General features: G+C 37.2%; 4 protein-coding genes, 1 long non-coding RNA gene and 1 pseudogene across 9 annotated transcripts; 2 read left to right on the top strand and 4 right to left on the bottom strand.

Annotated features, from left to right (window-relative positions):
• The first annotated feature begins 62661 nt into the window (after positions 1–62661).
• fgf16 (fibroblast growth factor 16) lies at positions 62662–71331 on the top strand. The gene is made up of 3 exons (XM_056472219.1): positions 62662–63294; positions 65709–65812; positions 69766–71331. The coding sequence occupies exons 1-3, from the start codon at positions 63033–63035 to the stop codon at positions 70009–70011; spliced, it is 612 nt and encodes a 203-aa protein (XP_056328194.1). The 5' UTR covers positions 62662–63032; the 3' UTR covers positions 70012–71331.
• Positions 71332–81119: 9788 nt separating this feature from the next.
• On the bottom strand, positions 81120–149307 carry atrx (ATRX chromatin remodeler). 2 transcript variants are annotated; one of them, XM_056472964.1, is made up of 35 exons: positions 149273–149307; positions 147336–147430; positions 143013–143062; positions 137517–137566; positions 136334–136458; positions 136137–136253; positions 134033–134142; positions 133883–133950; positions 130799–132711; positions 127590–127656; positions 125300–125445; positions 125055–125222; positions 122819–122945; positions 121275–121374; positions 120995–121180; positions 119796–119937; positions 119563–119672; positions 119325–119471; positions 117528–117705; positions 117245–117382; positions 115471–115646; positions 114239–114356; positions 109329–109459; positions 108393–108487; positions 108165–108304; positions 105507–105657; positions 105302–105402; positions 103103–103211; positions 102840–103017; positions 102325–102516; positions 86962–87111; positions 85008–85124; positions 84689–84784; positions 83388–83516; positions 81120–82461 (listed from the first exon to the last, which is right to left on the bottom strand). In XM_056472964.1, exons 1-35 carry the CDS (start codon positions 149290–149292, stop codon positions 82237–82239), a joined length of 6165 nt encoding a protein of 2054 aa, XP_056328939.1. In that variant the 5' UTR covers positions 149293–149307; the 3' UTR covers positions 81120–82236. The 2 variants fall into 2 exon arrangements, with proteins under 2 accessions (XP_056328939.1, XP_056328940.1); XM_056472965.1 differs by lacking the exon at positions 149273–149307 and adding an exon at positions 148583–148755.
• Positions 149308–149568: 261 nt separating this feature from the next.
• On the bottom strand, positions 149569–184211 carry nup62l (nucleoporin 62 like). Of its 4 annotated transcripts, none has more exons than XM_056472688.1 (14): positions 184107–184181; positions 182754–182849; positions 179948–180244; positions 178689–178924; positions 174921–174995; positions 174718–174825; positions 164642–164746; positions 159803–159911; positions 159569–159713; positions 155045–155094; positions 153277–153411; positions 150539–150650; positions 149846–149912; positions 149569–149749 (listed from the first exon to the last, which is right to left on the bottom strand). In XM_056472688.1, the coding sequence occupies exons 3-14, from the start codon at positions 180238–180240 to the stop codon at positions 149658–149660; spliced, it is 1527 nt and encodes a 508-aa protein (XP_056328663.1). In that variant the 5' UTR covers positions 180241–180244; positions 182754–182849; positions 184107–184181; the 3' UTR covers positions 149569–149657. The 4 variants fall into 4 exon arrangements, with proteins under 4 accessions (XP_056328663.1, XP_056328662.1, XP_056328661.1 ...); XM_056472687.1 differs by having other exon boundaries at positions 182760–182849; XM_056472686.1 differs by lacking the exon at positions 182754–182849 and having other exon boundaries at positions 184107–184211.
• Positions 184212–192131: 7920 nt separating this feature from the next.
• gpr174 (G protein-coupled receptor 174) lies at positions 192132–237262 on the bottom strand. Its single transcript, XM_056472867.1, has 2 exons — positions 237065–237262; positions 192132–196213 (listed from the first exon to the last, which is right to left on the bottom strand). Exon 2 carries the CDS (start codon positions 196053–196055, stop codon positions 195039–195041), a length of 1017 nt encoding a protein of 338 aa, XP_056328842.1. The 5' UTR covers positions 196056–196213; positions 237065–237262; the 3' UTR covers positions 192132–195038.
• Positions 211549–214151, top strand: LOC130241131 (uncharacterized). The gene is made up of 8 exons (XR_008838834.1): positions 211549–211590; positions 212280–212558; positions 212645–212817; positions 213059–213159; positions 213266–213421; positions 213575–213696; positions 213861–213988; positions 214080–214151. It is a non-coding gene; the product is annotated as an uncharacterized LOC130241131 (long non-coding RNA).
• A 38109-nt stretch (positions 237263–275371) lies between the features above and the next one.
• LOC130241223 (serine/threonine-protein kinase pim-1-like) lies at positions 275372–283495 on the bottom strand (annotated as a pseudogene).
• Positions 283496–288358: the final 4863 nt, after the last annotated feature.

Genomic DNA, 288358 nt, shown 5'->3' with positions numbered 1-288358 from the left:
TTTCTGGTTCTGGAGGGTGCAAATATGGACATCATTCTAGGGCGCCCGTGGCTGGTGAAGCACGATCCCATCATCTCTTGGGGCACAGGAGAGATAAAGAAATGGGGATCTGGATGTACACCTACCTGTTTTCCAAATCTCCCTCTTCAAGGTCGGAACCCCATTTCTTTGTTTACAACATCGGTCGAGAGTCCTCCTGAGAAGCAGTCTATCCACATTCCTAAGGAGTACAGCTCCTTTCATGATGTCTTCTGCCCCAAGAGAGCTTCCCAGCTACCGCCGCATCGGCCATGGGACTGCGCGATCGACCTAGTTCCAGATGCCCAGTTGCCAAGAGGTAGGATCTACCCGCTCTCGCTTCCAGAGAATCAGGCAATGGAAGATTACATAAGGGAGGCTCTGAGTCAGGGGTACATACGTCACTCAAAATCACCAGCCGCCTCAAGCTTCTTCTTTGTGGCCAAGAAGGACGGAGGGCTGCGTCCATGCATCGACTACAGGGTCCTAAATAACGGTACAGTAAAATACCGATATCCCCTTCCTCTGGTACCAGCCGCTTTGGAACAGCTCCGAGAAGCTAAAGTCTTCACTAAATTGGACCTCCGCAGCGCGTATAATCTGATAAGAATACGTGAGGGGGACCAATGGAAGACAGCATTCGTGACCCCTACTGGCCACTATGAATATGAGGTCATGCCTTACGGTCTGGTCAACGCCCCCTCCGTATTCCAAAACTTCATTCATGAAGTCCTCCGGGAGTTTCTTCACCACTTTGTAATAGTGTACATAGATGACATCCTCATTTACTCCCGGAGGTGAGGCCGAACATCGCCAACACGTTGCGGAGGTCCTACACACATTGAGAGAACATCACCTCTACCTCAAAGCGGAGAAATGCTCATTCCACCAGAAGTCGATTCATTTCTTGGGATACATCATTGACCAAACCGGTATACGTATGGATGGGAAGAAAATTGAGGCTGTTCTATCCTGGTCAGAACCCACTTCCATTAAGGAGCTCCAGAGGTTTCTTGGGTTTGCTAACTTTTATAGACGGTTTATCAAGGACTACAGCAGGATTACATCACCTCTCACTAATCTCCTCAAGGGTAAACCCAAAGGACTGGAGTGGACCAAAGAAGCAGCCGCAGCCTTCCGCCTTCTTAAGAAGGAGTTCACAAGGGCCCCACTCCTGACTCATCCTGACCCAAATCTTCCTTTCGTGGTGGAAGTGGACGCATCCACCACCGGCGTCGGGGCAGTATTATCCCAACATCATGATACACCGCCCCGACTGCATCCCTGTGCCTATTTCTCTCGGAAGTTGAGCCCGGCGGAGCAGAATTACAGCATAGGAGACAGGGAGCTTCTAGCAATCAAGCTAGCCTTGGAGGAGTGGCGTCACTGGTTGGAGGGAGCCAAACATCCGTTCCAGGTGATCACAGATCACAAAAACCTCCAATATATCAAAGAGGCCAAGAGACTATGTCCACGTCAAGCCAGATGGTCACTTTTCTTCTCACGTTTTGATTTCTCCATTTCCTATCGTCCAGGACCCAAGAATCTAAGAGCAGACGCTCTCTCTCGTTTACACGAGCATCACGATCATGAAGAACTCCCAACGAAGATTCTTCCCGAACACATCTCCATTTGTCCGATCACCTGGAACGCTCCTCCAGTCGTTGCCACTCCGGAAGCCCCTGCTCCGCCGGGATGCCCTCCTCATCGGCAGTTCATACCACCTGAACACCGGGTAGATCTGATCCACTCCTTACATACCTCGCTAGGCACTGGACATCCAGGGATCAACAATACTCTCTCGCTAGTATCCCAACGATTCTGGTGGCCAAACATGGCAAGGGATGTGAGGCAATATGTTCAGGGCTGTAAGGACTGTGCCCAATCCAAGAGCCCACGTCATCTACCCGCTGGAAAGCTCCATCCCTTGCCGATTCCGAACCGTCCCTGGTCACACCTAGGAGTGGACTTTATCACTGACCTCCCCTCGTCAGAAGGTAATACCTGTATTCTAGTCATCGTAGATAGATTCTCAAAGTTTGTCAAACTAATCCCTCTGAAAGGTCTTCCCACAGCCTTTGAAACAGCCGACAATATCTTTAATCAAGTCTTCAGGTCATTTGGTATTCCAGAAGATATTGTGTCGGACAGAGGTCCACAGTTCATCTCACGTCTATGGAAAGCCTTCTTCAAGCTCCTAGGTGTGGCCGTCAGCCTCTCTTCTGGATATCATCCCCAAACCAACGGGCAGACAGAGAGGAAGATTCAGGAGGTGGGACGGTTCCTGAGGACCTTCTGCAGTGGTCACCAGAGCTCCTGGAGCCAGTATTTGGGCTGGGCAGAATATGCCCAAAATTCACTGCGGCAACCCTCCACCGGACTCACGCCATTCCAGTGCGTCCTGGGCTTCCAACCACCGCTCTTTCCCTGGGATGGCGAACCATCTGATGTCCCCGCAGTGGATCACTGGTTCCGGGAGAGCGAGAGAGTCTGGGACGAGGCTCATCAACATCTGCAGAGGGCAGTCCGTCGAAGCAAGGTAACCGCCGATAGAAGAAGGTCTGAAGAACCCAGATACACACCCGGACAAAAGGTGTGGCTATCCACCCGGGACATACGCATGCGACTGCCCTCTCGCAAGTTAAGTCCCCGATTTGTTGGTCCCTTCACCATCGTGGAACAGGTTAACCCCGTCACCTACAAACTACAATTACCCTCTCACTACCGTATTCACCCTACATTCCACGTATCACTCCTGAAACCCTATCACGATCCTGTTCTTCCCTCCACAGAGCCTGACCACGAGGAGGAACCCCCTCCTCCACTGCTCCTAGAAGAAGGAGCCGTCTACGCAGTGAAGGAGATCTTGCGTTCCCGACGTCGTGGTGGCCAGTTGGAGTACCTGGTGGACTGGGAAGGGTACGGCCCCGAAGAAAGGACATGGGTTCCCAGAGCTGATATTCTCGATCCTAGTCTCATGGTGGAGTTTCATGAGAGCCACCCTGAGTTCCCAGCGCCTAGAGGCAGAGGGAGACCACCACGGCGTCGGAGGTGTCGGCCCTCAGGAGCGGGCCCTGGGGAGGGGGGTACTGTCACGGATTGGTCAGGCTCTCACGATCCCCACTCACGAAGATCACCATCACCTGACTTCTAATGAGCACACAGCTGCATCACATTCACGAGCACCAGATAAAAGCACAGCACTCCAGTCGCTCATTGTCCGGGCTCGTCTCGACGAAAGCGGACAACTGAGCGACCACTCAGCGTAGTCATCCTCAGCTAAACAAACGCTTTACTTACCTGTTCTCTTTGTATTCCTCCTAGTCTTCCTGGTCCACCCGAATCGTCCTGTCTTCCAGTCCTTCCAAGTCTGTGTCATCCTCTGTCAGCTGTATCTGGTGTGTGCTGTCCATCCTCGTGTATTCCTGTTACCCAGCCACGGAGGAAAAGACCCCAACATCATTCCTGATCCTCCTGGCTATCCTTCATGTGCTCCTTGTTGTCATTTAATAAACACCCTAACGTTTCCTTACCTCTGTCTCCTGTCCGCTTCATAACAAACATCATTCGGGAAATATTTAAAAAAGAAAAAAAAAACTTCAAAGGAGGGCTAATAATTCTGGCTTCAACAGTATATAGCGACTTGGGATCCTTTGATTGGAGGATCCTGATTAAATAATGTGGGCCAGCTGGGTCATGTGCACGTGCTCCTCTCAAAATTAGTTTAATACTAAACTTCACTTCTATGGATTTGAAAATTTTTATGGAGTATTTGGGTTAATGTAAGTACACAAGTCAGCGAAATACATTTGAAGACAAAATTTTTAGCCCTCCTGTCAAATTTCTATTCTTTTTAAAATAAGTGCTGTTTAATGGCCCGTTTCCACTGAGTGGTACGGTATGGTATGGTTTGGTATGCTTTTATGGTCTTTTCCACTGTCGAAAGGCATACCGAACCGAACCGTAGCACTTTTTTGGCACCCTTTTGAAGGGGTACCAAAACACGAGAAAGGGTCCCAAAAGGTGGACCTAGACACGCAGCTGAACGCTATTGGTTTACAGAGATACGTCATTCGCTTACGCAACAAGCCAGAATGAAAACAAAAACCCTCCATGTTTAAAATACACAGCCGAGACATTACAGCAGAATTACATATACATATAATAAAGAGCCATGGTCGACCCAGGCTCAAACAAACCTTGTAGTTGTCTTGAGGAACAGCCACAAAGCCGAAAAGAGGAGCAGATTTACCCTGTGCCCCTTAGTTTTTTACGAGCCAGTCTGAAGTGCGAGCGGTTTTGCTTTCTTGCTTGCGCTTGCCGCGCATCTATATCTGAAATAACAAACTTCTTGAGCTGATGATAATAACGTGCACTTCATTATTGACATACTTTTGAAACCTGATCCTGTCAGAAGGTGACAAACGCGAGAGTGACCATTGAAAAAACAAAGGAGAAGCCAGAAAATAGGAGCACATTATTTTTTCGGCAAACATGAACAAATTGCCATGTTTAACTATTATTATTATCACCTTTTGCACTATTATGAACTCAGGATGATGGAATTACTGTCTAACAGAGGCTACATGTGCTGCTGAAGATTACAGACACAGATAAGAGGTTTACACTGACTGTGGGCTATATTTTGTGTTGTTTTTAAACCTAAATAAAGACTAAATGTCTGTTGTGTGTAGTTCTTCTGTAGTTGGTAATATATCATAGACTGTAAGGGTCTGTATGTGTTCATATATGTTGCATTTATTAATGTATTATAATTACAGACGTTACAGTAGGCTGTTTCGCATTGTCATTGATCTGCAAGTATTGATCTGCAAGTATTTATGTGTATAAAGCACCTGTTTTGAAGAGCTTCTCATATGATATGTAAGCGACCAGTACAGCTTTACTGTAGACATTTTCTCGAGTGAAAATGACGTTGACTGAAACCTTTGTTGTCATACAACGCGCCCACCAAAAGGGTACCCTTGGTAGTGGAAACGCAAGTCTAATAAAGGTGACCCGTACCTACCCGAACCGTACCGCACTGTACCAGTCAGTGAAAACTAGCCATTACAGAGACTTTTTTTTTAACATAAAAGTTTTAATGTCCTGTTTCTAATGGCTAAATTCTTTTGGCTTTATGATGACAGTACATAAAAGTTTACTAGTTATTTTGCAAGATAGTAATATTCGGTAACATTTTCTTTTGATGGTTCATTTGAGTATTAGCAGACTGTCTGCTTAATATCTGCTGATACTGCTCCTTTAACAGACATTTAACTGACTATAATAAACTTTACAAGTACATGTCAACTTACACTATCACTAACAGTCTACTAATAATCTAATGAGAATTAGTTGGCATGTAGATGCAATGTAACTTAAATTCAACAAACGGACCATCAAGACGAAGTGTGACCTAATATTAATCTGCATTTTAAAGAGGCTTAATAGGGTTATTTAGGGTTAATTATATTAACTAGTCAAGTTAGTTTAATTAGGACATCCATTGAACAACATAGTTCTGTAGTCAGTTGAAAAATATATAAGGGGCTGATAATATTGACCTTAAAATTTGTATTAATTCACGAGTTCACACTTGCAACAGTTTCAGAATAAAGCGTATTTGGCGTGCTGTCCGGGGAGAGGGCTCTGAGCTCGGGGAAGACACCTAAACTCGAGTCATTCCTCTTATCAGGAAACAAAGAGGAATAGGGATTCGAGCGAAGTATCTAGCCCGGCCCCAGAACGCTCCCCCCGGGATAGTAATGCTTAAGAGGTGAGGTGACGGGGTGGTGGAGGGATGCTAAAGTCGTAAGATGCTGCAGGTAAGACAGCTTTGGTATATATAGGGGTTTGGTCAAGAACTGATTGGATAATAGAATAATTGTCAATGACGTATTTGATACTGAAACTTCTGCGCGTGCTCCTCCCGAAATTTGTTTATCAAACATCACTTCACGAGTTCACACTTGCAACAGTTTCAGAATAAAGCGTATTTGGCGTGCTGTCCGGGGAGAGGGCTCTGAGCTCGGGGAAGACACCTAAACTCGAGTCATTCCTCTTATCAGGAAACAAAGAGGAATAGGGATTCGAGCGAAGTATCTAGCCCGGCCCCAGAACGCTCCCCAAAAATTGCTTATTTTGTTACAGGACAGCAGCCAGACAAGTGGGTGAGCCCCCCAAAATTTGCTGATCTTTAAAATTTGGAGGGGTGCTGTTAAGCTGATGGTTGTGCTTTGCAAGGTGTGTGTCTCGGGAGGAGGCAGTAACTGTATTGATGGTGATTCGTTAAGTGTCTCCAGCAGGAGTCGTCGCTCCCACGGGAGACGGGCGTCTCCCATAGGAGCGGTCACTGCGCTGGCAGTGGTGGTAAGGTGTACTTCTCCCATGGGAGCTGTCACTGCACTTGCAGTGGTGCATAATTAAGCTGTACGTCTCCCGAGGGAGCTGTCACTGCGCTTGCAGTGGTGCATGATAAGGTGTACGTCTCCCATGGGAGCTGTCACTGCGCTTGCAGTGGTGCATAATTATGAGGTGTACGTCTCCCGTAGGAGCGGTCACTGCGCTTGCAGTGGTGCATAATGAGGTGTACGTCTCCCATGGGAGCTGTCACTGCGCTTGCAGTGGTGCATAATTATGAGGTGTACGTCTCCCATGGGAGCGGTCACTGCACATACAGTGGTGCATAATATATAAAGGTGTACGTCTCCCGTAGGAGCGGTCACTGTACTAGCAGTGGTGCATAATAATGAGGTGTGTGTCTCCCGAGGGAGCGGTCACTGCACTTGCAGTGGTGCATAAGATGTACGTCTCCCGTGGGAGCTGTCACCGCACTTGCGGTGGTGCATAATTATAAAGGTGTACGTCTCCCGTAGGAGCGGTCACCGCGCTAGCGGTGGTGCATAAAAAGGTGTACGTCTCCCGTGGGAGCAGTCTCTGCGCTTGCAGTGGTGCATAATAATGAGGTGTGCATCTCCTGTTGGAACGGTTATGCAGATGCTGTATTAGCGTTATTAAAATATATGATGCAAAGTGTATTTCGAAGGAAGTGTCGTGTCAATGAAGGAATGTGTTTTGAATAAGGGTTTGATGGGCTTTTCTAATGTGAGAGCGGTCGGCTCGAATGTAGCACTTAAAGGCCTGCGAGGACCAGCGTCCGAGTGTTTGGATCTGCTGCTCTGATAGACCATTTTGTGCTGCAGTGGTGGCTGCGCCTATTCTGAAGGAATGGCTGGAGAAATTGTCAGCTGGAAAGCCCGACTTAATTAGGACGCATTTGAGATGCTTCTGGAACCAGAAACGAGTGACTGGGCGATTGCTATCGTCTGTAAAAAGGGGGTCTGAAAGGGAAGTGGCTTGTGATCTCCTGATATGTGAAAATGCTAGCAGTGTTTGGTATGGATGGATAGGTGATTGAAGGTTGAAAATGTAAATGTAATGGCCTCTTTTTGCTTGATCAGTTTTGCTTTGTTTAATGAGGAAAGAAATGGTTTCGTTATTCAGCGTTACTAGATCGGATATGGTGGGATGAATGTTTGGGTTGAACCCTGATGTAATGGTGAGTTCTGAACACCTTAAAAATCCGAAGAAGGCTAAAATAAACATGGCGTCGAGAGTACGTGCTGTGTGGATTGATTCGTATCCTTTGCGAAGAGTGGATATGCATTTAGTGAGTGTTTTCAGTGTTATGGGTTGTCGGGTGTCATGACGTGTGGGGTGGGTTCTCTGTATGCCTTTCAAGAGAAGAGTTGTTTGCGAATTAGCTATGTGAGGTGCAGGGGAGCCGTAAATTAGTTTGTGGAAAAATTGAATTCCACTCAAATAGCCTTTAATGGAATTGATCTGGAGTTTTTGATAATTGTGAGGTAGGATATGTAAGATGAAATGGAAAGTAGAGAAAAATCAGGAAACAGTATGTTATAACATGCATGGAATGTTTTAAAGCTTTTCCATGCTGTTAAATATGACTGCAGGGTTCTAGGAGCCACTGCCTGAAGGATAAAGTCGAGAGAGGCTCCAAGCAGGTTTTTTAAAGGATGATCTATGGGAATATCAGCTCTGAATAAGGAGGGACTTGGATTGGAAACTGATCCGCCTCTGGTGCCAAATGTCTGAATTTCTGGAAGGCAAAACGAGAGAGAGAGTCAGCAATTTGATTTTTGGACCCAGAAATGTGATTTGCAGTTAAAATAAACTGGTCACATGCTGAGATCCAAGTTAGGCGTCTTAGTAGGGGAATTAGTGCTAGCGAATTTGAACGGCCTTTATTTATACAGTGAACGGTTGCTTCATTGTCACAGTGAATTATGATGCGGGAAGAGGACCATTCTTTACCCCATAGGGATGCAGCGACGACTAGTGGGTAGAGCTCGAATAGCGCCGATGATTTTAGTGGTTGCGGCAGGTCTAATAGCTGGGGCGGCCAAGTGGACGCGAACCAGCGTCCTTGATAGTAGCCTCCGAATCCGATTGACGGGGCGGCGTCGGTGAATAAATTAATGTCTGCTGGGGAGGATATTAGGTCGCTGTAAAAGAAGGAGAGACCGTTCCATTGTTTGAGGAATAATATCCATAAACGGAGTTCGTTTAGGCTATTGTCATCGATGGATATAATATCCTCTAGACCGTGAGCTGAGGACGCGAGAAATAAGAGATGAGAAATAAACGAGCGGCCTTGGGGAATTATGCGCATTGCGAAATTCAAATGGCCGAGAATTAATAATAGCTCACGCTTAGAACAGAGGGGACTGTCTAATAGGGAGGAAGCTACCAGGATCGTTCGATCAATTTTTTCCTTTGGTAGGGACGCTTGGAATTTATTGGAGTCTAATTTGATGCCCAAGAATTCGATTGAAGTGCTTGGACCGGCGGTTTTTTCCTCGGCGAGGGGAATCCCGAGTTCAGCGAAAACCTTCTGAACTGTCAAAAGGTGCGCGGCTGGTATAGCGTCTGGTGGTGAGATGATTAGGAAATCATCTAGTAGATGTATTAGATGCGGGATTTCGTAGTTATTGGAAAGGATCCAGCAGATTGCTTCCGACAGCGTATCGAAAATCTTTGGACTACTTCTGCAACCAAAGGTTAGGCGGACGGAAAAATAATAATTTTTTCGCCAAAGAATGCCGAAAAGGTGCCAAAAGTCAGGGTGGATGGGCATGACTTTAAAGGCGGACGTTATGTCGACTTTAGCCATCCATGCGCCGCGGCCCGCGATTTTAATTAATGAAATAGCTTGGTCGATGTCATGATAAATCATTGAGTACTCTTCCAGAGGGATGAGACTGTTGATACTAGGAAACGGAGAGTTATGCGGGGAGGAGAGGTCGATTATTAAGCGTTTTTTATCAGAGAATTTCCTAGTGGCGATGCCAATAGGACTGACGCGATAAACTCTGAAAGGAGGTGCGGAGAAAGGACCCATCATGAAATTTTCGTCTACTTCTTTTTTGATTAGACGGTCGACGACGTCGGGTTCGGCGAAAGCGGACTGAAGATTTGGACAAATAAAACTACAGGTGGGTAGGCTAATGACACCTGGATGAAAACCTGAAGACAGACCCGTTAATAGAAATTCGGTGAATTTGGGATCGGGATGTTTGAGCAGTTCCGATTTTAGGCGAGAAACATTCACAGGAGTCGATAGGTACTTTCTGGTATTTTTATTTACAGATTTTCTCACTGGACATACTGTGCGGGCGTGAGCGCCGCCGCAGAAATTGCAAACATGCAAAAAATGACATTTCTGTCTCCAGCACCTGCCGCTATTGAAGCCGGTGCACGGGCTGGCGGAGGCTGGGACAGAAGAGCTGTGATCAGAAAAAAGGGGCGGAATATTTGGGTTTGAAGGGACGTAACTGGTAGATCTGGGCTGGGCTGGGTCGGGGAGGGGAAGAGGGATGGGATTTATGAATGGGCATGATTCTGTGTGGTGGGTGGTGGATCGACAGACCGCGCAAGATATACTGCGGCAACCGAGAAAGACTTTATTATGGAGATCTGTGTCTATGGCTCCCCAGAATGGGGTCTGGTTCCATTGTGAAATGCGAATGGCGCATTTAGCGGAGAAAAGGCGGTGGTATGTATAGAAATGAGAGCCTCCGTATGAGAGCGCGAGCTCAGCGACTATCGCGAGATAATCATTGAGCTCACGCCTCCTGTGGGGATAGACAGAACAAATGACGTCTGTATATCTTGAAAATGCTATTGTCAATTCTGCGAATGATAAGATGCGTGACTGAATGTTAGCTGTGTTTTTTAAGGTTACTGAAAATTGGCCGCAATCTATCTGGCGGTCTGCCGATGTGGGTGAAATGGGTGAGAGGAGAGAAAAAAGATCAACATCCGAACCTGACAGGATTTGGCTCCTGATGGTGTTGGAGACGGGTGGAGGATCCAGGGCGAGGGCGTTGGGTGGAACAGGTAGAGGCGTGGCTGTGGACAGAGAAAAAGACTTAGTGTGAAGAAGTGGCTGTGGGATGTTGGAGGCTAGAGCCGCTTGCGGAGGCATGCTCGCGCTACTGCTGGCCCTAGGATCACCGGTGGGAGGGAAAGAGAAAAGGGGAGGGGCTTCCGACGTTAGTGACGTCAGCGGAGGCGGCCTCATGCTGGAACTTGCGTCGGGGCCTGGAGGAAAGTTGTAAGCTAGGGCCGCTTGCAGAGGCATGCTCGCGCTGCTGACCCTAGGATCACCGGTGGGAGGAAAAGAGAAGAGAGGAGGGGCTGCCGACGTTAGTGACATCAGCGGAGGCGGCCTCACGCTGGAACTTGCGTCGGGGCCTGAAGGAAAGTTGTAAGCTAGGGCCGCTTGCGGAGGCATGCTCGCGCTGCTGCTGGCCCTAGGATCACCGGTGGGAGGAAAAGAGAAGAGAGGAGGGGCTGCCGACGTTAGTGACATCAGCGGAGGTGGCCTCGCGCTGGAACTTGCGTCGGGGCCTGAGAAAACCTGGGGAAGAAGAGGAGGAATTAGAGGAGCTGGGTTTTGAGCTGGGAGCTGAGGCGGCCTCGCGCTCGCACTGCTCGCGGGAGCTTGGGAGGAATGGGGAGGCAGGATGTGAATTTGGGCCTGTGCTTTCTGTAGCGACCCTGCGCTTGAGTTTGAAGGGGGGGCTGCGGGCCAAGGATATATTTGAGGATGAGCTTCTGGTGCCGCTAGCGGAGGCAAGCTCACGCTATACTGGCGGCTCGAAGGAACGAGTCCAGAGCCGGCGTGGAGTCCCACTTCCGGGGATTGAGATCCTACGTCCTCTGGACCTTGGGCTCTCCCCAGACTCGCTGACGGCCTGCTGCTGCGTCCGGGTCTGGAAGACTGGTTTCGATCCGGACGCTGGTATGGAGACTTTTGGACCTGGCCGGATTTTTTCGTGGCTTTGGAAGGTGGAGTGATGGAAGGAAGTGGTGCTCCGGATTGCAAGGCGTTATACATAGCCAGGAGGTCCGCCTTGGTGGTTCGGCGCGGAACGGTGACGCCTGCGCTGGCCAATGCTTGGCGGAGGTCGGAGACGGTGTTTATCCCTGTGGCTGGGACGGAGGACATGGCTGAGGCAAATGATGAGGCTGGAGAGGATTGCCTTCTGGGAGATGGAGATGGTGAGCCCCGTCTTGATCGGACAGCCGTGATTCTGGCTGAACGGCGGCCTCGAGGTGGAGCCGCGGGCTGAGCTGATGCGCTCTGCGGGGCTACGGAGCTTTGGGTACCGGCGGGAGATCTCAGAGGAGCCTCGGCAAGGAAGGCGTCGTCCTCTGCGAAGAGATTAATCTCAGACATTCTGCGTCGAAGTTTGGATGCTAAAGTCGTAAGATGCTGCAGGTAAGACAGCTTTGGTATATATAGGGGTTTGGTCAAGAACTGATTGGATAATAGAATAATTGTCAATGACGTATTTGATACTGAAACTTCTGCGCGTGCTCCTCCCGAAATTTGTTTATCAAACATCACAAGATGTAATAAAAAAACTGCTTTTATTTCAGCCAAACTAAATAAAATACGACTTTCTCCGGAAGAAAAAAAATATTATAGGAAATACTGTGGAAATGTCTTTGCTCTGTTAAACAACACTTGGGAAATAAATTGAATAAAAAAATTACAGAGAATGGCTAATAATTTTACCTTCAACTATATGTAACACTGTTCTAATTGTTTTTTGATATTTAAAATCTTCATGCAAAATTTGACATATTGTCTCTTTAAAGCTACTATTAAAATTATTTAAGGTGCTAGTTGTTGTTAGCCCAGTGTAAAAATTATTTTATCATTGTTAAATTTGCCATAGAGTACAAATTTCACAATATACATGTTTTTACACTCACATGATTTACATGAGAAGACCTATCTGACCTATCTGACCTATCTGTTCAGTAAAGCATACACTTAGTGCACCACTTAGGGGGCTTCCACACAGGTTATGCATCTTGCTGATATACACTGTGAACATCAGCTACGCTAATTATTTTCTTTATAATCCATTTCCACCGGGGGATACTTTTCCCGAGGCCCTCAGACTATGCAGAGTCACTGATTCGATCCAAGACCAACGACGAGATGATCCCAAGGTTTCCATATCCTGGACCTGGCCGAATCCTGAACAACTACTGCGATGGTCATGGAAGAGTGGAGAACATGAGACTGTTTCCTGTGACGCTCCAGAGACAGACGAGTCTTCGCTGAGACCAGCTTCCAGCCTCCGCCACTGAGACTGCAGCTCTGCACAAGACGTTTGGCCAGCGGAGAAATTAAAATGGTCATGCCCAACTGAGCCTGGTTTCTCTCAAGGTTTTTTTTCTTCACTTCCGCCTTTAGTGAAGTTTTTTTCCCTCTCCGCTGTCGCCACTGGCTTGCATGGTTCAGGATCTGTAGAGCTGTGCATCGTTGGATTTGCTCTTCAGTATTTGGACTCTCAGTAGTGATTATTAAACCACACTGAACTGAGCTCAACTGAACTGAACTTAAACACTACAAACTGAACTACACTGTTCCTATTTACTGTGACCTTTTATGTGAAGCTGCTTTGACACAATCTACATTGTATAAGCGCTATACAAATAAAGGTGAATTGAATTGAATTGAATGAGACCTAGGAAACATTCGTGTTTGAGGCTCACAGTACTGAACTATTATTTTCCAGCCATGCCTAGATATATCCAGATTTTCATCCTATATGGCACCTTTAAGGGGTTTCACATAGGGGTAAAGTTTATAAGAGCAAATTTGTGCTGCAATAAATGCTTGTCTGTGCAGAAATTATAGTCAATTTTATAGTGTATATACTGTGGATTTGTACGTACTGTACAGTAAATAATGGAACAATAAGGAATTTGCCTAAACTTAATGACATAAGATTAATCTGGAACATGCTGTAAAGTCCTCAGTAATTATAACAATGTCTCAATGAGCCACCCAATCAGAGCTAATGCTCCTTTTACATGAACAACATTTGTTTTGTTTTGTTTTTATTTGAGATGAGCACTAATATAGCACAATGCATAATGCTTAAAATTTGCAGCATCATACAGATTGCAGTCATTTGTTGTCTAATGTTGGACAGCTGAGCCCTAATTAAACCCCGAGGTCTGAGAAGTGAGGAAGTAAATTAATAACTAAACCTGGGAATGAAAACAAAGCTGTCTGAGCGATTCTGAGCAGAACAGGGAGAGAGAGAGCAGACATGAGCTTAAGGCATGGAAAGGTTACAGATGATGGCTATTAAGCTCACATGCCTGCTTTTTCTGTTCAGACTGTTTCAATAAAAGTGACATCAGGCCACTACAGAATTACAATGAAGGACTTAAAAAAATTACACGAGAAGTTCATTTGTCCTGCAATGAAGGGGATTATTTCAATAGAGTTACTATTGTGCGAACACACAATTTTATAAATATACTGTATGTAAAATAACACAAACAAACTAACGTTTCCAGTAACACTTTAAAATAATGGTCCATTGGTTAATGTATTTACCTACATGAACAAACAATTAGTATTTATTACACTATAAATTAATCTTTGTTAACGTTACTTAATGTTAATTAAGTTAAATAACGTTAGTTTTTTAACTCACGACGTATTAACAAGTGCAACTTTGGATTTTAATAATGCAGTAGTTAATGTTGATGATTAATAAATACTTTACAAGTGTAACTGAACGATTCTTAAACATACGAGCGAATCCAAATGCAGATTTATTCAAGAGAATGGTCAGGCAGGCAACGGTCAACACAGGAGCAATAGGTTTCGTACAAATGATCCAGAAGTCGTCGTCGATGAACATGGCAAATGGTCAAAACCGGAGAAAGGTAAGATAAACAAGGAACAAGGCTAGGAATAGATTACATGAACCCCGACAAGGATCAAAGAACACGGCTAGACATAGAAATGAAACACATTGGTTACAGATTCGTTTGACTATCAAAACAAACTAATAACACTCAGCAATGTGTGTGAGCAAATGTGGTTTATAAATGGTCTGTGTGATGAGTCCTTGAGCAGCTTCAGCTGTGAGTGTTTGCAATCAAACGAGATTAGGAACTGGTGTGTGCGCGGTGCATACTGCGATTTGTAGTCCATTTGGTGGCAGAGTTCTCAAGTGATCCACAGTAGCTAGATCGCTGGTGACTGTAACAACAAGATTGTTTATACTAGTTAATGTTAGTAAATGCATTAACTACCATTATTCTGAAGTGTTACCATTTTCCTAGTAAATATATTTCTAAAGGCAACCCAGGCTGAAAACGTACTTTTATATAAATTTCTGGAGAGTGCCAAATACTTCTCAGGGTGCCATTTGCACATGTGGTTCCCACGAAAAGCCACCAGAGACCACTGTCGGCTGGCTGACTGACTGACTGAATGACCGATCGACTGACCCACCCTCCTTTTTCCCTAAACCCAACCAATAGTGTTTTCAAAAGCACCCTTCTTCGTCGAACTCAAACTCCAATGTCGTGTTCAACTCCTTTCTGCGTCTCAAGTCTGCCGACATACATGGCGAGCTACTGAACAAACTGGTATCAGCGGGAAAGCCGTCCATTCAGAAGTAAGTTGTCAGCTGGTGAGCACAAAAATGAACAGCATTATACTGCCCGTAGGATTCATTTTAAAGATGAAATGCAGCCATATGTACTTCTGGCTACATTATTTGCGATCTCCAGAAATGTATATAGGGTTATGTTTTCAGAATGAGCCTATGTTGTCTAAATGTGCTGCTGACATGAAATTGTACAAGATTTTAGTAAAAATCTAAACATACAAATAAAATAATACACTTTTCTTTAATCAAAAATGACTTTCAGGCATGGCCACATCAGTGCAATGAACCACCAATGAGTGTGAATGAAAGTGTATGGATGTTTCCCAGTGATAGGTTGCAGCTGGAAGGGCATCCGCTGCATAAAACATATGCTGGATAAGTTGGCGGTTCATTCTTCTGTGGCGACCTCAGATTAATAAAGGGACTAAGCCGAAAAGAAAATGAATGAATGAATGAAGCTCAAATAATAATCCCTGATTGTGATCTGATGTGGATTACCGCTTGAGACAGAAATAATGAACCACAATAGAAAGTGGTCTTTATTGACAGCAACCACCATAATTAATACACATTTTACTTGTGAAATAAATGTTTTACTTATTAACAGTTTACTCATTAAATAGATATTACTTTTGTTTTTTGTCCATGAGGTCCTTCTGTTGGTTTGACTGAAAGGATAATAATATATGATAACACTATAGTACGATTGGTTAAAGACATCAGATCACATAACTTTATAACCAAATTACCAATATTTTTCTGAATGTGAAGAGTTAATTTAAAAGTTAAATACAACATCAGTACCATGTAGCAACAGGGTAAATTTTATGTTATAAATCATCAAACACCATTCAGCTAAAAATTATCATTAGTGTTGTGCTGATGAAAAGAAATCACCTACACTTTGGATGGCATATGGCTGAATAAAACAGCACATTTTAAAGGGATAGCTCACCCCAAATTAAAAATTTACTCACTATTAACTGAGCCGATTCAAATGTTATCACTCAACTGAATGGACATTATCGGTGGTTATCAGCTCATAGATATGGGCCAGTAGCGGCCTTCTGTGCCTACTGGTAGGCTCAGAAGGTTGTTATTATCCATCCACATGGGTAATCAGCTATAGATCAGATATGACTGCGTCCGGAAGTTAAAGAGAATTATTACATAATTTATTAAATTTCCCATTAATTGCATTTTATTAACGCCTACCACTACTCCAACCTTAATTCCAACCATCACAGTAATGTAAAAACAGATCTGGATTTGGAGGCTTCTCTATTAGTATAGCTGATTAACCACAAGAATTATTTATATTATTTATAAAATTTCCCATTAATTGTATTTTTTTTGATGTGTACCCCTACCCCAACCCTAAACCTAATCGTTACAGTAATGTAAAAACAGATATGGATCTGAAGTCTTCTCAATTAGTCTTCTCAATTAGTTTAGCTGATTAACCATGTAAATGGATGATATCAGCTTTTTGAGCCAACCAGTAGGTGCAGAAGGCCCCTACTGACCCATATCTATCAGCTGATAACCACTAATAATGCTGATTCAATTGAGTGATAACATACGAATCAGGTGATTAACTCACCCACAAATGGTTCCAAACCTTAATGAGTTTTCCTCTGTTGAACACTAAAGAAGATATTTTGAAGACAGCTGAAAAACCATAACCATTGACTTTCATACTAAAAACACATACTATGTGCGATGTCAATGGGTAAAGGTTTCCAGCTTTCTTTAAAATATTTTTTTTGTGTGTTCAACAGACAAAAAAGTAAGTCCAACAGGTTTGGAACAAGTGAAGGGTAAGTGAGGACAGAATTAAAATTATTGGATGAATTATCCCTTTAACTGGCCGTATTTTATTCAAGATGCCTTATGAAGCTTTAGACCTTTTCCTTTCCCATTTGCTTATATCAGTTTGTGCACGTAGATCTGCAAGAAGCTGATTTGTTATTTGTTAATACATTTCAAGAAACACATCTGATACGTTTATATATAAATGTCAGTGCATTAACCTCTAAACCTCCATTGAAAAGTCAGTCTCTCATCACTACTAAGAACCGTTCGCCCACCACAGTTGATGCGAGCAGTAACGGTAGAGGACAGCCGACCATTTCACACTACTCCAGACTACTGACAGATGTGTAGACAAGGTATGCAAAAATACAACATAGAGTGTCTTGCACATGTGTGGGCCCAGGAACATTTCAAGAAATATTTTGGCTTTAGTCTTCTGACAGACCACAAACTCCTGGTGTCACTCATCCATGGACAAGACCTGGAAAGTCCTCATATCAGATGTGAGACACTGTTGATTAGGTGATGTGATTTTGTGGAATGAAACAGAAAAGTGTTTCCCAAACATATTCCTTGAATTCATTAATGATCTGGATGCAAATTCAAAGAAAAACTCTACAGTGAAAGAGTCTACAACTGTAGTAACATAAAGAGAGGAGCATAGTCAAACTGAGTGATGTTAGCTCAAGGTGAACAGTTCAGATGGACACCTGCTATGGGCACTCAAGGAGATTTTCCCCTGCAAAGCTGCACCAGACCATTCACAGATGATACAGCTGGGAAGAGTGAGCTCATTCGTAGGTCTGCAGAACCACGGTTATTTTCCCAGAGCAGTGAAGACAGTCCAACTCACTCAGTCGGTCTCAGTAAAAGTAAGTCATTAATCTTGTAGTCATTGTTTTACAATACACTTAAAGAAAGAAGAAAATGATGAAAATAATTATTAAAAAGGAGAAATGTTATTGGTTGTGGTGTGGTTGTCTCGAAGGATTTCTTTTAGATGGCATCTTTCAAAGGTGTCGACCTTAGTTGAGATTGGAAAGTTCCAAACCAGGCTCATTATTGATATGTACCCCTGTATCCATTTGGGGTGATCGTAAAATATGTCCAAGAAAGGTATGTTTTTTGCAGTTTTTCTTATCACAAATCCCCCGAGGCCGCTGTGTATGCTTTTTCAGAACTCAAATTTCTCTCATGAGTGCCATTCGCACCTGCTGTTCTCATGTAAATCCACCAGAGGCCGCTGTCAACTGACTGACTGACTGACCGATCGACTGACAAACCCTCCACCTTTCCTAAACCCAACCGATAGTGTTTTCAAAAGCACTGATTGACCTGATCAGTCCCTTCCCTAAACCAAATTGACAATCATTTCAAAAGTAGTCCAGAAAAGAAAAGGCCCCCAATTTTTACCATGTTTTACTACATTCTAACAATGTTATTTACTTGTTTATTTTACTTTTGCCTTTTGTTTTACCTTCTTTCTGGAACTGTTTTTTGCCAGACTCGAACCCTGTCGTTACAGTCAACTCTTCTCTGCATCTTAAGTATGCTGACATGCATGGCACGCTGCTGAGCAAACTTGTAACTGTGGTAAAGCCAAAAGTTCTGTTCATCTTTGTTTCTATAGTGCTTTTAAAACTTATATTGTGTCAAAGCAGCTTAACATATAGCTAAAAACAGAGAATAAAATGCCATAATAATATTTCAAAATTTGGAACATTCCTGCAGGTCAGGCAGGGAGAAATAGTGGTAAAATGCAGGTGTAGATGTATAAATGTCAGTGTTGAATTTAAGTTCAGTTTATTCAGATTAGTGTAGGGCTGTTATGCTTTTAGATTTTTAACACCACAATTATCAACCCAGGCTCATTCTTTTACGTACCCCTATATACACTTCTGGAGAGCGCCAATTACATTCCAGGAGGTACATTTTTTTTAAAGTTTTTGTTTTCACAAATCCACCATAGGCTGCTGTGTAAACTTTTTGAGATCTCAAATTTCTCTCACGCAGTGTCATTCACACCTGCTCTTCTCTTGTAATCTGCTGTCGACTGACAGACTGACTGACCGATCATCTGACCCCCCGTCCTCCTTCCCTAAACCCAACCAACAGTGTTTTCAAAAGGAATCCAGAAAAAGAAAAGGCCTCCATTTTCTTCATGTCTTCATTTTACCCTATTCACACAGACACACAGAAGCCTTTTCAGCTTGTTCAAAATGCTTAATTTTCAGGGCTCGGAAACTCCAGGGTAGTGTGGACAAAAGGCATGAATGTATTACTTTGATATTATGAATATAACAAGCATAAATAATTAAAAATAATATTGCAATAAACGAATATACAGTATATTATACTTAAAAAAAATATTACCTTAGCCTGTGCTAAACTATTTGATGATGTACTGTATTTTTTAAAATATAATTTACTTCATTCAATAGTTTTTTTTTTTATCAGTGTTTGCAGGAGCCAACCCAAACCATGGGGCACAGATGTGTGACTCCCATCCCTTAAGAAAAGAGCTAGTCAGAAGTGGAACATCCTCATTATGAATCCCTTACAGTGAGGTCTGGATAGGCTGCCTGCTCAAGGGCTAACCCAATGTGCTTTGCTCCCATACACAAAAATACAAACACACGTGTGGCTTTCTGAAGACAAAGAAACCGATGATATTTGATGCAGGTGCTGTTTTATGGTCTTGACATTCTACTCTTTGTCACCTAACCAAAAAAAAAAAAAAAAAAACTGACATGATTTTACATATGCTTCAGACACTACCAATTGGAAAAACTACCACAGTGTTAACTTCATGATGCAGTGTTTAGTTCCTTTCAAAAGGCAACATTTTTAGAAGACCTTTAGAACTTAGTGATAATGATGCATTTAATTTTCTTTCCGCCAGCATATTTCTGCAAAATAAAATGATTTAGTTTATATAATTGTTTAAAATCTTTAGAATATTTTAATAAAATTGCTAGAAGTGTCTTGTTCCTAAATATACAGTAAAATTAAATAAAAATTTAAGCAATAATTCAAATATATGTCTAAATGACTGTTATCAGCACAGTTTTGGAACCACTGGATTCATATTCAAATCAACAATAATAAAAAAGAAAGCTTGATGACACCATAAAAGAACATGGAATCATGGGATCACCTCCACAGCTGATAGAAATAAATCCAGCAGAAATCATTTCAAGGATGCAGTGATGAATTAAAGCTTGGTAACACTTTATTTTTGATGGTCCATTTGAGTATTAGTAGACTGTCTGCTTAATATCTGCTGATACTGCTTCTTCAACAGACATTTAACTGACTATAGGAAACTTTGCAAGTAAATGTCAACTTACACTAACCCTAACTCCAACCTAACAATCTACTAATTATCTATTGAGAATTAGTTGGCATGTAGATGCAACGTAACCTAAATTCAACAAACAGACCATCAAAATAAAATGTGACCTAAAGTTTTATAAATCTAACAATGTTGTCAGTTGTTGCTGGTGGTAAGTTGATTGTGTGTAAGCATATACAGTACATTCACCCAAACAGTTGCTCATCTGTCTAATAAAACACATGCAGGTTAGATTACCTTCCTTCTCAAATCCAGGTTTAAATCCAAAATTTTCCATTTTGTTTAAGTTATTCTTGGTGACAAAATGCCACATAAATTCCAAACTTAAAAATACAACAGAATAAAGAAATGCAAGTCATGAGTCTAAAGTGGCATTTATTCCCAGTCTACATGCCCTATAAGGAAAGGAAGCAATGGGCAGCCATTGCTGCGGCACACAGGGAGCAGTTTGGGGTTTGATGCATTGCTCAAGGGACTCAACTCTGCCATGGTATTGAGAGTGGTAAGAGCACTGGCTATTCGCTATCAACCCCCAGCAAACAATTTTGTGTTTAATAGCCGTCTAATAGACATCTAAACGTAGACAGCTTGGCTAAAACAAGGCTAAACTTGGGATGTCAGTAAAAATCTAATACACGTCTAAAAATAGCCCAAAAATAGACTAGTCATCAAATAGACAGATTAGACAGACTTTATATGTGTAGTCATTCATTTCTGTTTATTTGACGACTAGTCTAGTTTTGGCCTATTCTTAGACGTCTATTAGATTTTCACTGACAGCTCAAGTTTAGCCTTGTTTTAGCCAAGATGACTATGTTTAGACGTCTATTAGACATCTTTTAAAAAACAAAAATGCTTGCTGGGTATCTACCAACCACCTACTATCAACCTTTGAATCAGAAGTCCAACTCTCTATTACCATTAACCATGACAGAGAGTAGTCAATGTTTATGTGTTGACATCTGGAAGATGTATTAATTAATGTTTGCTCATCTGCAAAACATCTAAAATTTTGAATGTTCATTCAGTAGGCCTTTAAAAGATGTTTATCAGACGTTTGAGCGTAGCAGATGTTTTTCAGACTAAACGAACTTTAAAATACATCTTGTAGATGTACGTCTGCTATCTGGGTGGCCATTCTCTACATGGTGTGGCCATTTGTACACATACAACATGCAGTATTAGGTCACTGAAACTAAAACTTCTGAAAAACCTTTGCCAGGGTAAATGTTTTAAGATACTTTACAGTGTTGTGGACTGGCTTGTGGAACTAGAGTTTTCAGTTCATTGACAAAGTGTGCACTGTCTTCTGCTTAATTTGATGTCAAACCTACATCTATAGATTTGATTGGTTATATCAAACATCTAGACATACAAGTGCTGTTAGATGCTGCTCTGAGCCCGAGCATGATAGGTTAATTGTCCTTTGTGTTGAAATTTTGCATAAATGTCACAAACATAAATGTTTGGATTGTATTTGGTAATAGAAGCAGTCTGGCCCATTTTGCCAAGTGGCCCACATGGAAAACTCCTGGTGAGCCAGATGACCAGTGCACCCTACACACATATCAACAAAATACATAACATTGCTCTAAAGGTTTATGAATATTTAAATGCAAAGATCATGAATATTGTGCCTTTAAAAGCAGTGCTTTGAGCCACTGCCATTCTTGGCAAATGTTTTGGGGTGACTGTCTGCAGTGCAATAAATCTACTTCTTCTTTCAGTGGAGACAAGGACATCATTAATAACTTTAGCATGAAAATCGTGAGCTGACAAAAGTGAACTCCTACTAAAAATACATGTGTGGCCATGATAAACATTCCTCTTTTTCATCCATCAGGTCAGCGAGCTTTGACAAGCGAGAGTTAGAGCTTATGTGGACATTCCCGCAGGGGTGGCTGGCAGCTCCCATTGTGTACTTTGTAACGCAGGCCTATAAATTTATTGCACCTTTCTGAAACAGCTGTGAAGCCACAGCTATGAGCAACAGGAGTGGATGATTTTGAGCAGATCTTGACTGATCTGGTGAACTTAGATTGGACTTGAGAATGTGTTTTCATATTAGCGTTGCACTTGCCTGTGGCATCACAGATCGTTGGACAAATCAACAGTTGATGCTCACCAAATGTGACAGCAAAAATTGATGGTTTCTTACCTCTAATAAAAAAGTTAAAATTCTTAGTTCCATATTCTAATGTGTCAAAAACAGGGTAAGGATTCTTAGAAATAAATGAAATGGCATGAACAGATGAATAAAAAAATGAGGAAAAATGACAACAGTTCCTCAAAAATTGGGGAAGGGGTAAGTCACAACTAAACGTGATTCATTTTAAAGATGGCAGCATTGAAAAATAAAGCCAGATAAAGGGTTGCTGTCGGCATATAAACACTGAAGTGTGCTTCTTACGCATATGGAAAGTGATATTAATAACACCAGACTGGAATATTCATGAATTAATATACCAGACAAAAAGCAAATAAAATATTAATTATGGAACACATCATTACTTGGCAAGGTCTGGAAAATTAACCTTTTGCCATAGCTGATTAATTACTGAATCTTATTTGCTTTAAAGAAAGGCTAACATCAGGCATCATTTGTTGTTTCTACAATTATGACAGAAAAAGAGCACATTTTTAAGGTGATGTTCATTTTGGGTTTAATCAGATATGAAAAAATATTTATAACACTGACGCAAGTTTGAACGTTATTGAGTAATATTATTCCATTGGTTATTATCAAGCGGCAACATCCCGCTCTCCCTTGTGAAGCCAATACGAAACCGCAGGTGTTCACTGACTGTAATGCTAAATTGGCCAATTTTACAGCTGATATAAACATCTTTACAGCCTGGTACAAAAGATGGTTTTAGTACATATAGCTAGTATTGCCCTTCATGACAACTGTGAGGGGGTGAATTTTTTTTATAACTCATTCATTTCGTTTATATTAAGTCTGCATATTTAAGCGCGTGGCCACTTGAGTGACAGAGAGGTCTCGCTGGTCGCTGTCTCTTCACCTCAGGTGATTCCAGCTGATTAGCCGCTGAACTCGGCATATCCCTGCTGAAAAATCCAGCTTAAACCAGCCTAGGCTGGTTGACTGGTTTTAGCTGGTTGACCAGCCTGGTTTTAGAGGGGTTTTGGCCATTTCCAGGCTGGTTTCCAGACATTTCCAGCCTGGTCTTAGCTGGTCAAGCTGAAAAATGACCAGCTAAAACCAGCCAACCAGCCTAGGTTGGTTTAAGCTGTTTTTTTCAGTAGGGATATATTGTATTTTTGTTGTTTTATGTGGCTTTACACAGTCAATTGCCTCTTGCGATTATTTGCTACAATTATCAGATAATATGGCATACTGTGTGCACTAAATTGTGCTCACAAACCATTCAATTTGCCTCCATTTCTCAGTTGAGTGAAATTCTTATATACTTATCATATTTATAAATGTATTTGTTTTACTTAAGATAATTTAGCATTTATAATTATCTTTAGAACTGTAATGCATTCCAGAATCTGACAGATTGATTAGCTGTAGGCTATAAAACAGTCATCTGAAACATCATGCAGTGTTATGCCTGGATTTCATAAATAGCCTTGCATTTACTAACACAGACTATATTTGAAGTATTTGGAAGTAATTCGCGTTTTCCTCCTGTAGAAAATGTCATAAGAACAATGCTTCACGAGTTCACACTTGCAACAGTTTCAGAATAAAGCGTATTTGGCGTGCTGTCCAGGGAGAGGGCTCTGAGCTCGGGGAAGACACCTAAACTCGAGTCATTCCTCTTATCAGGAAACAAAGAGGAATAGGGATTCGAGCGAAGTATCTAGCCCGGCCCCAGAACGCTCCCCCCGGGATAGTAATGCTTAAGAGGTGAGGTGACGGGGTGGTGGAGGGATGCTAAAGTCGTAAGATGCTGCAGGTAAGACAGCTTTGGTATATATAGGGGTTTGGTCAAGAACTGATTGGATAATAGAATAATTGTCAATGACGTATTTGATACTGAAACTTCTGCGCGTGCTCCTCCCGAAATTTGTTTATCAAACATCACTTAATGGCTCAATGTATTACTAAAGTGTTTTTAAAGGACTAAATACTTGATACTTGATATAGTGTACAATCAAGCACATGTGGTCAGAACACAAAGGAGTCGCAGGTAAATAAGTATTTTAATGAAGCGTTTCTATCAAAGAGAGCCATGCCAAGAGCCATGCCAAGAGAGCCATGCTGTCTTCAGTTGTTTTATCTTTTTGCAGCAAATAGAGCTGCTCTATCCTCAACTTTCCTAGTCACATCCAGGAGGGCCATTCTGTCCACAGTAAGAGTAAGTTCCTACTCATGGTCAGACATTCTGACCCCTTTGTGGACTATTTCACTTACTTTATAGTGGCCCAAGACTTCTCATATCAGCTCTGGAAGTCATCTGATCTGCCCCGATTTCTGTTTCTGCCATGGATGCTCCCTCTATCTGCTCCGCCCTGTCTTCCCCATCTCTGCCAATGTCCCTCTACAAAGTGAATTAACAAAATCAATAAACTGAAAAACAGCATAAATTCTGTAATAGGAAATATGAACTTATCAGGAATAAAGGAAATAAATCGCAATGCATGAAGTTTTTATAAAGTATTTGATTGTTTTAGTACTAAATGTACAAATCTTCACAAAAAGCACTATTTTTCACGGTTTTAGATTGAAAGACCAGAAAAGCCTGTGCAGTATGATCAGAAGGGGACAAAAGACTTAAGCATTTAAAAGGCATGTTTTTGAACTGGAATGTGTCTCATTTACCTGTAATCCAAACGAGCAAAAGGTGTCTTATTACCATGTAAACAGGGCAGCATAAGTCATTTTCTATTCGCCGACTCCCTCTGTCACATCTGCGTAGTCACAAATTACTGATACCAGAAAAATCTACTTAAGTACAGTAATGAAGTATTTGTACTTCGTTACTTCCCATCTCTGCAGTCCAATCACCAACTCAGTGAACTGAATTACAAATTCAAATTCTACTTGTCATTAAACTATTTAAATTACATTAAAGTTAGCATGAAACAGATGTTAAGATTGTAATTTGTAGGGTGGTGTATGATTTAGTCCTTTAGGAACTGATTGCATTGCTAAAAGATGGATGTTGCTAACAAAATTGAGGAAGACTGATGAATAAATGCAACCAAGGCTGAAATAGGGCACACCCTGATTGCCCCTCCCTAAAATGATTCCATGTGACCATAAGTAAAGAAAAGTAATTTCAAGCGGGAGGGAAGGTTATGGTATTTAATTGAAGATTATAAAGCAAATTAATTTAAATAATACAAAGTAATAAAGTGCACAGATACATCAATTCTAATAAGCACAAATACATATGTACATAAAAAATTAGTAAACTTGCTTTCATGCTAACTTGATTTCATGATAACACATAACAGAGCACTTTCTCGGATCCACACCTGCACCCTTTTCCATCCTGTGAACATCTCATTTCCCTTATGATATAAACAAACACTGGTTACAGCATCATGGTCTGGACTTCAGTATACCCACACTGATCTGAATACTCACCTGCTTCACTTACCCAGGATCGTCTGGTTCCTGTGCTCACAAAGTTCAAAGGAAAAAGAGACTTGTTAGTATCAAAGTTACACTGAATATTTTGGTGTATGGGGGCTTCCCAATACTGGGTTCCAGCTGAAAGGGCATCCTCTGCATAAAACTAATACTAGAATACATGGCAGTTCATTCCACTGTGGTGACCTATGAAATAGAGACTTAGAAGAAGGGAAATCTTACCTGTACCTAAATCATGATATGAATTTTATAAACAGCACCTCAAACATGCGAATCAATTTCTCCAGGATTCTATAAATCACTTTGGCAGGTAAACACAGGGCAATCTCTGTTATTTCCAAATCATCCGTAGGCTGTGGCTGATCATGTTACTCACAGTTACTGAACAGGCAGAGCCAAAAGAGAATCCTGTCTATCCTCAACTGGGATAGTCACTCTTAATTGTGCAGTGCTTTACAGCAAGAGTTTGATGCGGGATTATTACATAAGACAATGCCCTTGATGCCAGATGACTCCAACAAGAATTTATGGATGATCAATGCAGGTGTTTACTGTCCTTTATGTTTATGTGAGCAAACTTTATTGTTAGATTGAATTATCACTTGAGATACAGTCTAGTAGTCCAGTTAGTGTTGGATGCAGTATGAATCTAGTGATCTCTAGGCTTTATTCTTTACATTAGGAAGGTAACTCTTGACATCAATAATATAATTATAATTTTCTATTTATAGATCTATTTTTGTCCTGACAACTTTAAAGGGCCCATAGTTTATCTCTTTTTTATGATTTAATATTAATATTATAGTTATTCTAAGTGTGCCAGTTTAGGTTCAGTTTAAAACACAATTCAGATTTTTTTATTATAATGTGTTAAAAAGTGTCATATTGGGGGCGTGTCCACAGTTCGCTGATTTATGGTTGCTTCACATGTAAATTAGTTTCGGCTTCCCGCCAACGTAACAAGGGGGCGGGGCCATGAGCTCACCCGCTCTGCGTTTGCAACAGAGTCTGACAGGCAGACTGCGAGAACGAGCTAGAGTGAGAGGTACAGCATTCAGTCGTACATGTACGACTCGGACACAGACCAAGCAGAGGGTACAAAATCATTTGTGTCTTTGTACAGTTTTACAGCCAACTGTGTGCTAGTTTCAAGTGCCGAGCTTGTACACAGAAACTAATAATTTTTTAACTTTGACTTTGACTGAGGCACCGGATGCACCGCTCGAAGCCGCGACACGGCACACCAGACACTCTCTGTAGTGCGGCAAAAACATGTGTCCCGAATCGGCGCGACACGCATTTTTGAATTCTAAACATAGGTTTCTGCAGCGGTCCGCGGCGCCCAGCCGTCGACTTGAGTGTACCCTGATAGAAACCTATGTTTAGAATTCTAAAACGCATGCTAGTTAAGATCACAGGGAGCTTCTGGGATCGCAAGAAATGCAAACGGCTGAAGTATAAGGTAGACTCGATGAGAAGTACACATGTTTGCAAACCTACCTAAAGATACAACCAATAATTCTGATTAGAGCGAAAATGTGGAGAATATTGCTCTTGTGTTGAGCCCAATGAGCCTTGCATCTAAAAATAGAGCTAGGGTGTTCCTTTAGTGATATCGCTTCGACTCACGATGAAAATGGCGGACGTGAATCAACAAACTGAGGATATGATGACGCGCCTGTCAATCAATATTGGTCGGCGGGGGGACCGCTGTCCTACGTAAAGTTGCGGTCGGTTTGAAAACCGCTCTAATTGGTCCACTGTTTTTATGTTGTTAAATTGAAAAAAAAGCACTGGGTGTGTTTATATCACCCAAATATGACAGTCTATACACCATACATGCACATATGGCTGTCCAAACAGCTTGAAAAGTAGATTTTTTACCATAGGTGCCCTTTAAGTTGGCTAGTCTTAGTTAAAGAGCAACAAATAGTAACTTGACTTCCAGTTCATCATGTGTAAAAGTGTTAGAAGGTAGATTTTTCTGATGAATCATCTGTTGAACTGCATCCCAATCATTTCAAATACTGCAGAAGACCTATTGGAACCCACATGGACCCAAGATTCTTATAGAAATCAGTTTGGTGAAGAAAAAAATCATGGTTTGGGGTTACATTCGGTATGAGGTGTGTGAGAGATCTGCAGAGTGGATGGCAACATCAACAGCCTGAGGTATCAAGACATTTGTGCTGCCCAGTAATGGGCAGTATTTATGATACATGTATTTCAAATACAAATTTCAAATACAAAATAGTATTTTGTAATTTGTATTTCATTTTTTTAAATACTGTAAAATACTTTGTATGAAGTCTACATGATGACATCTTAAAAATGGGGGCTCACACTGATTCTTTCTCAAACTTTGTTTTCACAAATAATAGTAGTTTTAGATAGATTGCTGATGTAGATGCTAAGAAAATAAGACAAACAACATACAAACAAGTCAGACAGTGGCGATTCCTTCAATACTTCATTGGCTGTTTCAGATGCCAGTAGCTGATCTGCAGTTGCTCTTTATAGTTAATGAAGAGGAAAGGTGTTAAAGAGGCACAATGCAGTATATGAGACACAAATATTTAATAATACTCAGTCTATACAGTCTGGTCAAAAACTCCAGACTCCTGTTAAACAGCAGCAGGATGTATATGAAGAGTTTATTTGCAAAAACAGATAGCTCCTTTTTTTTAGAGATATCATTACTAAAACTGGAGATTAGTAGTTTTCAGAAATCATGTTTTTACATTAAGTAAGAAAGTAAAGTACTGATACCAGAAAAATCTACTTAAGTACAGTAATGAAGTAATTGTACTTCGTTACTTCCCATCTCTGCAGTTCAATCACCAACTAAGTGAACGGAATTACAAATTCAAATTTTACTTGTCATTAAACTGTTTAAATAACATTAAAGTTGGCATGAAACAGATGTTAAGATTGTAATTTTTTCTTATATCATGATGTACATCCAAACGAAATGGTCCTGAAATAAGAAAAACTGTAGGGTGGTGTATGATTTAGTCCTTTGGGAACTGATTGGATTGCTAAAAGATGGATGTTGCTAACAAAATTGAGGAAGACTGATGAATAAATGTAACTAAGGCTAAAATAAGGCATATATATACTGAAATTAAAGATTTCAATTGCAAAAAAAAAAGATTTATTTTTTAAAAATTATGTGAACAAAAAAATTAATTGAGGGTGGTATGGTGGCTCAGTGGTTAGCACGGTCATCTCACAGCAAGATGGTCACTGGTTCAAGTCCCGGCTGGGTCAGTTGGCATTTCTGTGTGAAGTTGCATGTTTTCCCCGTGTTGGCGTGGGTTTCCTCCGGGTGCTCTGGTTTCCCCCACAATCCAAAGACATGCGCTATAGGTGAATTGATTAAACTAAATCGGCCATAGTGTATGAGTGTGTGTGTGTGTGTGTGTGTGTGTGTGTGTGTGTGTGTGTGTGTGTGTGTGTGAATGAGTGTGTATGGGTGTTTCCCAGTACTGGGTTGTGGATGAAAGGGCATAAGCTGTGTAAGAACATATGCTGGAATAGTTCATTCTGCTGTGGCGACCCCTCATAAATAAGGGACTAAGCCAAATAAAAAAAGAATGAACATTAAAATAACATATTCATATATCACCTTTTTAAAATATAAGAGAGTTAAGAGATGGTGTCAATTTTACTGGCTACGCAATGGATGAAAACACAGTGAAGACCTACTATGTTCCACCTCATTATCTGCATTAGATGGTTTTTACAGTGATTTTTTTTTTACAGTTCATACAGAGTTCATCTTCGAGACCGGACTTTATGTATGAAATTTGAACAAAATTTCTACTAAAGTCAAAGAAAAACAAAGGTTTATGAACACCTATTCATGTACAGTAGAGGTGAATGAGGTGGTGGAGAAGCTGACTTAAACTTGCTCAAAGAAACGCTGTTGCTGTCAGTCATTGTTTACATCATTAAGTCAGTTTGATGGTACTGTAAGAGAATTGATCTAATAGGCCTGTTGATAGAAGGTTTGGGAAGAAAGAAAGAAGAAATTTCATGCTCCCAAATATTTTGTAGTATTTTCAAAATACAAAATACAATATTTTATTTTGATACATTTGTGGCTGCTGTATTTTTTATTTGTTTTTTTTTTTTTGATACACATAAAATTGATGTATCTTTCAATATATTTTTGCCCATCCCTGGTGCTGCCCATTACATTACAAACCACAGTAGAGGGCAGATTCTTCAGCAGGATAGCGCCCCTTCTCATACTTCAGCCTCCACATCAAAGTTCCTGAAAGCAAAGAAGGTCAAGGTGCTCCAGGATTGGCCAGCCCAGCTAACAGATATCAACATTATTGAGTATGTCTTGGGTAAGATGGAGGAGGCATTGAAGATGAATCAAAAGAATCTTGATAAACTTGGAGTCCTGCAAAAACGCTTTCTTAGATATTTTTTTTCCATTCAAGACTTTATTATTAAGTGTTTTGAGTCATTTCAGAGATGTATGGATGCAGTCGTCCAAGCTTATGGGAGTCATACACAATATTAATTCTTTTTCCACTGCACCATGACTTTATATTCTATACTGTACATTAATTCTGTTAAGTGACAAGACTTTTGTCAAAGTCAGACCTTACTGTCCTAATTAAATAATTAAAATCAAGGCATGACAATATTTTATTTTGGCAAAATAAGCGTAATCTAGAGGCCTTTGCCTTTCATATAAGCCACTTCTGATACCAATTGATCAACTAGAGTCAAGTTAATATTTGCTTTTCCTAAAACTTGGATAGGCAACAAGACTTTTCTCAGATAGACGTTTGTCATATTTTTTTGTCATGTTACAGATGTGAGATTGACCCTATTTGTCTGTCATTATCTTCAGTAGTAAAATGCAGCGTTTCAGTTATGAGTTAAAGTTAAAACCTTTACGATTTCTCAAAACACCACTCTGCTGTATTTATCTCTACTTTGCTATAGTTTCCTGAGGTAAAACATTAGCATAAACACAGCCTATCTGGTTTGCTTCAGAATAGCTTCTTTTTGTGATGTACAGTTAATCGATTGATTAATGTTAAGAAATGGCTTTAAGTTTAAGTCTTGTAAATATGAAACTTATAAAGACATTATTGAAAAAGCATGCACCACCGTCCTTGTTATCACACACATTTATGGAAAAATATCCTAATCTTTTTGTTAGGGTCTTGAAACAGGCCAGTCAGTCCATGAGAGTCAAACAACAGGTGCCTTTGTCAAAATTTAAGGGCTAGAAAGAGGCAGCAAGGCTTAGAGTTTCACTCTTTGAAAGTGATACGCGCCGTACGTCTCCCCCTCTGAATGTAGTGCTGAAGGACAGACCACCCAACTCTCAGCACTTAAAGCGGGAGTAGACAAGCTTTCACAATACTTACTCCCTCACATCATGACCCCACTCCGAGGAAGTCATTCATTTGCGCATGACATACTCCTCTCTTGAGCTAGAGAAATAAAAATACACACATCCAACACAGAACAAATCATTATAAGCGCATGTATCAACCTGGGCATTTTAAATCATAATTGAAATCAATTTCAATCTGACCAATGGCTCAGACTCCATTGGCATAAATGATGTTTTCAGTGAATATATTTTCTGGGTTTCGTCTGAGATGTGCGCCAGAGGGACTATGGCGAACTGAAGGGTGGGAGTCTATTGTCCCAGCCTGATTTTGCAGTCGGCCAAGATGCTCTCATTCCACTGGCTTGTAAAGTGAACTTCCATTGGTGACGAATGACTGTGGCATTTTCAACTCTGGCCCTAGAGGCTCCTAGGGGAACCTTTACATCATTTACAGTGAACCGTGCACAGGGCAGAAACCCATTATGTAGCTCCACCAAAAACACTGCATGTTAGAAAGCTCCCATTTATGTCTGTTATTTTCCATACGTAATCAAGTCACTATGTGGCAACCAGACATATATGTTTGGTTTGTTTCAACAAAATGGTGCTAATAAAATAAAATAAAATAAAATAAGGGTGCTCAAAAAATGGATTCACTTGAGCTGAATAAGAACACTCATGCCTTTATTGTATAGTTTGTTTTAAATCCCCCTTGTATTTTAAGTTAAATTTACTGATAAATTTATCATTTTGTTTTACACTGTGAAGCTGTTCTAAAATGTTTTTATTAAATTGGTAATAAATTGTGACAAACTATATAAATAGAGACAACCTGATTAGTCTAGAAGCAAAATATAGGGGGCCATAATTTATAAATCATCAGAATTAAATTAGTTTATTTTTTTTACAACAAAGATATGAATTCTGACAAGAAAGATGTTCTGGGTTTCTTAATGACGACGGAGAGGACCTTGGTTTAATGTCTCATCCAAAGAACGATGCTCACTGATTCGAATGTTATCACTCAGTTGAATGGACGTTATCAGTGGTTATCAGCTGATAGATATGGGCCAGTAGGGGCTATCATCCATCCACATGTTTAATCAGCTATAGCTCACATACGACTGTGGCCTGAAGTTAACGAGAATTATTTATGTTATAAATATTAAATTTCCCATTAATTGTATTTTATTAACATTTACCCTTACCCCAACCCTAAACCCAACCATTACAGTAATGTAAAAATAGATCTGGAGTCTTTTCTATTAGTATAGATGATTAACCATGTGGCTGGATAATAACAGCCTTCTGAGCCATCAGTAGGCGCAGAAATTCGAATGAATGAATGATAACTGAATTGAATGATAACATTCGAAGGAGGTGGACAGTATAATGTCCCTGTCTATATTCTGGGGCATTAGGACCTGCTGGTCGCACTAGCACATCTTCCAACAGCATCATAGTTTTCCGATTCAGGTACTAAGAAGGCACAACGCTGCTTAGGTTCAGTGGGCGACCATGTGAGAGCTTCAGAGAGCTAGGTGCTAAGAGTTCTATTTTGTCATGAGTAAGAAGCCATAACCTGCTCCACCATGGTTTTAAGTTCCACTGGGATCGTTCTGTTGACTTTTCTATACCTGCTTATTACACTTTATTGTCCCAGGTGGGGAAATTCATCTTGGACCATTGGCACACATTTGCAAACACTGGTCAAATCAAACATAACACAAATCAGCACACACATTCAAAATGAAAAATTATTTATATAAAAGTCTAATTGATGTTGGTAAAAAAAAAAAAAAAGATTTCCTAAAAGGACACAGGCAGTCTGTATTGTATTCCAGAATAACTGGTACTCACAAAATAAACTATGCGAGGGGTCAGATATTATTTTAATAACTTCATGAAAAACTGATTGCTAATAAAAAGATTCTAATGATTGATATTCCATTTTCTCTATGATTCACAAGTTTTTCTTCAGTTCCGTTTTTAGCAGTCTTCATGTTTACAATTGTGCTCCCTTCGCAGTGCACTTTAAAAACATTGATGTCATTTTGAACACAGCCTCATGACGAAAGCTATATGTGACCTATTATTTAAAAGCGGAATTTATGTTACATCTCCAAAGCTTGTGAAAACTAAAAACATAGCATACGTTAATGCTTTTAATTTATAGTAAGTTATTTATTAAGTATCTGTACTGTATATGACATGGTCCTGCTGGTTTGAACATTTCTGCAGTTGTTTGCAAATTATAAATTATAAAAGTAGACCTTTAAAAAAAATGTAATTTAAAAATTTAAATTAAAAATAAATGAACAATATCCTACTTAATAATAATAATAATAATAATAATAATAATAATAAGCATCATCATCATTAATATTATTTTAAAAAATTATAGTAAATATTTATATTAAAATTATTATTAAAGTTTTTTTCATTTCCTAATAAATAATAAATATAAAATGTAATTTCTTAATAAATAGCCTCATTATTTATTTATTTATATGATTAATATAGGAGATTAGAATATGTGTTAGCTTTTGTAAGTGATTTTATGTTTTAGAATAGAATATGGAATATTCTAAATAATATTTGTAAACGAAACACAGGCCATATATGTTCCATTTATATATATTTCAATTAATATGGAAAACAAGTGCATGTTTTTACCTAAATTAATATTGGATTTTATAAATGCATGTTTGTGTAAAACAATATCATTTGCACAAATAAATGATGGGGTTTTTCTCTAAAGAAGTTGTAACTCCACCCTGTTTAGAGCATCATTATGGGCGCTTTACGATATAACTAATGTGGTTCAAGCGATGGATCTGCGACAGAGAAACTACAGGTTTTGGGAATTACTCGTCACTACATCGTTCTTTTCCCAAACAATACATCGTACTATGATAGTTCTGCCACGAGTTATGCCGTTGATTTGGAAACGCACCCCTGGCTGTGACATCTATGAGGTTACTGGAATTATGACTTACACCAGGGGTGTCCAAACTCTGTCCTGGAGGACCGGTGTATTGCAAAGTTTAGTTCCAACCCCAATCAGACACAACTGGGCTAGCTAATCAAGCTCTTACTAGGCTTTCTAAAAACATCCTTGCAGGTGTGTTGAGGCAATTTGAAGCTAAAATCTGCAGGACACCGTCCCTCCAGGACTGAGTTTGGACACGCCTGACTTTCACTGTCATTTGTAAACAGCGTAAACAAAATTGGGTAGCTAGCACAGCCTTGGGGAACACCTGTGCTTCTTCTAATCTCTGATAAGCTGTTATTAACCTTAACATGCTGCCTTTGATTGGTTAGAAATGAATGGTACTATTTCAAGTGCCCGTTCTGCCTTGAAATGGTAGTACAACTACTCAACTGCTTCAACTACTCTGCCTTGGTGCTTCCGTGATTCACCAGCTCCACTATTGTTCATTTGAATCCTTCAAGGTCTCCAACTCTATCAATCCAGCCAATTCTTCTGATGCCCCTGCATCTACCTTAGTCTTTATCCCACTGGAACTGTAATCTGCTTTGAATCTGTTTATTTACGATGTGATCAGGAGCCAAATTTGTAATAGTGTCATAGCTCCAGCATATCTAACTTACCAGTCCGCAGCTTTCTAGTAACTCTAAAGACCTATACTAGCTTGTTCAAGTGGATTTGATTAGGGTATGATCTCCATCAAGTCACTTTTATTTCTATAGTGCTTTATACAAAACAGATGGTACCGAAGTAGCTTTATAAAGATCAACGATAAAACTGCAATGTCTAATATGGAAACTCAACTATTGAGCCCATTCAAATTCTGCTGTAAACAGCTCTGAAAGACAACTAGTGTCATCTGGTAGGTCAAGGCTGTGTCAGTTTAGCTCTGACCAATAAGTTCATACATTTTCAACATGTTCAGGTGGCACAGTACAGTAATTGAGCTTGAGTCAGGTCAATGTTTATTCAGATCAGTTCAGCACTAGTGTTGAAGGATGTAAAGCAGATATTTAAAACCATTATTTATTGTTTCTATTGTACTTTTGGTATTTTGCAAAGCATTTTAAAATGTTGCAGTGATGTGTATTTAATGCGAGGGGTAAGGGGACACTCTTCCAGTCACAACCCAGTACTGGGAAACATCCATACACTCTCACATTCACACACACTCATACATTACAGCCAATTTTGTTTACCCAATTCACCTATAGCGCATGTCTTTGGACTGTGGGGGAAACCGGAGCATTTAACGTTATCCAAATTAAGTACTGAGAAAAACATATTACTAATCAAAAACTATGTCTTGATATATTTACAGTATGAAATTTTTCTCTATTGGTTTGGCTCATTTCTTGAAACAGGAATTACATTCTATTCTATTCTATTTTTTCTATTTTTTTTTCTATTTTTTTTAAATATATTTATTATCTGTTTTTTGTCCTGTCTCTGTTATCCTGTTGCACTGTAGAAGCTCTGTCACGAAAACAAATTCCTCGTATGTGTGAACATACCTGGCAATAAATCTCTTTCTGATTCTGATTCTGATACATTCGCAAAACAGCATTGACAAACCTCCAAACTACTTGGCAATTGTTCACAACAGACTTGATTTTCTCATTCATTTCATCAAATTGAAAATGTCTAAGTACATCTTTGCAAATGATTAAGTGCATGTAGCCGACATTTAGCACAATTTCCAAGTGAATAGATCTAGTTGATCTTAACTGATTGTTGATTCTCAGTTCAATTGTTGTTCGCTCCAAAATGTGTCAGCATCATTTCATTGTATAAGTCATCACATGAACAATAATCTGTTCAATTGTCAAAATTAGTCAAGAACATAATACCATGAATACCATATATGAATTCGTGGAACATTTGATACCTTTATTACAGCAATTGACAATCAGGTGAAACTAGAACTTGACTAACAAAGGAGGAATTTCGCACATCTCAGATGGCCAATCAAGCACTGTAGGCTGCATATAATTTTCATTGATTTTTGTTTGTGTGTTTATATCACAGTATATTTTGTTTTATTCTGATGTATGGAAATTATGTGTGTGATTGACAATGGTTAGAATTTTCTTGGCAGTTTGAGAGCAATGTGTGATGTCAAACCTTGGAGGCTACTCTTAAACTAAAATCCTTTTTATAAATTTTATAAATCTTAAAAATGTATTTTATTTAGTTTTATACACAATTGCATTCTGTCAAAAGACAAAAAGCAGTAGAGTAACCATTTTCAATAACTGGGCTAAGACTTAAAGGTGGACGTGAGGGATATTTCAATGGTCCTCTGCGATAGTGACAGAACAACTAAACATTTTGACTTGCAGTGCTTACGCAATGCCAAAGGGATAAATGATTTTGGGGGCATTGACTGTTTAAATGAGAAAGAAATTTAGTTTTGACACACGAGAGAACAGTTTTGGGAAATATATGAGCTTTTGCAAGTGAGCTATAGTGTTGTGCTGAACTGTAAGACTGTTTTACAAAACAACATTATAGTGTTGAGAATGTAATTCCTGTTTCAAGAAATGAGCCAAACCAAATGAGAAAAACTGTAATATCCTAATGATTTTTTGACATGAAATGTTTGACCCATACACTGTATTTTGGCATTTTTCTGTATTTTCACATTTAACTGGACAACATTTCTGCATCGTCATGGTTTTATCATATTTATTGAATGCAGGCAGTCAATTGTACAGATTTCTTTTTTTTTGCAAAACAGTAGCTTTACTGTGACACACACACAAAATGTAACAGTCTGATGTGCAGTACAACATTGTTGTCTTTATGTTAAACTACTAGTCTTTTGTGTCTCCAGAATGTGTCTGTAAAGTTTCAACTCAAAACACCCATCAGATTATTTATTATACCTTTCAGAATATTAGATTTTCTGCTCTGAACACAATGTAGCTGTTTTTGTTGCCTGTGCCTTTAATGCTGGTTCTCTCCGCTGACCGTTCCCACCTGCCTGTCAGAGTGTGCCTCAGTCTCCGCCTCAGCTGCGTTAAATAAACAGCACAGTGACAGACATGAAGGAAGCAGATCTCACATAACGCTTGTGAGAAATACTACAGTATGAACTTTCCCAATGATTATTATATAATATATTTGTTGTGAAGTTAATTCAAGCCTTTCGATGAGTCAAACACAGTGTTGTTACAGAGACACACACAGTGCTTTTAACTTTGCACTGTTTTTGCGCGGCAAAAGTGACAGGATCCACTGCTGTATGGATAAAATAAACCTGATTTAACATCCAAAAACTGGGATTGAATCATCTTTTTTTATAATTGTACTATAATTGTATTTAAAATTTGCTGTGGTGATAGAGTAAAGATGGTAAAATCGCTGTAATTCATTACAAACATGCACTGTTTTAACAGTTTAAACTTGTAAAACTCATCCTTGATCACATTTGATGATGATTGATGATCACAGAGAGCTGAACAGATCTTTTAATCCCAGTTGCTTTACGCACGTCCTGTCTTGTTGATATATTTATACGGTTTACTACGGAGACATGTTAATACACTACTGTCAATCAACACGGTGGGTGAGGAAACCACACTCCTATGTCACCTCAAAATGGGAGGCATTTAGAAAGGTCCCCCGAAAACCATGAAACTTTTTATACTCAAAGCAACAACATTGTATGATCATGAAAATGTTTTGGAGGATGAAATAGTCTGTGACATGATCCGTTACATGTCATTTAAAGTTAAAAGCTTTCTGTTTGTAATACGTAGCTGCTACTATATTGTGCATTTTAAAATTAATGGAACTTCATGACTTCATTTTTTGTGAAATTGCTTGCATCACTATATACTCTACTTGGTTTCTTAAAGCAAAATGTCTGACATCAGAGTTCTCTAGATTATTTTTTTTTCTTACAGACTCCTTTAATTCCAATCAACAAGAAGGACAAGTCAGAAATGATTAGAGTCCATGACCACCTAGCAGCTTTAACCCCTTATTAGACGTTAAGTCTGAAAAACAACAATCCATGACCATTTTTATTCATTGAGTCCTCTTAAATTTGGCTTTCATCATTATCCTTTATTTTTCATTTTTTCTATTAACCTAATACGTGCAACTTTTACATATTGAATCCATCATATCAATGCCAGCTGTGACTGACCTTATATAAGATTTATATGAAATAATCTTTACAGGCTGAACTATGTTGTGTAACATCAGATAGTATAAAATATCTTTAAACTAATAGAGTGTTCTAAGTGTGTCAGCACAATCTTCAAGCAAAGATCCTCAAACCTCAAAGACCTAGAGCTGAAAATGAAGATGAAATGTGTATGACATTCTGTGATTTTGAAGCATCAGTTCACATGTGAGTGAGATGGTGTACACCTGTGGTTAGCATCTGTCATTCGCAATTTTTTTAAGGACTTTTACAAACAGCATAGACATTTTTAATTAAAACAATTATTTTATATTTTATTGTTTATTTATTACAAATGCCTCACTAATTCACTGCCTCACTAATTCACTGCCTCATAAATTTATTTAATTGTAGTTACAAAATTATTTTCTCCTTGCCTAACACAATCGGACATAAGTTTCAGGTTTCTCTGGCATCTGTTAATGAGAACTACCAGAACACACAGAACAACTTTAAAAACCTCCTCCTCTCTGCTTACCATCTGACATCCCAGCACCTGCAATGATAGGTCATCTATTACATAAGGAGTGACCTTTAATATTCACCACCTGCCTTTAAAAGCTTTAAACCTTTTCATCTGCATAGTGATGTATTAACACTGTTAATATCTTTCAATTAGCAAAGGTTCAAAATATGGAAATGTTTAGACTTGCATAAGAGCCACACTTGTAAAATCTCTTTACAAGGAGAAACATGGTATGCCACGACAAACTAAAATCTGTTTTTGATGCTGCGTTATCTTACTGCACTGGTACAAAGATACAATTAGGAAATATTACCACAATCTGAAAATATACAATCTCTCCATGAGTTTGTATTTAAAGATTAGAATAGTACAATAACTGACAAAATCTTGTTGGTTATCCAAGTTTTAGGAACAGCAAATAATAACTTGACTTCTAGTTGATCATTTGGTATCAGAAGTGGCTTAAATGAAAGGCAAAGACCTCTAGATTACGCTTATTTTGCCAAAATAAAATACGATCTTGCCTTGATTTATAATTATTTAATTAGGACAGTAAGATCTTGTCAGTAAGACAGTAAGTCTTGTCACTTAACAGAAATAATGTACAGTACAGAATATAAAGTCATGGTGCAGTGAAAAAAGAATTAACATTGTGTATGGCTCCCATAAAGCTTTTACGACTGCATCCATACATCTTTGCAATGACTCAAATAACTTATTAATAAAGTCACCTGGAATGGCAAAGAAAGCGTTTTTGCAGAACTCCATCAAGTTCATCAAAATTCTTTGGATTCATCTTCAATGCCTCCTCCAACTCACCCTAGACATGCTCAATAATGTTCATGCCTGGTGACTGGGCAGGCCAATCCTGGAGCACCTTGATCATCTTTGCTTTCGTTAAGTTTGATGTGGAGGCTGAAGTATGAGAAGGAGTGCTATCCTGCTGAAGAATTTTCCCTCTCCCGTGGTTTGTAATGTAATGGGCAGCACAAATGTCTTGATATCTCAGGCTGTTGATGTTGCCATCCACTCTGCAGATCTCTCCCACGCCCCTATATTGAATGTAACCCCGAACCATGATTTTTCCTTCACCAAACTTGACTGATTTCTATGAGAACCTTGGGTCCATGCTGGTTCCAACAGGTCTTCTGCAGTATTTGTGATGATTGGGATGCAGTTCAACAGATGATTTATCGGAAAAATCTACCTTCTGCCACTTTTCCAAATGATCAACTAGAAGTCAAGTTATTCCAACTATATTCCACCATTGTTCTCTTACTGGTTCTCTGATAGGTTTTTAACATGTTAATATGCAGTAAGGTTGTTATAAGGATTTGTCAGTGCAGATTTTACATCTGACTGCTTAGAAAAGTCCAGCCAGCTTTAAGGATTTTAACTTCTATTTTTCTAACATTAAAGGAGTTAGTTCACCCCAAAAATGAAAATTATTTCATTAATTAACCCTCATGTTGTTCCAATCCTCTGAGACCTTCATCTTCGCAATACAATTTAGAGAAAATAGACTGCAATTCTAAGACATTCTAACTATAGAAATTGAGCCAAAACATTCCCTGTGACTTTAGTGTAACAAAATCTAGACTTTAGTGTACAAATGTAATTTCAATTTTATCTTTATTTCTACAGCACATTTTACAATGTATATTCTGTCAGTAAAGTTTAACGTGGATGACAATTCTAGTAAATTAAAACAGCTTCAACTCAGTTGTCACAGTTGAAGTTCACTTTAGTTCAGTTCAGTGTAATGTAAATGTGACTGCTGAAAACCAGAACACTGAAGAGCAACTCCATCGTTTTGCAGCTCCACTAGTCCTCCACTAGGGAATGTAACTGATTTGCTGATATGCTGCAATGGCCCTTTAAATGCGAGATCTATGTAGCCAAGTGAAGCTGGCGAAGCTGTGAAGGTAGACAGAGTTTTCGCCTAGGTAACTATAGCAAACTTTGACACTCTTGCCGCCTTCGGTGTGAACGCAGTTATTGTGTCCTTTTCTTGACTTTGAACATCTCTGGACCATTGCTGTCTATGGAGAATAATGCCCAATCCCAATTCTATTTTTGTACCCTTACCCCTTTCCCCTTGGTCCTTGAAACAGAGTGTGAAAGGGAAGGACTTTAAAATGTACCCCTAAGAAATGGGACAGCACTACAACACCTGCACACGTCATCATATGTCATTGCAAACTCTTGCTTCATATGAGATCACACGATGACGACTGCTGTAGCTGTTATTCCAGTTGTTTTATTTTTTGGTATTTATCTTCAGGAAATCACTGAAGGCATATATTATGTTATCATTACAGTCTAGTGTGGCAATAGGATCGTAACTGTACTGCGCATTTACACCGTGGCCATATTCATCAACATTAATGAACAACATTAACATTATAGCAGACACTGTAAAGAGGTCATTCCCAGCCACTAGACTTTTCTGACAGGGTATTACAGTGTCATTGAGTGACAGAATGTTGTGGGACTACTATACAGGAGTTATTATCATGGATTATAGATAGCAAAATTAAGCGTTTTTTAATTTAGCTTTTTTTAAACATGAACGCCGTTACGAATGTATTAAAACCATGCTTGTTTGTTGTAAAAAATTTATAATAATGACAAAAACTGCTAATTTGTGGATCTCCTTTCAGGTGCAGCTATACTGCTGCTGTAAATACTGTATTCTGGGAAATTTTCTTACCCCTTTGTTTCGAGCGTGGTCCTAAAAAATCTCTGTTTAAAGGGGTATCTAGCCCTTCCTCTTAGCCCTACACCTTCAAGCTAAAGAGAATTAGGACACCCCTCCCCCTCGTTTTGCACATTCACTTGAAGGGGAAGGACTAAGGGGCAATATTGGGATTGGGCCTAAGAGAGCTGTCAGATTTCATCTAAAATATCTTAAATCGTGTTCTGGAGATGAACAAAGGTTTCAGGAACTTGGAACGGCATGAGGGTGAGTAATTAAAAACAGAATTTCGATGTCTGGGTGACCAAATGCTTTAAGAGTTGTATAATTTGGCAAACATTATAGGAATGCTATTTTTAAATGTTCTCTGAACTTGAAAAAAGTACTAGCGCATTTTTTTAAATGTTTGATGACTAAAAAGCTTGACTGACTTTAATTGGATTACTCTGAACCAAAACTCTGTTAACATTACTGGAAGAACATTTGTTCAGATTTCTTTTTTATTAAATTTAACACAGTGCTAGCCAAATTTCTGTAGTATGTTCCCTGTCAACTAGGAGCAGACTATACAATGATTTGCAGAATTACTCTTTATTTTCTAAATATGTATTGATAAAAATCATTATTTTTGCATTGTTTGTACTCAGAAAACACAAAAGCACAAAAATTGGGTAAGTTTTTTTGTCCTCTGAGTTTACCTCTAGAGTGATTAAATGTGAAAGAGATGGAATTGTAAGCAAATTAGCATTATCATGAAAGAAAGAAATTGATTTTACAACCCAAGCCTCTGTCATTGATACCAAGTGATTTATTCCTTTTTTTCCATTACTTTGCCACTACTGAGTTTGTGTTCAGAACATGTGTTTGGAAATTCAAAACTATTGCTCTGAAAAATCTGGATCAAATAGCAAAAACAGTTTGTTGTTCATGTGCAGGGTGTATTGTTTATTGCTGATCTCATGGTTTGCCTGGTACCATAAATGTTCTGCCGGTTTCCTGTCCAATGTTTGAACTATAATGATTAACACCGTAAAGATACGGCACACGGCACTGACCATTTAGGCAGAAAGTGAAGTCAGTTATTTTCTAAAAATAAAAGCAACATGAAAAAAAATCACACTTAACCATATAATGTGTCTCTATTTGTCAAACACAGGCAGTTCAGGTTTTTTTGGCCTGCTTGAAAAATTGATTTATATGTCCTGAGATAATTTGCACCCTCTAGTGTTTGAGAGTTAAATATAAGGCTGTCTGAGCCCATGTAATGAAGAGTGAGTGCTCAGAACAGATGTGTTTACCTTTACAAACAAACAAACAAGCAAACAAATACATGAATAAATAACGATAATGTATCACTATCTCTCGCTCTCCCTCTCTTTTATTTTTGTTCTACACACATCAAGTTATTCTGATTATCATTCAAATTCTGTTTCATGTGAAAACAAAAATGTTTACAGGTTTAATGTAAATTGAATATAGATGGATATAAAGCTAAATGTCAATTCTGATAAATTGTGATTGATATCTATCTGGTCACTAAAGGCAACATTAGCAGTCTATTATAGCAGTCGCTCAATTGTTGGATGTCAAAGCAGTTCTTGCAATATAATTTTGGTTTTATAGATAACTGAACAACAGCCAGACTTCCTACATATTGATCATGCATAAGCCTACACAAATGTGTGTGCCTGACATCAATCAGTGTCACTGTTTACAGAGCAGTAAATACAATCAGAATTATTAGCCCTCCTGTGAATTTTATTTAATATTTTTTAAGTGCTGTTTGAGACATTTTTACAGTATTTCCTATTTTATTTGTTTTCTTCTCAAGAGTGTTTTTTTCACAATTCAGTTTTTATATTCATTCATTCTTTTTCCTTCGGCTTAGTCTCTTATTTATCAAGGGTCGCTACAGCTGAATGAACCAGCAAATGTTAGCATACAGTGCATCCGGAAAGTATTCATAGTGCTTCACTTTTTCCACATTTTTTTATGTTACAGCCTTATTCCAAAATGGAATAAATTCATTTATTTCTGCACACAATACCCCATAATGACAATGTGAGAAAAGATTGTTTTGAAATTGTTGCAAAATTATTAAAAATAAAAATAAAAAATCACATGTACATAAGTATTCACAGCCTTTGCCGTGAAGCTCTAAATTGAGCTCAGGTAAAAAAAAAATTCCCACTGATCATTCTTGAGATGTTTCAGAAGCTTAATTGGAGTTCACCTGTGGTAAATTCTGTTGATTGGACATTATTTTTAAAAGGCATACACCTGTCTATATAAGGTCCCAGACCTGGCAGTGCACGTCAAAGCAAAAACCAAGCATGAAGACAAAGGAATTGTCTCTAGACCTCCGAAACAGGATAGTCTCGAGGCACAAGGCTGGGAAAGGTTACAGAAAAAAGTTATTAGTAATTAGTTATTAAAACTAGTATGCTTAAAATGTGTAAAAAAAAAAAAATAAAAAAAAACCTTCTCTATGTTAAATAGTTCTTACATTTTAAATATATATATAATTATTCTCCCTTCCACTGTATATACCATCAAAAATCTGAATTTCAGTCAGTACAGTGTTTGGTGTGTTCGAATGGAAAAGTTAGTGATTTATTGGAGTTTGATAAAAGGTAATAAACTGTATTAGCACAGCACTTGGGAACTTCAATCTTAACCTGGACAAGACAGTTGGCTGTTGGGCTTTGTTGGTCTGTCAATCAGCATTGGTCTAGATAGTTGGTTCGATGTGTTTCACACATTGCCTCTTGTTGGGTTAACATCAGATCATATTGGCCTGATTCAGCATGTAGAATCAGCATTGGCCGTCAGCTCATGAGAGCACTCTCATTGATTATTCAGCAACGAATCAGAGTGAAGTGAAAAAATGGAAAAACAAGTCCTCTTGCGTAGGTGTAGATTGCGTGCTTTTCAATTCGATTCAAGTTTAATTTGTATATCACTTTTCCCAATAATTATAAGTTCAAAGCGGCTTTACAAAAGGTGCACATTGTTGCATTACAATGAATATCAAAATCAGAAGTTAAGTTAATTAGTAACCATAACTTTATTAGTTACTAATGACTTTAACTAATTCACTAATAACTAATAACCTTTTCAGTTAAAGTTAATATATATAAATATAGTTAAGTTGCTGTTATATAGTAGATAGGTGATGTCTATGTGAACATGTTCAATGAAGTGTATTTGTGTATTAAGTTTATGTGTTGTCCTCGAAATCCTCAGTTGGTTGGCATCATCTCTTCACAGGTCTTGGATCTCAAGTGCCACTGAACAATCTCTAGAAGTCTCGGGATGAGCATCCTTAGGTGGAAATAGAGAGCAAAGAAAATAATTAGTGTAGCTGTGGTTGATAATGTGTTTGAACAAGATATTAATGTCAATGTGAAAATTAAGTGCTATAAAAAATAGAGGTGCTATATAGACAAACAAAAAACATAGATGTATTTCTTACAAAGTGCCTGGTGTATTAGGACTGGAAAAGTGTGCAACAGGTGGTTTGTCAAGCCCACTCATGTGTATAGAGCACACTTACGCATCCTACAGATAGGTGATGCATTGTGTATATGTTTTACTAAAAAGATAAGTCTTTAATCTAGTTTTGAGCTGAGAGAGTGTGTTTGAGCCTTGGACATTAAGGCCCAATCCCAATTCTACCCCTTACCCCTACCCCTCGCTTTGCGTGCTCCTGCCAAGGGGTAGGGATGTCCCAATTCTCTTTAGCTTGAAGGCGTAGGGCTAAGGGCAAGGGGTAGATACCCCTTCGAATGAAGATTTTTCAGGACCACACTCGAAACCAAGGGGTAAGAAAATTTCCCAGAATACACCAGCCACAGCTGCACCCGGAAGTAAGGAGATCCGCAAATTAGTAATTTTTTTGTCATTATTACGAATTTTTACAACAAACAAGCATATGTTTTAATATATTCATTCATAACCATAATAAATTCATGTTTTACCACCATGCTTTAAAAAAAAAAAACGCTAAAATAAAAACCGCTAAATTTCACAATCCATAATCCCTAATAATAACTCCTGTACAGCAGTTCCACAACATTCTGACACTGGAATACCCTGTCAGAGAAGTCTTGTGGCTGGGAATGACCTTTTTACAGTGTCTGCTATAATGTTAGTGTTGTTTTTGTGTGTTTACATAGATTAATATGGCCACTGTGTAAATGCGCAGTATAGTTACAATCTTAATTCCACATTAGATTGTTATGATAATGTGATTTATGCCTTCAGTGATTTCCTGAAGATAAATATCAAGAAAGAACACAACTGGAATAACTACAGCAGTCGCGATCGTGTGATCTCATATGAAGCAAGAGTTCGCGATGACATATGATGACGTGTGCAGGTGCTGTAGTGGTGTCCCAATTCTTAGGGCTAAATTTTGAAACCCTTCCCCTTCACACTCATTTTTAAGAGGAAGAGGAAGGGGAACAAAAACAGAATTGGGATTGGGCCTAACAAGGCTATTCCAGAGTTTAGGAGCCATATATGAAAATGCTCTCATTCCTTTAGTGGACTTTGCTATTCTGGGTACAACCAGGAGCCATGAGTTTTGAGTGGGTTGGATTGTAGCAAGGCAGAGGGTTGGTTAGATTAACAGGAGCTAAACTTTTTAATGCCTTATGGGTAAGGAGCTATTAAATCAGTTGGCTGCCGTTTGTTTGTTGTTGTTTTTAACATGCAGCTTTTTGGACCAAGAAGTGATTTTTACAGTACTTTCAAAATTGTATGGTTAATATTATTAGCATCTTTAAGTTTTTTTTTTCAATTGGCAACAGAACACAATACTGTTCATGGTCACCTATGGTCAATTACAGTAATATCTTAATGATATGAGCCCTCAGGACAGATTCTCAGCAAAGACCTTGGTGATGTACAAGCTTTTGCATTACCTTAAGGCCTCCATTAAGCCTGTCACCTATACCATTGGGGTCGCTTAACCTTCAAAAATTGTTTGTCATGTCCTTACTGAAACCATCAGATGTGAACATTTAAGAACTAAACTGAAATAAATTTCGCTAAACAGCTGCTTTTTATTCTGTAAGTCTTAATACCAGTGTCAATACAAGACTATAAAACTAATTTGTTAAACAAATGTTGATTTTTTTACAGAATTCCCTGCCCAATGAGGGCATATTTGATTGATGCATCTCGTATTGATGATTTAAATTTTACTTATGTTCTCACATACCATTTTATTAGGTACACCTTATTAGTACCAGGTTGGACCCCCTTTTGCCTTCAGAACTGCCTTAATCCTTCGTGGCATGGATTCAACAAGGTACTGGGAATATTCCTCAGAGATTTTGGTCCATATTGACATGATAGCATCACACAGTTGCTGAAGATTTTTCAGCTGCACATCCATGATGTGAATCTCCCGTTCCACCACATCCTAAAGGTGCTCTATTGGATTGGGATCTGGTGACTGTGGAGGCCATTTGAGTACATTGAACTCATTGTCTTGTTCAAGAAACCAGTCTGAGATGATTTGAGCTTTATTACATGGTACATTATCCTGCTGGAAGTAGCCATCAAAAGATGGATACACTGTGCTCATAAAGAGATGGACATGGTCAGCAACAATACTCAGGTAGGCTGTGGCGTTGATGCGATGCTTAATTTGTACTAATGGGCCCAAAGTGTGCCAAGAATGTATCCCCCACACCATTACACCACCACTACCAGCCTGAATCATTAATACAATGCGGGATGGATCCATGTTTTTATGTTGTTGATGCCAAATTTGACCCGACCATCTAAATGTCGCAGCAGAAATCAAGACTCATTAGACCAGGCAATGTTTTTCCAATCTTCTATTGTCTATCATCTGCTGCTGTAGCCCATCCGCCTTAAGGTTGGACGTGTTGTGTGTTCAGAGATGCTCTTCTGCATACTTTAGTTGTAAAGAGTGGTTATTTGAGTTACTGTTGCCTTTCTATCAGCTCGAACTAGTCTGGCCATTCTCCTGCGACCTCTGGCATCAACAAGGCATTTAGGCCCACAGAACTACCACTCACTGAATTATTTTTCTTTTTCTGACCTTTCTCTGTAAACCCTAGAGATGGTTGTGCGTGAAAATCCCAGTAGATCAGCAGTTTCTGAAATACTCAGACCAGCCCGTCTGGCACCCACAACCATACCACGTTCAAAGTCACTTAAATCACCTTTCTTCCTCATTCTGATGCTCAGTTTTAACTGCAGCAGATTGTCTTGACCATTTCTAAATGCCTAAATGGAATGAGTTGCTACGATTTAGTTGGCTGAATAGAAATTTGTGTTAACAAGCAGTTGGATGGGTGTACCTAATAAAGTGGCCGGTGAGTGTAAATAACTGACTAAAGTAAATGAATAGAGCACATCAAAACATGCCAGTTATATTTATTTTCAGATGTCAAACATGTTTTTGTTAAATTGCATAAATTGTATTATCAGTCATACAGCCAATGTGTATCTACAGAAGACTTTTACTCTTTTTCTACATGCATTACTCCACAGTCTTTTTACAAACTGCTTAAAATGTCATCAAATATTTGGTGGAATAACAGAAAGTTGTATTCATTTGTGTTTCAAGGATGAATGATTAATTTGGAATGACACTCCATTAAATAGTTAAGTTTCATTTTGATCGCTGATAAAGCAGTGAATATGTTGAAGGAAAGTGAATGAGAACGTGAGTGAGAGTTTCCTTTTGTCATGATGCAGAAATATATTTCTTTAAATCAAATCTACATATTCTGTCTGGCCCAGTATTGTACCTTTTAAAACAAGCCTGAATAAAACATCCAGGGGGAGAGAGAGAAAGAGAGAGCAAGAAAGAAAGCAAGAGAGGGAGTGACCAGCTGGATTACCATGTAAATAGTTGTGAAGATAGGTAGAGTCTGGAAGTGTGCCAGGACTCTACAAAGGGCTCCTAACATCTGTTTGACGGCACATTTCTGCTCTGTGTTTGAGCAAGAAAAACACTCTTGCTTGGAATGAGCCGCTTGCACATGATCATGCATAGAGACGTTTGCATCAAAAATAAGCAGCTCTGGAGTAACACAGTCACACGCAGGCCAGATTATTTTAAAGGACACTTTCGGCGTTTCCAGGAAAAACTTTGAAGACGATCCAGTCGATTGTTTTTCACGACTGTGAATTTATCTGTTTTACCAGCCATTCCGCGAATATCGAACATTCCATGGGGTGAGGTGTTCGTACGCCATGGAAAATGCAGACCTCACAGTTTATCAAGCTGATTGATATACAGTTTGTTTTTGCATTAATCCGAGACTCTGAAGATCATTTATTATCTGCCAATCAATAAATGCAGAAGAAAAAATCTACATGAAACGCCTGGTTCAGCAAAAGTTTATTCACTTCAATTTGACTTGACATTAGAGGAAATGGGGCAAACCGCAAGTTAGGGCCAGAAAAAATTACGTACAAACCTGTCAAGCGGTCATGTCCATAACGTATAAAAGAGGATAAAGAAGCATGAGCGTAAACGGTTGAGGAACAAAAATATGCGGGTAGTAAAGTCCCCCCCCCTGAGCCCTGTACCTGGAGCATATGAAACTAATTTGTATAACAAATGTTGGTTTTAGACGGCATTCCTCACCCACTGATGGCTCCTCAAGGCCTGGTGAGCCCTATTCGTTAAAGCTTAAGGCAAAGCAAACAAATTAATTAACACTATCTTTACTAGGGATGGCCAACCCAAGCAAAGGCTGAAACACAACACCATTACCTAAATTCGAATGCATCTGTTCATGCCTTCCCTCAGCTCTGGCTCTACGTGCCTCTCGCCCTTGACTGAAGTTTGAAGACCACCTGCATGAAAGAAGAGACCCAGCCTGTTATGTCTCAGTGATGGAAAAAAATAACACTGAATCCAGCTCTGCAAACAGCTCGCTGCACGGATCATTTTTCTGCGCCGCGCTGGACACGAGAGTAAAATAAGAACAGATGATATCACATGCGGGAACAGAGGTGCTTTCGCTTTGTCGGATTTAAATGTTATATGAAGAGTCCAATATGGCGTCACCACTTTAAATTTATTTATTTAACAGGGACAATGCTCATTAATCATAAAACTGTAAATAAGCCAGAGTTAGCCACAGGGCTAATTTTCATCTGTTTTTGTATTATATTACAATGATGATAGCTAATAGACTTCTGATCAAATACTTTAAGTGGCAGTTTATAAAGTGATTCAACTGATTTTATTTCCTTATTTTTGTTTTATTGGTGTGTGACCAACTAGTAAGACAATTTGTAATACGAGAAAAAACCATAAAGTGCATAAAAAGTTTTGCTGCTTTATTAGTTAAGTAAGGTTGTATATGCCTGAAGTTGGCCGGATTAAATGTAACAATTTTAGCGACCTTCTTGGCATGCTTTTGGAATGTCAATTGTGAATCTAAAATTAGACCTAAATATTTAAAATCAGAGACTACCCTGAGCTTTTATCCTTTAATAAATACATCTGGGTGATGGGTAACTGTCAATGATTGTGAGAAAAACATACAAACTGTTTTACTTATACTCAAATTAAGATATAGTCACACAACCAATCAGAGACATGAACTAATGCCTCTGTTAAATAATTTGCAGTCAGTTGTTTGTTTTTCGCGTGTACATATAGAACTGTGTCATTAGCATACATCTGAATATCAATAGTAGGACAGACTTGCGGGAGATCATTTATAGTTTCAAATGATTTTGACATTTTTTGTCATTTTCTTGGAGCGAACCCTCCAAAAAAGCAGAACCAATCATTTGAGTCCCCAAGAGCCAATACCAACTCTGACAAAATCATTTGAAACTCGAACCAATACCCTGACCATTACTGGACCTTGTAAAATCCCAGAGTAGATTTCTTGAAGGTGTCAAAGAATAAAATCCTGAATTATAAGACATCATACATGTAAATGACATATCGTGAGCTACAAACACTGTTGTTTCTTTGCTCTTATTTAAATCCTGTCAGTGAAAAAATTTATATGCATGGCCCAGACAGCATTTGATTGGCCACAACTTTTCCTAGTAAAATAACAATGATATTTTCCCCTTATTTTTAGCTTGCATCAAACATATATGAGACTCATTCATTAATTTTCCTTCGGCTTAGTCCCTTGTTTATCAAGGGTCGCCACAGGGGAATGAACCACTAACTGTTCTGGCATATGTTTTACGCCGCAGATGCCCTTCCAGCAGAAACCCAGTACTGGGAAACACCCATACACTCTCATTTACACACATACACTACGGTCAATTTAGTTCATCCAACTCACCGATAGCACATGTCTTTGTACTGTGAGGGAACCTGAAGTGTGGAGCGACCTGAAGGGGTGCCTGATCAGGTGACAGCCGCTGCCATTGGAATAGTTGGCGATCCAGTGGATGTTAAAGGTTGTACCAAAAAGCTGAGGACCAGGGGAAGGGGGAGAAATGACAAAACGGGAGATGGGTGTGAAATATGGGAGACTCCCGGGAAAAAAGGAGTGTTGGCATGTATAGGAACACCTGGAGTGCAAACATGAGGTAAACTCAGCACAGAAATGCCAGCTGGCCCAGCCTGGACTCAAACCAGCAACCTTCTTGCTGTGAGGCGACAATGATAACCACTGAGCCACAGTCCTGTCCATATGTGAGACTTATATTGAAAACGAAAGTGGCAAGAACTAATCAGAAAACAATTGTTTAGATTTGCAATATTTATATTACTTGCTAAATAATAACCACTTCTTGTGGAACTCTGAATCTGTCTCTCATTTCGGAGTCTGTTACTGTCCACTGGAGGTTGCATTTCAATCACAGATGCACACTTTGAGAGCCTTTCTGACTGAATGAATGAAATAGAATTGGATAAACTGGTATTGGGCGGGTTAAAGGGACCAAAACAAAGACAGACATTCTGGCACGTAACGCACATATTCAAAGCAGAATATATGACTTTAGCATTGTTTTCTAGATAAACAAGAATGTTCACTTAGCATGTTTCTTAAATATCTGCAAGCATATTTAGGTATTTTTATGCTTTAAAAGAGTCAAAAACTTATACAGCACCTTTAAATGACAAATATAAACAAGTGTGATACTGATACTAATGTATGACTTAAATTTGATTAACTTGCAAGGTTGTTTTCTCAGTGGAGAACAGGAGAGGCACTGGAGCATGAGCCATGATCTTGAGGTCATTATCTTCACTGTATGTCCCCGCAGCATATGGGAACATTTTCTACTCTTACTTATAAATCAACCATGTCTACTATAAAATATATTTGACCAGCAACAGATGTTGTTATATGTTTTGGGCTTTATAAAATAAACAAAATTTCACTTGTTTTAAATTTGAAAAGATTGGAACGCTCTAGCAAAAACGTGCAGTGCACAACAGCGACTTTGGATAAGGATTGAATAATCAAAGCACCGCATTCACTCCCCAGACAACCTCAAGTTATCACTCCCTCTGGACTGAAGATCAACTTGGGGGTTCTCACACATTTATTCACAGTATATTCACTACAGTTTTATTCAACCCAGGCTCATTCTGAAGTTGTACCTCTATATACATTTCTGGAGAGCACCAAATGTGTGCCAGAGGGTATGCTTTTTCCACCAGAATCCACCAGAGGCCGCTGTCGACTGACAGACTAAATGACTGATCGACTGATCCTAAACTTTCTCCTTTTCTCTCTCCTTCTTCCCTAAACCAAACTGATAGTGTTTTCAAAAGCCTTGATCCCCTGCCCACCTACTTCCCTAAACCCAACCGACAGTGTTTTAAAAAGAAATCCAGAAAAAGAAAAGCCTTTGTCTGATTTTTACCATGTTTCCAGATTTTACCACATTCTCACCCTGTTATTTACTTATTTATTTTATATTTTGGCTTCTGTTTTTGTCTTACCCGCTTTCTGGAGCTGTTATTTGCAGGACTCGAACCCCGTCATCATGGTCAACACCTCTCTGTGTCTAAAGTCTGCCAGACTGGCTCCAGGTGGTAATGATACTACACTGTTAAAAATGCTGGGTTCAGCACAATTCCTTCATGTTGTCCCAACACAAATCGATTAAGTTAACTTCTTTGTTTTTACAAATTAACGTAAATTAACCATAAAACTATAAAGTTGTCCCAAAAAACACAATTGTGTTGATTCAGCTAATTTGAAATAAGTAGTTTGAACAAGCAGTGTATAATCCATTCTCAATTACACACTTTTGGCTACCCAAGAAGACTATGGGTTTTCCAAAGGAGGTTTTGATTCAGAAAACAAGAGTGATCTGTAAAAAATGGTGGGTTTTACACAATCTATTTGTGTTGGGACTACATGTGTAACCACAAGGGAGTCAGGTGACAATCCAATGTGCAGTTTTATTTGGAATAGTAACACTTTTTGGTTTTGGTCAAATAATGACCAAAGTAATGGAGTTAGACAAACCATTTTGTTTTACCAACAACACACTAGCAATGAGTACAAAATGAGTACTGGAATTATGATCACCGGACCTATGGTTTCTGTGCAGTATTGCGGAAAGTGCCAAGAGTAAAAAGGTTACTATTTACCCCACCTGCTGGGCAAGTTGTAACAGACAGAGGGTTAGTTGTAACACATGCTTACAAAGGCAGATTTCACACAGTTAATTTAATTTCTGTTTACTTTATTAAGTAGCCATATTTCCTCAGTAGTTGGCATTTCTCAGCATTCACTCAGCATTTCTTTTTTATTCTACATAGCACAGTATGTCTATGTATTTATTTGTTTATTGGATTAACACATTTGAATCTATTTGCATTATTATCCATTTATTCATTATTATACAATGCATTTATTTGCGTTATTAGCAATAAAAAAATTCTATTAAAACAATATTTACTATTAAAAAAACATTTTGATTTAAAAAGTCCTCAACATTACACTCAAAATTCAAAAAATTGTTTTGTTTGTTTAATTGGTGTCCAACAGTGTGTGGCTTAATTGTAACACCCTGTTACAACTAACCCCGCTGTGTCATGTTTTCCTCAAAACTGGCTAGCAGTCACTGTGTGTTTCCAACATCTTTCAAAATGATTTCATCTTTTAGCTAGAAAAGGGTAATCACAACAATATAAGATTTTACATTCATACTTTCACAGATTTTTTTAAAATAAAAAATATAGAGTATAATAAAAAATAATTTTCAATAATTTGCAGGAAGACATCTGCTGACACTGTGGTGAAAACCTCGGAAGCATGCCATAGTTAACCCTGAGCAAACACGTTAAACTCTGTAACATTTATCCGTTAACAGTTACTTTGTGCCCCGCGCTCCCCTAGTCAGGTAGGCAATGGTCACAATCAGGAGCATACAGTAACAAACAGTGAAATCCAGAAGCATAGTCAGATAGCAGGCAAATGGTAGATATGAGCGGCAGACAACGTAAACAAAAGAACAAGGCAAGGGTCAAAACACGGAGAGACAAAACCAGGAAATGCTTCATAATGTTACAGGGTAGTACCAACAAGACTATAAGTCTAAAATGTCTATAAGTGTGTGTGTAGTTGGTCAATGTAATGAGTTTTGAGTAGCTCCCAGCTGTGTGTGTGTGTGTGTGTAATTAGTGTAGAACCGGAACAGGTGTGCGTGTGTGTGTGTGTGTGGTGCCTGAAGTAAGTTGTAGTTCATATGGTGGCAAAATTGTAGTCCGAGTGAAAGTGAATGTTCTCCAGCAATCTATGAGGGTTAGAACGCTGGAGATCGTGACAACATGAAGGATTTAAGTTATTAGTTTTTACAAATTTAAGTGGACTGAACATAAAACAGTTTAGTTGTCCCAAAATAAAACTCAATAATTGTGTTGTCTCAGCTCATTTTAAATAAGTAGTTTGAACAAACAGCAAAAAATCACGTTTTGAGTGTATAACTCATTCTCAGTAACACACTTTTGGCTACCCAAGAAGATAATGGGTTAAAGGAAGTTTTAATTCGGACAGCAAGAGTTCACTAGAACTCCACCAAAAAAATGCTTCCAAAGTTCCAAACAATCCATTTGTATAGGGACTACATGTGTAACCACAAACGAGTTGGGTGACAACGGAGGGAGGATCCAATGTGCAGTTTTATTTAGACTCGTAGTCAGGCAGGCAATGATCACAATCAGGAGCAAACGGTAAAATCCAGAAGCGTCGTCAATACAGGTGGCAGACAACGTAAACAACAGAACAAGGCAAAGGTCAAAACACGGAGAGACAATACAAGGAAACGCTTCATAATGTTACAGGGTAGTACCAACAAGACTCAGCAATGTCTGTGAATGTGTGTGCTGTTTATATGGTCCATGTAATCAGTCTTGAGTAGCTCCCAGCTGTGTGTGTAATCAACGGAGAACCGGAACAGGTGTCTGTGTGTGTGTGTTCGTGTGTGTGTGTGTGTGTGTGTGTGTGTGTGTGTGTGTGTGTGTGTGTGTGTGTGTGTGTGCGTGTGTGGTGCCTGAAGGGAGCTGTAGTTCATATGGTGGCAGAATTGTATAGTCCAAGTAAAAGTGAATGTTCTCCAGCAATCTTTGAGGGTTAGATCGCTGGTGATCATGACAACATGAAGGAATTAAGCTAATAGTTTTTACAAATTGAAGTGGAATAAACAGAAAAAGTTTTCACAAAATAAAACTCAATAATTGTGTTGTTTCAGCTCATTTTAAATAGGTAGTGCGTAAATTAGTGAGAAATGTATAAGGAATATGTTCTATTCATTCATTTTCTTTTCGGCTTAGTCCCTTTGTCAGACCCCCTAGTTTTTCGCAATTTCGCGATCGCTGAATCCAACGCAAAATCAACAAAAAGTTGAACATTTTTGCGATCCTCCAAAATTCTTAATTAAACGCAAAATAGTCGCAAAAATTGTAAATAACCTCATAAAACATCCAATTCCAAACCATTCATTCATTTTCAGCTTAGTCCCTTTATTAATCTGGGGTCACCACAGGGGAATGAACCACCCTGATTCCAAACCATCTAATCAAAATATATTTATTTCAGTTAATTGTTTTACATGACTTATAGATGCTGCATATGTAGTGCACATGATGTATTTTTGTAGATGTAGATATACAGCCTTCCTTTGGCTTAATCCTTACCGTTTTAGATCTGTTTTAGATCTTGTCTTGACAAGAGACCAAAAAAAATAAGCTTTATTTTTATGATTTGTATTATTGTCATTGTGCACATCTAACATAGTAGGCTACCTAATAAGGCAAAAAAAGGATACCATATTCACGTGCGTAGTGAGGTTGCAAAAAAAAAACTGGGAGCGCTAGCATTTACAGTGAGGGAATGACATCCGATGCGGTACAGTTTGTTGTTGTCTTGGAAATAAGTTATATTGATCACATATTATACATATTATTTACATAATGCTTTCAGCGTATTATAACAGCTTATCACTCTGTGATAAGCACAGTTATTCAGCAAAATGAACGTTAAAGTGAGCGGCGTTCATCTGACAGGTCCATTTGCGATAGTACCCTCCCAATGGATATTACATAAGATGAAATGGCCAAGCCTCCAGCCCAAAATATACAACTATCTTATTGAAACTCTAAGTGAAAAGAGAGAAATTAAAGGCCTATAAGTCTTTGGATGCCAACATTGGCAAGATGGAACTATACAAGGCCTGGGTAATCATCAAAATCTGTATGGCAGGGTATGTGAACTTACATTTTTACATTTCATTCTAAGCATTCAGCGTCTGCAGTTTAATTAACCATATTTAACTGTTTGTGCTGAAATCATTGCTGCAACCAAAAACGAGTAATGTGTATGATTAAGCATAGTGTAAACTTACCTGATATAAAATGAGAACTGCAGAGTCGAACATTTTTAATCAGGTCCTCACTCCAATCAGCTCTTCTAATGGCTGTTAGCCAAAGGCGTCTGCGGTTGGCATTAAAAGCAGTATGGTGTATGGTAACATTTTTCTATTTTTGGACTTTCGATTTTGGCATCCTATCGCACAACACGACATGTTTGCTATTGCAACCGTCTTTTTTTACAACCAGTATGCACGGTTGAACCCATGTGATGTCATGTGTGACGTAGATTGGTAATTCCCCTATAGCGCATGTCTTTGGACTGTGGGGGAAACCGGAGCACAAAGAGTAAACCCACACGAACATAGAGAAGAATATGCTCTGTAAGTGAATATAAGTTGCTTTATAAGTTGCTCTATAAGCAGTTTTTACAAATTTAAGAAGAATGAATGTAAAACAATTAAGTTGTCCCAAACAAATAAAAAATTGTGTTGTTTCAACTCTTTTTAAATACGTAGTTCGAACAAGCAGCAAGTTATTTTTGAGTGTATAAGTGATGTAGAAAGCTAACTACAGAAAATATACATAATTCAAGAAAACAAATATTAGCAAACTTGTGCAACTAATGTGTTTAAATATTTGTATGTTTTGTGTATGTTACACCACAAAATGCATTTTCCTGTTTCATTTGAATATTTTTTTTATTTCATTACATTAATTCCATTTTCTTTATTAAATTCAATCTAATTAAGAGAAAGTCTTTTGTCGCAAGATGACACAAAGCTAGTTTGACAACCAAGGACATATAAAAATATACAGTATATGTATTGTAAATCAAGGTTCATTGATTCATTCCGTTTCCTTGGCTATTTCAGAGGTCGTCACAGCAGAATGAAGCGCCAACTATTCTGGCCTATGTTTTACACAATGGATTTTCTTCCAGCTGCAACCCAGTACTGGGAAACACAACCCCCCCCCCCCAACACACACACACACACACACATACACACACACACACACTTATACACTATGGCCAATTTAGTTCATCCAATTCACCTATATTGCATGTTTTTGGATTGTGGGGGAAACGGAGCACCTGGAGGAAACCCACACCAACACGAGGAGAACATGCAAAATCCACACAGATATGCCAACTGGCTCAGCCAGGACCCAAATCAGTGACCTTCTTGCTGTGAGGTGACAGTGCTAACCACTGACCCAAGGTTATTTTAGTAAATGAAAACACATCAAAAACATTTTCGTTAACTGAAAAACTAAAAATTCTAAATTAAAAACGTATTCTGTTCCTTTAAGTCTGATCTGCGGCTGTTTATATTAGTCTCATCAATCAATTTCATGATTATGTACAAAAATACATTTTCTATAAACAAAATGTGTTTCATCTGTTTTTATTTTCATAACACAATATGAAATTGTCTTTCTCCTTCATCATTTTTACTTTTATTCATTTATTGTAAGTTGCATAGTGTGGTTTGTCTCTTCAAATTATTATTTTATTTTTATTACTAAGAGGTTTGCGCAAGAGTTGCTCTGGTCAACACATGGTCTGTTAATTTATTCATTCATTCATTCATTTTCCTTCGACTTAGTCCCTTTACTCATCAGAGGTTGCCACATCGGAATGAACCACCAACTTATCCAGCATATGTTTTACGCAGCTAATGCCCTTCCACCCACAACCCCGTACTGGAAAACACCCATACACACTCATTCACACAAATAAACTACCACCAATTTAGTTGATTAAATTCACCTATAGCGCATGTCTTTGGACTGTGGGGGAAACCGGAGCACCTGGAGGAAACCCACGCGAACACGGGGAGAAAATGCAAACTCCACACAGAAATGCCAACTGACCCAGCCAAGACTTGAACCAATGACCTTCTTGCTGTGAGGTGACAATGCTAGCCACTGTGTCGCTCCTGTTAATTCTGTTGAAGCGGAATTTCTAAAACTAAAAACTAAATGTGTGAAAAGATTTTGTGTTCACAAAATAATAACTAAACTAAAACTAGCAAAACCTAAACAAGCTAAAACTAAAAAAAAATTACAGCTAATTTAAAAATAGCATTAAAAAAAAACTATTTAAAATGGCAAAACTAGGACTGGGCTGATAAACGATATTATATATCGAATACCGATAAAATTTATATCAATAACAAAGATAAGCTCTGGACTTTTTTTTTTCTCTATATTAATCTAAGAGCCAATCACACAGCAGAAATGTGCAACAATGCATCACTAAAAGTCTGTTGATATTAGAAAATATATCGAAAATATATCGTCCGAAAATGTTATGCCATTTAATAAACCCTCTAATTTTTGTAGCTTCAGTCATTGTTGGGGTACTCTTTTAAATCTGGAAGCATTAACAACTTATATCGAAATATATATCGTTATCGTTCAATATGGAAAATAATTATCGAGATCACATTTTTGACATATCAGCCGGCCTTAGGCAAAACTATAATAACCTTGTGGTACAAGATGGGTCTAGAATTATAGTTGATATAATTAATAATAAAAGACATAACCCATATCCCTCAATAGACCTTATTTTATTACCTTGTGTCAAACAAATACACTTTATCATAGTGTACCTATTTTTAACAACACAAAGGTACACACAGAAACAACACTTTAACGTTAACAGTTCAGAAATAAAACACAGCGCACATATCTGACAAGCCGTATCGTTACGAGTATGTCAGACACTTCAGAGATATGTTTTATTGATGCAACCCTGACCTTGATTTGTGAGGTGCACATGGCTTTTTGCTCGCCTCTGGCATCGCTCAGCGTGCATCATTTCCTACAGAAGAACGCATATGAAGTTTGTGGTCATCTGGTGTATTTCTCATTCCTATTTCATGTGACGCGTACATTTCACAGTTTATGAAATTCCGTCTGCTATGCATTCCCGCTCAGCTTTAATAAAATACGTCACCAACATTTTGTGTTTCTTTGCTCTTTTACTTTGTGCAGTACCTGTAGATAACCAACAGCTGGTCTGGAGAGGAGGAGGAAACACCTGCTTACACAGGGGAGGTGGAGAAAAAAAAACCCTCAGACTGAGGCTGTGCGTCAATACCTACAGAGGTGCCTACCAAGACAGCATTTTTGGGCATTGCATGCATGCAGTGATTTCAAAATCTTGTTAATTTTAAATATATCACAGACATGTGCAGTAATAAGTAGCTCTCTTTGTTGATGCAGCTTTCACATGTAGCAAAACAGCCTTTTGTTGCCATGAATAATTACAATGCTCAGCATATGTAAGTTCACAAATCTATCTTTTAAATTCATATTTTTAATAGGAAGCTATACAATATTATATTTGTGCATGTACAGTTGAAGTCAGAATTATTAGCCCCCTTTCAATTTTTTTTCTTTTTTAAAAAAATTTCCCTAATAATGTTTAACAGGGCAAGGAAATTTCCACAGTATGTCTGATAATACTTTTTCTTCTGGAGAAAGTCTTATTTGTTTTATTTCGGCTAGAATAAAAGCAGTTTTTATTTTGTTTAAAACATTTTAAGGTCAAAATCATTAGCCCCTTTAAGTTATTTGTTTTATAGTCTACAGAACAAACCATCATTATACAATAACTTGCCTAATTACCCTAACCTGCCTAGTTAACCTAATTAACCTAGTTAAGCCTTTTAGTGTCACTTTAAGCTGTATAGAAGTGTCTTGAAAAATATCAAGTCAAATATTATACTGTCATCGTTGCAAATGAGTTATTAAAACTATTATGTTTAGAAATTCTTCTCTCCGTTAAACAAAAATTGGGGGGGGGGGGGGGGGGGGGGGGAATCAACAGGGGGGCTAATAATTCTGACTTCAACTGTACAATAAATTAGTCAGTACTGAAGCCAAATCTGGAGCTTATCTAACAAAATAACTTACAATAATGGTCCAAAAACTACAGCCAAATATATATGTTATAGAAAAATATTACAATAATTAAAATCAAGGGAAGCAAAAAAGGAAGAACTTTTTGCAATATTTTGCTTGAATTTAATTGCATTATCATTGAATTTCAAAATTTGTTTGGTGACTAAAATATTATTTTAATAAATATGTTTAATAAATCTGTTTTGTTTAAATGCACCAAAATACATTGCCTATATTCACTGATAAATGTATAAAAATATTCATTTTCAAAATGGGGTGTACTCAGTTATGCTGAGCACTGTATATACACAAACTTATGATAACCTAAAAAGGTTGAAATGCAAGTGATGCCTGAAAAGTTCCATCTAGGTAAGCAAATTACCCTGTAAAAAGTCATTAATTGACTTTACTTAAAAAAAAAAAAAAGTGGTTCAACCTGTTGCCTTAAAATTATTAAGTAAAAGAACTGTGGGTTACAATGGGTTTACTTACTTTTTAAGTCAACTTGTCACTTTTAAGGCAACATTTTACTCACATTTTAATGTAAAGTAACTGATAACTTTTTACAGAGTATCAACATAATAAAATAAATATGATAAAAAAATATTTGTTGTGGTTGATGTTGTCTGACTAATTTATATGGTTATCTTCTAAATTATATACACTCAAAATCAATTTATGCTGCTTGTTCAAACGATATATTTAAAAATAAGCTGAAACAACACAATTCTTGTGATTTTAATGGGACAACTTATTTGTTTCATGTTCAATCCACCTAAGAGTTCAGAGTTCAGATGCAAAAACCTTTTAGGGCCATCTGAAGTTTTCATATAAAATAAGCGTTTTTTGTTTTTTATGTTAAGTTATTTCACTTTAAATGACATGAAAATAATTTATTCATCGCCTTAAAGATTAACTTACTGAGCTTACACAGAGGAGCCTGAGACAAATATTAATTTTACAAGAAAATTTCAGATGGCACTTAGAGGTTTTGTATCTGAACTATTCATATATATATATATATTCATATATATATGATTTTTTTCCCTAAAGATTTTTTTCAACACATTTCTGAACATATTTTTAATAACTCATTTCTAATAACTGGTCTATTTTATATTTGCCATGATGACAGTAAATAATATTTTACTAGATATTTTTCAACACACTTCTATACATCTTAAAGTGACATTTAAAGGCCTAACTAGGTTAATTAGGTTAACTAGGCAGGTTAGGGTAACTAGGCAAGTTATTATATAACGGTGGTTTGTTCTGTAGACTATCAAAAATATATAGCTTAAAGGGGCTAATAATTTTGACCTTAAAATGGTTTTTAATAAATTTAAAACTGTTTTTATTCTAGCCAAGATAAAACAAATAAGACTTTCTCCAGAAGAAAAAATATTATCAAACATTCTGTAAAAAAAATGTCCTTGCTCTGTTAAACATCATTTGGGAAACATTTATATATATATATATATATATATATATATATATATATATATATATATATATATATATATATATATATATATATATATATATATATATATATATATATATATATATATAGCGTTTATAGTTCATCTTTCAAAGTTTTGCTGTGCAAGATGATTTGGATGCATTAATTATATCAATGGTATATTGTTATGAAAGTGTCATTGATTTATATTACTGTTTTTTTCACATTACACTCTTTTTTGCAGCTTGTTCAAACTACTTATTTAAAATTAGCTGAATCAACACAATTCTTGAATTTTTGGGGGCACAACTTAATTTTTTTATGTTCAAGCTATAATCAATTTGTGCTGGGACAACATGAAGCAATTGTGTGGAACCCAGCATTTTTAACAGTGTATCACAATCACAAGTTTTTCATCTTATTATTATTATGCAATATAATTGTCAGCAACTGCATTAAATGTCTTATTAGGCCAGCTTTAGCCATTCGATAAATCAGAGCAGATTTCCCTCCAGCATAAGCAGCACAATCTCACAGTATGTGCCTTATCAAAAAGTGATGTTTAGTAATAAAAATACAGGAGAAACCCTTAAAAAAGGTTTCTGCAAGCAATTACATTTTATTGACTTACATTTCATATCAGGCTTAACAAGGTTAATGTTGTATAAAAGGAAGAAAGAACCGTTTGCTTGGTTTCAAATGCTATGATGCACCAAACTTATAAAACCTTCTTACATGTCCAAAAATGTTGCGAGCACCAACTGCAACTGCAACGCACCTGCGATACCCAAATGATGTCTAACATAAGTTCACATTGTTACAAGTTGCTGCAAGTGGCTACGGATTGCGAAATACCTAAAAATGCAGCCTAGGGAGGCAGTTCATTAGAATTTGAGACGCAGCCTGAAACTGCTCTGACTCGTATAACGCAAGTGTGCCGTGAGAGAGAGACTATAATCCTCTATCAGTCTCAAGTCAAGCAGATCGAGCTCCGACTGGAGACTTAAAGCACAGACGCAAACTCGGGAGAACTTCACACTCTCTGTGGGTTTGATACTTTCTCATTGATCGTGGGCTGAGAGTTCATAATCTCCCAGTCTTCAACTAATTTGTGCTCCGAGTCCGACAGACAGCTTCGACACATCGGGCAGCAGCATCAGTTGTGAAAGTTGAAGCAGAGGCTCTCGGTTGACATGCTGAAGGTGAAGCAGCAGGGATGTCATCCAGGCGTGGCTCAGGGAGGATAAGGATGTCTATATAAATGAGTCGTTCGGTCTGATCAGATGAAAAGAGCGTCTCCTCTCTCCTCTCCGCTCTCTGAACACCCAAAGTTTCCTAGTCATCATGGCAGAGGTGGCAGGATTTCTCGGGAGCATCGATCTGGATTTGCAGGCTTTTCCAGCATTGGGGAACGTGCCTCTGTCAGATGGTTTGAATGAAAGATTAGGTCTGATTGAGGGCAGACTGCAGCGCGGATCGCTCACGGATTTTGGCCACCTGAAGGGCATCCTGCGCAGGAGACAGCTCTACTGCCGCACCGGCTTCCAGCTGGAGATATTTCCCAACGGGACGGTGCACGGGACTAGACAGGACCACAGCAGATTCGGTGAGAGCTCTATTCAAGCGTTCCTTCATCCATCAATACAGACACGCACTGACAAATCACCACGCGTTAACGCACCTGGGTCATGCTGCCTTTCCATTTCGAATAAGATTTTAACTGGAGAGTCCTGCAGAATTATATTCTGCCAGACACATGGGCTATTCTTCTGTAAGTGTTTCCATAAATTAGCATAAATGGTGTCAAAGTAAATGAACAAATATTAGAACTTACCTTAACCTAACAGAAAAAAAACGACAATTTAGCCGTGTTTGTTTGTTTATTTACAATGAAGTTGCGCTAATTCATATATACCAACACAAAACTTCGGAGATTCGCCTTGGCATTAGTTAAAGTTAAAACGTGTTGCTGCTGATTCAACGAGTGCACCATCAGTCAATTAGGAATCTGCCGACACATTTGAGAATGTTACATTTGGCACGCACAACAAATAACCTGTACGAATTTACTCATTAGGTGTAGATGTGAACTTGGACTTCAGTCGAAGCTCTGAAAGTGAGGGTGCGTTTCCCAATGTGTCTCCATGTCCCAAATCTACAACAACCCATATAAGAAGTATCTTAAAAGTTAAAGTACACTTGGTATATACAGTGCTCAGCATAATTGGGTACAACCCATTTTGAAAATGATTATTTTCTGTATTAATTTATATCAATTAATATAGGCAATGTATTTTGGTTAAACAAAACAGATTTATTAAACAGATATATTTATTAAAATAATATTTTGGTCAAAATATTGGAAAAAAATTACAACTTAAAAAATTTAAACAAAATGTTCTTCTCTTGAATTTTTCACTTTTTAAAATTTGTATTTAATCTTTTTCTATAACATATAAATTTGGGTGTATTAGTTTTTGAACCGTTATCGTAAGTTATTTTCTTAGATAAGCTCTAGATTTGGCTTCAGTACTGACTAATCTAATGTATATGCACAAATATAATATTGTATAGCTTCCTATTAAAAATGTGAATTTAAAAGAGAGATTTGTGAGGGGTGTACTTATATATGTTGAGCACTGTAAATGTCAATAGGGTTAATATAATGTATAAGTAAATAGCCTAGTACATGCACAAACTCTTAAACAGCTATAAAATGAAAAAATGTTAGACATTTAAAATGATAGAAATGTCTAAAAATTTAATAAATAAAAAGAAAGAAAAATATAGACAATCAAAATATATTATCAAAGGGCATTTGAGCGCAGACATTTTGATATTTTATTTAATGCAATGAAATTCTAATATTTCCGGCGATTTAGGTGTCTAAATCTTAGTGGGACCACAGTATATCAGTCCACCCATCAGGCAAGAGCAGCAGATCTCTCCTACTTACACTAGAATTGCCCTTGGCGAACTCCAGAGCAGGGTCAAGGGATGCAGGTGCTTCTCCGCAGAGGAAAACAAGCTCACAGCGTGAGGCTGTTATTTCTCTGAAAATGTGTTCAAAGGACTCCGGCCGACGCAGGCACAGACACTACTAATTACAGCACTAATAAATCAGTCAAGAAGTGCTTGGTATTACAATGATAAACAAATGATAGCAGAGTCTAGGCATGAGAATTTTCGACATTGCTCTGATCAGTAATCATTGTGCAGGTGCAGCCCTCGCTCAGAAAACAGGAATAGCTCTAAATTAAAGCATGACCACTGTGGAATCCAGTTGTAATGCTTGTTTTTAGGCTGAGACAATCTGCCTTTACTGGATTGGGTGGTCTGCAGTCATGTTTCTGGCATCCTTCTGGCAATTGCTAGCCGTTTGTCGGTAATGTTGCAAGCTGGCAATGTCTTTGATTAAATGCATATGAAATGTGCTTCTGCTTAACCCAGCTTCAGAAAGTTTTCTGTGTCGTCATTTGGCATCCAGATCACAACATACTCAGTCCAGGTGGTGTTAAAAGGCCACAAAGGTGTAGTTTTTGCTTTAGTCTTTAATCAAAAGCGTGTGAACAGCTGGTTTTGGCCAAGATTGAGCTTGTATCCTGAAAATGGACACAAATGCATGGCTATGGGGAGACCTTAAAACAATATTGGTTTGTATATAAAAATAAATCAGTTAATTAGATAAGAGATGCTGCGAAAGTAGCAAAAAGAGGCTTAACCCTATGCAGGTTTATACAGCGAAGACAACAGAATACACTGAACACAGCTAATGCTAGTTGGTTGACATGCTTTGATGGTTAAAGTAGGGTTTCATCCATTTGTCAGCTCGTCACCCTCTAACCACTAGCTTCGTCAGACTGGAGTAACAGCCACCTTAGGATGGTTTAGCTTGTTTCTTGCTGCTAGGAAAATGGGGGTGAGACAGAACATCTTACTTTAAAATATTTTCTATGCTGACGTACAGCTGCAGTAGTAAAAGTGTCTGGTCATTGTCTGACAAGTTATGTTGTGTGACAGGTATTCTGGAGTTTATCAGTCTGGCCGTCGGGTTGGTGAGCATACGAGGTGTGGATGCTGGTCTCTATCTGGGGATGAATGAAAAAGGTGAACTCTATGGGTCGGTAAGTCAAACTCCTGCAGTGCTCACACTCACACTAAACAATATCCACTAACAGAAGGTTCTGCTCTATCAAGTCTTCCAATAGGAATGCAGTCAGAGCTGGAATGAGAGGCAAACGACAACCCACCCACCAGCTCATAGTCTGTTCCCCATATGATGTAGATGTACAACCTAACCAGACAAAACAAGCAGTGTTTCCACTGCTGCAAGCCCTGACCTCTGATCAGAGTGGGTCTGTGTGTGGCTCACCTTGTTTTTGTCTTTGTAACTTTCCACTAAAAAAAAACAACCTTTCAGACAGCACATTTAATCTCAAAAAAAAAAAAAACCTGCCTCTTCATTTCACTCCATACTTAAAATATTTACATATTTCCCTGAGACACATGAAGCATGTAACGTATACACACCCACATATCGTAGATATACGAGCTGAGAGCTCTTGGTCTCTTGCATGAGGACCACGTTGTATTCTGCTGAAGTACTAATTGTAACGGAGACCAGAAGATAAAAGCTTGTAGCTGGTTTTGACTGACTTTTCGTATACTAGCATAGAGAACCATATATAGGAAAATGCGCCTGGCCTCCCCCTCTGCAGACTTTGCCATGCTTGCGAGAGAAACAAGCTATCAGATTTCCAGAGACAATAAGCAGGGGCCCCAGTACGTTTCTGTGGACCCTGAATTAAAACAAACCTATTTAAAGCAAGAAGAGATGACTTCACGTGTAATGCGATAACGTCCCATTAAATCAGATTGTAAATGCAAGTCAGCGTGCAATCGCACAGCAAATCACCTGAAGACTCTTGAACAGATTTAAATGGAGGGTGTTTCAGTTGCATAAAGATCAAGGAAACGTCTTCACTCTTGTGTAAATCACAGAGCAGTATCTACAGGATTTGTATTTACAGCTTACTGACAGGGCACAGAATCTCTCAATAATCCCCAAAAAGTTCCAATAATTAGTATTTGATATAATTAAGCAGTACTATATTACTTATTTGCATCTTTAACATTCTATTTATGCATTATAAACGATTTAACAGAAGTTTTTAAATTGGCTTGATCCTAAACGCTAATTTTAAATGTATCATTTTGACACCAAGACTCAAACCTGGCCCATTGCATGACTGTTCCTTGGCAGGAAACATGATGTAGCCCCAGCGTCCTCTATTGTTCTCATCAGTGTAGTCAGCCAGTGAATGTTCACCTGCTTAACCCAAAGTCATTGCTCATGGAGTTCTGTCAGTGGTGTAGTAGTAGCAGCCCACACAGACTCTCTCAAGCTGCCGTGTTTGTGCGAGAGAGCTTGTTGCATCATAGGGGAAGCAGACAAAAAGGTTAACAGTTTTGAAGAATGATTTTGGGTGTAAACTGCAAAGCTTGCCCGTAATGACTTTCCCTTCTCTGGTGCAGCGAGCACCTGCTGTCTGGCCTCAAGATATTTTCCGCTCCACACATTGTGCGATGTGACAAGGGTAAACTGTGCGCTGTGAGAAAGGAACAGTACCACGTCTTCACACCCTCATGCTTTCCAGAGCATCTGGAGGTCTGGAAATGGGAGGGGCATGTCAGTGCTTAAACATGTGGTCAAATACACTTATCCAGCTCTCTTGATGGACAGATCATAGATTACTATTTAGATATTATGACCAATAGTTTCCCACGTCGATTCAGATATTTAAACATAGCCTTTAACGGTTTATGCAGATTGGAGCGTCAAGTTTTTGTTCACATATCATGTGAGAAGCACTTCTTACAAAACAGATGCTTTATACACGTAAATACTTGTGTATAAATGTTCATTACTAACCTTTCTAAGTAATTCTATCATTCTGAGTTCATAATAGTCCAAAAGGTGATGAAAATAGTTAAACATGGCAGTTTGTTCATGTTTTAGGTTGCTGAAAGAATCATTTGCTGCTTTTTTTGTTTATTTTTTATGGGCGGGGGGGTGGTTGGGGGCTTCTCCTTTGCATTTTCGCTCTTCACTCTCGCTTTTGTCCATTTCTAAAGGAATGAGTGTCAGAAGCCCTTTAATAATCACACGCACGTTATTATCATGAGGGCATGAAGTTTGTTATTGTAGACGCGGTGTGAGCGCACGTAAAAAAAAAAAGAAACAGCTCGTGCTTTAGACAGCATTGTAAACAACTACTGTGCACAGGGTAGATTCTGCTCTTCTTCTTGGCTTTGTGGCTGTTATTATTATGTACTTATTATATGTATATATTATTACAGTGTAATTAGTGACGTAGCTCTGTAAACCAATAGCGCTCAGCTGAACGTTTTGCTTCGCATTTTGGTACCCTTTTGTTGTGCTAGGTATAGACATGGGTGGTATGATAACCTTGGATAAAAATGATCACGGTTTCATGGTTTTGTGATTACTGTTCTAAAATATATTCTTTTTAAATGTCTCTTTACAGTTATAAATGTTTCGTTATAATTTAAAATGGCATTTTTACAATTTAAAATGGCATCTTTACAATTTAAAATGCCATTTTTACAATTAAAAACAGCATCTTTACCATTTAAAACAGAATCTTTACCATTTAAAACAGAATCTTTACAATTTAAAACAGCATCTTTACAATTTAAAATGGCATTTTTACAAATTAGAACGGCATCTTTACAACAAAACAGAATCTTTACAATTTAAAACAGCATCTTTACAATTAAAACGGCATTTTTACAATATAAAACGGCATCTTTACCATTTAAAATGGCATCTTTACAATTTAAAATGCTGTTTTTACAATTAAAAACAGAATCTTTACAATTTAAAACGGCATTTTTACAATTTAAAATGGCATTTTTACAATTAAAAACAGCATCTTTACAATTTAAAAAGGCATTTTGACAAATTAGAATGGCATCTTTACAATAAAAATGGCATTTTTACAATATAAAATGGCATCTTTACCATTTAAAATGGCATTTTCACAATTAAAAACAGAATCTTTACAATTTAAAATGACATTTTTGGATAGCTTTTCTGCTGGATATACTGTTGTCCTAATAAACTAAAAAAAGAAAAAATAATGTTAATAAAAAAATCTCACACATACCTTAGGAACGGCATAGCAGTTTGGCGGTTTTAAAACCTTGACTTTTCCGAACCGCAGTATACCTTGAAAACGGTTATCATCCCATGCCTAGCTAGGTACCCTTCCAAAAAGGTACCCAAAAAGTGGTATGGTACACCCTTTTAGGTACCTTTTGACAGTGGAAGCTATAAACGTGTACCAAACTGAACCATACCGAACAATCAGTGGATAAGGGCCATTAGCTGATCTCTGGGAGCACATTTAGCTTAGCATAGCATAAATGATATGTAGTGATGTTACCTATTTACCTAGCTGGGTACTATTGTCAAGCGCTACATAATATCATTGTGCCTACTGCAGCGATGGTACGGCAGCAAAGTTCCTATCATAACGCCACAATGAAAGAATAGTTCCTAGCCATATCGACTAATAATAACTGTTCCTAGTACACAATGCCTTACTACACTACAAATGAGTCAAGCTTGAATAAAAAAAAATATCAAAACATATATATTTTTTTATTTTTATTTTTGAACAAGATGCTGATCTAATCTGATTCAATGATTTATGCTAAGCTAAGATAAGCTAAAAGTGCTCCTGCCAGACCCAGAGACCGTCTGAATGGATTCAAAAATGCTAAAACTAAACTTTTTAGCCCTTGGTGACTTGTAAAATGAGCCAAATTAAAATTCATTTAATCTTGCTCCCACACACCTGCCGGGAATTCTGAAGCTAAACTTGGATAAGCAGGTGGGCCTCCAAGAGCAGGACTGGACACCCCTGGTGTGGGTGAAGCTTTTTCATAACTGTAGGAAACAAGATCTTTCCACTAATACTACAAGTGCTGTGTATATCAAGTGTTCCTATAATCTAAGCTATGTTTTTTGTGTGTCTTATTCTGGTTGCAGAAGAAGCTGACGGCTGAGTGTGTCTTCCGTGAGCAGTTCGAAGAAAACTGGTACAACACGTATGCGTCGACACTCTTCAAGCACGTAGACACTGGGAGGTACTATTACGTGGCTCTGAACAAGGATGGCTCGCCTCGAGAAGGCAGCAGGACTAAAAAGCATCAGAAGTTGACTCACTTCCTGCCCAGACCTGTCGAAATAGAAAAAATACCCCAAGCTTACAGAGACTTGTTCCAGCATAGGTGACCAGAGCATCCAACGGAGTCACTGGGTTGGAGAGTTACAGTAGGAGTGCGGGATGGGAAAGACGAAGAACATAAAGAAATACAAGACCCTACTTCTCTCGTCTCACAGCTGTTTATATTTGGGTTCTGGTCCAAAATGAGGAGGCCCTCTCCAATGGTGATTGAGATAAACAGTACGTGTGTGTCCTGGATGGCTCCGTTTCCTCTACTTAATGGGTTTTAAACTACAGAGAAGAGGGAACATTCCTGCATCCAAAGCTGGTGCCAAAAGATGTCTTGTGGAAGAGGTGTTGACTTCAGGGCGTAATGACATGTGTCATGCAATCGCCCTTTCTTTAGACAGTCATTGTGTGAGCCACTCTTTTGTAAAGTGGACCACATTTTGGGCATGTTGTCACTGGAAAACAAAGCTTGGGTTTAAACCTTTATTTGTTGAGCAAATTGTCACCAGTAGCTAGGAAGTAAAACTGTTTTTGGCCGTAACGATAAAAGTCCAGTCTGGTGACCCTGGGGTTGGACTTATGTTGAAAGGTCATGAGGCAACACTTACCAAGAAGATGGACATGGGGAGTATAACTCAGACCTTCCTGTAGGACAAATGCAAAGAAGAGCTTTCAAATGAAATATATCTTTAAGGGCACTTAAAAGGAGAAAAATGTTTGAAGAACAATGACCCGTTTCTACTGAAACTATCAAATTAGCAATTGTGAGATGGTAAAAAAGTGATATTAATAGACACACTCATTTTGTCTTGGTGAAAGATCTGAGAGGCATACAGATCATATTTTAAAGGAAAGGTCAAAACATACATATTTGTTTGAAACAAGTAACCACTTTCAAAGAAAGCAGGGAAATGTATGGTGTTTGCTGAAGTGTGCGATAGAGACTATTGGTCATCTGATAAAGAGTGACTTATAATGTTCAGGTTGTCAGGAACATTATTAAAATGTAAGTGAAAGACGTGTAAATATGGACAAACCTATTTATAAGATGTACAATATATTTATTTTCTACATATAATGTATAATTATAAATCTATATATAAATATATTTATTTATTTCAAATGCTTTATTTTGTAATGAACTTGAAGTTATTGGAATGGTAGATTCTACTGAAACTATACAGAAGGGCTAGACCATATGACCTGAATGACTGACAATAAAATTGTCCTGCTATTGTTTATTGTCAGCGACCATATTTGCAAGGATTTTCTGTACTAATTAAATTCTGAGAAACACTGAGCTGGCTGAGTTTGACTGCATACAAAATCGTTGCAACATAGTAGACCATTACTGGTTAAATGGTCATCTTTGCTACCGAACACTATTTTCCTCCCGTTATAATGAGCACAAAATGATGAAGGCTGGAAGAGTGGATGCAGACCTGGTGCAGATGCAATCTGAGCTGCATGCAATGCTTTTTAATGCCCACACCTTAAACCACCCCTAACCCTACCCCTCACAGTGACGTCCATTGACTGCACTGTGATAGGGTTGGGCGACGTCGACCAATTTGGCATCGTACGATGTTTAATGTGTTTAATGTGAACATCACAATGGACAATGGCATCGTTGTCGTAGGCGGCAGTAAATTAATTATTTATGAATAAATAATGAATTCATAACAAATGAATTATTTGTAGCCTACCGTTTCAACTACCTGACCTGCATGGTCTTTGTTTCACCCATATCCAAATCATAAGAATAAAGATAAAGAAGTTACACACAAATTACCACCTGTCAATCACTTTTTCCACAGGACTCTGGCATGAATAGACAAAATGATCTGTGTCATTATAATGGCGTCAGCAAACTTGTTTGGTAGAAAAGGTGCACAACCAGCAGGAACCAACAAACAGTATCTCAAGTTTTTGCATTAATTAATTAAAATTTACAAGCGTGAAAGCGAAATACTGAAGCAGTGTACTTGCCACTGAGAGGTACGGGTCGGGACAGGTCACCTTTATCAAGCTTGCATTTCCACTACCAAAAGGGTACCCTTTTAGTGGTAGTGGTGTATGACAGAAAGTTTCAGACGACGTCATTTTTACTCAAGGAAATGTCACAGTAACGCTGTACGGTTCATACACATATCATATGAGAAGCACTTCTCACAAAACAGATGCTTTATACACATAAATACTTGTGCATAAATGTTCATTACTAACCTTTCTATGAACATTATTTGATCATTACTGCAGATCAATGAGTGTGAAATAGCCTACTGTAATGTCTAAAATTATACATTTAGTCCATATTTGGGTTCAAGAACAACATGAAATATAGCCCAAAGTCAGTGCAAACCTCTCACAGGTGTCTTTAATTTCAGCAGCACATGTAGCCATTTTTGAAAGTAATTCCGTCATTCCGAGTTCCTAATAGTCCAAAAGGTGATGATTTTTTTTCCTGCTTCACTCTCGCGTTTGTCCGCTTCTGAAAGGATTGGATATCAGACCGTTTCAATGATCACGTGCATGAGCACAAAAAGTTTGTTATTTTAAATATAGACACAAGATGAGCTCTCTTGAGAAAGTGAATCCACTTTTAGACGGGCTCGTAAAACAACAGGATACAGCAGACTTTGTTCTTGGCTTTGTGGCTGTTCATCAAGATGACGACAAGGTTTGTTTGAGCTCGGGTCGACCATGGCTTGTTACTATATGTCTATATTATTATGGTGTAATGTCTTGGCTGTGTTTTTAAAAAATGGCACTTCCTTTGTTTTCATTCTTCTGTTTCTGCGAGTGATGTATCTCTGTAAACCAATAGCATTCAGCTGCATGTTTAGCTCCGCCTTTTGGTACCCTTTTTTTCATGCTAGGTACCCTTTGCAAAGGATGACCAAAAGTGGTAAAGTACGGTTCGCTTTTACGTACCCTTTGACAGTGGAAACGGCCATAAAAGAGTACCAAACTGAACCGTACCGTACCACTCAGTGGACATGGGCAAATAGACTCAAAAGACCAAAGAGTCATTAGATAGAGACAAGATTAATTAAATAACACGTTTAACAACTATAGTGAGATGCAATCTTTTTGACAGGGTTTTGTGCTCAAACCACCCGCTGACTGCTGGAGCTCAGACGCGGTCATACCCTGCAGCGCATGAGTGTGTGTGTGGTCACGTGATGTGCGTTTTCAGCGGTATAGTGTAGAAGGAGGGCTTTTCAGAAATGCTAGATGAAATGCCACGTGTGGACGTGGATCATTTTCATTCTAAAATGCCATTTTAAAACAGACGTATTAGTGTAAACGGGGACTAAGTGTGCAGTTTTTGCAAACGGGTTGCTGCTGAGATGGGGGCGGGGCAAGGCGGAGGATCGCGATGCCGGCTCAACAACGTGATGTCTATCGGCCATTGGCTGTCTATCGCCCAACTCTACGCTGTGTCTGACATTGCATTAAAGAGATATGCAATCTCAGTTTGCATCATCAAGGTTGCATCCAGATACTGATGGGCTGGAAAAGCACTAATTATTTAAGTCTGCATTATTCTTTTATCTAAAATGTCAAATATTTATGAGCCAACCAGGGTATTCAGTGAAAACATTGCATGGCGCTTGATCAGAGGCAGAGCAAGTTATGTTCTGATGAAACATTATGAAATCCTGTTTTCCATTGGGGTTTTATTTTGTTTTCAAAGTAGCCCAAATCCTCTTTCAGAAAATCTTTGTGTAATGGGTGGGCAGGCATTCGGTGAAATATTGTTTATCAAGTACAGTAAAAATTCCAGAACATCACAGCAGCATTCACAGAATAATGCAGCTCTCCAGAGATGTGGATGTTAGCTGATGATGTAAAAAGACAGCTCTTGGCTCGTGGAACCTGTGGGAAAATTCTCCCTAAGCAGTCTTTAGAGGCATAAATCAACACCGTAGAGCAAGTGAAACAATACGAGAGAAAGCGTCAAACTGGTTGAAAAGTCTACACCACCAAAATTCATTCTCTATATTATAGTGATAACATATGTAGAGCTGTTATTGAGGTTTTTTATAAATCCAATGCATTGTAAATCACAGCAACAAAACTCCCATGATGACTGAAGGTTTGGACCAGCGCTGATGTTGCCTTAAATGGACTCTATAGGGTTTCGGTTAACTTACATCATCAGATACGAACAATGTAGACAGGAGAAAATTTAGATTAGGAAAACTTCACTACCCCACCCACCATTGCTTGACAACATCCTTGGCTTGGCTGAGCTCAGATGATCAATTGTTAGTCCTGCAGCCAACATGCTTTAAGATATGAAGTGCATGCTGCGTATTCATGTGAACGGAAGCAGGTTTTAACATTCGGGGATAGATGGGGGAACAGCTGCCCTGTGCTGCGAAGTTAGTTGAGCGGTAATCTGGGCATACCAAGGATGGGATCAACATTTCAACATCTGCAATAGTTGTAATGTTTCTTTTTTGGCAGCTTTCTGCAAGCTGTGAATGCAAGCTCCCCTCGGGAGGGAGACGTGGGCTTGATGGGGCGAATGGAAAAGAGGGGGAGAAAAACCCTGGCAGCTAAAGAAATGAAAATAATAGCGAGCAGCAGAAAAGACACAGCAGATGAAAGACTGAAGAGGTAGAATAGGGGTGTACAGGAAGAGACTAAGGGCTGTACCTAAAAGTGTTAGTTCATCCCAAAATTTGAATTGTGTTTTTAATTACTCACCCCATGTTGTTTCAAACCCCTTCATTCTCAGAACACAAATTAAGATATTGTAGGTAAAATATGAGAGCTCCTTCATCCTCCTTAAGGTGGATGTATACTTCTGCGTCAAGCGCATGCTCCGGCGCAGCCTTTGTGTAGTCGCATAGCCCTCGTCGTGGCCATTGCCGATGCGCACCTCGCAAAAAATATAACTACATGTTGCAACGACGCATAGTGCAAGCTCAATGATTGGTTGGTTTGGTAGCGATGACAAGTGTGGACGGGACTGGCCCGCACGAACCCGTTGGAGTGAATATTTACAAGTGTCGAGTCCTGTGAAGAAGCTCCAGATGGAATGTTTTGTTTAGTGTTTGCCTTATGATTAAAGTTGTTGCACGTCCGCCGGTTCCCACCTCAAAATGAGTGAGTTTGAGCCACTTTTACGTTAAGGTAGCGTTCAGAAAAAAACAATACCAGTGAAGAAACTCGACACAAAGCAACATAAAAACCTCACTGCCAGCTAGCATTTCAGAAGTGTTATTGCAGAGCAACACAAACAGCACACAGAAGTGTAAATACATGGCAGTGCATGCTGATCACTTGATGCAGAAGTATAAACCAGGCTTTTGACAGCTAGTTTCCCAACTTGTCCAAAAGACAGTCTACCAAAAAAAATAAAATCCTCCAAAAAGTCAATTTTTAAACTACCAGAAGACTTTATAACATTCACATATACATTCACGCAGTTTTAATGTATTACCTTCGGGCGGAATACGTCAACGCACAGCGCGTCAATGAACGTGCACAATATATTAACATGGAAAAGAAACTGTTGAATAAAGTCTTAATTTTATGTGAACACCAATGCTTGATATTATTACTTTACACAGTGATCCCAGTTAATATCCGGATAATTTCCAGAACGACTTTACCGGTGCATTCAAATATGTACTGGAATTTGATGAGGGAGAAGAGGGAGCTCTTCACTTAAATTATCTTAAATTGTGTTTCAAAGACAAATGAAGGTCTTAGAATGGAAGGACGTGTATTTTTCTTGTAACAATAAGTGATTCTTTGATTACTCTCTTAAACTCGGAAACTAAAGGAGTAGTTAGAACTAACTAGGATCATCCTAAACAGTGTATATACAGGAATCAGAGAGTGAATTTTAATACTTTTCAAGACAAAGACTCTTTCCATAAATTAAGACCTCGCCGCCATTTTAGGTTTCAACCAGTACCTTTGCCGTTTTTTTAACTTGCTGTATATTAACCAAATACTGATTGTAAGATACTAATCCTAAACTAAAACGTTATTTGTATACTAAATAAAAATGATTATCCAGCAGGTAGCAGGAATCATGGTGTTTCTGCAGTAAACTGAAGCAACATGGTGTCAAATCTAGCAGGATTTTCTAAACTACACAGCATCCCAATATTCACATATTTAATTCAGGAAAACTTTGGCATACTGATACAAAATTTAAATACCTAGCATTTAAGAGTTTTTAAGGACCTTAAATTTCTCTCAATTTCCAGACCCCTGCAGACACCATGTAAAAGAGTAGCACAAGTTTTTGCAGTATTTGACCACTTCTGACTGTCAACAAAACTGCAGCATCACGGGAAAGGTCTGGTACACTTAAAAATACCTAAAATCACTTAACACATGGAATTCCAAGTTCAGTTTGCTCCAACTCCGTATATCATCATCTCACCTGTCTTTAACTTTCTTAAAAACTATACGGTGAGTTCCACTAGCAGTGCTGCACAGACGTATTGATGACAATAGACATTCACACTCATTGGATTTCTTGCAGTACTTGAACTGATCTGTCTGAGTCCAGACTAGCCAATTTACACTCACTTGCCTCTGCACCTTGCTTGTACTGGGTTGTACCCACTTTCACCTTCAGGACAGCAGTAATTCTTCAGTGTAGATCCAACAAAGTGCTTGTAAACATTCATGACACGATTGATCCATATTGATGTAATATCATTATGCTGTTGCTGCTGTTTTGCCAGCTGATCATTCATGATAAAAGTCTTGGATTTGGACTATGGAGGCCATTTGAGTATAGTGAACAAATTTTTTTATATACGCAGTATAAACACACACACACACACACACATATATATATATATATATATATATATATATATATATATATATATATATATATATATATATATATATATATATATATACTGTATATATATATATATATATATATATATATATATATATATATATATAGTGTATATAGTCTTGTCGCCTATCCAAGTTTTAGGAGAAGCGAATAAATAACTTAGTGAAGTAGTTGATCATTTGGTATCAGAAATGGCTTATATGAAAGGCAAAGACCTCTAGATTATGCTAATTTTACCAAAATATAACATGATCATGCTTTGATTTTTAATCAGATAATTAGGACAGTAAGGTCTGACTTTGCTTAGACAAAAGTCTTGTCACTTAACAGAAAGAATGTACAGTATAGAATATAAAGTCATGATGAGTTTAGTTTAGGTGAGTTCATCAAGAATCTTTGGATTCATATTCAATGCCTCCTCCATCTTACCACAGACATGCTCAATAATGTTCATTTCTGGTGACTGGGATGGCCAATCCTGGAGCACCTTGACTATCTTTGCTTGAAAAGTATGTTGAAGTATGAAAATGAGCACTATCCCGCTGAAAAAAAATGCCCTCCTGTGGTTTGTAATGTAATGGGCAGCACAAATGTCTTAATACCTCAGGCTGTGGATGTTACCATCCACTCTGCAGATCTCTCGCACACCCCCATACTGAATGTAACCCCAAACCATGATTTTTCATAGTTCCAATAGGTCTTCTGCAGTATTTGTGTTGATTGGGATGCAGCTGATTCAGATGCAGTTGAACAAATGATTCATTAGAAAAATCCACATTCTGCCACTTCTCCAAATGATCCACTACAAGTCAAAGACACAAATTAAGATATTTTTGCTAGAATCCGAGAGCTCCTTTATCCTCCATGAACAGCAACAGTCCTTAGATGTTCAAAGTCCAGAAAAGGAACCAAAACACTTCAGTGGTTCAACTGAAATCATACAAAACTCAAAGAACATTCTTGTGGAGCAAAATAAAACAAGACAATTGTAAAAAATAATAACAATAATGTAAACACGGTTTTGATTGCTAATGTCTTCTCTTCCTCATTCAAGTCGTCAGGGTGCGTGTTTACTACAGTATTTGCTAATAGACTCAGCAGTGCAACATGCAATCATCATAGTGCCCATAGTAAATGTGCGCCCTGATCTGATGTGCAAGTCAAACTGTAGTAAAACAAGTTAAGCCGCTGAAGACACACGGAGACACATGTTGTTGACACATGAAGATAGATGTTGGTTCCTTTTCAGGACTTTGAATGTCTTTGAATGCTGTCAATGGAGGGTCAGAGATCTCTCGAATTCAATCTAAAATATCTTAATTTGTCTTTAGAAAAGGAACAAAGGTCTAAGGGGATTGTATGTGGCAGAGAGAGCTTATCGCACTGCAATTTAAGAAAACACAACACCAGGAAATTAAGAAAAGATCTTCATCCGTTTGACAACAAACTTTTTCTCACAACGGAAACAAATTATGAAAACACCTGCATTTTCTCACAACACTTGCAAATACAACAGAACACAACAGAACTGTTTCAAGGGGACACTAAAACGTGACGGACACTGCTGCTAAATGTTTATTGTGAGTTATGTTTTTTTACTTTCTTTTTCCCTTGTCTTTTGTATTTTATTAGCCTAATTAACTATGACTGCGTTCGAAATCGCATACATCCATTCTATATAGTATGCTAAAAACAGCGTGCAAGCCGAGTAATATGTCTGAATTCACAGAATTCGAAAAACCGTATGCAAGAAGTTCCCAGATGGTCTACTACTTCGGTGAGATTCTGAAGTGTGCATTCGATGCACGCTACGTTATTCCATGATTCCCTTCGAGAGAATTCATGAATGGGAGTGAAGCAACGCAACTGATGTGGGTAGGTCACGTGATAAATCAGCATACTATCATCTCAAAAACATTACTAGAATTAGATGCTTTGTTTCCAGTGAAGACTTAGAGAAACTTGTTCATGCTTTTATCAGCAGCAGGGTGGATTACTGTCTTCACTGGCTTTCCCAAAAAGACAGTCAGGCAGTTGCACCTCATCCAGAACACTGCTGCCAGGATTTTGACCAGAACCAGAACATCTGAGCACATCACACCTGTTCTCAGGTCTTTACACTGGCTCCCAGGTACATTCAGAATAGATTTTAAAGTATCATTACTTGTGTAAAAATCACTAAATGGCCTAGGACCTCAATACATTATAGATATGCTGACTCATAGGACTATATGACTCTAGGATCATATAAACAAAAAATTCCAAGAGGTCAGTCAAAGCAGGGTGAATCAGGGTTTACAGCTACTACACTCCTCGCTGCTGGAATGAGCTTCCAGAAACGATCAGATGTGCTCCAACATTAGGTACATTCAAATCAAGACTGAAAACACATCTGTTTAGCTGTGCCGACAGATCGCACAAGTATGTCTTTCTTTTCTTTTTCATTCTTTTATAACCTGTTTTTAACACATTTTAAATGTTTTTATTTTCTTATACTTGTCTCTTTTATTCTTGTTTATGTAAAACACTATGAATTGCCACTGTGTATGAAATGTGCTATATAAATAAGCTTGCCTTGCCTTGATGAAAATAGCGGGTGTAGTACATCCGAGTTCCATTCATACGGCTCAGATTCATACTGTATAAAATGTACTTTTCCTAATGATCCAATAGTAAATTCAAATTCAAATGCAGTACTGAGTAGTAGGCGATTTCGAACACAGCTCATAACTTAAGTAGCTGAGTCCATCACATTTTAGGGTCCCCTTGAAACATTTCCATTGTGTTCCATGCTATTTGCAAGTGTTGTGAGAAAATGCAGGGTGTTTTCTTAATTTGTTTGCGTTGTGAGGATTTGCAACACGTGTGCTATCAAACCAATGAAGATCGGTTTTTAATTTGCTAGTGTGTTTAATTGCATTTGTTTGCTTAAATTGTACCATGTTAAGTTTTTATTTGTCTGTGGACTAATGCTTTAAGTCAGGAGTGGCACATGGGGTGCTCTTTTGCTGTTGTAGCCCATCTGTGTAAAGGTCATGTATTCAGAGATGAGCTTCGGCATACTGCATTTAGGTTGTAATGAGTGTTTATGTTGAATTGAGTTGAATCAAGCATGTAGACCATTTCAATGTGGCAATGTCATTGGCCCATGACATTTCCTGCTTGTTGTCAAACTACTTCATAACTGTAACAAGAGGCATTTTAAATCACACTTTTACTGTTAAAACAGCTTTCCTAACATTATCCATCAATATGTGGACCTTTTTGGATTCTCGGAAGCTAGAGAAATTAAAAATGTAAAACAGGAAATATAAAGAGGATCATTGTTATTATTTACATCCCTCAAAATGGTCTATAAGCTTGAAATATTCTAGCTAGTCTTCTCTGGCCACTAGCATCAAAGCTTTTTGCTACTCCGGGGATATTTTCTCTTTCTCACACCACTCTCTGTAAACCCCTAGAGATGATTGTGAATGAATATCTTAGCTGATCAGCGGTTTCCTAAACACTCAGACCAGTCCATCTAGAACCAACAAGCAACAACCATACCACATTAAGTGTGACTTGAGTGTGAATATCATCAGGCTGAAATGTACATGATTCCATTGTTGTGTTTATACTGCAAGATGGATCGGCAACAGGGGGTTTTATGGATCGGCAACATTTTATTGTTAAGATAGTGAAACAGCATAGCCAGGGTGATGTGAATGAGGTTATAAAGTACACTGCTCCCTTTGAAGATTTACCCGATGTGTCAGGAGTTTGTTTTCCATATCAAACTTGCAAACTTACAAGGAGAAGATGCAGGACTGAACTGTGTGTAGGCTACTTAATATTGAGAAAAAGCCCCAATCAGATACGCGAATGTCAGCAGCCATGCCTCCATTTTAAGATGTCTGCGTTTTCCCGCATCCAAACTGACACGAGCAGCAGCGTTTTAGAATGAAAACAGCCTCTTCAGCATTTTCAAAACGCTCCGTTTTCAGGGCTCAAAAACTCTGGCGTAGTGTGGATGGCGTAACCATAGCAAAACATATGCATTTTAAAACTAAAATGTAGTAGTGTAAACGGAGCCTAATACTTGAAATTTAAAAACTGCAGCAATTAATATGTACTATAAATGTGAACATAACAAATGTTTTTATAAAATTTTTTTTAAAAATTATATTGTCAGTATAATGGATTTTCCCCAACAAAATCTGTTCAAAACTAAGCATGAAAGGTTTCAAAAGGTTGAGCAAGAAAAAGTTTTTACACATAAAATTTGCAATTGATCACATTGTTCCAGTGCAACAACAATAAAGGCCAACAAGCAAGACCTGCAAGTAATTCATCCTTTTGGTCACTTTATTTAAATGTGATATTAAATACTAATAAGCAGATCATATTAATGGCAGAAATTGTTGGTGTGTATGCTATCAGTAGAACATTTTCAAGAGGGGGAAAAGTTCCTCTACATTTATGAATGACACCCTGTGGATATCAAAGGGCTTACAGTCGCCAATGAAATAAAAAACAAACATCTAGTTTAGCATCAAAAGTGGAGATGTGCCCAAGAAAAGAACAATACAGCCGAAGCACTATCCTGATAAGGAAAGTGTTCGCATTTTTAGATCATCAGAACAGGTTGAACTTCAGTTAAACTGCACAAACATGTATCTAACTCCTGCCAGGCGGCAACACAGGCGCCAACCCAACACAAGTGGGGGAAAAGAAACGAGAAAAGCAAAAAATAATAATAAACGCAACCGAAAGAGAAATTATAAACAGTACTCACAACAATATGCTAGGCAACACTACAACGAGAAGTCTGATGTTACAAAAGTCCAGAGGATTTCAGCAAGCAGTTTTAACAACACGGACATTCCATAGCATGATTAGCAACAACAAGTTTAAATACCTAAAAGCAGATTAGAAAAAGGGGTTTTTAAAACATTTGAAGAGATCTAGCTGCGTAATATAAGGCCATTTGACTTGACGTTACATTTAAGGTGTCTGCTGCAGTGTCTCTGGAGCACTGGCGATCACGGTACCATTAACAATCCACTACTAGGAAGATATGAGCGCAGATATTACGTAGTTACTGGGCGAAATCCTCTCTATGGTTACAGAACAGAAACACTATGGTCCCTCCTCAATCGCGCTGTTTTCCTTGCAATATTATTTATATATGCACAGCCCTTATTTCAAGGGGAAAGAAACCTGCAATGCCTAAAAGCATTTGGGGAGAATATCTTCTTTCATTTTAAATAGGTGTAAGAGAAAAAGAAAAAACAAAGTTCTTGAATAACATTAAGGCTATATACACAAATTGACTGCACTGCCAAAAAACAATGTCCCAGGATCTCCTCTTACTACCGAGGAGCTTTAGAAGGTGTCCTGGCTGTATCAGTCCAGCTGTGTTGTACACCGAGAGTGGTAGGATGGGTGCGAACGTCTACAGACCCTTAGACGGGCCTGGGTTCTTGCCCAGCTGTGGGGTGGGAAGGCCCTGGAGAGCCCCGAGCTGCTGGTACAACCCCAGCAGATCCATCTGATTCATGGGGCCTGTAAGACCATTCTGCATGGCTAGCTGGTTGAGCAGCATCCCTTGTCTTGCCATGGCCAACTGCTGCTCCTGGACCTTCCGGTTGGCGAGTACCTTCTGCACATACATCATTAGCTGAAGAACAGACAGAGACTGCATGTTAGTTTGATATGTCACTTTTTGGAAAGTCTTGTTATATGAGGTACTCATTTTCCAACAAAACTGATGGTTGTCTTCTGAAATGATGTTTTATTATTCACAAACAATGTGCAGAGAAATGACATTTAATTACAGTTCAAGTCAGAATTATTAGACCCCCTGTTTGTTTTTCCCCCAATTTCTGAAGGGCGGAGGGTTGCTGAAGAACACAGATTTCAGCTGCTGTCTGGGCTTACACTGCCTTTCTACAGCTCCCTTTCTTCATGTGTTCAAAACTTGTATCCTGTGTCATTGCATTTTTTTACACGTAACTTCATTTGTAACCTAATTAGTATTGTTTTCTTTGCATATATGGATTTCTTTGGTTGTTACCAACATCTGGTGAAAGTTTCAAGTCAACAGCAGCTTTAAAAATATGTTTTCTGAGAAAAATTGTGGCGTGTTGAATATTTATTTCCCCCATTGTACATGTTTAGCTGTTTTGAACTTTGACTTGATGCATTTCGTTGCCTTGTACTTGTACATGTGTAATGACAATAAATTGAATCTAATCTAATCTAAATGCAGCTACAAACTGGCCCTTGAAGAGCACATTGAAATGAATGGGTTTCATAGCATAGCACAGTGTTTACAGCTGGACCTGGACCAAAAATGCCATTTTCGACCGATAATTTTCCAAGGCCAAAAATTCAATAAATGGCCAACTAAAATTGCTTTATTTTATTTTTTAATGGCCTTATATTTGATGAAGGTAAATATAGGACATTACGTTTTTTTAATAACCTATGGGAAGCTTGAAAATTTAGTTTTGGCATTTCCTTGTTAAGTTTAAAACGTTTATCACTTAAGCACCAGTAGAAACACAAAAAGTCATAAAAACAGCAAGGATATGGGAGACTTACAGTTTGTTGCTTGCTGAGGACATCACGATAAACGGCCTCCCTGTGTTGGACTTCCAGCTCGAACCCAGCCTGCCTCCCAAGAGCCATGGAGTGAACCTGGGCCTCTGGTAAACTCGGATTCTCCTTCCACTGCCAAAAACACCACACCTGTTACATTCTGCAGACCTCAACAAACACTTGCATGCTCATCAGACACACAAACACATTTAGCAGTTGTTCAGAACTCAGCCCAACACAAACTTCATACTGATGACAAAGCAAAGCATACAGTCAAAAAGCACAGCCTCAAAGCCCAAAGTATACTTTGGCCATGCACATTACATTTGTCCATGTTGTGACACAATTTTCATCATCAGGAATGACCATGACTATTGTTAAGCAATGGTTCTTGGTGGTTGCTATGGTGTTCCAAGTGGCCATTAGCTTGAGAATAATCCTCCCAGAATTGGTCAAATCTCTATAAACCTCTGGTTTAGTGTAAGTCAATGCAATTTTGGCTTGTTTTATCACACATAAATAGTTATTTTATTGACATTTTGTTCTTTTTAAGATTTCATTCTTGTCTGCAGTAAAAAAAAAAGTTACATTTGGAGCAGTATGACAAAACAAGGATCAACAATAATTACTTTTTTCCCCAAGACATCGTAAGTCACAGGCTGTAATGTGCTAATTGATGCAATAAGGAACCTGCAACATTAAGTTTCCAATATAGAAGTGAATCAAGGAATAAAACTGGTATGTTGTTAAGTCAAACAAATCAGATAAAGCCAGAAGTTTGGGTTAGGAGTTCAAGATAAATAAACTTAATCTGGAAAAGATGGCTTGGGGTGGAAAACACGACTATTGGTTTGTGCAATTATGTAATCTATAGGTGTAGCGTGAGATTCTGCCTTCTTTGACATGAAAATCCAGTCTTTTGAGGTCAGACTTGAGTAAAAACAAGCACAGTTACTGAACTTGTAACTTTAAATGAAAATGACATTGCTGATGTGTTTTCATGTTTAATACTGTATAAGTGACTCGCTTCAAAAAACTGTATTGCTATGTAAGCGCAATGTGCCTGGAGTGATGATTTATAGAACTTGTAGAGCATGCATATGCAGGTAGCTATGATCAGATGCTATTTATGCTGTTCTCTCACTATTGTCATTATTGCCACACATTCACAGGAAAGCATGCAGCTCATAACCATCTGAACACAGAGGCATTCGGATGTCCACTAACAGCAAAGAACCGGAAAACATTTCGTTCTAGGCGTTTACGATAAACTGTGTTGGTGTAGGGAATTGCTGTTCACTTACCACTTGAGCAACAATGTCCTCCAGTGCTTCCCTAGGCACTGTCTTCAGAGCACTAGATGCTTCCAACACTTTCTGTCGACCTTGGTTAATCAAATCCTTACACATAAAGGAAAATAAAGTGTGAGAAGAAAACACCAGACGAGATGAAACAAGCCCAGGATGAAAACAACTCTGAATTTGATATTTTCATTGAGATACATAGCACATGTAAATAGCAGCTGGCAGAACACAACGGCAAATGTTAGTTCCTGAGGATGAATGCCACAATTAGCTGCCGGCTGAAGGAATGTAAAAAGTGCATGTGGAGCTCATTACTTACCTCCAACTGTTGGTTGCTCATTGAAGCCAAGGCGGCCACGTTGAAGGGGAAGTAGGAGTTTGGTGCTCCCATACCCATTTGAGAATAAGACGGCTGGTTGAAACGCATGGACAGACCCTAAAACAACAGCAGAGCTTGTCTGTCAGTCATACAGAACCAGATAAACTTCATTTACTGAAATGAGGTCACACAGAAAGATCCCAATTATGAATAATCTTCAAATCAGGTCTGGGCTGACAGATGAGTCAATCTTCCATCACATTAGAGTAATCAAAGCAACTTTTTTTTGCACTCGACTCGCAACTTTGGCATGAGTTGTCTACGATCTGGCAAAGATGCATGGCGAAAAATAATTTTCAGCCAACAGATCACTGGAGGATCCAAAAAATCCTGATGTGCACCCATGTGAACCTCTGTTAGGGTCCTGCCCAAGCTGTGTTTGTCTTATAGCTCTAAACAGAACGTTCCCTTCACGAAGGTCAGCAGGATGGCTGTGTTTGTGTGTAAATGAGCTACCGAGGCAGATGCAGCAAAACCCGCCCTCTAATTGGGTCTTCGGTGCTCGGAGCTCGTAAACACACTCCACAGCTGAGTGTCCAGTGTTCCGACCTGGCATGAGCAGGTGTGCGGCAGAAGTGGCGGCGTGGATCACAGCTGCACTGCAGCCGTAGAACAATCTAAAAGGACACACTTCTAATATATTTTTCAAAATCTGATGGCCTTGTAAAAAAAACTCCAATTACTATAAGTGACTGTATAACATCCACTTTGATAGGATTGCTAACAATTTAAAGAAAAAAAAAAAAAAAAACTAAAATAAAATAATAATAATAATAAATAATAATAACTGTAGCAAGTTTTATAATAATTCAATAACCACATTTCATTAGTAGTTGAATCAGAATTTTTGAAGAATCACTTGAATTATTCAGTGACATGTTTGATGACTGCTTGTTGCCACCTACTGGTGAAAATGTAATTGCTACAACATTTATTTGAAGCGTCAAGCTTCTGTCATATTTTGATTGCAGACATCTTATCAATGTTAATATTTATAACCAGCACTGAATGTCTAAGAATGAAACCATGCTAGCTGCAAAGGACCAAAAACTGATGGGATTCAACCATACAAAATGACCTTTCTCTCTAGGTCAAACTCAGATTTGAGTGTACAGCTTTTTCAATGTATTAAAAAAGAAATACAAATTGTGATCATTTAAAATTAAGATCACAAGGATATTTTTCAAACTGGAGAGAGGAAAGACTCAAAATATAATGGCAACGAGTCTCCCCCCCCCAAAAAATGGGGCTAATTGACTGCTGACTAATGTTAAAGAGTCTAATCTGAAGACAATGCCTAGGATTGTTTCAGGATTCAAAGACACAGGCTCTTATTGGGGCCATCATCTGCACCCACAACATGGTTCACTGGAATGGGAGGAACTGACCCTTTCAAATAAACAAAAAGGTGCACTTTAATAGTTCTTGGTAGAAACAATATCAACTATAGTACTTTCTTGCAGGCAATACTACTTTTGATAGATCACAATGGTGTAATGCAGCTCTAAATAATGGTTTATTGATTTATATTAATAGAGAGCTATACTTTGAAGCTTGTGAAATTTTATACAAGCACATATGCATGTAGTTAGACCCCTCTAATGGTCATGTGTCCATTTTAATATGAAGACCAGTTTATTAAAGACAGGGTTTTAATAAATATTTAATTACTTCCAGTTCACTTCGTATGATGATATCACTGTGCGATATTATTCGAGAGGTGTGGTCCATTACACAACAAAATACTTCAATATCACTTGATAGTTTGCAGGGCTATCAGCATAGGCAGATCCAAACATTTTTTTTTTTTAACAGAAAAACTAAAAATGTATAAAGTTTGCAGACAAAACACACACATAATAAGAAACCTTAACATTCTATTGATAACACAAACCTTCTTCTCTGCTTCATATTCAGCCCAGGCTGCCTTCCGATCTTCTTCACTCAGTGCTTCTTCCTCTTTGTGGTCAAGCAAAGAGTCATGCTCGTGGTAACCAACAATATGATCTTTGTAGCTGTGAAGCAATTCTGCCAAGACAGGATCCTAAATAGAAAAAAAACATCAGTCAACATCATATATCAATGCACACATACACTGATAAGTGACTCTATTAAGGGTAAGGTAATTTTTTCTGAGATAACAGATTTGTGTGCCTGTTCACATCAACTGAGACAACATTAGCATCTGTTAGTGTTAGTTGTAGTGAATAACTGGCTAATTTTGAGCTTTTCCATATGGAGGCGGCATCACTTTTGGTGATTTTGTATTCGTAAGACTGAGTTTTCTTATCCTGTGAAACTGTGAGGCTGGGCAGTAATTGGTCAGTAGGAATAGTGTTGGTAGTGTTGCCAAAAGTACCAAGCTCTACAAGTCTACTGAAATTTATAAAAATGTGACAATAGCAGAAATTCCCTCTGCATTTAGAGAGCTTCTGAGTGGTTATTAAAATCCGCTGATTGGTCATTGTGTTTACGTTGTCAATAGATATGACTGGGATTGGCTCTCATGATCACCAGATTACAACAGCACTCAGGCAAACACTAGAGCACAGTGTCAAAACCCGTTCCTGGAGGGCCACAGCTCTGCACAGTTTAGTTCCAACCCTGCTTCAAAACACTTTCCTGTAGGTTTCAAACAAGACCGATGGACTCAATTACTGTGTTTAATTAGGGTTAAAGCTAAACTGTGCAGAGCTGTGGCCTTCCAGGAATCAAATTTGACACCTGTGCACATACGAAAGCCACGTCTATATATAGCTTTACATCAGTGCACGGTGCCCATGAACATGTATCTTATACTGACACTGATGAGAAGAATCAGTTAAATGTAGTCATTATTATTGTTGTTTTATGTGCGCACAAAGTATTTTTGAAGCTTCATAATATTCCATTTGATGACGTTTTTTTGATTCCTTTTTGGACTTTGAACGAGTCGGCACCATTGCTGTCTATGTGAAATGAGGGAGCTCTCAGATTTTACCTCAAACATCTTAATGTGTTCAAAATATGAAGAAATGTCTCAGGGTGTTGAAACACTGACATTAGGGTGGGTAATTAACAACAGAATTTTCATTTTTGGGGGACCTATGCCTTTAAATATTCACAAATATAGATAAGCCTAAAATATATATTAAATGACAATATTTTTAATAATAATAATAATATATTATTACATTTTTTTTCAAATAATAATTTCAAAATATAACACAATAATTGGATCTTCAAATAAAAAAAAATACCCTTATAAGTAAAGTTTATTCAGCAGACTACCAAATAAACTGAATAAGCTCACATTTGTGCCTTTGGTTAAGTGTTACATCCATATTTCAACATCAGGTCCTTCAACAACATCAGGCCAGTTTCTGTACTTCAGTTATAAACTGGTGTTCTCTCACTGCGTCTGCATGGCTTAGATACTCGATAGGCATTAATGATTAGTACAGGTAAAAAGTGTCTACATGTCAAAAAAAAAAAATAGTCAATCTAAAATAAATAAGTGAATAAATAACATAAATAAACAGCCTCTTATAAAGACAACACAACTCCAGAAACAAAACTTTACAACTCCAGAGGCAAGGTGCAACTTGGAACTATGGCTACATTGTTCTTGAAAACAATACCTGAGTGGCGCACAAGTCATATCCAGAGCTCAAACAAACATGGTTTAAAATTACTCTACAGCTATTGTTTGCATATCTTGCCTGCACTTTACATTGAAAAGGTCCTCAAACCCTTAAAAAATATTGAATGTACTTCTGTATTTCAAAACTATGAACATAAACATATGACAGACACATCATTTCCTGATTGAACAGAGACAACAAACTAAAAACAACCACCAAATTAATCATAATAGTCACCGACATTCACAGAGAAAAGCCTCATGTTTCCAAATTTAGCACTGATTGCTAAATTGCTACAGAGGCGAGGTTTTGAGTAAGGGATGACGTGAGCAAAACTCAAATGTCCAAAAGTGTGTTTTATAAAAAGAAATAACAGATTTTTATTCTCAAGTCATATAGCAGGTAGACAGATAGACGGGTACTACCAATAAAACAGGCATGCCTTTCGCATAAAAGAAGAGTGTAATGGAGAGTGGAGCAACAGACTCATGTACATCAAGGCTTTTCAGTAAATAGATTCGATAGATGGAAAATAAAAACATGTGGCAAAAGCAAGCACAATCACGTCAGGCCTATACCCTCCATAAGCCCAACTGGATGAGTGACGGTAATTTTTAGCTAAGTGGCTAAATTAACATATGGCTGGATGCTGTCATGTGAGCAACCCTTTTTACATCACAATCAAGAAACAGATAAAAGTGCATGAAAGTTTGCATTTTTTCATAATGGATTCATTAATACGCATCGGGCTCAGTGTGCAAGGTTTGTGTACGTAACAAATTTTCCACATACGAATACGTCGAAAACGCATACAAAAATTTCAGACTTCAGTTTGCAAAGACCTTTAGTGTTCGCAAAATGCGTTTAGAGCAAAATACATTACGAGGACGAAGCTGTTGTTTGAGCACAATCCAAACACTTGTCGTTAGGAAAGTACTGTGCTTATCTGATTATTGTCCAATTTTGATCAGAATAAATGGGTCACAGAGGTGCTGGTTCAAATGACAGTCAAGCCGTTGAGGGGAGCAGAGAATGCTGGGATTCCTGATTAGTCTCCACGCTGGAGCGTCGCGGGTGGTCTCGTCCGTCTCCATAACCTGCCCTACATGTGCATCTCGACCAAAGGCACTAATGATGGTAACAAGAACTCTTGCATTGTCATACTGTGAGCTAACCCCTTTGCATAATGACGGCTTAGGAAAAGGATATCATTTTACTCCATGCATGGATGTGAAATTGGTTGGGTGGGGGAAATGGGGGAATCAGCAGACTGCTGATTTTTTTCTTCTTTGCAGAAACGGGGAGTAAAAATCCCACCGGGAGTCCAATGGGGGAGGAAGCATTTTGCTTTTGATCAAAGCATGGTGGTGCTTGAGCCAGACTGCCGCAAGGTTAAATACAGCCCCAGGTGAAGACCAGTCTATCTGCCCATGTCTGAACACTGTACTCACTTCACTTAAACTTCACAACCACAGATTCCATTTCATTCTTTCAGTATTTTTTTTTGCTGCTGCCCATTTATGCTCATGAAAAAAATCAATTGTGAACCCCCCAAATATTTTTTTTCCAACATCATTATTTTCTCAAAATGATAAAAGTTTATATAAAGCAGGGATTGCCAAACTTTTCAGCTCACGCGACCCCCAAAATTACCATTCCAGTGACTAGCGACCCCCAGTATCCTCGAACGTGGTTATAAACATACAAACATTGCACACGTCGATGCACACATAACAATAGGAATTATATAAACAAGCTTATTGACAACACAAAAAAGTGCAACAGTTTTTAATAGTCATTATTCATTTGGTTATTTTAATATTAACCTCATTTAATGACAACGGTGGGCACAATGTTTACAGCACAAGACTATTCTTAGTTTAATTTTGGATACAGCCACTTGGAGATCATCGATGTTCAGTCATGGCCTTTATTTTTAATGTACGTGAGTGTCAAAGTTTAACATTGTGCCGTGAAATCAATCTGCCGCAACTAACATTATTGCCATGTCATTAATCTAGCGTAATAACACCAGGGGTCGCAATCCAATGGAAAAAAGAATTAAAAGGTTGATGGCTTTTTATTTGCATGTTGTTTTTTATGCAACTTTTAAATACAATTTTCTTCTGTAGGTTATAGATTAAATATAGTAATTCTGATAGTTTAATAACATGTGATATTTTTGGAAATTACCAAGCGACCCGCCCTCATTGTCTTGCAATGGGAACCACTTTGGGAATGACTTATACAGAGTACAATGAAAGATACATCATTCATAGACATTTCTAGCAACATTACCTAAGAAGTGAGTATCCTTATTACTGTCACAGAATTAATAATTAATTAGGTTTTATAGTTATAGTAAACTAACTTCGAAAAATCAGAAGTAGAGCTTGCTAATATGCTTAATTATTCCCCATATTAACGGTGCATATCCTTAGCATTGTGCAAGTAGCACCACAAAAGGTCTTTTCACAGTTATTTTGTATTAAATTGTTAATATATAATTAATAAGGTAACAAGTAATGTAATCTTCATTTTATTAAAGTCCACTTCTCTTTATTTAAACCCTGTCTTCTAAAGAGCAAACAGCAGAAGTTTATAGTGGTGGTAATATAGTGAAATTATTGGAGTTTGTAAATATGGATTACATTTAATATAATGCTGTGCGCTCTTTAGAAGACAGATAACTACTTTTTACTTAAAATTACTATATATTAACCGTTTACTACAAAACAAAATATTTTCGGTCACACTTAATTTTGATGGTCGAATTTAAGTTACATTGCATCTACATGGCAATTAATTCTCATTGGATTGTAAATACACATTTAGGTTGGTGTTAAGCTGGATTTATACTTTCGCCTGGCACTGCATCGCGCACCTCCACTTACTGCGCGCACACCTCGCAAAACGGACAAGGCTTTTATACTTGCCGCGTTCGCCATTGTGATATTCTTTATAGCAACAGGGGGCAGTCAAAAGAAACTGACCGTAAAGTCAGACAGATAAACAGAGAAGTAGAAAGTTTCCGGAACTACGTCATATCATTAATGTCATTCAATATTTTTAAACTAATTATTTTTATTATTTTTATGAATTATTTTAATGATTATAAGGATTTTATATGCATTCAAAATTGTTTTAATCAAACTTTGATGCATCATTTGCTTTTGTTCATATCTCGGACAAAGATAGTTTGACCTTTTTAAAGTTTATAAAAATGTTAATGACAACAGAACATGGGTTGCTCTACAACTATATGTTTTATTTATGGCAAGACTAAAAGCAAAAAAAAAAAGTACACTTACTAAAAAATACAGATGTTTTTTAGATTTAGCCCGCTCCACAATTCACACATTACTGTTTGGCTAGTTTCTGTCCTATACTTATGCTAAAAAGACAATAATGGTCCAACGTTCCTGACCCTTAGCACCAAAAAAGCCCAGAAAAACAGGACATCAGTATACTGTAAACCGGTAGGTTTACAAATATTCCTTTCCAGTTATCAAAGAAATAATTTGTTCCTTATTTATAGTTTTTCTATTATTGATTTGTTTTAAATTCAAAATTGTAACCTATACATCAATGTAAAACATTTATGTAATTGTGTACCTGGGTCTCCACTTTTGCCATGTTTTTTTGCCAAGTTTGGCTTTACCAAACATATCCATCAGGTTTTTCCAAACTTTTTAGCCAAGAATTATTGATCATCTGGTTATCTCTATGATCACAGATCATAAACATGTCTCTACAGTCGTACCTGTTTCAGACAAAATTTCTTTAAAGTGATTCATATTCAACTCAAATCAAACACAGCGCTACGCAAACAGTTCACTCGAGTCTCAAAAAAAACATGTGCTCCGTCAGCCAAAATCATGTGGTGCGCACCCAAATCCAACCGCTGCAAACGCCGCGATGACGTCACATTCGCCGCAAGTATTCAAGTGAACTAGCGGACACGTCGAGTATAAACCAGGCTTTAGGGTTAGGGTTAGTTGACATGTACTTGCAAGGTTTCTTATAGTCAGTTAAATGTCTGTTGAATGTCTGTATCAACAGAAATTAAGCAGACAGTCTACTAATACTCAAATGGATCATCAAAATAAAGTGTTACCATATTTTCTTTTGCCTTTAACAGAAGTCAGTCAGTCAAACAGGTTTGAAACAAGTGAAAATTGAATAAACGATGACAGAAATTTCAGTTTTATTTTAATTGCCTGGAAAAGCTATTAATTAAGGGTTGACAGCAACAAAAATTCCTCTTGCAACTTTTCCTAAAATAAAAACTGAGAAAGCTTCCACATCATTGCTGAAAAAAGGACATTCATATAAACTATAGAGAGCTGTTCAACTACATATATTTATGACTTGGCAAACAAAGCCAGTTTACTTCAGACACAGTCCCAAATAAACCCGGATGGTGTGAAAAATCCAATCAGGTTTAAAGTTACAAGAATGCTTTTTTAGTATTATTTGGCCTTCCTACTGAATCATTTTCAGCACATCTACAGCTATTTCAGCCCAAACTGCCTCTTAAGGTTTTTGAGCATGTCACATTACATTAAATGTAATCCACATTCACAAACTCCATTTTATTTTACTCATTACCACAGCTATAAACTTCTGCTGTGCACTCTGTAGAAGACAGTTTGTGAAGAATGAGAAATGGACGCGTGACAAGCTGCAGTCATAAAATGAAGCTAAGAAACAGGTGCTTTTAAATAATGTGGAAGAATTTTCTCTTTTCGTTTAAAATGCAACGTGACATATTGAAACACACACTGACCTTTGTGACCTGAAAAGGGGGCATCTTTTGTTAGCAAATATCTTATCTACCGCTTTTAAAATGAAAAGCCTAATGCTTGCTCCAGATTTCACAAGCAACTGCGTTTTACATGCAGGTGCACAAAGCAAAGAAACCAAGGGGTCCGGAGCAAGAGACTGAAGGAATGTGAAGGATTGAGATATTTGTAATACCTAACCTTAGCCAGGCAAAACGTACTCTACAGCTGCACGCAAATTATACACATAACCTCAGTGCCCTGGTATAAACAGTCTGTGTCTGCAGAGCTCTTGATGTTTGGCACATGGCCGGACGTCAGGTGTCCATGAAGCCTGTTTCAACTATCATTCAACCTTTTGTTTTTTTTTGTTTTGTTTTTTTAATCGAAGGTGACAATTTCTACAGTGCACCACAGTTCACACCTTCAGTTCTTTCATCTGAGCTGGTCTAAAATGCAAAAATGTAGGGTTGAAGGCAGGTACTCATTTAAGGAACATCTGGGGGACTTATTAAGAACAGTTCCTGCACCTAATTACCCAAACTAAAGTCTGTTCCTTTGCTCAATGAGAGCCGGTCGGCAGGGGAGTCTGAGCGAAAGCAAATTACCACTTTCCCACCGATGAACCACTGTCAGGAAGTGTACGCACCGAACCAACCATGTCACTCCCGTCTGCCCACCGGACTTCTATGTTATGGGCCTCCTAAGAGCCCGGGGGGCAAGGCCAGACCCCAAGCTGGGTGGCTCTCGTGTCTGGGCCATACCACTCTTCTTTGTCATTAGAGTGGAAGTCCGCTGGCTTCCTTTGTCTCCAATTAGTTTCTCTGAGAAGCCAAAGAACATCCTAAAAGGGCTCTGGAATAATGACTGTTCATCAGGTCGGGGGAGGTTTACAGCGTTCCTTTGAAAACTTCAGAGACGAAGTAGTGAATCAGTGCAACAGATGGCCTTGATGTTTGGCTGAGCTGCAACAGCACACAGGTTCAGAAGCAGGATGTGTGCTTTAGACATAGAGGGGGTGGGGGAATCTTACCAGAAACTCTAGGGAAAGTAACAGGGCAGTAAGGCGGGACTGGTGGGAATAGTTGCTATCGCAAGATCACAGCAAGTTTATGGTGTTCTATTACAGGGGGAAGTCGCTGATACCCTATATATTCTAGGGTTAATGCAAGCTAACAGGTTTTATTTGAAATGTAATATATAATACAAACAAACTGTATTTGCAGTGGGAACTCTGCACAAACAGGGCCCAGTAATAGTTGCATAGCCTCCAGTGAACCTTGTCTACCTCAGATAAATTGAACATTATATTTGGTGTTTTGAGGTACACTTATAAAGTTGAAGTCTAATCCTGTTTACCAACAGTTACGTTGTGCCTAGGGATGGTCTCGTTAAGGTTTTAACGGTATTACTACTTTTATTAATACCCCTTATCAGTTCAGTATTTTAACGGTTCTCTTATCTGTACTTTTTAATTAAAAACACTTTATTTTATTATTTCGTTTTTATGTAAAATAAACCAAAAATTGTAAAACAAATTAATATTTTTTATTCCCTGTAAAAGAATGTACAATAGTTTGAAGCAAAAAGACCATAGTTTGAAGGAAAACCATTCGTCAGGAGGCAAATCAACATGTCTGCCTTTTCTGGTAGAAGTCGGGATATTTCTTGGTTTATTGTGCTCCCTGCAGTTGAAAATACCCTCTGAGTTGCAAAATGTAGTTAAATGAGATAATGTTTATGATTTTACATTAACACATTCACATAAATGATAACAGTGTTTTGGGAGTTAATGTAAAAATAAGCATTTTGTAAAAAATAATTTCTTAATAAGCATAGTGTATTACAACAACATTGTCGCTGTCCAATCGGGAAATACAACCACTTGCATTTGGTTCACTCCGCAAGCTTAGCTGCGTGTACACAAGTCTGTGTTGCGAGGTATGTGTGTGCGTTTAGCGCGAGCATCCGCTGAGTGCACACACACAGCCGAGAGCTGTGACGGCTTTTATACTTGACGCGCTCACCAGAAACACAAGCATTTCTTATGTGAGATTGCCAAGTGAGCAGACGAATATTAAATATCGCAAATTAGAAAAGGTTGGTCAGTTAAATTATGCTACTGGAAGTAATGTTTATTCAGCAATAATTCTGCAGTACCGATAGCAGAACTGTTAATGTCAGAGCTTATCAATACTTCGGGCTTTTATAATGTAGCACAGATACCGATAAAGTAAAGAGTTTTGGTACCCATCCCTAGTTGTGCCTGTAGTAAATAGATTACATGCAAAAAAGGAATGAAAAGTTTTGTAGGCTAATTATGCAAGCTAAATGAGTTCAACATGTCCACGTTCTCTACCCCAAAACTGAGGTTTGTGATTACAAAAAGAGTCAGCATTATATTCAGATTTCGGTTTTTATACATAGCACAAGGTAACAAAATCAATGGTAGACAGAGGTTGTGCAGATTTAGAAATGTTTCCTGTGTTCTAGGGCTGTTCGATTAATCTAAAAAAGATCAAGATCTCGATTCGACCCCCAACACGATCTTAATCAAGCATCTCTACGATTCAGCCAATTATATTATATAAGTTCTGGAGAAGCATAAATGAGGTCGCACAAGTCTTTACATTGTTTTACATACATTGCTCAGCGAAGTGAACACCTCCAAATGATAATAATTCACCCAAAAATGTGTTTTCAGTCTTAATGTAATGAAGTATTCACACAAAAGGAAATTACACAAGTTTGTTTCACTACTGAGAGGAGACATGCGTGTTCACGAATTATCTCTACTTTAGTGAACAGAACCTGCATAGGCTGTGAATAGCAGGTAATAAAGTTGTAAATAACGTTCAGTTTGTTGCACAGAGCGATCGATTGGGAGCCGAGCTGTCAGTATAACCACTCTAGTAGATATAATTATCTCTAATAATGTTGAATGTTGATAATGACAAATGTCTCATTTTATCAGTGAAAAAATGGTCTAATAATGTTGTCAATGACAGTTAGAAAGCACATGGCTCAAATATAATAATTCAACTTAAGAATTATGAACAGTTGTATTCTGAGTCATCACTTTACTCTGAATGGAACAGACTTTAAATTTGTCCTGGTTGTTAATTCAAAGTCAATACAATATTTAGCATTTTACCTAACTGTAGATCTACACATAGGCCTAATATCATTATTGTGGTTTTACTATTTTTTAGAATTAACAATAGAAATCGCCTACTCATATTAACCTTTATTTGACATCTACAGAATCATGAAAAAAAATCCTCATCTTGATTTTAAGCAAAAAATAAAAAAAAATTGTGTTTCTCATTTTTGCCAAAAGCCTTATTTTGTTCTCTATACTTTGAGGAATGACCGAGTCATCTTCATATGTTTACAAGCAGCAGATTTCATTATAGGTGACTTGCTACATTTGGGTACACACTTTGCCAAATGTGGTCATCTGCTGCATGCAAAGGTAGCTGTTCATTTCCGATTAAAACCTGATAATGAACAACATACTTCTCAATCATCAAACTCCAAAAACTCTGATAAAACATTTTAGGCTTAAAAAAACGAAGGGGCCATGCCATTCCCAATACAAACTTTTTGTAGTGAATAAAAACAAGTGTGCGTCCGTGTGTTTTTGTTTGCATGTCTGGTTTTGTCTTCAATTAAAGGATCCTGGAATCACAGATTCAGCAATATAATGCTCTTCAGTAAACAAGAGCTACAGAGGTAGCTGTGTGCAGCTGGATGCTGTTGTGAATAATTAGATGCACAATCAAAGGCCAAGTTGGTCCTTCAGGCATGTGATCAGCCCCCCCAAAAAACAGAAGAGTCACAGAAGAATATTGTGGATTCAGAAGAGCTCCACACACAGTAGTTAGATGGCACCACTTCATGCATTAAAATGCATTTATTTAGTAGACCTATCCAATTTGACTTATGAGTAGAAAGTCAACATTGAGTGTTACTCTGTATTTGCCAGTACTTTTAATATATTAGGGTGCACTCATACTATGCTATGCGAACTGTGCCCGGGTGCGTTTCCCGATTCGTTTGACAAGTGTGAGTGCTCCAAATCGTGGCTCAGTCGTGGTTCAGTTGGCTGGCCCTGGCCTGGTTGGAAGAGGTGTGCCAAAATGTGGTTTGGTTGGGCTTTGATGAGGTACACTTGTAGTGTCTTTTGGGCATGCCTGAGCCCAAAACTGAAGATGCAATGTCACTTTTAAGGGACTATTTCAGATAAATTTCATAATCATTCTTACTTTTCAATAAACGCAAACTGTCATAATTTACCTAAAGATCAAAACTGCCACCTTCAGCAAACCTCCTAATATGTGCAGCATGATGACTTTTATGATAAAAGTCGCATCATATCTAAAAAAAATTTATTTAAATTTCTTAGCAGTGGACAATTAGGATAATGATCATGTTGCCTTAATTCATTTTATCCCCTAGCTCAGAGGTCCTCAACCACCAGTCCGTGAATCAATTGGTACCAGGTCGCACAAGAAATCATTAATTATTTCTGTTTTATTTATTATTTGAGTCAGAACGATCTTTTATTTTGAAAAATTACTATTCTCTCACATCTCTGTCAATTGAGCGCCCAATTTGAACTCACAATCTAGCAAAATGAATAAGAAACAGACGTCTTTGGAAAGTTTCTTTCCTATAGGGGGAAAGGCCCAGTGAACGACCCACGAACTGCCAAGGTATGGATTCGCAACCCATTTGTCAACATATCAGGTGAATCCACCATGGCTCTGCAAGAAGATCAACTGATGGAGATCGCAAACGATGGTGGCCTTTTATGGTCTGTTTGCATATCGCATATTTCTAGAGTTTGCACAAGTTTGTTGTTTCCAGTGGAGGTGTGCGGCTTGGAATATTCACATTTGGGCATAGCTAATTTTCTCAGACAAACACAGAACACCCAAACACTGCAGTGCTTTGTAATTTTCTCCACAAATAAAAATTGTATCAGAGTGACATCAATATTTTGTCAGCTTGTCATCCTCTGAGAAAACGATTGATGGTCGGCTAGCAACCTACGAAACACCCCAGCCCCCACCCCTAAATCTAATTTGTTATTGAATTTAAAATAGGGCCAATTTAAAGACCAAAGGCTTACGTTTTTCAGTTACAAATGTTTTATATTTGTTTTATATTTTCCATTAGGCTATTATTTGTGCATTAATATATCTAGATATAGTGATAAACATACCGATTGTTTGAAAACAGCATTTTTGTCAACCTTACTGCAAATTTATTTGAGCGATAATATCATTAAATGTGGAGGAGAGCCTTTTTCCAGGGGAAAAGGGGGTCTCGGGCAAAAAAAAGGTTGGGAACCACTGCTCTAAGAGACACTGAACGGTTTGGAAACTAGGCAAGTAAATAATATCTTAGTCATCAAAAGGTAACGCGCACAGAAAACTGGCCTGAGGCGTTCAATTTCAGCACACATGATGCTGCAGTCTGAGGTAGATTTTGGTAATCGTAGAAAGATGTCTTTCGTCATGGGGCAATCTTGGATACCTCAGTGCCTCAAGCTCACAACAGCCGATCAATCAGCATTGCAATTAAATTTTATGTTGCAGTACTGCAGTTCGACTGTTCTAACAACAGACTAATAAAGCCCAATAGCAGTGAGAGAAATTGAAGCTTAAAGGTGTGTGTGAGAAAGATGTTCAGATACAAATATGACATTCCTCAGAATAAGATCTACAATGCCGCTGTTGTCAGGCCTCAACACACTCTAAGGGGCTATTTACACAAAGTTATCAGCTAAAATGGGGAACATTTATGCATTTCACCTGTTTGTTTTCACAATAACAGCTTTCTTTGAGAACAGGCTACAAAGTGGACTTTTTAAAAAAGTTTTTTTTCACGTAAATGCAAAACGTTTTTTTAAACATGTAAACAGCCTAACTTACTATTAATATCCAATCTAAGTGGCAATGACTCAAAATAGATATACACAATAACAATTTAATACAGCTCATTGATATTGTGAAATGAGATTTAAGATGTGTATTGCACATGCTGACATGAAAAAAATATTACTTGTCTTTATCCAAAATCTCAGTGAGGTAACAAATAACTACTAGTCCTGGATTAAACCGTGGAATGTCATGGTTGAGTAAGTGATGACAATTTTTCTTTTAGGGTGAACTAGCCATTAAACACATACCCCTTTTCCACTAGCAGGAACTAGGAGGTGTCCAGAGCGATGGCCCCTTTTCACAAGACTATTATGACACGTTTAACGGTCATCATAATCTTTAATCCTTGAAAGTTTTTAATATTTTGATTAAAAAAAAAACGTAAGAACATTTATATGTATTTATGAATGTATTATATCATCTTTGTGTCAAAAAACGCTTAAACAAGGTGTTTCTAATGCAGCATCTATGGGGCTGAGAGAAAATTTGACGTTATTCTCTGCTGTGGACACCATCATCAGTCTTACACAATTTTTTTCCTACTTCTGAAAATTTTGATAACACCACTGTGGCATTTTCATTTTATTATTTTAGCAAATAGGATTGCAAAAATATATATATATTATTTGTACTCTCCCATTCATTGCGCTGGTGTGAAGCTGGTTTATCTAGCAAGCCTTCTAAGAAGTGCTTTCCATTGGCTAGAGAGCCACCTTAGATCCAGGTTGGACATAACTGTATGCGTATCATCTTTCCCAGCAATGCAAATGTAGAAACACTCATTGTTGAATTGCTATTAATGTTGGTAACTTTGTAAACCTACAACAAAAACGAAAACTACGAGTATTTAAAAAAACTAGAACAAACTTAAACTGTATTGTGTACATACAAAACTAACTGAAACTAACTTAAATCATAGCAAAAACATTGTTCGTTTTCGTCTTTGTAAATGTATTTAATAGTAAGCCTTTAAGAAGTAAATCTATTTGCTTTGCACTGCCAGGTGTTTGACCCATACAGCACAGCAGAGCCTATAATCCTGATGCCATAGACTGATTTCACGCGGCCGCCATTTGTAAAAGCGAAATCAAGGCTGCAGTGGGAAGAAACCCGGAAGTATCGTTGGGAGTTACATTGGAACGTTGTGTACTTGGCTGTATACCTTATCAGCGAAGAGAAAGTGACATAATTTTACCATTTTACCGCCTTCCGAGTGATACTAATAATATAGACCAGTGGAAAATGGTGGTTCTAGGATTTCCTTAGGGGAACATTATTACAAGAAATATCTTATTATTGAAAGCAAGTCGTACTGAGAAAGTCTATTAGTTTCACATTGTGACATTATGATAAGAAAAATCTCATTTATATTTTTATTTAATGGGGACACTAGCTTTCCACACCATACAAATCAACTGTGAATCATCATAACCTGCGTCCAATCCCAGCAAACTTCCGGAAAGGGAGCGTAACCAATAGCGTTAGAGATAACAAGTAAACCATGTCCCGCCCCAGGACAGACAAAATCCAAAAAGTTTCGCACGAGCAGAGAGAAGAACCAGCGAACAAGCAGAGAGAACTGATCGCACACGTGCGCTGTAGGCATGACCTCGCTCACGAGAGCGTACATCGTGTGCACAGATGATGATGTGTGGGAAGATCCCCTGTAGTTTCCTCGCACATAAGCCTGTAATCTGCTCATGGTTCACTTCTCCTTGCTCGTAAACATCACCGATGCGCTCGATTAATATTGCCATTGATTTGCCGCCATAATTCAGTTATTAGAACAGTAGGCTACACAGAGATTAGATTTGAGAACTGGTGAACTGATAATACTGCGTATGCGTGATTCAGTGAATTGAACACAAAAGGTGCATGACAGCCTGCTGTGACTGAACTAAATTTGAACAACTGCAGCGCAGGTAAACCAAGAGCTTAAATGAGTATCTGGCGAAACGTAAGTTTATTTCATTACAGAAATTCCTAATGGAATTTACACGAGTGAATCATGCTTCAGTTGGGTTGCAAAACTAAATTGTAAGAAACTTTTCAGATCATGGTGATGTTTTAACCGATTGACATTATGATTGCTGACTACATATTTTTGGTATGTTGAGTTGAAACATGGGAAGATCCAAGAAGTCACAAAAGATCCGGTTCGCATCAAAGATCCAAACTTCCCATCATTACTGTGTTTCTAGCATTAGGAGCAGCCTTGCACACATATTGTACTTAGGCCTGCTATCATGTGGGCTGTTGTTTTTCAATTTGAGGATGGGTAGATTGTAGTGGTCATGCATCCTCTAAATACATCTTTCAAAAAATGTATCTTTGGTTGAGTTTTATTATATAATATTTATTCTGATGACTTTGAATCTTGCACCTAACAAATATCATTATTTACAAAATAAACATGTATTTACTAAAACTAATACTGAAACTAATAAAAACTAAACTAAAACTAAGCAATTTTAAAATAGAGACTAATAAAAACTAGTAAATCTACCTAAAAAAAAAACGAATTAAAACTAACTGAATTTAAAAACAAAAAGACAGAACGAAATATAAATCTAAAACCATTATAATCTTGCTTCAGCTACTATTTTAAAAAAATGTCACAGAACAGTTTCTGTTATGCTTGTTGGTCAGCAGCCTGGCAATTTTTTGGTGCTACTCAAGAACCCCTTTTCCCTGTTTAGATCAAGTGGTTTGGGTGCGAAAAGAAAACAAAAACTAATTTGGAACTAGGCCCTGGCTCTGAACCAGTATTTCAACTACCTTGGTGGAGGGCATGGCAATGCACAATGCAGGACAGTGGTCCTCTTGGTTTCAGACCACATTAACATCATGACTTTTTGCTAAACTGCTTTTAAACTACATTTTAACAAGTGTTTCTTACCTTGGGCAGCATAGGTGTGGCTCGCTTGCTCTTCTTCTCAGAGGGATCATCCAGCTGGTCGGGTTCAAATGTGTAGAGCTCCGTCAGCTCATTCATTGTAAAGTGCCGTTCAATCTGCTGTTGGTCTACCACTCTGAAAGACAGTGACTGTTTGGCGACCTGCCGGTCATAGATCTTCTCCTCCATGGTTCCCTACGGAAAACCAAATATGTCAGACTCATAACCTAGTAATTGACCCAATAAAAGCAAAATTTAAGCCATTATAGGTGTAGCCTTGAAACATATGGCTTGCAGATAAAACAATGCCAAAATTCTGTAAGTCCTTTTAGATTAAAATATTTACTTAATGTACCATATTACCATAATATTAGCTTTTTTGTTTTTTCTCATTAAACATAAGACTATACTAGTATCAAATGACTCTCATATGTGTCATAAAAGTAGCGTTAATTACATACTCTGTGAAATATTAAACTATAGTGATGAACGCATCTATCCAATCATCAAATTCTCACCTGAGCCAAAAACCTGTAGACATATACAGTCTTCACTTGACCAAAGCGGTAGACTCTGAAAATACTCTGGATATCATAGGATGGGTTCCATGAGGCATCAAAAATTATGACCCTGTTTGCAGCTACCAAGTTTATTCCAAGGGAACCAGCTCTGGTTGAGATGAGGAACAATCGTCCCCTATAGAGAACAAATGCAGCTGTCACTGATGAACAAGTGAGAAATCTGTCCAATGTTTGCTTTTTCCATATGAAAATGACCTTACCGAACATTACTGATGTCATTGAAATCCTCAGCCCATTTCTTCCTGGTCAAGGCATTCGTGGAACCATCCAAACGGTAGTAGTCAAGGTTTCTAAACCACTTGCCCTCCCCTTGAGGAAAAGAACACGAGCACAGCCAATCAACAAGCTGTTTGCAGGAAAAGTTTTATGCAGCTGTTATGCAGAGCTTGTTGCATATGAAGAGCTCAAGAGAAAGTATGTACCATACATAGGTGGCAAAGCTCAGAGACCTGTTCAGCATTTAATATTGTAGCCTCCCACACTTGTTCATAACTAGCATTTCAACATGCTTCCAATTATTCCTCTGTGATCTTTTCATTACAAATTGCAAAGCCTTAAGCAAACATTTTTTTGCAAAATAAAAGAGGCCTAATCATTTTCATAATGAAAGTGAAAACATCTGCAAGGGTTTAATTAGGACCATGACCTTATTTCAGAGACTTGATGTTTACATGGGCATATTTGAGCATTTCTGCGGGCACTTAAAGCCAGATTTATGTCAGATGGGTGCGCAAATACAAATAAGTTAATATATCCAAAGTCTGCACTGATCAGTGAGCACTTTTTACTTTATTTGCAAAAATAAAAGCAAAATTTGCAATAAATATAATTTAAATACAACATGCAATATTGGGCATAAACATACAGTACATGGTTTTTACGGTGGCCCATGTTGTTTGTTATGACATTATTTCTTCTGGGGTCAAACAGAAAGAGCAATATTTTACTTAGGGCTGGGCAATATTGAAAAAAATATGTGACGATATCATGTTTCATATCATTCGGTATAGATAATATTTTTAAATATTTTTTAACAATCCATTGGATTTTTTAACCACTTTATTTTAAATTTACCAACATTACTGAGCCACATAGTTTTAATAGTCAAAAACAAAATTATTTAAACAAAATATCTGATCTCTTTATAATAAAATAAACATAAGTGTAAAAGAGACTTTTAAACTTGATAAATCAAATGTTACAAAGTGTGAGTAATGGTAAAGCATAAATACCAAACTACCAAAACAAACTTTAAGGTGTGAATAGTAATGATACAGTAAACCTCAAACTCTGTAAACAAAACAAATTATGATAATCAAATCTGAGCTTTCAAGTAAAGGAACCAACCATCATTATTCAAATACATACTGTAACATTACAAATTGTGAAGTTGAATGACTACATAACCCACTGTTAAAAACTCTTTCAGATAGGGTGCCAGTAGCCGGGATGCACAAGAAAAGAAACCAAAAACCACTCTGGCGACATCCTTACATCCTTTTTTATTTACAATCTCTTCACTGCTGCTAGCTATCGCACTCATTTTCGCGTATGTTGTTATTCTTACTTGAAGTGACAAGCGCGAGTGAGTGGTTTCCTTCACCATTTTCAATACGCTTTTGTGCTCGTGCTCCCCTGCCGTCTTTCTGTAACTAGGCAACCGTCAACCGTTTTCTCAGAGGATGAAAAACATACAAATCATTGCTGCAGCTCCGATGCAAGTTTATGGAGAAAAGTAAAAAGCAATGTAGTGTTTGGGTGCAGGTAATTCGTCTGAGGTAATTAGTCTACCATTATTACTGAAATGTGTTTTCCAAACAAAGCGTAAAGCAGATTGGTTAGTTCTACTTGCATGAATCGCGGTGCGCTTGCTGCATTCTGGAAATGTTCAGATGTTTTCCAACTAGGTGTACTGGGAAAATTCATACGCGTCATGTGTACACCTCTATTGGAAATGACAAACTTACACGCTAAGCTTATTGGCATTGCTTCCAAGGTGCGCGCTCAGTAGCCACATTTTATTAAAATTATAGCCTTCATACCAAACTTTTTTTATCGTCATTGACAATGGTGTACGGTCAATAAATACCAATACCGATTTTATCACCCAGCCTTTTTAAAATTTTTAAAAATAATAAACAGAACAAAAAATATATTTGACATATGGTTAAAAAACTCTATGCCATCTAGGCAAATACATATTCAAAATAATAATTATAAATAATAAATAAATAAATAAAAGTAGCATGAGTTTTGATGTCATATTGATGAAAGAAGAATTTCTAATGACACTGCACAAAACAACTAATACAACAGCTCTTGTTCTGCAAGAGAACAACATACATAGAACAAAACGTTTCTAAATTCTATACTAATTTAAATACAATAGCATGCCTTACCTTTGTATGGTGATTCTTTCCCCTCCTCTTTGGCCCTGCCTGCTAACTCCAGAAAGTCCTCAATGAGGTCAAGAGAAATGAGAGACTGGCTGAACACCAACCTAAGCACATAAGACACAACAAACATGATCAAGTTGACACATATACAATCAATGAATTATGAGCCGATAAATAACTACTACTACTATGACTAAATTTAACTCACACTTTATCGTCCACTTCTTCAGCCAAGCGGAGGATCTCAAAAAGAAGCACTATTTTCCCAGAGTGAGTCAGCACCTCAGCATCTTCCTCAGACACAAACTCTTTGTACCATTCTGGCGATGGACTGCCAGGACCTGAGTTTGAATGACGAACTATAAAAAAAAAGGAAAAAAAAAAAAAAAAAAAAAAAAAGAGATAATGAGATAAACTTCTTAAAAAAACAGATTCAGAGCAGTACTAATTAAGTTGCTAATCGACACTACATATTTAAGTACAATTGTTTGCATATTAATACAATAATTGAGTTTAATCTCATCAGTCTAAGAATTGTGTTTGAATGAGGTAAAGTTTGATTGTCTTATCTTAAATCACATTTATACTAAAAAAAACAGGCCTCCACAGAGTCCAGACCTAAATATTATTGAGGCTCTAGGGGATTTTCTGGAAATTAAACTATGCCAAAATCAAAAGAAGATATAGTATAAATTCTAAAGGAAGCCTGGTAGGTCATACTAAATACTGACTTTTGCCAAAAGAAGCCAATTTGTTCTTTAAATGGTTTTAAACTTCTGCATGTGCATATTTCCCATACGTTCTGCTTTTATGCTAATAAAGAGTTCAAAACGTAAATAGATAAGGGTCATTAAAACAACAGAGCTGGTAGTGGCCTAATACTTTTGCACTGTACTGTATTTGTTTCTGTAATTTCAGTCATCAGAATTGAAGTCTTGTAATAAAAGTACTTATAACAGGGTTCATACAGTCACAGCCTAATGAAAATCAAGAATTTAAGCACTTTTTCCAGCACCGATTTTTATTTTCAAGACTGACACGCCTATTGAACACATGAAATGTATTCTCAGCAACCCATAAAAACATCTATTAATTTATACAAAAAACGTTAATAAAATATAATAATTAATTAATAGTATATTAATAATTAATAATATAATAAACCAAGACTGACATGCAATGTATTAAACACCTGAAATGTCTTCTCAGCAATTTATAAAAATACTGCATAGGAACTATCTATCGATTTATACAAATAAAAACCATTAATATTAATAATTCATTCATTCATTTTCTTTTCAGCTTAGTCCCTTTATTAATCTGGGGTCGCCACAGCGGAATGAACCGCCGACTTTTCCAGCACCCTTCCAGCCGCAACCCATCTCCGCGAAACATCCACACACACACTCATCCACTACGGACAATTTAGCCTACCCAATTCACCTGTACCACATATCTTTGGACTGTGGGGGAAACCGGAGCACCCGGAAGAAACCCACGCGAACGCAGGGAGAACATGCAAACTCTCGAGGCTCGAACCAGCGACCTTGTTGCTGTGAGGCGACAGCACTACCTACTGCCCCACTGCGTCGACCTAATATTAATAATATTATATTTAATTAATCAATCATATAATCAACCTGCACTAAATGTGCTCGTGAATTTTAATATTGTATTTGTTGATGTTATCTCACAGATGGAAAAAGAACAGAATATTTGTACTAAAGTAAAAATACAATTACACTGCTAAAATAATAAAATTTTTTTGTAAATGATACTAATATTAGGTAAAAGTACAAATTACTCTTTAAAAAAAAATACTCCGGAGTACTAGTTAGATATTTTTGAGAAAAACAAACAGATTTTCATTATGGCCCTTTTTTAAGTATAAACTGATTTGAAGTTCTGGTAGGCTTAATTAAATTTTTAAGTAAAGTAAATTTTCACTTCACGATACAGCCAAATAAGAAGTCCGTTGGCACTGTCATCGGTCATGCATCAATCTTATTCTAAATACTTGATCGTTTTTGACTAAATTTAGTAAAGGAGCAAAGATAAATAATATCTACTTTAATGGCGAAGAGGTCGCGATTGTATACAATCTGAGCACACATCCACGATGATGAGAGGACTTGCAGTTCATTTGAAAAAACCTTTTTAAGGGCTTGTATATCCAGTTTTTGCGATTAACATACATGACTGTGCTCTCATGTTAAAATCAAGCAGCATTGCAACATTTGCAGAAATTAATAATTGCGCAATACCTGCATTCCCGCGCCGACATTCATACTGTATTAAACCAGGCTTCAGAAGAGTGACAGATCAGAGGCGAGTAAACTCGCCATTGGAGAGAAGAGAGCGAAACGTGCATGTACATTAGATCGTCGAAATGGTAGGATGTCCGTGGTTTAATTACTCTAGCTAATAACATAGAAATCTCTAAAGTAAAAACATCCGAAAAGCATTATTCCAATAAAATATTTGTTTTTTAAGTTGTTATTTTCTGCCACTGCAACACAGAAAGGCCTTTGTCCTGCCCTTACATTTCATGCAAAACTAGACAAGGTTGACTGTGATTGGCCACTTTTCATGTCAGTCAAATCACCGCTTCATAATCCCAGTAGTTTGTGCGGGTATTATTGCATTAAATTGTCACAAAAGTTCACAAACATTTTAATTTTTTCCGGCGTGAAAATTGTACACAAATTCTTTCAAGCACTTTTCCACAAAACAAGCCAATTTTCCAGGTATCCCACGACTTGAATTTCTTAAAGCCAAATTCAAACACTTTAAGCACCTTGTGCGAACGCTGTTTTAATGCTAAAACACTACTGCCAAACTGTTATCACAGTAAGCTCAATCATACCCTCCTCCACAGGCTCTGCTCTGTTCCGCCCCTCAGGGTTTCCTCCACGAGAGCTGGTGTTCCACTCCTTAATCACTTCCAGGTCATCGCTGTCAGACTTGTCAGAGCTCTGACCTTTTCCTCTGCCTCGTTTCTTCTTCCTGTACGGAGATTTAAGGAAACAGATCTGTCATCATCTAGGTAGCAAACAGGACATTTGCCAGGAAAGAGAAAGGACTCATTTCAAACCTTTTGGGCTTCTCATCTTCAGAAGTCAAACTCATGGATGACTCCTCTGTTTCTGAGGCTATAAACTCATCCATACTGTCCTCATCGAAGTATCCCTGTTAGTTCGTAGAAGGAAAAAAAAAACAGTGAAGATGTTGTAATAGTGCAGTCCAAAATTAAAAATCAGCCATCAGTTACTTTCCCTCAAGCCTTTTACACCTTTAGGAATAAGGCTACATCCGAAATCGCTACTTCCATACTACACAGTACGATAAAAACAGTACGTGAGCAGAGTAGTGTGTATTTGAAAAACAGTACGCAAATCTTTTTCTCTCTGCTGTTTTCATTTCATTATAGTTTATCCGACAGACAGACACTATGGCTGATGTATTCGCATCCCATGTCTACTGCAGACCAGTTAGTTTTTAAATGTGTGTGTGTGTGTGTGTGTGTGCCTCATGAATCCCACATTAAGATTAGCTCTGATTGCATATTTTCCAAAAAAGCGTGCCTCAATCATATTCTTGTCTCGTCTTTGTTAGTCAATTAAATGTCAGTATATTTTTATTATAGTTGTCGTCATCATCACTTAATTTTTATTTAGTTTTCGCATCGTTTTCATCAGTAGATACTTGTTCGTCAAAAAAATTATGACAAAAAGTGTCAACGAAATTAACACTGATTAGCATCGCATCAAGTTTTATGATATTTTCCTATAATGTTTTAAATCTTATAGATAACCAGTTTTCTAGTGTTTAACATAATAAACCCACGATAGGTAATGTAAAACTGTCCTGAACACACACAAAAGTGTTTCTTTGGCAAACTAAAGAACACCATTTGGTCCCTAAATCTATTTTTTTTGGGGGGTGGGATAAAGGGAAAGTTCCCCTTTAAGTAAATTCCTGCAGGGTTGTGTTTTCAGAAGTCTGCAGTCCTCTGTCTTTATTCCCTCACCTTGTTTTCTTTACTGATATAATCCAGCTGGAGACACCATGGATGGGTCCAGATTCTGCTGAGCATCTGGAAATCCTGGAAGAGTTTGGTCCCTGCACGGCCTTTTCCACTCTCCAAGGCAGAACCGACACCTGTTCAGAGGGAGACATTTAGTGCCCGCTGCTGGCACGGTCTCTAGCCCAGCATGCCAGAGCATGGTACACCACAGTTCTCTAAATCATGAATTCAGATTAGCTGAGAGGATTAACTGTGAAGGTAAACAAGCTCTTAAGACTGTGAGAGGCTCACGCTGCCTGTTTTCACACTGATACTTAGAAAAGCAATGTAACAAAATCCTCCATGCAAAAACCACAAGTAAAACATGACTCTGCAAGAGAGGCTTCGCTACAAACTTTCAGAAACTGCTGTATGTCATTTCTTCAATTAGTCATGCGGATTTGCCAAGCGAATGACTGGCTATTTAAAAAATAATAATAAAATAACAACAACCAAGCTGTATATTGGATAGAAACTGAACCCTGACTACAAAAGATAGGCAAGTAAGAATTTGCAAATCCTTTGCACATTAGTTTGTCATGTTTTAACATATCCGGAACAGGAATTACACATTATGATGAGTAAATGAGGAGTTTAAAAACTTTTAAAGCTCAATATGTGGTTTTGAAAGGAAGGCCAGTCATGTGTATGACCTAGTTGTACTCTATTACCATGGTTTATGAGGACATGCCTGATGTCCTTGTAACTAAAAATGTTTAAAAATCATACTAAATGGAGTCTTTTAACATTAAAAATCTGCCACGTTTCTTGTGAGGTTGGGTATAGGGGTAGGGGTGGAATTGGGTCATATACCAAGTGTGTTTTATTGTATAAAGAAAAGATCTCGGTCCACACTACACCATTGAAAATGCACAAAGCAGATACGGATATCTAAGCTCCAGGCAGTCAGCGGGTACTTTGAGCACACCTCTTCAGATGAGCGCAGCGTACATCAGACAGTTCATCAAGGATCTTCTGCTGGATTTCATCTCACTATAGTTGTTAAACGTGATATTTTATTTATCAAGTCTCTATCCAACAACTCTTTGGTCTTTGGCATCCATCACTTGTTCTCAGGTAACATGTCTATGCGCAAAGATCCGTTAATATATTAATTTATGTAACCATGTACACTGGTTCGGCACATTTAACTGATTGCTTGCCTTTATTTTCTATACTGTATAAACTTACAGTACGTTATACTTTTATAATGGCCATTATTGACTATTAAAACTGATATTCAGCAAAAGAGAGGGTGTGTTTAGTATTTTTCACTAAAAATTAAAAGGAGGCAGTTTTTTGTTATAAATATGCATTCAGTGAAGATGGCGGTCATATAAATATGCAGCTACGCGACCCCCTTAACTTTTTGTTGTCTGTTAAGTTAATATCAAAATGAAAATAGGCAGTTCCTTATATCATGTTTTCATTTTATTGTTAAGATAGCGACGTAGTCAGGGTGATGCGAATAACGCTGTAAAGTAGCCTACACTGTTCTCTTTGAAGATTTACCCAACGTGTTCTTGGGAGTTTGTTTTCCATATCAAACCTGCGAAGTCTGAACTTTGTGCACTTAATAGAGGAAAAAGCCCCAATCAGGGAGCGCAAATGTTTGCAGCCACGCCTCCGTTTTCAGATGTCTGTTTTCCCCCATCCACAGACACAGACACAGAGCATAAGTGGTTTAAACCGAAAGTGGCCTCTTCACCATTTTCAAAACGCTCAGTTTTAGGGGCTCGAGAACTCCAGGGTAGTGTGGACGGAAGGCGTAACCGTAGCAAAATGCCTTTTAAAACTAAAATGTATTAGAGTAAACGGGGCATTAATGATAAAAAACTATGGAAAAAAATATTTATAAATCCAATATTTTTGTAAAATTAGATAAACGTAGTAACTAGAAGTGTCCACTATGTACACTCCTGGACTGGATTATTAATTTGTTTGAGCCAATTAACTAAAATCATTTTAAAATAGTCTTCAATTAGTGTTACTGTTAGTCTGATACTTCAAGCTATTTTTAGCTCTTCATTCTTCCTCAGTTAATAAGCTAGTGCTTAGCCCATTAATTGCTGCTCACAGCTATAAAGTAAGAGTGATACATGTAATGAGAAGGCAAAGCGGGAAGCAGCCTTCATGGGTACGTTTCTTTGTTTGAGAGCGTATCAACTGTATATGTGCATGTTTGTATAAAATAAAAAGATAGGGTTGTGTGATAAACAGAAATACTTTGCAATTTATTTAATTAAAAAAATTATGTGCTTGGTTAATGTCTTTAGAGCATTTGGTTCTTTTACTCTTGTATGCGAGATCAACAACCAATCAGAAACAAGCATTACTCTACTATAAGCCATCATAACATAAGACCATGGAAAGTAGAACCCATGGCATGACCTCATATTGATTTTAATAAGATTATAGCACTGTAGTAAAGTGGAGTATAGGCATGGGACGATGACCGTTTTTAAGGTAAACAGCGGTTTAGAAAAGTCAAGGTTTTAAAACCGCCAAAATTCTGTAATACCGTTCCTAAGGTATGTGTAAGATTTTTTTATTTACTTTTTTAGGACAACAGTATCTCCAGCAGAAAAGACATCCAAAGATGCCGTTTTAAATTGCAAAGAAATCTGTGTTTTTGAAACAAATGAAAACAGCAGAAATCGATTATTCATTTTCATTGTTTACTGCTCCAAAATATTTTAAATCTTTTAAAAAAATGTGTTGTTTTTACCCAGACATTCAAAAAGAATATATTTTAGAGCAGAATTCACAATACCGTGATACCATGATATTTTTGTCCAAGGTTGTCATACCGTCAGAATCTTATACCGGCCCATGCCTAGTGGAGTATTTTATTTATTTATTTTTTTACATTTTGGATGGATTATATGTTTAAAAAATACAGTGTCCATAGATACGCGTGTTAGGGTTTGTGTGTTTAAGCCTAGTCTGTTATTGGCCAATTCAAATCAACCAATTCATAGCATTCCTGACATACTGCACAATTTGAAATGGTCATACTCAAACCAGTCCTCTCACATCCTAATGTCAGCCAGAAACAGGCTAGGCTATAATCGTTGCTGTATGCATTGTTAAAGAGCTTACAAAAATACAACACACAGCAGCTTTTACACTGTAGCTTGTGCAAAACACTGAATGTGAGCTCACCTAAATGCAGCATGAAATTGGATCAGGGTTTGGGCAAGCAGACCACCAGGACAAAAGCACAGTCATTAAGGGAAAGACAGTGTCTGGTTGGTGGTCTCTGGGGGTCTGCACCCTCAGTCACAACAGTAGTGCAGTAGCATAGCTGCGGCTCAAAAAAAAGCTGGTCTAATGAGCCTCTGGCTGGAAAATTCTGCCAAAGCTCTTCATTAGATAAGGACGTGGGAATTTGTTCAGATAGCCTTGCGGCCTGGTGCCAGCTGCTGTTCTTCTTCTCCCAGCTGCAAAACTCCTTCAGAACAATCGCTATCTGAGCTATAACACCACTAAACCACTTAATTGAAAAAGGGGCTGGAGAAAAGCTGTTTTCACCTCGCATTTAAGACTAGGGATGCACAGAAATGATAAATCTGGGTCAATACCGAAAAATTTTGGACGTTCCTGGCCAATAGACAAAGCCGAAACCATGAAATTAAAAATGCTTTTTAATATTATATTTATTTTTTTATTTAAATAATTTTGTAAGAGTTATTAAATTTAGCTAAATAACTTGTATTGTACTAATATAAAAAACACACAAGCCAATAAAATTATGCTACAAAGAAATGACCTATAAGTGGTTATTTGACCAGACTTTGTTCTTCTGGCGAGTATGTTCGGTTCATGCAGAGACACAGTTGAAGTCAAAATGATTAGCCCTCCTGTGAAATCGTAATTATTAAAATAAATATTTCTCACCTGTTGTTTAAAGGTGAGAAGTTTTTTTTACAATTTGAATAACTAATTTCTAATAACTACTGTCTTTTTGTTTTTGCCATGGTGACAGTGCATAATATTTTCTATTATTTTGCAAGCAACTAATATTCAGCTTAAAGTTCAATTTAAAGACTTAACTAGGTAATGTTAACCAGACAAATTGGGGTAATTAGGCAAGTTATTGGATAACAGTGGTTTGACCTATATACAATGAAATATATATATATATATATATATATATATATATATATATATATATATATATATATATATATATATATGGTCTGTTAAACATCACTAAGGAATTATTTGAAAAAGAATCAAAATTTCATAGAAAGTCTAATAATTTGGACTTCCTCTGGAAGTATTATGGGTTAATGAATGGAATATGGATTGAGTGAAGGTTTTTTTTCTTTTTGACCCTGGTGTGTGCAGACAGCTGCTCTTGTGCTTTGGTCAATTCAGCAACAAACTGGCCTTTGCTTGGTGCAATGAAATGAATGAGTTAATAGTGCAGTGTTTTCCATGTCCTGTATTAAAGCAGCTTCACTCTGTGCAGTGGCTTCAGCTGGAGGGAAAGTGAAACTTGTGCACTGCACAGCAGAGCACATCATTTTTTTTTCAGCTCACAATTTTGGCTGTTTTTCTGTTTTGCCCAAAAAACTAAATTGCTATAACTAATATTCCTGATAAATTCCTGATCATTTTCAGCAGTCGGAAACTCATTGAATAATATACATTTCGCAATTATATTTATGATAGCAATTATATGTTTCCCATACATATTTTATTGCCTAAACTCTGACAACAACATTAATAATAATAATAATAATAATATTTCATGATGGAGAACAATTTTTTTTTCGATAAATCCAAAGTATTGTAATCAAAATGGCGGAAACGATTTTTTTTTTTACAACAAAGATGTGGACTAAACAGAATGAATAAATTCTTACCTGTGAAGTGGTCCAGATAGTATCGATAAAGCTTGCACTGGATGGGCGATAACCGCACCGCTAACACATACTCATGTTTCGGTGGCAGGAATTTTGTTAGAGCGGTGTAATCTCTTCTCTGTGGATAACAAAAAGATTATTTTCTTCTGCTGATATTTCATTTAGAATTTAAATTCAGTTATGAAGGTTATTAGTAGGGCTGGGAGGGTTCACAAAATCTTCAGTTTGGTTTCTATTACAGTTCAGTGGTCACAGTTTTTGGATTGATTTGGTATAACTACATTTTAAAAAAATGAATTCCCCTATTGCAACACCAAATACATAATTTACTATTTACAGCATTTAAAAAAAAGTTATTCTTAAGGCAATGTAATTAAACTTAATTAACTGAAATAATTAGACAGTTTGATCTTACACATTATGATAAATTAAATTAGCGAGATTTTGATACAGCAAGAAGGGAAATGGTAATTTGAACTTGCTTTTCAGTTATTGGTAAAATGTTTAAAACAGTTAAAGAAATTGAGAAAAAAAAATTGACAACAAAAGTATTTACTGTCAAATATAAAAGAATAAGCATAATAAGCTGCCAATCGTTTGCTACAGAAAGAGACAGCGCTCTTGTTAAAGCTTTAGCCCAGAGCTCCAGTCTCATTCTTGAGTGTACTCACAGTAGGCTATCCGAACAGTGTTCAGGCGCGTTTGATCCCCTTACCCAGTTCGTTTGACAAATGTGAGTGCTCTGTGCCAGTTGGCCGGCTCTGGCCTAGTGTGCCAGAGCATGGTTCGGTTGGGCTTGGGCAAGGTACGCTTGTAATGTGAGTGCAAATCGTGCCTGAGCGCAAAACTGGTTCAAGGCAACTGTGCCTCATCCGAGTACACCCTTATATGACTACACTGGTGCCACTAACTTTTTCAGTTGGTTGTGGAAAATAAGCAACTAGTTAATATTGAGAATTGAGCCTTAAAGTGTTCAACTAATTTACAATAATTCAAATTTCTCATTTAATTGATCAAAAAATCAATTCATCAAAAATAAAAAAATAAAAACAAAAACAAGACTCCAGTTAAAATTAAAATGGAAAGTAAACAAACACAAATAAAAAAGCTGATTCAAATATTTCTAAAAGTGCAATAGCATCTTAATGATAAAAAATTAGGACAATAAATGTAAAATAATATGATCTGACAAATAATTTCATCGTTTTAATGACTGTAGTCATTTGGCTTACTTGGACACATCCTGCAAGCATCTCATAGAGAATGTGCGCACGTTTCTTCATGACACGGACATCAACGAGTGTGGAGTCAGCACACTGGCCATTCTGGATGGGGTTGATGAAGCGGTTTCTGAACTCTTTCACTGATCCCAGCAAGTTCTCCTTGATGAAGTTCACCATACAGTGATCTGTGGGCAGTAAATGATGTTTACACTTTGTATAAAGGCTAGCAAGAAAAAAAAAAAAAAAAAAAAAAAAAAAAAAAAAAAAAATATATATATATATATATATATATATATATATATATATATATATATATATATATATATATATATATATATATATATATATATATATATAACTATATATATATATATATATATATATATAACTATATATATATATATATATAACTATATATATATATATATATATATATATATATATATATATATATATCTATATATATATATATCTATATATATATCTATATATATATATATATATATATATCTATATATATATATATCTATATATATATATATATATCTATATATATATATATATATCTATATATATATATATATATATATATATATATATATATATATATATATATATATATATATATATATATATATATATATATATATATATATATATATATATATATATATATATATATATATATATATATATATATATATATATATATAGTTGTTTTAGCCATGTGACTAGTCACTTTTCCATAAACTAAAGTTAAGCAGGCTGGTCTGGTCAAATAACAGAAAAGATTAGATCATCAGTCTTAATTGCTAGTGTTTTGAGTTATCTGTCAGCAATGGTAAAACCACAAGCATCAAGCCTACGGCTCCTGCCTTTTCAATGAGCATTAGGCGGGATACGAGATCAGATACTTCTCGAGAGCTTCCCAAGAATAGACTGCCAACCCCGCCAGTGTGTACGTTTTAGGTGCTTGTGCCTTTAATTTGTGTTACATGTCTTTAGACTGTGTGAGGAAACCGGGAGACACAGGGAGAACATGTAAACAGAAAGTGCTGACTGGATCAGCTAGTATAAGTTTAGGCTGGATATTTATGTTCAATTTGAAATAATCCAATTGGCTAACTAATGATTAGCGATTGGGACCAGCTACAGTCAATCCTATAATGTGCTCCTTTCAAAATTAGTTTGTGAAACTTCACTTCTCTTCGAGAAAGTGAAATTGCATATGAAGAGTTCGGATGCAAAACCCTCTAAATCCATCAGACCTCTTATTTTGTAAATGATTTTCTATCAGGCTCCTCTAATTAGGTTCAGAAGTTTAATTTTATAGGTAATGCTAAGGTTATTAGCTAGTAAATAAAATACCTTTTTTTCAAAAATGTCACTTGAGACATTTCTTTGGTTTTTAGCAAGGTAAATTTTCTTTTCTTCTCAAAACCAGCTAAATTCACCAATGCTTTTTATGCAAAAACCTCTAATTTCACCTATTGAGGCAAGACAGTGTAACTAGTTGAAAATCACTAAAGATGCAATTATAAATTATTTTACCAAACATTAAACACCTAAAATTAAAAATCAATCATCAATTTTTTTGAAGTTAATCACCAATGCTACTCTATTACGACGTCTGTCAGACAAAATGACAAAAAGTTACAGGGGCACAGAATATCTTTGTTATGATTGGCCTGTCGGTGAAGGGTCAATTGTGTGTTAAAATTTACAGACGTCACTGAACTATAATGTTTTTGTTCTGTCACGCACTAGCAATAATATCACTCACACTCGATCAGGTTGTTCTGCAGTGGAGTTCCTGTTAGCACCACTCGTCGACGAGTCTTGATAGAGTTCATGGCTTTGGAGACAGCAGATGCTTCATTCTTTAACACGTGACCCTCATCACAGATGACAAAATCTGGACCTGTGCAAAAAGAAAAAAATATTATTTATTTCCAACATCTGTGTGGTGCTGAATGATGAACAGTTAAGGATTTTGAAAGGGGCAAACCCAATGTAAGCATTTTTAGCAGCTGATAGTGGAAACTATGCTAATGCAGTAGCTTCACCTGGATCAACAAGAGTTTTCTGAAAGGTCTCTTTCAGCTTCTTGCTCTTGATGTTTCGTCCTTGCGTCAGGTTGCGGTACATCTCGTAGCCCATGATCATGACACCACCATCTTCCTGCCAGCGCTGTAAAGCATACGCTCTCTCTTGAGGTCTCTTCACTGTGGCCAGCTCTGTCACCTGAAACCAAATACACCATCAGAATAAATGGCAACATTAAAATAAAAACAAGTTACTGTCACTGACTTTTGAAACAACGGGATTCACATTGTTTTCTTTGTCCACACTAATACATTTGTTTAAAAATGCATATTTTTCTGTTTTATATTTTTAGTTTCGGCCTGCCTTCTACACTGAGACAACGTTTTAGATGTATCTTTCTGAAAGTGCGGTCCAATGTGGATCAACTTGAAAACATTGCAGTATAGACTGTGAAAACCATGACATATTTTAGTCATGCAATGCAGTCATGTGACTAGTTCATGGTGGATGACATTGTAAAGCAGATGTTTTGGACTCTGTCCATTTTGACAGCTTTATTACAGATTAATGTCAGTTTGTACGTGCTCTTCAAAGGACACAGAATGTTTACTGGGAGCTATTGTTCAGGGGCAGAATATATTTATATATATATATATATATATATATATATATATACACATACACATATATATATATATATATATATATATATATATACACACACACACACACACACACACACACACACACACACACACACACACACACACACACATACATACATACATACATATATATATATATATATATATATATAAACACACACACACATATATATACACACACACACACATACATATATATATACATATATATATATATATAAATATATAAATATATATATATATATATATATATATATATATATATATATATATATATATATATATATACATACATACATACATACATACATATATATATATATATATAAGTATACACATACACACACACACATATATACACACACATACACACACATATATATATATATAGAACGCTCTCTCTGCGCTTAAGTTTCATTCACTACGATAAATGAATCATAATAAAATCATAAATAAAAATCTGCTGTTGCCTTGGTAATGCAAGCATAATGTAAACAGAAGTAATCAATACTTTAAAAGTGCTCAATTATTAAGATGTGTTGACATAATTATTATCTGCATAATTGGTTGAGACTGTTGAGCTGAGATGTATAATAGAAAAAGGGGAAATTTAAGCTTATTTTTTTAAATTTATTTGAACATACAATTTTCAAAATGCCCTACTTTTACTCAATTAATGCGAGAACATGCAAATCTACAGTCATATGTGTGAAGCTGTTGTGTTGTCAGAAAATATTATAATAAATACTATTATAAAATATTATAAAATTATTATAGGTAACATTATAGAAAATACTGTGATCCTTGCAAAATCTGGGAAATATTAAAAAAAAAAAAAAATCTAGATAATAATACTAATAAAAAAATATACATAACAAAAAACAAAAAAAAAACACAAGAGGGCGCATAATCTTGACTTAAAAATTACCATAATGCAGCAGCAAAACATCTTAGCATATTAAAAATTTATTTTTAACCATTCTCCCATTTTACTTCCACTTACTCAAGACCACTTATAGCTGATCATAATAATAGTAGAAAAATTACATTAAACAACATTATTTATGTGGAGCTTCAAAAGAAACATTATGATTATTAAAATTATGATAATGAGGATGAAAAAATTAACAAGATTCAATAAGAAACCTCTACCTCTAAACTCTCCTCATCCTTAAGGCCTTCTTGCCATTTCTCAAATTCATTAAGCCAGTTGAGCACAGTGTTGAGTGGACACACCACCAGAGCTGTGGAGAAGTTCAGCTTCTCGCACAGCAGCACAGTGTGGAGAAGCGTCACCACCTGCAGGAGACCAAAAGAACAACATTCAAACAGAACAATGGCAGTGAATTTACCTACTCGAAAATCATACTATAACAAAAATTCTAATTACCTGAAGAGTTTTTCCCAGACCCATGCAGTGGGCGAGAATACAGCCAGACCCTGATGACTTCTCTACCTTCCTCACTGACTCACAGCAACAGTCCCAAATGAATTGTACACCTACAAATACAATAAAAACACAAATCTATCAATTGGCTTCTGAGTTGTTCATGTGTCCTCCATTTAGAAATGAACAGCTGTGAGAAGCACAAAAAAACAGAAGTGTGTCAAATGCCGACTAACCATCCACCTGATGTGGTTTGAGTTTGGTCACCATGTTTCTATGAACCTGCACTAGTGGTTCCTTGGTCTCCTCGTCCTCGTCAAGCACCAGCTTGGTAGTGATGGGACACGTGACCTGTGATGATTCCTTTATTTCAATAGTCTGAATCCAAAAAAAAGAAAATTTGTGTTTTTAGTACAAGATAAAAATGATGAAACTGCAGAACAGATTCACACCACTGAACTAGGGCTGGGCATTATGAGAAACATCTAGTATTACAATACAAGTCACCTCATATCCTGATAACTGTGTCTATGCATCCGGAAAGTATTCATAATGCTTCACTTTTTCCACATTTGTTTTGTTACAGCCTTATTCCAAAATGGATTAAATTCATTAATTTCCTCAAAATTCTACACACAATGCCCCATAATTACAATGTGAAAAAAGATTTTTTGTACATAAATATTCACAGCCTTTGCTCAATACTTTGTTGATGCACCTTTGGCAGCAATTACAACCTCAAGTGTTTTTGAATATGGTGCCACAAGCTTGGCACACCTGTCTTTGGGAATTTTTGCCCATTCCTTATTGCAGTACCTCTCAAGTTCTATCAGGTTGAATGAGATGCGATGGTGTACAACCATTTTCAGATCTCTCCAGAGATGTTCAATAGGATTTAGGTCTGGGCTCTGGCTGGGCCACTCAAGGGCCAAGGACATTCACTGAATTGTTGGGAAGCCACTCCATTGATATTTTAGCGGTATGCTTCGGGTCATTGTCCTACTGGAAGATGAACTGTTCGCCCCAGTCTGAGGTCAAGAGCACTCTGAAGCAGGTTTTCTGACTAAGGCCCTTCTCCCCTGATAACGCAGCTTAGAGGGCCGGCCAGCTCTAGGAAGAGTCTTAGTGGGTCCAAACATCTTCCGCTTACAGGTAATGGAGGCCACACTGTGCTCATTGGAACATTCAGAGCAGCAAACATTTTTCTGTAACCTTCCCCAGCCTTGTGCCTCGAGACAATCCTGTCTCGGAGGTCTACAGACAATTGCTTTGTCTTCATGCTTGGTTTGTGCTTTGACCCAATAAGACCCAGTGTATTTTAACACACCACAAAATTAACAATATAGCATAACATGAAATGATAGACTTTTAGTTTGTCAATGCAAAATATATCCTCACATTCAACAAAGCACTAAATATTTTAGCATCTTTCTACCTCTCGCAGTTTTTCCCTCAAGCGCTCCCTTTCAGCAATGCGTTTCCTCCTATCCTCTTCCTCCTTCAGGGCATCGCGTGTCTCTGTCCGCAGTTTGTCATCTTTAATGATCTTGCGAATCTTCTTGCGACCTTTGGGAGTTCCTTTATCGTCCTCGTCACCTTCTTCACCCTCTTCCTCTCCACTCTGTAGAACAGAAAAGCTAGATATGATTCACCTAAACACATTAACAATTTCTTTACTCTTCTTCAAGTTGATTTAGATCTCTGTAATACAGCACCTTGCCACTGGATGAGGAGTCTTGAACCTTAATGCGGCGGCGTTTTTTCTTCTCTTTCTTGTAACTTCTTTCTTTGTCCTTTGCAGCTTTTTTGGATGACCTACAATTATTAAAATAGTGATAAATTGTGTTTCCTCGCTTGGCAAGTAATATATTTGTTCATGGTAAAAGATGAATGAACCTTGATCATAAATAATTTATAATTTATATATAAAAAAAAAAGCAGATGAGGTAGTATGAGGCAGAAGACAAGTTTTGATAGATCTTGAATAAATAAATATGCAAATATGACTTAAAATCACTTCAAACATGCATTATCATGTAATTCCTGCAATCCATTCAATTATTCAAACCAAGTTTTTGAAAAAGTATACTGCTCAAAAAAATTAAAATAAAGGGAACACTTCACTTGGAGTTACATTGTGTTAAGTATTGCCTTTATTTTTTGAGCAGTATATATTATAGTCACAAAGGAAGTTTCGTCACACACTAAGAAATATTTTTACAATTAAAAAAAATAATAATAATAATAAAATAAAAAATCAATAATTAAAAAAAAATCTAATCAAAATTCGAAATTATATTTAAAATAAAAATAAATAAATAAAATGCTTTTTCCTAAGTGATGGCAGAGCAGAATTTTCAACAGCCATTACTTTGTGCTGATCAAGTATTTAAGAAACATTTATTATTGTAAATGTTGAATGTGGATTTTTTTTCTGGAAACTGTGATACCACACACAAACAAGGTTCACAAATCTCACGGTTCGGATCACACCGCGAGTCACGAATTGGACCATTTTTCCGATCAGCAAAAAAGAGAGGAGAGTGTTATTAGCTTTCCATTTATACAAAAATATTTGTGTATAGTCTGGATTCATTGGAATAAATAGAATTTTTCTTATTTATGAGAGAAAACTGTTGTATTTTTATCTCCTGACTACTGTCTGTGTGTAGAAACTGTGAATTGTGGCAAGTAAACTATTTAAAACTTAAAAAATACATAGGCATGACAAACATATTGGAGCCTGTTTAGCAGGTAGAAATACAGGACAGCTATTGATCAACCATTAGGAATTGATGCTGTGCATGGTAAAAAAAAAATGCTCAGCATTCGGGATTTACTTCTGCAAACATCACTTGACTTTGTTGCATTTACAATAAAGTCACACAGGTTTTGAAAAATCCTGAGAAATTTATTCTGACCAGAAAATTCCACAACACTAGCAGCGCATGCAAAAAATGTACTCAAAGATCAGATGATTATTGTAGTATAGGATTAAGCAAAAACAATAGGAATGACTCTAGGCTAAAAGTCTCAACATTAACTGACTGATTGTAACAGATATGGGACGCATTCCTTCGTGATGCACTGGCAGGCCTGCACTGCAAAAATACTGAGTTCGTCTTTGTCTAAACTGAATTTGGGTCAGGTGACTGAGTGTAACATTCCAGTGTGTGCTACCCTGCTGCCATGTAAAAGTGCTCTCTAGAATCTTACCAGAGAGGTGAAAACCCAGTTAAAGAACAACAGAAATCCTCACCGTGTTTTGCGTTTAGTGCTCTTTTCGTCATCTTCATCTTCGCTCACAGCCTCACTGAGCGCTGAAGCATCACTGGAGTCTGAGCGCGAATGCTTAAAGTCGGAGTCTGCTGAATCGTCGCTGTCCACTACACAAATATACAACAATAAAACCATCAAGGCACAGTACAGGTACATTTGCTAGGATTTGTTCAGACTCACACAGGTGAGTGGGCTTGACAAACCCCCCATAGAAACACACTTTCATCTATCAAACACTTTTTCTGACAGACACAGTTTGACACCTTACAATCACTCCATTTCTCTATAAAAACATTGTGCGTTTCTGAAGTGTGCCTCACATAGGTGAGTGGGCTTGACAAACCACCTATAGAAACTCTTTTTCTATAGGTTGTTTTAACATGACATCATTCTTCATGACATGACATGATTCTTCTACGTAGAAAACATTAAATGTTTCTGTTTTATGTTGTTTATAATTGTTCAGATTAGCCCAAATAAGAAATGCCGAACAGCTTTTACAGATTTCTATAGACTCCAAAAGTTTTTGCTCATTAAGAGAAAGTTCAAGAAACTGACTGAAAAACGGAAGAAATGTGGCATGTTATAAACATTTTTCAATAAATCCATGCGTACAAGCTGTTTTCAAACGCGATAATTCGTTTGACAGCACCAATAAAAATTTTATACAAGCCTAACTATGTGTATTATATGGTAATGTGTTATACAAAAATCAGATACAAACACCACCACACTTATACAAAATCCAGGAGAATATAGATAATGTAACCTGCCATGTAATCACTGCAATAAAATCTTATTCTTGTTTTGCAATAATCTAAGTCTTTACTGGCGTTTCGTCAGAATAAACAACCGTAACGTGAACATCGAGATGCACAGCAATTTGTTAATGGCAAGTCCATCAACTGAGCAAAAAAGAAATGCAACAAAACTAGACAGTTATTATTGTGGAGCACTTCTTTTCCCCTTACAAATATATATTATTAATTATGTAGACCACGCGTCTATGCTTTTGCATGATATTATCATTTTAGATGTCTGGAAGATATCTGCATGAGGGAAAAACTACAGTAATTTATAACAAACATGTTTTTAAACCACATAGTAAAGTGTATAATGTTACAAAATACTGTAGCATAGTAAACTCATAAACTGTAATAAATACTGTAACGTTAGTGAAAATTGAAGCTTATTGAATAATTTGTTGTACCACAGAGACAATATAATTACTACAACAGTTTAATTCAAGTAATTATCTATAGTTTGCTTCCAAACACAATAGTATTTACTATAGTATTTTTTCATTTAACATAATAGCTTATACAGTATCTACCGCCTCGATGAAAGGCATATTTATTTTAGTTCAGTAGAAACCTTGTCCCTCTTCATGATATTAGAATCATGCATAAAATATATGGTTATTTTCTATTTATATCTCCTTTGAAAAATGGTACAAGACACAAAAATACAGACTTTCCTCTATGTCTCCCATTCAGTTTCTTACTTCCTGCCCTCCATCTGAATTTCAAAAGTCACCAGAGCTGCGTGATTAAAAAACTACATATATGCACCGGACAATTTAAACTCCATCTTAGGACTCAATAAGAAAAAAGTTAAGATAACTCAAACCATTTAAGGAAAACTGATTGCAACAAACCATTTAAGTTTAAAAACTAATCCTAATGAGTACTGTGAACTTAATCCATTTGAGTAAACGTGGCAATTTAAGCACAGTAAAACCCTGAGAGAACTAAAACCAATTGAGGACTTTAAAACCCAATAAGTTAAGGTAACTCAAACCGTTTGAGGAAACCAATTGCTACAATCCATTTGAGTTAAACTAAACTATACGAGTACTGTGAACTTACTCCATTTAAGTTGAAGTAATGAGGTATTTAATTAACTCATCACCTTCAACACTGAGTTCAAAATTCTTTTCATATGAGTAGAATTAACTTTCAGTAAATTTTGACTTAAACTACACTCATTTCATTTGATAAAGTTGACTGTTGGGTTTTACAGTTTAGGTTATCTGTATAGTTAAGTATGTTTAGTATATGGTATAGTATATATAATTAGATTATCAATCTGGTATGCAAGTTATGTATAGGTATAAAATAGATTCTGTTTATTTATATAGCATCGTGGTCCTGTAAGATCATTCCACTGTACGTCCACACATGCAGCGGAACAATAAATCTCAACTTGACACTGACCTTTCCGTCTGCCTCTCTTTTTGGTTTCTTTCTTGTTTTTGACAGCGTTCTCATCATCAGAGTCGCCCTCGCTTAGAGTCAACTTTTTGCGTAGCAAACGGTGTCTGCGTCCACCTTTCTTCAAGTCCACATCTGAGCCAGAGTCTGAAGTCGTCTCCTCATCAGTGTCTACAGAAAACGTCAATTTAATAATACAGGACATGAATACATTGGTGTTGAAATCTAAATAATCTTAACTAACTCACCACTTCCATCTTCCTTCTTAGCACCATCTTTTTCTTTTTTTGTCGAATCGCCGTCCTCTTTGTCTGCATTTTCGTCATCTGATGAACTGTCAGCTCCAGAGGAATAGTTGGCCTTGATCTGTGCCAGAAGCATCCTTTTGGCAATTCTATTAGATGAAATAGAAAAACACAATTATACGTAGAACAATTTAACTTGTTGGCTGTTACAATGCAGACACACAAGTCAAAAGTTTGGAAACAGTAAGATTAGATGATGTTTTAAAAGAAGCCAATTCAGCTTGACAAGGCTCCATTTATCGATGAAAAATACAGTAAAAGCTAGTGGTGTAACGGATCACAAATCTCATGGTTCGGATCACATTATGGTTTTTTAGTCACGGATCGGACCACTTTTCTGATCAGCCAAAAAACGGGAGGAGACAAACGTAATTGCTTGTTATTTTTACTGCAAGAAACTTTTGGTTTTAACAAACAGACCTTAGAAGCTGTCATTTTATTAAAAACTAAATCAAGAAGTAATCCGCTGAATAAAAATAAATTATAAAATATTCAGTACTGTGAAAAATTACTACTACAGTTGCTGATAACACTAAATGTAGTAATCTAACATTATATTTGTACAACGCATATACATTTTTAGTCTCATTTTCAATAAATAATTCAGTTATTCACTCATAAAACTTCATATTTCATTGCTAGATGGATCATTTTTGAAGAATTATTAAGTGGCATTTTATGATGGCTGGTTGTCGCCACCTATTGGTTAATGTAATTGCTGCCTACAACTTTTATTTTTGAGCTTCAAGTTAAATGCATATGACTGTGATTTTGGTTTATGGTTTTATCTAAACCATAAACTGTTATCCCAGTACTTCTGTGGTTTTAACTGTTTGTAACTGCATAACTAACTCAAAAGACTACATTCTATAGGATTAATAAACATATGAAAATCACCATCATTTAGTGGTGTCAAAATTAATTGTTTCTTAGGTACACTGCGATGCAGACGCGGGCAATTTGGTATCGGTTCAGTAATAATCAAAACTGGTTAGTATGTACTGACGTCATTTACCTCATATATTCGCTATGTCGCCGTAGCTTACTATGGCGAGGGAGGCGAGTGCGAGTGTTTACAAAGCTCCAACTACTTAAAAACACAGAAACTCTGCATAATTTCACTGCTGCGAGTCTATAGCGGAGTGTATTGTGGGTCGTGTAGTTCGACACGCATGCTGGATGATGTGTGCTCGCTGTGTGCTGTGCAGCTGAAGCAGAGGAAGAAAGCTTTATTCGGCTTTGTTTTATGGTCACTCGAGTTATTCCGCCCAGGAGCTGTTTGCACTGTGAACCTGACAACACGGTTAATTTAAAAAGAAGGGCATGCATTGATTACTTTTGTCCGTCTCATTCTTTGCTCGAGCTGTTAGAGGAGAAAGTAACACTGGTTTGATCATGTATAAATATCATTATAACTATGTTGTATAAATATTATTATAACTAGGCCTACAACAACCTGACAATCAAAAACCAAATGACGTTATGTCACAGGCGATTGTCGTCTGAGTGCACCAAACATAAATGACACTCCTCTTAGAGCGTGAGAAGCATACAGTACTGTATGATCTATTCTATATAATTTGTAAAATGAAGACTTGCAGGCTAAAGAAACAACATAGGAGGTTGCCACGAGCCTTGGTGCAGATGAAAAGTTTTTTAAAAAGTGTATTTGTAAATAGAGAGATATGTAACTAGATAGAATAGACAGAGATAGATTTAGTGATTGATCACTGAAGTCACATGAAATGTTTATGCAGTGTGTTTGGTTCCTTTTCAGATCATTGATCGTCTCTGGCCTTTTGCTGTAAATTAAGGATATTAGGAGCTCTTATATTTCATCTAAAATATCTCAATTTTGTTTTGAAGAACAACATGAGGGCGAATTATTTAATAACAGAATATTTATTTTTGGGTGAACTAACAAAGAGTGTTGCATTATGTTTTCATCAACATACATGCAACAGTTTATAGTATCTATGTAGGTCCTCAAGTTTCTCTTCCACTGAATACATTTATGACATACAATATAAAATGCCACATGCAGTCCATCACTAGTTGCTTAAATACAAAAAACATTAGCCTTTGCAGACACTTGGTACAATTATTAGGTTGAAGTGGACTGTGTTTAACTGAGGATTTGCAGTTTGAGGATAGTATATTACAAAGAAAAAACACCTGTAAAAAAATTATAGCGATTAATCCCAGATAAAAAAAGTGAAGTATAAAATCATACCTATTTTCAGGGTCATCATCATCATCCACCACCTGGGAAGCTTCATCCTTTAACTCAATTTCTTCACCTTGAGAAACAAGAAAAAAGACGAGTTAAATAATTGTCCATCATCTTATAGTTTTATAGAACCCTGGTAATAAACCTGCTAATATCAGCATTTATTCAACGTGAGTGTGTATAATATACACACACACACACACACACACACACTTGAGGTCAGAATTATTAGCCCCGTTTTTTTTTTTTTTTTTTTTTTCCCCCAATTTCTGTTTTATGGAAAGAAGATTTTTTTTTTTCCGACACATTTCTAATAACTGATTTATTTTATTTTTGCCATGATGACAGTAAATAATATTTGACTAGATATATTTCAAGACACTTCTATACAGCTTAAAGTGACATTTAAAGGCTTAACTCGGTTAATTAGGTTAACTAGGCAGGTTAGGGTAATTAGGCAAGTTATTGTATAAGGATGGTCTGTTCTGTAGACTATCGAAAAAAATATAGCTTAAAGGGGCTAATAATTTTGACCTTAAAATGGTTTTTGAAAATTAAAAACTGCTCTTATTCTAGCCAAAATAAAACAAATAAGACTTTCTCCAGAAGAAAATATATTATCAGACATACTGTGAAAATTTCCTTGCTGTGTTAAACATCATTTGGGAATTTAAAAAAAAAAAAAAATTTCAAAGGGGGCTAATAATTATACATTGATTCATTTTATTTATTCGTTCTTTTCAGCTAGTATACCCTTTTACTTTGATTATTTGCAAGCTATCTTTTTACATTAAAAATCTATGCTGAACAGACAAAGTTATTTCCGGCTGACCTTTTTGCATAGGTCGTTGTTTTTTGTTGACTTTTGCTTTGTTTTCAGGTGAAAATGTTTGAGAATTGAGATCATAAACTTTGCAGTAAACTATTTAAACATTCGCAGCATTAAACGTTAATTATCATTTTAAACATGTCAACCAATTTGGGGCAGAAAACAGAGCATTTTTGGTATAAGGGAGATAATTGTCTTTACCTGTGCTCATTTATTTGGAATGCAAAAAGATTTAACCAATCAATTGCTAAGCCACATAACTTTTTGCAGTGGTAGATTGAGTTGGTTATTATGGAAATGAGCAGTTGCATCTGCTGTTTACCATGCACAATATCAATACATGAACAGCAAACTCCACACTGACATCTGCACTTTTATCTTTTTATTGGTGTCTCGGCATGCGTATTTCCACCATTAGTAAATCTATTCCATCCAAAACCCTCTTAAATGATTTTGATGATTAATTAAATTGTGAATTTGTAATAAATTCGATTCATAATGAATGGTGATTTTTGATACTAATTGTCTTTTCTGTACTGTTTAATTGTGCATTGAGGGGGGTTTAAAAGTTTTATAGAGTACATAGTGTTTACGTTTGTTTGCATATTTATTGACCCAGTGAAATTTAGAATCAGGTGAAACACTTTAGAAATGACCAATTTGTAACATCTCCCATTTATACTCTACCAAAACATTAACGAAGACATCATTCAGTCTAAAATTCCAGAAATAAGCTTTGACAAGCTCTTTAGACAGCAAGGGCAGGGTTACTATTTCCCATTGTTATACACACCATAGTTTAACAACTGACAGATTTTGTGGTTTATGAAAAATAACTCATTTACATTTTTAAAGTACATCGTTCCCCTGATGCTGCCTAGTTTCAAAATCACCATTTAGTTTGATAGCCTGCTAATAAAACAGTCATATAAAAGGATAAAAATTCATGTAACACGATTTCCACCATTCTCATCTCTCATATTTAAAATCAGTGAACTATAGAGCTTAAACAGGACAGTGATGTATAATATTCGACTAAAAAAGTAGCTGTGCCAGTCTAGTTTGACCAATTCAGCTGATGAAGCATTTCATTTCAGCAAACAAACAGTTATAGCACCACACACCACTGTTAAAAGGAACACTCCATTTTGTTTGGGGATAGGCTCATTTTGCAAGTCCTCTAGATAAAAAGAAGAGTTTTACCATTTTTGAATGCATTCAAACAATTTATGGGTCTAGAAGGAGCACTTTTAGCTTAGCTGAGCATAAATCATTTAATCGGATTAGACCAAGGGTGTCAAACTCTGTTTGTTTAGATCCATCCCTGCTTCAACACACCTTTCTGTATGTATCAAACAAGCCTAAAGCACTCAATTAGTTTGATCAGGAGTGTTTAATTAGGGTTGGAACTAAACTGTGCAGAGCTGCCGCCCTCCAAGATCTGAGTTTGACACCTGTGGATTAGACCATTGGTATCTCTCTAAAAAAACAAACAAATAAAAAAATAAAAAGTTTAGGTTATTTTCCTATCTACAGCTCGACTCTTCTGTAGTTACAACATGTACTAAGACTGACTGAAAATGAGAAGTTGCTTTTTCTAGGCTTCTATGGCTAGTAACTATACTCTCAATGGAATAATAATCAAGAAACTTTGCTGCCATGCCACGCCCTGTAGCATTCACAATGATAAACTGTCTGAAATAGTCGACAGCTAGGTATCAGCGCTGCGTAATATCATTTGCTAAACTTAAAGTGCACTCTTAGACCAAGAGATCGCTGAATGAGTTAAAAAAGATGGCAAAACTCAAATGTTTAACTCTAGCCACTCTAACAAAGTGGAGTGTTCCTTTAAGACATGGGTCTCAAACTCGATTTCAGGAGGACCGCAGCTCTGCAGTTTTGCTCCAACTCTAATCAAACGCAGCTGGTCCAACTAATTAAGGTGTTCAAGACTACTAGAAACTATTAAGCAGGTGTGAGTTGGAGGTGGTTGGAGCTAAAATCTTGAGCTGTGGCCCTCCAGGAATTGAGTTTGGTACCATTGCTTTAAACCAAGGGTCCCTCTGTCCTGGAGGGCCGGTGTACTGGAGAGTTTAGCTCCAACCATAATCAAACACACCTGAAACAGCTAATCAAGCTCTTACTAGATATATTAGAAACTTCCTGGCAGGTGTGTTGAGAAAAGTTGGAGCTAAACTCAGCAGGACACAGGCCCTCCAGGACCACATTTGGACACCCCTGCTTTAAGACTTTAATTTTATCTCTAAACTCTTCAATTGCAATTGTATAAAATTTTTGTCCCATCTAAACTGATTAAGGTCTATAGTCAGGAAACAAGTTCTTCCATAAAATAAAGCTTGATGTAATTATTTTGCTGGCGGACCTGATGACTGATGGAAACCATCGATGCTAGCGATAACAGACTCAAGAATCGGTTTAATCTTCTGCTGATCACTGTCTTCTCCTGAGTTATCAGCCTGCTTCTCCTCCTCCTCCTCCTCTTCGTCACTGGAGGAAAGCTCTTCCTTAGTTTTAGCCTTTTCTCTTTGCGACCTTCGTTTTCGCTCGAATGATCTTTTAGGGCCTTTCTTGCCCTCTTTACTGCCTTCATCCTCATCCTTTTTGGTGCTTTTGGATTTTTTTTTCCCACTATCAACCTTGGACAGTTTTTTCATCTCCTTCTCAAGATCAGAGTTGTGGTTGGATGAATCAGATTCCTTGCCCTTCTTCTTTTTGGCACTCCTTTTCTTTGCTGTTGAAGGCTTTTTACTATGCTCTGAATCTGAGGAGCCCTCCTCAAGTTTGCGCTTTGACTTTGGTTTTTCAGTAGAGCGGGACGATAACTTTCTCTTTTTGGTACGTTTGGGAGAAGTGTTTTCGGGTTCACTCTCATCAGAACTGTCCTTCAAAGCAGCACTCTGCAGGACTTCTGGGACTTCATCAGAGTCTGAATCACATTGTTCCTTCACAGCGTCACTGCTCTTTTCATCTGCCTTTGACATATCTAGTTTACGCTTGCTCTTTGCCTCTGGTGACTTGCGCAAAGGTGTGGTCTTCATCCTCGGAGAGCGTCTGCTATCTTGACCATCCTTCAACGCCTCACCATCCATGTCTTCTGACGGTGACTGTTCCATGCTCTTATCTCGTTTTATGGTAATTTTAAGAGGAACGGGTGTTAGCTTGACAACTAGTTTTTTTCCCAGTTTTGTAAGGCTCTTCTTGGATTCCACAACCTCAGTGTTGGATTTGCTATCACTAGAATCAGTCAAGTTGTCATCATTGTTTTCTTTCTTTACTGCAAGACTCTCTACCATCTCGAAGAGTTCTTCTGGGACGGATGGTGGAATAGACACAATGTCTTTATCAAGAGATTCTTCAGCAGGTGGTACGGAGCCTTCCTCAAAGTCAGTATTGTCCGCCATTTCCTGCTCTTTAGCTTCATTCTCTTTCTCTTCACTCTCTTTCTCTTTGTTCTCTTCAGACTTTTCTTCAGATTGCACCTGTGCTTTTTCTGGTGAGTGTGGAAGGCTTTCCATTTCAATATCAGCCAAGTTACTGTCCTGCTGGGTTTCCTCTTCCACCACAGGATTGTGGTTCTTTGTGGAGCAATCCAAATCATCTTCTTTGACAGTTGTGGGTTCGGTATGGTGCGAGTTGACGACTGTATTTTCCGCACTTTGACTGTTTGATGGTCTTTGCTCCTCTCCGTTCTGAAACTTGAGGCCTTTCGATTCAAATTCACTTTCAAGTGATTCCTCCAGAGCAGAATGGGCCTTTTTCAGATCAGCCAAAACTGATTTGAAGGCCTTTAAGTGTCTGTAACTTACTGCGCTGGCTTCTTGGCCTTTTGATGTTTGCTGGAGGAACTGTACAAAAGTACGATTCAAACCATTTGTGGTCTCAATTAGTTTTTTGGTCTTTTTGACGAGCTCTTTCGGAACTGTCAATGTCTTACAGGAAAAGGTTAGTGTTCCTGCTCCATCAGAGGCATAATCCTGTCCATTTACAGAAGTTTTTTCTCGTTTCACATGCTTGTGTTTGCGATCCTCACGCTTTGTCTTGTCGTGTTCTCCCCTAGGTTTTTTAGAAGATGATTCAAGATTGAGCAAAACCTTCTCACAAGTTTTCACATAATCTTGCAGTGGCTCTGGGCAGCAAATATAGCAGTGCCATTTGCTTTGTTCAGACATTATTTCAGACAGCTCTTTTCGTCCAAGGTTCCGCAAGATGCATTTCTTGCAGAAGGCATTGCTACAGTAGTCGCAGCACATCAGATTACCACCTTCTGCACACCATCTGTAAAAGAAAATAAAACCATACCATCAATAAATTTAGAATTGGATTGTTTAAGAACTTTGAAACTAACCAGGATTTCCAGGGTAATAGTGAAATTTGAAATATTAATAAATAAATGCATTAAAAAGATTAAGAAAATTATTTAAAAAAATTTACTACATTATATGTAGGACAGTCATGTCAAGCATTATTTGAATAAGTACATTGAACATAGTCACAATTTCTACATTCATTTTAAATATTTTTTTATTTTGATGGTTGACACTAATGTTTCATTGCTTTGGTGTTTTTAATTATTGTTTTTTAACTTATTTTTTGACTGCAGCCTGCTTATTTAAAAAAATGATTGGAAACCAAACTTATCCTGATATAATTTAGTAGTACATTCTAGGGATGCACGATATATCAGCGGACATATCATTATCGGCCGATGAATGCTATTTTAAATGTTATCGTTATTGGTCCGATGTCAAAATTAGGCCGATATCTTTAAGTCGATAAAGTATGTAATTGTACAGAACTGCCTACCTTCTACATGCGTATGTCGAACTTGTTCAGACTTGTCCAGTGCACTATAATGGAGCTTTTCTCACATTGTTTATTCCTTCAAAGTTCGTCCTTTCTTTGTGTGGTATTGCTGCGTGTTAACAACTCAGTAAGTAACCATATTCTTTATCAATGTGGATAAGTGTCATTGTGTATTTTGGTTATATCTTCTCAGGAAAAATATTACATGTGTAAACATAATAGCAGCGATGCACACGTGCTGAACAACTCATTGGGGTTGCTTGTAATCAAATAGGATTATTTGTTATTATCAATGCTTTGCTTGCCATGTGTTGTTGATGTGAGATTGTATTTAATTTCATTTTAAATGAAGGTTTTTCTTTAAATTCAGCATGCGGTATGAACTTCCATTAAAACAACAGTCTTCCAGCAGTTCATAGTTGCATCCAATATCTCGTTTGTCACAGGGGGCATGCCCGAATGAAAGTGAAAGTGCCAAACCACAGATAGAAACTCATCAAGTTTTAAAACCACATGAGGAAGAATAAATCCCTTTTGGGTGAACTATGCCATTAATATTGTTATTGGGAAACAAAATTGAATATATACAAATAATAACTGCTAATATGTTCATATAATCACAGATATAGTAACAAAAACCAACCTGCACTGTTCATCCATGCCTTCATCATCCTTGCTGATATCATCACTCATGTAATATTTGAAACATGACTGGAAGAAAAAAAAGGTATGCATGTTAAATCACAAATATACAAGAACAGGAGTGGCTGTATCAAGCTATTTTGGTTCCTACCTTGCAGATAAGAACATGTAGTGCTGGATGTTGAAAGATCGAATCCTTCTGAAAGTGATTGACTTGCTGTCCACATGCTGTACAATTGAATATCTCCTGGAGCTGGTCGTCTACAAGACATTAAAACAAAATTAAGATAATAAAACAATCTTATTGCAAGACCACAACTCTTTAATATTCTTGAGGTTTCTCTCAGTCCCGATGCTGCACACTGTATGGTAGTTGGAATAAACTAATTTTGTGCATGAGCACTGAACCGCTCAGGCAATTTTAATCACATTTATAAGATTAAGCATGAGATTTTGAGGGTACTTCAGAGGCAGGACTAAGCAATAGAGTTATATTCTCTGAGAGATGGGAAACTACACTGTAAAAAAAAATCTTGCTGCCTAAAATTTTCTAGTTGAGTCAAATGAACTATTCAAGTCATCTCAACTCACATCAGTCAAACTGACAAAAAAAATTAAAGCTAAACTTAGCTGATTAAAATTCGTTAAAAGCAACATAAAAGCTTTTGTTGTTATGACTTTATGTAATGAAATGCTTGAGCAGTAGGGCAATATACTGCAATAATCACAATATTTGACCTTGTTTTGATTATTTAAGATAAACTAACATCCAATAGATCTTAAGATAACCTAGCCATCCAATTAATGGAATTTATTAAGGCAATTAAACAAACTTGGTGGTAAATGTGTCCTTATCATCAAGCTTAACATACTACTTCTTTTCCAACACCTTGCATTCTTTTTAAACAAATAAAAGAGGTTTAAAAAGAAAAATATATATATTTTAAAGTGAACCACAAGTTGCTGAGATATTTACAGGGTTTCAAGTGAAATTTAAGACTTCTAAAAACCATTTTAAGACCATTATGTATTAAATTTAACACTTATACATGCTAAACACTTATGATTATTTTTTTGCTTGCCACAAAAAAAAAACATAATTATTTCTTAGCGACATACTTTAATGTATCAAAAGAAGAAAACTCTAGTTGTATACACTTTTTTCAAAATAATATTTCTTTTTTTTTTAAATGACAAGTTTAACGTTGTTAAAAGTATATTTATTGTGGAGGCAATTGCATAAATAATCCCAAATAAATAAAATATTATATATATATATATATATATATATATATATATATATATATATATATATATATATATATATATATATATATATATATATATATATATATATATATATATATATATATATATATATATATAAGTATTTGGTCCAAATTGATTAAGTATAACTTCTATTCAACCTAATGCCTTTTTTTTATGAAACTCTAGATTCCATGCCTATTTATTAATATTTTGTCTATTCCCCCTTTTGTAAATAGGTTTTGTATGAATGGAAGATAATGTAAATGGATATATTGCTCCGTTATTATCATGAGGAGCTGCGTAAATGTTTTTAGTTTTCTGTCCCTGGGAATTGGGGAGTTTAATTAGGAGAAATTGCTGTAATAAATGTCTAACAGCTATTGTAAATTGTATCTCTTTGCAAAAAAAAACTCAAACATAAACTTAAATATAAAAAAAGATTTTATTAAGAAGAATTGCTGATGATTGGATGGATGTGGACCAGACTGGGTAGCTTTAATTGGACAGAAAAATTAAGACCTGTTTAAAATGATTTGTGACATACAACACAATATTTCAGTGAAGTTAAGACTTTAAGGCCTTGAATTTAGTTTTTTAAATTTAAGACATTTTAAGACCCGGACACCCTGCTTTATTTTGGTATGTTGATGTACTTCCAACTGAAAGTGAATATTGAGTACTTTATATATTGAGCAAACTAATGCTAAGAGGGGCGTGGTAAAGAATATTTTGACTAAAGCCATCAAACTGATGATGTCAACCGACAAGGACCATCACTCCTACATGGAAGCAAATGGTCAAACTTTGATTGAAGATTACCAACAACCTTTTTTTTTTTGTCGGTGGATTAATTGTTTACCTAAAAAATAACAATGTGTGCTAGAAAAATAAACATACATTTTGATATTACAGACTTTAAGATTAAAACAAACAACATTAAGTATTTTTAACTATAATGACATTTAAATGACTTTAAATCAACTCACCAGGACGTTTCCGCGCACCCTCTTCTTTCGCTTTGCCTCCCTTGTTACGGAACTCAGGACCTCGGAATTCATCTTTAGTTTCATTAGCAACCGGTTCTGGCTTCACGACCACTGTGCCTGTAAAATTTGAAGCCAAGATATTCAGTATGCATCTTAAACAAACTGCTTCAGAAGACTCATCAGAACAGAGGACTAACCTTGTGGCAGCTTGCTAATATCCAAACTGCTCTGCATGCTGTCATCTGCACCGGGTTCACCTCCACTCTCATTCGCACATTCAGATTCATCTAAGGCAGTGTGCTTGGTCACAAATGAAGGTTTTCTTTCATTCAAAAAAGGAGAAAATGGGTTATTAGTAGAACCAGACGGAATATGACATTTTTTGCTATTTCCGTGCAGAATTTTGCTAAAAATCTTCAGATTTATGCAGAATGATTTTGGAAGTATCATAACAAACACCTTAATATATAAAATAAAAAGTAATACATTTTTAACTTTTATTTAATGTTTACAATACAAATCCAATTAGATCTACTTTATTTGGTAAAAAAGCAAGTAGATAATATATCTACTAAAAGACAGAAAATATGACTTTACAAACTGTATTGTAAATAAACCATATGAATATTTTCATTTTAGTCAATAATATTACTGAAATTAACTTAAAAACTGAATAAAAATAAATTTACACAAATAAATAAACATAATCAACAATGGGCTAAAAATCTTTGGAAATCTGCGCACGCAGATTCAGTGTGGGCCTAGTTTAGACTGTTCCATTAAATATCCTCAATGTATCTGCTCTAATGTATCTGCTGTTACAACTTTCCCAAAACAGCATAATTCCCATGAAAATGAAACATAGCAAGCACAAAATTAATATTAAATCACACTTAAATTAATAATTATACATTGTACATATTGTGTAAATACATGTTTTTACATTGTATATCTGCTTGATTAAATACTTTCATGTAATTATATCTGTAATTACATTTAGAATTACAGTACCTGTCACAACCTACCCATACCACCAAACCCTTCCCTAAAAATACCAGTATCCCACATTAAGATTGCAATACATTAACATTGCTGGTGTGCCCATTTATTTACATCAAAATATAAATACAATGTATTTCATGTGTTCATAATGTCATAATTTACAATCTCCTTATAATACCGGTATCATGCTCATGTCATTATACACATCTGAACTGATATAGCGCGCGCACACACACACACACACACACACACACACACACACACACACACACACACACACGCACACACGCACACACGCACACACGCACACACGCACACACACACACGCACACGGTAATCCTTCTAGTCCATCTACTTCACCGGAAAAACCCAACTCACCTCTTTGAGCGTGAAGATGAAGGTTTGGTCATTTCTGAAGAGCAACCAGGCTAAGGAAAATAAATAAATAAATAAATAAATGTGGTGACATTAAATGCACACTTTACTATACTACTGTTTTACAACAAGCTGATAAACACATTGCTGTCATTTAACAACCCAACGCAGAAAGAAGTGCAGAATTAAGCACACAAATCAAACTTACGACAAGGTTCATTTGCGATACATGAGATGTGGACAGAAACCCATTGTATGGACGATTGTATGTTGATAAATGTGGTAACTGAAAACTATTCGATTGATGCGTTTGTCATAAAAGCAACAGGACTACACTTCGACTACATTTGTGCATGCGCCGAGAACTTTTTGACCAGACTACGGACTAAAGCTGATAATATAAATAATGTCCAGTTTCTTACACAGAGTGATTGTTTTGCTTCACAAGACCTCAGTCTGTCATCAGGAGACACAGCTTTTGATTTGGACTTGTTTGTATGTATTCATTTTTAAACTTAAAAGACTGCAACCATTGACTGCCATTATAAGGATCACTTTCTTATCTTCTTTAATGCTCTACTGAAAAGAGAAAGCCTTCTACATCTTGTAGTAAGTAAATTATAACATTTGTGGGTAAACTTTCCCTAAAATATTCATTTAATGACACAGATAAGCATAATCTGGCCAAAAAGAGGAACTTCTCGATCCTCGGATCTTAGCAGTTCAAGTGAACCAACAGTGGCAGCTCCAGGACTTTTTGTTAAGGGTGCTAAAGGGGGCTTAGGAGTTAACACTTAACAAAGGGGTGCTAAAATGAATTCAACTGAGAGAGAGTAATAAACGCATTAGTTTCAGCTATCTAAATAGCATGCAAATCCCGCTACCTTGTGATTGTTTTATTTATACACATTTAAATAATTACTTTTACTTATATATATATATATATATATATATATACACACACACATACACACATATACACACATACAGTTGAAGTCAGAATTATTAGCGCCCCTTTGAATTTTCTTTTCTTTAAATATTTCCCTAATGATGTTTAACAGAGCAAGAAAATTGTTCACAGTATGTCTGATAATATTTTTTCTCCTGGTGAAAGTCTTATTTGTTTTATTTCGGCTAGAATAAAAGCAGTTTTTAATTTTTAAAAACCATTTTAAGGTTGATATTATTAGCCCCTTTAAGCTATGATTTTTTTGCGATAGTCTACAGAACAAACCATCGTTATACAATAACTTGCCTAAATTACCCTAACCTGCCTAGTTAACCTAATTAACCTAGTTAAGCCTTTAAATGTCACTTAAAGCTGTATAAAAGTGTCTTGAAAAATATTTAGTAAAATATTATTTACTGTCATCATGGCAAAGATAAAATAAATTAGTTATTAGAGATTAGATAAAAAAAGTTGAAAAAAATTTGTTGAAAAAAATCTCTCAGTTATACAGAAACTGGGGGGAAAATAAACAGGGGGCTAATAATTTTGACTTCAACTGTGTGTGTGTGTGTCTATATATATATACACACATATACATTATATATATATATATATATATATATATATATATACATACATACATACACACACACACACACACCCACACACACACACACACACACACACACACACATACACTAAGTTGTATATAAACATAAGAATACTTAATGTATTAAACTCATCATTAGGGCTGGGTATCGAGTTTTATACGATACTTTTTAAGCACCGACCGAACCGTCTCGATACTACAGAGTATCAAAAAAATCATTTTTGTCAGTACCAAATTTCGATACCCAAGGCTATAATCTTGTCAACGTCAGTGAGCACCACTTGGAGAAAACCTGCATCCTTATAGTGCCCGGATCAAATGCTGGCTGCGGGGAGGCTGTCTTGAAAATCAGCAGTTTACGGCGGCTACGCCCACTCGCGCAGAGCTTGTCAAATTGTCAAACACACATACAAAATCAGTTAACTTTTAGCCCTTCTTGCTTGTGCACCGTTAAAGTTTAAGGCCCCGTTTACACTGCAGATAAATGTGACCCAATTCCGATTTTTTGTTCATATGTGACACAGATCGGATCTGTATGAGGACCGTAACGCATGCATTCGGATATTCAGCGATCGGTTTCAGGTCTCCTTCATATGTGGAAATAAATCAGATATAAATCGGATATGTGACAATGCGACTGTCATGTAAACAGGCAGATCGGATTTATTGAGGCGTTCTGTTCTGATCATCATTAAACTTGTGACAATGTGGTGCTTCTCCGCTGTTTAATGATGTAGAAGGAAGAGCGTGTGTGGAGATTCCGACACGGTAAACAACAACAACAGAGGAAACATGGAGGAAAGTGGTCAGTCGCCACAATTTGCTCCCACCAGACCTCAGATCTCTCTCACACATTCCTCTGAATGATGGAGTACATCATACAGCATATAAACCATAAGCGCAAGCTGTGATGACGGCCCTTTCCCACCTCCTCTGCCTCAAAATCATTTTAAAGTTGGGCGAATTATGTGTTGTAACTTTTGCTTTTTGTCGCTATTAATACACTCACTGCGGGCTACACATAGAACAACTTTACTCTCACCAGCAGCACCAGTGCGCACACAGGCAAAGGCTACATCTTCATCTACACACACACACACACACACACATATCAGGGCCATACCATTACGTAAACTGCGTGGGGTAAATCTGGACTGAACCATTCACTGCTTACGCTTCGCATATTTTGCAGAGCTAAGTGGCTGTGGCACAGATGCTAGAACCCGCGTTTATGCATGCATCGTAAATTGTACGGCAAATGTAAAGACATGAATTGGATATGGGTCACAATTAAAAGAACATGTAAACAGACAGACAAAAAAATCTGATATAGGCAGTATCATATGTATACGGAATTGGGCATCAAGACCTGACAGTGTAAACGGGGCTTAAGTTAGTGCGAGGTAAATTTATTAATCCTTTTATGACCTAACGTACGCTGTGTAACGTTATGTACTGTTTTGATGGCTTTAAATACCTGGCTAAGTTGATACTAAAATACTTTAAGGTTAACACTAAATGATGAGGTTTACCTCACATCAAACTTACCTAATATAATTGTCCTTATCCTTGGCTGCATTAACAGTTTAGCTTTCATGTTTTCTTCACATTAATGTTATAGTCTCATAATGACCCTGGAATTAGGAGACCATCAAGTGATAATCCATTTACACTGGCAGAAAAAGTAAAAATGAACAAAGAAAGGAAAGATGAATGCCACAGGGCCGTTACAAATTTTATTGTTAAAGGTTTGCTGCCTTTTTCTACTGTGGAGAAAGATTAGATTTACTGGATATGCATTTTTCAATGCCTAGAAAGGAACCAAAAACATAGTCAAAATAAGTCCATGCGATATGTGGTTCAGTCATAATTATATGAAGCTGCAAGAATAATTTGTGCGCAAAGTAAACAAAAATAACTTTATTCAATGATTTATCCATAAGAGGATCAGAAAGCTCTTGGATTAAATCCAAAATATCTTCATTTGTAGATAATTATTGACAGAATTTCAATTTTTTTGGGTGAACTAAACCTTTAAGCAGCAGTAAGCCTCACAAATACTTAATATTGATTGACTTAAAACTGCTTAAACTTTATTAAAACTGTTTGCACTAATATATTGTGTTAACTACACTTTGTTCATTTTGTGCTTTTGTTCCTTTGTTTATTGGTCTTAGAGATAAGCCTGCTGTGAAAAGTGTCATGAACATCCTGAAAAAATAATCTTGTTAAAATATATTTCTAAAAATAAAAGTATCGTTCGGAACCGGTATCGAATTCAAGGTATCGGTATCGAAAATTTTGGAAAGATCCCCAGCCCTACTCATATGCCAGTGTTTTAAGTAAAATAAATTTTAATAAAAAATAACAAAAGACACTTATGCAATAAGACACTAATGCAATAAGACACTAATGCAATCGTTGAACACTTTTTTTTCTTTTAACTTATTATTTTCTTTTAATTTATTTTTTTTACACATTTATTTGCTCATTTTTTGACCATCAAGTGTCAGTCAATCTCAGTTAGTCAAACATTTTTTTTGCCAATTCATAAAACTATTTCTACATAAGAACACACTTAAGGAGTAGCTACTCACAGAAGTACATTACAGTAAGACATTTCATAGATTGTTTTGATTTACAGCAAATAAGTTTAAATTCAAAACAGTTTGCTGGTACTTTTCAGGTAGTTTTTCCATGCACTTTAAACAAAAAAAGCTGACTGAGGTCATACCGACAACAGCTAGATGTTCCTCCGGTATAATAACGGCAGTTCTTCCTCTTAATTCTAAAACTTAGACTGAGACTGGGCACTTGTTATTGTTTTCTTCTCAGCTATTCTAGAAATTTTCTGAAATTTGCGATCCTTTACATAGATAGCGCTCCATCTTGATAGTGAATAGATGGACTTAAAGGTAGCGGTAAAATGCGCACTCTACATAAACTTGACTTAACTTACACCTTCCTTCCCATAATGTCATTTTTTTAATTAAAAGAACTCGTTATAAAAAATACAATAAAATACAATACAGTGAAAAGGTTTTCATTTTACTCCTTTTCATTTTTATTTTCTAATGTTAATGAAAGTGGGTCTAAGTAAAGTGATATTACACCAAAGCACCCGACCTATTTATTGTATAAAAAAGTAATGCACTGATGTCCTTGTACATTTTAACTTCAGAAATCATAAACATGACAATTTTGAAAAGGCACAAGAAACAAACATAATGAACAATCCCAACAGCGTCATCCGTCTTTTTTTCTTTCTCAGTGGCTTATATGCATATTCTTAGAACATAACCAACTGTTTTGAAGGATAGTCATCAAGATGGGTATTTTGCATAACTGTATCTGTCAATTCAAGAAAAAGTCAACAGAAAGGCAGCTCAGTCTGTTTTTGGCCACTAATAGGCTTGCACAACAATGGTTTTGAATTCCTTTAGGGCATCTGCTGTGTAAAACATATGCTTGATAAGTTGGCGGTTCATTCCGCTGTGGTGACCCCTGATGAATAAAGGGATTAAGCCGAAGGAAAATGAATGAATGAATGATAAATAATTCTGGGGCTAATAATTCTGACTTCAACTGTATGTACATCCCCAACACATACCATGCATTGGGATGGCATCACTGTTTTTAAAGATTCCTGTTAGGAGTGATTACACAGAAGCGATAATGGCGGTGTTTTCAAAAACATGTCCTTTGAATAACCATTTTCTTAATTACTCATTTTCAGTGCCCAAAATGCTTTAAATATTTTAGGATGAAAACCTTGCCATGTAAATGACCACTTAGTCAGGCAAAAGCTTTTCCAAGCCATTTTAACAGGAAGCAGAGAGTACTGAAAACTGCATAATGCTGGATACTTGTCACAATGCAGCTGGACAGGATAGTTAAGAGTAAAAGTACAGATTAAAAAAAAAAAAAAAAAAACACATACCTCGTTCATCTTCTCATCGGCAATATTTACGTCATTGGTTGCCATTTTACCTGAAATAAAGAGTACAAATAAAAATAGTAAATTATAACTATAGTTTGCAGTTACAGGTTTGCTGAAGTCAAAATGAAGCCCCTTTTAAAAACGTTATATTTTATATAATATCATAATACTGTGCTTTGGGGCTGTGCAATATTGATTAGAACTGTCTTGATATATTTGAAGATTTTCTTGCTAACAATTTAGATGCTTTTTGTTCTGGTACTATGACTGGTTTGAACTCTCAAACCCATTCATATCAGCCGCAGCTCATCTATAAGAACCCCACCAAAATATTCATCCAAAAAACATAGACCTCTATATAAAAGAAATTATTAATAAATTGTAAGTTCTGCGTTAAACTAATAAAAAATGAAAAAAAAAATACATAATAAAATTGACCCATGGTTAATGGCAAAAAAGTAAAATGATACCAAGTGGAAAGTGTCTAAGACTTCTGAGCTAAACAGCACCCCACAATATCACAAAGTAAATATGTGGTGAAAAGGTGTAGTGCAGCTCAGTCCTATTGAGATCCATAATTCGAGACTGCCAAGCTCATTTTTACCTTGCATGAACCTCACTCCAAAACAATATAAGATCCAGCTGTTCATCTATGAGTCTGCAACAAGTTGGCATCTGTTTTTCCCCTACCCATGTTGAGTAGTGCATCACAACAATGAAGTACAAATCTTTAAATGAGATCATGTGAAAAGTGTTTTATGCTTCTTTATCGAGTTTGTTCTGAGAAAAGACATATATTCTATTTTATTTATGATCTATTCCACTGACTTGATGCATATGCAGGTTGCCAGATTGATAACACCAAATAAGAACCAGCATTACACCAAGTTAATAATGTAATGTACACATTTGCCCTATTTGTATCGATCGCAAACTACAAACCACCTCATGTGGATTTGCCTAACTCTGAATCGGTGTCATTTTGGAGTACTGATAGTCCTCTGGAGGTTGCATTTGTCAGACACATGAATTGAGGCATTCCCGTTATAATCATAATCAAGTTAACGGTTAAATATACTGTTGATCTTACAGTTTTTTTGGGTAGATGCTGAAGCTTTTTAGGATGTTTAGAATGTTTGATCGCTTACTCTAACTACTTTCTTTTGGCAGCTTCCATGACTGAAATAAAATACTCTGCACTTTCTACTAAGTCTACCCGGGGTGCCAAAATCCAACTGGTGAAACTGGCAGTGGGCGGGGTTACACAGATCAAAAACAAAAGACAGACATTCAAACATGAAATGCATATTTTTAAAGGAGAATAACAAAAGTGTTGTTTTTCAGATAACCATATAGGTTAACTAGGCATATTGCTTAAATATCTGCAAACATATTATGATATTTTTTATGCTTTAGAAAAAAAGTCAGTAAAACAATAGTCATAAACATACAATGTGTCATTTGTTAAACCAATTTGTTCAAAATGTGAAAAACAAAAAACAAAAACAAAGCAAGAGACCCTCTTTATGGGATTGCTGTATGATTAATAACTTTCTAAATGAATTTTGCAAATAATTATCAATATTGTTTCATTAATAAAACTGTCACATCCTCAATCATCCTGACATTATGGGTAAAACAGCAATCGTGATCAATCAATACTTTGGAAAAACACTATATGGAAAAAATAAAAGACAAACTTATTGGGAAAAAGGCATCTGTGCATCTTCCATGCTGTGAAATTGTGTGAAACAAAATCGATTTCAGCTAGCACGCTGTTGCAAAATTGAGGGAAAGTTGGTTTTATTTTCGCACATTCTGACTTTCTCATTAATAACGTAATTACAGAAAAGTATTCTTTACAAATTATGAAAAGGGAAATCATATTAGCAGCTCGTTTACAGTCAATTAAATATGCTAATGTTGTTTTGAAGTCATAATTGTATGTGGTTTCAGACCGAAGATTTAAAGTAAAGAGGTAAACAACATGGGGACCATTAGAATAAACAAACAATATTATAATAATAAACGAATATTAAACCAACTTTACCTCAATTGTTGCAAAAAAATTATTTCATGATCACAGACATTACTGCACAGCCTCATGAACAAAGAATGAACAATTTATTTAATAAGATGGTTTTAATTCAGTAAAATATTTTGACATGTCTAAATTAAAGTTTTATTTAAAACTTAAAAACAAAAGTATGATTTTTTTTATGTTTAACTTTTAAGTGTTGTGAAATTTACTTTAAGAGTTTTTAGGCTCTGTGGGAAACCTGAACTATTAAATAGAAAAATAATTATTTATGAAAAAAGGTAGGCCTGCACAATATTGGAAAAATCTAACATTGCGATTTTTTTTTATTCTGTGATATATATAGCAATATGAATACAATTTCACTAGACGAGTTGAATAACTATTAGGAAAGAATATATAATTTTAGATTAATTGGGATGATTCTGAATAGGAGTGCATAAAATATAATAAACAATCTACGAGCATAGAAAAATTCAATTTAGAAAAAGATACTAATTAAATAAACAGCATTTTTGTTTTCCCAAGTTGTTGAACTGTATTCAGATATACAGTAATTGAATAATCAAATGTAAAATAATACGGCATAGTCTTCGTTGTATAAACAATTCAATCAATTATTTCATGTTAAATTAAAAACGGTACAATTTTGCATTTAAAACCTTCACACAGTCACAGGCCTCAAAAAAACACCTGCAAAATGACAGATTTATGGCTGGTCAATTTGGCCTAAAATTTAAATCTCAAATAATTGAACATTTTAACTTGATTACTATTACTTATTAATAACTGATTATATATATATATATATATTTTTTTTTTTTTTTTTTTTTTTTTTTTTTTTGCCCTCATAGTTCACTGACAAGTTGTTCAGTAAATATGCAAACATATTACTACAAGTGAGAGAATTTTGAATGAAGCGTGCATTACTTGATTTTAAAATAAAGCAAACACACACCATCTACTATCTATGATTACTTCAATGTTGAATAACTGAAATTAAAACACACACTGCCTAAAACAAACAGTCGCTGTTTCTTATAAAAAAGTGTAAATAAATAACTTGCACTTTTGAAAACAAAATTTATTACTGTTATTGTTATTATTTTCATATTAAAAGTAGAAAATAAGCAGTATCTCTTCTAAATAAAACAACTCTTGTATATCCTGTAAATAATATTTTAAACAGTGAATTTCTTGCACTCTGCATGTTTTTTGTAAACAAATATTTTAATGTAAATAATAATTTTATTGTAATGAAAAATATGCTGTCTTAAGGCTTGTCTGGCGCAGCTTACAATCATCGTCAAAGTAGTACAAATGTGCAATGTGTAGTTATATTTTTTGAGAGGTGCACAGAAATCAATGCAGAAGTATAAATCAGTCTTAAGTCAGAATTATTAGCCCCCTTTGATTTTTTTTATTTATTTATATATTTCCCAAATGATGTTTAACAGAGCAAGGGCATTTTCACAGTATGTCTGATAATATTTTTTCTTCTGGAGAAGATCTTATTTGTTTTAGTTCGGCTCGAAAAAAAAGTTCTAAATTTTTTATAAACCTTTCGTTCTACAGAACAAACCATCGTTATACAATAACTTGCCTAATTACCCTAACCTGCCTAGTTAACCTAATTAACCTAGTTAAGCCTTTAAATTTAACTTTAAGCTGTATTGAACTTATTCTTCAATGCGAAAGTGCGCTCGTTCTTGCGATTGTTTTAGAACTTCCGATTCCACTGTCTATGGGAGACATGACTAGGAATAATAAACGGCAGAAAACGGTCACACTACTTACTCTACAAACAAGTGTTTGCATGACAATACAGACAAAGTAGAATAATATAATAAGAAAATATCAGTTTGCAACATCGAGCAGCAAAACGAGCTGTTTTTAACGTCTAAAAATGAATGGACATGAATGAGACCGGAAGTCTTGAGCCAAAATGATTCAAATGGCTGCGCCCACTCGTACACGGAGAATAAAGTGAATAGAAGTGTCTTAAAAACATCTACTAAAATATTGTTTACTGTAATCATGGCAAAGATAAAAGAAATCAGTTATCAGAAATGAGTTATTCAAACTATTTTGTTTAGAAATATGTCGAAAAAAAATATTCTCTCTGTTAAACAGAAATTGGAGAAAAAAAAATAAACAGGAGGGCTAATAATTCTGACTTCAACTGTATATGTTTCCACAAAAATATTTAGCCATAAAAAATAAATAAATAAATCTAAACAACGCCTACTGTCTTTATCAGTTGTGTTAACAAAAGTCACCCTCACCACTGGAAATGTCTTGAGAATCAATGCTTTCGATGTCTGGTGAATGACCCAAGAACTCATGAAGTTTAGTCACCAATGTATTCAGCTTACTTGACCTAAAAACACAAGATATGTATAAAGATATATGTTAACTTTCCACATTTCAAATACTTAACACAGAAACTGCTGTTAATTGTAAACTGTTTATCTACTGTAAACTGAAATATGATGGAATTTGTGTGTAGGTATAACGTTAAAATGTCTTATCAATAAGACAAATAATTAGTCATTAAAATATCAATTTATTATTTTTTTACACTTACATATTCTTTGTGGATGTCTCTGAAAATGAATATGTGACTGACATAGATTACGCTCGTGTTAGAGAGTTAATTTGAAGGGGACATCGAGTAAAAAAAAAATCTCTGAACAAAGCCCATAGACAAAAAAAACCTAAACCGGAAGCGATGCGACCTATATCACAGCATGTTGAGGTTTCTTGGAATTTGAGACAAGTCAATTAGTTATAATGATGCCATTACAAACCAAATTTAGGTATACTTTAACATACATGAACCAAATAACAACACCAGATCAATAATCACACAAAAAGAGGAGTTCGGAGTGAGGGGAGTGACTGAGGTAATTTCGGGCGCCGCGGTATTTTTGATTGACAGATGGCGTCATCACGGAGCCCGTCTCCTATTAGCGCGTAACAACAGCCGGTAACAGGACGGAAGACACGCACTGATAAGGGCTAACATAAACAAACCGAGCTCGTACCTGCAATTAAAAGCGAGCTACATTCCACAAAACCAAATTCATTAGGTGAGACAATAGAGGTGAAAAATCAAAGCGTGTCACAAAAAACTAACGAGGCTGATCATAATGTTTTGGCTTCTTGTGCGACAGACTGTTATCCACTGATTCACCTTCGATACATGAGTCGATATCATAAGTAAACAAAGCAGAGACACGAAAAGAACATACAATTTTCGTAAATCTTCCTAATTCCTAGTGTTTTGGTGAAGTGCTGAGAATTTGGTGGAGAAAGGCCTAGTTCTAGCATATGCCCAGTGCACCCATATAGCTGCACAATAGAGCGAAAAATGAAACTTACTGTAAAACAAACGCAACACGCGTCATTGTGATCTCAATCCGCTTAAAACAACCATATGACGCCACTTAACGGTTTCCAGGACTAAAGCATGCATTTACAATGTGCACAAACGCATGCACATATTACCCGGCTACATCCCTGCACTTACCTCAAGATCTCTATGCTCAGGTCACGCGCGGATCTTTAAGGTGTCTCCAAATTGGCACCTAGAAGGAGGGTGTTTTTCCGTGCGATCCGGTCAAATTCATGTATGTGAATTTTGTGAATTCTGTTTTATGCCGATCGGGGCAGACAAAGCGAGAGCGCCATCTTGCCGGATGGCTGGAGACGCGCTAAAATGGCGCACGCGAGACTCATCTCATCTGCGCGCGCGCTCTCTGAATGCATTGAACGAGACTATACACACACACATGCACCAGAGCAGTTCACTTCACTTTTATTATGACAGTGCGTGCCTTAATCTCGTGGTCACCAAACACATTTTGGAAATAACCTGAAAGATCGCATATGAAAGAATTCATGTATTTAATGCTACATATATGACCGTATAAAGGGAAAGTGTAGCATGAGCTCTATGATTGGATTCCGGACACATGCTTGTACCGGCGCGCTATATTGAAAATAGGTATAATTAACGTCATGCATTTTCTTTATGTTATACGTCCTCAGCATATTCGTGCTTGTTAACAATTCATCACGATGCAAGCTTTGCACTTTATACACACTCGTAGTCTGTGCTGTGCTACATATAGAAAACATGCATGTGCAGGAAATGTGCTCGTGTTCTCCGGTACATGCGTCCTCGTGCATGCAGTCGCAACCTCGGTAGTGCACATACCTGCAGATGTCGGTGGTCATCTCGTTGCCTTCATATACCTGCGACTTGCTCTATAACGTAATGCTTGCAACTGATTTTATCTACGTTTTTTTCCTCGACGTAGTCCCAAGAATGCTTAATATTAAACAATGCCAGGATCCATGTTGCTATGGTGGAGCTCCATCCAGCTGATTGGCCCGTTTCATCCCATAACCGTAAAGCAGGAAAAGAAATTCCTTGCTCTGTAGATTTAATTTTATATCTTTAAAATGACTCCAGATTTTGGAGAAATTATCAATCAATACAAATAGACAAACTAAGAGGAAACCAAGCAAATTTTATTTTGAAGCAAATATCAAAAACGTTCATTACATTTGATTGAAAAAAAAAACATGTTTATGCATGATCACTGGAAGTTTAAACGAAAGCTCTTCTCTTGCTCCTTGCTCCGGCTGTCACACAACTTCGAGACCTCCTCCACTCGCCTCTGGAGTAAAACTGCACATAAAAAGCATGTTGAATGCAAAGGATTCAATGAAACATTTCAAAAACACTGTGTAGCAAAATATGTATCAAATTGAAGTGGACACGGACCAGAATTTTGCTCCACCCATTGTAGGGAGTCCATGTGTGCATTGAGAATTTTGCAAATCTGCTGAAGCTGAAAAAAAAAACACACCACAAAACATTCTTAGCCCAGGTAACAGCATTTGTCACAAATATACAGTTAAAGTCAGAATTATTACCCCCCCCCCCTTTTTTTTTTTCTTTTCTTTTTTAAATTTTTCCCCAAATTATGTTTAACAGAGTAAGGAAATTTTCACAATATGTCTGATAATATTTTTTCTTCTGAAGAAAGTCTTATTTGTTTTATTTCAGCTAGAATAAAAGCAGTTTTTAATTTTTTAAAAATCATTTTAAGGTCATTATTAGCGCCTTTAAGCTATATATTTTTTCGATAGTTAACGGAACAAACCATCGTTATACAATAACTTGCCTTATTACCCTAACCTGCCTAGTTAACCTAATTAACCTAGTTAAGCCTTTAAATGTCACTTTAAGCTCTATAGAAGTGTCTTAAAACATATCTAGTAAAATATGATTTACTGTCGTCATGGCAAATATAAAATAAATCAATTATTAGAAATGAGTTTTTAAAACTGTTATGTTTAGAAATGTGTTGAAAAATCTCTCCATTAAACAGAAATAGGGGGGAAAAAAATTGGGGGCGAATAATTTAGGGGGGCTAATAATTCTGACTTCAACTGTAGATTATATTGTGCATACCGGGTCAGCGGTGTCAGCGGGTCCACTGGATGTGTTGAGGTGTTCAATAATCTCTTTTAGATCTTGGGACATTCTTTTGAGTTGGGCATCCACATTTTCAGCCAACTTGTACCTGGATAAAAGATTATTAGTATTTGAAGAAAATGTGAGCTTCTGACAGGGTTGATTGAAACTACATTTACACAATATTTTTTAATTGCTATAAAACACAAAACTTTTTTTTATTATTATGCCTGGCATCCACATAACACCAGAGTATTCAATCTGAAACAGACTTTTAGCTGCAAACTCTCAGGTTGTGTTTCAGTGTAGATTGACCAAAACTTATGTCAATGAAGCCGTTTACATTCACTCCCTGATCAGGTATCCTAGATTTTAATTAAATATCAATTTAAGACCCTGAGGCCGGGTAAAATTATATTTATGCGACAAGCCTCAAGTTTAAGGAAATCAAGAAAGTAGATTTTCTTTATTTTAAAGTATCAAAAAATAAATAAATAAATAAATAAATAAATAAATAAATAAATAAATAAATATATATATATATATATAATATATATATATATATATATATATATATATATATATATATATATATATATATATATATATATATATATATATATATATATATATATATATATATATATAGATTGTGAGTACAAACATATAAAAGCAAATACCAATACAGTCTGAATGTCTTGCCCTTACCTGTATGACCAAAAATTATATAAATATAAAGAATATTTTTCAGTTGCTTCAGTACTATAATGACAGAATCTGTGATCACGCCTGAGAATCTCATATGCACACAAGAAATCATAGAACCAAAAAAGCCACTTTTCCATTTTCCATGTAATATTTGGTTTGCTAACTTTTTAAAACACTAGTATTAATTTCAGATAAGAGGTTTGTTTAGCTTTAAATACACTCACAGGCCACTTTATTCGGTACACCTTACCTGTACCGGGTTGGACCACCTTTTGCTTTCAACTGCTTTAATTCTTCATGGCATTAATTCAACAAGGTACTAGAAATATTCCTTAGAGATTTTGGTCCATATTGACATGATAGCATCACATAGTTGCTGCAGATTTGTCGGCTGCACATCCATGATGAGAATCTCCCATTCCACCACATCAAAAAGGTGCTCTATTGGATTGAGCTCTGGTGACTGTGGAGGCCATTTGAGTACAGTGAACTCATTGTCATGTTCAAGAAACCAGTCTGAGATGATTTGAGCTTTATTACATGGCACGTTATCCTGCTGGAATTAGCCATCAGAAGATGGGTACATTGTGGTCATAAAGGAATGGACATGCCACAATACTCAGGTAGGCCGTGGTGTTGACACAATGCTCAACTGGTACTAATGGGCCCAAAGTGTGCCAAGAAAATATCCCCCACACCAATACACCACCACCAGGCTGAACCTGTGATACAAGGCTGGATCTATGCTTTCATGCCTTTCAAATTCTGACCCTACCATCTGAACGTCGCAGCAGAAATCGAGACTCAGACCAGGCAACTTTTTCCAATCTTTTTAATATTTTGATAAGCAAATTGTAGCCTTTTCAGCCTTTTCTGTTCTTAGTTGACAGAAGTGGCACCTGGTGTGGTCTTCTGCTGCTGTAGCCCATCCACCTCAAGGTTTGACGTGTTGTGCGTTCAGAGATGCTCTTCTGCATACCTCGGTTGTAACGAGTGGTTATTTGAGTTACTGTTGCCTTTCTAACAGCTTGAATCAGTCTGGCCATTCTCTCCTCTGACATCAACAAGACATTTGTGCCCTCAGAACTGCCACTTACTGTATATTTTCTCTTTTTCAGACCATTCTCTGTAAAGCCTAGAGATGGTTATGCATGAAAAGCCCTGTAGATCAGCAGTTTCTGAAATACTCAGACTAGCCCGTCTGGCACCAACAACCATGCCACGTTCAAAGTCACATAAATCACCTTTCTTCCCAATTCTGATGCTCGGTTTGAACTGCAGCAGATTGTCTTGACCATGTCTACATGCCTAAATGCATTGAGTTGCTACCATGTGATTGGCTGATTAGAAATTTAAGTTAACAAGCAGGTGTACCTAATAAAGTACCCAGTGAGTGTACATCCAGCCAGATGTCTGTGCCTACTTTACAAACTCAACTTGTGAATATCTTTTTAAGTTGTTCGTTTCAATTATTATATATAACAATACATTTTTTAATTTTTTTTTTTTTAGATTATTACCCTGTTCTCTCCTGAATGCTGGTTAAAAATAATAACATTAATAAATACTGCCAACTAAAATGTGCATTTTTCTCTCAACAGAATTTTATAGTTTGCACATTTTTTGTAATGTATACTTTACATCTGCTCTAAAAAATAAATAAATACAATTTTGTACTATAATTATAGTAACTATTTAGAACAAACTATAAAAATGTAGATATACAGGTAACTTTAAGGATTGCTGCCAATAAAACCTGACATTTTCTTTTTTTAGGTGTTTAAAATGATTTACAATTTATAATGATTATAATTGTATATAGGCTACAATATTGTACTACAATTTTGGATCTAATTTTAGCTTCTGCCATGTGTTTTCAGTTGTGTAGTGTGGATGAAGGTCTTTTCTGAAATCTCATAAAAATGCCAATCTGACATTAATGGTTTTCATTTTAAAACAAACATTCTGTTAAAATGAAAACACAGCCATGTAAATGTAGCCAGATATCTGCCAGCTTATGTTCTTACGTTCTTTCTCGTTCTTCATCTGCATTCTGCATGTATATGGTTCCACTTTGCTCCTTCACAGACTCCTCTAACGGACTAAGAAGATCCTCCAGCTCTTTCTGCTGGGAAAGGATAAAGTCCAGTTCTTGATCCAGCCTGTGGTAAAACCACAAATGTTTTTAACAGTAAGATTACAGCATCTGACAGCAATACAAGCTGTCTGGTCATGTCTTAGACTGATCGTTTTATACTACAAGATTAACAAATCCTATTATACAGCTCTTGGAAATACTTCATTGTGACTGATCAATCACTAAGGCTGATTATAGGAATATTTGAATACTTAAGAGTATTCGATAGTTATAACAGGCAACTGGTTTTGCTAGTTTCATTATGTGCATTAAAGAACCTCTATTTGGGTTTTTGAAAATGAGCTTCCATACAGTATGTAACAGCACTAGGTGAATTAAAACATCCAGCTGAGGTTTAAATCTGAAATTGCCCCTTGTTTAAAACTATTGATTCTTTAGCGAAATATTTGACTCTGAGTCGAATAAACGAATCGAGTTGGGTTCAGATCACCAAATATGTAGTTCTAGTTCCAGTAAAATGTGCACGCGCTTGCCCTCCACACACTAGCGGAGACACGGGGGATCACGGGACTGATCATAAGGCAAAGATGACGATCACTGACAGATGGAGATTCGGCTGAGGGCTTAAAGTTCATTTTCACAACAACACCACTGTATAGCCAACCTAGTGCTGTGTTTGCTCCTGTAATTTTTCTGACGATACAATAACCTGCAACGTGGGATTTGACAGGCGTTTGCTATTGAAGGAGCAGCAGAGACTATGGGACTTTGTCAGACTTTGTCAGTAACTTTTACAGTTCATATGAACCAGTTTCTTCTTCCTCCGGATCATAACATGCAAGCGTAATTAAAATTGCTGCCTCGTTTTGTGTAGTTTGCAAAATACGTGTTTAATAGTGTGTTATAAGTTGTAATCACCCAGTGCGGCTTGTAATAACGTATCAATTATAGATCAGTGCTTGTACTGTATCTCTCAGGCTAAATCTGTATGGGGCTGTTCACATATCGTGTCCAAAACTACATTGAAAACGCGACGTGTGCTTCTTCCTTTACCAATTTAAACGCGCTTCTGAACTGTCGATCCTCTGTTGTTTGCCTTTGCTATGGCCACTATTGACCAATCGCAATAGACTGGATCATCGGTCCAATCAGTGCAGTTTAGCTTCGTGCTAAGGAGGGGTTTGGGAACAAATGAATCTCTGAACGATTCATATGGGAGTCGCTGGGATAATTAGGTAAAATAAATGCATATTATAAAACAATGAAAGTGTTTTTGACCTTGCACGCATATCAGTATGTTGTTGGAGACCCCTAAAACCAAAATATGACCTCTTTAAATGCAAAATAGGAGCTCTTTAGGGGATAGTTTACCTACAAATGTAAATTTACCATTTACTCTCACTCAAATGTTTGCTAAAAAAGTGTTTCTCTTTCTTCTGTTGAACACTAAAAATATATAAAAAAATTATATTTTAAAGAAAGCTAAAAACCTGTAACCATTGACTTCCATAGTATTAGTTTTTCTGCTATGGAAGTCAATAGTTAGAGGTTTCAATCTTTTTTCCAAAATTTTTTTTTTTTTGTTAAATAGAAGAACGAAACTCAAATATTTCATAGAAGTAAATGGTGGGTCAATTACACAATTTTTATTTGTCATTTTTAAGTGAGCAATCACTTTAAGTAAATAAAAACATTACCTTCGCTGGTCCAGTTTCACTTTCTCCATATCTTTATGTAAAGCAGTTATCTGTGGGAGGGAGGAAAAGGAAATTGATGTTCCTGGAAACCTTTAGCAGCATGACCTACTTTTTGATAAGCTAACTATTAGTATCTTTAAACCATTTTGTTAATTCCAAAGAAAACGTCACATGAAAGTCTGAAATCAACACATATTCCTAGTATCTATGACATCACATGCTTCCACAAACGTTTTATTTAAAGACCTTTTCTTCGTTGGTGCATGGAGGTGCTATAGTGACCAGCGGCTTCGGGTAAGGTGCTTAGAACTTCCATTAAAATTGTCATCAGCCAGAGCAGCGTTTCTCAACTGTGTGTCAATACTGTTTTCAGTGGCTTGCAGAGTTTTTCTGAAGCAAAACTTTAATTTTGAAGGAAAGATGTGTTAAAGCCGTCATACTTCTATCAGATGCAGTTCAAGTGCGAGAGAAAAAGCTCTCCTAATTCAGTGTCTGCCGTCAGATTAGATGCTGAAATATAGCGTCAGTGTTCCTGACCTGTCAGCTGTTATAATGTACTCCGCAACTCTTCAATGCAAACACACACACACGAACAATACCTCATTATAAAGAGCGAATCATATTACTGCCATGAAACTAGCAGGTATGTAAGCAGTGCAATTTCCAAAAATTACCAATAAATATCCGTTACTGATACTTTGCTGGCTGATGTGCATGTTGATTGCAGTCGGGAGCAGTTACGTTTCATTTAGTTGTAGTTAGTTATATTGTGTAGTATTTATCACGGCATGTGTTTTTCTGTCATTTCAAATGCCACTTTATTTTCACTTTGTGACACTTAATCAATGTGTCAGTGAGACAGTACAGTAGGCTACATGCAGAGGTGGAAAGTAACGAATAACATTTACTCACGTTACTGTACTTTAGTTTTTTTGTGAATTTGTACTTTTTAGAGTAGTGTTTAAAATCTGTAATTTGACTTTTACTTAAGTATGTTTTGCCTAAAGTGTTGTACTTCGCTACATTTTAAATCAAATCTATTACAGAGTAAAATAATAAGTAATCCAACAGAAAAAAAATTAAATGCACCGGGAAACCACATCACTGCAGCACCAGGTAAAATAGTTTGTCTATTTACTGTTGCTGGAGTTGGATTTATGGCCTGATTTTAGAAAGTTTTCAGCTAAATGCCTGTCAATCCCAGCAATGACAAGGTAAGCTATGAATACGCTTGCATATTTCCTACTCTTTGTGGTGCATATCTCGTAGTGTGCATTGTATATGGTTAATAATATTATGCTAGTATGGTTGCCATGAAATGCTTTACTATACGGAAATAAAACAGCTTGCACATGATATAATCCAGCCCGCGATGGATGCAGGGAGGCTTCTTTCCCATCGCACCTGCAAGCTGAGATGAAGCAGCGCATGCGCAGCACATGGGTAGGGCAGTATCAGCGCACAGGCGTTTGCTTTTCATACTTTCTATGGTTATGTTGGTTAAAGTTACCTAAAAGTAATATGAGTAGTGTACGCATTTCTGAGACATTAAATTGTAATTATCTAATTACAAAAAAATTTACAGTAACTAGTATGATATAATGCATTACATTTTGAAAGTAACTTGCGCAGCTGTGTTCGTAACATTGCTAATTCATTAGAACCAGGATTAGATATTAAGGGGGACATGGAGCAAAATTGTCTATGAACAATTTAGTTAACTAAGCAGATGTTAGAATTTGTTTAAATAGTTAAATAGGATAATCTGTAAAATATTTTGAATAATTGTATATGTATATGTATATATATATATGTATATATATATATATATATATATATATATATTTTTTTTTTTTTTTTAATTTTATTTTTTTTTTTTGGTCGTTAATTTTTAAAGTTGTTTATTTAAATAAAAACAACTTAATAGATATTTATATCCTCTTGTCCCTTTTGAGAAATAGTTACTCTTTACTCATGAGTAAATCTTTAATGAGTTAATTTTTACTTTTACTTGAGTAGATTTATACACGTAACTTTACTTTTACTTAAGTAGTTGTTTTTTTTTTTAAAGTAACAGTACTTTTCCTTGAGTAGAACATTTTATTACTCTTTCCACCTCTGGCTGTGTGTGTGTCAAACATGTTGGTGAATTACATTTGTTTGAGTTGGTTATATATTTGAAAAAAAGAGATAATGTCCACTATAGCGACAATGAGGTTGCATTTAAATGTCTGACAATGAGGAAAAAATGCCTTGCAGCAGTTGTTTTCCATCCCATTGGATTTTTAAAGTAACAAGTCCAGCAGGTGGTGCTGATCGACAGCAGTATTAGTTCAAAGATGTTAAAAGCAGGTAAAATAGATTAAAACTATCCGAATGTGACCGTTTATATGCATCAAGGTGCCAACCTGAAATACTTACTCAAACATGCAAAGCATAATGGGTAATTTTGCGTTCTAAGAAAAAGGTCTATAGATAACTGTAACTTTTAAAATAGTGCAATACAAAATAATTTAGTAGTAGGTTTAAAACATGCCAAGTTGTAATGGAATGCTCACACCAGACACACAGGAAGCATCAATTATCAACCCATGCATCAACCCATGGTGCGAATCTGCGTCTATTGTAAAGTGAATTTTACACATGAATGAAGTGAATTTGACATGCAAATGGGGTAAACTCAATGTTCACACAATTAATTACGTGCAAATAGCTTGCAAGCCGCATCTGGTGTTAATGCCCCATCACAGCCCCTGGTTTCATTATTGGTCAGATTAAACATTGATCTTGCTTTAATTATGCCCATATGAAAAGAGCGTGCCTTTCATTTGTGCATTTCTGTACCAGGGTATATGCAGGAATCCTAAAGGAAATTTCAATAACTATTAAAGACTTTTTAAAGACCTTCTCAGAATATTTTAAGACCTCGTCGCCACTTCCAAGTTCTAATCAAACCTTTAACTTAATAAACAGTTGCTAATAAACAGTTGTAGTTAAATAAATGAATGGAGCACAACCATGCAAAATAACTTAGATAAGCTCAGAAGAAACAAACCTTGAAAGAATAAATTACATTTTTGTTTTTTAGCGACAGGTTTAAGCCACTTTTTAAACTTATCTTTCTTCAATCAGGAGTATGTAAACTTGCATTATCCCATTTTGCGATCAGTTTTGCTCTATGGCAGGGCTATTCAATTAGTTTATCATGGGGGCCAGTTCATAAAAAAGCATCCCAAATGAGGGGCTAGAGAGATATTACTTGCAGTGTGTGATGACAGAACTGCATATAAGAGCCCATATGCTGTATTTTTACTCCTTGAGACACCAGCGTTGGCTTATTCTACATTAAAATGTTAATATATTGTATATTGAAACTACATAATATAACTGCATTGTACAAGAGGCTTTTTTTTTTAACAAACATTCAAATGTTGTATTTCAAAACACAACAAAAGCAGTGCATTGCTCAAGTAGGCTTCTTCTACATTCAGACACATTCATTTGTTGTGTTTTGAACTGCATAACAATTATGGATGGAACGATTATAGATTTTGGTTGTACAATTATAGTCTGAAGAATAATCATGGTTTCACTGTTATCGCGTCTAATTTAAATTTAAGCTTTATATTTGGTATTTAACTTGTTATCTGTGTTCATACATACATAATTTTAATCATTTGTAATAATTTGTCTAACAAATCTTTTGTTTACATTGCACTGAAAGCCATGCACAACTCGCACCGCTACTGTGAGATCTACTGTTTTCTACTTGGTGCATGTGGAAGGCGCGAGTGCATCGCTCCGCTTGCTTGCGCGCATATTGGCATATATTCTAATATTGTAAATAACAAACTTGTGCGCGGAAAAGACGTGATATGTGATTGGCCCGCTGCTATAGTTAATCCAGTGTGCGTGCGTTTTAGCCTTGGTGTATAAGCTCGAAACTTTAAACTAGTGCACAGGAGGCCTAACTTTGTTTATTTGCAGCAGGTTCGTTCCGTGCAACAGAAACACGGCGTTGAGAAGCCTTTTAAGCTTAAGTATCCAACTGTTTTCAGCTACTCGCGCCACTCGCTTATTGTCAGGTGGCTCACACTCTGTGCAGCCTTTAACTAAAGCTTGTGCTGTATTGAACAGACGCATGTCACTTCATAACTATAGCGACCGTTTTTTGACTGAACTAAATTTATTTTTGATGTACGTCACACTATTTGGAGGGCTGGAACAAATTGAATAGCCACTAATTGAACAGCTCTGCCCTATGGTTTCGCTCCATGTGAAGAGAGTCACATCACCTTCCCGCGTTTGTCGCAAATTACGTGACATCACCCGGACAAAGGAGCTTGTCTTTTATACTTTATATTTATGCTATTTTGGAGTCAAACACTTTGGTCAACGTTTGAACAAAATTTAAGACCTCGTAAAAACGGGATTAAGACTTTAATACCTTTTAAGGACCTTTACTTTCTCATAACTGATTTCTCAATTTTTAATACTTTAAGACCCTGCAGACACACGGTTTACCTTCTCTCCGTTCTCCACCAACATACGGTCCCAGGCATTGACCTGTGTAGCCTGCTGTAGAAAATGTCGTTCTTGGTCTTCCAATTCTGAGCTCCACTTATTGATCAAAGCCTCAAGCTGAGCATATGACATCACTGGAGCAGTGCTGAGAAAATTTTGTATTTTTATTTAAGATAACATAAAGAAAAAAAACAGAAACATTAATCAATATATCACATACAAAAAGCTTTGTACCTGGCTGTGACAACAGCAGTTGAGGTGGCGGTGGTGGAGGCCGGTGCAGTAGAAGCTGCAGTCTTCAGCCCCAATGAAAAGCCAGTAGTAGCTCCTGTGCTTGCAGCAGCTAAAAGAGACACGCAACACCAATAACTAACAGGACAATAACTATAATGAGACCACTTTTAAAGAGCCCAATTCGTTTTTTCCTTCAAAAATTGGTTTTTAAATGAATTCCTTGTGTTTGTGTGAATATACAATTGTGTCAAGATGAAGTTACCATCTGCCAAAAGAATGGTTTCTGTACTGACTGAAAACAAGTCGTCAATAATTCCACTCTCTCTTCCTTTACAAACATATGCAAGTTTGTAAAACATCTGAAAATGCCAGCTTATACTGTCAATCAGTGGCTGTATATGAACAACACCCTCTTTGACTTGTCCTTGAACACTGTGTTTGTAGATGAGGGCCTGGAAGAGTTTGCTTTGAGTTGTTGACATGTCAAGAGGACGCTGTTTTCTGTGACGTGAAAGCAAATCCACATTGTATACACTTCAAATAACGAGGTCTCAAGCTCAAAGTGATTCAGTAAAAATCACTGCCATCGTTAACATTTGCATCCCTGAGTGGAAGAAAGCAGGGATTTCGTAATCCAGTGGGATTTTGGATCAGGGATTGGATCAAATTTTGGAAATGGATTGGGATCTATTTGACACAAAAAACAGGATTATCCTCATCCCAGGGTGAATTAAGTTGTGATTTATGGAACCAAATAAAATTAAAACGTTTTATTTTTTAAGTGAATTATCACTGTTTAATGATGATATATAAATTTCTTCATACTTGAAGCCTATATGAAGCATGTCACCTCTAATGAGATATGGTAAACAACAACAAAACAATATCAAAGCAGTATTGTATTAGAACAAACTACACAGCGTTAAATGTTTGTTACCATTAAAACAAACAATGGCTATATTAGTGGCCACTGATATTTTGCCTACCTGTTGTTTTTTTGCTAAGCTAGAAGGCTATACTGTTGGTTCTATTTAAGGCTCTGGTAAACAGGATTTGGTAATCCTAAAATTTGGTATTTGGATCACAGTGATCCAACCCTATGTTCCTTTAAAGAGCCCCTATTATGGGTTTTGAAAATGACCTTCATGTAGTGTGTAACAGTTACAGTGAAGTGAAATATCCACCTTAGGCTTAAATCTGAAAGTGTGCCATGTTTAAATTACCAATTCATCTATAAAAGAGTCGACCCATAGTGGTTTAAATGAATCATCTTTATAGGGAGTCTTTAGCCGTGCCGCCGTGATGTCGATACAGAATTTAAGCCCCCGCCCAAACCCAGGAAAACTGAAACCCCCGGCCCTGCCCACAAACACAGTAGCAGGAACAAAAAGAACACTGTAGCAGACCCTGGTTAAATCATGTCACGAAGACACTGTGCTCAGCTGGATATTATTGGAAGTGTGAGGGAAAATTTGTCTTATTTTCTCTACCCAAAGATAAGGCTGTGAAGAGTCAGTGGTTGAAGTTTATTTTTGCAAAAATACCTCAGCATTACAGCCCCTAGTCAAAATTAATTGTTTCTTTGGTGCACCACGATACAGACAATTCAGTATCGGTTCAGTAACCGGTTATTATGTAGTGACGTCATTCATCTCAAATGTGCTGTTGCAGTAGCTTACTATGGCGAGGCAACTACTTAAAAACACAGAAACTGCACAAATTCACCGTGTGTGTGTGTTTTCTGGACAGTCTTTCACTGACACTTACAACAGAAGCCCCTATTTCTGTGATCGCAGTTGCCGTTTATCAGTGTCACTCATCTGTGAAGAGCGCAGCGCGCAAGAGACAATCGCAGCCCTTTCTGTTGAGAGTGTGACCAATCAAAGGGGTGTAAGATAACTTGTTAAACCAGGCTCAGAAAGCGAGCGGGATATTTATATTTATTTATTTGCTATAAATGCTCGTGTTGTTTAAAGGTACACTTTATATATCTGACTGTGTGTATATTAAAGGACAAATGTATTACAAATAGTATATAAATATATTTCTACATTTTATAACAAGAATTGCTGCTGTGAAGAAAATATTAAACTGTGTATGGAAAGCATTGTCATTGCACCGTCATACACCGAGATATCGAATTGAACCGAATTGATGGCATGATAATCGTAACCGAACCGTGAGACCAGTGTAGGTTCACAGTTCTAGCTGTATTCCCATCATTTTTCTGACAAGTGCTTCAGCAATCTACATGCTTACAATGGGGCATTTGTCAGTGCAGATTAGCCTCACGCATTGTTTGGGAACAAATGAATCGGTGAACGAACCTTATGGGAGTCGCTGGGATAATTAGGTAAAAATAAATGCATATTATAAGACAGTGAAAGTGTTTTTTGACCTTGCATGCATATCAACCTGTTGTTGGAGAACCACAAAAGCAAAATATGACCCTTTTTAATACATAATAGGGGCTCTTTAAAAAAAACTGGCATAAAAGCAAGATAGATCTGTTAATCCTGCATAGCAAAACATGGGATTTCCAAATTTGGACCAATTTGACCAGAATAATATTTTTTTTGGAAAAACTGGGCCCTGATGCTTCAATGAAAGGTTTAATGTAGGGAAGTTACTTCCCAATAGCGATTCCAATTGAGCTCAGGGCATCGGCGATACAGATTACTAAACCAATACCCAAGTGTGTAACTGTAGAAACCGTTGTCTACACTACTAGCCCAGTATAAATAGCCAGAATTAATCTACGGTGTGCTTCAGACTTAACACAAAACACGAACAAATACATACAGTAAACTAGAGTATTTTCATTATCTGATATTTTAACAGTATTATTTACTGTACTTTACTGAAACAAGTTCAGCCACAAATCAAACAAACAACTTTTACAGTATAACTGTATAAAAATGCAAAAACTTTGCATGCAAAAAAAAAAAAAAAAAAAAAAAGTATGAATAATATAGAAAAATAACCTCTTTGAAGCTTAAAATTCAGAAACCTTTTTAAATAAAAGTCGGTTGCTCTCCTCTTCTCTGCTCTAACAGTGGTTGTTGTGGCAACACATAGATATTTACATTCGATGTCGCCTGTTGTTGTCTATTGCAAAGAGCTTAGAATCACCAAGAGGCGACACTCAATAGAACGTTCCATTGCAATAGCAGCGCCCAGCGATTCTGCCATTCTGGAGTGAAAGTGATCGGCCGTACATTGGATTTTAATGCCGTCCCGATGGCAAGCAACTGCTTTGTTTTTTTATTTATTCATTTAAAAAGCCTATAAAAAGCTGAAATACAACCTGAAAGACGACAATACAACACTTAAAATCATAGACCTGTGATTCTCAGCACTTTAATAGTTTATTTTACAGACTTAATGTTTATTAACCATACTTGTTTTCTTGAAACTGTGACTTTTAGGTGAAATTACTTTAAATGACTTAAATGACAATTAAATTAACATGACTTTCAAAATGGGATGTTGATAACAGATTAACAGTACACTTTGAGTATTATATTATAATAGTACATAGTATTTTTCACAGTGTTGTCTGTTAAAAAAAAGACTAATAAAGTTTTTATTTAAAAAGCTACTTTCTACAAATTTATTTGTCATTTATATATATATTTTTATTCATGATTTTTAATGCTGTCACTCAATGAGGCCATACAAACTACCAGATAAGGTAGTTTTTGTTGTAGTTTTGGTGTATACTCATTTTTGTTTCACCCTAATTTGAGTAAAACAAACAAAAAAAAGTAATTAAGTTACTTTGTTAACCTTTATGCTATGTGAAACATATTTTATATGATTTCAGATGTATTAAACTTAGTCTAGTCAACATTTTGGAAATTGATTTCAATGGGGTATTGTTTAAAAATGTTACTTTTCAAAAGGGGATGTTCTCATTTTAACTCGTATATAACTTAATATTTTACTTCATACTGTCTAATGTTAGTTATCCGTGCTGTTTTCCTATTGGAATTTTCATTCTAAAATGGCCACCGCATGAAACTAGCGGCTGTTTACCAAACAGCAGCAGAGTGTCACCTCTTGGTGATTCTATGCTATTTGTCTATTGGAAGGAATGCGTCAATAGACCCGCCATTTTAGTACAGGGTCGCACTCCGTTGAAATGAATGTGTCATCAAGGTGCAGTGAAGGACTGGCCATCCGGAACAGTGGATATATACGCATATATACATATATCTATGATCGGGAGTTTTCCCGGTGTTTATTATGCAAATATATTTTTTAAGTTACAAAAATTATAATTTTACATCACTTTTCAACATGGATGGATAAGTGACCGCATGGGCATTGCCAACAAAGAGCATGTGTTTATGTGCATGGAAATGTATCCTCGTTCTGTTAAATTTAATCTAATCCATTTCCTGAAACACACCCCCTCTCCTACTTTCACTTTTAATTCTAACGGAGGGAGCGATTCATTTGTGAATGGACAGTCATTTCTTCTTTTTTTGCTCATTACTACAATTGTACACAGCGCTAAAGTCCAGCATTTTTCAAAGCACAACTTCTTTTGTTTGCATTCTGAACAGGAAAGAAGAACTAACTCCAGGTGTTAAGCAAAGCTAGCAGGCATACGTCTTATTTAAAAAAGATGGTATCGGATTATTTTATGGTTTCAAATACTCACTGATACTGATGCCAGAATTTTTGCAGTATCGGCGAGTTTTTCTGATACATATATGAACAACCCTAGTTTAATGTGGGAAAAGGTATATCTTTTTTTTCTTTTTTTTTTAACCTGTGATGCATGTAAACCTATTAAAATATAAATCAGTGTATAAAAGTAAGTGTGGGTACCTGTGGTTATAGCAGGAACAGTTCCTAGAGGTTTCAGTGACAGGCTTGCTGGAGCACTGGATCCTGAGGTCATGACGGGGGCCACCGATGTCGTTGAGGAACCCACTGACAGAAACAGAACAGCCCATGTGAGTTTATGATGGTTTCTAAATGGTCACCTGACATGATAGCAGCATTGCCACATTTTATCATCATTGAAACAATTATTACAATTATTATTACAATTACTAAAGGTGCAATAAGCGATTGTCTTCAGACAAAATTGTGTAATGCTTGTTAAAAGTCTCTTCACATCCTGATAGCAATCATTAAATTAAGCAATCCAAATGTATTCACATTAGGGATATGAATTTAGACAAAAACATTTACAAGTCTATTTGTTATATAAGATTCGGTTTCTAGAACATTCATATTTTATAACAGCAAATTCAGTAGATTAACTCAATAACATGCCGAAACTCAAAATGCAGAGACGTCCTATAAATCAAGTTCAAATAACCTTAAAAGAGATCATTGTGGAGATCGGCTAACATTAGATTTGTCTTCCTAATTAATATTTCAGACACATAGAACATTACTGCTAGATAGCGATCAACTGTATTTTCCTCGTTATACTTAAATTTGTTTACAATGTTTCATTTCTTGAGGAGCTTTTATTATTATTTTTATATTGAAATTCTTGATTCTTGTGCACTACAAAATTTATTCAATAAATTTTATTATTATTTGTTTAATACTTGTGCAATCAATACATGTTTATTATTTATTTTGGCTTGTATCTGAATATTTGCTGTATATTTATGCTGTTTGCATTTTATTCAAACGTTAAACTCAGTGCCTACACTTTGCGTTTACATAGTAGCCTGCTTTTGCTGTTATATCAACACAAATGGTTGTAATAACGTTAACAAAGGTGAGGTTTTATATAATGAAGATTCAATAGCCCCAGCTCCTCCGGGCCGCAGCGCACATACTCTTGGGCCGATTCCGGCTCGGATGCGGCAGCGCCGGCTTGCTATCGGCCGCCGCATCTGGCCCGATTAACTCGAGTAGGTACAGCAGACGAAGTGGGGACAAGGGGTAAGTCTCCGGCAGGCGAGAATCTAGCTACCAGGAACTGGCCCGAGTGTATTTTACTATCAGGGTGGTTAGGTGTGCAAACTAATAAAGCCCCAAAAAAGCCCTGACCTTCCCGAATAAACAGTGTTCCACCAGATCCTGTATGTCAGAAACTAGTTTACTGCTGAACTCATTTTATCGAGGTAAAATAACAACGAAATCTAATAATAAGACTTCAGTCTCCTGCCGAAGCTCAAGACGGTCTGCTTTGAGAAACTGTCAATCACAGCTGTCAATAACGATGAAACGCCCAGCAATAAATTACTGCTAAAAACAAACTGTTTACAAAAATGAAGATCTGCACTTATATCAGCACGATAACCAGTGCCTTAATTGACCAGAACCATCTTTCGGGACATTTTATTGCAAGTGTAATAATTTTTTTTTATTTGGGCTCAAGTCTCCTTCATTAACAATGAGGAGGCGGGCTTTATGACTTGTACTGCAGCCAGCCCCCAGAGGGCAATCTAACGGCAGAGACCTTCACTTAAAAGTAGGCTTGCGGCACACTTGGTTGTGACCTTGCTCAATAAGGATGAGCAAATGTCTTGTGGTTTCAGTGTCGCTTTGCAATTAGTTTTATTTCACATTACCTTTTAGGGCTCAACACTTCTCTCTGACCACACGAAACTAATTATTTCCTTGCCACACATTTTAAATAATGTGTAAAAACAAGCTAAATATAGCAATAAACTTATTCAACAAATGACATAAAAAAAATATAATAATTCTCATTTATTTAAAACTATACACAGTAGTCTGTCCTGGCTGGAGGTCCCAGATCACCAGTTAATTATGTATAAATGGAGAGTTAATCTCCTATTAAAGCAATGTTATTGCAGGACAATAATTAAACCATATTAATAAAAATAATTGTAAGCAAAAGAAAACATGTGAAAAACAGCTATGTGTGACAATAAAAGGATGATCGCATGCACACGGTTAACGTTAGGCCCATTTATAATCTGTTCAAATAATGGTTGTTTAAAAAAACACTGCTGCTTACAAAAAAAAAAAAACTCAGAAAACAGCAGGACTGTGGGTGCACCAGCACCGTTTTTTGCTCAGATTTCAAAGAGAACCGATGGCACCAGTTGCATTTTCAGGCACGGTTGCTTCATGCAAGGAAATGGGTCACGGGAGCTTAAGCACTCTCGCATCACATCAGCTGTGCGCGCATCACTAAAGCCCTAGTCAGTAATTGAGGATCGCCTGTGTCTCACTGTGCGCCTGATCATCTCATTTGACTTGTGTTCTTTTGCATGCACTAACAATTAAGTTGTGCTTCTTCTCGATTCTAAGATGACATTTGCACGCATACGCTCATAAACTATAATGCCGAGCCAGCACTGGCAATTTAAAAATCATTCAAAATACATAATGGCCCGTTTCTACTGAATGGTATGGTATGGTTTTAGGGCCGTTTCCACTGTCAAAAGGTACCTAAAAGTTAACCGTACCATACCACTTTTTGGGCACCCATTGCAAGCGGTACCTAGCACAGCAAAAGGGTACCAAAAGGCGGAGCTAGACATGCAGCTGAACGCTATTGGTTTACAGAGAAACATCACTCGCGCATACACGAGCACAAGAATGAAAACAAAGAAACTGCCATTTTTAAATACACAGCCGAGACATTACATCGTAATACTATATGTATATAATAATGAGCCATGGTGACCCAAGCTCAGACAAACCTTGTCGTTGTCTTGATGTACAGCCACAAAACCAAGAAGAACAAAATCTGCTGTGTCCTGTTGTTGTTTTACGAGCGGTTTCACTTTCTCCAGGGAGCTCGCGTACTCGCGATCGCTTTTGTGCACGTCTATATTTTAAATAAGGAACTTCTTGAGCTGATGAAAATAATGTTTGTGTGACTATTGAAGTGCTTCTGACATCCAATCCTTTCAGAAACAGACAAATGCGAGGGTGAAGCGTGAAAAAACAAAGAAGAAGCCAAAAAAAATGAAGGAGCGAATGATTCTTTCACCAACCTAAACATGAACAAACTGCCATGTATAGCTATTGTCATAAAGCCATCAGCACATTCACAGACACGGTTCAGACAATGGACATATTTGTTTTAGGTTTAAAATTAAATTAAAACGGTACTATGTTTTCTCTCTGATGAATATTACATGATGTTTTGTAGCGAGGTTGTCATGCGCACGTTCGTTGGATGGTTATTTGGCAACTTTTATTGCTATCTGGTTAACGTTAGCATTTTCAAAGATTTCCAATTGCACCTTTGAGATTAATGGATATATTTTAAAAGACATTTGAATGTGGATTCAACTACTTTATGGCTGAGAGTCATTTAATTTTGAGCACGAACAGGCCTTCTCGTTCTCTAAAAGACATTGCAAAAACAGCTTTATCTTGTTTTGCTTAGTCTGAGCTAGTTGTTACAACAATGCTCAGAGTCACTATGCAAACAGGATGCGTTGCTGAAGTGAACTTTTAATATAATCTTGTCCAAAGTGACTTTTCACACCAGTCAAAATATGACGTATAGCATAATAAAATGTAGTAAAAATAATTAGTTTGTGAATATAAAAACTTATTGAAAATATCTGGTATTTTTTCCATTGAGTATGACTGCTAAAATGTGGTCTGATCATCAAGTTACAAACCTCCTACATAATTCATCATACATAATGTAATTTTCACATTCATAGGGTAGTTAAGAGTAACCACAGTGTAATGTGAATAAATTAAGTGAAAACTCTAAACTAAATTCTGAGCTTTTACTGTGTATTATATCAAAACATCCAGTAAATGTTTTCTGTAAATGCTTTTGGGAACAAGACATGGTGTACACTGGCTAATCTTTCTCTCTCGTCAGAGCAGTCATAACAACCTGAAGCTGAATGCTCTCAAAACAGTGGAGAGGTTTGTGGAATACAGAAGAAATACTCCAACACTCACAGAATCCAGAAGTATTAAGGGGAAAGTATGAACACTATGAAAAAACCTAAATAAATGACATAGGGACATTACATAAGTTATCTCTGTTCGTTAATGATATTAAAACTTTCCACTTAAAAACACACTTTTACAAGTGACTTTGAGGACAGTACGAACACTTGATCAATAAACAAAATTATGTTCTTATTGTAATGATTAGATAACTTCTTTGAAAACATATATTATATACAAAAGGTATCATTTCTTCTAAAAAAAAAAAAAAAAAAAAAAACACATTGTGTTATTGTGCAGACCAACTTTGTGTATGTATGAAAGATAAATCCTATCCTACTTTTTTATCTTTAAATTATTGTGAAAAGTGCTACACAAGCCAAGGTTTTTATAGTTAACAAAAACGAACGAAAAAAACGAAAACTACAATTGAAAAATTATTTTCGTTAACTGAAATAAAAATAAAAATGAGTTTTCAAAAAACTAGAACTAACTGAAACTGTATTTTGTACATATGAAACTAACTGAAACCAGCTAAAATTATAGCAAAAACGTCCTTCGATTTCGTCTTTGCAAATGTATTTAATACATAAACTTACAGTATGCCTTTTAAGGTAAATCTATTGACTTTGCGCAGCCCGGTGTTTGACCCGTAGGACACTACAGAGTCTGCAATGCTGCTGCTATTGGCCAGATCAAGCCGGTCCTCCTCCAGTCATCCTCGCTTTTGCTCCCGCGACAAAAACAATGAGTGGACATGACAGCAGCACGGTGACAACATTAAATAAAACCCGAGCAGACACTTAAAATTGTTAATTTAACACATTTGTGCCCAATAATGAGTTTTATTTTTTTTATTAGTGATAGCGACCACGAACGAATCTTTCTCTTTAACCGGATCTTCTCAGTGAACAAGTTGAACTAATTCACCAAATTGAACCGAATCATTTGTAACGAGTCTACAGTAATGTAAGCACTTATCCACAAACTACTTTTTAAAATTTGTACAAGCCTGGTACCCCACTCTGACTGGAAATAAACCAATATATACGGAGTAATTCAGTTATGAGAACAGTAAACTCAAATAACTGATTTGAGAACCGGTGCACGGATAATACTGCGCATGCGTGATTCGGTGAATCGAACACAAACAGTACATGGCAGCCTGCTGTGGCTGAACTAAACTTGAACAACTGCAGCGCGGATAAACCAAGGGCTTAAATGAGAGGATCTGGTGAAACGCAAGTTTATTTCTTAAAGTAGTAATGGAATTTAAGTAAGTGAATCATGCTTCAGTTGAGTTACAAAACTTAATTGTAAGAAACTTTTCAGATCATGCTGATGTTTTAACTGACTGAATTGATTCTGAATCTTGCACCAAACAAATATCCTTATTTACAAAAGACAACAAACAAAAAACTAAAACTAATAAAAACAAAACTAAAACCAAGCAATTTTAAAATATAGAAACTAATAAAAACTAGTAAATCTGCCTCTAAAAACTAATTAAAACTAACTGAGTTTGAAAACAAAGTCAAAATAAAATAAAAACTAAAACTAATGAAAAAAAGCAAAACTATTATAACCTTGACACAAGCAGACTTGAATTAAATTGAACAAGGTAACTTCACTGACAGCACAGTGAGCGACTATTCGTCTTCATGTCAGTGGATACATGCAAAAAGAGAGAAGGCGAGAGAGTCTCACGCACCTCAGATAATAAACCCTTTTGGTACCAGATAAACTTCTGGGGTATGTCAAGTAGCCATACTCTAGCCATACTTACTCTCTGAAGATAACCTGCTCCGGAGCAGGTTATGTTCCAGAGTTTGTCGGTTTCTGAGAGTTTACCGAGCATTGCGTGCTCTTTTGATGAGAATATTTATGGACGTAGAAGCACAGATATACCATTTTTTTTTCATTGTGAGAGGGTAATAAGTGCATAGTTCTTTTCTTAACTAAATGTATATTTGAATGAACGTCGTCATTTTTCAAAAGAATCATTAATATATTTAACAAACCTTTTGAAAACAAACGTGACAATCCGCGGGTCTGCGCTTACCATAGAAAACATTCAGTGCAACTGAATTGTATTCGCGTCAGGGCATTTTAGGCTACTGTACAATGTGGCAATAGGACCATCTGTATAGTATGCCTGGCACTGAACTGTTTTATACACTTTTGTACAGTTCCTTGTCATAAACCACTGCGTACCATTACACAGATGTTTCAGAGTGCGGCAATATCGTAGTGGACAGTGCACCATTAAAGAACAACAGAGTGCACAGGGGAGCGAGATCAAATCTCACACAGAGATTTCGTGTTTTTCTCTCTTTCTGCACCCTTCACATTTTTCTGTAGCTTATATATAATATTATAAGTGGTAGCTTTGTCTTTTGTAGGAAAATATATCCATATTTTAAAATGTAGGACGTCGTTCATATGTATACATTATTCACACACACACACACACACACACACACACACACACACACACACACACACACACTTTATACATTTTTAATATCACTTTTTTTCAGGGTTTCCAAATGCTATAGGGTGCATTAATTGCAGCCGGTTTTAAAGCTTTATCTGTCACTAAAGGACACTGATAATATGAAATCTGTCCATAGTATAAATGTGCAGGTACAACTTAAATTTCTGTCCTTGATCTTGTGGTGTTTCAACTATTATACTCAATACTGCTTTCACTTACTAGCTCATACGTGATGACCCCACCTCATCACTATGTTGAGGCCAAATGGCAGATTTTTAGGGAGTAAGATTTAAGTGTATAATACAAATATAGTAAAAAAAAAAAAACATTGTGTAAAGCAAATGTTGCACAAAGAATACCCTTTTCTGCCTTATATGATAATACCCTACCTGCAGCCTGACCCAGAGGAAACCTCAGCAGACCAAAAAGATGGAAGAGTGCTACGAAATATAACTTGTCAAAAAAAAAAAAGTTTAATTAAATAGTTTGGTCTGAAGCACGGTTCATTTCTTTATTTCCTGAAATAAAATGATTTATACTGCTTTATACACGCACATTTCAACGTGTAACATTTTTTTCATATACATTTCTCACCTTAAGGTAATGCTCATGTGACTTTATTTATCTTTTAAGATGGACCGTATACAGCTACTTTAGAATTTATATATATATAAAAGATTGTTTGTGATACAATAGTAAGATTCAAATATGGAAAAGTGCAGACAAATTCTTACACTGTTTGTTGGTTGAGGCAGAAGGAACTTCGTCTGCATGCAAAACAAAAAGCATAAAAAGAACCAAAAGCTACCTGACAACAATCACTTACAACAGTGACAGATTGTGTGGTTTAAGTCAAATAACTCAACCACTGATGAGCCTTTATTAAAAGGACAGAGCAGCTTCTCTAACTGGTGGCCCACAGCAGTTAGACAAGCCTCGGCCTCCTTTCTATTAGCTACATGATAAAAAGAATATTCTAGAGTGTTTAATACAGCTCCAGTAATCAAATTTGACCTTTTCAGAGAATATTGTGTTTATTGTGTTTAATTATGACTTTGGACAGAGTCCTTCTAGCTCCATAAGGATTACAGTTTCTATAAGCCTTATATACTAGTCAATACACATTTGTATTGTGGCCTTAACAAATTAATGGCATGAAAATTAAACGCATGACTGGTTACATAACATACTCAAAAAGGATGTTAAAGAGACGTTTAATTTTTCATTACAATAAAATTGAGGGTGGCATGTGTAATTTATTGAACTAACAAATTTTCTTATTATTTATCTTTTCTTTTCTTATCTATTTCTTATCTTATATTTCTTTCTTTCGTTAATGCAGATGTGTAATCTGTGATTAAAACCTCCAGCTCCGCCTCTGTTTTTCTCACCGTGACTTTCTATGGTGACTCGTGAATTCGGCGATCTACTGAAAATGCCTTTAGGTATGCGCCGTGCACGCGCATTAACCCGCGGTTATCTTCAGGAGGTTGATTTAACTAACTCTTACCAGCTGTACTGGAACCGACATACTCACGGTAAGCATTTTTTATACACAGGAGATGAGAGTTATTATTTTCTACATTTCACGTATTATTTAAAATGATATTCCTTTTAGGCAAAAATTAATCATGAATTAATCTTTCAGTTTTTAATTTTTTAAAAAACATTTTAAGGTCAAAATTATTAGCCCCTTTAAGCTATATATTTTTTCGATAGTCTACAGAACAAACCATCGTTATACAATAACTTGCTTAATTACCCTATCCTACCTAGTTAACCTAATATATATATAAAAAATAATATTATAATATAATATAAATAATAGTATAAACATACACAGAAATATTATGTCAAAAACTGATGCGTTTAATGTTTGCCTAGCACTAATATAAAAGAGATACACACTGTTCTACTGTTCACATGACTATTTTAAATGTAAATTTCCAGTTTTTCAGTTATTTGATTTTAGTTGTTTGAAATACTTTACAAATAACCATAATGTTTCTCAATTGTTTTAAATATGACGATGATAAGAAATTTGCTTTTTCATTAGTAAAAACAACTAATTCATCTTTTAAAGGGCACCTAGGTAAGCCCTTTCTTCAGATTTAATATAAGTGTTTTGCGTCTCCAGAATTTGTCTGTAAAGTTTCAGCTCAAAACACCCATCAGATTTTTCATTATACCTTTTGTAAGATTCTATTTTATACATTTTTGCACTAGGGGGCTGTTTTGTCGTACTGCGCCTTTAAGGCTAGTCCTCCCCGCCCACCATTTCTACATGCCTTTCTGTGTGCCTTAATCTCCTTCCCCTGGCTGTGTCAGACAACAGACAGACTTAAAGGAAGCAGATCTCACGAAGCGTTTGTGAGAAATACTACAGCAAGAACTTTAACAATGAGTATTTGTTGTGCAGTTGCATCGATGAGTCACACAAAGTTCGCGCGCGCGCAAACACACACACGCACGCACGCACGCACACACACAGACAGACAGAGCGCCTGTTTAGCTTGGCACTCTTTTTGCACGCAAATGTGACAGGATAAAGGTTAATATCTACTGCTGTATGGATATCTGTTATGTTTATGTACAAAATAAACCTGATTTAACGTCCACAAACCGGGATTGAAGCGTCTTCTTGTATAATTGGACATGAAAACCGCTCCAATTGGTCCACCGTTTTTATGTTGCTAAATTAAAAAAAAAAAGGACCGGGTGTGTTTAGATCACCCCAATATGACGGTCTATACACCATACCTGCACATATGTCTGTCCAAACAGCTTGAAAAGTAGATTTTTCACCATAGGTGCCCTTTAATACATCTTTTTAAAACCGTTAATGAACAATTATGCAAAAAAATAGATAATTGTAAAATAAAAAATTTAATAATTGTTCAATCATCATTGTAAAGTCTTCAATTAATCTATATTTGAATATTAGGTCATATCATCCAGCCCTACAATAACTTTCATGGCACATTCCTACCACCATATGAAAGTTTTATTAACATTGTAATAATTATTAACCATATGCTTATTTATAACGTTTTTTTTTTCCAGAATCATGAGGATCATTTATACTAGCTTTTAGCTTCAAAACCACCAGCAAAGCCTTTTCTTTCAGTCCTTATAAGTTTTTTGTCCTATATTTGACCATCATGTGACACAAATCTATTGCAGTTGAACATTATTTCCTGATAGCACAGTCCTTGTTTGTTTCTGCCAAAATGAGCTAAGCAAGACGCTAGAGGGCGCCTGCAGTCCTTCAGTTAGCTTTTGAAGAAGTTGTAACAGTTTTACTTTTTCCCACCTGTACTGTCAATAAATCACAGAATTTGGAAAGTGCTTCATAAATGTGACGTGTTTAAAGATCAGATCATATTTCAAGAGTGATCAATACAAGTAATCACTGTCCGATATGTACACAATCACATGTGTGATTTATGCATACATGAATATGCTGTTTGCATACATCTTTGGTTGGGAAAACGACCAAACAATAATTTTCTTCATGACAAGAGCTGGAATAGGAACTCACATGTGAATCCTGTGACTGGAGTTGAGGCTATAGGATTAGCAAACAGAGAGGACACTGGAGCCGTCAATGACTGACTAGATAGAGCAGTGCTGGCTGGGGCTGGGGTAGCTAAACAAGAAAAACAAACATGTTAAACAACCATTTTTTTAATGTTATAATTTTTATTAATTATAATAATTGAAATAGAAAAAAACTGTACATGCCTGAAGTTTTTATTCCAAAATTAATAGCAGTTGTGGAAGCAATGGGGGCAGCAGTAGGAGCACCAAGAGACAGACCTATAAACCAACAGCAAAATACATTAATAAATATTCAAGAAAAAAAAGCACTATTCTATATTGTATAGTACCAGTGTGTTTGTGTGTAGTAAAGGGCAATTAGGAGTCTTAAGTCACCCAAAGTCTAGGAAAAAAAAAACAAAACAAAAAAACAATGCCATGTGTTTTATTGAATCTTCTGAATCGCAGAGCTACTTTCTGCGTCATGTTATAGCATCAGATTAGTGGCCTGTGCATTCTCATTTCAGATAAAAATATTTTTTCTAGGACTGGGGTTAGGAGATATAAGCCACTTTTGGTCAGCTCATACATTACGTCAAAGCAATGTCATAAAACAAACAAACAAAATTTTGAATTCAGTGCCTACGTTAACATGGACATCAGTAATCTAATTATTTGCCTTAATCTAAATAAGGCAATTTCCCTGAGATGGGTTGCAGCTGGAAGGGCATCCGCTGCGTAAAACAAATGCTGGATGGGTTGGCGGTTCGTTCCGCTGTGGCGACCCCGGATTAATAAAGGGACTAAGCCAAAAAGAAAATAAACGAATGAATAAATAATGCAATAATATAATTAAGGTGTTTAGATGAGTTGCTTTTTGAAAAGTCCTTTCATGTTCATGTTATAGTACATATTGTTCAATTAATGTCATTATGTCACCATTCAACGCTAGCTTCCCCTGGCGTTTCATGCAACAGTTCGTGTTCATGATGGCACCATAAGCGGCTTTGGGCATTTCGTTTTTAAATTTTGCAAAAAGTTTAACTGCAGTTAATTTCTCACACTATGAATGCAAACAGGCCACCTCTGCCATTTTCATTCACTAACTTTTCATTCATGCCCCTGCAACAAAGACACTTCAAAGTCAAGCCACTTAATAATGTCCATTTCTTTTAGAATTCTCAACATAGTCATCGTTTCTAAAATGCACCAAAAATGCTCTCTTGAAGCCACTCACGTTTTTGTCATCAAACACCTGACAACCGTTCTGCCACAAAATGTAGCAAAAAGCACTACAAAATGGCAACAGTTTGATTAAGGTGTTTAGATGTCTGTGCACTTCAATAATGCGACTAAAATAGGAACACTCCACATGTCTTAATTTGATTTCTGTTTAGTCTGAGTATGACCTTAGTAGGCATGGGACGATAACCGTTTTTTAGGTACATCATGGTTTGGAAAAGTCAAGGTGTTAAAACCGCCAAAATTTTCTATAATACCGTCCCTAAGGTATATGTAAGACTTTTTATTTACTTTTTTGCTTGTTTTTTTAGGACAACAGTATCTCCAGCGGAAAAAAAAATCCAAAGATGCCGTTTTAAATTGTAAAGAAATCTGTGTTTTTAAACTTATGAAGACAGCAGAAGTCTATGATTCATTTTCATTACTTAGCCTGACATGTTTACTGTTACAAAATATTATAAATCTTTCAAAAAATTAAATATATTGTTTTCAAAGGGGAAACAAGTTTTTTTTTTTTTTTACCCAGCAGTAATCTTAATACCGTGATACTGGGATATTTTTATCCAAGGTTATCATACCATCAGAATCTAATACCGGCCCATGCCTAGACCCAAGTCTAATTAAGGTCATTAAAAAAACTCTGTTTTCATGGTAGACTCTTGTTTCAGAACCTGGTGCGTTTAATCAGTTAGCACGGTTCGTTTTGCATATGTGAATCCTGCAATTGACCTTTCGCTAAGCCACACCCAAAAACCGCCACCCACCAATCATGGCTTAGCAACTGTAGCTACGCGCAGGGGCTCTGTCAAGCTTTCGAGCGAGGGAAACAGGCCAAAGCATTGTGCATATGGATTGTGCAAATCTGACACCCGGTATCCTAAAAGTTTGGACAGGGTGGTGTAATTTTTTCTCTTTTCAAAACCAAAAACCCAAAAGGAGAAATGTCAGCATGGACCAAGCTGTGTGAGGGGCGCTAAAGGAGCGGAGTTAAGTTGGTTTTGTTTTGATATTCCTGACACATTCAGTGACAGACGGCAATAACTCACACATCTCTTACTCTAAACAGATCTAAACTGTGTTTCATACAAAAATACAAAGCAGGTTATGTTTCACAGCGGTCTTTTTCTTTTTTCGCTCGATATTATGAGCACTACTTTGTTTAAGCCTTCGCCATAGTAACGTTAGACATACTAATAGCAAATAGGTCATGATGAGTCATTGATGCGGAAAATACGAATCTGCGAATCTGTTGCTAACTTTACTGAACTTCATATTTCCATCTAGTTCAAGCTACGAATATTTGAAATTACAAATCAACAGAACAAAACAGAGATGTGATCACAAACTGAGCACTTGGAATCAATATACTTTACCAGCAGCTGTGTTTCATTAATTTATAAACAGCACACAAACATACTGACAGTAATAGGTAACTTACTGTACACTGTTACGTGTCAATGATGCTAATAATCGGCACAAATCCATGAATGAACTATGTAAAAGCTCTGTCCATGCATGTTTCCTCGTCGGTTTGTAACGCTAAATTTCATTGCACAACAATAGTCTATCAGGCTTTTTGGCTAAAAATAGAGAAATCAGAGTTTAATTTGTTCTTATTAGATTATTTTAAAATTTCATCTCTCCTGCTGAGCATTAGCTAAGCTGATGAATGGTCAGCGTATGAGGCGGCTAGGCTAGCTTCAATTTTGCTTGAATTATTTTCTAATCGGTTGCATATTATGTTGTCAATATACCCCTGTAATGCATACTGCACTCCTTTTTTGTGTGTGCACTCTTTGGGCATACTCAGGCTATGTACAGTTGCCTTGAACCATGCCAAAGCACGCTTGTCCCCCCCTTCTCTCTGCCCCGGCAGCCTGCACTCACATTGCATCTAAGTCGGACCACGCTTACATCATTGATGACGCACTGGTCAGTTTAACAGAATTCAATTCACTTTTAATTGTATAGAGCTTTTACAATGTAGATCGGCTCAAAGCAGCTTCACATAGAAGATCATAGTAAACTGAAAGTGTCAGTCCAGTTTTCAGTGTTAAAGTTCAGTTCTGTTTAGCTCAATTCAGTGTGGTTAAATAATCACTACTAAGAGTCCAAACACTGATGAGCAAATCCATCGATGCGCAGCTCTACAGATCCAGAACCATGCAAGAAGAGCAGTGCTCTTGTTCAGCACAGTGGAGATTTCTTTAGTTATATCATTTTAGTCGTTTGATATACAGTAACACACTGTCAAATAATTCGCCAAACAGATCAGCCACTTTTGACGCTAATAAATAATCATACAAGTCCTCGTGCTGCAGGTATTAGGAGATTTGCTGAAGGTTCAGCTGATGTTCAGTGAGGGATTTGCGTCTTTAATAAACTATGACAGTTTGAGTTCAATTAACAGTAAGAATGATTAATAAACCCATATAAAGCAGTCCCTTAAGTCTCGTCTTCAGTTTGGGGCTCAGGCGCACTTTGCACTCACACTAAAAGCGTACCGCGCCAAATGCCCAGGTGAACCGCACTCTGGTACACTTCTTCCAATCGGAAGTCAACTCAACTGAAGACCACTCACACTCAAATGAACTGGGAAATGCGCCTCGGCACGGTTCAGATAGCATAGTGTAAGAGCGCCCTTAATCATGAGTATTGTCTTAATCGTATTAAAACTGGAATATTGGTGTCCATGTAAACGTACTCCCTGTTAAGACACTGTTGTATTACCTGTAGTAGGTTGAACTCCCAATGAGAGCACAGGGGTGGGCTGTGCCGGGGCAACTGAGGCTGCCTGAACTTTGGCTGTCCCAAAGTTAAATCCTCCCATAGGCTGCTGGGCTGCAGTTGTCTGAGGGGTGAGCCCCCCAAGAGAGAAGCCTGTCCCAGTGGTTGAAGCCCCCAGACCCACACCTGTGGTTGCAGGTTGAGGTGCTGCAGTTGTGCTGAGTTTTGGAAGGGAGGCACTAGATGCAAAGAAACAAACAGCTTGAAACGGAGTTGTCATTTTTAACCTTGCTGTTTCACTGTCACTTGTAAAATCCTATTAAAAAGCACCTCTAAAATGCTACATTAAAGATGTTAACATTCTATTGAGGGTCCTGAAAGAACAATGGATGAACAGAAAAGTATATAATAGATTTGTCTACAAAAATAAAAGGGATAGTTCGGCCCCAAATTAAAATGTTCTCACCATTTACTTTAACTTGTGTGGCTCAAACCATTTGTTTTACTTAACTAGCCATTGAAACCTATAATAAGAGTGAAGATGAGATAAGAAAAATGACATTTCATGATATTTATTATTATTTTATTACTTAATATATATTAGATATGCTTTTTTTAATATGTAATAAAAAAAATTTCAGCATATTATATATATGTACTTACAATGGTATATTTGTTTGCCTGTTTATATTATTTTGTTTTCCTCCCTTTGTCTATTTGTAGTGCTTGATTTACAAAAAATAAAATAAAATAAATAATAATAATAATAATAATAATAATAAATTCCATAATAGAGGTCACGGTTCCCAGCTTTTTCCTAAAATACCCTCTTTTCTGTTCATCAGGAAAAAAAAAACTCAAATATGTTCAGAACTAGTGGAGGGTCAATACAGAATGACAGAATTTTATACCATCCCTTCAAGAGCCAGCAGGAACACTGCAAATGAAAAAAACTAAATAACACTGCCCGTATGACATTCTTATTTTAAATCAGTTGATTTTACAAACATATGTGCAATTACACACACGTGAGTGAACTGCCTCTTTCTGAACCCTCAAAATACACATTAGCCTCAAGCCTACAAAACTACTAGCCTAAATAAAATTCCTATTTAAGCAATTCTGAAAAGTAAACAGTCGGTATTAACAGCAAAAAACAAATTGCAATTGACTGCACAAATAAATACAATAGTATCACTATTCTTTTGAATAACCTTTTAATTGGTATAAGAAAAAGAAAATCTCCACAGATAAAACCTCACCCAAAAGAGAAGCCTCCACTTGTAGTGGTGCTCTGAGTCTGGGCTCCAAAGCTGAATCCACCTTGCGTGCTTCCATTGTTCTGTGTCGACTGTGCAAGAAGACTTGCAATCTGAGATGGTGGGTTACCAAAGGTTTGAGTCTGGGGTTGGCTGGCCCCGAAAGAGAAGCCCCCTACTGCAGGAGTGCTGGAACCCTGTGGTAGACCAAAACCCGTGGTAGCTGCAGCTGTGGTAGTTTTAGGAGTTCCAAAATTGAAGCCTCCAGTCCCCGTTTGTCCAAAGTTAAATGCCATTGTGCTATAAAAACACCAAGAAATCCAGTATTATACATCTGTAACGTGCACCCTGTCTGAGAAAAATTAAGTAAATTTTGAGACTTTGTTTTAATGACAACCTATGGACAAAACGTAAACCACGTGTAAACAATGGCTGTTAAACAGTTGGTTCACTCCAAATTGAAAATTCTGTCATCATTTACTCAACCTTCAAGATATTTTGAAGAATGCTGTAAGCATAGTTTTTTCCAACTATGGAAGTCAATGGGTGCCTGCAACCAGCATTCTTCAAAATTTGTTCTGTGTTCAACAGATGAAAAACTCAAAAGGTTTGAAACCACATGCGGAAGACTAAATGATAAGGTGGTTTTAATCTTAGGGAACCAGAGTCAACCTCTACCTCATTGTTTTTAATTATAAGAATGGGTCTATGCTACATTGTAAGGCAGCTAATCACAATTCATGATTTTATATCCCACCAGGGTTCTTACACATTTTTAAAGTCACATTTAAGCACTTTTAAGCACATTGCAGACGCATTTCAAACTGTTCCACCACTTTATAATTGAGGTAAATTACATACAGTTGAAGTCTGAATTATTAGCCCCCTGTTTATTTTTTCCCCCAATTTCTGTTTAACCGAGAGATTTTTTTTTCAACACATTTCTAAACCTAATAGTTTTAATAACTCATTTCTAATAACTGATTTATTTTATCTTTGCCATGATGACAGTAAATAATATTTGACTAGACATTTTTCAAGACATTTCTAAATAGCTTAAAGTAACATTTAATGACTTAACTAGGTTAATTAGGTTAATTAGGCAGGTTAGGGTATTTACACAAGTTACTGTATAATAATGGTTTATTCTGTAGACTATCAAAAAAACATAGCTTAAAGGTGCTAATAATTTTGACCTTAAAATGGTTTTTAAAAATTGAAAACTGCTTTTATTCTGGCCAAAATAAAACAAACAAGACTTTCTCCAGAAGAAAAAAAATTATCAGACATACTGTGAAAATTTCCTTGCTCTGTTTAACATCATTTGGGAAATATTTAAAAAAAAATAATAATTCAAAGGGGGGCTAATAATTCTGACTTCAACTGTATATACATGCACATACACAAGCTGTACATACTTCATACTACATTTTACCAGATATTATTTGTTATAGTATTCTGTAGTACTATAGTATAGTATTCCAAGAACACATTTTGATGGTATGTTTTAAGGCTGCACGATATTGGAAAAATCTGATATTGCGATATTTTTTTTTTCTGTGATATTATAATATGAATACAGTTTTACAAGGTGGTTTGAATAGCTCTATTTGGCAGTTTTTTGTGAAGTCTAACAGTATTCAGATACAGAAATTGGATAACCACAATGCAAAAAAATGCTTTTCTTACTTTGCATTGTCTCATTTCTGGTTCGGAATATCTAAAATTCATGGATCAAGTAAAAATAATATTTTGTTTTCACCTTCAGAAGAAACAAGTCAAAATTAAGAGTTTGAAATGTGGATATTTGGACAATAAACACAAAAAATCTAAAAGAACTTTGTTGCATAAATTGTATAAATAATTAAATACAATTAATCTTTGCTACACCGCCAAACATCATAATATTTTGTGAAATTCTCATGCAGTCAAAGACCTTAAAAACACATGCAATTGATAAACTTTCACTTTATTATGGTTAAACACAGCCATGACGCAATGTGTTCTGTGGCTCCTGGTCAACTAAAATTGAGACTAAACATTACAGATCTTCCGATGTGACTATTGCGAATGTCCATATTGCGACATTGATGATGAAACAACATATTGTGCAGCCCCATTATATTTGCCAAAAGCCCTACATTGAATAACGGTCAGTTACTGTCTTAAATACCATTTACTCACATTTCAAATGATCATTTTATGCAAAAGCAAAAATATTTAAATAGTTAATTAGTATTAGTTATTTAGAAATAAAAGCACCATATTTTTAAGCACTTGTAAACACTAGATCAAAATCCAAGCATGTTTAAGGATTTCCAGTAAGAACCCTGAATGATGAATTTGAAATATATTCCTAACTAAGATAAAGCTGGTTTAGCAAAAATAATGGATTGAGGTAAATTTGATTTAAATTTGCACATTTGTCAATTTTTAAACAGTAACAACTTGTGGCAAGCTACCTATACTGTTTACCACGATTTTACTTTGAATATTTGCTTTAATGAAGTCTCTTAAAGCTGTAAAAAAGTAAAAGCTCTATCTATTTGAAGTTATTATGAATCTGAATTTGGTGAATTGTGAATGTCATCCTTTTTTTTTTTTTTTGAATTTCAGTTAGGGCTGAACAATATATCGTTTGAGTATTGATATCGCAATGTCTGTTTAATTTAAGAAACATTTATAATATTTTGAAACAGTAAACATGTCAGGCTTAATAGTAAATAACCCATTAATTTCTGATCTCTTCAATTAGTTTTAAAAACACAAATTTCTTTACAACACATAAGAATACAAAAAAAAAACTTACATATACCTTGGGAACGGTATAACGGAAATTTAACGGTATTAAAACCTTGACTTTTCCAAACCGCGGTAAACCTTGAAACCAGTTATCGTCCCATGCCTAAACACAACAACAAAAGTTAAGTATGTTTTGCACAATTTGTTGTCAGTTTGGCAAGTCAGTCACCTTTTGTTAAATAATTTACAACTGCAATAAAACATTTTCCACCTTGCTCTTTTTTTAACACTTTGAATTTTGCTCGTCATACATTTATTAAAATTTTACACAGACTTTGTTATTGACGTTATTTAACATTTATGGCTAAAACAGCTATTTAACTTGTTGTTTTTTTTGTTGTTGTTGTTTTTTTGGTGGGGCAAGTAAAAATCTGAACCACTGAAAGTAGAAAAATTCCTTAGTGTTGAACCCTGCATTCGGTAACACTTTAGGGCTTAATTCTTAATACTAACAAGTTGCATATTAGCATGCATGTCACTGAAATATTGGCTGCTTATTGGTACTGTAAAGCACATGTTCTGAATGATCTTATTCTACATTCATAATCTTACCCAATATCTAAAGTAAACTACCTTAATAACTATTAATAAGGAGCAAATCAGGAGTTTATTGAAGCAAAAGTCGAAATGGTTTGCTAAGAGCGAGAACTGAACCTTAAATAAAGTGCGACCAAAAATTATTCCCAGGTATAACAAAGTATATCGCTATATAAAACAAAACACCGCAATGTCAGATTTTCCCAATATCGTGCAGCCATAACCTACACTGAATTCACATTAATGTTTCGGATCATGTAACGTTAACGTTATGCAGCGTTAACTCATTATTGCAAATCGTGATGCTCGAAACGTTATCCCATCTCATGCAGATTAGGCTTAAAACACGTACTAAAACTGCAATTTAGATAGTCATAGTGCCAAGTGTTTTTTTTTTTTCTATTCAGATAACAAGTAATTTTTCTATAAGCATTTAAGCTTTGATGGCAAAAAAAAAAATTATTGATGACAAAAATGTGTACGTAAGCCACTGTGTTTAGGGACAGTGTTTTGCTATGCTGACCAACTGAGCTTTATTACATTTTTTAGCTAAAATGTTGTACCTTACATGCAATTATTTAGATATTAATATTTCGTGTGATCGACTCTTTAAAATTAATGAACGCCAAAAGAAAACTGATGTTTTTACTTCAATTCAGTGATAAGAGCTAGCTGACAGCTCCTCACATTAGGCTAACTCAATGCGCACTTCTCCACAATTACATCACAATTGTACTTACTTTAAGACAGGTTCATCACATAATACATCACAAGGAGAAATAAAACACTTCAACATGTAACATGTAGAATTACAAAGACGTACAATTATTTCACAGCAGCTCCCGCGCACAGCATGCGTCACATGCGCAGTTCCTCTGAGGACCTTCGCGTCATCTTGTCTAGGGTCTAAAATTTTGCCTGCTTAAAATTACAGACTTTTTGTGGCAACAGCATCACATTAAAAAATAAAAGGTCGTAATAAGCCACAACATCAAAATGATAAAGAAACATTTTTTACTAGGAATCCAGTTAGTTAATTTATTTTTGCATCAACAAAAAAGTTTATGCATTAATGTTCATCAGTAGGTCGTGTGCACGAGTTCGGGCACTGGTAAAGACAGTGATGAGGTTGGTAACTTTCTCTCTCTCTCTCTCTCTCTCTCTCTCTCTCTCTCTCCCCCTCTCTCTCTCTCTCTCTCTCTCTCTCTCTCTCTCTCTCTCTCTCATTAACAAATACACAAAAGACTTAGATAACAATTAACATTATCAATCTTTTCATCCACATTAATGTTAATAATAATAATAATAATAATAATACAAGATAAATACAATAATAAAAACTAACAAATAAAATAAATGATAAATAAAGAAAAATAAGTAGCACTGGAGTTGAAGTTCTCAAAATATGAAACCAAAATCCTCTAATAAAGTATATAAATATCTTGCTTTTTGCATGTCTTTGGATTGTGTGGGGGAAACCAGTGCAAACATGGGGGGAACACACAAACTCCACACAGAAACTCCAACTGACCCAGCCAGGACTCAAACCAGTGACCTTCTTGCTGTGAGGCGACGGTGCTAACAACTGAGCTGCCGCGCCGCCCTATTCATGAATATAAAATTGTAACAATATCTACAAATTATTTATAATACAAGATCTCTTTTTTATTCTTAAAGGGCAGCTAGTTTACCCCTTTTTTAAGAGTTAATATTAATATTATGGTTCTTCAGAGTGTGCCAGTTTAGGTTCAGTTCAAACACAATTCAAATTTGTTTATTATAGTGTGTTAAAAAAGTGTCATTTTGGGGCCGTGTACACATGTCGTTGTTTTAGGGGTGTGTTGCTTTACCTGAAAATTAGTTTCGACTTCCCACCCAACTTAGCAAGTTCGTTATTTCCAATGGAGGGACGCGCATGCAAGGCAACCTCCTCACATTTTCCAGCTGCACCTAGTTGAGATGACAGGGAGCTTCTGTGACCGTGGGAAATGCAAACGGCTGAAGTTTAAGGAAGACGCAATGGAAAGTACACATGTTTGCAAACCCACCTAAAGTTACAAACAATGGCGCCGATGAGAGCGATCATATAGTGAATGTTGATCCGCCAGCCTAGATCAATGGAGTGTTTTCGGAGAGAGTGCTGAAAGACTCGGTGGATCAGCTATTTTTAATGGCCGAGCGTTGCATTAACTTCATGTTCTGTGCAAATGGCCGCTATGTAAAATCTCTGTTGCTCATTCGCAGGAAGACAATGAAGGCTCTTGTGTTGAGCCCAATGAGCCTTACACCTAAAAAATAGAGCATGGGTGTCTCTTTAATGACATTGCTTTGACTCACATGCTGAAAATGGCGGAGGTGAAACAACAAACTGAGGATATGGTAATGTGCATCTGTCAATTCAATTCAATTCAATTTAATTCACCTTTATTTGTATAGCGCTTATACAATGTAGATTGTGTCAAAGCAGCTTCACATATAAGGTCATAGTAAATAGGAACAGTGTAGTTCAATTTGTAGTGTTTAAGTTCAGTTCAGTTTAGCTCATTTCAGTGTGATTTAATAATCACTACTGAGAGTCCAATATTAAAGAGCAAATCCAACGATGCGCAGCTCTATAGATCCAGAACCATGCAAGCCAGTGGCGACAGCGGAGAGGGAAAAAACTTCACTAATGGCGGAAGTGAAGAAAAAAAACCTTGAGAGAAACCAGGCTCAGTTGGCCATGATCATTTTAATTTCTCCGCTGGCCAAACGTCTTGTGCAGAGCTGCAGTCTCAGTGGCGGATGCTGGAAGCTGGCCTCAGCGAAGACTCGTCTGTCTCTGAAGCGTCACAGGAATCAGTCTTATGTTCTCCACTCTTCCATGACCATTACAGTAGCTGCTCCAGTGTACCAGTGTAAGGAGGATAAAATTGGGGTGATGTGATCAAATTTTCTAGACCTGGTAAGAACTCTGGCAGCTGCATTTTGTACTAATTGAAGTTTGTTAATAGAGGATGCTGGGCAGCCAGTAAACAGTGCATTACAGTAGTCCAGCCTAGAAGTCATAAAAGCATGGACTAGCTTTTCTGCATCTGAGATGGATAGCATACTTCGTAACTTAGCGATATTTCTCAGATGAAAGAAAGCAGTTTTTGTGACATGGGATATATGATTTAAGTTAAAGTTAAAGTAATTTAAGTTCAATTGCTGTCTAATATGACACCCAGATCTTTTATAGTAGAGCTAACGCTAACTTTGTATCCCTCTAATTGTAGGTCGAGTTGTGAGATCTGCTGTGTACAGGATTTAGGCCCAATAAGTAATAATTCTGTTTTGTCTGAGTTTAAGAGAAGATAATTGTTGGTCATCCAGTCTTTAACATCTTTGATACACTCAGTTAGCTTGGACAGTTTAGACGTCTCGTCAGGTTTAGTTGAAATATATAATTGAGTATCATCTGCATAGCAGTGAAAGCTGATCCCATGTCTTCTAATTATGTCTCCCAGGGGTAGCATGTATATTGTGAACAGCAAAGGGCCTAAAACTGATCCTTGAGGCATCCCGTATTTTACTGGGCTGATTTGTGAAGGCTGTCCATTAATATTCACAAACTGGTAACGGTCAGCTAAGTATGACTTAAACCATTGTAGGGCCTGTCCCTGGACACCTGTAGACTTTAAGCGATTAATAAGGATACCATGGTCAATGGTGTCAAATGCCGCACTAAGATCGAGTAGAACTAATAGCGAGATGCACCCTTGGTCAGCAGCTAAGAGTAAATCGTTGGTTATTTTCACTAATGCAGTTTCTGTACTGTGATGAGCTCTGAAACCTGACTGAAACACTTCAAAAACATTGTTCGTCTGCAGAAAGGAGCATAATTGAGCAGAAACAATCAATATTGTTGGGCAGGGAACCCCACTCCTACGTCAAGTTGCGGTCGGTCTCAAAATCGTTCCAATTGGTCCACCGTTTTTATGTTGTTAAATAAAAAATAAAAAAAAGACTGGGTGTGTTTATATCACCCCAATATGACGGTCTATACCAGTGGTGCTCAACCCTATTCCTGGAGATCGACCTTCCTCCAAAGTTCAGCTCCAACCCTGATCAAACACACCTGAACCAATTAATTAGGACCTGAACAGCACTTGATAATTACAGGCAGGTATGTTTTATATTATCCACCCCTTCTGCATAAATGTGGTTGTCATCTACCGCCCACCGGGTACATTAGGTCACTTCTTAGATGAACTGGATGTTCTTCTCTCATCTTTTTCTGATTATGACACTCCCTTGTTGGTGCTAGGTGACTTCAACATCCACATTGAAAGACCTCAAGCTGCTGACTTCCAGACTCTGCTTGCATCTTTCGACCTCAAAAGAGCACCTACTTCTGCTACTCACAAATCAGGTAATCAACTAGACCTTATTTACACTCGACATTGCCTCGCTGATCAAACACTAGTAACTCCACTACAAACATCGGATCACTTCCTTCTCTCTCTCAACATCCACATTACTCCTGAGCCGCCACACACTCCAACTCTAGTTGCCTTTCGCAGAAACCTACGCTCTCTCTCACCCAATAGACTATCCACAATTGTTTCTAACTCTCTTCCTCCATCCTGCAAACTCTCGGCACTTGATACGAACAGTGCCACTGATACACTCTGCTCCACGCTAACATCATGTCTAGACAGACTATGCCCTCTTACATCCAGACCAACCCGGGCCAGTCCTCCTGCACCCTGGCTCTCTGATGTTCTCCGTGAGCATCGCTCAAAACTTCGGGCTGCTGAGAGAAGTTGGCGAAAAACTAAAAATCCTGAACAGCTCATAACATACCAAACTCTTCTGTCTTCTTTCTCGACTGAGGTTACTTCTGCAAAGCAGACATACTTCCGTCAGAAAGTCAACAGTGCCACCAATCCTCGCTTGCTTTTTAAAACATTTTCCTCCCTCCTCTATCCTCCTCCTCCACCCGCATCCTCCACACTCACTACTGATGACTTTGCTACATTCTTTTGCACCAAAACTGCAAAAATCAGTGCTCAATTTGCTGCACCTACAACAAACACGCAAGATACACCACCAACACCACACACACTCACCTCTTTCTCCCAGCTCTCTGAGTCTGAGGTGTCCAATCTCGTGCTATCAAGTCATGCAACCACCTGTCCGCTAGATCCCATTCCCTCTCATCTCCTGCAAGCCATTTCTACTGCAGTCATACCAACACTGACTCACATAATTAACACATCTCTTGACTCTGGTCTATTCCCTACTTCATTTAAGCAGGCTAGGGTAAACCCTCTGCTAAAGAAACCCAACCTGGATCAAACGCTACTTGAAAACTACCGACCGGTATCCCTGCTTCCATTCATGGCCAAGATTTTGGAGAAAGTAGTGTTCAATCAAGTCCTAGACTTTCTTACTCAAAACAACCTCATGGACAACAAGCAATCTGGCTTTAAGAAAGGCCACTCAACTGAGACTGCCCTGCTCTCGGTCGTGGAGGATCTCAGACTGGCTAAAGCAGACTCTAAATCATCTGTCCTCATCTTGCTGGATTTATCAGCTGCTTTTGACACTGTAAACCACCAGATCCTGCTATCTACGCTTGAGTCACTGGGCGTCGCAGGCACTGTTATTCAATGGTTCAGTTCCTACCTCTCGGACAGGTCATTCAGGGTGTCGTGGAGGGGAGAGGTGTCCAACCTACAGCATCTAAACACTGGGGTACCTCAGGGCTCTGTGCTTGGGCCACTTCTCTTCTCTATCTACACGGCATCTTTAGGAACAGTCATCCAGAAACATGGTTTTTCCTACCACTGCTATGCTGATGACACCCAGCTATACCTCTCTTTTCACCCTGATGATCCCTCGGTTCCAGCTCGCATTTCAGCCTGCCTGTCAGACATTTCACTCTGGATGAAAGATCATCATCTCCAGCTTAACCTCATGAAAACGGAAATGCTTGAAGTTTCTGCCAACCCGACTCATCACCATAACTTTTCAATCCAGATGGATGTAGCAACCATCACTGCATCCAAAATGGTAAAAAGCCTTGGAGTTTCGATTGATGACCAACTGAACTTCTCTGACCACATTTCTAGAACTGCTCGATCTTGCAGATTCGCACTCTACAACATCAGAAAGGTCCGACCCTTCCTATCTGAACATACTGCTCAACTCATTGTTCAAGCTCTTGTCCTCTCCAAACTGGACTATTGCAACTCTCTGCTAGCCGGGCTACCAGCTAGTTCTATCAAACCTCTTCAGCTGCTTCAGAACGCAGCAGCACAAGTGGCCTTTGATGAACCCAAAAGAGCACATGTCACTCCGCTACTCACCCGTTTGCACTGGCTGCCAGTTGCTGCCCGCATCAAATTCAAAGCTCTGATGTTTGCTTACAAAGTGACCTCTAGCTGTGCTCCTTCGTATCTGCTCTCACTTCTGCAGATATATGTGCCCTCCAGAAACTTGCGTTCTGTGAATGAACGTCGCCTCGTTGTTCCATCCCAAAGAGGGAAGAAATCACTTTCCCGAACTCTCACATTCAATCTGCCCAGTTGGTGGAATGAACTCCCTAACTACATCAGAACAGCAGAGTCACTTGCTGTCTTCAAGAAATGACTAAAAACGCAACTGTTTAGTCTCCACTTTCCTTCCTAATCTGCAACTGCCTCTCTGGCTATACCACTAACTGTGCCCTCTTTCTCTCTCTCTCTCTCTCTCTCTCTCTCTCTCTCTCTCTCTCTCTCTCTCTCTCTCTCTCAAAAAAAAAAAAAAAAAAGTTCTACTAATGGTTTGCTTCTTAGACTTTTACACACCTGAAACTTGTCTATAGCGCTTGTTCACTGCTGCTCTTATAGTTGTGTAAATTGCTTCCTTGTCCTCATTTGTAAGTCGCTTTGGATAAAAGCGTCTGCTAAATGACTAAATGTAAATGTAAATGTAAATATGGGTTGCAACTGAAATCTGCAGGAACGTCGATCTCCAGGAACAGGGTTGGTCACCCCTGGTCTATACACTATACCTACACATTTGTCTGTCCAAACAGCTTGAAAAGTAGATTTTTCACCATAGGTGCACCATAGTTCTCATTTTATATCAGGTAAGTTCACGCTATGATGAACCATACACATTACTCGTTTTTGACTTCAGCAATGATTTCAGCAAAAAAAACTGTGAAATATGGTTAATTAAACTGTGGACACTGAATGCTTAGAATGAAAGGTAAAAATGTAAGTTCACATACCCTGCCGTACAGGTGCAGTTCACTGTCAGAATACAGTTGTTTTTCTTGTTGATGATTACCCAGGCCTTGTACAGTTCCATCTTCTTTCCTTGTCTTTAGCTAGGCAGAACCTCGGTTTTCAGCGCTACAAAGTATATTGTATAAGTATAATGCATTCACTACGGCCAATTTAGTTTACCCAGTTCACCTATATCACATGTCATTGGGCTGTGGGGGAAACAGGAGAGCCTGGAGGAAACCCGCAAACATGCAAATGCCACACAGAAATGCCATCTGGCCCACATGGAACTTGAACCAGCAAACCTTGCTGAGGTGACAGTGCTAACCACTGAGCCACCGTTTTGCCCCTTAGTCTCATATCGAAGTCAATTTATTCTCTAAATCACTGGCATTGTCACACGCACATTGATAAAAAATAACCCCTCAGACCAATGCACGTTTGTTCAAGTGTATTTATTTGATATAATTTTTAATAATCTGAAAATGACCAAAATTTTATATATAGATTCTAACTTGATGCTTTATTCATTTCATCCATGGGATGCTGAAAGCTCAGATCAAGATGCTAGAAGCTCCAAAGTGAACAGAAAATAATTTCTTTCCGGGGTATCTGCTGGGTTTTAAAAGTCTTAAAATGTCTTACATTTCAAAAACCAAATTTTAGGCCTTAAAAAGTCTTTAAATATTGTGTTGTAGGTCTTAAATAATTTTAAATGGGTCTTAATTTTTTAAGCTATACCAAATTGTGTCAACACCCATCCAATCACTAACAATATATTTCAATAAAAGTTTTAAGAAACATTTATTTATCAACTCTATTTACTTATTAATATGGTTTAATTATATTCCTTAATGTTTTTTTAAGGTTTTAACTTGGCCATTAAAACATATTTAGCGTTTAGCCTTGTGTAAGAAATTAAATTTATTATAGTCTTAAATAGGTCTTAAAAAGTCTTAAATTTGACATGATAAAACCTGTAGAATCCCTGTTCTTTTTGCTCTAATTAAATCAGCTTAAGAAACATGCATTTTCATGACTTCAGATGATGTAATTAAAAGAATAGGGTTACTGAATTTTCTGTCCTATAGCCTACATAAAAAAAAAGATTAAAAAAAAGCTAAATTGCATGTATTTAATCATTACTGTAAAAGTCAAACCTAAATCATAAATCTCTTGTTCAATGGTTTTACTATCTCAATTCATGTAAAACATCATAATTTATCATCACATCTCTTAAATAAATCCTACATGTTAGCTTCACATAGGCAATAACCTGTAAAAGTCACATGTGAAATGTGTGGTTTCTGAACATTTACTGAACATTTACATGAATACCCTGAAGTTTCAGATGTGTTTTCAGATGTCATTGTAGGTCTAATGAGCATATGAAGCTGATGTGAATATTATGATTCCTGTTCAACTACTTTTTTCATTAAAAAAGAATCTTAATGTAAAATACATCAAAATTGTATCACTATTATGTCATTCAAAACCATGAGATTTTGGTTCATCTTCAAAACACAAATTACAATTTAAGAACGAATCCAAATCTAAGAAGAGTTTGTGAACTATAATCACTTGAACGATTTAACATTAGGCTTTTATTTACAAAAATAACACACATAGACCACATTACTTACAGTAAATTATTAATTTTGTCTGAACTACACAGCAAGATTTATTCATACTGTTCAAATATTATTTTGACAGCACAAGAATCCTGACCATAATGTGATATTTGTCATGCAGATATTATTATATTCATTTATTTATTAAATGTGTACAAATTAATATTTTAACACACAAAACATGCTTTGAATAAAGAGAAAGTTGGTGAAAATTGCTTTCTTTTCACACATACAGTTTGTGTCATTAGTAAAACTGAACCCTGAAAAAGGCTTAAAGGTGCAGTAGGTGATCTGCCAAATTCCTAACGTTTGCATATTAGCTTTGAACATGCACATCCCTCCCCTGCCATCTAAACCCACGACTGCTTGAGTCATGAACACGCACTGAACAGATGACCATAGACAACCTTATATAAAATCAGATCATGTCATTCACCAGTTAAAAAACTCCATGGAGACATGCACTTTGTCCAACATGTTGACAAGCCAGCGGGGTGCAGGAATTATATTTCCCCTATAGTCCTAGTAGAATTATATTTCCCCTAAGCATTGGGGTAAAGTTGGTTTCATATCCGCACATTCTGACTTTCTCCTTAATAATATAATTTCAGAAAAGTATTGTTTGCAAATTCTAAATAGTGACATCATATAGTCAGCTAACGATTATAAAATACAACATTGTTCACAGTCAATGAAATAGTGCTAATGTTGTTTTGAAGTCATTCCTACATGCTATTTCAGACCGAACAAAGTAATGTTAGAGTGGGAGCATGTCAGAAGTTGTCTGATCAAAAATGAACCAATGTGCAAATATAAATCAAACTTCTCCTCAGTAAAGCTGGTTAGCTGGAAGAGCACTGTTTACTTATGTTTTGTTATTCAACTAAATAAATATCCTGTTATATTTTTACATTGCACTTACATTACCAAGAAAATCAGTGACTTACTTTTAATTTTTAATTGTGCTCCCTGATTCTCACGTACATCGCTTGTTTTCATCTCCTTTTACACTTGAACAACTAAATTAGGTCTATTTAACCGACTATATTATCCATCCTATTAAAGGTACTCCATGAACTTGAAAATAATCTTTCTACGTTTTCAGTGGCTAAACAACACTTCTGTGCATATAAACAAATTCATAAAAAGACCACAATCTACATAAGCTTTGCGTGACTAAAATAGTTTTAAAACATACCTGTCTAAACTAAATATTTCAGCCGTGGTGTCAAGCTTCAGATTGTGGCTTTGAACTGCATAATTTCAACTCCCTCCAGCTTACAAAAGTGACTCCAATATTGATTTAGGATTTAGAAAAGTTTTGATTCTGCATATTTTGCAGAAGCCTTTTCGAAAACAATATTTCTTTTCATGGACACAAGGCCACGTTGGTCTTTCAGGGCGCTTTCACACCTAGACTTTTGTTTCGGAACCTGGCTCTTTTCCCCAGTTAGCACAGTTCGTTTGGCATATTTGAGTCCAGCAATCGTGCTCGGAGCCGCACCAAAATTAATCGGTTCAAGATCGCCTGAATGAGGTGGCCTCGGCTTGATTGAAATGGACTCTGAAGCAGATTGATTGTAAGAAGAAAGCAAAATGATCCAACCAACTAACAAACCAGGCTATACAGTATCAAGGTGTATTATGGATATGTAATAGACATATACGGCTATATTAAGAGAGAGAATTATGAGTAGGGGTAATCCTACTGGTAAATGTGCATTTCATGTCAAATATGAAAGTGAAAGCATGCTGAAATATTACAGAGAGCTGTTTATCTGTTAACTGTCTTGGTCTATCTGTTATTTCTCTCTATAATGTAAAGTCTAAAATGCATAAGCCAATGGCTATGTATGAGAAATTCTTACCTCTGATTTATATTTTGTGACCATGTCTGTAGGTGTCACCATTCAAAATTAAAGCACAGCTTTTCACCTATAATGTCTTATTGCTCATCATTATAAATTAAAATAAGGATGCATGACAGCAGACTTGTTTTAGCTATTTTGGTCCGTTTAGAAAGTTGAAAAGTGAAAAGTTTGAAAGCGAACCGCACCAAGAACAAAGTGCAACATTGTAACAATTAAATCCTTGTTTCGGAACAAAAGTATCGATCAAAAGGTGTTAAAGCATCCTCAGAGAGAAGTTCAGGTTGATGCTGAGTTTACCCGATGTCACTCTCTGCCAGCTGTAGGTGGCCATGCTTCACATGTTTGCACTAGTGATGTATCTGTCTGCGTGGACAGGCTGCTCAGAAATACAAATTTATATTTGTTGACTGACAGTTTGACTTACCTATCATAATGGAGTTATTTGTCGGCCCGTTTTAGGCCTTACCCAGAATATAAAAATACATACAAATAAATTTAGATTATTAACTTTAATCAGTACTATCGGAATGTGAAGAGACTTAACCAGCACAACAAAAAATGTTTCTGAAGACAATCACCTACTGCACCTTTAATATTATTTGTTTATTATTTAAAAGGCACGTGTGCATGTGTAATTTGTAAGCGTCATGTTGTGGAAGCCAAATGTAATGAAATGAAAATGTAAACCTTGTGGAGATAATGTTTTGTTCCTTGTGAGGAATTGGCTCATATATCACGCTGGATAGAGTGTTTTGAAAATGTAAAAACACAGATTGTTTGAGAAGGGTCTGAGAAAATCTTCCTGTTAAGGTTGAGTTTAGGGATAAGGTTGGGTAGTCTGTACAGTATAAAAATCATTATGTCTATGTGAAGTTCCCATAAAGATAGCTTGTGTGTGAAAGAGAGATTTTGTGATTTATAAATATTACATTAACCCTCAAAACTGTGTAGTTCCTCAGTTGTACAGAAAGTGTAATGGCGATTTTCAATGGCTTAAAAAAAACCAATGTGCCTATTCTGTCGCTGTGATCTCTAATCTCTGCTTCATCTGTTTGGTTTTAAATGTGACTTCAGTGTTTGTAGAGCATGTTATTCTTTGGTGTAACTGCAAACTTTCTTGCAGTTCGGTTCTTGAGAGGCGACGCTTGAATTCATCAGTTGTAAAGTAGTACATCATTGGATCCAGACAGCAGTTTAGACTTGCTAGACACAAGGTAACTGGATGAACATGGAGCACTGCATTCTTAAATGTGGCACTCATATTAAAATTGGATTTAGTTAAAAAGTCTAAAGGAAAGGTTATGTGATAGGGCACAAAACAAATCATGAATACGCAAGCACAGCTTAACACCATCTTGAGTGCCTTGTGTTTTTCCCCAGTGTCATGCAAAAGGCGGGTTTTCTCTCGTAGACTTGCTGCAGTCAACCACGTACAGGTAATTACTATAGCCAGCGGTAGAAGAAATCCGGTAATTTCTGCGACTGCCAAAAGGGACACTCCTAGTTCTTTTTTGAGTTGCATCATGGGTAGTTCGGCGAAGCAACATTGTGGATTGTTTTCAGATTGTCGTAGAAGAGGAAATGGCAGACATCCCACGCAGACAACGAACCATCCGACAAAACACCATCTGCGGTCCTGTCCTTTCATGATGTCACAGCTCAACGGCTGGAAAATGAGTCGACAGCGTCTCAGACTGATGCAGGCCAGAAAGTAGATGCTAGCGTACATGTTGACATATTTCAAATAGAAACAGATCATGCAGGCAGCTTTCCCAAAAGGCCATGAGTTGTTCAAATAGTAGTAAACGCGCAGGGGTAGCGATAACACTTGGAGCAGATCAGCCAATGCCAGGTTGATCATAAATATCACAGCCTTCTTCGTCTCCTTTATGTAGGCATAAAAAATCCAAAGTGCTAGAACATTGGCAATCAGTCCAGGTATGAGAATCAGTGTGTAGAAGACTGCATAAATTTGATGCTGATAATCTTGTATTGATGTACTGTTATTGCAGGTGTCACTGACATTCATCTTTTTTTCATTTAACTGAGTTCAGCTTGGCCCGATCTGCAACAACAGTCACTAAGCACCAACACACCTTATCAAAATAAGGTTATTTAAAAAATCTGTGAGACACTCCCAGAAATAGTCTCCTGACATTGTTATTGGAGTTCTTGTTTCAATGTGTTCTGAAAAACAGCACAGAAAGAAGTTAGTCTCAAAATCAATAACAAAGACACAGTTATACTTGAACTGGACAAATGTTGAAAATGTATCTTGCTATCCACAGCTGAATTCATTTTTATTTAGTCTGCAAATGCTTTCTTTTGTCTTAAGGAGAAGTGTTCGGTTCCGAGTTTTTTGAAGTCGATAATTTTAGAGTCGGTGGAATCGACTCCGGAATCGACTCCAATTGCATTCACTTAAAATAGCGCAAGGATTAAACATGCTGTATCATATCACGCTTTACACAACGCGTCAATTGCAGCTTTACATTGTGCAGTTCTCATTTGGACAGACAAAACCAGCAGTAAATCATCTGCAGTTAATTTTTTTTATCAATGTACACTTCTTTTTTACAGCATATTTTAATTGTCTAGTTTAGATAATTTAGAAAATTACATTGCAATCTTGGAGACAGAATGTTAAAACATCAATTTATTATTGAAATATTTAATGGATGTGTAGCAGTTCATTAACCAAGAAAAAAACACCTCAATTGAGCCCAAACAATGTTTTAAATCATATAGTATAAAAATCTTCTTAATAAAACAAAACCACAATCACATGCATTGTCAGATTTTGTGACAATAATTAAATCTTGGCTACTTTTGTCATTATGATTAGTGTTTTATTTATTTGTTTATTCATGAAATACCATAGGTTAAATAAAAAAATTACTTGAGAATATAGCAGCAGCCAACAGCCTAACGTGCATCATCATTTTATCTGCAGCGCTAATTTAAGACATCGATCCGCCAATAGTATCTAATCCCCTCCAAATTTACACACACATACATATACATATTTCATTTATAACACAGCAAGCTTGACATCGTAGGCAGATTCAAACCTAAATGCTTTAAAACCAAAACACAACAGGTGTGTGTGCTTTATAGGAATTTAAAAATGAAAGCAAACTTCATCCTGTACAATATTTATTATATTATAGTCTAGAATAGTCGCAAAATTCACAAGCAAAAGCGTAATACAGGTGAGCCAGCATTCAAAGGGGGTACCTTTGATGTTCATTGTGCTCGAGAATAAGCATTATAACTGTATTATGTAACTGCTTTATTCATAAGGATTTGAAAATACAGACTCGAGTCAAGAAGTCGATTCCTGTCCTAGAGTTGATTCCGATACTAGGTTCATTGAGAGTCAAGGAATCGACTCTTTTGGAGTCAACTCCCTATCCCTAGATCTAAGGCTGATTTATACTTCTGCATTGAGTGATCAGGGTGACCCACGGTGCCTGCCATGTGTGCATTTATACTCCTGCGTGCTGTTTGTGTTGCTCTGCAATAACACTTCCAAAACGCTAGCTGGAAGTAGGTTTTTACATTCCTCTGTGTCGTGTTATCTTTTTTCTGAATGCTACCTTAATGTAGAATAAGCTAAAACTCGCTTGTTCAGAGGTGGGAATTGGCACACGTGCAACAACTTTAATCATAAGATAAACACAATACAACAGTTTCCATCTAGGAATTCACAGGACTCGACACTTGTAAACACTCGCTCCAACAGGTTCATGCGGCTCTTGGCCCTGCCCACACTTGTCACAGCTACCAAGCTGACCAATAAAAAAGCTTGCGCTATTCGCCATGTAGTTACATTTTTTGAGAGGTGCGCGTCAGTGTCTGCGTTAAAAAAATTCATGTGTCGGTGAAAGAAAAAATTTGAGCACAGAAAAACCCAATAAGTTAGGTCAACTCAAACCATTTGAGGAAACTGATTGAAACAAACCATTTGAGTTAAAAAACTAATATATATTAAGTACTGTGAACTTACTCCATTTAAGTTGATGTAATGAGGTATTTATAATTAACTCATTACCTTCAACAGTAATCTACAGACATCTAGTTATTTGAAGAGTTCAAAACTCTTTTCAAATGAGTAGAATTAACTTTCAGTAAATTTTGAGTTAACTACACTTATTTGATAAAGTTGACAGTTTTACACTATTTTACAGTGCATGCCAATGATCACCTCTTACATGACGTTTATTGCTATACTATTGAAAGCAGCAGCATATAGTTTAACTTAGATCTTGAAGATAAAATAAACCATTTGAAATTGGATTCTGGAACCGTGACTCAAGTGATATCAGTCATTCAGCATGTACATAGAATAATGTTAAAGAGGTTTATTATGTATTAATTAGATTATAAACCACTACCTTTTTTTTCACAGTTTCTTTGCTTCTGAATGCCTGTATTTAAATTTCTGTCATGTTGCATCTGGTGCACACAGCCAATTCTGCTACTATCCACCAGAGGCCACATGTTGGTTGTGGACACATGCTTTTAAAGCCTTCCTGACAGAATGAATCAAATATGCGGTTTTCCACCAAGCCAACATTAGGGTGCTGAAATCTAATTGGCTAAACTGGCAGTGGGTGGGTTAAAAGAACCATTCCAGCACGTAACTCCCATTTTTTAAGCAGAATATCTGACTTTAGCATTGTTTTTCAGATAAACAAGAATGTTCACTTAGCATTTTTCTTAAATATCTAACCCTAGCATATTATGGTATTTTTATGCTTTAAAAGAGTCAAAAACTTACATACAGCACCTTTAAAGCATAATTTGCATGTTACAATAAACACAGTTGTGTCTGTTCATCTTTTTTTTTTTATCCAAAGGTTCTATGCCTGTTTAATAATATTCTTTACACATCTACACATCAGTGTACAAGTCACCTTGACAAATGTGCGTGAACTTAAACACTAGGCTTGGGTTGAGTTTTGTAACAATATTTCAATGCATAAAAGATTTTTGACCAAATTTAAAATGGTTAATGCCCAAAATGGCTGACCTGGGAAAATTAGATATCGTCTGACTTGGAAATCGATCCTCCAAATGTTTGTGATGTTTGAACAAACAGTTCAGAAGTTATGTGCAAAAATATCCTTTTTGCTATTTCTGGATCACTAGAACAATGGTTCCCAATTTTGGTCTTTGGGACCCCTCATCCTGCACATTAATTTTGTATGTCTTTATTTGAAACACAAAGATCAGTTCATGGATATCTCTGTTAATGTGCTGATGATCTCAATCAGGTGTTTTTTTTTTTTTTTTTTTTTTTTGTAAGCTTAAAGAGAAATTTTGGTTGCACCTACTAACTTGTTTGTAAAGTTTGATCACCACAAAATTCGCAGATCATGATGAAAATTGGACAGACTAGGACAAGGACATCTAGGACAAGTTCAATCAAGTAGATTTAATGAACAATTAAACATAGTGAAAATAATTTTTAAATTATTAATTATTATTTTATTTTTGTGTTCATTAGACTAAGAATTTCCAGTGTGAGCCATATAGTTAAACAATTACATAATTTACATAAGTGCAGTTTTTGGACAGTGGTGGCACTAGAGCCTTAGAAGCTCCAAATGTGTTGTGGTTAATCTAGTGTCAGTGTGCCAAATTTCATAACTTTGCTGCAAACGGTTTTATGGCCTGCTGTAGACTTCCAGAGCGGAAGAAGAAGAAGAAGAAGAAGAAAATAAGTTATAATAGATGCCTATGAACATTCAGTGCTGGGTCCCTAATTAACTTACTTTATCTGTAAAGTATCGATTTGGCAATAAAGCAGTGACTTTTAGATTGGATGCAGTAAAGTAAATTTACTTCTAGTAAAGAGACTAAATTCTGTCATCAGTTGATCTTGCATCAGGCTCTTACTGAGTGAAATATGTTACATTTTCATTCTTCACAAAACATGTGTTTGTTTAGGATTAGTTCATCTAAAAATTGTAATTATGTTAATAATTGCTCACCCTCGTGTTGTTCCAGTCCACTGAGAGTCCACTTAAAATATTTTCAATGAAATCTGAGACCTTTCTAATTTTTTGTTACCTATTTGAACCACCAACTTGATTTCATTAAGTAGGACATGATCCTGGAACAACATTCCAATCAGCCAATCAGAATTAAGGGATATGTTTACCATTTTTGTTAAGTTTAGGCTTAGGCTACATTAGATGTTAGATGTTACAGCATAGATGTTTTACAGGATCGCATCGTACTTGGCAAAATCATGACTTGCCTATTTAAACTTTGAGGTTGGGAACCTTGCTGTCTATGGATGATGAGGGAGCTCTCAGATTTCATAGAAAATATTTTAAGTTGTGTTCTGAAGATCTCAGAGGTTTGGATCGACACAAGGGTGAGTAATCAATTACAGAATCTTGATATTTGGCTGAACTAACCTTTTAAAAAATGGTTTTGTCATTAATTCATAGTATAAGACTTCTTTTGGTAACTGGTTAATGAATTGAGAAAGCATTTTACATTTAAGAATCATTGTCCTATAAATACATTCTGTAAGTTTCAGAACTCAAAACTTCCTTTTTAGTCTAAAAACAGCTCTTATAGAACCTGCCAAGTGGATGTGTACTGAAATGACCTCAGCAAAGCAAAGACTTTAAAGCAAAAAAAAAAAGATGTTTGTACAAGTAAACGTAAAATTAGTAGACATTTAAGCTATGCAATTATTTCACTCAGTAATAAGTTGCAAAAGATAATTTTAACAAACAAGTACTTAAAAAAAAAAGATTATAGATCAAAAGGATTTGTAGTTCTTAGCCAAGCAGCATCCCTCTCCACCGTGAAGCAAATACGGAAGTAACTGAAACTGATATAGTTTTGATATTGATATAGTGTACAACCAAGCACACATGGTCAGAACTCAAACGAGTCGCAGGTAATGAAGTATTAAGCGTTTCTCCCAAAGAAAAGCCTGTCTAAGCAAATTGCTAGCAAGCGTCTTCAGAAACCTGTGGGTGACGTCACGGATACTATGTCCATATCTTTTACAGTCTATGTTCCCAGCATGCTTTGCGTGGGATTGAATTAAGAGAGGGAAATGTTGACAATAAAAGGAATCTTAGGGGTTTAAAGTTAATAGAAAGACTTGTTTAGAGTTTAAAGGGCACATAGGTTACCCCTTTTTTCATATTTAATATAAGTCTTTTGTGTCCCCAGAATGTGTCTGTAAAGTTTCAGCTCAAAACACCCATCAGATTATTTATTATAGCTGTTTGAAGTGTCTATATTATAGCTGGAAAAAAGGTTTTGCTGTTTTTTTGTACTGGCCCTTTAAGGCTAGTCCTCCCCACCCACCGTTCCCACGTGCCTGTCAGCAATCGCCACCCTCGGCTGCCTCAGGATGCAGATCTCACGTAATGTGTGTGAGAAACACTACAGTAAGAACTTTAACAATCAGTATTTGATGCATTTTTTTGTGGACAATGAGTCACACACAATGTCATTACAAAGTTTACGCACACACACAGCAAGAACACAAACACATAGCGCAGACACATACACACACACACAAAACGTAGCGCAGACATACACACACACACACAGAGAGAGAGAGAGAGAGAGAGAGAGAGAGAGAGAGAGAGAGACAGCGCGTTAAGCTTTGCCTTCGTTTTGCACGCATATGTGTCATGATACTGGTAATATCCACTGCTGTATGGATATCTGTTATATTAATGTACAAAATAAACCTGATTTAACGTCCATAAACCGCGATTGAAGCGTCTTCCTTTATAATTGTTCTGACACGCGGCTGTGCTGATTAAGTGCATCTGAAGTGAATCGCTGTAATTCATTACACACGTGCTCTGTTTTAAAACAGTTTAAACTTGTGAAACTCAAGGTGCGGTCAACACTTGACTTTTCCTCCCATAGACTTCCATTCATACACACGCGAATGCGTCAGACCGGAAACGCAAGGTCATGCGTCAAGTTTCGCAAGTTGCTGCAGTGCAAAGTTCAAGCTTTGTGAACTCTGACCTGCGAAATCCCATCACTTGTCTGCGTGAGACCAATTGAGGATTAAAACATGACCTTTCTGGACAGAAATTTAAAATATTGAACAATCGTTGGCTTTTTTAAATGTCTAATCATCTTGTTTAATCCCGCCCCTTTTCGCAGCGCCGCACGACAGAATTTTGCACACACAAAGCCGAGTGTGACTGCAGCTTTACTCTTGATCACGTTTGATGATGATCCTAGCGAATTGAACACACCTTTTATTTCCAGCTGCTTTGCGCTCGTCCTCTCTTGATGATATGATTATACACGTGACTACCGGACATGTTAATGCGCGCAGCTGTCAATCAATATTGGTGGGCGGGGGGACCACTCTCCTACGTAAAGTTGCGGTCAATCTGAAAACCGATCCAATTGGTCCACCGTTTTTATGTTGTTAAATTTGAAAAAAAAAGGACTGGGTGTGTTTATATCACCCCAATATGACAGTTTATACACTATACTTACACACATTTCTGTCCAAACAGCTTGAAAAGTAGATTTTTCACCATAGGTGCCCTTTAATCTTCTTTAAATCTTCACTTTAGTTTGAAGATTTAGAAGAGTTTCATGTAATGCTTTGGGTTTTGAGATTACCACCTTGCAGAAGCACCCATGCATTGGGAGTGGGCAGCTTCATTAGCAAAAATGTAGTTTGTTACTTTGCTCAGTGAGCAGTAACTGTCCTAAAATGAGATCAGTTTCAATCAACTGTTAATGTAACTCATGAAATAGGCTTTAAAATGCCTCTTTTAGTTCATTTAGGATAACTTCAAATAAAACTAAGAGACTCCGAAATTTAAGACACATAAGTGTATATACACCATAGTTCAATCTTTGTTCTATCAATTAATTTAAATGACAATATACACTAATGTCTGCTGTCTCTAAAATGTTAATATTCCATTGGGGGGAAATATGAAAGAAAAAACAGAAAAAGTTGGCCATTAATCAGCTAAGGACTAAAATGACTAAAGGACTAAAATGCCACCAAATAAATACAAACTGTAGATATTGTTTTTAGCCTAGCTCACTGATTAGCACATGTAGTAGAAGGTACAATTATATATGCTAGACTTAAACACAATGACTAGACTACTCCAGCATGCAACACAATGTTTCAGTGGATTTCAAGACATTGTGTAGAAACACAGTTTTTGCAATTAGTCCTTTAATATCTTGACAATGTTTCCAAACCAGATGTGACCATCATCACTGCATATTCAGTGTCACAGAAATCCCTCATTTAAAACATGCCAAAGATCAGATAAGTTTTTATGTACTTATTTGAAAAAAAAAAAGAAACTTCATTGGTTGTCTTGTCCTTTTCACAAATTTATTTATAAAACAGCTGAAACTCATATGCACTGCCTAACAGGAAGTCCAAAAAAGGAGACACAATTAGTACAGTGTGTTATAACCGCCACATGCACTGACTCATTTTGGTTAAACCTGCACTTTATGTATGCTCAAGGGACCTTCACACAGATCATGTCACCATTACGTGTTCATAGCTCCATCAACTACATCAAGATGTGTGTAATTTATAAACTGCATTGAAATCGCCATCTTAAATGAACCTGAACTGTATAATAATCGCTTCAGTGCTGAGTTTTGTTTTTAAATTTTGTATTGTGACTGATCTGCATGCTCAATGTTCATAGACAAAACAAACAAAAAAATGATAGTTTCATAATATATGCTTATTCTAAATATTTTTGCTTATTTATGGATTTGATTAATCGTTTAGTTCACTGTTTTGTGAACTCTTAAAATGCATTATGAAAGATCCAATGGTTTCTCTAATTGAAAATACCCACAGTCCTAAGTAAAGTTAGTTACAAGTTCAACAAATGTAAAAGGGCCATATGAGCTACACAAAAAGAGAAACAAAGCTTTTCTGGATAATCCAATAATAATCGTCATCATCATCATCATCATCACAAACATGACACCTGTGAATAAACCATTTTATATACATTTTTATGCTAACCATTTTATAACCATTATTAATATGCTTAATACTGTATGTAACATTGGCATAATATTGTTTTAAATTGTGGTTGGATTCAGAACTGTGGTAATAGTGGTTATTGACATTTTCTTTAATTATTCTCGATGAAACCTCAAATTATATAACTTAATATTATTGTATTCTTGCATCATTCAGGGCTATATTACTCTGGCAAGAAACGTTTAAGAAACATTTTTTGAAGCAGAAACTTTGTCCGACTGTCTGTTTATAGATTTACCAACATATACCAACCACATTCATTTCAAATATGACAGAGGAGGAGTGTGGTTTCTAAAGTAAAGGTGAATAAATAGACTGCAAAACAAAGAACATGCACTTGCTTTTACTCACATGCATTGTGGAAGTGTTCACTTGACATTAGCCAATAATAACAGTGGTAATTTACTGATAAGTTTTAAATGAGACCTAACAAATACTTCTTGTATAGTAAAAATTGTACATACAGGGTTGTTTTGAAACTTCATAGCATAGTTATTTATGTTGCACTTAGTCTGATAGTTAGTCTTTTTTTCCCCTTTCTTGTTTTGACAACTTGGGCTTTTGCATTGTTTAGACTATAGCATAATTTGTTAAGGGTGAACACTAATCTGCTAGTAGAGAAATGCCTCATATATTCAATTAAATTGATGCAAATATAGTAAAATAAAAAGAAATTACACTAAGAACACTAAAAAAAAAACACGCTTTCTCCTTGTAGGTGACTTACATTTTAATCTCTGTGACAATTAGTGACAGTACAATAAAGAGTCAGTACATCTTTTACAGCTGGGCAAGTAGCATACACACTCTAAATAATACTGGGTTGTTTTATTCCAATGCAAATATGGACAATCCCAAAGGTACATACACTGTAAAAAAGCTGTGGATTTGACAATTGATTTGGGGTAACGTATTACCTTTTACAAATTTATTGGATTGAACATAAAACAATTAGGTTGTCCCCCAAAGAATCTCAAGAATTGTGTTGTTTCAACTCATTTTAAATAAGTAGCTTGAGTAAATAACAAACATTTTTTGAGTGTAAATTTTAATAATTTTTTTTAACCCAATGGTATATATATATATATATATATATATATATATATATATATATATATATATATATATATATATATATATATATATATATATATATATATATATATATATATATATATATATACATATGCAGTTGAAGTTAGAATGATTAGCCCCCCATTTCCCAAATGTTTAACAGAGCAAGGGAATTTCCACAGTATGTCTGATATTATTTTATCTTCTGGAGAAAGCCTTATTTGTTTTATTTCGGCTAGAATAAAAGCAGTTTTGAATTAAAAAAAAAAAACATTTTTAAGTTCTAAATTATTTGCCCCTTTAACCTATATACTTTTCTATAGTCTACAGAACAAACCATCATTATACAATAACTTGCCTAATAACCCTAACCTGCCTAGTTAACCTAATTAACCTAGTTAAGTCTTCAAATGTCACTTTAAGCTGTATAGAAGTGTCTTGAAAAATATCTAGTCAAATATTATTTACTGTCATCATGGCAAAGATAAAACAAATCAGTTATCAGAAATGAGTTATTAAAACTATTGTGTCTAGAAATGTGTTGAAAAAAACGTTCTCTCCGTTAAACAGAAATTGGGGGGAAAAATAAACAGGGGGTTAAAAACTCAGGGGGGCTAATAATTCTGACTTCAACTATATATATATATATATATATATATATATATATATATATATATATATATATATATATATATATATATATATATATATATATATATACATACATACACACACAAATTTCCAAAGAAGGGTGTGCCAAGCTTGTTATATTCAAAAAGACTTGAGGCTGTAATTGCTGCCAAAGCTGCATCAACAAAGTATTGAGCAAATGCTGTGAATACTTATGTACATGTGATTTTTTAGGTTTTTCTAAACATTTTTTCAAATTATCATTATTGGGTATTGTGTGTTGAATTTTGATAAAATAAATTAATTTAATCCTTTTTGGAATAAGGCTCTAAGATAAAAAAATGTGGAAAAAGTGAAGCGCTATGAATACTTTCCGGATGCACTGTAAATAGTCAGAAACCATACTAGATTTTTACAGGTTTTTAAAAGGTAAAATCCCAGACATTTTACAGTGTACATAACTTCTTAACTTTTAATTCAGGAAACCACAGCAAATAAAACTTGTTAAATGGATCCTGGATTCTGGACCCAATCAGATCATATCAGCCGTAAAACCTCAAGCTCTACTAAACTGATCACGTAACCCCCATAACACAGTGCACTAACCGCTGCTCTTCACACTGCTGACTTGAATTGCACTGTAACGTTTAGCTCTAACCACATCATTAATTTTGTGCATGATTCAGCTGTTTTAGGCCTTATCAGCAACAACGATGAAACACTAAAAAGACAAAGTCACACAACTGGTTAAATGGTTTGGTGCAATATGCAATCAAGCCATCTCTCAATGTGGGGAAAACAATAGAGGTTGAAATGGACTTCAGGAGAATCTAGGAGAGAGTCAGCAGCACTAACTTCCTATAAGAGTTGCCTATTACAGAGGATTTCACATGGACCATCAACATTACATCAACTTCCAGTCTCCACTCACCCATTTACACCACATTCTACAGGGGCATAATAAAGAGTGTGGTTACCAGGTACATCACAGTCTGGAGTGGAAACTGTAGTGCTGCAGACTACAAGCAAAGACTCTTTAAGGCAAGTCATTTCACTTCGTAGCCATCTTAGAAACACCTCTCAAGCAGTATGAGCACTTCATGACCTACATATGTTCGGCTGTGCAAATACATATTCCCAACTTTTACATTTGAACCAAAATTGGAGTTTCTGTGCTTTTCTGAAAAAGATGTTTCAGACCCCTTATGCCGAGGTTAGACTGCATGATTTTCAAAGTAGTCGTGTTACAGATGTTCACACTGCATCCGTCTCTGCAGTGCTCACACTGCAAGATGGACCAGCAACAGGGGTTTTCACACTGCATGACTTTACAATTGAAGAATCACCAACCACTTTGGCCCCATTTACGCCAATACATTTTAGTTTTAAAACGCATAAGTTTTGCTATGGTTACACCCTCCGTTCACACTACGCCGGAGTTTTTGAGTCCCAAAAACTGAGCTTTTTGAAAACGCTGCTGCTCCGTCTCAGTGTGGATGGTTGAAATCTGAGACATCTGAAGAAGTGTTCACACAGTTCAGTCTTGCATTCTCTCCTTGTAAGTTCAGACTTCACGAGTTTGATATGGAAAACGTACTCCCGAGGACACATCGGGTAAATCTTCAAATGGTCTACTGTATAACCTTCTGCAAATTTGCAGAATCAGTGTACATGTTTACATTCATTAATATATTAACCTAACTTATCTTTGCACTCAGCCAAAACACATTACCTGAGAACAAGTAATAGATTCAAAAGGCCAAAGTCGGGGAATATGTCATTAGATAGACAACAAGATGAATTAAATATCATGTTTAACAAATGGGATTAGATCCAGCAGTAGATCCTTGATGAACAGTCCGACATGCACAGCTCTCATATGGGTAGAAGTGCTCAAAGCATGCTGCAGTTCATGCCAGAGTGTGTTTCTGTGTGTGTGGTCACATGATGCGGTCTAGTATGGACGGAGAGTTGTTCAGAAACGCTGGGTGAAACGTCATTGTGGACGCAGATCGTTTTCATTGTAAAACACTGTTTTAGTACTAAAACATCTTAGTGTAAACGGGGCCTCAGGCACTCTCAGGTGCTTCCTCTGCAAACAACATCACTGTGAGTGGTAGATTTAGAGGCATGTGTAAGTGGCAGGCTGTGGATTTCACACCTTTATAGCCAACCTATCTGCACAATTCAACAAGTTACCACAACTGTGCAATGCACATCATCATAGCTAAAGCATCTAACAATGACAAAAATGAACATGGGCTCATTCTGAAAATGTAGCCCTATATACATTTCTGGAGATCGCGAATTATGTAGCCAGAGGAAAGTATGGCTGCATTTCGTCTCTAAAGCAAATGCTACAGGGTGGCATGATGCCATTTCTTTTCATGCTTTTCAGCTGACCGCTTACCTCTGTGTGGATGGCTTTTTCACTTTTACCAGTTTGCCCAGTGGCTCAGCGCGTATGTTGGAGGATTTGAGATGCAGAGCGGAGTTGATCGTGACAATGGGGTACGAGTCCAATAAAGAACGGTTCCAGAAAGCAGGTAAGACAAAAACAAAAGCCAAAAATAAAAGAAACAAGTAAATAGCAGGGTGATAATGTTGTAAAATCTGAAAACGTGGTAAAAATCAGGCTGCCGCAAGGGCTTTTTTTTCTATATTGCTTTTCAAAATACTATTGGTTGGGTGGGGATATTTGGTCAGTTGATTAATGCGAGAAGAGCAGGTGCGAATGGCACTCGCAAGAGAAATTTGAGATCTTCCCCACATTGTATATAGGGGTACATAATCAATATGAGCCTGGGTGGCAAAAAATATAGTCCAAAATCTAGTTGTTTTTACCAGCATATATATAATCAAACATACTTTTTTTCCATACAGATAATACAGCTTGACTCAACAGTCCAAGATATTATTGCGAGAACTTAAATATGGTTTTATATCTTGCAAAATCATCAAAATACAATGCAGTCAGTGATTGAAAAAGTCAAACATGAAAATAACCTACCAAACTCAAGTGGTTTTCACCACAGGCCTTATCGTAGTGTGTATATGGTTAATTTAGTAATACAAATAATAATAATTCTTACATTTATAAAAAGCTTTTTCTGGACACTCAAAGCACTTAATTTTTGGGAGGAATCTCCTCATCCACCACCAGTGTGCAGCATCCACCTGGATAACAAGATGGCAGTTATATTGTGCCAGACCGCGCACCAGTGGTGTAGTCCTTGCTATACACACGTACAGATGTTACTACTTCAATGTGTTCCTTATGGCGCCATTCATACCGCGGCGACAGCGGTACTTGGTGCGCCAGCAGCTTTTGACCGCTGGGTGGCAGTTTAACCACAGATATTCAGCTTTGCCTTTCCACAACACTAAACAGACTTTTCTGTGCGTACCTTATGTGATCAGATGTGTTCAATTAAAATATAATTTTGATTTAGTTTTCTTAGTAATAAACATGATCTTACCAGGGCTTAAAGTATTCCGGCACCATGCCGGATCTCCGGCGTGCGGCCGTGAGAGAAAAAAAAAATAGAGCTTGCACATGCGGTTTAGTTGGGGATGCTCAAAATAACCGATTAAGCAATAACCGAAAGGGCACGTTTGTAACCGATGAATGGTATCAGTTAAACGATTAAAATATGCTTTATACATTTTTAAAGTTTGGCTGCAGACGGGGCATCTGTTAAATTGTTTACTGGCAAAGAATTTAAAATATGAATAGAAAACAAAAGGCGGAGAGACGCAGTTTTTTTTTTTCAACATCTGACTTATGTTGTTACAAGCCTAGGCTAATATTTTTGTTCTTCGTTACTATTTATATTATTATTGATTAGTATTTGTGAAGTTTCTAAAATGTAACGTTTACTGTTTCAAGCAGTTAAAGTTATTTCTATTTAACTAGCCTTCATTATTATAGGCTGTATTGTGTTGTTTTATCAACGAAAGTTAAACAACAAACATGTTCGTTTGTACGGTTATTTAGCATAATACTTTGGTCTTTTTTGATTTCTTATTTTTTACATGAAATGTAAATTAACTTAGGTAGGCTACTTGGGTACAGGGGCGTAATTTGTTGGTAGTATACCGAGGAATGCTTAGACAGTGAATATTGTCATCATTATTTAAAAAATTATAAATAAATAAATAAATAAATAAATAAATAAATAAATAAATAAATAAATAAATAAATAAACCTTACGGAAAGGATGAAATAAAGGAAAAGCATGCTGTTAATCATTCTTCATAATCTGATTCGTAGCTATACATGCAATAAACTTATATTGCGCCGACAAGAACAAGCTCTAAAAGGTAAAGTCTAAAGCCAGAGGAGTTATTGATATTAATGTTAGTTGTTAATATGATCGTAAACACTGCGTTGTATAATTAACACCGTCATTGTGTCGTGTCTGCGATTTTATTTTTTCTCGTTGAAGAACAGAAAATTCATGTTATCGCCGTCTTCCCAGCCAGGTTTTTCAACATCTGACTTATGTTGTTACAAGCCTAGGCTAATATTTTTGTTCTTCGTTACTATTTATATTATTATTGATTAGTATTTGTGAAGTTTCTAAAATGTAACGTTTACTGTTTCAAGCAGTTAAAGTTATTTCTATTTAACTAGCCTTCATTATTATAGGCTGTATTGTGTTGTTTTATCAACGAAAGTTAAACAACAAACATGTTCGTTTGTACGGTTATTTAGCATAATACTTTGGTCTTTTTTGATTTCTTATTTTTTACATGAAATGTAAATTAACTTAGGTAGGCTACTTGGGTACAGGGGCGTAATTTGTTGGTAGTATACCGAGGAATGCTTAGATAGTGAATATTGTCATCATTATTTAAAAAAATTATAAATAAATAAATAAATAAATAAATAAATAAATAAATAAATAAAACACCTTACGGAAAGGATGAAATAAAGGAAAAGCATGCTCTTAATCATTCTTCATAATGTGATTCGTAGCTATACATGCAATAAACTTATATTGCGCCGACAAGAACAAGCTCTAAAAGGTAAAGTCTAAAGCGAGAGGAGTTATTGATATTAATGTTAGTTGTTAATATGATCGTAAACACTGCGTTGTATAATTAACGCCGTCATTGTGTCGTGTCTGCGATTTTATTTTCTCGTTGAAGAACAGAAAATTCATGTTATCGCCGTCTTCCCAGCCAGGTTTTCATGCACAGTTTCCGTTTTTGTTTCTTCTCAAACAATAAAGTTTCGCTATAGCAGGCCCGGCGGCAGGATATCATAAATGAGGGCGCAAGGGCGATGTTTTTATATGACGTGCTAAAATTGAAAAATGAAATTTACATGAAGAGCTTTATTAGTGAAAAGCTGCCGAGCGCAACGAAATGGGCTATAAGCTATATTTGCTCTTATGTGCTGAAATACTTAACACTTTTCTTACACTCTTAAAAATGATGTGTTAAAAATTTACACAAAATATGTGTTAAACAGATCGTAACACATTTTGTGTTACTACAGACACATTGTGTGTTAATATTGTGCTTAACTGTTTACACAATGACTGTGTTAAACACATTTAAACAGTATGTTGGAATACAGTGCATTTTTGGTCGTAGTCAAATGGCACTGTGTTATGTGTTTATGTAGTTTATTTATCATGATGGTAATATAAAATAAGCAATTGTGAGAATGTGGTTGAAAATTCTGTATTTCGGGATTTATGCTGTGGAATTTCTACACGCGCATGCGCAGTGACGTTCTTTTTCAACGTCGCTCTCCCAGACCTCTGCCGGATAATGCACCTCTCTGCCTCAGGTGAGTGAAATTAATTACAATTCGTCTACGATAGTAAATATTGTTTACAGTCTGCGTGAGAATGTTTTGTGTTAGTTGGCCAATAAGTTATTTTTGTTACTTTTATTATGTCTCCATGTTTGGCAACTCTCTGTCATCTCTGTCAACTTTAGCCGTGCAAGCTAACGCTTCTGGCGCGTCTTTTGTAAAGCTGCTTTTGCACTTGGCAGAATTGTTAATAAGTTACATATAAGGCGAAAGACTTACGCTAAATATGTATTGCATTTTGGTACGTCATGAGAGTTACCGTTACTTTAAAATCACCGGCTCCGCGTCACTTTAAAGCCTCCGCGTCTCTGACACGTTAGGTAATGTTACCGGACACAATTTATACATTTACGTTATTATCATAATGTTATTTAATAAAAAGCCTAAGGTGACGCTTTGCGGCAGGAATTTAAACAAGAATCCCTTGTCATAACGTTAGTTAGGCGCTTTGTACAGACACTAAATGGCGCCGCGGAGTGAGCAAATTCATAAACAATGTCTTAAATATGGATATCTTTAATGAAATCAACATTGCGCGCCATTTTATGCTACCCAGCTAGTCACATACTATTTAAAATGTACTTTTTATTGTCATACACAGTTACTTGTGTGTGTTTTCTCATTGTGCTGTGTATATATGGATTTCTTTCTCTTTTACTTAGATGATGGAAGTCGAGGAACAAATTACAGTCCCTCTAACAGTTTTACACCGAGTTCTTGCAACTGTCTTCATAGACGGAAAGGAAATATGGAGAAAACTATCCTCAGTCAAACCTGAACTGTCTCGACTATCTCTTGATTGAATATTGAAATTTGACACAGATTTTCAAGAGTTCATTGACACTGATGTAAATGCAGGAGTACAGGAGCTTGACAAATTTCAAATAAATTATATTGCAAGCAACACCCCCGACTCATTAGAAAGTGTGCACTCATTACAGGTAAAACATTGATATATTTCTCCCATTATATTACTATAGATAAAAGTAAACATTTAAATAAATAAAATGTTTTTGGCATTTCTTAGTGTCCTTTAACAGATTCAACTCAGACTGGCACCACAACTAGTTTGCTGACGCTGCTTGAAGAAAAAGCCTCTACAATCCTGAGAGAACATGAAGAGACAAAGACGCTGTCCATTTTCTCATGAAAGATTCTTGTTAAAGTTGCTGTCAGTGACCTTGTAGAGAAACATGCATTGTGAGTATGTGGTTTAATTATTTCATGTAAGGTATATTTATTTTCAAATTAAATTACATTTATTTAAATAAGTTATATATTAAAATAATATTTTAAAAAAATATTTTAAATAAATTCATTTAACAATCAATTTATCTCAATCAATTCCAAAGTACCACTGTTTAGTCAGTTTTATTATGTTTGTCAATGTTTGTGTAAGAGCAATTTATGCAACTATTTTTTTTTATTATTACTTTTTTAGCTATCCAATTTGGTACAGAAAAACTGGCACTACCAAAAGAGATTGTGTCATTGTTCCCCTCGTTAAGGATTCAAGTGCCCTTTGGTGAAAATGAGGGACATGTAAGAATGGTTTTACATTTTAAACTGAATTTATTAGGAATGTGTATATAAGTTGCTCATGTATACTTGACTTTAATTAGTTCTGTTTTTGCATTACTAATGTCAGGAGCATTTTTTGCTGGGCCATCACACAGTGGATTTATTGAAATGAGATTACGTAACATCAGATGGAAGCTTCAACAGAGCCAGCGGGTGTACAATTTGAAACATCGTCATTGTACACCGCAACCTTCTTTACCAAGTCAAGATGAAACTGTACCAAGTGAGTGGTTGACTCTGATAAAGAGGATTTCTTGACATGCCAGCTTTGGTAATAGACATGCTCAACTAAGACAGAACTTTACACAAACATTTATTTCATAATTGTAATATTAATATTTCTTATTTTCTAATTTCTTTCTTCCTTTCTTTGAAGATGGACATTGAATCCGGAAATGGGACGGGACGATAATTCCAAAACTCAAGAAAATAGCATCCTTGGAGAGAAAAAATGGCATCAGACACTTACTGGAGAAGGCTGACAATAAGCATGATGGTGTGAGTTTCAGCCAAAATGTCTGTTGCATGTGCACACTTTTCTAAACATAGTTTAAAAGAGAAAACTTAATGTGAATATTAATATTCTATTCAAGGTAAAGTGTTAATTACAAATAAATTGTTTAAATTGTTCTTTTGCATGTGACCTGTATCTTCACTTCAAGATGAGCTGTGTTACACTATGTTGAAGATCCTTATTCATCTTCTTCCACCCACTGCATCTGTGAGAAGTGTTGCTGGGAGTAAATGCTGTGTGACTTCTGCTGTGTCCTACCTGTTGGTACAAGTTCCGGTATAGTTTTTATTGTGTTAGCTTGTGATAAATAAAATTGTTTCTGATGCAGCAACATTTTCTAATGCTTTTCATTGTTTCATTCCTGAAGGCTGGTACTAACGTTACATCTTTGCTTGCTGAATCCATGAAAGGGACCCTAAAGTCTGCTCAGCCGCAGTTGTTTTCCATCGGTTCTATAGGACATGATCCCAGTACGTAATTGTGGCAAAGAATGACTCTTTTGCTCTTCCATTTGATGTTGAAAGCCTGACCTGTGCTGTGACAGACTTTTCAAATTCTTCTGGCTGTGCAATCTTCAGTATCCATGCCAACTGTATTCTGTTTTTATTTTTTTGGGTGTATATATATATATATATATGACCTGTCTTTGTCTCAGTCATCTTGCAAACGATCAAAGTTCATGGAATTAATTGCTAAGGTGCAGTCTCGTACCTAATTGAAATAAGCATGTACACCTGTCCAAAGTGTCTTCAAAATGATTGTGTTGAAACAAAGGGGTTAATTTGGCATTTAAGGGAAGTGCATGTACTCTCTGATAGTCACAACCTAACTATTATTTTGTCAAAATGGTTAATTACAATTCCTTTTTAAAACATCTGAACAGAGATCACTTTAAAATGAATTCATGCCCTTCTATAGAGTCAGGGCACACAGAGAACTTGGATATATCCAATCAAATTGATAAAAGCAGAATAAGTAATTTTGAGGATAATGTCCATATGTTTCTGAGAGTATTAAGAGTAAAGTATTTTGATGAACATCTTTTTCCTTCTTTGTCATCCGAACAAATGATTTTGACATGGCTTTGCTGCCTGGGGACTTAATAGATTACAGACCTCTAGACATTATGTCATTTTGTGATCAGCAGTATGTAACTCCTAAATACAAAATTTAGTTTTAAACATGTTAGTGGTTGAAACTTTGGTAACACTTTATAATACACACTATAAATCATTTATTAAGCATTAGGAAATAGTTAATTCATTAATTTGTTAAGCATTAACTCTACATTATAAGACATTAGTAAGCGGTTCATAAATTCAACTACAAATGCTGTATTCTTGACTAATAAGTAAAATTTTTAATGTGCTTAATAATTGCACTTTCATACTTTGCTTGTGATTTAATTTTTCACTAATAAGTTAACGACTGCATTATTTACAAACCATTTGTATTTGGAAGTATGAATTATGCAAGTACAATCATTAAGCGCATTATTGATGTGCTTATAAGTCAAGAAAACAGCCTTTGTAGTTGTATTTATGAACCGCTTACTAATGTCTTATAATGTAGAGTTAATGCTTAACAAATAGTGAATTAACTATTTACTAATGCTAAATAAATGATTTATAGTGTGTTGTTACTATTAAAGGGTTACCTAAATGTTTGAAGTGTTTTGACTAGATTTTACAATGATTTATTTTGTTAATACAAACACCTTACATGTAGGCGAATACAAAAAACAGTGTGCTATGGTTATTTCTTTCTTTCACTATAGAATAATTTTGAAAATGTATATGTTGGGAACTGTTTCATACATATTTGACATTTTATTTGGCGTGCGTGACAGATATGAGTTCAATTTAATTAATGCTTTTTAAAGTGAGTTTTTATATTATGTACAGCTAATTGTTTTTACAATGAAATGCTATAAAACATTTGAATGTATTAATTCCATGTTAAAGGAGAAAAAATAAACAGCATGTGAACAGTGTTTAATGTTTCCTGTGAGATTTTGTATATTGATTTAGCATTTATAATATTTTTTACATTTAAAATTCTAAAAACTAAATAGTAACACATAGTTGTGTTAGATACATACAAAAATAACACATCTGTGTGTCAACTTATGCTGCACATTAATGTGTTACATTTTATGACACATTTTGTGTGTTAAACTTAACTCAACATGTGTTGTCCCTGAGCACACTCAGAACATGTGTTGAAAATAACACATGTTGTGTTGTTTTCAACACATTTGTTTTTAGAGTGTAAGACCACAGAATAATATGCAACATCTAAATGTCATATAGCCAATAAGGAAAAATTAACATGTTTCAGGTCTCTCCAGTGCATTTGGACTGAATATTTGACTGTGTCTTACTGGATGTCTCCAGTAACTCTATAAACATAGAGGCACAAGCAGACTGTAGAATTCATTCATTAATTCTTTCTTTTATTTATTTATTGTCAACCAAATATATATATAAATTAATATGTGTGTGTGTGTGTGTGTGTGTGTGTGTGTGTGTGTGTGTGTGTGTGTGTGTGTGCGCGCGCGTGTGTGTGTGTGTGTGTGTGTGTGTGTGTGTGTGCGTGTGTGTGTGTGTGTGTGTGTGTGTGTGTGATTGCAGCAGACTGAAGAAGTTGTGCATTGGGTGGGTGGCATCTGCTGTTATGCAGAGGGCTTTACGGGTAAGACGTGTGCTGTAAATGTCCTGAAGGGAGGGGAGAGAGACACCAACGATCTTCTCAGCTGTTCTCACTATGCATTGAAGTGTTTTCCTGCAGAAAATCCAAGGTTCCATACCACACAGTGATGCAGCTGGTCAGGATGCTCTCAATAGTGCCTCTGTAGAAGGTGTACATATGATTGGGGCTGGTGCTCTTGCTCTTTTGAGTGGCAGTCTGTTTGAACATATCCCAGTCTGTGGTATTGAAGCAGTCTTGTAAAGCCTCTGAAGAACCTTCTGGCCACACTTGTATCTCCTTGCAAACCGGTTTGGTGACTTTAACTATCGGTCTGTAAGCAGGCATTAGCATGACAGTTAAGTGGTCCACCAAGGTGGGGGAGGGGGAAGGCTTTGTAAACTCCTCTCTGTGTGATGTAAACAAAGTCCATTGTGTTATTGCCCCGTAGTGGAAAGTCTATGTGTTGTTGTATTTTTGGAAACACACTCTTTAGGTCTGCATGGTTAAAGTCTCCTGCCAGGATGAGAAAAGCATCGGGGTGGGCTGTCTGCTGCTTACTAATGTGCAGTTTCCGTAAACACAAAAGCGCAACAGTCCTTTACAGTCCTATGTGATGAACGAAGTAGACGGATGTAGTCCAGTTTGTTGTCTAGCGAGCGTACGTTCGCTAGAATGATGGAGGGGATTGCGGGTTTGTGGGGGTTAGCCGCTAGCCTTGTTCGGATACCCCCGCGCTTACCCCTCTTCTGCTTCCTCTCGCGCCGCTTGAAGCGCCTCCATTGTGGGCGAGGTGGTGAGGTGGGGGTCGGAGGATGGGTACGCATCCGGAGCAAGCCGAAATCTTGCAGCTCATCAGTGTCCGCGGAGTTCAACTTGTGAAGTTTGTTTCTACCGATGTCGAGCAGAAATGTTCGACTATATGCGCGCTTAAGGACAGATAAACGTGACGTTGACGCACAATAACACGGCGACGTACAAGACGAGGAACACAAAAACACATTAATAACATATTAATAAATAATACCAAGTTTTAACACATCTGCTACATTCCAGTGGAGCCTTTGTTGCGCTCTACCACAGCTGGCAAAACTTTCTGAAGGTGGTTTAAGCACCAAATAAGTGTTTTAAATTATGTTAGTCTCCTTATTTCTTTCCGTTTTATTTTAAATATTATAAATGTTTAAAGTTTTAGGTAAAGACGTCAAAATATGCCCACACATGCAAGCTAAACTAGATCATATCTGAGTCATCATGCTTTATTACCCAACCAAAATCAGCCAGGAAAAAATAAATGTTTTAAATTAAATTATATTTAAATGTTAAATTAAATTAAAAAATGAATTTAAAATTTAAATGCCATTTAAAAATAGTTGCTAAAATTAATGTGTTACTTACTTACATTTTTAGGCATTAGCCAAACAGAAAGCCTGTCTACGGTAAATCCACACGCACTAAATAGCCTACCTTTTTCTTTTATAACACTGTAAACATAACTTCGCAGGTCGATCATCTTCAAACGCTAAAGGCATCTTTAAGTGTCCTAACTTGACTGCTGCTGTAGAATGGGATGTTTTTTTACATAACTTTAAACGTGTGCTTTAGCTATGTCAAAATGAAAGCAAATTTTTTAAGAGCTCTGCGTTTTGTCAATTGTATAGCTTTAATAATAATAATAATAATAATGGATATAACAAATTATAATATTATAGTACAGGCATTTTTACTAGGCTACTTTAATATTAATCCCTAACTGAAAAACGAATGTGAAAATGACTGGCAGCTGTGCTAAAATTAATATAATGGCAAATTTCTTCTGCGTTTTTTCCCTTTATAGCTCAATAGTTTTATTCAAAGAATATAGTTCTCTCTTCAACTTTCAGGTTTGAGGTGGGGGAAGAAGTGGCAGAGGCAATTCAAATGTACCATCTCTAAATTAAAAAAGGCCACTTACGCGGCATCTGTGTGTAAAGATTATTACCTTATTTTTATTTTATTATTATTATTTATTTATTCATTCATTCATTCGTCATTCATTTTCTTTTTGGCTTAGTCCCTTTATTAGTCTGTAATTGCCACAGCGGAATGAACCGTCAACTTATCCAGCATATGTTTTACGCAGAGGATGCCAGGAGGGCCAGCTGCGGGGCTTCGGGACGGAGTGAAAGGAGAGGCAGGACTTTGCCCCGAGTCTGGGAAAGATGGCTTGCCGTCATTACACTAGTTTTCCGATGGCACACGAGTTACATGCGCCAAACACATGAACAAATAAATTAATAAATAAGGGAAAGAAAACATCTAGCCTTATAGGCTGAGTTCTTTTTGATTATAATCGCCGTTAAGTTTCCATTTTAAATGTAAGGCTGTTGCAAAAAATAATAAAATTGCTTAAAATAATACAATTTTAATTTATAAGTGACTTTGCTGCGTCCCCCTTAATGTTTCAATAACGCATAATAATCTATACACCATATTAAAGACACTTAAATAGACATGATTTCGGCCTCACTGATGCCCATTAACTCCTGACAGACAAGCTTTTGGTTATGAGAAGGGGGAAGGGGTCTCCACTATTAAGTGTTTTTCACAAACATGAATACACAAAATCCAAAACTCCTATAGGACGGATGGCGTAACAAAACCTATGCGTTTAAAAACGAAACCGCATTAAATATGGGGCCTTATGAAAATGAATGTTTCTATCTTTTGAACGGTGACGGCATAATATCATGGAATTACTTTCAATAGCAAAATAAAAAACATCTCAAGGAAGAACGGACAAAAGAAAGTCTCACTTCTATCACTCTTTAAAAGTTTTGGTTTGGGTCATTGTAAATGCTCAGTCTCGTTATGAGCTGATCTTCATTTCTCTGTGTTGGTGGAATAAAGCAGGCAAGTCAGCCGCACCAATTTATGAGCAGACAGAGCAGGATTCTCATGATGACCACCAGCGCAATTCCGCTCTTTGTTATGAGCCGTAGTTTCAGTGTAAACTTAGTAAAGGTGAGTTTCTTTGGCGATGATGTGTACAGTGTTAGATTTTATATTTAGCGGACATTTGCGCTGAACACGCGGTGAATGCAACGCATCAAGATTCGGGCACCTTCTCCGAAAACACTCGATTGATCTCAGCTGGCGGATCAACATTTACCTCATGTTATGATCGCTGTCATCTGCGCCATTATTATTATTATAACTTTAGGGGAGGTTTGCAAACCTGTGCACTTTTCACTCTTCAGTCGTTTGTATTTCCTGCAGTAACAAAAGCTCCCTGTTCATTATATTCAGACACACAAATGCTCCCAAATATATTATAAGGGGGCATAGATTAAATTTCGGGCGCTCATGCGACCAAAATGGTTGCAATTTCGAGCCCTGTAGTATAAGGACATGTATTCAGACCACAACTGAACGTTTGAAGAAAATTGAATGCCTTATTATTTAGAATTAGCTATTATTGATGTAAATGCAGCCGTTCAAGGCGCATAATTGATTTATTACGGTACTGACAGTATTAGAAAATCCATGTCGTGGCGCAATGTCACACCGGTGATGACTATGACACCGGTGTACCGCCCACCCCTACTACCTGTTATTTAAAATATCTATATTACGCTCCAAGCATTCGCCAAAAAGAAAATATTTCTAAGTAAAAACACAAAACATAGCTGAATAGAGTGTTGCCTGCTTTAGAGGATGGGTTAGTAATTATATTATAACTGGTTATGTTCAGGTCAATGAAATAATACCTTTAATAAAAAAAAAATGTTCGTAAGAACGTAGTGGGCCAGTGATTCTGTCGCTGTCATCAGTGGTTTAATGAGCTCAGGAGAATTCTGCTTTGCATTTTTCTATGCATTACTAACATCACTAAACCATTTGTTTTATAAGTTAACCAAATATTCGCAGAGATTCAGCAGTTTTTTTTTCTGACGCGTTTGCCAGTCATGCCAGTCAGTGAAAAAAAAGTAACCGTGGCCCTGTTTGCAGGTATTAATATTCGTTTTTTCGTCAATCTGATGCAATTTTTATTATTTATACAGGACGTTAAATGCAATTAAAAGTTTCAAATCAATTAAACTCAATTTATAAAAAGGCTAGCCTATTTTATGCATTAAATATAACTAATTTCCTTTATTTCTGATTAGACCATGCATTTTACAATTGTAATATGTGCATATGCTTTTTTTTTTTAAATAACATTCGTTTAACAAATATTTTAGCACATCGAAAGTAATTAAGTGACCTGTTTTTTTTTTTATTAAAACCTTTATGCAAAAGGATCAGAGGATAAATTATCGTAGGATAAACGTATCTTATGGAAAAACACCAATTGACGGGCTCTGCTTTCGGTTTTAAAAGAATCAAGCAGCTTTAAAAAATATAATTTGCTGAAGAGAAATGACAGGAAAATAAGAAAGAAAAAGATAAAATATATAGGGACTGTTAAAAGAACATTTTTCTTTAATATATTCTTTCGACTCCGAAACATCAGCTAAGAAAGATTATGATGAATGACGGAGTTTCTCTATTGCCTGCTTCAGCAGTTGTCCCGGTCCCGCTGGTTATGAACGAGGAGGCGGAGAGAATGCGCTGTTTAGTTTCGGCTTGATATATTTAAATAAAAACTAACACCGAACTGCTTTTAACGCTCAAAAAGTTAAACTAAAATGCACAATTCTTGTTGGTTGCACCCGCGGGATGCACAATGAACCAAACGCGGCATTATTTTAATTCTATATTCGTGAAGAATGAGCCATGAGATTGAGATTTTTGAAGGTGCTCTCTAGCGGCGAAGTTCCTGGCAGAGTAGCGAGTGAAAAAATGTGCATAAAGAAATTGGACAAGAGGAATAACATTTTAAATTATATAACAATCATCGTATTCTTTCTAATCCTTGCCCAGTTTTAATACAAGTTGTGTTTTTTTAATATTTGTGGCTGGGAAGTTTATTAAGAATATATTTATAATTATATATAATTAAATAAATACATAATTATATATATATATATATATATATATATATATATATATATATATATATATATATATAGAGAGAGAGAGAGAGAGAGAGAGAGAGAGAGAGAGAGAGAGAGAGAGAGAGAGAGAGAGAGAGAGAGAGAGCTGCTGTAAAGGCTATTTCTTTCCGTTCGCATCCCGTCCCTTTGCGCCCCCTGGCGGCTTTTTCACAAACTGCGGTCTTACACTAAAAACAGAGCAGCATTTATTTCAAACGGCGGCGGTATAAGCCACGGCGGTAATAGCCACTTTGAACTCTCACCTACTGTATACTCAGTATGCCGACTTCTAAGGATCATACTCTCTGTATACTCACTTGTTTTGGTGATTAGACTTCCCTAATTTTCGTGTATTGAGTATTTGAGTTTTTCGAAGATCACAACAAATCAGCTGAATGAAGTCTCGCCGAAACGTTTAAGTAAAATTATAAAACAGCATGGGCATCGCTTTAGCCCTCCATTCAGCCCCCCTAACACCTTTGCGATTACCTGTAAACTACTAAATGACCGCCTCAGTCCCCTTTAAATTTGATATAAAAACGGTGGTAGAATCCCGCTCCTGAACTCGTTTTTTAGTTAGTCAGCAAACCACAGCTGTGCAGTGTATATATATTTATATATATATATATATATATATATATATATATATATATATATATATATATATATATATATATATATATATATATCAAATGAATCAAAGATACATTGACTTTCGTCGTTTCTTTGCCTACTTTTAAAATTTGGATTGGGTGGGTAATAGTACACCACCTATTTTTTTAGGACTACACCACTGCCGCGCACCACACACTAACTGATTGGTGGAGAGGAGACAGAGTGATGAAGCCAATTATGAAATGGGGATGGTTAGAAAGCCATGATGGACAGAGGCCAGTGGGCAAATTTTGTGAGGGGTAGGTTTATGGATTAGGCAAGGTGTAGATGTAATTAGCACATGTGACGTCACTGTGAGGGGTAGGTTTATGGGTTGTGGTAGATATAGATGTTAATTGTGCATGTGATGTCACTAAGCTCGTTTGAGGTGCGCCTTGACTGCATTGTAAATGAGAGCAGGCGTCTGCAGTAAGTGGAGGGCTCAAAAATATATCAGAAGTCGGAAACTTCCCGAATCTCGCTGTTTTGCCGCCGGGAAACGTCACCAGCGGCGGAGATCGCGTTCGCGTTTTTTATCGCAGATGAATGACCTCATGAAAAAAATACTATGGTGATTTATAGTAAATATTATAGCGTTTTTGAGCATGTTTTTTCAGTATTGGGTTATGTTTATAGTTGTTGTCATACCAGAGCAACTTTAGTAATTAAATAGGCTATTTTTATAATATGTTTCAAAAACACTATAGTATTCCTATAACTTACTATAGTATTTTTTTCAATGTGGGAGTGGATGCAATTGAAATATCACTGTTTTTACAAAAAGATGGTCAGAATCACAGAAGATGAACAGCTCATTACTTAAAAGGGTGTATTTAAAATATAAATCTGTATATTCAACAAATGTTAAAAGAATGACAAAATAAACAGCTTATACAGCAAGAAAGCTTTCAAAAAATCTTATTTGGCTACATTAAAAATTAAGTAGCTACAGCAAGATGCATTTAGTGACAAGTCATGACAAATGTTTGTTTGACAAATACATTCTTCAGGGGTTTATTATATTGACATGCTATAATAAAGTGTAGTTTGTCAGTTTCATCCAATAAGCATTAAGCGGTGTCGTCAGCCAGTAGTTTCCCATCATGCTTTTGATGAGCGCAGTCTTTGGAGAGCGACTGCTGCCGACTGATCAATCCGAGGTACTCGCCTAGCCATCGCAAGAGTTTTTGGCACACGTCAGCGTGACATCAGAGCGAGGCGAAGGAACTCGGACACATTTCTAACCGGCATGCATCTTGCGGTGATAACCGGTGATCGATTCTGCGCAGATTTTGGCCATCTCAAACGAGCCTACTGTGAGGGGTAGGTTTATGGGCTGGGTAAGGTGTAGATGCAATTAGTGGACGTCACATCACTGTGAGGGGTACGTTTATATGTTGTGGTAGGTGTAGATGTTAATAGCGCATGTGACGTCACTGTGAGGAGTGGGTTTATGGGTTGTGGCAGGTGTAGATGTAGATGGTAATTGTGCATGTGACGTCACTGTGAAGGAAAGGTTTATGGCTTGTGGTAGGTCTAGTTGTCAATAGTGCATGTGACATTACTGTGAGGGGTAGGTTTTTGGGTTGTGGTAGGTGTAGATGTAATTAGCACATGTGACATCACTGTGAGGGGTAGGTTTATGGTTTGGGTAAGGTCAAAGTCCTTTTAAGGCAAGTCATTTCACTTGGCGGCCATCTTTGAAATGCCTCTCGGGCAGTATGCTTGGCCGTTCTGTTTGAATGGAGAAACATCAAATTCTCCAAAACTACTTGTCAAGCTTACGATTACATTTGTACAAATAACAAATAAAACTAAACAACAACTGTCTCTTTAGTTTCATTTCTAAATGTTCGTATCACACAAAATCAGCAGAAACTCAAGTCTGGTCTGAGCCCCTCCCCTGGAGAATTGTCATTCTATAGCGATCGCTGTTTGGCTTCTGTACTAGAAGGCAGGCTTTATTTGCCATATAGCAATCTCTGATTGGCTCCTGTACTAGAAGGCAGGGCTTCAATCGCCATATTGACAGTTACACTTTTCCCCATTCAGAAGTATACGAGTGACATGTCTTGTGTATTATATAGTCTTTGGTAAGGTATAGATGCACATGTGCATTCATCAGGATAAGTTTATGGGTTGTGGTGGGTGTGTATGTAATTAGCACATGTGATGTCACTGTGAGTGATAGTTTTATGGGTTGGGTAAGGTGTAGGTGTTAATAGTACATGTGATGTCACTGTGAGGGGTAGGTTTATGGGTTGTGGTGGGTGTGGGTGTTAATCGCGCATGTGATGTCACTGTGAGGTGTAGGTTTATGGGTTGTGGTAGGTGTGGATGCAATTAGTGCATGTGACGTCACTGTGAGGAATAGGTTTATGGGTTGTGGTAGTTGTAGATGTAATTAGTAGACGTGACGTCACTGTGAGAGATTTATGGGTTTATGGGTTGGGTCTTGATAGGTGTAGATGTAATTAGTGCATGTGACGTCACTGTGAGGGGTAAATTTGGTTGTGGTTGGTGTAGATGTAATTAGCACATGTGACGTCACTTTTCCCCATTCATAAGTAAACGAGTGACTTGTCTTTTACGAATGTCTTGTGTATTATATAGTCTTTGGTAAGGTGTAGATGCAATTAGCACATGTGACGTCGCTATGAGGGGTACGTTTATGGGTTGTGGTAGGTGTAGATGTAATTAGCACATGTGACGTCACTGTGAGGGGTAGGTTTATGGGTTTTGATAGGTGTAGATGTAATTAGCGCATGTGACATCACTATGAGGGGTAGGTTTATGGGTTGTGGTAGGTGTAGATGTAATTAGCACATGTGACGTCACTGTGAGGGGTAGGTTTATGGGTTGTGGTGATGTAATTAACGCACGTGATGTCACTGTGAGGGTAAGTTTTATGGGTTGGGTAAGGTGTAGATGCAATTAGCGCATGTGACGTCGCTATGAGGGGTACGTTTATGGGTTGTGGTAGGTGTAGATGTAATTAGCACATGTGACGTCACTGTGAGGGGTAGGTTTATGGGTTTTGATAGGTGTAGATGTAATTAGCGCATGTGACATCACTATGAGGGGTAGGTTTATGGGTTGTGGTAGGTGTAGATGTAATTAGCACATGTGACGTCACTGTGAGGGGTAGGTTTATGGGTTGTGGTGATGTAATTAACGCACGTGATGTCACTGTGAGGGTAAGTTTTATGGGTTGGGTAAGGTGTAGATGCAATTAGCGCATGTGACGTCACTATGAGGGGTAGGTTTATGGGTTTTGATAGGTGTAGATGTAATTAGTGCATGTGATGTCACTTTTCCCCATTCAGAAGTATACGAGTGACTTGTCTTATACGAATGTCTTGTGTATTATATAGTCTTTGGTAAGGTGTAGATGCAATTAGCACATGTGACTTCGCTATGAGGGGTACGTTTATGGGTTGTGGTAGGTGTAGATGTAATTAGCGCATGTGATGTCACTGTGAGGGGTAGGTTTATGGGTTTTGATAGGTGTAGATGTAATAACGCATGTGATGTCACTGTGAGGGTTAGTTTTATGGGTTGGGTAAGGTGTAGATGCAATTAGCGAATGTGACGTCACTATGAGGGGTAGGTTTATGGGTTGTGGTAGGTGTAGATGCAATTAGCACATGTGACGCCACTATGAGGGGTAGGTTTATGGGTTGTGGTAGGTGTAGATGCAATTAGCGCATGTGACGTCACTATGAGAGGTACATTTATGGGTTGTGGTAGGTGTAGATGTAATTAGCGCATGTGACGTCACTCTGAGGGGTAGGTTTATGGTTGTGGTAGGTGTAGATGTTAATGATGCATGTGACGGCACTGTGAGGGTTAGGTTTATGGGTTGGGTAAAGTGTAGATATAATTAGTGCATGAGACTGAGAGTTTTTATGGAGAATTCAAAATATGTCCAAAGTATATGTATACTGTAGCATTGTCCCAGTACTCCTAAATGAAGCGTGTAATATTTAAAAAATATTTTATATTTTAACAAAAAATGAAAAAATGAAATTCTTTATCTGTCCTCATTACTCTTTTTTTTTTAAATAAACTTTGTGAGAAGACAGCTATGGAGCAAACTTAAGAGCAAAAAAACACAGTCAGGGAAGTAGAATAGTCAAAGTAAAAGTAGTATGGCTTCCACAAATAAAATAATTAGCACCCGGAGGAAACTTACGCCAACACTGAGAGAACATGCAAACTTCACACAGATATATCAACTGACCCAGCCGGGACTCGAATAAGCAACCTTCTTGCTGTGAGGCGACAGTGCAAACCACTGAGCCACGGTGCCAAAAAGCATGTTTTTTATTCTATCGGCACTATTCTGGGATTTGACCTGTGAGTGTTGTGTGTCAGACACTATTAAAAACTTTTGTGTTTTCTGTGACCCTGTATGCTGCAACGTGCTGGGGAGGGGGACTGTTGGAGAAGGAGAAAAACAAATTAAATAAGCTTATAAAAAGGGCAGGTTCTGTTGTGGGGTGTGTACTACCCAGTAAAGAAGAGATTGCTCATAATCGAATGATGGACAAATTTGTCAGTATGATGAACGACGAAAATCATCCCTTTTTTGATACAGTCCAAGTGTGTGCAAGCTCTATTAGTGCAAGATTAATTCAACCCCGGTGTTGCAGAGAAAGATACAAGAAATCATTTCTACCAACAGTGATTGGATTGTATAACAAAAATCATACTAGATGAATTATGCTTAATTGATATGGACAAGTGTCTACTCGTTGTTTGAAACTAAGGTGTGCAGTATGAATTGAATTTTTATTATTGTTTTTATACATATGTAACTTATTTGATATATTTTTAGTATGGAGAGCTCTGCTGTGACATGTGAATTTCCCTTTGGGAATAATAAAGTCTAACAAACAAACAAAGTGCTAAAGACCCTGGGTCTTAAATGATCTAAGATGATTTGGCAGATCCTGGATCTTTTAATCTTGATAACTGATAACTGAACTCTGGCTAATTTGATTCTTCAAACAAGTTCGTGAATCATATTAAACTGTCTGGATGAATTGATCTGAGATCTCTGCATGGTGTTGTGAAGGACAGATCTATCTATCCACGAAATCATGATCAGCAATGCAACGATTGGCTGACAGCACAGCAGCATAATGACATAATCTGATTAATATTCGATTATCCATGTGAGCTAAATTACATAAAATTCATAGTAAATGATTTGTTAAATATGATACGCAATACCTTTCCACCTTTGTTGTGGGCTACAGGCTTTACACTTTCATGTGTCAAGAGTATTCAGCAATTTATTTAGTTTTACAGTTAGAGCGGATTTTCTTTATTATAGTAGCCATAGTATTATTATAGTAGCCGGTTTCTTAATTGGTGTAAAGAATAACTGGATGTTTAAATTAATTTTGCATCACAAAAGCATTTTGATATTGGTAAAGGTGTCTGCAACTTTTGTGAAGCATCAAATCACCGTCATATTAACTTTCAAAACATGTTCATGAATGCATAAGTGTATTATTCCTTTAAAAAAAAGTTGCATATTGTGCATGTCTATTAGCATACACAAATTGTACTAAAGTGATTGTACGCGTTTGTATCTGAAAGGTTCATATCAATAAATTTTCTCTTTGAACTACCAGGTGGCAGTCTTTGTACTTTTATTTCGGAGTGCAGATTGCATAAGTTTTATTAAAATATATATTTTTAACTTCATTCATTGATTTTCTTTTCGGCTTAGTCCCTTTATTAATCTGGGGTCACCACAGCTGAATGAACCGCCAACTTATCCAGCACATGTTTTACGCAGCGGATGCCCTTCCAGCTGCAACCCATCACTGGAAAACATTCACACACACTCATTTACACACATACACTACAGACAATTTAGCCTACCCAATTCACCTATACCGCATGTCTTTGGACTTGTGGGGGAAACCGGAGCACCCGGAGGAAACCCATGCGAACGTGGGGAGAACATGCAAACTCCACACAGAACTGCCAACTGACCGATCCATGCCACCGCGTCATCCATTTTTGAACTTAAAACGAAACAAAAGAACGAAATGATCCTGAATCGTGTCAAATCGTCAATAACCAAATCCAGCTAACTGAGTAATCCACGTACAAAGAACAAACAGTTTTAGTTTGGAAATGTCTGTGTTTCAGTGTTGTCTATTTCAGTACAGATGGACAATCACTCTCGGACTGGTCTTCTGGACTTCCATGATCCACCAAGCCTCTCTCCTATTGCCATTAAGCAAATAGTAGACTGCAAGTACGGATGGCAGCAAAATATGCATGAGTCCAGTGAACGTGAATGGTCATGGGTCTTGCATTTTAGGCTGCATAGTGTGGATGGAGATTGTATTTTGAAATGCTGTTTTAAATGAAAATACACTGCTATAAACAGCACCCTAGATTTCCCAGGTTGTCACCCATCCAGGTAATGACCAGGCCCATTCATTCTTTGCTGCAGTGAGCAACCAGTCTCAGGGTTCATTTAATTTTTTATTTGTCAAATTGTCTTGTTGCCTTAAAGGGCACCTATGGTAAAAAATCTACTTTTCAAGCTGTTATAGACTGTCATATTGGGGTGATATAAGCACACCCAGTGCTTTTTTTTCAATTTAACAACATAAAAAACGGTGGACCATTTGGAGCAGTTTTCAAACCGACCACAACTTTACGTAGGAGTGCGGCCCCCCCGCCCACCAATATTGATTGACAGGCGCGTCATCATATCCTCAGTTTGTTGATTCACGTCCTCCATTTTCAGCGTGAGTCAAAGCGATATCACTAAAGGAACATGCTAGCTCTATTTTTAGATGCAAGGCTCATTGGGCTCAACACAAGAGCAATATTCTCTACATTATCGCTCTAATCGGAATTATTGGTTGTATCTTTAGGTAGGTTTGCAAACATGTGTACTTCTCATTGAGTCTACCTTATACTTCAGCCATTTGCATTTCCCGCGATCCCAGAAGCTCCCTGTGATCTTAACTAGCATGCGTTTTAGAATTCTAAACATAGGTTTCTATCAGGGTACACTCAAGTCGATGGCTGGGCGCTGCGGATCGCTACAAAAAACATATGTTTAGAATTCAAAAATGCGTGGTGCGACGATTCGGGACACTTCATGTATCTACCGCGCTACAGAGAGTGTCTGGTGTGCCGTGTCGCGGCTATGAGCGGCGCATCCAGTGCCTTAGTCAAAGTTAATTCAGTGTGCGTGGTTATTAGTTTCTGTGTACTTTCTCGGCACTTGAAACTAGCACACAGTTGGCTGTAAAACTGTACAAAGACACAAATGATTTTGTACTCTCTGCTTGGTCTGTGTCCGAGTCGTACATGTACGACTGAATGCTGAACCTCTCACTCCAGCTCCTTCTCTGTCTGCTTGTCAGACTCTGTTGCAAACGCAGAGCGGAGAAGCTCATGGCCCCGCCCCCTTGTTACGTTGGCGGGAAGCCGAAACTAATTTACATGTGAAGCAACACACCCATAAATCAGCGAACTGTGGACACGCCCCCAACATGACACTTTTTAACATATTTTTTGCACAAATAAGACAAAGTCATTGCTCGAATAAAACATAGGCCTACTGAGGTTTAAATCTGAAAGTGCACCATGTTTTAAAACTATTGATTCTAAAATAAAAGTGTCAACTTTGAGTTGTTTATATGAATTTTCATGATTTCAGATTTTTAGCGTTTTGTGGTGATGAAACATTGCCTATATGAGGCGCAGGATCTGGGAAAACTTGAACCCAATACGCTGGTGTTTAACTGCATTGCTTTAATGCATTCCTGCATTAGGCTTACACATGTACTCTGCACCATGGCTGGTTGTTGCTTCAACCTTGTCTTGACAAGCCCTGGTGGGCATTTCCTTTTCATCTCGCACTAAACGCAGATGACCAAATGAATCACTGAACAAATTATATGGCAGTCATTGGAACAACTGGGTAAAATAATTCCATGCACATCAATCTGTTGTTGGAGACCCACAAAACCATAATATGACCTTTTATAATGCGTAATAGGACCTCTTTAACAAGCTCCATTCGGAACTGCATAACCCATCAGCTTCCATACCTGAGACAGGTTAGCCTGTCTACTTGCAGGACATTACTGACTCCCATGTAAGCACATCAAACACCCTTTGGGAAGTCTTATTTTGCCACAGTAAATATTTCTATGCATTTCTTTGGACTGCTATTTAGTGTTCTGAAAACGTAGTCCTATATACATTTCTAGAAATCATGAATTATGTAGCCAGAGGAGCGTATGGTTGCATTTCGTCTTTTAAATAAACGCTATGGGGTGGTATGATGCTGTTCCTTTTTCACGCTTACCAGTTGACCACTTATCTCCATGTGGATGACTTTTCCACTGTTACCAGTTTGTCCAGTGGCTTGTCACCTACACGTACAAGGATTTGAGATGCAGAGTAGAGTTAACCGTGATAATGGGGTTCAAGTTCGGTGAAGAACAGTTCCAGAAAGTAGGTAAGACAAAGACAAAAGCCAAAAAATAAAACAAACAAGTAAATAACAGGGTGAGAATGTGGTGAAATTTGTAAACGTGGGAAAATCAGGCTGATGGGAGGGCTTTTCTTTTTCTGGATTACTGTCAGTTGTGTTCAGGGAACAGTGTGGGCGCTGGTCAGTCAGTGCTGTTTAAAACACTATCGGTTGGCTTTAGGGAAGGGGGTCGGTGGGGGTATCGGTCAGTCAGTCAGTTCAAATGGCACTCGCAAGAGAAATGAGAGATCTCAAAAAGATACACATCAGCTTATGGTGGATTTGCGAAAACAAAAACAAACAAAAAAAAAAGATCCTGGGACATATTTGGTGCTCTCCAGAAATGTATATGGAGTACAATAATCAGAATGAGCCTGAGTTGCTCTGATTAGGTTCTAGTAGGTTTTAGTAAAAATAATCTTCCATCGTTATATTTTTTGTAAATGTCCTTCTAGAAAAATATCAAATCTCATTGTTTGATTAGTAAAGGGCATTTCTAAGCACTACATGTAGACAACTTTAAAGGGCACATAGGTTACACCTTTTTTCATATTTAATATAAGTCTTTAGTGTCCCTAGATTGTGTCTGTAAAGTTTCAGCTCAAAACACCCATCAGATTATTTATTATATCTGTTTGAAGTGTCTATATTATAGCTGAAAAAAAGTTGTTGCTGTTGTTTTTTTGTACTAGGCCTTTAAGGCTAGTCCTCCCCGCCCACTGTTCCCACGTGCCTGTCAACAATCGCCGCCCTTGGCTGCCTCAGGAAGCAGATCTCACGTAACGTGTGTGAGAAATACTACAGTAAGAACTTTAACAATCAGTATTTGATGCCTTTTTTGTGGAGTTGCAACAATGAGTCACACACAATGTCATTACAAAGTTCACGCACACACACAGCGAGGACACACACACACACACACACATAGCGTAGACAAACACACACACACATAGCGTAGACAAACACACACACACATATAGCGCAGACACACACACACACACACACACACACACACACACACAGAGCAAGAGACAGCGGGTTAAGCTTTGCACTCTTTTTGCACGCATATGTGACATGATACTGGTAATCTCCACTGCTGTATGGATATCTGTTATGTTAACGTACAAAATAAACCTGATTTAACCTCCACAAACCGGGATTGAAGCGTCTTCTTTTATAATTGTTCTGACACTCAGCTGTGCTGATGAAGTGAGACTGAAGTGCATCGTTGTAGTTCATTGCAAACATGCTCTGTTTTAAAACATTTTAAACTTGTAAAACTCACTCTTGATCATGTTTGATGATTGATGATCCTAGGGAACTGAACAGACCTTTTATTCCCGGCTGCTTTGCGTTCGTCCTCTCTTGTTGATATGATTATACACGTGACTACCAGGACATGTTAATGCGCGCAGCTGTCAATCAATATAGGTGGGCGGGGGTACCGCACTCCTACGTAAAGTTGCGGTCGATCTGAAAACCGCTCCAATTGGTCCACCGTTTTTATGTTGTTAAATTTGAAAAAAAAAAAGCACTGGGTGTGTTTATTTCACCCCAATATGACAGTTTATACACTATACTTACACACATTTGTGTCCAAACAGCTTGTAAAGTAGATTTTTCACCATAGGTGCCCATTAAAGGTGTTTTTATCAATATTTAGATTTTTATAACCCTCAGATTCCAGATATTTAAATAATTGTTTCTTGGACAAATATTGTCCTGTCCTAAAAGTCATACATTAAGCTTATTTATTCAGCAAAAAAAAGCACTCTTATGACTGGTTTTATAGTTTAGGGTCAAAATGTCTTATTAAATCTGTAATCTACTGTAATTTTACAGTTACATTTTTTACAGTCCACTTAATTTCTACTATTATCCATCTTCAGCATAATTTCTCAAACTGATAAGCAGAAACAGAGTCTTTTGTATGCTGGTTTGCGTTTAACAGGGTACCAAGTTGGGATGCACTGTTGGCTATGCAATAGCCACAAAACCACAACACATTATGTGACTACACGTCAATTCAAATTGATGATGCATTCAAAATTAGTATCAAGTTCTGCTTACTCACTCGTTCTCCTTCAGCTTAGTCCCTGATTCATTAGGGGGTGCCACAGCGGAATAAACCGCCAGTTACTCTGGAATATGTTTTATTTAGCAGATGCCCTTTCAGCTGCAACATCTACACTCTCTCATTCACACACACGTTTATTCATTATGGACAATTTACTTTTACCCTCTTTGGACTGTGGGGGAAACCAAAGAAAACCCATAGAAAACCCATGCGAGCATGGGGAGAACATTTAAACTTCACAAAGAAACCAGCAACCTTCTTGTCATTGCTAACAAAAAATTTCAAAAATCTTAGTGTGATTCTGGAGTCATAGCTTAATTTGAGTAATCATGTCAAAGCAGTAAGTAAATCAGCATACTACCATCTCAAAAACACAGCAAGATTTAGATGCTTCGTTTCCAGTGAGGACTTGTGAGAAATTTGTTTCTGCTTTTATCAGCAGCAGGGTGGATTACTGTAATGGTCTCCTCACTGGCTTTCCCAGTTTCCCAGTTGCAGCTCATTCAGAATGCTGCTGCCAGGAATCTGACCAGAACCAGAACATCTGAGCACATCACACCTGTCCTCAAGTCTTTACACTGGCTCCCAGTTACATTTAGAATAGATTTTAAAGTATTATTACTTGTCTATATATCACTAAATGGCCTAGTACCTCAATATATTACAGATATGGTGACTGAATACAAACCTAACAGATCACTCAGATCTTTAGGATCAAGTAAATTAGAAATTTCAAGAGTACAGTCAATGCAGAGTGAATCCCCTCCTACAGCTTCCAGACATGATCAGATGTGCTCCAACATTAGGTACATTCAAATCAAGGCTGAAAACACATCTGTTTAGCTGTGTCTTTACTGAATGAGTACTGTGTTACGTGTGACAGATCGCACTATTATGTCTTTCTTTTCTTTTTCATTCTTTTAAAACATGTTTAAACACATTTTAATCTGTTTTATCTGTTTTTAATCATTTTTAATTCTTTAATTCATTTTATTTTCTTGTTTCTTTTATTCCTGTTTATGTAAAGACTTTGAATTATCAATGTGTATGAAATGTAAATAAACTTGTCTTGCCTAACTACTGAGCCATCGTGCCACTCCAAAATTCTGTTTAATAAAAATTAAAAGTGATTGTCAAACTCTATTATGTATATTATGACTTGATTTTACGTACAGTGGTGTGCAATAAAGTGTGACAAACATGCATAAAATAAAAAATCAGGAAGCGGCAAACTGTATACCGCACTGTGTGATAAAACACTAACTAGAATATTAACAAAAAATTCCAAATTTCCAAACTCCAAAAATTTCTTTAGCTCTAGGGATACAGTCAACAGTCAAACCATGACTACAAAAAACATCAACAATATTGTCAAAAGCAAAAACAACCCAACAGGCACCTTAATGTCAAAACTACATCAAAAACACACATTAAACACTAATTTAAACACTACATAAAAGACATGTCAAAAATGTTAATCGATTTGATGTCAAAACCTTGACATCCATTTGACATCCACTCATTGATATCATTTTGACCACCAAAATAATCTAAGAAAAGTTTTATCACCTGAAAGCTTCAATTCCAAATTCACACTGGATTTGAATGCATGTAAACTACCATGATGTCAAAACAACATCAAATCAAGATCTAAAATTGGCATCCATAAACTTATCTGGACTGTTCTGTTAGAACTGTTACAATGGGAAAAGAACTTTACTGTAATGGATTTTTTACATGTTTTTTTGATGCTAATGTTAGATCTCAATTTGATGATGATGATGCCAGCTAGGAAATGCACATCGTAGCCTACTTCTTGCATGCACAGATATAGTGATACAAATTACATTTATAAACAAACCCATTCCTAAAAAAAGATTTACAGTCATTTAATTTAGCACATTTTAAGACCTTTGAATTTACTAATTCACATTTTCCCCAAATAACTAGTAGATGTGCTCATATTAATACTTAAACAAGCATAGCACTGTAAAAAATTATATGATCCATTAGTCATGACAACATATGTTTTCAGTTCACTATAACCCTATTAAACTAAGTTAATCATACTGTAACTTAATTTTATAAGTTACGCACGCTGTTTTACGTCAATTTAACATAATATAAGTTCTATGAACTCAAAGGGCCCTATCATACACCCAGTGCAATAAGGCACAAAACGTGTTTGCCCAGATGTGTTGCTATTTTCAGACCAACACAACCTTAAATTTCCTGTTTTTGCCACATTGTTTAAATAGCAAATCCATTTGCGCCACTTTGTGGTCTCATGGGTGTTCAAGTCTCGAAAAGAGGTGTTTTAAGGCTCATTGTTTAAAACAATTATTTGCGCTAAACCAATTAAATTAAATATGTAGGCTATGGGAGGTCTGTGCGTACAACACAGTTTCCACGAAAGAGAGAAAGAGAAAGTAAAGGCAGATTGGAGGAGGCTCATTCTTTATCCTCGCTCTGCAGATGCTCTGTTAAACTGTTTTCACGCTAGTGAAGTGTTCAGTTTTTCGACTTACAAAGTCCGCCACGACGCAACTGATTCTTAAAGGGAATGGAGGATGAGACTCTGATTGGTTTATACTCAAAACACACCCATAACTCATTAAGAGAATAAGCACAACCCTGTTAGACCATGCGCCGTGGCGCAGAGTGTATTTTTCTGTCCCTAAAATAGTAAAAGTGTATTCGGACATGCCCTTAATGCTTTTGCACCATGTACTTTAGACTTTGTGCTTAGATCGTTAAAATAGAGGACATTAAGTTAATTTGATTCAGCTTAACAATTTAAGGCAACCAGAATTTTTTTAGTATGGGACTAGGGAAAATTAATTAAAAAATGTTTGTTTTTAAAATCCAAATTGAAATTAAAGCAAAATTTATATGAAACAAACTAAAAAGAAACACTTGAAAAGCTGTCAGTGAATACATGCGTGACACCAGGTCCACTACTGATGTGGATCTTGTGCACGCATATGCAAAACCTGAAAAAAAGTTTTTTTCTTCACTGGCATGTGAAAAACAAAAAACTGAATGTCAGTTTTTGTATAATTCATGTTCAATTCTAAATTTCACAAGCAAAATGTGTAATGAATTAGGTTATGAATAGATTCTTTTGAGTTCCTTTAGCATTCATGTTGAATTTCATGCTAATGAAACCTTGAACATTATTACACAAAATTTGCATTTCGTCCAGCTGATCCTATAAAGGTTTGTCTGTTTTTTGAGATAAGTAAGATAATGTTGTTTTGCATATTGTTCTTTTAATATTGGAGAAAACTCTCACAGTTATCTTCCATTAACAATGTTCTACCTTTACACCCCCGACTGACTACTTTGTGGGTACCATTTCAGAGGCCAATTTTTCATGAATGAGAGCACGTCATTTATCCCTCTATGGGACTTTCCATACTAATATGTGTATATCACCCCCCACATTTCACTGTGACTTCATCTTGCACTGCATTTTACAGTAAACCCATTCTCTATTACTTCTCTGCTATTGATTATTGATGTTCCCCAGTCAGAATGCATAAATGATTGCACTGAACACACTTCCATAAACACGTATTAGCAAAACAGATGGATCTATGACATGTGGAGATGTCAGCATAATTGTCATAACCTATATGAATAGTTGACTAATTAGCATAGATTAAAAAGAAAACACTTTTTGTCTACATTTTGGATTGAGGTGAGAATGCTATGAAACTTTTTAATTTTGTTGTGATATCTGTTGAAATAGCTGTTGGTTTGAAGGGAGATGATGGTAGAAGTTACACAGAAAGAGACTGAAGATTTTGTTAAGTGTAAAGACATTGACAGTAGAACTTAAGAGAACATTTCGGCCAAAGAACTGAAGTTCATACCCTCTCACCCAGAATCTGAGAATAACACGAGGGAATTTGAGACTTAAGAAATGTCTTTTTTTTGTCTGTTTGCTCCAACCACTGGGATTAATTTGACCAAATAAAACAGATAATAATAATAATAATAATTATTATTATTATAATTCTGCTTCTTCTTCTTCTTCTTCTTCTTCTTCTTCTTATTATTATTATTATTATTATTATTATTATTATTATTATTATTATTATTATTATGTCAAAGCAGTGATAGTAAGTGAATATAACTTCCAGAGTATTTTGTTGACTTTAACAAAATCTCAATGAGTAAATCTGTGTACTTTTAAGAGTATAAATGTCTCTAAAACAGACAAAAAAAAAACCAAGACGAAGACTCAGAAGAAGTCTGTAAGCTCAGAAGAACACGTAGAATTTGTTAACAATAAGTGAAGTAGATTTTAGAATTAGGTCTACCGTAATTAACAGGAACATAATGGTCTGACTTACTCTTGTTAAATAAAAAGAGTATCTTACCTTATTAAAAGAAGCACTTGAATACCCCTTTTCGCATGAATGGCTGACAGGAACACATCAACCCACGAACATGTGATCTCAACGGCAAAGCAGAGAGCATTTCAGCAGGCAGATTCCTTATTTCTCACCATCTGCGTTACTTCCACTTTAGACTGAGACACGACACATTACCTTTGAAATCATTTTAATGTCGTTTTCCGTATTTTTAAATATAATTTTATGTATCTCAAAGCACAGCACTTTCTGTTTGTCTGTCAGCTCACAGACACTGACTGGTTTATTTCATTTGTAGTTTCCTGTGGGGGAGTGTACAGTGTTCTGTTGCTTCATTAAAAACACCCACTTCTGCTGTTTCCCATACTGTACAGTGTTGCCTGATCTGTGCTTATTATGACATTTTATTTTAATAGATGATGTTTTTACTTTACTTCAGTGTTAAGGCATGTGTTATGTTTTGTTTTTATACCTACCCTAAAAACCTGTGGATAATATTTAGCTGTATACAGACTGAACAAACGCACTACACAGTTAATTTACAAATATTTATCAACATATATTTACATATAATTATTATCTATTTATTAAGTTTACTTCAGAGTTGAGGCATGTATTGTTTTGTTTTTATATAGCTACCCTAAAAACCTGGATAATATTTAACTGTTTACAGATAGAATAAACACTCAACACTGTTAATTTACCAATTTTTATTAACATATATTTGCATATTTTTACATATATTCATTTATTAACTTTACTTTGGTGTTAAGGCATGTATTATGTTTTGTTTTCATAGCTACCCTAAAACATGTGGATAATATTTAGCTGTACATAGACAGAACAAACACACAAAACAGTTTATTTAAAAATAAATTATAATATATTAACATATATTTATTAACTTTACTTCAGTGTTAAGGCATGTGTTATGTTTTGTTTTTATAGCTACCCTAAAAATATGTTGATATTATTTAACTATATACAGACTGAACAAACACACAACACGGTTTATTTACAAATATTTATTAACATATAATTATTATTTATTTATTAAATTTACTTCAGTGTTAAGACATGTATTATGTTTTGTTTTTATAGCTACCCTAAAAACATGTTAATAATATTTAACTGTATACGGACTGAACAAACACACTACACAGTTAATTTACAAATACCTATTAAAATATATTTACATATATTTATTTATTAACTTTACCTTGGTGTTAAGGCACGTGTTATGTTTATTTTTATAGCTAATTTAAAAATATGTGGATAAAATATAACTATTTACAGACTAAACAAACACACAAAACAGTTAATTTACAAATATTTTTATTATTATATATTTACATATATTTATTATCTATTTATTAGGTTTACTTCAGTGTTAAGACATGTATTGTTTTGTTTTTATAGCTACGCTAAAAACTTGGATAATATTTAACTGTATACAGACAGAACAAACACACAACACAGTTTGTTTAAAATATGTATTAACATATATTTACATATATTTACATATATTTCTTTATTAACTTTTCTTCGGTGTTAAGGCATGTGTTATGTTTTGTTGTCAAAGCTACCATAAAAACATGTGGATAATATTTAACTATATACAGACTGAACAAACACTACACAGTTCATTTAAAAATATTTATCAACATATATTTACATATAATTAATATTTATTTATTATGTTTACTTCAGTATTAAGTCATGTATTGTTTTGTTTTTATAGCTATCCTAAAATCTTGCATAACACATAACTGTATACAGACAGAACAAACGCACAACTCAGTTAGTTTACAAATATTTATTAACATATATTTACATATAATTATTATTTATTTATTAACTTTACTTCAGTGTTAAGGCATGTGTTATGTTTTGTTTTTATAGCTATCCTAAAAACATGTTAATAATATTTAACTGTATATGGACTGAACAAACAGACAACACAGTTTATTTACAAATATTAATTTATATATATTTACATATATTTACTTATATAAATATTTATTAACTTTACTCCAGTGTTAAGGCATGAGTTATGTTTTGTTTTTATAGCTATCCTAAAAATTTGCATAACATTTAACTGTATACAGACAGAACAAACGCACAACACAGTTAGTTTACAAATATTTATTAACATTTAGTTACTATTTATTTATTAACTTTACTTCAGTGATAAGGCATGTATTAAAATTTAGTTTTTAAGGCTACCCTAAAAACATGTGGATATTATTTAACTATATACAGACTGAACAAACACACTACAGTTAATTTACAAAATTTTTATTAACATATATTTACATATATTTATTAATTAATTTTATTTCAGTGTTAAGGCAAGTGTTATGTTTTGTTTTTTATCTACCCTAAAAACATGTGGCTAATGCTTAACTGAATTCAGACTGAACAAACAGACAACACAGTTAATTTACACATTTATATTAACATATATTTACATATATTTATTAACTTTACTTCAGTGTTAAGGCATGTGTTATGTTTTGTTTTTATACCTACCCTAAAACATGTGGATGACATTTAACTGTATAAAGACTGAACAAACACACTACACAGTTCATTTACAAATATTTAGAACATTTATTAACATATATATTTACATATATTTATTAACTTTAAATATATGACTTTAAATATTAACTTTATTTATTAACTTCGGTGTTAAGGGATGTGTTATGTTTTGTTTTTATAGCTAACTTAAAAAAAGAATATTTAACTATATACAGATTGAACAAATACACAAAACAGTTTATTTACAAATATTTATTAACATATATTTACTTATAATTATTATTTATTTATTAACTTTACTTCAGTGTTAAGGCATGTGTTATGTTTTGCTTTTAAAGCTAACCTAAACATGTGAATAATACTTAACTGTATACAGACTAAACAAACACACAACACAGTTAGTTTACAAATATTTATTAACATATATTTACATACATTTATTATTTATTTATTAACTTTACTTCAGTGTTAAGGCATGTGTTATGTTTTGTTTTTGAAGCTACCATTAAAACATGTGGATAATATTTAACTGTATACAGACTGAACAAACACACAAAACAGCTTATTTACAAATATTTATTTACTTAATTCATTAATTTGTTAATTAATTAAAAAAATAAAATAAAAAAAGAACGTCACTTTTAGATTTGACTGATATTTTCTTTCAGATTTGTATTTATTATATTCTCAGCACCTGATTGTCATTGATTGCTAATAACTGAATCATGTGGTTTTCTAGATTTTCATGTGAATGTGAGCTAGTATAAATAGTCTATTCACTGTAGGGTTGTTGCTCAGAAGCATGCTTCAGGCGATATATCAAAGTGCACGCTCCCCTGACCCAAAGAAGAACCCAGGAAACCAAATCATTTCTCCAACCATTGTGACTAAATCAAAAGGGTAGATTAGTTATTCAAACTAATTTTTTGATGAATAATAATAGTAGTAGTAGTTCAAATCCATTCAAGTTTATTTGTATAGTACTTTTCACAATAATTCTATAAAAGGTGCACATTAATACTACATTACAGTACAAATTAGAGTTGAGGATCCATCAAGCCAAAGCATTAAACCTCAAAGTGGTCAATGGTGGTTCTGACTTAAAAGTGAAGTGGGAACTTTGCTTCTTCACAGTTTATGCCTTTTGGATTACAGAAACAACAAAAGGCAAAGCAAGGAACGTATCGGCTGGCTAATCCTAGCCCACTTTAGAATTTCAAAAGAGGCCACACTCAGAATACAAAATACCAAAAACATGACACACTCTAATGCTATTGGTTGTAACTGTCAGTTAAAAGGCAACACAATTTGTGATGCAAGTCTTCACTATTGCATGCTCCCAATGCTCCCAAATATGGAGTGAAATCTGCATAATCTGACAGTTTCACCGCAGTTAGTTAGTGTACAATCAGCAATCTAAGAACAAACCAAAACTAGACTAGTCATCAAATGCACAGTTCAAAAACTTCATCCATTCCTGTGTATTTGATAACTAGTCTAGTTTAGTGCCATTCATAGAGGTCTTTTAGACTTTTTTTTTTTTTACCTTTTTACCAATTTTTACCTTGTTTTAGCCAAGCTGTCTATGTTTAGATGTTTATTAGACTTCTATTAAAGGGCACCTTTTTTACCCCTTTAACCAGATGTAAGATAAGCCTTCGCTGTCTCTAGAATGTCTGTAAAGTTTCAGCTCAAAATCTGCTTATTTTGGTGTCTGAGTATAGTGTAGCTGATTTTCTAGCCTGTGGCTTTGAATGCAAATGAGCTGCTTCTCCCTGCCCACCATTCCCACTTGCATGTCTGTTTCTCCTGCATTACAGCAGATAAACAGCAGTCAGTGATAGAGACAGACATGGATGAAGCTCAAAAACAGCTCATTGGTCAAAAATCACACACAAATGCCATTTGCAGTACACACACACACACACACACACACACACACACACACACACACACACACACACACGCACACACACACACACACACACACACACACACACACACACACACACACACACGCACACACACATTAGCGGTTACTGACACCATGTGGCCGTGGTAATTATAGCATTTAAGAATTACATAGCGGTTATACTGTCTTTATTACAGACACAGTTGGAATATACAGATATTTTAATCCCAGTTTATTTGCAAAAAGACTTAAATTGCTTCTTTGAGCCCTATGACTGAAAATTACAACCAAAGCCATACAATGTGGCAGTATTTTGTATTAGTTTGTTGTTAAACAATATGTTAGCTGACCAATCAGAGCCTCTTGATTGTGGGCCTTTCGTAGGAACTAAGAAGTATGACAGTCGTTTTCATGTTAGTTAAATAGCTGTATTTAATCAAAGGTATATAAAAAATAATGCGATTTTCTACAAATGAAGCATGAGCACACATTGCTTTGCATCTTATAAACACAACCAAGCCTTAAAAATACACATTGGACCAATCCTTTAAGAAACATGACAAGTTAACTTTTTTTGTTTATCTGAAAAACAATGCTAAAGTCAGATATTCTGCTTTGAAAATATCCGTTACATGCCAGAACGTCCGTCTTTGTTTTGGTTCCTTTAAGCTGCGCAATGCCAGTTTAGTCAATTATATTTCAGCACCCCTGGTTGCCTTTGTGAAAAAACACATATTTCATTCATTCAGTCAGAAAGGCTCTCAAAGTGTGTGTCCATGACCAAAGCACAACCTCCAGTAGAAAGTACATTAACAGCCTCCAAAATGAGACACAGATTCAGAGATCTACATGAAGTGGTTATTAATTAGCAAATAAGTGTTTATATAATAATTAGCAAAAAAAAAGTGTTATGAAGATAAATATTAGCATATGTGCAAATATGTGCAGATTACATTGTAACCCTGTGTCCTAACAACATGCTATGTAAGGATATATGCAGTGATAAGCCATTTGGCTGTTTGGACCAGATAGAACGTGTCAGAAATTTAAATACAGCCGTTCAGAAGCACAGAATAGTACGCTTACTGTACTCCAACGAAATGGTAAGGTTTATAATCAAATTAATACATATTAAACCTCTTTAACATTATTAAATGTACATGCTGAATCACTGATATTTGTGGACGTGCACTGAGGTTTCAAGATCTGAGGTTAACTATCAGCACTGCTTTCAGTAGTATGGCGATAAATGTAATATAAAATTGCATTCAAACTCACATTATTAGCATTTAACACTGAATAAATCACATAAGGTGTACCTGAGGTGATCACAGTTTAACATTATTCTGTAAATGTTAGATGTAAAGAAATGGAAGAAATGTAAAGAAATAGAAGCCGTTAATGAAATACAAATTTTAGTTGGTTAGAACAAAAATGACTTTTAATATGCAAAATATTCCTTCTATCACCTGCTGTTGCTTTTATTTGGAACACATCTTAAATCAGCCATTAGGCTCGATAGTTAGGCTCTCTCCTGTTGGTGTCGTCAATCTGGCAACCTTGCAAGTGTTTTGAACCAGGGGTGCAATACCTAGTTCAACCACTGGGTGTCAAACTTACATACTGCACCTTTAACCCTTACAAAGTCATCCGGTGAGATATTCTGTTAAAACGGTAATAGGATGGTATTTTGTATTTAGTTTATTTCATAGCAATTCAAGGGAAGGCCCTTTTCTTTTGTTTGATTTTTCTTGTTTAATGGATAGTTAAGGATATTAGAACTGTTGTTTTGTTTGAAATCTTTATTTTTGCTTTAGGTAAGAGGTGCTTAAAATTAGTTAGTGTACCTTTTTTGTTTGTTGTTTTGGCCTTTATTTCCATTTAAACCTAGGTTTTGACTTAATATATATATTTTGTTAAATAAATTTCTTTGTCAAACCTTTGACAACTTAGCCAGTGTGTGTGTGTGTGTGTGTGTGCTTGGAAAACAGGAAAGGGGACTTATTTTAATAGAGTCATCCTTATTTTATGTGTGTAGCATGGTGCTTCTGCTATCTAACATGATATTAAATTTGTAGTTGTGTTGTAAAGAAAATGCTGACTGTGAGCAAACAGTCTAAAATGAATGAATGCATTTTTATTTACTGCATTTAATTTTAGGAGGCCATGATGGGTAAGCGCCGATGGAAAGAATTTGGCTAGGACACAATATGCAGGCACATGCAGAAGGGGGCTTGAGTCCCTGTCCTTTTTCTTCCTTAAGAGTATGTGCCCTTTTTTTCTGGGGAATTGTATTTTATAAAAGAATGTATGTATATTTGTATTTGTGTTCTGTTTACTGACAGCTTTCCCAGTCAAAACAAATAAAAAAGTTAATATTAGGTTGTGTCAAGTTCTTTTATGTCCATGGTGAGGTGTGTAGAGTAGAGTGAAGTTTACCTACATATCAGTTACTAGCTGACCTCCGTTACAGTAAAACACTATGATATGCAAAGCAGCCTAAGTAAATTCTTTTGTCCTTATAGTGCGGCGATGAGTGTTAAGAGTTTGTCCTTTTTGTAATTTGTACTTTGTGTTGTCTGCATGTTTCATCTCAGAGCACATGCTCTTTATTATGACTCTTCATTATGACAGCTTGCCATGTGCTCCTCTGTCCGCATGCCTTTTCCCCACCTTTTTGTTATCCAATTTATTATTTCATTACCAATGCTTATTGTCACCTGTAGCTCCTTGATTTTCTCCCCTATTTAGTTCCCTCTTGTCTCCTTGTCTTGTGTGTGTTCATTCGTTTAATCACTCTAGACCTGTGTATTGTCCTGTCATGTCTCGTCATTCTTTCAGAATCAAAAAGAGCTTAATTGCCAGGTATGTTCACACATAAGAGGAATTTGTTTTGGTGACAGATCTTCTACAGTGCAACAGAATTACAGAGAAAGGACAAGTAAGTAGTGAATGGGGGCGGCGCGGTGGCGCAGTGGGTAGCATGTTCGCCTCACAGCAACAAGATCACTGGTTCGAGCCTCAGCTGGGTCAGTTGGCATTTCTGTGTGGAGTTTGCATGTTCTCCCCGTGTTTGCGTGGGTTTCCTTTGGGTGCTCTGGTTTGCTACAGGTGAATTGGGTATGCTAAAATTGACCGTAGTGTATGACCGTGTGAATGAGAGTGTGTGGATGTTTCCCAGTGATGGGTTGCAGCTGGAAGGGCATCCGCTGCGTAAAACATATGCTGGATAAGTTGGTGGTTCATTCCGTTGTGACGATCCCAGACTAATGAAGGGACTAAGCCGAAAAGAAAATGAATGAATGAAAGTCAAGCATCAAGCATATGTACAGCATATGTACAGCTATATTACTATATACAAAGTTTTATGTGCAGCTGCTATGTGCAAATTGGCATGGAAAGTATGCTGTTAAACAAGTGTATATGTGAATAAAAAGTGTATAGCTAGTAGGGGTGGGCGATATGACCTAAAATTAATATCACGGTATTTTTCATCTTTTGAACGGTAACGGTATAATATCATGGTATTAATTTTTTCTGTACATTTTGGGAGGAGTAGCCTGTCCTGTCCCTTTAGTATGTGAATAAAGTTAATATTTTTATAATATAATACATAAATGGTAGGTATCCTTATCAAAAAGAAACATGGGAGAGTATTATGCATTCTCAACATTTTTATTTTGCAAAAAACCTAAAGATCTTACTTAACAGTGTACAACAAAAAAAATTACCAGTGTAATAACACAAGAACAGTGTAATAATATAAAAAAACTATCTCTCTCTTCATCTGAACTCTGATGAAACTAGACATTCAAGTTCTTTGCCAGGAACACCAGCCTGTCAACATTTTCTGGCTTCAGTGATGTCCTGAAGCTTGTTACAATTTTGCCCCCTGTGCTGAATGCATGTTCGGAGGGTGAGCTTGTGGCTGGGATGCATAAGTATTTTTTTGCCAGACGGCTAATGCACGGGAAGTGGGAACATTGGAGACGCCACCACTCCAGTGGATCAGAGTCACTGTCAGCCGTTACCATCAGCAGGTAGCCATCTAGCTCCATGTCAATGCCCTGCAGCTTTGGTGGTGCACTGCTACACTTTTTGAAGAAACTGCCCAGGCTGTGTTTGGGCTTTTTCAGTTGTGCAGGAACAGTGCTAGTTTCCCTCTCGCTTTGGTCCTCTGTGGAAGAGGCATCTGTGGCTGTCTTCTCCTCCAGAGCTTTGGTTTCTGTAGCTACTCTGCTCCTCACTTCCTCCAATTTTTCAGGTGACATGTAGGTGGTCTTGAACCGTGGGTCCAGGAATATTGCCAAGGTGAGCAGCTCGTCAGTGGCAGGATCTTTGTATTTTTCATTCAAATAATCCAAGACCCTCTTGATATCCTTGCACAGTGCTGCTTTGTCTTCGTCTGGCTTCAAAATGTTTGAATTGAGTAGATGGAGGACTGGCTTAACATAGGAGACACTAACATACTCCTCTCCTGACAGGGCATCTGTAAAATCTCGCAGAGGCTTCGGTGCTTTGGTTATGGCCGCCAACACCTCAATGTCTTGCCAGGTGGGTAGAAGGTGGCGTGACTTTTGGTCTGCTGCCAGGACTTGAGTGATGGCCTTCTCCTGCTCCAACGCCCTTTCCATCATTTTTACACGGGACCCCCACCTTGTTGGGGATTCTGTGACCAGCTTGTGGGGGGGGCAGGTTCAGCTCTCTCTGTGCACTGGTCAGGGCATTCTTCTTTTTCCAGCTGTAGGAGAATGTGCTGACCACTTTTTTGCACATACCTGTGGCCCGTGCAACTCAAGCATCATGTTGGACACTCCTCTCTGGGAAGTAAAAAGAACGGATAAAAATATTAGCATAAGTGGGAAAAGTAGGTTATCATAGTTGAAAAACATAATAAACCATTAACTGTAGAGCAGCATAAGTATTTATTGTATAGACACACACAACATTAGGCTATTACAAATCTAATAGGCCATATTGTATGTATGTATGTATGTTGGTCAATATTTTGCACATTCCTGCACAAATAGTACAGCTTTTTCATTTTAAACATTTATATTGTACATATTTTTAATAATATTTTTCATATAATCTGATGATAATTGTATTTTATATTTATGTTTTTTTTTTTACTTTCTGATCCGGTCTCCAGAGGAATCACGGCTAAACAATTCTAACAATGAACAATACAATACTAATGTGGTGGCCTTAAATTTGTTTTTATTTTCTTTTTTAATACAAACAGAAAAGGACTTGACAAATTTTCTAAATATGAAATGTTAGGTTTAGAAAGTGAAACTTACCAATAGCGTTGTGCAGTCTGTGTCCAAAACATGCGAGTCTCGTCCATTTATTGATTTTCAGAGCACCGCTGTTTGCACCGCTGTCAGTCGTCATGCACACCAGACGTGCTTCATCCAAGCCCCAGGCAGAAAGTGCATCCTTCAGTCCTAACGCAATTATTGCTCCGGTGTGGTCTTCGGGGAAGAAGGCGGTTTCTTACTACTCTTGTTGTAAAGTGTAGCAGCGGTAAACGTTGCCTGCAGTGAAAGCTGTGCAGTCTTGGGACGTGCTCCGCTGGTCCCACTTGCGCTCGTTTTGGTCTAGCTTGCCTCTTCATATTCACTGGCATGCGTGTTTTTTAAATGATGAAAAAGGTTGCTTGTGTTTCCACCTCTTGCTGTCACAACATGGCGGCAAACCTTGCATATAACTGAAGTTTGCTCCGTGTCGGATGATTTAAAACCGAACCAGTTCCAAATAACGGAGGTGCCTCCTCTTTTTGGAACTAGAGTTTCCTCTGCAGCGGCCTCGGTCTCTCCGTCTGGTTCTGACACTCCACTCATATCTCTTTTCAGATAATATAGGCTACAGGCCCAACATTTCTTCACGATGTTTCACCAGTCGTTTAATGGCCACTCCCCTTTTACCTACCATCGGCAACCGCGGCAAAGCTGATACGATAAGCTGATTTACTTTTTTATTTACAACAAGATATATAGTATAAGGACAGGTATTCAGACCACAACTGAACGTTTGAAGAAAATATAATGTCTTGTTATTTAAAATTAACTATTATTGATGTAAATGCAGCCGTTCAAGGCACATAATTGATTTATTACGGTATTGACGGTATTAGAAAATCCATGTCGTGGCGCAATGTCACACCGGTGATGACTATGACAGCGGTGTACCACCCACCCCTAATAGCTAGTAGTGATGTTTGTTTCACAATAACTATTATCAGCAAGTGTTCATGAGATGGTTTGCTTGAGGGAAGAAACTGTATCTGTGTTGGGCTGTTCTGGTGCACAGTTCTCTGTAGCGTCAACCAGAAGGTAAAAGTTCAAAGATGTGGGATCCAGAGGGATCCATGTGGGTGTGACGGATCCGGGGGGATTTTGACAGCCCTTCTACTCGCTCTGGAAAAGTACAGATCTTGGAGAGTAGGGAGGGTTGTACCAGTGATTCGCTCAGCAGTCCGAACTATTCACCGTAGTCTTCGGAGGTCAGATTTGGTACCTGAGCTAAACCAGACAGCTATTGAAGTGCAGAGGACTGATTCAGTGATAGAAGTGTAGAACTGTTTTAGCAGCTCCTTTGGAAGGTTGAACTTCCTCAACGGATGAAGGAAGTACAGCCTTTGTTGAGCTTTTTTGACAGTGGAGTTAATGTAAGGTTCCCACTTCATGTCCTGAGAGATGGTTGTGCCCAGGAACCTGGATGACTCCACTACTGTCACAATGCTGTCCATGATGCCCAGTGGGGGGAGTGCAGGGGGGTTTCTACTGAAATCCACTATCATCTCCACTGTTTGAGCGTGTTCAGCTCCAGGTTGTTGTGACTGCACCACACAGCCAGCTCCTTAACCTTCTGTCTGTAAGCAGACTCATCACTGTCATTAATGAGTCCGACAAATGTGGTGTCATCTGCAAACTTCAGGAGCTTGACAGAGGGGTCCTTTGAAGTGCAGTCATTTGTGTACAGGGAGAAGAGCAGAGGGGAGAGGATACACCTCTGGGGGGCACAGTGCTTCACCAGCTGTTACCTGTCCGTTAGGAAGCTGTTGATCCACTGACAGACAGATGTGGTCATGGAGAGCTGAGTTAAATTGGGCAGGAGAAGTTTTGGGACGATAGAGTTAAAAGCTTAGCTGAAGTCAACAAACAAGATCCTCACATAGGTTCCTGGTCTGTCTAGGTTTTGCAGAACATAATTCAGTCCCATATTGACTGCATCATCCACAGACCTGTTTGCTCTGTTGGCAAACTAAAGAGAATCCAGTGAGGGTTTAGTGATGTCCTTCAGGTGGGCCAGCACCAGTTTTGGTTTTGATTTTCCCTCTCTGCTGATCTCTCTTCTACCCTGTCATGTCACTGTTGTCAGGTGCATGTGCTCTGTCTATTCATGTTTGTTGTTGTCACATAGGTTTGTGTTGTAGCCTTCCATGTGCTCTGTTGCATGTTTTGTTTATGTCACGTGATCAGCAGGACTAATTCCAGCTGACGGCACTTAAGACACCTATTTAAGAGCCAGGACATCATTGTCAGTTCTTTACTCTGTTTTATGATCTCTCTGTGTCTTGTCAGGATCTGCTTGGGCTGGCCTCCTTGATGTCCTGTTGTAATTCCTATTTCTAAGACTATCATCCATGCTGCTATCACAAACTGTTTGCATTATTGTTGAACTATATTGTTAATAAACTTTCACTTGCATTTGAATCCATTTCACTTTGTTTCATTACCAAAACATGACAGAAAGAACTGACCATGACTCGGATCAGCATGTGTCACACAAGTCAGGGAATTTCTTTCACACAGTAATGGCCGGATTGATCATCAGGAGAAAGTAATGACTGCAACTAACCAAGCTCTTCAGAGTCTCGTCTCACAAGTAACTGCTCTTACCTCTAAAAACTAACTAAAGCAGCTCACAGGAAGGGTCCTTGCATCAGGAGACACACCTGATCCATCTACAATTTCTGCTCCAGAACCTGCACATCATTCATCTGAGCTTCGTCTTCCTCCACCTATTTCCTATGCTGGGGAACCTCTGATGTGCCAATCTTTTTTCACCAAGTGTACTTTCTACATCGCATTACAGCCATTTTTGTTCTCCACGGAGTGCGCCAAGGTGACATTTGTCATCAACCTCCTTACTGGCAAGGCTGTCTTATGGGGAACCTCAGTCTGGAGTCAAAAGCTTTCTTGTTTTGCATCCTTCGATTTCTAGGAGAGAGGCAGCACGACTTTTGGTCGAGTTACGGCAGGGCACTTGGAGCATAGCGGACAATGCTATTGAGTTCCGCACCTTGGCTGCTAAGTGTGGATAGAACGATGAGGCTCAGTGGAACATGTTTTTACATGGCCTCTCACATCACATCCAGGATGAAGTATATATGTTAGACCTTCCTAAGACTTTGGATGGTCCTATCGATTTGCCTGTTCGGGTTGACAACCGACTAACCAGGAGGGACAGACGTCATAGACGGATGATGTCACAGGGTCCCGGAGCTTTTCAACTCCCTCTTCCGGGAGTCGCAGAGACAGCAGTCCCCAAATCGGAACCCATGCAACTGGGCAGATCTCGCCTTTCACTACAGGAGAAGCAGCGAAGATGAGCTGAGGGTCTTTGTTTTTATTGCGGAGGAGCGGGACACATTATGTCTTTAAAAGGGCTCACCCATCAGAGGTTACTGATGGGTGGGATTAATCGAGCGTTAATTAATTAACATTCAAGGAATCCTCTGTGGGTGTCACTTTACTTCCTGTTACTTTGGGTTGGGCAGATAAGACACTAAATTGTCAGGCACTTGTGAATTGTGGGGTGGAGAGGAATTTTATTGACACTAGTTTTGCTTTTAAGTTAAAGCTTTCAATGATTCCTCTGACCATTGCCGTGCACGCCCTCTGTGGGCTTTCTCTCACCTCTATAACTCACTCCACAGGTCCCATCAGACTAATTACGTCCGGCAATCATTTTGAACTAATATCTTTTTTCTAAAAGACACTTCTAGTACGCCAGTGGTTCTTGGACATCCGTGGATGGTTCTTCACAGACCCCATATTATTTGGGGCCAAAACACTTTTATATCTTGGAGTGATCAGAGTCATGTATCTTGTCTTTCATCTTCTGTGTCTTGTTCTGTGTTTCAGAGGAGTGCGTTAAAACATGCTCAGTGAGTACCTTGACCTGAAGAAAGTGTTCAGTAAGTCTCGAGCTGCTTCTCTGCTTGCTCATTATCCCTATGACTGTGCTATATAGACTTATTGGCAGGTATGTCTGCGCATAAGAGCAAATTATACTCACTTTCTGTTTCTGAGAGGGAGGCCATAGAGAAATATATTTCTGATTCTCTAGCGACCAAGATCATCCGTGCCTCTTCTTCACCGGCAGGAGCGGGGTTGTTTTTCTTAAAGAAGATGGATGGTTCTCTCTGCTCATGTATTGACCATAGAGGGCTGAATAATATTACGGTATTGCTATTATAAAAAGTATTATAATTATTACAATATTACAGTACAGGACAACTTACCCCTCGCCATTGATGTCTTCAGCCTTTGAGTCTGCAGGGGGCATCCTTCTTCACGAAATTAGATCATCATTTGGTCCGTATAAGAGATGAATGGAAAACTGCTTTTAATAACCCGAGGGGGCAATTTGAATATTGTGTTCTTCACTTCGGGCATTCCAACGCCCCAGCAGTCTTCCAAGCACTCGTCAATGACGTGTTGAGAGATATGATAGATCAGTTCATTTATGTCTACCTGGATGACATTCTGATATTCTCTCGTTCTCTCCAAGAACATGTGCAACACATCAGAAGAGTGCTTCAGAGGCTGCTAGAGAATGAGCTTCAAATCAAGGCAGAGAAATTCATATTTCATGCACAGTCTGTTCCTTTTTTAGGGCACATCGTGTCAATTGAGTGGGTTCGCATGGATCCACAGAAGATTTAGGTTGGGGTAAATTGGAGAAACCCCAGATTCTCACAAGGCCCTGAAGAGGTTTCTAGGCTTTGCCAATTTTTACATTTTATTTGCAATTTCAGCCAGCTCACTGCACCTATAACTGCCTTAACCTCCTTCAAAATTCTGTTCGTGTGGCCGAACGCAGCACAAGTTCTCTGAATTGAAGTCCCATTTAGTCTCCGCACGATTCTCATAGCCCCTGATCCATCTCAGCAGTTTGTGGTGGAGGTTGATGCGTCAGGGGTGGGGGTACGTGCCGTCCTGTCCCAGCGTTCCCCATCGGATGGCAAGATGCACCCTTGAATGTTTTATTCTAATTGATTAATCGCCACCAAACAAAATTATGACATTGGTAAGAGGGAGCTGCTGGCAATTAAACTCGCATTGGAAGAGTGGCGTCATTGGTTAGCAGGTTCTGGGGTTCCTTTTATTGTTTGGGCCGATCACAAAAAGCTAACCAGGATCTTGAATGCATGTTGCAATGTCTAGTATCTCAGAATCCCTCCTCTTGGAGTCAACAGCTCTCATGGGTTGAATACGCACATAACTCATTACCAGTGTCAGCTACAGGCCTTTCTCCATTGAATGTAGTTTAGGTTACCAGCCTCCTATTTTTCCCAGTCTGGAATCTGAAGTTGCAGTTCCCTCCACCCATGCCTTTGTCCAGAGGTGTCAATGTACTTGGAACAGGGCCAGATAGACCCTTGTCCTAATGGGTGTGCGCACGAATTCTAAAGCCGATCGCCAGCGGGTGTAAGCCTCCCGTTTACGTCCTCGGTTAAAAAGTGTGGCTTTCATCTAAGAATATTCCTCTCCGTTTCGTTTGTAATAAACTAGTACCTAAATTTATTTTCCCTTTATTGTCACTAAAATTATTAGTCCAGTGGCAGTCTGCCTCAAACTTCCTCCCGTGTACAGGACAATTTATTCCGAATTTCATGTTTATAAATTAAAGCCCCTTTTTCATACGGCCATTAATTCGCTCTCTTATCGATGATTACAATCACCAGGCATGTCAGGCCACCTGCTTGGGAGACACTGCTCGCTGCAGAGCCACCTAGGCTTCAATGAGGGGGAGCTTGAGCTCCAGCTCCTCCTATAAGTTGTTTTAATGCGTTTACTCACCCCACCCCTAACCCCAACCCCCTATGACATCACTAGTAGAGGAAGTGCAGCAAGGAGGAGCTAGAGCTCAAGCTCCCCCTTGCTGGAACTCAGCTCTGCCCAAGTGGCTCTGCAGTCAGTACCACTTGCTGCTAGGTGTAAGACTGCTCAGCTGATCTTTGCTGCGCTTGGATTCCACCACCCACAGCCATTGCCTTCCTTCACCTGCAGCACCACCCAATAAGGCACTCCATAAGTTTACCACACTGTGAGTGTTTCACAGATCTGTTAATCGAGCCTTGTCTGCCACTAACTGAATCAATTTTTTTGACCCTCAGATTGAGGCGTTTTTTGTTTTCCTAGAGGGTTTAATAAAGCTGTTTCACTTGCATATTAAATCTGTGGTTTTTCCCTGACAGAACAATCTGACCAGCAATAGATTTAGCAGGTGCAGACTAAGTCAGAAATGTAGTGACACAGCAGAACATTCTTCTGGGCCAACACGCAACTCAGTAAACTGACACTTCAAAGGATGTTCAGTTCCTGATGGCTTGTGTTACTGAACTCGAACAAGTCATAGAGCTTCAGTTGAATATCAGAGACGGCAGGCAGGCAGCCATTCCTCTACACCCTGAACCTGAGCCTCATGCGAATAGCCGATCACCCTATGATGGGGATCCCAGCTCTTGTCGGTCCTTCCTCTCCCTGTGTTCCCTTCTCTTTGCTCTCCAGCCTTGCTGCTACCATCCTGTCGGGAGTACCATGATTTGTGCTATGTCTTCAGCAAGTCCTAGGCCACCTCCTTACCTCCCCACCAACCATATGATTGTGCCATTAAGCTCCTCCCAGCCGCTTCCCTGCCCAGGGGTTAATTGATATTGTGATGATATTACAGACCACTACCTCTCACTATATAAGCTGTGTTTACCTGAAATTAGCAGATCCGCTCCGATATATCACTCTAGTAGAACTATCATTCCATTCACCAAAGATGAATTCACAAATCTACCTGATCTTTCTCTATTTCGAAATACACCCACAAACGCAAATGACCTTGATGTAGTAACCAGCAGTATGGATGCCATCTTTACTAGCACACTAAATACTGTGGCACCCATCAAATTAAAAAAGGCTAGAGAGAATAAAACTACACCATGGTATAATAGTCATACTTGCGCTCTCAAAACAGCATCCCGTGCCCTGAAACGTAAATAGAAAAAAAATAATTCAGAACTTTTTAGAATTGCGTCCAAAGACAGTATGTCCAGCTATAGGAGAGCTCTAAACTATACCAGGGCTGAGCACCTCCGCAAATTGATAGAAAATAATCATAACAATCCTAGATTCTTGTTTAACACCATCGCTAAATTAACAAATAATCAGTCATCTTTGGAACAAAATGTTCCACCGCAAATTAGTAGTGATGACTTCATGAATTTTTTCAGTGATAAAATAGAAGGCTTTAGACATAAAATAGAAGATGTTAAACTTTCTGCACCACCTTATACTTCAGATCAATACACTGAATCAAAATAACCTACTGTGCTTCAAAATCATAGAACAGGAAGAGCTCCAAACCAGCTGCGGGTATGTTAGACCCAATTCCAACAAAATTACTGAAAGAATTGCTACCTGTTATAGGAGAACCTCTTCTTAACGTTATCAACTCATCTTTATCTTTAGGCTATGTTCCAAATCCTTACAAGCTAGCTGTTATTAAGCCTATTATTAAGAAACCACAACTGGACCCAAGCAACCTAGCTAATTATAGGCCTATTTCAAATCTTCCATTTATGTCTAAAATGCTAGAAAAGGTTTGCTTAAACGCTTAAGGCTCTACAATGGTTTAAGTCATACTTAGCTGACCGTTACCAGTTTGTGAATATTAATGGACAGCCTTCACAAGTCAGCCCAGTAAAGTATGGGGTGCCTCAAGGATTAGTCTTAGGCCCTTTGCTGTTTACAATATACATGCTACCCCTGGGAGACATTATTAGAAGACATGGGATCAGCTTTCACTGCTATGCAGATGATACTCAATTGTATATTTTAACTAAACCTGATGAGATGTCTAAACTGTCTAAGCTAACTGAGTGTGTTAAAGACTGGATGACCAACAATTTTCTTCTCTTAAACTCAGACAAAACAGAATTATTACTTATTGGGCCTAAATCCTGTACACAGCAGATCTCACAACTTGATCTACAATTAGAGGGATACAAAGTTAGCTCTACTATAAAAGATCTGGGTGTCAAACTAGACAACAACTTAACTTTTGAAAATCATATATCCCATGTCACAAAAACTGCCTTCTTTCATCTGCCTTCTTTCATCTATGCGTTTATGACTTCAAGGCTGGACTACTGTAATGCACTGTTTGCTGGCTGCCCAGCATCCTCTATTAATTAACTTCAACTAGTACAAAATGCAGCTGCCAGAGTTCTTACCAGATCTAGAAAATATGATCAAATAACCCTAATTTTATCCTCCTTACACTGGCTGCCTGTTAAGTTTCATGTTGAATTTAAAAAATTGCTTCTTACCTATAAAGCTTTAAATAATCTAGCTCCTGTTTATCTAACCAACCTTCTGTCTCGCAACATTCCAACCCGCTCTTTAGGATCTCAAAACTCAGGGCTTCTAGTAGTACCTAGATTAGCAAAGTCGAGCAAAGGTGGTCGAGCCTTCTCATTTATGGCTCCTAAACTCTGGAATAGCCTTCCTGATAACGTCTGAGGGTCAGACACACTCTCGCAGTTCAAAACTAGATTAAAGACCTATCTCTTTAGTAAAGCATACACTCAGTGGATCACTTAGCGGTATAATACATGAATGTGCTCCACACAGGTTTCTTCATCTCGTTTATATACACTATGAACAGCAGCTATGCTAATTATTCTCTTTATTCTCTATTTCCACCTGGGTTTACTCATCCCGAGACCTTCAGACCACGCAGCGCCACTGATTCGATCCAAGACCAGCGAAGAGATGATCCCAAGGTTTCCATTTCCTGGACCAGGCCATATCCTGAGCAGCTACTGTGGTGGTCATGGAGGAGTGGAGAGCATGAGACTGATTCCTGTGACACTCCAGGGACAGACGAGTCTTCGCTGAGCACTTGGACTGCAGCTCTGCACAAAATGTTTGGCCAGTGGAGATATGGTTGTGCCCATCTGAGCCTGGTTCTCTCAAGTTTTTTTTTTCTTTACCATCGCCAATTGGTGTAGTTTTTTCCTCGCCGCTGTCGCCACTAGTTTGCATGGTTCAAGATCTGTAGAGCTGCGCATCGAAGGATTGCTCTTCAGTGTTTGGACTCTCAGTAGTGATTATTAAACCACACTGAACTGAGCTAAACTGAACTGAACTTAAACTCTGAAAAATAAACTACACTGTTTCAATTTACAGTGATCTTTTATGTGAAGCTGCTTTGACACAATCTACATTGTAAAAGCGCTATACAAATTAAGGTGAATTGAATTGAATTAATTGTATTCCCTTTTTAGTCCTGAAAGAGAGGCCATGAACAGATACATTCATGAGTCTTAAAAAGCTGACCTCATTCGCCCCTCTTCCTCTCCGACTGGCGTTGGGTTCTTCACTGTTAAAATGAACAGTTACCATCTTCCTCTGTTGTCTTCTGCCTTTGAGTCTCCGACTGGCGTTGGGTTCTTCACTGTTAAAATGAACAGTTACCATCTTCCTCTGTTGTCTTCTGCCTTTGAGTTATTGCAGGGAGCCAAGGTCTTTACTAAACTGGCCTTCCACAATGCCTATTACTTGATCCAAATTCCTGAGGAGGATGAGTGGAAGACAGCATTCAACACACCCACGGGACACTGAATATCTGCTTATACCTTTTGGAGGATACTAATGCTCCAGCTGTCTTGCAGGCCCTGGTCAACAATGTGCTGAGGGACATGGTAAATTGATTTGTATTTATGTACCTTGATGATATCCTCATCTTTTCCCTTTTCAAACAGGTACACACTCAGCATGTCCGGCAAGTGCTAGAGAACTAGCTTTATGGCAAGGTGGACAAGTGCATGTTTCACAGCAAGAACATCAAACCTCATGCAAATAGCCCACCACTCTATGACTGGGGTCCCAACTCCTGTTGCAGTGCACCCTTGTCTTTGCTCTCCAGCTCCATCATTAGATCACTATGAAATCCAGAGTGGCATTCGTGATCACCCTCCTTAAAGGCAGGGCCTGCGACTGGTCTACGGCAGAGTGGGAAGTACATGCCCTTTTCTGCGCCACTTTTTAAGACTTTCAGGTAGAAATTACCAAGCTGTTTGATCGTTCAGCTCAAGGGGGTGAGTCAGCTTTCCTTTTGGCTTATCTGAGTTAGAACTGCTGCTAGAGTGGGGGGCAACTTTATGGACAGTACCACTGCAGAGTCCTGGGGCATTCCTGCTATCTCTCTTTCCTCCACTCTCCACTCCCTGAATGGTCTTACCATCACCTCCATCACCCATTATACTTCTTTCATAAGTGTAATTATCTTTGGCAATCACTGTGAGGTTATTCATTTATATCCATTTGACTTCCTGAGTGCTCCAGTGGTAATGGGGCACCCGTGGTAATTCTGTGTTATCTTCGAATCAGTCTTGTCTTGCTATGTGTCTAGGTGCTGCTCTGTGTTCTGGCTCTGTTTCTCATGTGTTGCAGGTAGAAGCTGTAGTAGCTGTTGATCTCTCTGGAGTCCCGTCAGAGTACCATGATTCAATTAAATTCAATTCAATTCACGTTTATTTGTATAGCACTTATACAATGTAGATTGTGTCAAAGCAGCTTCACATAAAAGGTCATAGTAAATTGGAACAGTGTAGTTCAGTTTGTAGTGTTTAAGTTCAGTTCAGTTTAGCTCAGTTCAGTGTGGTTTAAAATCACCACTGAGAGTCCAAACACTGAAGAGCAAATCCAACGATGCGCAGCTCTACAGATCCCGAACCATGCAAGCTAGTGGCAACAGCGGCGAGGGAAAAAAACTTCACTAATCGGCGAAAGTGAAAAAAAAATACCTTGAGAGAAACCAAACTCAGTTGGGCATGACCATTTTAATTTCTCCGCTGGCCAAACGTCTTGTGCAAAGCTGCAGTCTCAGCAGCGGAGGCTGGAAGCTGGCCTCAGCGAAGACTTGTCTGCCTCTGGAGCGTCACAGGAATCAGTCTCATGTTCTCCACTCCTCCGTGACCACCACAGTAACTGCTCAGGATACGGCCTGGTCCAGGATATGGAAACCTTGGGATCATCTCATTGTTGGTCTTGGATCGAATCAGTGCATAGTCTGAGGGCCTCGGGAAGAGTATCCCCAGGTGGAAATGGAGAATAAAGAGAATAATTAGCATAGCTGCTGTTCATAGTGTATATAAACAAGATGCAGAACCTGTGTGGAAGCCCGCTAAGTGGTGCACTGAGTGTATGCTTTACTAAACAGATGGGTCTTTAATCGATTTTTGAATTGGGAGAGTGTGTCTGAGCCTCGGACGTTATCAGGAAGGCTATTCCAGAGTTTAGGAGCTATAAATGAGAAGGCTCGACCTCCTTTACTCGACTTAACTATTCTGGGAACTACCAGAAGCCCTGAGTTTTGAGATCTTAAAGAGCGAGTTGGATTGTAGCGAGACAGAAGATTGGTTAGATAAACAGGAGCTAGATTATTTAAAGCTTTGTAGGTAAGAAGCAATATTTTAAATTCAATACGAAACTTAACAGGCAGCTAGTGTAAGGAGGATAAAATTGGGGTGATGTGATAAAATTTTCTAGACCTGGTAAGAACTCTGGCAGCTGCATTTTGTACTAATTGAAGTTTGTTAATAGAGGATGCTGGGCAGCCAGCAAACAGTGCATTACAGTAGTCCAGTCTAGAAGTCATAAAAGCATGGACTAGCTTTTCTGCATCTGAGATGGTTAGCATGCTTCGTAATTTAGCGATATTTCTCAGATGAAAGAAATCTGGGTCAGGTCATCAGCAAATCCCAGGCCACTTCTTTACCTCCTCACCAACCATATGATTGTGCCATTGAACTCCGCCCAGGCTCTTCTCTATCCAGGGGTCGATTGTATTATCTTTTTAGTCCTTAATTTTGTCTCTGGCTTACCCCCAATTGAGAGGTAATACAGTTGTTTTGTTGATTTTATCCCTTTACCCAAACTCCTGTATGCTAAAGTGACTGCTCAGGTGGTGGTTGACAATGTCTTCCGGATCCATGGTCTTCCAGTGGATGTGGTCTTGGACCTCAATCTGTCTCCTGGTTTTTGAAATAGTTCTGCAGACAGATCAGGGCTTGTACGAGTCTGTCTTCAGGTTATCACCCCCAGGCCAATGTGCACACTGAGTGAGCCAACCAGAATCTTGAGAGAACTCTCTGCTACCTGGTGTCACAGAATTCTGGTTTCTGGAGTCAGCAGTTTTTTAAGTCGAATATGCCCACAATGCATTGCCAGTACCTTATGACCTTTATCACGCTTGCGTTTCCACTGCCAAAGAGTACCATTTTGGTAGGCGTGTTGTACGCTTAAGCCGTAACTTCATAGGCGTGGTGTATGCCAGAAGATAGCGATTGACGTTATTCTTGTGCATGAAGGAGAAACCCCTATGCAACAATGGTTGAAATATAGCAGATTCTGTACCTACTTCTTTGCTGATGTTACAAGCTGCAAGAAGAAACACAATCAAAAAATACCGGAAAATTGGAACAGTTTTAAGGAGCTGGGACAAGGCGGTCAACCTCCCAAGGAACAACAAAGCAAGACAAGAACGACATCACAGGAGGGTAAGCTAACATAAGATAATAATGATTTTACGTTATGTGTTACAAAGAACTTTTAACGTTTAACAAATAACGTTACATAATATGTATTATTACATATTATTTGAAATACGTTATTTGAAATAGTTACACAGGTTGCAACTTGTGATTATAAGTTCTTCACATGAACTCTGCATGATACCTGTATACAATTTTTGCCAGAAATGATAAGTTTGTTTGCGCAATGCAACGCAGTTTATATAATCGACGCAGGTTCCAGTGTTTGGTACAATTAATAAAAGTGTAAACGGTCAAAAAATGACGCACTACTTTTGCTTTAATATATAAGTAAAAAAGTATATATATATGAAGAGTTTTGTTGCAAAACGAGATATATCCATTTTGAAAAATGTTGGTTATTTGACATTAATGTTTAAGACATCAACAGTCAGGTTCATTCACAATTTTTGGACAATAAACTATTACTTGAGCTCAGTAAAGGCCAGGAACACAATAAATAAGTCAAAAACCAAGCCAAAATGAAACATATTAATCTTAACATTTTCAAACATCTTAAATTCGTTAAAAAAACAATACATCATAAATATATGAAATAGTATATACAAAGATTGATTAATAATAATAAGATTCTGAGTTAGATTTGGCCAGAATGTACACAACATAACATAATTTTTAATTTTTTTTTGCAAAATGCTATATCCACCTTAGGCTATATTCTACTACAGTAATACCGTTAAGAAAAGCTAGTGAATCAATGTTTTTTTTTATTTGTAAGATTAATTTACTTAGATAAACGACTTGTAGCTTGTTACAGAAAGAGGGGAGGGCAGCTCCTTCCACGCCGCTGCTGAAAACCAAACCTGTATGATTAGAGCTGGCGGAGCCGTGACACAAGCTTCCATCGCCCTGTCATATTTAATAATTTATTTCACTGTAATAATAATTATTTTTATAATATAATAATATATATTTAGGCTATAAATAATACGTGCAACCGCATAAATAAATCTTCAGATGGGCTACTCAGCTACATGTAAGAAATTATAAAAAAAAAAAACTTACAAAGGACACTTAGAAATGTCGCCTTGCAGACAGGTATCTTGTGATGGTGAAAAAAGGCGCTCACTGGCCTTCCACTTGACATCAGCGGAGACTCGTTCCCCGCTGCATTTGTGTATTGTTGACAGACGCAGGATTCTGGTCCACTTTTGTAGCATTTTATACATTTTTGTGAAGTTGAAGGCCTCATCTTCTATCGTTAAATCAATGAGCAAACTAGGAGCACTTCACCTGCGGCGACTCTCTTCCCAGGGGATGCTAAGCTCGCACAGCGTACTGAATGTCTATATCGCACTTTGAAAAGAAACTGGTCTGGCGGATATCGAGTTTTGTGAAAAAATACATTTTGTATTAGGCCTAAAATGTACATTCTTGTACAGCAACTTTGGCCTTCGTATTCAAGTATAACTTTATAGGGCTCTCTTCAATGGATGAAATTACCTGATCTTGAATACGAAGGCCAAAGTTGCTTGTTACCTTTCCCTTTCTGATGCCCAAACATCTGGACTTCCTGGCCTCGAATGTCAGCCTTGCCCACGTGGCTACACTTCCCAGGGTTTCAAGTACCTATCTTGCTTGAATATGGGTCACAGTTGTTATAGTTAGGTCATCCATAAAACTTCGCACCACTGGCTGAATTACACCTGACTCCAGTGTGGGACCTTGGGTTATGCCTTCTGTTGCTGTTAATAGAAGATTCATGCCCATGATGAAGAGAATGGGAGAGATGGTACACCCTGTTGAAATTCCCTTTTGTAGTTCTTGCCAGTTAGTTGTGAACCTCAGTTTAATCTCTCCTAGATAGCTACTGACCAATCTTTGAATGTGTGCTGGAATATGGTAATGGTCGAGTCTGAGCTGGATGAGGTCATGAGGAATAGATCCATAAGCATTCGCTAAATCCAACCAGACCACTGTTAAGTTTCCTTTTTTCTGCTTGGCCTCTCGGATGAACTGGCTGATCATAGATGTATGTTCCAAACAGCCTGAAAAAACAGGAATGCCACCTTTGTGAATGGAAGTGTTAATTTATTTATTCTGAATCAGTCAACAGTAATCGGTCAACCTTCTTGCAAGCACAGAAAAGAATACTTTGCATTCCACGTTTAGGAGGGAGATAGACCTAAACTGAGCAATTATGGATGAACCCTCTTCTTTGGAATAAAACATCCCTCTGCCAGCTTCCAGCTTGCTGGAATTAATCCTTTGACCCAGATCTTCCTCAAAAGATGGCGCCCAAGATGGCGCTGATGACGATGGCAGCCTCCGTGTCGTACTCTGCAGTAGTGTTTGTGTTTTTGTTAGTTTGTCCTGTCTCGAGTCATATTCCTACAATTAGTTTCACCAGAGACGAATTGTTGGACATTCGGGCACATACACCACTGAATATTTTTCCATACCTGGATTTATCTGATGTTCTTTTGGACATTGTAGTCGGCGGAGCCGCGGTGCTACTCAAACGCTTTCAAGCGCGCAGACGAGGAAAGCGTGCAGGCGCGCTGGTGAAACTCAGACAGCGCGGATTTCGGACCGCGCTGCCTAGCATCCATCTAGCAAATCTCCGCTCTCTACCCAACAAAATAGACGAACTCATTCTGCTCTCTCAGACAAACAGGGATTTTCTGCATTCAGCTGCTCTGTGTTTCATGGAAACCTGGCTGAACGACACCATACCGGACAACGCGCTTCACCTACCGGGCTATCAGCTGTTCAGAGCAGATCGCGACGAAGAATCAACGCGGAAATCACGCGGTGGCAGGACGTGCTTTTACATCAATGAAAGGTGGTGTACAGATGTAACAGTTTTAAAGAAGATGTGCTGTCCAGATCTCGAAGCACTGTTTATTAACTGTAAGCCTTTTTACTCCCCGCGCGAGTTCTGCTCGTTCATCCTCGTCAGTGTTTACATTCCTCCACTCGCGCACGCAAGCCTGGCGATACAGAAACTAGCTGATCAGATCACGGTGTTAGAGCAACAACACCCGGACTCTGTTTTAATCATTCTCGGGGACTTTAACAAAGCAAAACTGTCCCGCAAACTGCCAAAATATAGACAGCATGTTACATGTCCCACAAGAGACAGCAATATTCTGGATCACTGCTACACCACAATAAAGGATGCATACCGCTCCGTCCAACGAGCAGCTTTGGGACACTCTGACTATTGTTTGATTCATCTCATTCCAACCTACAGGCAGAAACTGAAAGCAGCCAAACCTGTATTAAGATCTGTGAAAAGATGGACTAACGAAACAGAGCGGGATCTACAAGCCTGTTTCGACCTCACTGACTGGAGTGTTTTTGAAGCTGCTGCAAACGATCTGGATGAGCTCACAGAGACTGTAACATCTTATATCAGCTTCTGCGAAGATGTGTGCATTCCTACCAGGACTCAACTCATATACAACAATGACAAACCATGGTTCACTGTAAAACTCAGACAGCTACGTCAGGCCAAGGAGGTTGCTTACAGGAATGGGGATAGGGCCTTGTATAAGCAGGCCAAATACACACTGGAAAAGGAGATCAGAGTCGCAAAAAGGAACTATTCTGAGAAACTAAGGAGTCAGTTCTCTTCCAGCGACTCAGCATCTGTGTGGAAAAGTCTGAAAAACATCACAAACTACAAGACACCATTCCCCAGCAGTGTAGACAATGAACGACTTGCAAACGACCTGAATGAGTTTTACTGCCGGTTTGAGAAAACCTCTCACACCCACTCTGAACTGCTCTTCACGCCACCATTAACACCTCCACCCCCCCTGCCTCCCTCATACCTGCCCTACAGTTTAACAAAGATGAGGTGCGTCAGGTCTTCCGGAAACAGAAGATGAAAAAAGCACCAGGTCCAGATTTTATAACACCAGCCTGTTTAAAATCCTATGCTGACCAACTGGCCCCCATCTTCACCCTGATCTTCAACAGATCACTGGAGCTGTGTGAAGTGCCCTCCTGCCTCAAACGCTCTACCATCATCCCCATCCCAAAGAAACCCAAACTTACAGGACAAAATGACTACAGACCGGTAGCACTAACATCTGTGGTCATGAAGTCCTTTGAAAAACTGATGCTGGCCCACCTGAAGGACATCACTGAACCCTCACTGGACTCTCTTCAGTTTGCCTACAGAGCAAACAGGTCTGTGGATGATGCAGTAAATATGGGACTGCATTATGCTCTGCAACACCTAGACAGACCAGGGACCTATGTGAGGATCTTGTTTGTTGACTTCAGCTCGGCGTTTAACACTATCATCCCAAAAATTCTCCTGCCCAAATTAACTCAGCTCTCTGTGCCCACCTCTGTCTGTCAGTGGATCAACAGCTTCCTAACGGACAGGCAGCAGCTGGTGAAGCTGGGAAAATTCTCATCTAGCATTCGCACAATCAGCACTGGCGCCCCCCAGGGGTGTGTCCTCTCCCCACTGCTCTTCTCCCTGTACACGAATGACTGCACATCAAAAAACTCCTCTGTGAAGCTCTTGAAGTTTGCAGACGACACCACACTTATCGGCCTCATTCAGGACGGTGACGAGTCTGCTTACAGACAGGAGGTTAAGGAGTTGGCTGTCTGGTGTAGCCACAACAACCTGGAGCTCAACACGCTCAAAACAGTGGAGATGATAGTGGACTTCAGGAGAAACCCCCCTGCTCTCCCCCCACTGAGCATCATGGACAGCATTGTGGCAGCAGTGGAGTCATTCAGGTTCCTGGGCACCACCATCTCTCAGGACCTGAAGTGGGACACTCACATTGACTCCATTGTCAAAAAAGCTCAACAGAGGCTGTACTTTCTTCATCAGCTGAGGAAGTTTAACCTCCCAAAGGAGCTGCTGAAACAGTTCTACACCTCCATCATTGAATCGGTCATCTGCACATCAATAACTGTCTGGTTTAGCTCAGCTACTAAATACGACCTCCAAAGACTACGTTGAATAGTTCGGACAGCTGAGCGAATCACTGGTACAACCCTTCCTACTCCCCAAGAACTGTACTTATCCAGAGCGAGCAGAAGGGCTGTCAAAATCACTCTGGACCCCTCACACCCAGCACACTGCCTCTTTGAACTTTTACCTTCTGGTCGACGCTACAGAGCACTGCGCACCAGAACAGCCCGACACAGAAACAGTTTCTTCCCTCAGGCAATCCATCTCATGAACACTTGATGATAATAATTGCGAAACCAACATCACTACTTGCCATACACTTTTATACACATATACACTTATTTAACAACACACTTTACATGCCAATTTGCAAATAACAGCTGCACATATAACGTTGTATATAGTAATAAACATGTACATACACTTGTCAATCTGTATTTTTGCGCTCACTACTTACTTCTATTTTTTAAAATATATTTATTATCTGTTTTTTTGTCCTGTCTCTGTAATCCTGTTGCACTGTAGAAGCTCTGTCACGAAAACAAATTCCTAGTATGTGTGAACATACCTGGCAATAAAGCTCTTTCTGATTCTGATTCTTCTGATTCTGAAAAGCTTCCATAACCTTCGTAAAAGTTTTGGGCTTTTTTGTATACCTTATAGGGAGTTCCACTGGGGCCTGGAGCACCTGAAGCCTTGGCTTTTTTCACAATGTCCTGGATTTCCTGCCAAGTTGGCTCCTTCACATTTAGCTTGACCGTTGGTTTTTGTGGTTTGCAAATATTATTGTCATCTCCAAGACCTTGTCTCCTGGCAGGGTCTTCATGAGCTTCTTTTAGGAACTTCTCTACTTCTTTCTTCGTGCTGGTTAGTATACCAGACTCTGGCTGACCGAGAAGTGATCTTGTGAATCCATATGGGTCTTTTATAAACTGTGCTCACCTCTTTTCTTTCAACCGTCTCTGCTGTCTCAAGTATTCAGCTCTACGAAGTTAACATAGCAGTTCCCGCAACTTGCTTGTTAGGTCTTTAATCCCTTCCCTTCTAGCTTCGATGCTAGTTCTAAAAGTTTGTTGAGCCGTTTTATTTCCTTCCTCAGACGTTTTATCTCCCCTTCTCTTCTATTTGGTTGCCTGTGTGGTTGGAGCTGCTCTTTGTTCTGAATTAGACCAAATCGTTCTTTGGCTAGGTTGTATACAATGATTGTGAGTGATTCCATTTTCCTATGGACTGATCCTGTTAGAGCGGCTTCCAAGATGCCATCTAAGTCATCATCAAATTGCAACCATACTGTATTGTCTGATGCTTTTGGCCACTTGATCCTCTCTTTCTTTAGCTGGATTGGAGAACCTGGAGAGGTACTCGCTTGCCTGAGCTGCTGGGGTGACTCGAGTGCATGGAGATCTTCAGCACTGTGGTGTGCTTCCAGGCTGGATTTCTCCTACTTTCCGAAACATGCTTTTCGTTTCTCACCATGCCGTCAAGCTCTTCTCTTCACCAATTATGGCCAGGAAGGTTTGCACCTCCCGGGTCGACCACGGTTGATAGCAGCGTGCAGACATTCTTTGTTCTTTCGCTTCTTCTATTGCTGTGTTTTTAGAAATATTGCTGCTTTCTGTGTTGTTTCTCTTTTTTGTCGCACGCACAAGTGACGATTCTTTGTAACCAATCAGCATTCTGCTGCACCTGTAGCTCCGCCTTTTGGTACCATTTCTTGTGTTTGGTACCCTTTCGAAAGGGTGTCGAAAAAGTGGTACGGTACGGTTCACTTTTAGGTACCCTTTGACAGTGGAAACGGCCATAAAGTGTACCGAACCGTACTGTACTATTCAGTGAAAACAGGCCATAAGGTCTTGAGTCCGGTGGCAGTACAGCTCAAGCTTCCTTGCACTCTTGGTCGGGTGTCCCTGCTTTTCATGTATCCAGGGTCAAGCCTGTGTTCTGGTCCCCACTTAACCCCACTGATTCTTCCCCAGGGGCTTTCAGTATCAGGCAGACTGGAAGGGTTACGTTGCAGAGAAGAGGTCTTAGATTTGATTTGGCAAGGAATCGACCTTCGTTGATTAAGTATTTCATCTGCGATGAGGTGAGCCCCTTCAAGGGTGTCGAGTAGCGCTCCTGGGAGGAGGAGTTTGTGCTGACCTGCCTGTTTGTGACTGGTCCTTGCATGTTGTCTGCATGTTTTGTCTTGGAACACATGTTCTTTGTTATCACAGGGCGCCATGTGCTCCACTGTCCACATGCCTTTTTCCTGCCCTCTTGTCATCCATTTTAATATTTTATTAGGGATGCTTATCACCTGTAGCTTCTTGATTTTCTCCCCTATTTAGTTCCCTCTTATCTCCTTGTCTTTTTTTTCAGACCGTCTTGTTTGTTTCTCAGCTTACTAACTCTAGACCTGTGCATTGTCCTGTCACGACTCAATCAAAATCAATGTTGTAACCAATGCGCTGTAAAATTAGGTAACTGTAAACTTATGATCACATGTCTCCTTGATTAGTAAGTTATCTTGACTCCTATTCTATTCGACTTATATTTTACATTTATAAATCTTTTGCTCTTTAAAAACTAAATTAATTTCTTTTAATATCACTTAATTTACTTATTCTAACTATTACATTTTATTTTACACAGCTTAAAACATGAACATAGTTAATAAATTCTAAAAAAACGAGACTCAAGTATTGAAATAAATAATAAATGAAAAAGTAATGAAATAAGTTATAATTATCTTTTAAAACATCCTGCATTTTCACAACTTAAATCAACTCAAATATTCAAACATTAAGAGATATTAATTTCATAAAATTGAAAGATTTAAAACAAATTCTCAAAAAAAAAAACTAGACACCAGTGATAAAATCTTTATTTATTATCTTTTAAAACACCCCGCATTTTCACAGGCATTAACAATTAGCTGAGGATTTCATAATAAAAATATAGACAATTCACCCTAAATGTTTCTGCCTTAAATTTTTTTCCTGGTGGCCCTCATTCCGGCTTAAGTGTCATCTCGTGCCTGGAGGTGTGCTCTGACCCAGAATTTCTCTGACCTTCCGTCAAGTTTTCAGAGACAAGTAAAATCGTCGACTTACGTTTTGGCACCTTGTCTGGTTCAGTCCAGCCAGGCATCCTTATTGACCAATTGGAACTTGTGTCACGGCCGCTTGAACCAACGGATGACTCTGAATCTCCCTGAAGAAATAAGTACAATTTTCAGAAAAAATACCGTTCATATGGTGTTCAGACATTTATCGCTATGCAGTGTCTTTATTGGGGTGGGCAGGTAATTATTCCTGTCTCGGTGTGTTAAAAGTGGCTTGCGGGATGCTCATGTCCAGGTTCAGCCTTGGTTAAAAGCCTATTGGGAAAAATCATCTATGTCTCTGTGTGTTAAATGTGCCATGCGGGACACCCGTGTGCAGGTTGAAAGGAAATAAAGGGTTGATGAAAGTATTTGAACGTTTACCTACCAGTAAAGAGCATTGTGTCTGAGGTTGAAACCTTACATGACAGAGCATGAGATTCTCCAAGCAGCATTATGGAACTGTAACTTAAGGACCGCAAACATAGAATTGGTACTTTAAATACTGTAGATGATTTGGTACATGTAGAAACACCTATAGAAAAAGATGTCAATTAAGAGCTTTTTTGGAGGCAGAGGCACCAAAAATACAGTGCAAAACCTACTGAGATCCTTAACCATTAAAAGTCATCAAAATCAAGCAGTTCTAGATACTGGGAGCACTTGTTGCTTAAATCAAGGGTCCTGCTGGAAATGACTGAAGTCAAATCGTGAAGTTTTGCAGTCAAGTAGAGGACACTGCATTTAGGGGACAGTCAAGTTTTTTTTCACTAATGGGTATGTACAATCAGTATTGGGGAAGATAGCTTGGCAGGCTACCATGCATGGCCATAACTATCCTATCAGAACCTGTGTAATGGGAAATTGTGACTTGGCATTTCCTGTTGTATTGGGTCAGCAGTTTTTGAGAATGTCAAGAATCAAAATTGATTTCAAGAATTCCTCAAGATGTCCCTTTCTTGCCTTCACCCCTTCCAAGTCTGCACCTTGCGCTACCTCTAACCATCATAAAAAAGTTGTGGATCAAGCTGATGAATCTAAGGTCTAAAGACATCAGTCGGAAGGACTGACGCATGATTGTCTCACTGTAGGCACTGACACTTTGAGGCAAACAAACTTCATCATCAAATCTATACAATTAAGGAAATTCCTGTGTGGAAGAAGGCCTATCCTGATGCCATCAACATACAGAAGTTCATAAATGAAGAAATAGCAAGAATGCTTTACAAAGGCATTATAAGACCTTTTGTATCTCCATGGACAGCACCTGTTGTTCTTGTACCCAAGAAAGATGGCAGTACCCACTTTTGTGTTCATTGTCAATCTTTGAACTCCAAGACTCCTCTTGGTGGATTTCCAATGCCTCAAATTCAGAGTTCTTATATGGAGCAACCATGCTCAGCCCGTTAGACCTCAAATCTGGTTACTGGCAAGTAGGAATTGATGAAGATAGCATCAAAAAGACTGCTTTTGTCACCAAGAATGCTCAATATAAGTTTCTTCGTCTTCCTTCGTGAACTTTTCAAAGGCTCATGAATAACATTCTGAGAGACTACATGGGAGAGTTTTGCTTTGTCTACCTTGATAACAGTGCGGTTTATTCAAACACCATCCAAAATCACTTTCAACATCTCAAGCTACTCTTTGCAAAATTAGAAGACTCGGTTTTAACCAGTTTCTATGTTGTAGAAGACCATCACATATTTAGGACATGTTTCTAAAGAGGAAGTACAAACTGAAGGATCTAAAATCAAAGCGGTTTAAGATTTCACATCCCAAAGAATCTCAAACAGGTACAATGATTTTTAGGTCTTGCCAGCTGGAACCATCATTTTATTTCTCAGAGCAAGCAGCTCCTTTGTACGCACTGAAAGGGAACAATGCAGTTTGGAACTGGACAGTGGAATGGGCTTTTGATGATCTCCAATATGCAAGCAAACAACCAAATAAAATATTTCAAGAAAGAAAAAAAATTGCTTCCTGTCAAATGAGGCTTTCAACTTCCAACCCTTAATTCCAGGATGCAAAATGGAAGCACACCCTCCCAATTTACGTTACTAAAATATTTTTACAAAAATACATGCTTTTACAAAAATACATTACATATTACAAAAATACCAATGTATGTGTGTACATGGTGCACAGGAACTCAATTGAAAACTTTGAAAAATTAAATATCTCAAAATCTCAGCTTATTGGGAACCTTAAATACCACAACTCCACAAACAATATCAGTAGCTTCACTTATCATTAACCTGTTTGACTATTTCTGTCAGATGTCAACAAAAGTCCTTAGTGAGATATATGCCAATTTCAGACTGCATGATTTTAGCCCTAATTTTGACTCGTCGACAGGTTTTGAGAAATTGCTAACAAATGCCTGAAATCACAAGCAAATTCAATTCAATTCATCTTTATTTGTATAGCGCTTTTACAATGTAGATTGTGTCAAAGCAGCTTCACATAGAATATTATAGTGAACTGAAACATTGTCAGTTCAGTTTTCAGAGTTTAAGTTCAGTTTAGTTCAGTTCAGTGTGGTTTAATATTCACTGCTGAGAGTCCAAACACTGAAGAGCAAATCCATCGATGCACAGCTCTACAAGTCCCGAACCATGCAAGCCAAAGGCGACAGCTGCGTGGATAAAACTTTACCAATTGACGAAGATGAAAGATTAAAAAGCTATGCAGCATATCGCTATGTGATGCATTGAATGTATGATTTACTAAAAAAATAAGTCTTTAATCTAGTTTTGAACTATGAGAGTGTGTCTGAGCCTCGGACATTATCGGGAAGGCTATTCCAGAGTTCAGAAGCCATAAATGAGAAGGCTCGACCTCCTTTACTTGACTTTGCTATTCTAGGTACTACTAGAAGCCCTGAGTTTTGAGATCTTAAAGAGCGGGTTGGATTGTATCGAGACAAAAGGTTGGTTAGATAAACAGGAGCTAGATTATTTAAAGTTTTATAGGTAAGAAGCAATATTTTAAAATCAATAGAAAACTTAACAGGCAGTCAGTGTAAGGAGGATAAAATTGGGGTGACATGATCATATTTTCTAGACCTGGTAAGAACTCTGGCAGTTGCATTTTGTACTAGCTGAAGTTTATTAATAGAGGATGCTGGGCAACCAGCGAACAGAGCATTACAGTAATTCAGCATATAAGTCATAAAAGCATGAACTAGCTTTTCTGCATCTGAGATGGATAGCATACTTCGGAACTCAGCAATATTTCTCAGATGAAAGAAGGCAGTTTTTGTGACATTGGATATATGATTTTCAAAAGTTAAATTGCTGTCTAGTGTAACACCCAGATCTTTTATAGTAGAGCTAATGCAGGTAGAGTTGTGAGATCTATTGTGTACAGGATTTAGGCCCAAAAAGTAATAATTCTGTTTTGTCTGAGTTTAAAAGAAGAAAATTGCTGGTCATCCAGTATTTAACATCTTAATGCACTCTGTAGCTTAGACAGTTCAGACATCTAATCAGGTTTAGTTGAAATATATAATTGAGTATCATCTGCATAGCAGTAAAAAGGTGATCCCATGTCTTCTAATAATGTCTCCCAGGGGTAGCATATATATTGTAAACAGCAAAGGGCCTAAAACAGATCCTTGCTGTCCATTAATATTCACAAACGTAACGGTCAGCTAAGTATGACTTAAACCATTGTAGAGCCTGTCCCTGGATACCTGTGGAATTTAAGCAGCCTATGGGGATATTGTGGTCAATGGTGTCAAACGCAGCACTAAGATCAAGTAATACTAATAACGAGATGTACCCTTGGTTAGCAGCTAAGAGTAAATCATTCGTTATTTTCACAAATTTGCATTCACCAAACTTGCATTTCGTTGCCTTGTACTTGTACATGTGTGATGACAATAAAGTTGAATCTAATCTAATCTAAATCTAAAAATGCGGTTTCTGTACTGTGATGAGGCCTGAAACCTGACTGAACACTTCAAAAACATTGTTCATCTGCAGAAAAGAGCATAATTGAGCAGAAACAACTTTTTCTAGTATTTTATACATAAATGGAAGACTTGAAAAATGCCTACAATTAGCTAAGTTGCTGGGGTCCAGTTGTGGTTTCTTAATAATAGGCTTAATAACAGCTAACTTGAAAGGATTTAGAATATGGCCTAAAGATAGAGAATTGGTGTAACAAGCAAATTGGTGCTCATTCACATGAGTAACAATCACACAGTATGAAAGATGCTATCTAAAAGAATCACAGATGAGTCGCCGATTGCAGTAAGATATTTGGCATGCTAAAAATCTGGATCTGTAGACGATTCAAATCATGCCATGTGAAATAGGTTTTGATTGAAAAAACATTGGCGATGGGTACCTGCAGGCCAGTGGGAGGTTGGAGGAAAAGTTAAAAGCTCTAATTTTCAGTTTATTTGGACCCAAGAAATGGAGGAAATACTATGGAAATTTGTCAGGAGCACCTGTGTCTGTTTGACGTGTTATCTGAACAATACCACAACTGCATCGAAAGAGAAATAAGTGAGGCTGAGCAGGTGAACAAAATAAGTAGATTTTCTACCCCAATGAAGGCTCCTCTCTCATAATGTAGTTAATAACAAAAGATATTATGACTTGACCTTGTGTTATCTCCATGTCACTTCTTGCGTATGTTTGGTTGTGAGACGTAGTTTGGACAAAGTTGTCGGCGATTCTTCCTATTGTAAAGTCATGCAGTGTAAAACCCCTATTGCCGATCCATCTTGCAGTGTAAACAAATCAGGAATGAAATACTACCCCAGATAGTCATGCAGTGTGAAGACATCTGTGATACGACTACTTTGAAAATCATGCAATCTGAACTTGGCATTACTAGAAATACTCATTTTGTTAGATGTCACCAGTATTTACTTTAATGGGGCTCTTTGGCTCATGATGTGTTATTTTTTCTTTGACTGCTGTAACTTTCACTGCTGTAGTGTGGGTCCAAATACTCTCTACTCTTGGATTTTGCTTATTTTTAATATATTCATATTTTAATTAGTTATTAATTTTATTTTTTTATATTTATAATATTATAATATTTATAATATTAATGTTTTAATATTATTTCAATATTTGAAATAATTGTCTTTAACTCACCTCCTATGCAAATTTTACATTGGAGAGTGCATACAAATTTGCCCACCGGCAACTATAGTTGCCGCATATTCAAATACAATTTTCTAAAAAAAAACCCTGGAGAAAATAAATGCAAAACATGTTCATATAGCACACTTTAAACAAGGATACATGCATAAAACTATATAGAAAAAAATAAGGCACAACGAGCACCAGAGTTAATTCTCCTAGATTTCATATAAATTTTCAGAGTGAAGACTGACGCCAGTGATATGGGGCTGGGAGCTGTTTTGTCACAGGATTTTGACGGTGCCGGACACATCATTGACTATGTTTCATGTCTTTTACATGGAGCAGAAAAATTATATTTCACTGCTGAGAAGGAATGCCTTGCAGTCACCTGGGGCCTCATGTATCAACGCTGCGTACGCACAAAAACTTTGCGTATGCCAGGTTTTACGCTCATGGTTTGGATGTACTAACAAAATAAACGTGAGAATCTGCATTGGTCCACGCCAACTTCATGTCTGGCGGACGTGCGTTTCTTGTGTGTGTTTGTTTTATTTCCATTGGTGACTCCTAGAGGCAATTATGTTAAATTGCACTCTACAAAGTATCTTTGAGCCGTGCAATTGCAGCTGTATGGGACGGGATCATCCGCATGTCTAGCAGGTATATAAGGTTTCCATACCATGCTGTTGAAGCCCTGGTAAAGTTAGTTTGATGTTTGACATTCATTAGACATTTGATTTCAAACCAATTAAATTCTTTGCTCCTGTTATAGTTTGAGCCAAAAATAGGTCAGAGAGGCATAAATATGTGCCCTTTATGTTGCACATGGCTTAATTCCTCTATTTAAAAAAATTTACCATACAAATGAATTAAACAATTCAACCATATGAAATTAAATAATAAAACCAGTACCAAAATGTTCAGAAAAACATCCGGCTTATTGCACAAGACCTGTTTTTGGAATTAGCACTTTATATATTTTATAATATTTTAAAAATATCTTTTAATGTAAAAACTGTAAAAGTCAATTAAACTCTGACACCATTTGAGATAAAATATTCATATAAACTCTAAAATTGTGTGTTGCCCACAATTTAGGCAAATCTCTCCTCAAAGGGTGTTAGGCTCAGCATCCCCTGTTCCCCCACCTGTTCGGTCCACACTTTGATGGTGCGCCACTGTTCTCCTCTTAACCTGCACCTTTACAACTGTTCTTTTTTAATTCACTCACAGTGCAATGTTCAGACCCCACTATAATACCTAATAACCGCATCAGCCAAACTCTCCCACTCTATTTTTTTCTTTTGTTATTAATTTCGGAGGACAAATTTGCAAATAACACAGTTTTTTACGTTAATTCGAATGTATAAAGAGAATATGCGTGGGATTCTGCGTACGCAGTGTTTCATACATCTGAATTTTTTTCTGCATACGCACATTTACAGCTTTGTGCATACGCAATGTTTTAGTATGAATTCAACACAAGTCTTTGTACATGAGGCCCCCGGGCTGTAGAGAAATGGAGGCAGTACTTAGAAGGACAGAACTCTGAAGTAATGACAGACTGTTCTGCCCTGACTTGGGTATTCAGTAACCCTGAACCATCTTTACGCTTCATTAGTAGGGCTTTACGACTGTAACATTTCAGTTTCATGATCAGCTTTGAGATTCTTGGCAGGTCTTGCACTGGGTGCAAAAGCTCCAAACATCTTTATGAATTTCTTGCCCACAGACAATGTCAAGTAATCTTTTCAAGGTTTTCATCCTTCCCAGGTGGATACGAGTAAATAGAGACATGAGTAAACAACGTTTTAATGGTACTATATGTTACAAATGTCCATGTAAAATAGTATTATGATCAGTGGGTTTTCGGTATAATGTTGTTTCTATACCGGATGCAGTCAAAAATATAAGTACATTTAAGTACAGTGGGGACATCATCCATTTCTTTCTTGACATTTTTTCCAAGCTCACTCAATAAATCCAGGCTGTTACTTTTTATACAGCTTACTCCTAGTTGACTCTTCCCCGACATTTGCCTGTATTTTCACTGCATGCCGTAACACAATCACCTCACTATACAGACACTCCATCTTACAGAGCAGGCTCGAAACATTCATGTTGTTAAATGACACAGGTAGTAATTCATCCAAAAATTGAGACACAAATCGAGGAATGTTTTCACCACTTTCATTAAGCAACTTTAAGCAGCTTTTTACATTATTTACATCTTTCTGGCTGCATTTACATGGCATACACCGCTGCTTAGTGCCAGAACAGAGCTCATATAGCAGGTTTTTTTTTTTAATTACTCAATCCATTCGGAATCAAACGTAGTCAAAGCAACCAAAATGATTTGGTCCTGACTCATCATTTTAATTTTAACCTAGAGGAAGTTAAGAAATTCATGCTCTACGATTGTTTTCCCCATTCACAGTCTTATAAACTGTACGTTTAAATCTTGGTTTGATATTTGACTAGCTATTATAATTAACAGCATCCTATCTTATATTTCATTTATGTGAAAAAAAAAGTGATTCAACCTGCATAAAAAAAATTATTCAAGGTATAGAGTATCCAAAAAATAACTGAAAGTGGTAAATAAAATATTATTAAAATTCAGGTTCAACGAGTATACCAAATAAAACAATGTAAAAACACAATTTTAAATTTATAGAGTATCCAAAATATAAATTAAAGTGGCAAATAAAATTTTACAAAAATCTGGTAATGGTTCTACAATCATACTAAGGGCTGTGGAAAAAAAATCCCACATAATTCAAGATATAGAGTATCCAAAATATAACTAAACGAGGTAAATAAACAAATATACAGTATGTAAACATCCCTTAGGAAGTAGCAAGAGGTCACTCATTTATCCCAAAAGATGTAAAGCTGAAGAGAAACTCCCTCTTCTGGATAGGTTTTATTTGCTGGCCTGAAACAAAACACAAATGAATACATGTTTAAATACTTTGGACAAACAGTTAATATAGTAGAACATACAAGGAATGTATAAAATAGTTTTGGGATGCTGTTATCTTCAGTACCTTAAACCAGCTGTGGCAAAGTATGTCCTCCAGATCAATCCGTTTGTCTGGGTTTATCTCAAGGACAGAATGGAGAAGTTAGAATAGTTCTAACATTACTATATGAAGTTGTGCATTTTCTAAACTGTCGTCTTTATATACAAGTCTTCAATGTATTATGACTTCAGTATGGCTCCTTGTTTGAGGCAATGATCTTACCGATTGACAGGTATTTTTTGCACCAGATTTTCCATCTGATCCACAGCAGAGTGAAGATAAATTAATATTTTCCACACACCATTCTGAATAACAAAATCCCCTGAGAGCACACTGCTGTAGGATTGCCATGGTATTTCCCATGTAAGATGAACTCTGGAGGAATGTACATTATCGTTCCTGTAATTTCTTTTTTTGGCCAAGTTTTACATTACTGCATACATTCAAACACAAGAAATAATTGAAAGCGTTATTTAATTCACAACAGTCTTTCATAATGTAGTCTATGTCCAAATAAAACCAAAATTGTGTAATAACCTGTTTGACTTTCTTTCCTCTTTAGTGTTCAACAGAAGAGAGAAACTCATGAAGATTTATAACCACTTGAAGGGTAGTAAACAGTATATTTAAGTATAGTAATAAGTATATTTTATTTTTTGGGTGAAGTATCCTTTAGCGGCAAACAGCAGATAATGTTGTACTGTACATACCACTGTAGGACCCGTAGTGAAATTCCTTCAAAATCTCGCCAATTAGTTTGACTTCAAATGTCTTTGTGTTGATGAGGGGCTTGGAGAGTTTGATGTCCCAGTGAAAAACACTGCACGGGGAGCACAAGAGCACAGCCTGAATCACCTGCCTCACTGACTTTCCCACTGCGATTCTCCACAATTCTACAAATCTTAACACGGAGAAGGACACTCGAAGATCATGACGAAATGGTCACTATAATCCAGCAGCTAAATGATTTCTGGCTGTCTGCACCCTTAATTCACCATCAACGTAGAGACAATCTTCAGTTGAAGTTTTCTTCGGTGTTGATGCTAAAAGATACACCGATTTTTATTATTCTAAGATGCTAGTTGTTTTTCAAATACAGTTATTCAATCCTGACTTCAACAAATTCCTTTAGTAAACCAAATAAAAACCAGTTTTCATTGGTGTAAAGTAGGGGTCTCCAAGCTTATTCGTAGCAAGGACTAGAGTTCCTACTGATCATTTTGTCATGGACCGGAGGGTGGGGGTAGTCAAGTCTTTTTGGAACAGGAATTTGATTTGCGCGATATTACATCTATAATCACAAATGCATGCTAAAGGAAAAAAATTCTACTTACTATATACACTACCTGACAAGTCTTGTCATCGATCCCAGGTTTAAAAAAAGTAACTTGACTTCTACTTATTATTTGGAAAAGCGGCAGAAGGTAGATTTTTTTCAGATGAATAATCTGTCAATGCATCCCAATCATCACAAATACTGCAGAAGACCTACTGGAACCCGCTTGGATCAAATATTCTCACAGAAATCAGTCAAGTTTGGTGAAGGAAAAAAATCATGATTTGGGGTTTTATTCTGCAGAATGGATGGCAACATCAACAGCCTGAGGCATCAAGACATTTGTTCTGCCCATTACATTACAAACCACAGAAAAGGGCAAATTCTTCAGCAGGATAGCGCTCCTCATACTTTAGCCTCCACAAAGTTTTTGAAAGCAAAGAAGGTCAATGTGCTCCAGGATTGGCCAGCCTAGTTACCAGATATGAACATTGAGCATGTCTGGGGTAAGATCGAGGAGGCATTGCAGATGAATCCAAAGAATCTTGATGAACTCTGGCAGTCCTGCAAGAATGCTTTCCCTGCAATTACAGATGACTTAAGTTATTTGAGTCATTGCAGAGATGTATGGATGCAGTCGTCCAAGCTCATGGGAGTCATACACAATATTAATTCTTTTTCCACTGCACCATGACTTTATATTCTATACTTTACCTCATTTCTGTTAAAGTGACAAGACTTTTGTCTCAGCAAAGTCAGAACTTACTGTCCTAAATAAATAATTAATATCAAGGCATGATCATATTTTATGTTGGTAAAAAAACAAAAAAAAACAATCTAGAGGCCTTTGCCTTTTATAAAAGCCACTTCTGATACCAAATGATCAACTAGTGGTCAAGTTATTATTTGTTGTACCTAAAACTTGCGTGGGCGACAAGAATTTTGCCAGGTTGTGTAGTATTTAAGGGGACCACTGAACTCATTTCCCTGCAACAATAAGAGTAGCTTGCGCTCACATAGAACTTGCCTCAATCACGTCTACCACGAATGTTCAAATAATTCAACTCGAGCAAGTTTGGTGTGAACCTAGCATTAAATAAGAAACAACTAAATGTGTTGAAAAAGGAAATGAATTTAAAGTAACAAATACAAATTTTCAAAGTACTGTCACAAAGTAGTTTATCAAGAATTGTTCTTTACAATCAAATCACGCAGGGAAAGATCCACCTCAAGACATGAATGCTTCTAAATGCAGCAAATATTTACAGTTTGGAAACATTAACAGATGTAAAATAGTTACACGCAATGACTGAGTGACTCGTGTATACTGCATGACAGTGATGAGAAGATGAAGGATGTCTACTGTATGATGAATGAAATCGCCACAGCTAGGTTACACAGATTTTGTAAATGCATCAGCATGCGTTCGGTCAGCTTATTATAGGTGTATATTATTTTAATGCTTTCTCACATTAAATTAAAATCACAGTCCATAAATGCCAAATATTTTACCTTGCTGTCGAGATCAAAAGGAGACCCAAATGCAAGGGAATAAATCAACAAATTTTGTGACAAAATAGAAAAGAAGCAGTCATAATGCTCAGTCCTTTTCTGAGCTATGCAAAAACAAAAAGTCTCTCTTGGCAAAAATAGAAGAGAAGTAGTCAGAAAGCTCAACTTTCTTTTGAGCAATGCGTGAACAAAAAGTCTCTCTCAAAAAAACGGTATCAATAAACAGGACAGATCTCAGGCTGGCGAGCAGATGGTAAGGCTTCACTTAAACACAGACTGTGGGCAGAGCAGAGGTGAGCCAAGGTACAGAAGGATTTAAGACAGATAATAGGGTGGTAAGACAAGACGAGACTAAATGGTGATCCTCAAAAAGGTAAGACACAAGAGTTGTGTAGATTTCTGGTACAGAACAATTATCAAGCACAGAACAAGGGAGAAGGGGAGACTAAATAGCCAACAATCAGGGAAGAGGGAAAACAGGTGAGCGTAATGGGAACGGGGCAACAAGGGAATTGATATCAGGTGTGCAAGTGCGTACAAATAGACAGGCACAAGAGGGAGACAGCGATAACAAAGAAAAACCCTGACACTTGCACTTGAAAACACCCTTAAAAGAAAATGGCACTGATGTAAGCCCCACTTTTTTCATTTGCAGTGTATATGGTGAATTAATTTTGCACAGCGTAATATTAATAATACAGCATACTACTGTTCAATAATTTTATGCTGCATTCACACCAGATGCGGGTGAAGTGTCAAGCGCGAGTGATTTACATGTTAAGTCAATGCAAAGACTCGAATAGACATCCTGCTGTGCGAATGATGTGATTCGTGTGAATGAAGCGGTGCGAGTTAAAGCTGATTTATACTTTTGGGTCGCATAGCCCTCGCCCTGGCAGATGCCGACACGCACCTCTCAAAAAATTTAACTACACATCACAACGACGCATAGTGCAAGCTCTGTGATTGGCTAGCTTGGAAGCTGTGACCAGTGTGGGTGGGACTGAGAGCCACGTGAACCTGTTGGAGCGAATGTTTACAAGTGTCGAGTCCGGTGAAGGAGCTCCAGATGGAAACTGTTGTTTTGTGTTTACCTTATGATTAAAGTTGTAATAATCTGAACTTCAGCAAACATTCGAGCCATGGTAACCAATTGGGAGCTTTCTCTCATAAGGGAGTGATTATGACGTAGTGCCTGTTGTTTGGTGTCCCGAGGGAAAAACTTCTTGCCGACACCATTCAACAGTTCATCAAACTGGGCTCGGCTCAGTCAGAAGCACCGTTAAAAGCTTCCATCATCCAGGTACAGTTTCTAGAGGAGTTTATGAACTCACAGAGCTGGGTGCATCTCTGAATGGATCTAGTGGACTCAGACACGGCTCCAAACAAATCTACACTGTTTATCAGCCTCACTAAAGCACATAAACACAGCTATTTGCTCAATAATATCCATGTTAGCCATATAGCAATGAAGCTAGAGTCACCGGACAGACAGAAGCCCTTCCCATGACGTGAATTTGCATCTATTGTGAAGTGAATTTGACGCACAAATGAAGTGTGTAAACTCAAATTGTTCATGCATCTATTTCCACGTGAATAGTGCAATTTACTTGAACACAGCATTAGAAGAGCTACTTTTTATTCATACTTTAAATAGTATTTTGGCAGCATGGTGGCTGACTGGTTCAAGGGCATCCGCTGCCTAAAGCATATGCTGGAATAGATGGTGGTTCATTCCTCTGTGGTGACCTCTGAAATAGAGACTAAGCCAAAGGAAAATAAATGAATGAATCAATGAATTAATAGTATTTTTTCAATCTAGTTGAAATAAATTTTTGGGTGATGCGGTGGCGCAGTAGGTAGCGATGTCGCCTTGCACAAGAAGGTTGCTTGTTCGTGCGTCGGCTGGGTCAGTTGGCATTTCTGTGTGGAGTTTGCATTTTCTCCCCATGCTCGTGTGGGTTTCCTCTGGGTGCTCCAGTTTCCCCTACAAGTCCAAAGACATGCGGTACAGATGAATTGGGTAAGCTAAAATTGTCCGTAGTGTATGCGTGTGAATGTGTGTGTGGGTGTTTCCCAGTGATGGGTTGTAGCTGGAAGGGCATCCGCTGTGAAAAACATATGCTGGATAAGTTGGCGGTTCATTCCACCATGGCGACCCCAGATTAATAAAGGGACTAAGCCAAAAAGAAAATGAATAAAATACAATTTTGACAAGTAATGGTACTTTATGATTTTTCAGTACTCTTTCCACCACTGACTACTTTTAAATATTGTTAATAAAAGATGTGTTATATGAGATGATAAAAAGAGGTACATATTATAAACTGCATCATACATACATCATAGGTTTCCCTGTCATCATCTTCCTTGTAGACATATTTCACTGCCACTTACTCAACAAAACACAAACATTAGCTCCTGTGTAGGTCACATTTTTCAGTGAATCTAATCCGAATAGAATGATTGCGAAGCACGACAAAAACGATTAAAATAAGACAAAGCAATAGCAACTTATTTAATTTACAACTTACTTTGAGGTTGTCCTCCAAATGCCTTGCTTTATACAGACACTAATCCACCTTCACCCAGTTCTTTACTAATCTCTTAGTGACTGAAAATAGATCAAACAAATGCAGTTAATGTGACATTTAAGATATTTTAACATTTGTCAGTGAGTTCTGATGTATATTTATTATGTCAGTAATAAATATTTATAGGGGTGACGCAGTGGCGCAGTAGGTGGTACTGTCGCCTCACAGCAAGAAGGTCGCTGGTCTGAGCCTCGGCTGGGTCAGCTGGCGTTTCTGCATGGAGTTTGCATGTTCTCCCTGCGATTGCTTGGGTTTCCTTCGGGTGCTCCGGTTTCCCCCACAGTCCAAGGACATGTGGTACAGGTGAATAGGTTAGTCTAAATCAGTGTTTCCCAACCCTGTTCCTGAAGGCACACCAACAGTACACTATTTCAATGTCTCCCTAATCAAACACACCTGAATCAACTAATTAGAACTTAAGAAGAGACTCCAAAACCTGAAGTTAATTAGTCAGGTAAGGGAGATATCCAAAATATGTACTGTTGGTGTGCCTCCAGGAAAAGGGTTGGGAAACACTGGTCTAAATTGTATGTTGTGTGTGAGTGTGTATGTATGTTTCCCAGAAATGGGTTGCAGCTGGAAGGGCATCCGCTGCGTAAAAACATGTGCTGGATAAGTTGGTGGTTCATTCCGCTGTGGCGACCCCAGATTAATAAAGGGACTAAGCCTAAAAGAAAATGAATGAATGAATAAATATTTATATATATATTTCTATATAAGTGTTCTATGTGTGTTTTTGATAATACGTTTGTGTTTCACCTGCAATTGAATCTGTGTTCTTTATCCTGACAAGAAGAGGTGTGATCTGTAAATTAAAGTGACTTAGGACAGTTTTAAACTATAATATTTTTTAGAATACTGTGATGGGGAAAATAGTACAGTGGCCGGAAAGTGCAAAACAACATAACAAAGTGTGAAACATTTTTACGAAGCTCCAGATAAATTTACATTTTAGAAAATATTTTTACCTATCATAAGACACTATTACATAGGAAAAACGATTTTACCAAGGACAAAACAAGTTTACATTTTAGAAAAAAAAAATAAACATGACGCAAAACACTTTTACCAGACATACAGTAACAAATTTACAATGACAGATTCTTTACGGAAAGGTAATGTACCACACATTGGAAATGACACGGGGAAAAGTGTTGTTGTCATTGGTGATGAGCGCAGAAAATTCTTGTTGTGGAGTACATAGCGTAAATAAAGTTTATGGTGACCGAACATAGACTGCGGTCGAGGTTTGTTTTGCCCATTTTGTGGCAAACACATGAGTAGCTTAAAGCAGTTTTGCTTTATATGTGATTGGTGTTTGGAGTTTCTAAAGGACGCGGACCAGATGAAAACACCAGACATACAGTACTGCATCAATGTGTTCAATATTTTAATAAGGGTCACTCGTATGCTGTAATCGTAGACATGATGTCAAGTCTACACGGTGTAAACATCTGCTTGAGAACTCTTAAAAGTAAATTGAATGAAGCCGGTGCTATAGTTTAACCGGTGTCCGTGTTAACTGGTGCCCCTTTCCAGATGTAAACTATTCACGTTTGCAGATTGGCAGATTTGTCACTTTTTCACAGCAACAAAACATGCCCATACCAAATAAATTTTCTCATTACTTGGTGTCAGTGTCATTGTAAACATTATTGATTTTAATATTTGTGTGGCAGAACAGTATATAACCAAAATTAATGTAGAAAAAAAATATAATTATTATATTATAATAATAATTATATATATATATATATATATATATATATATATATATAATATAATATAATAATTATAATTGTCATCAACAGGATTCGAACCCAAGTCAAAAGGTTCAGCACGAGACTCAAACGACCTATCTAACTGAGCTATTCAGGAGTACATGTTGAGGTTGGTTTTGATATTTTTATCAGTCAACTTATGTTGAGCTTTAGTTGTGGACTTGTGTTTACTTGTTTCCATGTACTTGCGATCACATGTTTCTACCTATGGTTTCTACACACTCTCACACTGTTATTTTCTCAGAATAGCTCTAAATGACACAACAATGTTTTATTGCAGTTGGTCAAACCATGATTTTTATACTTGTAAACTCATGATAACCTGTGCCTTTGGACTCATTTTAACCTGTGTCTACAAAGTGACACACATTTTCTGGTGTGTGGTACATGTGTGTCACTTCCGGTGTGTGGTACACTCCCTTTCCATAAAGAATCTGTCATTATAAATTTGTTTCGGGACTGGTGTTTTGGGACTAGTGTTTTGCATCTTGGTTTTTTCTTCTTAAATATGAATTTGTTTTGTCCTTAGTAAAACCGTTTTTTTTCTATGTAATTGTGTCTTATGATAGGTAAAAATGTTTTCCAATATGTACATTTGTCTTGAGCTCCGTAAAAGTGTTTTACACTTTGTAATGTTGTTTAATGTTGCTACCATCAGCCATTGCCTTAACCATGTTAGTGGCATTATCTATGACAAAATACTCAACAGAAAATTCAGCTCTAACATCATCTTGCCCTTGTTTCACAATGGCCGGGAGGTGATGTAGAATATTGGCTGCTGTGTGATCTGTATTAAGAACCTCCATCTTGAGAAGTGCTGTCAAACTTTTATGTTCATCTATTCCTTGTGGACTCTGTTTGCATTCTATCCAGTGGCCAGTGAGAGAAAGATATGCATTTGCAGATTATTTGCAGACGTGCAGTGCACAAATTTCCCTTCAATTTTTGAGGTAGCTTCTTTTACTTTTGTTTTTGCATCTTGGTAAAATTGTGGTATAACTGAGCGAGTGAGATGGTAGTTGGTATCAAGGTGCAACCACATTGAGAAGCTTGCAAAAACCTTTATTCTCCATTACTGAGTAGAGCATGGAAGGGGGGGGGGGGTGCACATGTGATTATGCATAGCAGATGTTAACAGATGTTTGATACCTCTGCTGATTTGACTTTTGCACACATATCACTTTGGTTTTATCTGCAGTACTGACTGTAAAATGCTTTCACAAAGATCTGGATCAAGGTTTTTGCCTAGCAGCAGCCACACTCTTTTCTATTTGGTTTCCCAAGTTTCAACTAAGTGACAGGAAGCAATGCTAAGGTTAACTAGCCTATAGCTGTCTGCAAAAGACAGAGTAATTTAAATGGACCATATAACTACCACAAGTGCATACAATTCGACACAACTCAGACCCCCTAGTTTTTCCATGATTTTATGCGATAAAAATGACTTTGTGGCAGTAATTTCTAGAAATTTGCAGACAATTTTGTGATTAAAAAAGTTATACCTGCAATAAACCATCAAGATCCTCAAACTGTTGGCTTGAAAGCCATATTTATTACAGAAATAAAAACACAGGCATGTTAGTGCCATTTGAATTTCAAAACAATCCTATGCCAATCAAACACAAAAAGGATTTCCATGTTGGATTCTAAGTGGACTGCGAAAAAAAAGAAAAAATCCAAAATACAGGCATTGCAAATATTGAAACTGGAAAATTATAATAATTCAAGTATTGAATACAAACAATTGTACTCATTGAAAAGTTGTATTGTTGATAGTTAAGAACATTAATTATAAAGTAGAAACAATTTTGCTTAGTCCTCCTTTACATTCAGCCAGTTGCTAAGACAGTCCAGTCTGTTGACATCATTGGGGGACATTGTGGACCTTTTTTTTTTTAATGATGTGACCCGAGAGTGAAAACAGTCGCTCACAAGCAGAATCACTGAATCAGCATATGAATTTCGGTGCCTAGTTTTGGAGCCACTGGTGTGATGACAAAGATGTAAGAAGCATCAAGGGGTACATCAAAGGCACGCACAGGTATGAAAAAAAAAATGGCATGCACAGGTACATGGTGTCATGCCAAAGACTATAGACTTCTTACAGGGATTTTGGTGACACCATCTGTAAACATTTAATTCTAAACAACTTAGAGGGATACGGACACTGTCGGCGATATGAGCCATTTGTTCGTGTTGCTAGGTAACGCATGCATGCACACATACACACAATGGTCAGTGTACCTAGTGAGCGAATCCCTTCAGATTCATCACCACATTCGATCGCGTACATCAAATTTGCTTAAACTAAGCATTCTAAAGTATGGCTATATTTCACAAGGATTCTGACACATGTAGGGAGGTGTAAGGGGGAAACATGTCAAACTTAATGAAACATTTGAGGGCTCATGAAATCAACTTAAAGGCAGAGAAATGCACTGTCTCTGACAGCTTGTGAAATCATCTGGCATTTTCACCTTTACATGGACACCAATAATCCGATTTTAATATTATTAAGACAATACTCTCAGGAAGAGTCTTTGTAAACAGCGAATTTTGATTACCGTAAAAGACCACCCGAGTCATGAAATGCAGAGTTTTTTTTTCTTTCCATTCAGCATGCGGTATCAAATTCCAATAAAACAGCACTCTTCCACCAGTGTTAACTTCATGTTCTCACGGGGGCATGATCAATTTGTTGTTGAATGAAAGTGAACTGCCGATCTGCAGTTAGTCTAAAAATTAAAAATGAAACATCTGAAAACACATGAAACTCTGGAGGAAATGCTGGATAGCTTGGTGATGCGACGTTCTTTTATACTGAAACTTTCCTTCTAAAAGCGCATCCTTGGTCTCATCCATATTTCTTTGCACGTTGAACACACGTCGGCCAGAAACTTTTACTTTTTAACGCGTTAAATATTTAAAATCAAATTGCATGCATTGTGCATTAACACGATAATTTTGACAGCACTAATATATATATATATATATATATATATATATATATATATATATATATATATATATATATATATATATATATATATATATATATACAGTTGAAGTCAGAATTATTAGCCCCTTTTAAATTATTTTTTACATTTTTTAAATATATCCCAAATAATGTTTAACAGAGCAAGGAATTTCACAGTATGTCTGATAATATTTTTTCTTCTGGAGAAAGTCTTATTTGTTTTATTTCGGCTACAATAAAAGCAGTTTTTAATTTTTTAAAAACCATTTTAAGGTCAAAATGATTAGCCCCTTTCAGCTAACTTAGTCTACAGAACAAATCATCGTTATACAATAACTTGACTAATTACCCTAACCTGCCTTGTTAACCTTATTAACCTAGTTAATCCTTTAAATGTCACTTTAAGCTGTATAGAAGTGTCTTGAAAAATATCTAGTTAAATATTATTTACTGTCATCAAAGCAAAGATAAAATAAATCAGTTATTAGAAATGAGTTATTAAAACTATTTTGTTTACAAATGCGTTGAAAAAAATCTCTCTGTTCAAGAGGAGCTACAACAGCACAGGATTAAGCAGTGGCAATGCTGTGAGAGGATCTCACACACAAAGTTCAAAGATTCAAGTTTAGTTCTTCGGTAAAACCAGCACACACATAGAAACACTTCCTTTGAGTAGGTTGCTTTGCATATACAGGAGAAAGGGGGACATCCACGGAAGAGCACAGGGGAGAACAGGAGAGCTGATGAGGAAGACCATCTGAAGTTTATTTTAGCCGGTGAGTGACTGGAGGAGGTGAGACTTTATCGGGAGTTTGTGATTGGGGTTGCAGGTGCAGGCTGTTAATATTCAGGTACCGGTTCAAGCTGTGGTCACACTTGACTTTTCCTCCCATAGACTTCCATTCATACGCACGCGAATGCTTCAGACCAGAAACGCAGGGTCATGCGTCAAGTTCGCAGGTTGCTGCAGTGCAAAGTTCAAGCTTGGTGAACTCTGACCTGCGAAATTGCATCATTTGACTGCGTGAGACCAATCGAGGATCAAAACAGCACCTCTCTGTACAGAAATTTAAAATATGTAGCAAATCGCTGGCTTTTTAATGTCTAAACATCTTGTTTAATCCCACCCCTTTTCACAGCGCCGTACGACAGAATTTCGCACACACAAAGCCCGGTGTGACCGTAGCTGTACGTGAGTGGTGTGTGGTCGCTGGTGATTGGCTGGGGTGGTTGGGTCTGCGAGAATGAGCCGAGGGTGTGACACCTACTATGTTAGGTATACAATCTGAAACAATGACACAAATCATAAAAATAAAGCTTCTTTATTTTGGTCTCTTGTCAAGATAATATCTGAAACGGCAGGGATTAAGCCAAAAGAAGTTTGTATAACTTTTATTTTTATCCAAGATCATACTTTTTCTCAGATTTCACTCCCCAGAGCATCTGACATTGTCACACACAGGACATGCGCTAGGGCTTCCCCTACCGTAATACACCTAAAACACAGATTGCCATAAAACTCATCAATGGCAGGGAAGCATTTTCTCGTCAACTGCAGGAAATGAGTTAAATGAAATAACTAATCGATTTCACGCACATTATAATACCATCCATACATGTAAAGCACAAATAATGTCCTTCAATTCGATCATGTCCAGCGACCGTCACCCTTGAACCAATCTCATCTCCACTGTTCCATCGCTTCGTTTGCTCCAACTTTCTTTTGCAGTCTGAAGTGCGTAAAACATACAAAATGCCCAATTCACACCACAGGATGTCTAGATTTTATCTTTGCTATGAATTCACATGTAAATAACTCGCGCTTCATCTGCGTTTGCTTACTGTAAACTCCCCCGGCCCCCCATTCCATGTAAAGTAATGATTGTGCGGGCACAGGTGAGACGTCATTTTTCGAGTGACACTCAAATACATCACATGCTCTGTGTATGCAATGTCTATAGACTGATTTCACGCGGCTGCCATTTTTAAAAGCGAAATCGAGGCTGCGGTGGGAAGAAACCCGGAAGTATCGTTGGGAGTTACATTAGAACGTTGTGTACTTGGCTGTATATCTTATCAGCGAATAGAAAGAGACACAAATTTATCATTTCACCGCCTTCTGAGTGACCCGAAGGTCCGTTCTGAATGAATGGTGAAAATATAAAGAGATATCAGAGCTCATTTTCAGCTAAGTTAAGGGAAACGGCACTAGTTAGCTAACGTTTTCTTTCCCAAACACACGTTTTAGATGCCCTTTATCAAACTCAAGTTAATGAACTGATTCTTTCACTATATTAGACTTGTCACGTTACTGAATTAAAAGAAAATTTGTCAATTTCCCACTAACATTTAAAGCACTGTTGATGGCTTTCTTAAAACAGCGCTGATTGGCCATTGTGTTCACGTGCTCAACAGATATGCTTGTGATTGGCCGAGAAGGTCATCAGTTCACCCTCCGCTGTTTACTGAGCACAAACACAGCCGAGCGATCTGCTTGATGACTCTACTGATCCTTATGGCTGTTTCGCGCTTGCGCTCCAGTCTCCGTGTATCTGTGTTTGCACTGGGTGAAGAGCGGTAAACTGAGTGCAAACACAAGATACATGGAGACTGGATCGCGAAGCAGCCGTGAAGATCAGTCGAGTCATCCGCGCTCAGCGGCGCTTCAATTTTAACTTAGCGGGAATTAGAC

The sequence above is a fragment of the Danio aesculapii genome, chromosome 14, assembly GCF_903798145.1.
Source record: "Danio aesculapii chromosome 14, fDanAes4.1, whole genome shotgun sequence".
Classification (NCBI taxonomy): Eukaryota; Metazoa; Chordata; class Actinopteri; order Cypriniformes; family Danionidae; genus Danio; species Danio aesculapii.
Note: the sequence above shows the minus strand (reverse complement) of the source record. Positions and strands in the feature narration are given on the sequence as shown.

What these genes read in the sequence shown, in the direction of transcription:
- fgf16 (XM_056472219.1), top strand. Translation starts at nt 63,033, where the DNA reads ATGGCAGAGGTGGCAGGATTTCTCGGGAGCATCGATCTGGATTTGCAG. An exon ending in ACAGGACCACAGCAGATTCG is followed by an intron (nt 63,295 to 65,708) that starts GTGAGAGCTCTA and finishes GTTGTGTGACAG; the next exon opens with GTATTCTGGAGTTTATCAGT. An exon ending in AAGGTGAACTCTATGGGTCG is followed by an intron (nt 65,813 to 69,765) that starts GTAAGTCAAACT and finishes TTCTGGTTGCAG; the next exon opens with AAGAAGCTGACGGCTGAGTG.
- atrx (XM_056472964.1), bottom strand. Translation starts at nt 149,292, where the DNA reads ATGACCACCGACATCTGCAG. An exon ending in GAAAGAATCACCATACAAAG is followed by an intron (nt 103,212 to 105,301) that starts GTAAGGCATGCT and finishes CTTTTCCTCAAG; the next exon opens with GGGAGGGCAAGTGGTTTAGA. An exon ending in TCTACAGGTTTTTGGCTCAG is followed by an intron (nt 102,517 to 102,839) that starts GTGAGAATTTGA and finishes GGTTTTCCGTAG; the next exon opens with GGAACCATGGAGGAGAAGAT.
- nup62l (XM_056472685.1), bottom strand. Translation starts at nt 184,079, where the DNA reads ATGTTGAAGTGTTTTATTTCTCCTTGTGATGTATTATGTGATGAACCT. An exon ending in TGTGATGAACCTGTCTTAAA is followed by an intron (nt 180,245 to 184,023) that starts GTAAGTACAATT and finishes GTGTTTTTATAG; the next exon opens with CACAATGGCATTTAACTTTG. An exon ending in TTTTGGAATAAAAACTTCAG is followed by an intron (nt 174,826 to 174,920) that starts GCATGTACAGTT and finishes TTTCTTGTTTAG; the next exon opens with CTACCCCAGCCCCAGCCAGC.
- gpr174 (XM_056472867.1), bottom strand. Translation starts at nt 196,055, where the DNA reads ATGAATGTCAGTGACACCTGCAATAACAGTACATCAATACAAGATTAT.